The sequence below is a fragment of the Arvicola amphibius genome, chromosome 3 (assembly GCF_903992535.2).
Source record: "Arvicola amphibius chromosome 3, mArvAmp1.2, whole genome shotgun sequence".
Taxonomy (NCBI): Eukaryota; Metazoa; Chordata; class Mammalia; order Rodentia; family Cricetidae; genus Arvicola; species Arvicola amphibius.
The window spans coordinates 181,259,691-181,510,705 of NC_052049.1; the positions used below are offsets into that span (position 1 = coordinate 181,259,691).

Below are 251,015 nucleotides of genomic sequence, written 5' to 3' on the forward strand. Positions count from 1 at the left end.
CCAGTGGACTTCTGGGAAACATCTCTCTCCACCTCTCCAGTGGGATTTTAGACTGAAATCACCCCAACCAGCTGGGTGCTGGGGATCCAAACCCTGATCCCCATGCTTGCCTGCCAAGCAACAGTTTATCCACTGAGCCTCAGCCCAGGCTGCTATACTAATCCATTCAACTCCTGTGTGTAGTAGGAGACTGCTTTCTCATTTCCTGGCCACCCAGACCTGAAAATCACACAGAAACTACATTAATTATAGCACTGCTTGACCTATTAGCTCGGGATTCATATTAATTAACTCTTACATCTTCAATTAACCTATTGCTCTTAAACTGTGTATTGTTATGAGGCTGTGGCCTAACAGCAAGGTTCTGGCGTGTCTCTCTCCTTTGATAGCTGCATGTTGTCTCCTTGACTCCACCTACTCTATATATCTCTTCCAGCCTGGCTATATTCTGCCCTGCCATAGGCCAAATGAACTTTATTCATTAACCAATAAAAGCAACACATATACAAAAGTTCATCCCACATCATCTTCCCTTCTCTGTCTAATTAAAAATGGTTTTAACTTTGACATAGTAAAATTACTTATACAAAACAGTTATTGAGCATGAATTATAGTTATAATATTTAGCTCATTTACATTTGTTAAATTAAGGATAATAATTTATCATCTATCCTATCTTTGTGAGTCTAAAGTTTCATACTTAATTTGTCTGTTATTATAGCTAAGGAAAACTATAATTATAATTATCTGTTCTTCAACTCCTTCAAAAACCCCAGAAGGATATAATATTACCTAGGTAAACAGGAAGTACATTGCAAGCAACTTCCAAAGGTCTAGAATTGACAGAAATATCTCGAAGCCTGAACTTAAAATTCTATAACATTGGGGAATCCATCTTCAGCCTATAGACCCATAGTATCCAACAGACTTTTCCATGAAGCAGGAAATTTGAATATCTGTTCTGCCTTGTAATGGCAAAGTTCATCGGTTGTCTTTTTCTGTGTCCTGCAGAATGTCTGGCAGTTTCTTCTGTGAAGCAGGGACTCTGAAGGACCATCTCATCTTTTGGAAAGTTTAGCAGTCACTTTTCTGTGGGTCCTGCATGTCCAGTTCATACAGCATACCAGAAGCAGTCCAGGCAAGAGCAGTTTTTTGCCCAAATGGCTAGCTTTGACACATTGAAGACAAAGTCTATAATGAGTTTCTTCAATGCCCATCAACCTCTCTGAAGTAATTGGTGCTGCCAGAAGCAGACATTTCTCACTGTCGAAGAGAAGTCTAAGTTCTTAAAACATTTTAAATGCCATATTCTGTAAGTCTTTGAATTATTGAAGGTTATCTATCTAACTGAAATATATTTCTATATATATAGAAAACCTAACACAATTAAAAGTTTGATTATTACAGATGACTGTCTATTAATCTGTATTTGTTAACTACACATTACAGTTTTAAATGAGTTGAATAAACATAATACCTTAATCAAGAGCAGAAATATACATAAAACAAAATTGACCTTAAGTTTATATCAATAGACTAAGATCCATACCAATGCAAAATATTCATCTTTATATCAAATCCCCTTTTAAATGAAAACAAACATTTATAAGCAATCATTTTGGGAATTTGAGTGTTTTTTTCTCTAAATATCTTCCTGCTGTTTGTTGAGCAAAGTATTTTTAAGGTTCACAGAGACCTTTTGGGGATCTTGTTCTATCAAGTCACATTAGTCTGGAAGTAATCCACAGGTTCTCATCTTCTGTGGAAACAAAAGCAAAACCTCTTTTCCTTATCCTTAGAGTCAAACTTTGAAGTCAAGACACCTTTACATTGGTTTAACTTAGCCGCCCCCGGAATCAAATGTCTCTCTACAGTGAAAAAATTCCAGGAAAACACAATAATAAACATAATCCAGACTCTCTGTGTACATTCCATCTTTATGTGGCTTATTTCTTTTCTACTCTCTTTATTCCTTTAATCCATGGCAGTCTGTACTCTTTTATATTACTTTTACTATCTCTTTAAAGACTGTTTTATTTTTAAAACCGTTTACTTTTTTGTATAACTGTCTATATTCTTTTTCCTCTCTCTTCCAAGCCTACATACACTTTTTAAACACACTGTGTCTAATTCAGAGGTCTTTTATGTCTGAATCTGTCCTATTGTGTATCTGAAATCCTTTTCTGACAAAGAACATTTTAAAATGGTAAGCAGTGGGGTCGCAGCAGCCCTGGATGCTGGTTCCACCTCTCTTGGCCTTTCAATATGGCAGAGGTACATCTACTGCCAGCTCTGGGACTGCTGGGCGGGAGACGCACTCACCACCTCAACTCTGGGAAGCACTGTGCAGCACATACACCCTTCTTGTCTGAGTAAAAGCTAAATCTGCTATTCAGCATGCTGCACAGTCTGGGAATGTCTCTGTGTATGGCAGTGGGAATCCACCATGTTTTCCTGCCTGTGCACACCTAACAGACCCAATGCAGCTGCTTGCCTAGGCAGGGCTCCTGAGCACCAGGCATGCCCTCAGCTACTTTCTTCCTAACCCTGAGCAGGCATGCAGGCACCCAAACCCAAAGCATGTGGCTGTCCACATGGGTTAGCCCCAAATGTATGGGTGCCATTTTGTAGTAGGAGACTGCTTTTTTGTTCCTGGCCACCCAGACCCAAATAATCACACAGGAAATATGTTAGTTACAACACTGCTTAGCCTATTAGATCAAGATTCTTATCAACTAACTCTTATATCTTAAATTCTATTAGCCTGTGTATTGACACGAGGCTGTGGCCTACCGGTAAGGTTCTGGCGGCAGCATCTCTCCCCTTCAGCAGCTACATAGCATCTTCTTGACTCTGCCTATTCTCTATATCTCTTCCAGCCTGGCTATGTTCTGCCCTGCCATATGTTAAAGCAGCTTTAATTAACTTTTTAATAACTTTTAATTTACTTTTTAATAAAAGTAAAACATATACAGAAGGACATCCCCCATCACATGTGTGTGTATTTCTTTGCCTCTCAACTAGAACAAGGAATGATGGGAGAAGGTTATGGAATAATAAGACGTGAAATATCAATCTGTACAGGCTTCATGAAGTAACACATTATTTAACGAGGACTGGCAACTGAAACTCAATTGTCTCATGCTTTGAACCTAGATTGCTTCTACCCAAGAGAAGGTGCTCATTGCAGACATAGGGGCAATGAGGGCTTCCATATTTGCTACGGGGATCTCTGCTGTGTCAGTGACTGCTCAAGAGATGTAGATAGAGATGTAGATCTCACAGACCCTGTGGAACCGTCCCATCACTGTGTTCAGACACGGAGCTGTTTGATTTTGGAGACTGAAAATATCTGAAATGAATCTCTTTTGGTTTGAATAATTTTTTCTCCTCTCATACTAAAAAGCAAGAAATTTCATTTTCAAGTGATCAAAGTTCTAACAATTAAATCTCATTTGTGGATTTCTTCCCCAGCATGTTCAGGAGGATGGGATAGGGGTAACTCTTGCTCAGGGTAATGGAGAGGGAACAAGGGACCATCCACCTGGAGACTTTATTTGTGTCAATTAGTAAGTCCTGCCTTACAGGTTTCCTGTGGAGGAGGAGGAGGAAGAGGATATGGTCTTGGGTATCTGGATGGGTGTTGGTCTATGATTGCAGAGGAACAAGCACAAAGAGAGAGAGGAAGAAGGAAAGAATGCCAAGAAAGGATGTCTGGATTCTCTGTGGACCCTAAGTGACACCCCAGCATTGAGTCACCCAGAGACCTGTGGCGTGGCCAGGCCACTGACCTGTCAGGGGAGTATCTCCACTTGGGTATGGAAGGAATCACCCCCAGGAGGGCCTCTTTATTTTTTGATCAATTCTCTAGTGAGGGCATGACTGAATCAGAAATAGACATTATCCACAACAGCCAGAGACAGGCACTGGTCTAATAAAGGAAACATAGGACCTGGGGAAATGACTCAGTTGGTAGAGTGTTTGCCTTGTAAGCATAGGGATCTGAGTTCAATCCTTAGAATTCACACTAAATAAAAAGCTCAATATGGTAATTTTGAGTCTTGGAATACCAGAACTAGAGGGTGAATGAATCCTTGGTGCTCAGTGGTCAGCTAGTCCAGCTCTATTGGCGATATTTCTGTTACTGAGATCAAATGTTATAAGCAAGGCAACTTCCAGAGTAAAGAGGTTTTTTTTATTCTAGAAAAATGAGAGTCTACCATAGAGGGATAGAGGGGCAGCAGGCAGTGGGCATAGTAGCAGAAACAGGAAGCTAAGAGCTCATATTTCAGGCACAATCCTTAAGCAGAGACCAACCTCCTGTGACACACTTCCTCCAACAAGACCACAACCCTCCTCTTCCCAAAACAGCACCACCCACTAGGGAACACCCACAAGTGTACAAATACCTGAGCATATGGGACCATTCTCATTCAAACTGCCACACCTCCGGAGATGGTGCCTTTTGTTCTTCAGACTTGCTTAGGAGATGGATGCTCTCTGAGAGGAAAGCTTCAGAGTTTTGAACCTTGCCTTAAGTTGTTTATGGTAACTTTGTATATATAGTAATAGATGAGCTTCATGAAAAGGCATAAAAACCCAAACTAGTTATGAGTTAATAGTTTACAGGTCCAAGACCATGAGTCAACAACCTCCATCCAACTTGATAGAACAGAGACTGTTCTGGTTATTCCATGCTGAATTCCTGATCTCAGAGATAATAGGTGGTTATGGAATCAGACATATGGCCACACATGTCCCATGGGCCTGTGCCATGTGATGTCATGGGAATGGCTAACATTTCACCATTCTTCTCTAGTAAGTCTTGGGTAACCCTGATTTGTATAGGTCAGGAGATTTTTCTGGTATTTGTGAACAAGAAGGAATTCTATAGCATTTTCATGTTATTAGCCTCTGTTCTTGTCATTGTCCCACCATTATCACAGTTGTACGACTTGGCCCCTTTGTGATAATTAGCTAAAGTCCAATGCAGCCTGCCTGCAGCCAGTCTCATAGGCGCAGCCATTCACACCACACTTGGGTAGCTTCATTAATGTGAATACTTGGCATTTGAGCAGTTATCTGAAGAACTTGGACCTCAGAGGCCACGTCTGCAAAATGCTTTCATGGAAATCTGTGTGACTTTTGCATGAATGTATTACAAATCTATGTGAGGATAGCTTCTCCCCAATCCAACTCTTTCTGATAGGGACAAGGGACAGTATGAGAATGACCGACAAACCAGTGGATGACCCATGAATGGCTTGAGAAGCCATGGACAGACTCTTTCATGACTCATTGACTTTTATTATTTATTTATTTACTTACTCATTTACTTTGGTGCTACGGGACCCAATCCAAGCTCTTGCCTCTTTTATATGTGACTTCTACTACTAACTTACTTGCCTAGGCCATTTATGATTTCACTTAGCCACAGTATCCCTGACTACCTGGCAGTTCTGCATGCGGAGGCTGCCCCCTGTGCCCTATGAATCATCTGCCTTTGTCACTGACAAAGCACACAGTGACAGCTGTTGGGAACCCTGGGCTTCTGCTTGGGGAGAATCAGGTAAGCCAGGGAAGACACCGGAGTCTGACGAGCTTGAGTATGAGCATGTGTGGGGGCTGCGGGACACTCCATCTGCCCAGCTCAGCAGTCACAGGACTGCACCACTCCTGGACAGGGTCCTTTCTCGCCTCTCCCGCTCGATTAAAACGATTCTATGAGGTCTGGACATTCATTTTCTTCACCACTGTAAAGATCTTTGGGAAGACAGAATAGGTAGGGTAATCTATCGTCACGGCTTGAGTGATGCCCGTCCTTAATCCGGGAATAGTTGCTGTGCAGAGACAGAGAAGCCATTGAGGCTGAGGATAGGGGACAGAAGATGACACCAGGGTTTCAACAGACAGAACCCAGCAAAAGAGGGAAAGGAGCATAGCTGCTCCTTCCTTCCTCACCTGCAGCCTCCTGTCCTCATTTGGCTCTGGAAAGAAAGGCGGCAGCACCGAGGGAGCGCTCAAGGTCCCATTTGTTTCCCCAGCATTGACTTTCTTAGGGGTCGGTTTTCACAGAGTCAGAGCGGTCCTTACCCTCAGGGAGATCTGGGCTTACAGAGGCCTGAGGGAGCAGCTAACGGTTAGTAAGAGCGGTGCTGGGAAAGGAGAGGCATAGGTGCGTGTGGGCATGCAGCAGCAGGCTTGTCTGCCTGGCCTGCAACGAACGGTCTATGCAGCCACCTTAGGAAGGCAGGCAAAGCTAGCAGTGAATGTCGGCATCCTATTTTATTACCACATTTGTCCCAGGGACTCGCGTGCATACTGTGAGCAGAAGAACAGCAAGGAGTCCCAGGAGAAGGCTCAGACTCCCCGCCCCATCCTTCAGTTGCAGTAATTGAAGAAGAGATCACCACAAACATTCCCAACCAGTTTCTTCCCTTGAATTCATGGTAACACCACTGCAGAGTGTTCCTCTAACATTTTTTTTTAATTTGTGTGTGTGTGTGTGTGTGTGTGTGTGTGTGTGTGTGTGTGTGGTGTCCATGTTTTCAGGACCTGTTCACTTTATGAGACAAAGTCTGTCATTAAGACCCAGGTCTCTCCAATTTGACTAGGCTCACTGCCTAGCCAGACCTAGACACCCACCCATCTTCACTTCTCCAGTTCTGGGACCACAAGTTTATACCAGCATGCTTGACTTTTTATGTGGGTTCTGGGGCTCAGACTCAGGTTCTCATGTTTGGCAGCAAGCACTTTCCTGAGGAGCCATCTCTCCAGCCCTTTCGCCAATTTTTCAGACCAAGTTCACTTCACTAAATTCTCACCCTGTGGCTTCCAACCCTCCCCTCCCTCCAGTCTCTGAAACTGTGCTGATTAAGACAACAATTAAAGCCAAGGGAGACATGGAATATTCTAGAACATGGACTATGAACCAGTAGCACCACCATTACTTGTAAAATGCCAGAGGCCAACACAAATGCATTAAATTAGAGCTACAACTTCAGTAAGATTTCCAGGAGATTTTTATTCATATTACAATGTGAGGAATTGTTCTCAAAAGATAGTAAATCTTCATTCTGAATGTCTCATGGATGACCTACAGGAGTTTTATCTGTAAATGCAGCCTCAGGTTTATGATATTCCTTAGTTTAAATAACAAGAAGAAAATTTTTATTTATTAACTATTTTTTTAAGACAGGATCTCTCTATGCAGCCCTGCTTGACCTGGAACTTGTTATGTAGGCCAGGCTGGCCTTGAGTGCACAGAGATCCACCTGTTTCTGCCAGCCATGTGCCATCATACCAGGGTGAAAACCTGAGTTCATCATTTTTGTCTGTTATTTGCAGACTACTAAACCTATAGTTATAATGATTAATTTGTACATTATTGGCTTCATTGCTGCTTTTTTTGCAAAGCATTAAGATCCATAGAATAATTTTTCAAATGAACTAAGTATAAATCCATTTCGGCATTAAATATAAATTCATTATTAAATGACTACAAAATTATGTGTTGTCAATACACACTAACAATAAATTGTGATAAAACCAATTGTTGACAACACATCTTACATAAGAAAAAAGAAAGAGCTGTTAGTCATTTTTTTCAAAATACAATTTGCTCATAAAAGTCTGAAAATAAAAACAACGATGTGTGCATTGCTATGTTAATATCGTAATTTGGGTACACTTCTCTGGTTGCCGAGATGAATCTGTTTGTTCTCACCCGGGAGTATGAGAAAGAAGAGACATGATAATTGTATAATTACTTTTGTCTGTTGAGAATGAGAGGGGGAACAGGGAATATATTTTTTATCTGGGAGAAATTATTCCAAATTCATCTGTGACTTTGGCTTTTCCTTGTGCCTCTTCTAGATGTTTCAAGAAGGTTACTGCCTCCCCCATGAAGGCTGTTGAATTTTTATGCCCTTGTACTGAAAGCTTTTGAGTTACATGAGGATCATCCTCATGAATGAAGCTTTCTCCTCATGTTCTTCTTTCTCCTGAGGACTCTGGAATTTGGGAGAAATATTTTCCAGATAGCAAAACTGTGTTCCATACAATAATTGCAGGCAGTGGAGACCTTTCTACATATGCAGTTCAACATGCAAATAATTTTCTGACCTTTTTAGAATCTAAAGTAATAATGTCTCATCAGTAACAATGCGAGGGTTTTCACTAGTGCACTGGAACCTTGATTTCTACAGCAAGAGGGTGGCTTTTCTAACTCTAGTGATCACCAGCACTCCGAATCAGGTAGAGGCCACTATCAAAAGAAATGCTTGTTTTTAAGAGTAAGTACTAAGGTTCATCAGGTATGAGATTTTATATATGAACAATTAGTAGTTGTTTGAAAAAACAATAATGTGAAAGAAGAATTAAAAACAAAGAGATCAATGATAAACAAGCACAATACACAGGAGCTTTCTTTGGCCTTTATTTTGCTAAACCTTTATGCTAATGCATTCTGAATTTGAATAAACAATTTTAAGACAAGTCTCCCATTTAGAATAAAGGTTATTGACAAACATTCATTATGTGTAGTGATGGGCTCCACTACCCTACATGGACTTCACAGCATATAAGCGTACAATGTGTTTTGATCATGTTCGCCCTCAGTGACCTCACCTCCCCCTCTTTATTCCCATCCACTGACCCAGACATTCTCACTTCCACTTCCACATCCTATATACATAACATTTCATGTGTTGAGATATGATCTTGGAGCCACAAATTAGAGGAAACATACAATGTTTATCTTTCTGAGTCTGATTTATTTCCCTTAATTATTTCGTATAATTTGATTCCAGCTTTCTCTCCTGAATGAGCCATTAAGAAAACAAGTAACAAATAACAACAAAGGTTGGTAAAGATGTGGAGTAAAAAGAATACTTATGGATGTAAATTAGCCCAACTACATGGGGATTTATATTAATGTTCCTGAAAAAAGAAAAAGAAAGAAAGAAAAGAAAAAACCCTGTGGCCCAACTATGCTATTCCTGGGACTGGGACTGAAAGACTCTAAACTAGCATTCCTCAGCCTTCTTACACAAGCTTATTACATCATTTTCCACAATTGCCAAGTCAAAGAATCGGACTAGGTACTGACCAACTGCTGAGTGGATAAAGAAAATGTGGTCTATTGACAACCGAACTTTATTCAGCCGTAAAGATGAATGACGTGTCTTTTTGAGGATATTTTATTTATATTTTATAAATAAAGCTTTTCTGAAGACCAGAAGATAAAACTAAGCCACTAGAGGATAAACAATGGTGTCACACACCTTTAATCCCAGGATTTGGGAGACCGAGGCAGATGGATCTCTGTGAGTTCAACACCATTCTGGGCTACACAAGATCAATGCAGAAACAGGTCCAGATGGTGGTGCCTCACACCTTTAATCCCAGCATTATAGATGAATATAAGCCAAGATGAGACAAGAATTTGTTCTCTTGCAGGCTGAGGATTTCTTAGAGGTAAGAGCTCTCTAGTGGCTTGGCTGCTTTGCTTTTTATAATCTTGAAAACCAATATCTTATCTGCCTCTAGGTTTTTATTATTCATGCTACAAGAATATGTGTTGAACTGTAGGTCACCATGTTAAATGAAATCATACTCTCTCTCGCTACTTAAATAATTATCTGCTATTTGCTGATTTATTTCATATATATGTATGACATGGCGCGTGTGTGGAGGTCAGAAGACAACTTAGAGGAGCTGGTTCTCTCCTTCTATAGGGGAGACATCACAAAAGGAAAACTCGGGTTGTCAGGATCAGCATCAAGGATGTTACCCACCTTACCATGATGGAAGGAGGGAACCAGATCCCATCATCATCCTCTGACCTCTTCACACTTGTATAGGCACGCTCCCAACACACACACACACACTCACACACACACGCACACACACACACTCACGCACACACACACGTGCATGCACGAGCACACACACACACATTAATGTAGGAAATAAATTAAGAAGAAATAGGATAATGGAGAGCATCCACTGTGCCACCACAGAACCGGGTATTAGATTCTTCATCTGCCACATAGTGTGTGTGGCTTTGGGCAGGTCTGTGTTCTTTCTATTCTTCAGTTTGCCTATCTGTAAGAGAAGTAAACTCACACCAGCATCTCGCGAAGTGGACTCAATGAGATGTGTGCCTACAGTGCTAACAAGAGCCCCAAGAGCACCAGATACAAGAGTGCTGTGTGCTGTATACGTTAGTCTCTGTGGTGATCACGTGTTCCGACTGGTAATGACTCTGCTCTTCCATTTCCTTCATTTGGATCCCAGGAAGAAGTGAGGAAGAAGCAAAGTCTCATTACAAGGCACATGATGTGATTGATGGGGCATCCGTGTTGTACCACAGCTTCTCTCCGGATCTCATCTCTCATCCGTCGTTCTGTGGTGGTGGTGGTGGGGGTATATAGTATCTAGTACATAATCTTGTTCTGCTTGTTTCTTCTACTTCTTCCCTTTCACTTTTGGGCACAACTCTACCTCAGAAAACTCCACCAATATTAAAGTAAGTTGACATGCTTAAAGCAGGTAGCATGTGGCTATGTGCTCCGAAACGTCCACATACATCCACTTCTCTCTGTGTCCACACACTTAATGATTGCGCCCTTAGGGTTTTCGGAATAACTATGCTACACTCCAGGTTTTTTCTTTAAAGGTTCCCATCCTTTACGCTAGCTCTTTAAATCCTTAATTCTTGCTCTTCTGGGGGAAAGAATGAAAATCAGTTCAGCTCCCTATAAAATCCCTGGAGAAGCAAGCAGCAGGAGGGGGAGGGGGGAGAATGCATGCAGTACGCATGCGTGTTTCTTCTGCATGCGTCGTTCCAGCCTCTCCCCCCCCCCCCACACCACCACCCGTTTTCAACCCAGATTCACCAGGACCTGCCTTTGAGTGGAACTGCACTGAGTTCTAGGAACAAAGCAAAGCAAGGAATTGTGTTCAGCTCCTGTGCTGAAAGACTCATGCATTCTGTGTTGGGGACAGATGTAGGCAGGGAGCTTAGGAGGCAGCGATGTGTTAAAGGAAGCACGCTAGAGGTGTAGCCTCGCCATCTGTTGGTGCAGCTGGTCAAATACTGATGAGGAAGTGGGGTTTCTGGGGCATTCCATGGTTCAGCTTCTAGCCTAGGCCAGAGATTGTCCTGGAGGAGAGGGCAGAGGACCAAATCTGGTGGTTATTGTGACCAGATATTGTGAGAAACAGCCTAGGGGTAGCATCATGACACAGGCCAGAGACAAAATGAAGGTGCAGTGAGTCCGGAAGAGATTAAAAGCACAAAACCTTCGTGAGGAGCTGCAGCTTTGGACCGAAAGCCGAGTGGCATGTCCAGGACGGATTGCTGCGATTCTTTGAGGCTCTGGAGACTAGATTTGAGGAGGCAAGACTAGGGTATGCGTGACGGCTTGTCTTCATTCTCCACTGGCTATTTGAAAACACCCAGAAGACACACCTCTTGACACATCTGTGAGGTTGTCTCCAGAGACACTTAATGGTGTAAGGAACAGCCAACCTGAATGTGGGCAGTGCCATCCCATGGGCTGGGGCTCTGGGCTGAATAAAAAGGAAGAAAAAAAAAAGCAAGCTAAACCCCAGTGTTTGCCTTTCTCTTTCTTCTACCTGCTCTGCTGGAGATGTGGACTGCCAGCTACACTTACCTGGTGCCATCGAGCCTGCCCCTTGCCATGCTTCACTGTGTCTTTGAACCATGTGCCAAAATCAATCCTTGCTTCCTTAAGCTGGGAGAAGAGTGAGTGACTGAACAGTAGAGCCCATGGTAGTACCTTCCTCGGAGCTCTTGAGAAACACAGAGTCAAGGGCACACAGAGTCAAGGGCAGCAGAAGGCAGTGAAATCACAGGACCTTTGCAGGCAGGAAGACAGGGACAAAGAGCAGGCAGTGTTAGTGTGTGGAGGAGATGAAGGAGGCACAATTGGAGCCCTAGTATTGATAGTGTTATCCAGACACTGATGTGGAAACAGGCTTCTTCAGGAGGGGACTTCAGAGTTATTGAAGAGGGGTCAGATTCATTACTGGATAACAAAGAAAGGTTGTTTGGCCTTTTTTCATGTTTAAATAACCTTGGAGCTTAGTTTTTTGGTTTTTGTTTTGTTTTCTTAAGTGAGATCACAGTCTCGGGGGACAAAGCCATACATGCAGAAAGAACAATCCCTTGACTGCTCTGCTCTGACTTCAGTTTCTCAATCTACACCCTTGTCCATAAGCTGAGGTCAAGGTTCAGAAACGTGGGTACCTATGTGGGCAGGTGAATGTAGGAAGTGTGCCTCTGGTGAATCCCAGCAACCCTGCTCCTGATGACACGCCATGTCTGTAGGAACGACTTGGCTGTGGTACTGGTTTCTCTGACAGATCGTTGAGTCTTGCACTGGGCATCCATGCTACATTCCAGTCAAGATTCTTCTCAGTATTTGTTTATCTCATGGAGGTGTAGGCGGTGTCTTTTCTTCAACTTCAAATGCACCTCGTTTGTATATTAAACCACAGATTCTCACAGTGTTCTTTAAAAAGGCAGTCTAGCACACACGTTTCTTTCAAAACCTGTGGCTGCCTCAGTCTTTGGGAATTTTTCCACTTCTGAAAAACATGTGGGTGTGAGGATCAATGCTTCTTTCTTTTTTATTGTATGCGAGGAAAAGTCACATTCTGGGTGTGATAAAGCTTGGATATTGACAGTCCTAGTGTGGACATACAGAAGGTGGTGGAGGCTGTGGCACATGGTGAGCTCTTATATAGAAAAAATCAGGGGCAGAAGCCTGCCTTTCCTGCATCCAGCAGCTAGTTGGCACTTAGTATGACTTTGGACATCTGAGGATATTGGATTCAGTATGACCATCTTACCCAAAGATATCTTGAATTAAATAAAGCAGTATATCCTAATATGTTACACAGAACTGTCCTGAATGTTACAATCTGGGGACTGGGCTGAGGAGACAGCCAGGTAGGTAAAGTACCTGCCTTGCAGACATGAAGACCTAGGTTAGCAACAATGATACTTTGGGAAGGAGGAGATAGATGGGTTCCTGGATAACCAGCCTAGCTTACATAGCAACCTTTAGACCAAGAAGAGACTCAAAACAACAGCAACAAAAGCAAGAAAGAGATGTATATACCAGAAGAATGACAGCCAAAGTTGGTTGTTTTCTGGCCTCTACAAGCATGGGCAAACCCATGCATATACATACTTGTGCCTGCATATACATGAACACACATGTACATACACATGCAATGCTAGTGACTAAGTTTAAATATCAGTAAGCATTAGTAGTCTCAAAAAGGTCATGGTTCAGGTTACCCCTGATAGGCATATATCGGGTAGTCTCAAAGTTTGAAGGCATTGGCCATATAATCTTTTATTTTAAAGATTACTTCTTTTTTAAAATTTATGTGTATGTTTGTGTGTGTGTGTGTGTGTGTGTGTGTATGGGTGTATGGGTGGGTGGGTGGGTAGTTGAGGGTGCCAGAAGAGGGCACTGGAGGCTCTGGAGCTGAAGTTATAGTCAATTGTGAGCTACCACATGGGTACTGGGAATCAAACCCTGATCTAAGTAGTATTCTTGATCATAAGCTATCTCTCCAGCCCCCTGGCCACATGATCTTAAAGGTCCCTGAGAGTTAGTTTAAAAGTAATACTTACTACTTGGGCATCCTTTACTGTGCTCTGGGCTTTGAAACCCTAAATGTGCTCTCCTTCAGGCATGCCGAGGATCAGAATTCAGGTCCTTAAGCCTGGGCAGCAGAAACTCTGCCCACTGAGCCGTCTCCTCAGCCTTTATGCCTCTTTATTTTTAAAACCAAATTCCTTACTATACTTTAGTTTATAAAATTTGTTGACAGTAAGCAGATTTATCTGAGTCTGCATGACGTTACTGGTTTGAGGATATTTTGGTTTCATTGTACGGGGGAAAAATGGGTTTATGAGGTAGGGAGAGATTAGTATGATAGAGATTAGTACCCCTGGCTTACATTAGGAGACTGAAGAGAGGCTGTGGAGCAGGCTCAGCTTCCTCCAATCAGATCTTGTATGTAAATAAGGAACTGGCATTTGATTGGCTGTTGGTGACACTCAGGGGAGGAGATTAATGTTTGTTTTTCCTTTGGCCCCCTTATCCAGAGAACGTTAATACAAATGGAGATTTGGCCATACATTTAAACGATCTGTCACAGTGGGGTGACTTCCAGGCTTTTTGGTAAAAGAGGCTTTTGAATGTATGTATGAGCAATATAGGAGCTGGCTCTTTACTTCAGCAAATATGAAGATGTATTATCCCTCGAGGTTTGTTATTAACCTCCATTTCACCTCCGTTAATATTTACTCCACAGTTCAATAAATCTTGATATTCACTCCAACAGAAGCCAATATCTTCCGATTATGACTTACTAATCTTGGCCAAACTGAAAAAGTGTCTGAATATTTTTCTTTGACTAGAAGAAAGAAAAAGTTTTTTTTTTTTTTTTTTCTTTTTTTCCCCTTTTTTCGGCTCTCTGAAAAGGGAAAGCTAATTTTCACTAGGAACATCAGCTTCCTTGTGAGACTCTGGGTCTGAGTCCTCATGTGAAATCTGGAAGCCCAGTCACATTGATGGGGATGGAGGGGGGGGATGGGCAATCTTTTTTTTAAAAAGCCTATGTAATACCCCGATTTTAGAAAGATCTAAGAGGAGCCCGCCGACACATCACTGCTGTGCGCCTTTCTGTCGTTTAGTGATTTTGCGACTCAACTTAGAAAACGACAACAAAAGCAGAGAAGATGGCTCAGTCTCCACCGGCTTTCTGGGGTGGGTACCTATGTTTGAGCGCTGGAACCCACATGAAAACGGGTGTGGAGCACTCTCTTGTAATTCCAGTGCTAGGGGAGACACAGAAAGATTCCTGGGGCTCACTGGGCAGCCAGCCTAGCCTAATTGGCAAGCTGAAGGTCAGTAGGAGACCCTATCTGAAACAAAAACAAAGACAAACAAAAACAAAGCAAAACAAAAGTCAAGGTAGCTGGCACCTGAGGAAGGACACATTGTATGATGATGAAGATGCTTTGTTGGTGATGATGATGATGCTTAAATGAATCAGAGTCCTGAGCAACTGCATCTGCCCTGTCTCAGAATGAAAATATCAGGCGTGAAGGGAGAGAAAATCGGGGCTCGAACTGAACAGCAGAAGTTACTAGTTTTTTGTTTCAGAAGTATTTGCAATTCTGTCTGTCACCAGTAGACTCCTGCCTATAGGACAAAGAAATCCAAAATCAGTAGACAAACAAACATACAAACAAAAAACACAGAAGAAGTTAAAGTGGTCTTCCCTGATGGCTGGTTATTATGGGATGCTTCTGTACCCTGTAAGCATGTATTGTTCCCATTGGTTAATAATCAAAGCTGTTTGACCAATAGCTAGGCAGGATAGGGTAAGGTGGAGCAATCAAGCTGAGGACTCAAATGAGGAGGGGCAGAGTCAAGGGAAATGTGAGACAAAATCATCTTTGCATTTGGTACTGTGACTTAGCAACATAAAGCAGCCCCTGAAGAAGGTGGCCCCAGGGTGAGTGGGACATCTTGGGGCTAATCTCTGAGGCAACCTGGAGAGACTTAACTGAACTAGAGAAGCGGGAAAGCCTTCAGGCTCTGGATGGAACCTAAGTGATATCTGTTTTACATTTCTCTGGTGTCCTTCCTATAGCATCCAGGACCAACACTCTGAAAAAGATTTGAGAACTATTTTACACACAGTGAGAATATGTTACTTTCACTTCTAGAGGTATTTGTGTTTTGTGAATGTGCATACACACACACACAACTAACAACAAACCTGTGGTCCTAGGTGGTCATGGGACTCACACCTCAAATCTCAACACAAGTGGGTCTGAGCAGTGAGATGGTTTAACACTTAAGAGCTTGTACTGTTCTTACAGAGGACTGAGTTCAGTTCCCAGCCCCCACATTGGGCAGCTCACAACCACCTGCAATTCTGTTTCTAAGGGATCTGACACCCTCATTTGACCTCCTCAGGCATCTACACTCATATGTACATAACACGCACACATATGCACAAAACACACACCATGCTCAACACACACACACACACACACACACACACACAAATAAAAACAAATCTTTAAACAAATCCCCAGCATCCAGGAGGATGTAGTATGAGAATTGCCATGACCCTGAGGCTGCTCTGGGTCACAAAGCGAGTTACAGGCCATCCTGGGCTATGATGTGAGACCTTGTCTCAAGAAAGCAAACAAAGAAACAAAGACATGAAGCAGCAAAGCCATGATCTTTTGTTAGAAAAAAAATGTAAAGAAAGCATCCCATGAAAGGGTGTTCATTTCAGTGAAAGGGTTGGGAGAGTCCTTTCCTTGTCTCAACTTTTAGAGTCTATTTACTGGCAGGTTCAGCTTCCCCAAGGATTCCCTGTACCCCAGGAAATTCTGTTAAAGCATGCATGTTAGAAAACCAGCTCCTCAGTTGAGTTTTCAAGGCAGGGTAAAATTGTCTGTGGTGGGAACAAGTTTTTACGGTAATTTCTTCTTTTTATTCTGGGAAAGACACTACAAAATGTAGAGAGGTATTTACAAGTTGTATCTATTAATAAACTTTTTATCAGAAGATGGACATGGTTGGTGCTAATAATTTTGTATCTCTGGTCTCCTACTCCCTTTGTGTAGGACTTGGTCATTATTCAAAAGCTTTATCTGATGAGATTTTCTTCTTCCTTATTTTCAGTTGTTTTAATGAGATGGATAAAGTCAGAGCCACCTCCCCAGTGGCCACATTATACACCCTCTCATTCAGCAAACTTTGAACAAACACTGACAGTCCTCTCAAGCTGGACCTTGACCTCCATGCTGAAGCAGAACAAGTAGAGATGGGGCAGCCCGTGTCCTTGAACATGCCTGTCCTTCTGAGCCCGCTGACCTGCAGGGCAAGGCTTTATTTACAGCTCACATTAGTCTTGTCCCTGACTCTAAATTAATCACAGCCTTGTTTTCGAGAGCAGGTGGTTGGGAAACTCTCTGCATGCTGTTGGCCAGGGCGATATTTGCATAATGTATGGACTCTATGCTTAAACTCCTCAGCGGTAGATCATTAGTACCAGGTACAGTTACTGAAATGAACCCCTGAGAGCATCTTCAGCTTGCAACCGAATGCCTGTCAAGTGTTCAAGGCTTTCCTGAAGGACACTGTTATTGATATTTTCTTTTTGAGACAGAATTTTATGTAACCCAGGTTAGCCTTGAACTTAGTGTGTAGCCAAGAATGGCCTTGAACTCCTGAACCTCCCACCTCCACCTCCCAAGCCTTGAGAGTACAGACACATGTCACCATGCCTGGTTTATAGTGCTGGGGATTGAACCAGGAGCTTTGTGCTTGTCCGCCAAGTGGTGCACCAATTGAGCAACATATCCACCCCACCCTCTCCTTTAAAAAAATCCATACAAGTCAATAACAAAAAAAAATGCTCCAAAAGAAGATAAGAGCCATACAGCAGACTAACACTGCATTCATAATAAGCATATAAAATGACGGTCAATTTTCTGTTATCAGAGAAAAAGAACAAATTGAAACAAGGTGCAATTTCACACATTTCAAATGACCAGCAAGGGAAGAATTGGAAAATCATAGCTATTGGCAAACAAGACTTTGTAAAGCTTAAAAGTGGTGTGTGTTGCTGGGGAGGTGAACAGGCTCGGCTACATTGCAGAAATTTTGGTGATGCTGAGTATTCCAGGTGATTTCTTTACCTCCACACTCCAGTACGCATCTCAAAATGTAGTTCATGGGCCATTGGTGCCTGCAGCACTGGGAACTTATTGGACCAGCAAATCAAAGTCTCCTTTCTCCTCCTGGTCCTATATTTGCCAAAATGCCCAGGTGCCCTGTAGTAATGTTCCAGATTAGGAAGCATTGCTCTTAAGAATTTTCCATGCAGAAACACAACTGACTTAGCAAAACATGGTTGACAACTTCAATAGCTTCTACCTATCCCATTCATCTATCTATCCATCCATTACTCTACCATCTATATACCAGCTGGTCTCTTTCTGTTGTGTATTAGTGGGGCTGGAGAGGTGACTTAGTGGTGAAAAGCACTTGTTGCTCTTGGAGAGAATCCATGCTTGGTCTCATAACCCACACCAGGTGATTCTCAACTCCCCGTAACTCCAGCTACAGGGGATCTGGCACCTTTCCTGGGGGCACCATTTTGTGCCACTTCCATGTGGCACACACACATACACATAAATAAAAATAGTTTTTAAACATATGTATTAGCTATCACCTAACAATCTATCATCTATTACCTAATTATCATCTGCCTGTAATCTACTGTTGATCAGTAGCTAGCAGTTACCTATAATCAACTATCATTCACTCATATTCTAACTCTTGTTATCCATTATGGGTTTATCACTTACCTGTCAGCTATTATCTATCTATCTATCTATCTATCTATTTATCTTCTATCTATCTATCATCTATCTACCATCATCTGGTTATCTATTACCTATCTATATATCCATCTACCTACCATCCTATCATCTATCTACCTATTTATTGTCTATCTATCTATCTATCTATCTATCTATCATCTGTCTGTCTGTCTGTCTATCTATCTATCCATCTATCTATCATCCATCATCTTGTGTCTGATGTGTGGGTGCTTCCACTCCAGCAGAAGTTAGGCAGATGTGGCAGAGACTGAATATCCTGAAAAGCCTATGCTATTTGTTCATCAGCTGACTGGGTGGCCTACACTCAGAGCAAACACTGTACAGATTTAGTCTGGGACATTTTGCATTACAGTACCTTTCAAGTTTCCAAGCGAAGACAATTATACAACATGCATTTACAGTTCTGTTTGGCGCTAGTCATCTGAACTCAAAATGTAAATTTGAAATTTACATTTAAATTTTTCTTTTGTCCTCCTGTCCATACTCCCATTGTTCCTTTACTTAATAATAGAAGTGGAAAGTGGTGGAGGAAAGGATCTCATTTTCTTTGACCCCATCTTCCTGAAACTGGCAGTTTGATTGGAGATGTACCAGCTGTTTTGACAAGACCTGTTTTACTCTGAAAGAACTGTCTGGATGTGGGGTCATGGAAATGGAAATTAGAATCACCGGTGGGTAGTTTATGCGGCAGGTGTGCTACTGAAAGCCTGTGACAATTCAAGATTCTGGTGGCTCACAATTCATCCTGGCCAAGAATGACTGACAGGTGTTTCTGTTCGTCAACTAAGTAGCTCCAACCACAATAGCATAGATGAGGCTTACGGCTCCCTCTGTCCACAGCCGTGAAGCACCATACTTTCTTTTTTTTATGGGGAGTAATTGGTACTTGTTTCTCAAGCACACATGACTTGAGATTGTGCTAACATTTTCAAATTCAATTTGCTGAAGGCAATCATTGGAAAGGTTTAATGCAACGTGTGAAGAACAGAATAGACAGCGCTTGCTGTGCTCCGATTCCCAGTCTGCTCCTCCCTGGCGAAGCTTTGCAAACATTGCTCTTATCTCCACCTAGGGAGGCTCGGTGTCTATACTTCCCAGCCTGCCTCGAAGCTAAGGGTGGCAAATGACTAGATTTTGGTCAACAGGATGAGGATGGAAGTGAGGTATACAGTTCTGAGGTTGACTCCTCTTCCTTCTCTTGTCTAGCCTACGCCTTGGTTCCCGGGGTAGGAGCTGGCTGTTCTGACCCATTTAGAATAGAAAACCACCACAGAGATGGAGGGGCAAGAATATAGCAGCAAAGTGAACCCCAAGATGATGTCCCATGGTCCAGCTCTATGTGCTTGAATGTCTCCATTGAATGTGTGAAAGAGAAACCTCTGCGATGCTTTCAATTTCGGCTGCTGCTGTGTCTTGAATGAAATGCTTCAGCCCGTTCAGCACTTGCTCCCCTACTGGCAGAGCTGTTTCCGAAGGTTCTGAACTCTTTAAGAGGTCGAGTCTTACTGGAGAAAGTGGGTACTGAGAGGGCTCCTTGAGGTTTGATAGCCAGGTCCTACTTCCTGTCCACTCTCTACTTTCTGTTCCACTAAGACGTGAAGAGGTGAGGGTCCAAGGCACACATTTTCACGTCCATAGAACTCCCTGCCATCATTCATGTGTTTCCCTCCACAGTGGACTGCACCCCCTCAAACCATAAACCCAGATGAACCTTTTTTTTTTTTTTTTTTTAAAGTGTCTTCTTATCAGATGTTTGGTCACAGCAAAAATAAAAGTAACTAATACTACCCAGTATTATTTTGGGTTTCTGGAAAAGGCAACCAGTATATTCTAAGTAAGAAAAGTGGGTGACACACTTACTTCTCCAACATGTAAGAAGACACACGGGGTCAGGAAGACACAGTTTAACATGAATATGGGAGACTTCGGGTAGTGTCGGCGGCCTTATAGGAGCTCTGGCTTCTCCTTCTAAAAACATATAACCTTAACTAAGCCATTCTTGTTTAGTTAATTTTAAATGTTCATTGTATATATTAATTGCACATAGTACCATCTTACTTAACGATATTTTCATACAAGTTGGGTATACTCCCTCTCTACACCTCTTTCATGCCCCTTTCACCCTTGACCAACTTAGTCAAATTCAGTGATACTCAGTTTTTAATCCCTTAAATATCAAAACAAAAGGAGCCCAAATAACTGAAACTTAGACTTCTGTGAAATTAAATGAGGGGAAAGAACAGGAAGGTCCTTGAAACCAGGGAGCCAGGCAACGCGTACATAGGACTTGTGTCCATGGCTCCTTCTCTTTTTAATCGAACAGTGCACTGGAGTGGGAGTCAGGCATTGCGTACACAGGCCCATGCCAGGCCCCACATCTTTTTTCCCTCTCTTTTTGTCTGCTGCCTGCAGATCAGGGTATAAAGTTCTCAGCTAATGTCCCAGCACCTGCCAGCCTGCTGCCACCCTCCCTCCCTTCATGATGCTAATGGACCAACCCTCTGACATTGTGAGGAAGCCTCCACTTAATGTTTTCTGTTATCAGAGTTGGCGTGGTCATGGTGTCTCTGCACAGCAATGGGAGAGTGACTAAGACTTCCTCAGTGCCCCGGTGTTCTTATAACTTACTTCAGTGTGTCAGGACACCACATTGGTGTCCACCTTCAAAACACAGCTGAATCTGACCCGCTTACAGCATCTTCCGCCACTGCCCTGTGTTGAGAAACCAAATCCCCACAGCCCAGACTTCCCAACTCATTATGACTTGCGTCGTCTTGGATACTTTATCTCCGGTTATGGAGTGTTTGCTAACTCAGCATTATGAGTTGTTCTTGTTTTATTCTATTGCTGCAATAAGATACTCTGACCAAATCAGCTGAGGGGAGGAAAGGGTTTATTTGACTTACACGTCACAGTCCATTCCTGACGGAAGTCAAGGCAAGAACTCAAGTGAACTTCACCTCTAGGAGCCTTAATTGTCTATCCTAGTATTACTCTCAGTATTATATATGATGAAGATCACACACACGCACACACGCGCACACACACACATGCACACGCACAAGCACACATACACATACACACACGCACACATACACATACACACACGCACACACACGCACACGCACACACGCACACGCACACACGCACACGCACACGCACACACACACACACACACACACACACACACACACACATATATATATATATGCTACAAAGTATCTGTAGCATAGTATGCTTTCAGCAGCTATTAATGACCTTATCTACAGATAACCAGTTGGAACATTCTGATATGGAAATGTTGCAGGACTGAGTTTTCAAAAGTCTGTAGACTAGAAAATGTGTTCAGGTTAGCTATAATAGTGAACAGTCCTCCGCCTGGAAAAGAAAAGTTGACACATGGTCCCTTTCAGGAGGAAGTGATTGGGGCTCCAGATAGTGGTGAGAAGATCAAATTGACAATCCTATAACATGGTGTGAGAGACCAAACATGATAGAAAGAGGTCATGGGTAAAGGTCATGGGTCAAGGAAGCTGGGGACTCTAGATTGTTTTCCCTTGCCACACTCCCCAGCACCATAGAGCTGGGACCCCTATGCTTTCATGACGGGTGAGTTCCCACAGGCCAGCTGTGTTTGGTCCATAAGGACTCTGCTCCAAGTTCATTCTGCTCACCTGAGACCAGGCAGCTAGTCCAGGCATGTCCTTCCCGAAGGAAGCCACACAGCCAAGCAATTCTACTGCACAAGTGGTTTTCAAGCCACTGCTGGGATCATGCCTGCTGATTCCCCCATTGGCCAAAGCACATTCTACAACAAAGCACAGACTCCCCTGTAGGTAATACCTACCTACTATAATAAGAATGGGAGGAAAGCTTTTAGTTTACTTGTGTGGGGAAATAATACATTTGTTAAAATCTCAAATATATCCCACTCCCTGGCTTTCCTTCTTTCAGGGTTTCAGTTAAGCCTGAATCTTTCTACAAGGGTGCTTTGCGGCACACCGCTGATGGCAACTCATTCTGCGATGTTAGAAGCAAAGCAATGTGAAGGGAAAGTCAGTTTACTAGACCTTAGCAAAAATTAAACATCTTCGCCTGGCATCCTCCCTAAACTCGTTACTGGGTACTTGAGAGCTAAGGAAGTAAAACAGTCAAAAGAGGGGGGAGAGTTTGCTCTCATCCTTTCATTTCCCTCCCCATAATAAACAGTCTAAAAGATAACATTTTGCTAAGTTTTTACCATAATTATCCAAGAGTTTGATGGGAGAAAATGCTTCAGAATTTATAAGCCAATTCTTGTGTCGCCAAATTACACCTTTAATCCTTGCATATTAGAGAGACTATAAAACACAATTACATGCTACATAGGAAGCAAACCCATAACCCAAAATGAACCAATCAATACAATTCATTCCCCCACGGGATTCTGTTTGGTATTTTAATGAGCCAAACTCCGAAAATAAGAATCAATATCCATTATGATCCCTTCAGAAAGGAACAGTGGTCCCATCTTGTTACAGAGAGTTATCAGCAGAAAGTTCTCTGAAGCCCGTGTCTCTGGGGCCCAGGCAGTGGCCCATAGCAACACTGCTCCGCTGGTCTTATGCAGTGACATTTGCTGCTACAAATGATTTACTAGGATCCCATTTGTCTATGTCAGAATCTTTCACTTTGATAGAGGGAAAGGACAAAGTCAGTGGGAAAAGAGGCTCCTTGTTCTGCCTCACAAAACCAGGGCCTTTCTCTGGGTGCTGTGTTTATGCCGTCATGAACTCAGGGGCCCTGGAACATGAGCTTCCATACTTAGGACACGTCACTGAGAAAACACAGCAACAGTTTAGAAACCAGGGGATGCTATGGCCATCCTTCTGTCTAGAAGAGTGACAGCAAGAGGGAGAAATGGGAGGGGGAAGGAAAGAGGAAGCGTAGGCCAAGGCTGCTCATTTGTAGGCGGAGGCTGCTCATTTGTTCGGCTGCTCAGTCCTGAAATAATTACACAAAACTGCATTGATTAAAACACTGCTTGAACAATCACTTAACTATTTTGCAAGCTAGCTCTTATATCTTAAATTAACCCATTTCTATTATTTTATATTTTACCATGAGGCTTGTGGTTTACCAGTAAGGTTCCAGGACATGTCTGTCTCATCCAGAAGCTACATGGCATCTCACTGGCTCCTCCTACTTTCTCACAGCATTCAGTTTAGTTTTTCTGCCTAACTCTATTCTGCCTTATCACAGGCCAAAGCAGCTTCTTTATTCATTCACCAATAAAATAAACACATATACAGAAGGACTTCCCACAAGTAAGGAAAGCAAGGTGGGAGAAAGGGAGAAAAGACGGAAGAAAGTGAGGCAGGCAGGAAGGAGGAAGTATCAACATAAGCACAGCTCTCTCCTCAAAGGGATAAGAGGCAGTTAATTCTGGAGTCAAATCTGAGTGACCACAGCCTAGAAACACAGATTTAGATGACTTCAAATTCCATATTCCAGCATGGTAACAGTTTCATAATTTTTCTTAAATTAACAGAACAAAGAAAAAAACAAAGAAAACAACCCAGGATGTTTTTCAAACACATCAGCTAAGGGATCAGATAGTTGGTCCCAGATGAGCAGAGGTTCTCAGCTATGTGCCTGATACATCCGAACACGTGGCTAGATGCTGTGTGAGCACACAGATTGTACACCTGATGCTGTGTGTGAGCACACCCGTTGTATGTTTGGATTCCGTGTGAGCACAGTCTTGAGTTCTGGTTAGAGGAGACTGGAGCTTTGTTTGTGCACCCCAATGATTTGCCTAAAGGCCACAAAGATGCTAGGTCACATATACAGGAGGGCAACAAATGGCTATTAAAGGGGTAAAGACACTCCAAGACACGTGGACATTGAACTTGAGAAATTTCACTCTGTCATCTTCAACACTCTCATCAGCTTTGCAGAAGGCTCAGGGTGAGATGCTGTGCTTTCCAAGAGCTTTCATCATGGAAAGGAGGGAAGAAAAGAGGAAGGAAAGGAGGGAGGGAGGAAAGGGAAAGAAGAAGGAAGGAAGGAAGGAAGGAAGGAAGGAAGGAAGTCTGTCAACCATTGACTGAGATGTTACTATTTATTTATCCTCTAGAAGGAGATCTAACTGAAGAGTTGCTAGTTTCATAATTGAATGTGAAGTCATTTGTGCCTCAGAGAATAAATCCTGGACCTTCCCAGGCACTCCCTATTTGTCCAGGCTGTGTAGCTCAATGGCAATATAAACATCTGTATCTGTGCTGAGCAACATGGTAGCCCTTGCCACACCAGGGGTGATCAATCCCTCTAACTATGGCTAGAGAAACTGAAAAACTGAACATTATCTCAGTTTGGCTTAATTTTGGCGGAATGGCCAATGGCTGCTCTGTTGGAGAGCTCAGCTCACTGTGGAGATTTCACGTGTGTCAGCTCCTCCAGGGCTCACAAGCATCACCACTGTCTCCACCTCGCAGAAGGGGTATCAAGATACATGGAGGCTGGTAGCTTGGTAAGGTCATGGAGCTGGGAGGCATCGGAGTCAGCGGTCAAGCCTGGCTAACTATAGCCACCATGCTCTACGCTGGCCTTTGGCTGCAGTAACAGCAGAACCCAGAGACGGAGACAAATCTCATTTTATGATAAAACATGTAAAGCCAACAGAGGAGGAGTGCAGGAGCCTTGGAACTGGCTAGAAGGAGCCTCTGGGACCCCAAGGTAGCCAGTCACGGGTGACTCTGTGGTCAGAAGACACTGTGAGTTGTCCATGTATCAATGTGCGTTTCTTGACTCTTCAGTCCTGCAAGAACAAGAAGGTGTTGTAAGGAAACGTGGCACCGTGGTCAACATCATTGGATAAGAACTCCACTCAATGTTCAGTTTCTCTTGGACGCACAAATTACCACACATTAAGTTTTCTTATCTCCAACATCAAAATCTGCTCCTGGAGCAACAGTCTGAGGTCTGCATTAATTTCCCCATTTAGACCACGGGAGAGCATACATTGAGACATCACTCAGTGCTTGGTCCTCTGTCCTACATTGTCTTCAGGAGTCTTGGGAACCTGTGGCCATGTGGATGAATGAACACTGCCTCCCAGTGGCCTGGAGGGTAAGCACAGAGCCAAGTCAGAATTCAGGCACATTAAGAGGGTTCTCAGGCACGACCTTCCACAATAGGCCAGCCTTGTACCCCGTGGGATACCAGGTATCTTGTATAGGGAACCCTAAAGATGGCTCAAGACACCCAAGACCGACTTCTCAGCACAAAGAAAATTTGTGTCCAGAGGGATACGGACAGGGAAAAAGAGGCAAACACAGGATATAGAAGACAAGGGAGAAAGGGAAGGGAACAAGGGAGAGGGGACACGGGTATTTGTCTTCGAGGAAGGACAAACAACTGTCTCTGGATAGAGAGGAGACAGATGTGCACACAGGAAAATGGCAGTTTATAAAGGTGCAAGGGAAAATCCAATGTTAGGAGGAGATGTTTTATTCTAATTGGGCATGTTAATTAGGTGAGCCAGAGGGGTCTCTTGATTGCTGGATTTTAATACTTTGATAACTGGACCTTCGTGGTCAGCCTCGGGAAGAGGAGGTGTCTGAAATAGAAGAACAGACCTAGGGACTAGCTTCAGGAACGTAATCTAATGGTTTTTAGCAAGGCAGAGGGAATTGGGCAGAAAGGCAAGGCCTGCGAGAGGCCTGCCACATGCTGGAATGGGCTAGAGTCCCCTCAACCTGAATGCCCCTTCTGGCCCCAAAGACTGAAGGAGGACACACAGGAAGAAGAAAGCTGAGTCAGAACTGGAGAGAGCTGTCCCAGAATACACAGACACCATGATCACAGACTGCCATATTTACCACACAAGCCAGAGCCTGCGAATGACAGAAGAAACACTCTGAGCGATTACCACAGTGATGTTTGCAAACCAGCACTGTCCACGGGGAGCGACATGTGTGGTCAGTCTCCCACCTTGCCCTTAGCATGAAGCATTATACTCAAACGGTGGCATTTAATTTCTTCTCAAATATGGCATACCAAATTCTCAAGGGTGCAATGCCTGTCCCGGCAAGAGTGAAGATATTCTAAAGAGACATTGTGCCCCTCCCTTTTGCCAGGAGACTATTGAAACAATGGGCCCCAGGGAATTCGAATTCCCCCCCCCCCCCCCCCCCCCCCCCCCCCCCCCCCCGAGATACCTTGTGCTCTGGAAAAGAAAAAGCTAAACCTGACGCTTGCCTGAAGGGGAACTTGTCTCTTAAGGGGAGACTCCACACAGTGCTGGCACCTTCCTCAGGGCTGCTCAGTTATGCCTACCTCTTGCCTGCTCTTTCAGCCTAAGCCTCGCATCAGGACCCAGAAGGCAGACTTAGGGCTGCCTGGACTTCTCTGCTCCTCTTTTTAGTGTGACCACATCGAACACCCCTCTCTCTGCTTTCATATTGATTATCTTGAATTATCTGTGGTGAGTGTCTAAGCCCTGATTGCTACTGGAACCAGAGCTGAGGCTACAACCTCACAACTCTGGTAGCAGCATTAAGATGCAGGTTCCCAGGCCCTAGCAGCAGAGATTTAGACTCCACACAACCAGGGTGGGGCACGGAAATGTGCGTTTTAACAAACACACCACGTGATCCCAACAGGATGCTTTGAGAAACACCTGACCTCGAGGCTGAGGCTGGTTATGGATCTGAACTTTTGCATAATGGCTCAGTGACCTTGAGGGATAATTCCCTTTCTAGTCCTTAAGGTCCTCATCTGTAAAGATGGGCTTCTTAATGTGCACTTACTATGTTTTGTGGACTAGCATTAACCTTGACAAAGTACTTCCGGCCTAGTGGAGAATACACAGAAACTAAAGGGTGGATATTAAAGTAAAGGAATCATCTGTTTCTGTATTTTAATTCACAAGAAGTGGGCATTTCATGGTGATCAACCTAATGATTAAAGGAATGCTCTCCAGGTGTCTGGAGGTTCATTTGTGGCGTGATTTCCCCAACATATTCAATAGGCCATGATCATGGCAAGCTTAGATGGAAAGGAAAGGGATCATAGACTGTAGCAAGTAACGACACTTCTCACTGGAAACCTCAGGTGAACCAGGGGTGCCTCGTTCCCACATGTGCATCAGGACCTGAGTCTGGATCCCCAGCACCCGCACAAAACCTGGGCACAGTGGTGGCCATCTATGATCCTAGATCTTTGGAGTTTACTGGCCGACCAGCCTAGCTGAAGCCCATGTTCATCGAAAGACCCTGTTTCCCATAGATACGGTAGGGATCAAATAAAAAGGACTCCCAGTGTTGACATCTGACCTCCATATATACATGTGTGCAAATGGATGAATACACACATGCACACATGTATACACACACACACCACACACACACACACACACACACACACACACACAGAGGCTGCTAAGCCATGGTAACATTTTTTTTTTGCTAACTTTGGTTACAAATGAACCACCCACAGCTCTTGATAAAATGCAGTCTCAGACTCAGCTGTGGGATGGGGTCTGAACTGCAATTCTAATATGCTCCCAGGTGTCACCAATGCCAGTGCTGCTGACCCCTGGGTCCCTACTTGGGGAAGCAAGGATCTAAAAAGCTTAAAGGGACATCAATTTGTAAAGCTGTCCCCAGGGTTTCAGCTCTCCACTGAATTAAAATGAAGAGCTCATCTTCCAGAAAGGAATGACATGAATAACATCTCTGGGGCACCGTGGCACCCTTAAGTTAATTGCTTTTCTGTAAGTATTTCAAGCAAAAATACTATGCATTTATCTTAATGCAAATCCAGGAATTTGGATATATCCATATTCTGATAGATGAAGCTGCTTCCTAGTCAAAATACTTTGCTATTTTTTTTCCTTATTGCTATGTTGAGAAGCTCGAGAAGTTACCGGCCTAAGTGCGTTTATTCATTCATCAAACACTGCTCTAACACGAACTCCAAGCTCCGTTCACAGCTAGGTTGTGGGACACAGAGAGAAAAACAAAAAGAGACTCAGAGAATGTTCCAGAGATAGTTTGGTTGGAGCCACAATCAGACAGCAGGCCCTTCATTCCACAGTGCTTCATAATGCCCACCAAGAACAATCAGGATGTTAGTTTGGAAAATACAATTCTGTAAGCCTGAATTCTGTTTTCCCCATTCCTTTTCAATGTGGATTGCAGAGAAATGCTTTTACCAGGGAGACTGACCAGGAGATGTGAAACACTGCCCTCTGTGGAATCACATTTCTCACCCCCAAATTCGCATCAGGCAGGAGCCTCTTACTCTCAGTCACACCTCTCCTCAAGTTGTGGGCCACTTTTCCCACACTTGAACTTAATTCGTTGGTTTCTCACTCCTATCTGAAGTCAGTGGTTCATCAAGCTCTGTGAGCCACGGCAATGGGTTTCTCTGTCCCGCCCTGTCCCGCGGCTGCTTCTAAATAACCACTCAGTGGCCTCGCAGAGTTATGCCCAGTGAGCATTCCCTCTTCTCCAGTCACCCTGGTCTCTGACTTCTTTATTACATCTAACATCAAGGAAACTGGCTTTCCCTGCTTCCCTGAGCCTTTAATTCTGATGGTACTTGGGTTCTTGGAGCGGAATGGTGCCCTAGGGGAAGTAGCTCATGCTTTGGAAATGCCCCCACCATTTCCTCATTTTGGCTTTTCCTGAGTATTTGAGGATAATCACCAATGGGGTTCAGCTGCTGACCAAGACTCATGACTGTGGCATGCCCGTAGCTCTGTAGGTAGTATCTCTGCCCTTGAAGGTATTCTGTCATAAGTCCTCTTGGCACAAAAAGTGCAGTTCTCATCTTTAAGGGAATAAGAGATGGTTTATTCTCAACTCATTTCTAGTGATCACAGCCCACGTACACAGATTTAAGTTACCCCAAATTCCATGTGCTAATGAGGAAACAGTTTCATGAAGTCCTAAGGTTTCACAGGACGAGGAAAGTCATAAATCTAGGAAAGTTTAGAATATTTTGGTGAGTACATCAGTAAAAATGGTCACAGCAAGATGGGCGAAACTTTTCTATTGGCCTCAGATGCTGTCTGATGATATCCTTGGCTTTCAGGTGATGTAAGTTTGTGTCCTGCTAAGTTCATGGATTGCGAAGGTTTTCAATATAATAGTCACATGATGCTTGTTCAGACATGGAAGTGGGCAAGGAATGGCAATTCTGGAGGGCTCAAAGTAGCCTGAGATAAGGTAATTAGCCTTGGGACTTGCAACCTTCCAGTTTCTCCACAGTGCAGCCATTCTAATCAATCAGTCTCTGCAGACACAGCTTCTTTCCGGAAGCTCTCAGCCACAGTCCCTCGCACCTCACATCCCCTGTCAAACTGACTGGCACATCATGTGTATTGTCACTGATAAAACTCCCTCCGAGTTGGACAGGGCTCTTTCACCTTCCAGTGGGAGAAGACTCCAGACTGATGCTGGCACCTATCCCCCCACTGCGCCCCCAGGACAGGTGTTCAATCATCCCTGAATCTGCCTTGCTCTACTGTCTCCCTGCCACGGTGTCCACCTCTTTATGAGCATCACAGGAGACATTGACAAATGCTCCAAAGACCCCAGAGGCCTCACAGCAAGAGGCTCTTCAGCAACAAGCGGGGAAATATCTGGAAGGGTGGGAGGGATCTCCCCTCAGAAAAGGCTGATGGTTCTGGCTTGCTCCTCCTCCTCTTCTCCCTCCTGTTCTTCCTCCTCCTCCTCTTCATTCTCTTCCTCTTACTCCTCATTCAAGTTTAATTTCCACTATATCTATATGCCTTATAACTCACTTGGTGTTGAAATTAAAATGCAAATTCATCGTTTTAGCTTTATTTTTATTGTTTTTAATAATGTGTGTGTGCGTGTGTGTGTGTGTGTGTGTATGTGTGTGTGTGTGTGTGCCTTGTAGGAATCTGCTTGTTTGTTCCCAGCTGCTCAGAACCAAAATAATCACACAGAAACTATATGATTTGCAATACTGTTTGGCCAATAGCTTAATCATATTTCTAGCTAGCTCTTATATCCTAAGCTAACCAATTTCAATTAATCTGTGTATCGTCATGAGGTTGTGGCCTACCAGCAAAGTTTCAGTGGGCTCCAGTGGAGACATCTGACCCTGGTGGTGGCTACATGGCTTCTCTCTGATACTGCCTACTCTCTCTCTCTCTCTCTCTCTCTCTCTCTCTCTCTCTCTCTCTCTCTCTCTCTCCATATACATATATGTATGTGTATATATATGTAATATCTCTCTCTCTCTCTCTCTCTCTCTCTCTCTCTCTATATATATATATATATATATATATATATATATATATATATATGTCTTCCAGCCTGGCTGTATTCTGTTAAGCTGTTGGCAAAAAACAACTTCTTTATTATCCAGTAAAAGCAACACATATATAGAAGGACTTCCCACACCGTGTGTGTATGTATGTACACTTGAATATATTAGCGTGTGCCTGCGCCTTTGCATGTATGTCCACGTGTGTGTGTGTGTGTGGGTGTGTGTGTGTGTGCGTGTGTGATGTCTAAGAACATTAGTTCAGGTGCCTATGGACGCTAGAGGTGTTGGATTCCCTGGAGCTGGAGTTACAAGATGTTGTAAGCCATCCAGTGTGGGTGCCAGGCACCAAACTCAGGCCCCTTGAAAGAGCAGTACTCACTCTTGCTGAGGCTTCTTCCCTGCCCCCAAGTTCATCTTTTGAACTTCCATTTTGGGAGAGAACTTGGAAAAGAGTTCCTATTTCCTTCCTTTGTTTTTCTCTCTTTTGTGTTTTCTTCCTTCCTTCCTCTTGCTTTGCTCCTCTGTTTATTTACAGCTTTAGATTGGTGAATTCTCTAGTGCATAGAACACAGAAAAGTGAGTATCATCACCCGCCACACTCCTGCCACCCAGACCCAGGCTTTTCCCTCTGGCCAACCTGCTTTATCTGTACTTTGAATGATATCAGGTTATCTACTGTAAAAACATTCAGTGTGTATCTCTACAAACATCTTTAAAACATACCCCAATATCATAATCAAAATTAATAATCCCTACTACCATCCAATAGTAGTGATGGTTTTGACTGTCTCACAAGTATCTTTGTTCCGGTCTGTCTCTAACAAACTCCTCAAGCCACAAATGGCCAATGTGTCTCATAAGCCCTTGAAGAGCCTCCTTCATGTCTCCTCTTTTTTTCCCTTTTCCTAAAGAAACCAGGTCATGAATATTTGCATTCTGGATTTCTCCACACCTTTGTAGGCGTTGTTTAGCAAGCACCCCTGCCTGTTCCCAACTTTCTTTAAACTGACAGATCTGTCTGTGGGTCTGCTCTCATCTAAGGGGAATTTTGTGGGAAGAATGTTGTCCATGCTTCTGTGCATGTCTTCAAGCCTCCCTTTCACAAGACACACCATGCTTGGTTCACTGTTTAAAAAGAAATATTTACTTTTTTGTTGTTGTTGTTGTTTTGTTTTGTTTTGATTTTGTTTGTGTTTTGTTTTTGAGACAGGGTTTCTCTCTAGCTTTGGAGCCTGTCCTGGAACTAGCTCTTGAAGACCGTTGGCCTTGAACTTACAGAGATCTGCCTGCTTCTGCCTCCTGAGTGCTGGGATTAAAGGCATGAGCCACCACCGCCTGGCTCAAAAGATTTACTTTTACTTTTTGTTTTTAATTGTGTGTGTGTGTGTGTGTGTGTGTGTGTGTGTGTGTGTGCACGCACATGCACAAGTCCCCATAGAGAACAGGAGAAGGCATTGTGTCCTCTTGGAGCTGGACTCACGGATGGCTGGGAGCCACCAATGTGTATATTGAAAATGGAACCTGGGTCCTCTGCAACAGCAGCGAGTGCTCCTATATGCTCAGCCCTCTCTCCAGCCCCCAATGGTAGCAATATTTAAGAGGAGTTTGTCCATTCTGAAACATAAACTATAGGTTCTTTTCAACAAGTTCTAGGTAGAATACGAAATTTTCCATGCCTCACTCAGTGTTTTATGGAGGAAAATTAATAAATTTCAATGAATGTCTGCAACTTGAAGTGATTATAACAATTAAATGTATTATTTTTGTCAAATGATCAAAAAGTGATGATTTAAAGAAAGCATATTATATAAAAATACAAGCATAATTCATTTTTGTTCTTTATATATTTAAAACATTATACACTATAAATACATAAAAAGCCTATAGTAACATACAATATACAATTGAAAATATACTTATGGATACTTTTTCATTTTAATAGCATAGACAAAACTTTAATAGATAGTGTATTTCACTATACTTTATTTAAATGTTTTAAAGTAAATATATAGCTTTTTTAGCAGATATAGTTTTCAATTTGTTTGTATACATGGTGTGTGTGTGCTTGTGTGTGAATGTGTGTGTGCATGCACGTACATGCCATGATGTATGTGTGGAGGTCATAGGACGACTTCATGTGTTTGTCCTCACTTTTTACCTTGTTTGAGACAGAGTCTCTTTGTCCTTCACTGCTGTGTATGCCAGGCTAGCTGGCCCATCAACTTCCCAGGTTTTTTGTCTCTGTCTCTTGTCTTAGTACAGGAGTTGGGAGATTACAGATACATGCCGCTGCCTTGGACTTTGTGTGGGTTCTGGGGATCTATACACCAATACTTATGTTTGTACAGCAAGTACTTTAACTGCGGAGCCTCCGTCTAGCCCCAAGAATGGCATATCTTAATATACTTTAAAATATTAGCCACATTTTTTAAAAGTTAACAACTATATACATTTGCCTCTATGCTTTCCAAAAGGCTCTTGTTTTTGAGTATTACGAAGTATACTATGTTTGCTGATTTGTAAAGTTTCCGTGATTACCTAGAAATCTCCTCCCTAGGAAACAAGGTACCTGTCCACTCAGCAGCAAGGGAGAAAACGGCATCTGGCATGTTCATGTGTCATTAGGTCACGTATTCCATCAAGAAATCCTTCCCCTCCTCTGTGTGCCAGGCCGTGGGGAGCGGGCCCCACCGAGTGTGTGTGCACACAGCCTGTTTCAGAGGGAGCTGCTGAGTTCTTCTCTCATGGACTGCCTTAGTCTGTCTGTCACCTGTGAGCCCTGTGTACCATCTGGCACACTCATTGGTATCAGTTTAGATGCCTCCTGCTCTGCGTCTGGACGTGGCCTAGTTTTTTTTTTAGAGAGTTCTGACCTTTCTCTTTAGAGGAGCCAATTTTAGCTCTGAAGCCAGAGAGCTTGGGCCTCTGATTACTCATCTGGCACACTGCCTGGCCTCTCATAGCTCCCAGTGTCTTTCCAGAACTCCCTTTATAACAGAACGCATTTGGAAATGCTGTGTGGGTTAGCTATTGTGACACCCCCCCCACACACACACACAATTTAGTGGCTTGAAACAATAGTAATTTGTTTAACTCCCAATTCCAGGCTGTGGGTGAATAAGCTAGGTGAGGCGAAACCCGGTGGTTCTGGTCTCCCCTGGACTCCACCAGGCACAGGCCAGGGTGAGATGGGTTTTCTGATTTTGGTTTCTCTCTTAGTTACTGAGTGCCCTGACTTCAAGGGCTGGTCACCCATCCTTTAGTGTGCTGGTTTGAGCTCAACCAGGTGATAGAATAAAAAGCCAAAGATGTGAGTAGAAGAGGCACCATGCTCGGATCCTGCACAGAGAGAAACTGTGGAGCAACAGGGCAGAGAGCATGCGCATGGGGGCAGCTGAAGCATGGCAGCCATTTTCACAAATCCTGTTTCGTTTCTGGGTAGTTACGGCTGAGGACCAGGGCCAGAAGCAGATTCTTCTCATAATGCCTTGCCTCCTGTTATATCTACGGGAGTGATCTGCCTGCTACCAGATGACCAGTCACGGGGAATGAACGGCTTAAGAGTAGAGCGTTCTGAAATACCGTGTGTACAGAAACAAAGAGAACACAAAGCGGAGGAGTCAAAGCTCTAAGTTCTCATCTTGCCTCTCAAGAGACTCCAGTCAAGACACACGAGCCTTTGCGCTGAGACTGCTCTGTCTTCCCTCCAGCACATCACAGAGCTGCTGGTTTCCCGAGTCTCTAGGAACCCTTCCTCCCCTGACAGGTTGCTTCCGTCAAACACTGCATGCTTGTCAAATCAGTGAGGTATTACAGAATTGGGCTGAGGAGAGGCGTGTCAGGCAGTGTCCTGAGAGCTGAAGTGAACATCATGTTCAACATCACACAGAGCACTTAATTTTGAAACCGGCTCCGCTGGGGCTCGCCCTCCTGCGATTCCAAATTTAGTTGAGATGTCTCAGCAGCGACCTTTTCCACCTGGTGTCCTTCCTTGCTTTGCGTATGGGGGTGGGGGGGCTTGGCTAGTGGGAGGCACACATAGTGACCCAGACAAAAGTCTCTCCAGATTCTTGAAGAACTGGTTCTACCCAATACCCTTAAGTCTGTATTTTCTTTCCTGATGGAGGAGAGTTATCTGTCTATGTTTCTTTCACTGGTTAATTAATAAAGAAAACTGCCTTGGCCCTTTAAGAGAGGTGGAGTAGACAGAGCAGAATTGTGGGAACAAGGAAGTAGAGTTGGGGAGACGCTTCAGGCATTCGCGATAGTGAGTCTCCATGCTGCTCCTCTCCGAGATGGACGCAGGTTAAGATCTCTCCTGGTAAGCCACACCTCGTGGTGCTACCCAGATTACTAAATATGGGTTAAAGGAAGATGTGAGAATTAACCAATAAGAGGCTGAAACTATGGGCCAGGCAGTGTTTTAAAAGAATACAGTTTCCGTGTAATTATTTCGGGTGTAAAGCTAGCCGACGGCCGCCGCTTCACACTACACTTTCCTTCAGTATTTTTCCTGTTCTAGTATTCAAGCCTTCTAATAGAGTTCAGTCTTACTTCAATTTAATGAAAGCACCGTGAGAATTGCATTATCGGCTGCCTCTATTTTCCTGTCGCCCGTCCGTATTAGTTAAGTAACTCAAGGAAGCAAGTGTTTATTTGTGTATGCGTTTTGAGGGTGTCGTCCATCTTGGTGGAGCAGGTACAGCACCTGGAGCTTGAAGCAGCCAGCCACATCGTGTCTGCCTTTAGGAGTCAGAAAGAGAAGGACGCTAGAGCTCAGCTCACATTCTCTCTAATCAGTTCTACCTTAGTGCCCCCTGGGATGGTGCCACCACGTTCAGGATAGCTCTTCTTCCTCAGTGAAGTCTTTCAGGAAGCTTCTCCACAGATATGACCAGACACGTGTGTCTATGGTGACCCTAAATCTGCCAAGCTGACAACAAACACGGACATGCTCTGATGCTGCTGGAGCCGCCATGTCAGGCTTCAGACACACTCTTTCCTCACCGTATGGGTGAATGTGTGGAAGAAGCAAGGAAAGAATATGTGCTGTCCCCAGAGAGGAGCCAAGGATGTGAATTAAACAGGGCTGCTACTGAGTTAGCTGATTTGGTTGGGCTGGTATGGTGGTTTGAATAGGAATGACCCCCCAGAGACTCATGTGTTTGAATGTTTGACCCCATAGGGACCGGCACTGTTAGGAGATGTTGCCTTGTTGGAGTAGGTATGGCCTTGTTGGAGGAAGTGTGTCACTGTGGAGGCGGGCTTTGAGGTCTCATATGCTCAAGCTTTGACCAATGTGACACACCACAGTCTCTGCCTGCTGCTTGTGGATCAGGATGAGAAACTCCCAGCTGCCTCTCCATCACCATGTCTGCCTGTACACTGTTTTGCTCTCCACCATAATGATAATGATAATGGACTAAACCTCAGAAACTGTAAACCAGTCCCAATTAAAGGTTTTCCTTTAAAAGAGTGGCTGTAGTCATGGTGACTCTTTGCAGCAATGGAAACCCTACCTAAACCAGGAGGTGGTGGTGCTTGCTTTTAATCCCAGCACTTGGGAGGCAGAGGCAAATGAATCTTTGTGAGTTTGAGGTCAGCCTGGTCTACAAGAGCTAGTTCCAGGACAGGCTCCAAAGCTACAGAGAAACCCTGTCTCAAAAAAAACAGAGAGAGAGAGAGAGAGAGAGAGAGAGAGAGAGAGAGAGAGAACCTACCTTAGACAGCTGGTTGGCCAGTAAGCTCCAGGGTCCTCCTACCCTGTCATCTAAGGTTGCAGATACACACTGCTTCTGGTCTTTTAGGTGGGACCTGAGGGGCTAAATGCTGGTCCTCAGGCTTCAGTTGCAGGTATCTACTGACTGAGCCCTGCCCTCTTCTGTAAAGTTTTCTGCACCTCTTATTAATCAGAGCTTTAGATTTTTCTCCTCAGGATTCACTTTCTATACTGTCTGCCCTTCTGGACACACACACACACACACACACACACACACACCACATAATGTCACTAGACAAGCAACAACTTAATATAAAGAGATTTATGTTTGGCTTGGGTGTGAAACACCAACTCAGAATCCTAATACTGCTTTTACCTAAGTGAGTCCTTTAGCATCTCTCACCTCCTAGTTCTGTAGACAGAAACAGGAGCAGAGCCCGTGCCTTAGGTAGTCCTAGAGATTAGTGACGTAATGCTTGGGGGATGCTCCAGTGGAGCTCAGCCCGTGGCAGGAGCTTGCTACACTCAACTATTGCTTGATGCCTTTCCTACTGTGCGGTGGCCCTAGTGGAGAAGGTTCATTTGGGCTGTAGGTTCCAAGAGGTCATTGTCTAAAACAATGGCCCTGGGGTTTAATTAAATGGCCAAATACCATAAGATGGCTGAAGAGACAAAAGAGATTTTCCCTTCTTTTGTCCTGTTGACTTCTTCCCTCTCATCTTTTCTTTGTCTCTCTGTTAATCTCTAAGTTATTATCAAGGACCACCGTGAAGTGCAGCCTTTGGCCCTGGGGTGTAGAGTTCCCGGACCTCAGGTAGCATCAGTTCCTGAGGGAAAATGCACAGGTGGCATCGGTTGTTCCTGAGAAGAGATACACAGCTTCAGCCACTACAGTCCTGGGGCTTCCGGGAGCACAGAGGAACCACATCAAGAGGAGTTGGTGCTGAAACTGACTAGTGGTTGAGTCCACCAGAGCAAAGCTTGGGCCTTAAGGTGCAGCCGGGAAGGCAAGGGAAAGGAAGGAGAGAAAGGAATTCTGGGAAAATACACTTCCAGGACTGTTGGAAGGCAGAGGAAGAGGTGAGAACTGGCTCTTGATGACATTGTCCTGTTTGTTTCTTGGGACACGAGGGTGGCTCCCAACATTGAATCCTGGGATGTACATTCCTTGTTTACAAGGGGCTGCTGTCTGCCCCAGACCCCTGTGCAACTGGGCAGGAAGGTTTTACAGCACAGCGCAACTGTGGGGGAAGGCAGAAGGCCAGTAGAGTGTGCCCAAAGCACCCCTATATAATGAAGTCAATCCCCCAAACAATAGCATTTAATGCAAGGGTGGAGACCCCAACAGAAACATTCCCCGATGCTTTGAAAGTGCCCACTACATTTCAACATGACTTTGAGAAAGGGCGTTCAATCCTGAGAACGTAGTAGGTCACTGCTATAGAAAGCCAGTCATTGTACAGGATGCACAAGTCTCAGGAAGGGAGCTAAGCAGAACTGTGAACAGGGAGCCCTTCCCCTGTTCTGGGGCCCCTCCAGTGCCCCTGCCGACAAGGCATAATGCAGTGCAGGCAGTCAAAGAAACATCTAGAAGATCTACCCTACTTGTCGGAGAGTGGGCTGAAGGGTAGCTTTGAGAAGGGAGCCATTGCATAGGGGGCTGTCATTATCACGTTGGCGGTAGAGAGGCTGAAAATGAAACACTCACTGTTTATCGTTCCTCGGGAAAGCAAGGAGTTGCTGCCGAGATTGCAACTTAAGTCAGTCAAGTGTTTGCTTTGTAAACAGGAACCTACCCACAAAAAAAATAAATAAATAAATAAATAAATAAAAAAAAATAAAACAAAACAAAACAAACAAACAAAAAAAAACCCCACCAGGTGTGGTGGCACACGCTTGAAATCCCAACACTGGGGATGGCTGGCAAGTTAGCCTCTTTGAAGAGTTCCAAGGCAATCTCAAAAGCAAAACAACAGCAACAAAACTAAAACCAAACAATGGTGCATGGAACCCCATGAATGCCTGAAGCTGACCTCTATCTCCACAAACATGTCTTGTGGAAAGACAACCTGTACCTTACCGTCTCAGAAACTGCTTAGTATTTCTAAACCTGTAAGGACTAATTCTCGTGAAAGATAAAATTAAGAATGCTGACATAATTTCTAACTGCTTGAACGGCATTGCATTAGGAATATGGGATTTCCTCTATGGTTTCTGGATGAGCGCTAGAGAAATTATGCGTTTAAGCAAATGACTGCCATCGAGTTTCCCAGAGTTCCTGGGCTGCAGGGAAATGCCACTTTCCAGAATCATCATCCTGGATGCCGGATGGGAAACATGGAAATCTCGAGTGCAGCCTTGGTGTGGCAGCACATCCTGCAAGCTTTGCTGTGTTCCGTTTCGTCCCCTTGCCCAGCAAATGGTTAGTGCCTCACAGTCTTAAAACCCATTTCCAAGAAATGTGCAAACGACTCCCTGAGAAAGTTCTGTCCATGGAGGCTGATAAGGGCATGGAAAGCAAGAAGGGAGGCAAGGAGCCAGGCAGAGGCCTAGTTGAAAGGTGATGGCAGAAAAGGCTCCTGGCTCATGGTTGTCCTATACTCAAAAGCACTGTTTGCACAAGGGGGCTGGGGCCACGCCAGGATGGCTTGTCCTGCCAGAACCTCCACAACTCTCTGCTCAGCAGGTAAGGATGGTTCTCAGAAAACAAAACGATAGCAGCGAGAGTGTGCGAAAAGACAGGCCCATAGACAAACCCAAACTAGCCAATGAGTGAGCTCCATGTAGGGTCAATGAGAGGCCCTGTCTTAAAAACTAAGTGGGGAACAATAGAGAAAAGACAAAGAGCAGTAGAACCTGACATTGATTTCCAGCCTCCATGTTCATGTATGCGTGCACAAACACACACAAGGGATCCCACAGCATTATCTCACCAAGCAGAACCAGGTCAGCTATTTTTCCTGCAAGCCCTGACCCCAGTCCCCTGCCAGAGACCCCGAAAATCCTATTTCCTTGCTCATGCGCTCATGGTCAAGAGTGCATGAGACCTGTTGAGTTTTCAGTCTGGCCTTTCCCGTACTGACCTGACCACAATCAATTCTATTTTTCTAAGGAGAAAAGGAAATGTTATTTTTCATGTCTCTCGTGCCAGAACTCACAAGTGGGCAGAATGCCTCTTCTGTAAGCTGTGCAAGGATTCAAATGCTGTGCCCTGCCACACTAGTGGTTCCCCACTGTGGTCCAAACAGAAACCTGCTCACTTTCTCACAAGTTCGTTTGGAAAGGTTGTTGACTGCTGCTGCTGTTGAAATTATGGTAGCTCAGCTTTTCCTGTGCTCATGTCCAGAGGCAATAACTCAAGTCTCAAAATGAACCCCATTGACAAAACCCATGAAGAATCAACTTGTTAATTCCTTTTATTAAAAAGATCAATTTTCAGCCAGGTGGTGGTGGCGCACGCCTTCAATCCCAGCACTCGGAAAGCAGAGGCAGGTAGATCTCTGTGAGTTCAAGGCCAGCCTGGTCTACAAAAGCTAGTTCCAGGACAGCAGGACAGGCTCCAAAGTTACAGAGAAACCCTGTCTCGAAGAAAAAAAAAAAGGTTGGTTTTCAATTAAGGCGAATGAGTGTTTGCCTGAATATATGTATGTGCACTGTGTGCATGCAGTACCCAAGGGAGCCAGAAGAGGGCATTCGAGCTCATGGAACTGGTATTACAGGGGTTTGTGAACCACCATATGGGTGCTGGGTACAGTGTCCTTGGATCTCTGCAAGAGCAGCCAGGGCTGTTAACCACCAAGACATCTCTTCAGCCCTAAGCTTTTTAATTCTTAAAATGATTACTAATTTCATGCTCCCCTCACTTATCCCACTTCCCCTGCCATAGTCTCCAAAATATTCAAGCATACCCAGGACTTGCTCACATTTGTTGACACGGCTGAGAACAGCTGTGGATAAAGCTGCCCACATTACCTGTCCCTTGTTCCCTTTCCACTACTGAATGTCTTTTCTTGGATAATGGGTTTAATGATGTAGAAGCCTGGCATTTCTCTCTGTTCTAGCAATTTCTCACGATCCCTCAGATAAATTTAGAGGCGCTGGCTCTGGACTCCACTTGAGCTCCTGAAGCGTCGTTATTCTTTCAAACAGTGCATCATTAGCCTTTTATAAGCGGCCTATTATATGCTGTAAATAGTGCAAGCCCAGCAGCTGGGTCCCAGCAAGACACCATGAGGCTCTAGGCAACCCCTTGGGCCTGGACAGTTGGGTTTGGAACAAACTAACTTTTGATCCTAAATGACTAAGTAGGATAAGGCTGGTCTGGAGGCAGAGCAGGTGGGGTTTGGACTCAGCTCCACCCTTGCTAAGCAGAATCACGTGCTTTTTGCCTCCCCTTAACCCCAGCTTACCGGAAACAGATTTTAAGGGGGGGTATTCTTGGCAGGGCCTATTCCTGCCTTCCCTGAACCCCAGATTACTGGGAAAGGATTTTAGGGGGGAGCTATTCTTGGCAGGGATATTCCTGGTTGGGTGTGGCGTGTTATTTCTGTTTGAAAGTCATTCTGGTAGCATCCATTAGAATCTAAAGTCTGCATGTCCTCTGAACCCGGAACCTATCTGGGTCTGACCCACAGAACTAAGTGCCGTAATGCAGGTGCATTGGTATTTCTGCAACATCCATTCCGACGCCCATGTCTGGCATGGAATATTGTGGAGCCCTCACAATGAACCTGTCCCAGACTCTAGGGAAAAAAAAAATTGTCGTCTGAGGCAATCAGTCTGTGGCAGTTTTTATGGAGGGTGTGGTAATGAGTACTGGATCACACCTGTGCATTTATATGCCATTCTCTTCGCAGCACTTGCAGCAAAAACAAACACATAGATGTTGTCATGTGCTACCCAGACGCCAGCCCGTGCCACTGTCATTTTTACTGTCCTCTCCGTGATGCTTGCCTAGACGATCCTGCAAGCATTTTCATTATTATTTTATTTAGAATGCCTTAATTTTTATTTATGTTGTAAGAACAGTTTATAGAGAGTTTTCTTATCCTGGTTGAAGCCACTGCTTGTTTTTGTCATTATTGTTATGGGTTCTGGTTTTATTGCAGTGCCACCCGAGAATGCTCTTCACATTGCTTTTACATTGTGGAATGTGCTGAGCCGAATTGATAGGCTAGCATCAGTTTTCCACATGTGCTTTAGAAGGCATATTTCTGATGGTTAGGTTTAATAGGTATGTGGACCACATGCACATTCTATTTCTCTCTTTGTAAAATGTATTATTACTATCTCTGTTTGTGTGTGAGTGTATGTGTGTTTGTGTGTGTGTGTATGTGTTTGCGTGTGTGTGTTTGTGTGTGTGTGTTTGTGTGTGTGTGTTTGTGTGTGTGTGTGAGAGAGAGAGAGAGGGAGAGAGAGAGAGGGAGAGGGAGAGGGAGAGAGAGAGGGGGGGAGATATGAGGGGACAGCTCAGGCATGTGTACCAAGGCATCTGTGTGTTGTGAGAGGTCAGCTTGCAAAAACCAGGTCTCTCTTTCCACTGTGTGGGTGGGGACACCACTCTAACATGATTAATAAAAAACCCAGAGACAGAAATTGGGGTTCAGCCAGTAGGTCAGAAAAACAAAACATCCAGCCACTGGCTCTTACCTCTACCTCAGTCAAAATGGTGATCCTGCCTCCAGGAATCTCACAATGAGACTGAGACTGAGAGCTGTCTTCTCCCATCTTATTTAACTTTGTTTTATATACATTGGTGTGGAGGTGTTAGATCTCCTGGAACTGAAGTTACAAACAATTGTTAGCATGTGGGTGCTGGGAATCAAACCTAGGTCCTCTGGAAGAGCAAGCAGTGTTTTTAACCCCTAAGCCATCTCTCCAGGCCCCTTCCCATTTTATAATTCTCTCTAGTTCTGGGATTAAGGGTGTGCACCACTACTGCCTGGTTTCTATGGCAAGCTAGTGTGGCTACTGGTATTAAAGGTGTGTATCATTTCTCTCTGGTCTGTAAGGCTGGTCAGTGTGACAATTTTTCTTTTCTGATCTTCAGGCAAACTTTATTTACTAAAATACAAATGAAATGTCACTACACACCACATATAGAGAAAAATAGGTGAATGGATAAGTCACACAGAGAGACAGACAGGTGGGTGCATGGACTGAAGGGCAGACAGAATATTTTCTCAACAATGTTTTGGTCCTCCTCTGATAAATTGTTGAAAACTTACAGACATATGCTCTTTCTGTTATTGTCTGTTTCAGTGTTTTTCAATCACGTTGGTTCAATAATTCCAGCTGGGTTTTTAAGAATAACCTTTGGTCAACACTTTCTTAGGGTTCAAGAAAATGCTGCTCACCAGAGTGGCGTCTCCCATTAGTTTTCTAGAAAATTCTGCTGTGAGTATGAGAGTCTGTTCTTTTCAGGTCTGACTGGGCCTTTCACCAAGAGGCACGTGTTTAGTTCTTGTTGTCTTTGAAGTCCAGGGATTTTTGTTCCTGTGGATCTGGTACGTTACGGGTTGAGAATGACAGTTCCTGTTACAGTGAGGTCCGCACTGGCTGTGCAGCCGGCTTCCCAGTGCAGGGGATATGGACGGGCTTCCCTTTTGTCTGTCTCGGTGGACGGCATCTAAACACAGGGCACTCTCGCCATCTCCTTTCTCCTCCTGGGTTCTAATCGCGCCTGTTCTAGGGATTCCAGGCGCTCTCTCTCTCTCTCTCTCTCTCTCTCTCTCTCTCTCTCTCTCTCTCTCTCTCTTTCTCATAGTAGACTTTCTTCATCTCCTCAGTGTCTCTTCATTTATTTTTAATCAAGTTGATTTTCACGTGGGGATTTAGAGATTTAATTTGACATTTTTTAATTGACTCAAATTACTTTTCTGATGTTGGTAATGAGTTTCACCTCTTTCTGTTTTCTGTCTATTTGATTCTTTATTTCTTATTTGAGGCTTTTATGCACATTTCAAACATTTACTAATAGCATCCATTAATATTGAAATGTGTTATATTTTTAATGTTTCCTTTCCCTCACCCCTCCACTGGAAACAATTCATTTCTCTTTCCTTTATTCCTGTCACAGTGGCTTTATATAGATGCTGCCTGTGTTTTGTTTAATGTGGATGTAATGGGATGAGCAGGGAGCAAGGAGAGGAGTCTGGATCTGGGTTTCTCAGTGGCAGGGCGCCCTCTACTGTCAGGGCAGTGACCTGCATGTCTGGCAGTGTGAATAGACCCCCATTCTCACTGTTGCTTTTCCTCCACAGTGCGCTTGGAAAGACTTTCCAGTCTTTGGCATTGACACATCTCCATAGCAGGTGCTCCCTCTACAAACTCAAACATGACTTGAGAGTGGCTTCCGAATGGTCCACCAGAGTCAGAAACCGTGGGAGCTCTCCACGGAGTGCTTACCAACATCTCTCTAGCTTATTTGTAAATCCTTAGAGAGGTTATATCAGTCTGTTGACTTAGGCCCTCCACAACTGATCTCAATAAAACTTTGCAGATCTTGGATGAGTTCTCAAACATGTTTTTTGCAATTCACTCTGTTCCCATGGCTGTGCTCTTTTATAAGTAGCGTATAATAAAATATCACTTGTTTAAGCAGTCCAAAAATCCAAACAATTATCCAGAATACTTAGCCTACTTACATTTAATCTAATTATTGATAACTTGAAATTCTAATCTACCTTCCTCAATTGTTATTTGCTTTGTTCCAGCAATTTCTATTATTTCTTTCCCTTTCTTATATTAACAGAGAAGCTAAATTATCTTGTGGTTTGTTGCTTGTTTTGAGATTAATTACTTTAAATTGATTCATTGAGGATTTCAGCTACTCACTAGGAAATATGATGTTAGTCTTTAACGCTGACGAATCTCAATAAGAGAAGTAGATTTTATTGTTGTGCCATTGAACTTAACCTTACAAGTGTTTACTTGCATTTAAAGGTATGTTTGTGTGTGTCCACCAAAAATGCATGTGTGGAAGCCAGAAGACAATTTGTAGGAATAAGTCCTCTCTTTCTATCTTGTGGGTCCTGTGGGTCAAACTGACATCCTCAGTCATGACAGCAAGCACCCTTACCCTCTGAGCCATCAGGCTGGCCCCGTCGCTGCATTTTGAACGCTTTCTTGTGTTCGTTACATTTGAAGGAGCAGAATCAGCTCAGGTCTGAGGGAGCAGCTCGGGGCTCAATATCATTTGTGATGGCTTCAGGGTACAGCTGTCGCATGTTAGGCAGAGCATTCTCACTTATTCACAGCCTCTTTGAGACTTTAATCAAGACACAAACATTGTAATTTTAGGGTTTTGAATTGGATGAATCTTTCCATTGTGGGTGGCTGTTGAGGTGAATTGTGAAGTAAATCAATTTCATCACATTTGGGGATTTGCCCAGGGCTTGAGTGCCAGTCAGGGTTCATCCAGAAAACAGAACCTATTCTGAGTAACTTAAAAGAATGAATTGAGTAGGCACACCTGATAAAGTACCCAGAGGACTGAAGAAACAGGGCAAGAGGGTGAGCCAGCAACGTCAGCCTTTGGAGAGTTGGGAGGAGAGAGGAGGGGGAGGAAAGAGTGTGGACTAGCCAGGGAGCATGGGGGGAGTTGAGCCATCAGCTGGTCTGGTGGACGAAGTCTGAACCACTCAGCTATGACTGGAAACCTGGCCTAAGCATCCAAAGAGAGGTGGCAAAGGCTTTGCCTTCCATCCACATTGCTGCCAGGGCTTCCCACCCACTGGAGCTGAGCAAGGAGAATGAGGTCAAAGACCTCAGGAGGTGCAGTTTGCAAAAGTCACTCCTCTGGGGATCAAAACAAAGCAGGAGATAATGGAAACGGAATCAGAGAGGAAACAGGAGAATGATGTGTGGCTTCAAGTCCTTCTAACCCATGTGATTGATAACTGTCAGGCTGGGAGATCATGTTCATATAGCTTCAGTTGTCTTGTGGATAACCTGTGACTTCTGCCTATGATAATAGTTTACTTTTGTTTTTCATTAGCATATATTAATTATATAAAGTAGTAGGTTTCATTATGATATTTTCATGGCATGCATACAATATGTTTTGATATTTTGGCCATATTCATACTCTGTTGCTTTTTCTTGTTCTCCCCCTTTCATTGATTCCCTCCTGTTCTCAACCAAGCTCTGTTCTATTTTTATGTGATTTTTCATTCGTGTGTGTGTGTGTGTGTGTGTTGATCCAAGGAATTTAATTAGGAATTCCTTACATGAACTTGAGTGAGGGGTAACTAACAGGAACACAGATAACTTGCTAATGGCAAAAATCACTGAAGAAAATCTCCTTCTCCCCTTAGTCAATCATTAATTGTTAATAGCTAATTAAGGCAGGGTAGGCCCTTATAAGCCCCTCCCTCACCCATGACAGAATGCTGGCAGAGCCAATCCTAGGTCTTCTGCAGCGAATCACTGCTGGTATAAATTCATAGGTGCAATGGCCATGTTGTACCCTGCTTCCCAATGCGCTTTCTTTTCCCGACTCTTGGACTCTTGCTACACCCTCTTCCTGGTTGGACCCTGAGCCCTGGAGGGAATCAGACAAATTTCTCATTTAGGGCTGAACATTCAATACTCGTTTCTTCTCAGCAGTTTGACCAGTTATGAGTCCTGTAGCAGCCGCCTTACAGTGCAAAAAGAACCACCCATGGAAACCTTGCAGGTGGAGAGGACTTTTGAAGAGACCGAAACATCGTCTCTTCTATGACTCTGGTTCCAGACATCAATGTGTGTGCATTTCCTCATGAAGTCCTGCCTGGAACTGACAGGCTCTCTATGGAATTTCCCTGATGTGGGAGGTTTAATGTAGCTCGGCTTCTCTCAGTGTACATCCTTACCCTAACATCAGCCTCTGGATGTGTCTTTCCCTTCTTGCTGCTTATGAAAGTCAGCCATCTTGGGCGGAGTTTAGGAATGATAGCCCAATATCACTGAGGAACTGACCTAAGAAGACGCTATGGGTTTATCTCCCTGTGACTCACTTTGAGTTCCAATAGCATGTCACCAGTATCATTGCTTCCTTGCTAGAATGTAAGCTTTATGAGAACACTAAGTGTCTCCTTCACTCCTCTGCCCTCAGCACCTAGGGTAATTGCATGGTAGGTTTTAGATACTACATCAATGACTGTTAAATAACCGAACCTAGGACAGAGACTATGGTAGAATCAAAGATGTAGGGGGAGATTAGGAGAATGTGTTATCTTGCAGAGTGAAGGATGTGACTTTCAATAAGTGGATGATCATCAACACTGTTCTAGTGGCTGTTAGGGTCAGAGCCTGGATTCTGTCAGGCCTCACAAGCCAGGCTTGGCTTCCCATCCTCAATAGACCAATCAAACGAAATAATAGTGGAGGAAAGAGAGCAACTGATTCATGGAGTCACATGTGGGAGGGGAACAAAGAGGGCTGGTGATGACTCCCAACTCCAGGTCATCCCCAGCATCCAGATGTGAAGTTTAGGTGTGAATAGAGGACAAGAAGTTTGCACATAAGCGGTCCTGATTTGACTGAGGTTTGATCCCAGCCTGATGGGGAAGCTCAGCCAATCACATTCTGTTTGTGGGGTGTGTCCCCCTAAGGCCAAGATTTACTTATAAATCTTGCGGATATGCTTCCTGCTTCCTCTTGAGACTTTGTGTCTTGTTGCTGCCAGGTCTTGTGAGTGGGAGTGAGTAGACAGAGAGCAGCATGGACCTGGTCTGTGAGAAACCTAGAGTCTTAAGGCGAGCCAGACCTCGTCAGATGATGCCATCCACGAAAACACACCAACATTGCTGCTGAAAACCAATCACTGGGCCTTTGTGCTTTGATGGCTCTTCCCTAGAAAGACTTGATAGCCACCGAGAAGCACAGCATCGTGGGAGAGGCTAATGCAGAAGAAGCCCTTGGGAACCTGGACTGGGAGGAGAATGTTTCTTAGCTCAGAGAACACGAGAGAGTCGTCCTGGCATCAGTGTTCACAGGGCTGGAACTGAATCCGACAGTCGCTGTTACTCAAGGCTGGGAGATGAGACATATCTGTGTCTTGCCCACTAGGTGAGAATCCAGCTTGTTATCTTCCCCACGTATCCTGGAGAACCTGCCCTCACCTCCTCATTAGTAATGATTGTTGGAACAGCTTGTTACCCCATAACAATCTGATTCTAGGAGTCCAATTTACATTTATAAAGTTCTCTCAGATAGCATCAAAAACTCGCACAGAATACAAAACCAGCTAAGAGATAAGGGCAGCTGACTTTCCTGAATGGGGATGATTGGTTCTGCAGGTGAATCTGTGGACCGACTCCTTGCCTTGCTTTATCTGAGAAGAAACAAAGTGTGTGTGAGTGTGGAGGAGGCCAGCAAGCATCAGTCGGAGGTCAGCATTCACATTTGTTTCCTTATTCATCGGCTGGGACTTTGCCGTTCTGTCCTCCATCACCTCTGCTTCCCCTTCACCAGACAGGATGAACTTCCTGCTCTGTTGACCTTACCTACTAGCCTATTAATGATTTGATTTTACCTATTTGTTTCTTTGTTAATTTTTTTTTGCTTGTAAGTGCTTTGCCTATGTGTATGTCTGCGCACCATATGTGTACCTAGACCTGAGGAGGTCAGAGAGTGTCAGATATCCTGCTGCTGGAGTGATAGATGGTAGTAAGCCTCCATGTAGATGCTGGAAGCTGACCCCAGGTCTCTAGAAGAGCAGCCAGGCCTCTTAACCATTGGGCCATATCTCCATCTTCCTACCCATTAACTTTTAGACCCATGTATGAAATACACACCTTGATTGTTTGCTAAGTTCTGAGTTTTCAGGTCCCTTGCATATGTCACATTAATTAGACACACAGACTGACTGTTTACTCAATTACTGAGCATTTCTTGATGCATGATTAATAAAAAATTCAGAGAGAAAAATTGGGGTTCAACCTGAAGATCCGAAAAGCAAAACAGTCAGCCACTGGTTCTACCTCGACCTCAGTAAGAAATGGTTATTCTGCCTCCAGGAATCTCAAAATAAGACTGTGACTGAGAACTGTCTCCTCCTGTCTTATAATCCTCTCTAGTGCTGGGAGTAAAGACATGCACCATCTGGTTTCTATGGCAACTAGTGTGGCTACTGGGATTAAAGGTGTGTGTTACCACTGCCTGTTCTGTGAGGCTGGCCCGTGGGGCTGTTTTACTCTCTGATTTTCAGGCCAGCTGTATTTATTAAAGTACAAATGAAATACCACTGCATCGTGGTGGATGTCACCCATATGCACGTAGTTTCCTTGCGCAGGTAGGAGACAGCCAGGCTGTATTTTGTGACAATCTGAGGACAGTCTACAAAGTTTGATTCATTCAAAACCACACAGCAAAGTATCTTACGCTGACCAATTTACGTTCAATAAAAACGTATTGTCCCTGTTGAAAGGACTCAGAAATCCAAGACCATTGTCCCAGAAGATTCGGTGTCTGAGAGAACTTCTCTCTGCTTTGAGGAAGAAGGAAAAAGTCTCTGCCAGTCCTCTTAAAAAGAGCTTCTCGTTCACGTGAGGATCGTCCCTGAGACCCAGTCATCTCCCTATGACTCCACCTTTTAATATCATCACCTTGAGGCTGGAGTTTCAAAATAGAATCTTTAAGAGGACTCGCGTGCGCTGGCCATAGCAAAGTCCTATGGCAGGATCTCAGGCTCTCGCATGCACCCACTGCAGACAGTTGTCGCTTTGGGGATGTGTATCCCGTCTGTCTACCGTTCATTTTCACTGTCTCACAGCAAATTTCACAGACTATTCATGCCATAGTTATTCCTCATCGTCAACCTGATTGGCTTTGGAGTCACCATGGAACACATCTCTGGGTGTGTCCGTGAGGGCGTTTGCAGAGAGCTTCAGCTGGGAAGGGAAGACCCACCTTGAATGTGGGTGGAACTATCTCATGGGTGAAGGGTTGAGACTGAAATGAAAAGGAAGGAAGGGAGACGGCCACGGAACACCAGCATCCATCTCTCTGCATCCTTCAGCAGACGGACTGTGAGAGCTGCTTCACAGTCCCGCTACTGTGTGCACCTTCCCTCGGTGGTGATGGATTTCACCCTCAGACCATTAGCCAAAATTAATCCTTGCGTCCTGAACATGGTTTCTGCCAGGTATTGGTCACAACAATAAATAGCAATTTATGTATTATTAAAATGTAAAATCCATTTTAAAAAGAAGCCAAACATAATGGCACACAACTTTAATTCCAGTACTGTGGAGACTGAGGTAGAGGCAGGTGGATCTCTGTAAGTTCCAGGCCACTGGGGCTATATAGTGAGACCCTGTCTCAAATACATAAGTAAAATATTATTATACAAAAATAATTAATGTTTTATTAATATTATCTAATACTGTATCTATGTTCAATTTTTAAAAAAACATCTCAAATATTTCTTTTCCAACTGGTTTATTTAAACCAGGATCTAAAGAAGGTCCTTTTAAGTAATATATTATATCCTTTAACCACATATAGGACTGTTAGCATACCTTAACTTATTATTTAGTATAACTAAGTTCCTTTGAGCCTACTCTCCATTGTCCAGAGCAGCAGCTACTGCCCACAGTGACTTAAATATAAAAACATGTATATTTATCCAGGTTACTCATTGAAGAAGAAACAGGAAGGAAGCTAAACGTGGATGCTAAAACTTTCTGTCTGTGCAGCCCAGGGTAGTTATGAATGTGGCCTAACATAAAACGGTAAACCTACTTGAAACATGAGATCTCTTTCTTTCTAAATCCGGCTTGAACTTTGGAGATGACCATTTCTTGTCTCAATATCAAAAAGTTGGACTCTATATTAAAAGCTGTGCCAGTTAGTCCATCTATCATCAAACCATCCAACCAAGTTAATTCATCAACCGCTTGACAGACTCCCAGTGAGACCTGAAGGGGCCAGAAGAAAGAGTCAGCTCATCCTACCTAAAATGCCAACTCACAGAACCATGTTTGAGACGTTTATTATTTGGAGGAAAAAGACACAAAATGTCAGTGTTTCCTGAGTGGGCTCTGGAATCAGGAAGACTAGGGTTTGGAATCTACATGTGTCTGGCCATCTGTAGATCTTGAGCAAGGTTTTAAGTTTTGCTAAATCTTGGTTGCATCACACATAAAGGAAAGCCAGAATCTTAGTCTGTGGTATTGTTCATAAAGTAGATGAGCCAGGACACGCAGTGTTTAGAACTCCAGGTAGGATTTAGAAATGTTTCACAAATGGTTATTCGTCAGTCGTAGCTGGGTATCCATTGCACTGTCAGACTTGCAACCTTCTGCTACACGTCAGTTCTCAGAAGTTCTCCATGACTTTGGGATGCATGCTCACCACACTTAACAAAACCTATGGGACTTCTGCTTTGAAAATAGAATAAAACCATGATTTTGATAAATAATTTAGTGAGCAAGTTAGATGGTCTCGCCAAAATATCAAGGCTTTTTTATGTGTATCCTCATGTCACAAGAAAACAAACTATAGGATCCTTGGGCACTACCAAACAGATTTCTTGGATCTCTTTTCTATAATTCTCCTGGATCTAGTTGCTGCTCAGCGTCCCTGTGAGTGTCTCTAAAAATCTCATTGACAGTTTTGAATGTCAATTTTGTCCCTTTGTTGATAGCTTTTCGCACTTCCATAGAAAGTAGATTCTGATTGTTCAATTTCCCCACAAGAGTGATATGTCCCAGTGTTATTTTGGGTTTTTCAATTTCATGTTATGATCAGGGCCAATAATTTATAAACTCAAAACATCTAAAATGTCTATTAGTTATTGTTTCTTACCTAGGGAAAATTTTAGGCTTACTTATATATGAAATACATATATTTTTACCTTTTTTTCTTCTTCCTTTCTTCATTTTGTTCATTCCTCTCTCTCTCTCTCTCTCTCTCTCTCTCTCTCTCTCTCTCTCTCTCTCTCTCTCTCTCTCTCTCTCTCTCTCTCTCTCTTTGAGGCAGGGTCCCACTATGTGCCCATGCTAACTTTAAACTCATGGCATTGTCTTTCTCCCACTGGGTAGGAGGCATAAACAACTATATCCAGCTAATGTGTGTAGCTCTTTTGTTTTGATTTACTTTACAGATGGAGTCTCACATAGCCCTGGCTGGCCTTGAACTCACTATGTAGCTGAGATGAATTTGAATTTCTGATCCTCTTACTTTTGCCTTCAGAATGCTGGATCAACCAAACATTCACAGCAAAATTGAGAAATCCTTCACCAGATTTTCTCTTGTATTTATCAGAGTTTCTAGATTCTAGGCTTAACCTGGGGATTATTCATAAATATTGAGATCACAAGGATGGTTTAGAGCAATTGGAATTCACCACTTAGACCGGCCCTGTTGTGTGTGGGATGGTGGCGATCTTCTTTTGCAACCTTCTCCTTTGAGAACCAGAAAGCAAACAGACAGAGAATTTAAATGAGGACAATTCAAGAGTTTACAAAGGGACTCATTATAAAGATATAGTCAGGGGACCTAAGCAGTCACAAGAGATAGTCACAAAAGCACAGGTTGCCAATGTCCCTGGACCAATAGAATCAGGTGAAGGACGGCCTACAAGGTCAAAAGATCCCAGAAGAGTCTCCCACATTTTTTGGAACCTCCACTTCTTGTCAAGGAGCCAAGCAAGGTCAGGGTGACGTCAAGGAGAATTTCTGGAGACCATCGATCCTCCAGCCCAGACAGACCCTCACTGATCAAATGTTAGCAGAAATAAACTGGGAACTGGAGGTAGCATCCAAGTTCAATAGCATTTGGAGCAGGGAGCAAAGTAGGAAAAGATGCAGAAGCGCTCTAAGGGAACAAGCAGAGAAGATGAGGCATGCCTCCAGAGTAAAATCCTATTTCCAGAGAGAAAGATGGCATATACATGTGACAAGTAGTCTCGCCTCTCATTCGAAAAGCCCAGAAGGCACAACACAGTCTTCTATAATTTATATTGATTTTCAAAAAGTACCAGTCACATCATGATTATTCCAGGATGTTCAAAAACCTATTGCTTCAACAAGTGTGTTTAAAACATTAGGGAGGCCTTTTGCATATTCTTGCAGTGCCTTGCTGGGACCTAGAATAGCAGGTACATCTCTAGTGGATAGGGTTACGTGAGGCTTATGGCTGAGTAGTGCACAAACAGCTCCACTGCCTCCCTGGCCAGTGAAGACTATCTCACCCACCTCCACCATTTGGATAGATATCGCCCTCACTTTTAATGGACAGAAATTGCTCTTTTGATGGAACACCAAATATGTGAGCCCCAAGGTTGGGGTAAAGGGGAGAACACAAGGTGTTTTCCTAACTGCCACAGTATGGGGGCCTTGCTTTCCTATTACCTCAATGTATGACTTCAAGGTAATGCCAGATAAATGTTCTTATCGATTAATAATATTACTTTTCAGATTTTCACCCCTCAGCAACATTGCATGTTTTGATGAGTCTATCACTCAGTCTGCCAGTTACAACTTACTGGGCTCTGCTTAGCATATAACCGTGAGATGAAATCACCAATAAAGACATGGCTGGGAGAGCTTTGATGGGCCTATTCTTAAGTACACAGATGGTTATGGAGGCTATAAAGTTGACAAGCTGACCAGTCAGGGTCCTGGCAGGAAGGCCACTCGTGTGTGTGTGTGTGTGTGTGTGTGTGTGTGTGTGTGTGTTTGTAGACTACATACTGATGTTGGAGAACTCCTTCAATCACTTGCAACCTTATTTCCTGAGAAAGGGTGTTACACTTGGCCTGTAGTTCACTGATGCATATAACTGGACTGCTCAGCAAGCCCCATGGGGGCTCTTATCTCTACCTTTACAGCCTTGCCATTATAAGTGTGTGCTGTCACCCCTGGCTTTTGACTAGGGTGACAGGAGTTCAAACTCACCCCACATAGCAAGCACTTTACTAAGTGAGCCATCTCCTCAGTTCCAAGATTAAAAATTTCATTTCAGTCCTTAAATTGAGCTTTCTGGTCTGCCTTCCATCATATGCCCCTGATATCCTTCAACAATGAACTGTAACCTCTAAGTGGAAAGAAACCCTTTTCTCCCCTTAGTTGATTTTGGTCATGGTGTTGGCAACATGTTTTAGAAACAGTGAAACAAAAATACAAATACAATCGAAAGCCAATGCAAGTTAATAAAAAGTTGTAGAGAAAAATAACAGATCAGTATATGAGACTCATATATGTGATCCCCAATACAGATGGTTAGAAATGTGTAATTTTACCAACAATTACTTTTTAACCATTCTCTGCACTATGTACTTATAGTGACACTGTAAAACCACTGCTTCATTGGAAGAAAATGCTTAGTCTTCTGACCTCATCAAGGGTTTTATTTCTTTCATTTAAATTTGTATGTGTGTGTGTGTGTGTGTGTGTGTGTGTGTGTGTGTGTTTGTATATGTATGTATGCATGTTTGGGTATGTGTATATGTGAAGACACACCATGACCACTGAATCTTTTATAAAGGAAAACATTTAATTGGTGACTTATAGGTTCAGAGGTTTAGTCCATTATTGTCATGGTGGGACATGGCAGCATGCAAGGAGACATGGTACTGGAGAAGAAACCAAGAGTTCTACATCTTGGAGGCAGCAGGAAGTGGTCTGTCTCACTAGGGGAAGCTTTAGCATAGGAGACCTCAAAACACCATTCCCACAATAACACACTTCCTCCAATAAGGCCACACCTACTCCAGCAAAGTCACACCTCCTAATAGTACCTCTCCTTGTTGGTGGGGGTGGTATTTTCTTTCAAACTACCATGCCTGCTGAAGCTTCTAATGTTTAAGAGAAACTGGCATTAAGAAATTAAAAAAAAATAGCCTAGGGATTTATTATTTAAAAATCCATGTGGGAGCCAAAGAAAATCTGTATATAGACTAAATTCAACCCCAGAGACTGGTCATTATGTCACTAACCTGGGCATTTCTGACAAAACAATTTAGGGTTGGACTCCAAGTGAGACCATCTCCTAGCCTGAGGTTTTCCATCTGCCCTGGGAAGTACAAATGAATGGCTTGTTACCCAGGAGGGTGGTATGCTTGGCGGTGGTCTCTTTTTTCTTGTTTGCTTGTTTTAATTAGTTTCGGTGGGATTCTTGGAAAACATTCTATCATGGTCTATATGAGTAGAACAGAGACCAGGTGACTTCTTAAGTCATCCTGTAACATGGGGTCATCATGGTACAAGGATGAGGGATGTAGCATTATATGGTTGGATTTTTCTTCCAAGACCGACCATGTTCTGTATTAGTGTGTTGAATTCTGTATAGGCAATAGGCTATTTCTCTTCCTTCCTTCCTTCCTTCCTTCCTTCCTTCCTTCCTTCCTTCCTTCCTTCCCTTCCCTCTTCTTCTTCTTCTTCTTCTTCTTCTTCTTCTTCTTCTTCTTCTTCTTCTTCTTCTTCTTCTTCTTCTTCTTCTTCTTCTCCTCCTCCTCCTCCTCCTCCTCCTCCTCCCCCTCCCCCTCCTCCTCCTCCTCCTCCTTCTTTTCTCTTCCTTCTCCTCCTTTTCCTTCTGCTTTGTGTGCCTGTGTGTGTGTGTTATTTTGTGTGTGTTGTTTCCAAATCTACACTTTTTGGACATGACACTTAATCAGATTATTATGAACATCTGAGGAAGAGAGACCCATGGGATAATCTGCGATGAAAACACTCTAAGTAAAACAATTCAGTTTTACACATTGCCAGGTATCCCCAGGAGAGCATACCATAATGCAGAAATATGGGCATCACACCACATTTTACATAAAAGGAAAGCATCAATAAACTTCAAAATGTACTAAATTCATCTGTCTCTTAAGATATGGTTGTTACAAAGCCGTGATGAATGGTTTTATAAAATGAGTTTTATTTCATGTTACTCTGCCGTTACATGGAGCGTTTCATTTTCACAAGGCTTTGGGGACTAGATGAGTCACCAGCAACACACAGTATAGTGGTTCATCTCTCTAAGGAACAGTCTCTGTGCAAACTGCATACCTTCTCATGTGTTCGGAACTCTGTGTGGGAAAGAACTAAAGTTTTAGACTTGAACTTGACTGCTATCTTTCTCTTCTCAGTGTATTTCTTCAAAAAAGGCATACATTTTAATTTTTTCAAAGGCAATCTTTATATTCTGCTAGTGATGTACTGTGATATGGTCAAGTGAATATCACAGCTACAAAGACAGAGGGAAAAAATGAAGTTTTATTAGGAAGCCAACTTCTCAAGTCCAAGAGCAACATTTCTTTTGACTTGATCTAAATAAATAATAATAATTATTATTATTAATATAACAAAGTGTCATAATTGCAGAAGACTAGGAGTGCTAAATTGAAATACACTTACATGGTAACACACTGTGGAGAATGCCTAGAGACTTTTGGGCTGCTTATCTAAAGGGCTGTGGTTGTCAACAAGGCTTTTGGCTCCTAATGGCTAGAAGGCAGTGGTACTGCTTGGACTCTGTGGTGCACAGGGCCCCCCTAGCAACAGTCAGGACCAAGGCCTCAATAACATTAAGGTACTCCCAGCATGGTTCCAAAGTGATGTTCCCAATCTTTTCAGTCATCTTTATTGGATTATTAGTGAGCACAGAACTGTAAACTACATTCTAAAAATCAAGATAAGAAACTTGGCCATGGTAGCCCTAGGAGGTAGACACTACTTTCTCTGTCCATGGAGGCTTCACTAAATTTGATACTGTTCCAATAAGTTCCAAAGATAGCATTTCATCCCAGACAGAGCCCAGGGCTTGACTTCCACTAAACCTTTTTTGTGATTGTTAATCTTCATCAGCTGGATTTCAGCCACATGGGAGGCTCACCTCTGGATGGGCCTGTCAGGGTTTCCAGAGAGATTTAACTGGTTAGAGAAGGGCCACTCTGAATTTCGGCAGCATCAACCCAAGGGCTGGAATCGTGGGCTGAGTTGGCAAGGGTAAGTGAACTGAGCATCAGCATTCCTCTCTGTCTGCTTCCTCCCTGTTACCAGCCTCCTCACAGTGCACTACTGTGTCTTCCTCATGGTTATAGACTGTGTCACCTCCAACTGTGAGCCAAATAAGCGCCTTCTTCTTCAAGTTGCTCCGTGGTGAGTATTTTGTCATAACAGACAGAACGGTAACTAATATACTCTTCTCATTTCTTCCCTCTGAGTTTTCCCATGGTTTCCTCTCCCAGATGGCTTGTAGGGTAGACTACATTCTTATTCACAAGCGTGCCCATCCAGCGTGGGCTGTCTCTCCTCAGTTAATCCTCTCTGGAAACTCCTTCACAAAAACACCCAGACGTGTGTCTCCTAGGTGATTATAAAATCTCCTCTGAGGAAAAATTATCATTATCTTCCAATTTTGTGCTTGTCATGTTTGACTGCATGACTTACTTTACTCAGCAAATTAGAAACAGACACATCTGACCTCATCCAGGACAATGTCTGGTCTGCTGGGATATTTTCCTTCTCTTTAATGATCCCTTTGTGTTTCAGAGAACCTTCTGGCTGAGCAATGCAATTCATTATATGTGGATAATGATATTTAACAAAAAAAAATCTTGGTTAGTTTAAGAGTTGATTCCTAAATCATTCTGATGATTGGCACCTGCCAGCTCAGTCCTTTTGACTTTACTGAACTGCACAAATTTCTACCACAGTGTCTAAGATGCCACCTTGTCCATTAACACGTGGACTTCCCTGTTGGAAGATCCACTCCTACAGGTCAAGGGCCAGTGGTGGTATTGTGTTGCTATTTGCTCTAAATTGAAACATTCCCTTAAGGCTCATGAAATAAACCAACTTACAAAGGCTCAGGAAAATCCTGAGATTTATACAGTTCACAAGGCCTCTCCTCAAGATTACAGAGGCAGCGCATCTGCTGGAGACCCTCCCATGACAGCTGGGCTACTGCATGTCTGCAGGAAGTCCCAGGGATGCAGTTTTTGTGAGTTATCCATGCTGAGGTGAACTTTTCAGTGCTGATGACCATTTTTTTTGTACTACCCAGACTCCTGAAAGAAACCCTATATTCATACTCTTGTGAAACCCAATAAACTCATTGATTACTGATCTAGACTTGTTTGGAATCATTTCTTTGCTCTGTCACCAGTGACCTTCCTAGGGACAAAGGATGTTTGCTCGTATCCTAGGAAGAGACACTCAGCGGGTGGGATGGGAGGTATTATTCTGGAGCTCCATCCTTATCATCACAAAAGTGGGTTCTGTTTTGTTTTTAGGAGCTGGAGATGTGACTCAGAGGCTAAAAGCATGCACTTCCCTTCAAGAGAAGCCCAGTTCGATTCTCAGCACCCAGGTCAATGGGTAATAACCACCTGTAACTCAATCTGCAGGGCGTCTGACACCCCGTCCACAGGCACCTGAACTCACATGCTCCTGCACATGCACACAGCTAATTAAGAATAGTAAATCTTAAACAGTTTGTAAAGTGTTTTCGTTTGGTTTTGTTTTTAGCTAATGAATGTCCGATCATCAGATGAATAAATAATTGTCTGTATTGCCTTCAGGCTCTAAGAACCATGTTTAGTGCCAATCCCTTTAACATAGCAGTATCTTCTCTCAAATCCCCTGACCAATGAGGGGCACTTGTTTTTTTCCATGTGATGTCAGATTGAGACAGTCTCATGGAGTCCAGGCTGATCTCTAACTCTCTATATTTAACCTAGGACAACCTTAAACTTCTGATCCGCCTGCCTCTCATGTTGGCTACTGGATCAAACCCAAGGTTTCTTGCACATTAGGCAATTACCTAGCAACTGATCTACATCTCAGGCTCCTCTCGGTATTTTTTAATGGCGTTATCAAGTAATTCCAGACATTTTTACTTATGCATCTATTAACAACTTGAGTCCTTTCTATATAGTGAAATTCAGTACATCAATAGAGGGGTGACCATCTGAGAAACACAGAAGCTCCCTAAAACCTTACTTTAATATTTCGGACACTAAGTGGACTAGCTGTATTAGACACGATCACCCTTTCTGGGTGTACACGGTTGCGTTTCACTGCGGTAGACCTGGCCACCCTGCTGGAGGATAGAGGATATGACGCTGCATAGGGAACATCACTAGGCTCCCAGTCCAAACAGGAGTTTTTATGTTAGCCTGTTTGAGACTGGATTACCAGTGTAGCTCCTCATGCAGTTGTCACAGCATGCCTTTAAGTGACATTAGCTGATGCCTCCTATCGTACCCACCGTCTGAGTTAAAAAGTTCCAAGGAGAATTCAGCTTTAAACAAGACGCTTGTGGGAGGAGTGACAAAGAAACAAAGATGAAAGTACCCACTGATTAAAATTAAATTCACAGAAAGAACAAGGCAGGGATGAAACCTCAAGAGCTTGGAGGCGTATATTGGAGAGCAAAATTTCATCCGAAGACCAAGCGAATATTAGATCTTTCTAATCTGTCTGGTGGTTTGGAAGAAAACGCCACCCTCCCACAAAGGGAGGGACACTATTAGCACGTGTGGCCTTGTTGGAGGAAGTGTGTCACTGTGGGGGTGGTCTCATACATGCTCAAGCCACGCCGGTAGGACAGTCCACTCCTTACTGCCTGTGAGTCAAGATATAAGGACTCTCAGCTCCTTCTCCAGCATACGTCTCTTTGCTTCTTGCCGTGATGATAATGCAGGAAACCTCTGAACTATAAGCGACCACCAATTAAATGTTTTCTTTTTTAAGACTTGCATGGCCGTGGTGTCTCTTCACAGCAACAGAACCCTAACTAAGATACTGTCACTTTGTTTCCTTCGTGTCTGCCGTGGCTCACCTCCGTGTCTGCCTGAGTAGATACAGTATCAACTAGGAAAGATAGTTCCAGGTGTGTCTGAGGGTGTTTCCAGAGAAATTTAAGGCTGGATGTGGGTAGTACCATCCTAGGGCCTGGGGGCTTGGTCTAAAGGAAAAGGAGAAAGCTAGTCATCAACAGTATTGTCTCTTTTCTCTTCTGACTGTGTACACAGTGTCACAGCTGCCTCATGTTCCTGCTGTCCTCCCTCCCCCTCCAGGATAGACCTGTCCCTTCTTGGAACTGTGAGCCTAAATCAATCCTGCTTCCTGGTTGTGGCTTTTGTCAGTATGTTGTCCCATCAAGGAGATATAAGCAGCTAATACAGTTACCATCCCGGATCAAACTGCTGGCCACTTTGCCTGTCCCAAACTTGGGAAACTGTAGCAGCAAAATATTGAAGTCAGGGAAGAAAGACCTGGCTCATTTGTGCAAGTCTTAAATGGCAGGGCAGTCCTGAATGAATGGGCTCTGCAGCAGCCTTAAAATAGGTTCCCAGAATGCAACAGGAACAGGCAGTATCATATTTACCTTGGGACTTCTGTGTCCAGGTCAGAACCTGCAAGGCAATTTGCTGTACTCCTATCAGTGGGAGGCTGAGGCAGGAGGATTGCTGAGAATTCAAGGCCAGCTTGAGCTGTATATAGCGCTTCTCAGAGCCAGCCTGAGCTATACAGTGAGTTCCAGGGCTGTGTCAAACTCTGACTCAAGACAAGCAAACAAAAACAAGGGGATGGGGTGGGAGGAAGGAATTGGAGAGGAGGTGGACAGCGGTAGGGTCCCCAGGACCTGGCCCACTGCCTTGCTGCCCCTACCTTCCCCTGAGGTTGATGGGCTTCTCTGCCTGTCCCAATGATAGGCTCCTTGGCACCTATTCCCCACCTTCCAGAAAGGGTGGAGGGACACTGGCCCTGGCTCAAGCAGTGTCTTCTTAGAGAGCCTCAGGCTGCCTCAGGAGGCGGGCACTGCAGCCTGGGTGGCAAAGCAGAGCAGTGGCGGGCTTGTCCTGGTCCCTAGCTGTCTTTGCCTACACCTATGCTATCCAGAGCTAGTCCCGCTGCAGCCCCAGCAAGGAAGCCAGGAGCCGCAATGAGCCACGCCTGCGACTGCCAGGGAGCCAGCCAAGGTAACCACCGCTTCTCGCTGGGCTTCAGGGTCCCGCAGCTGCTAGTTGGTTGACCCAGAAGACAGCAGACAGGCGATTTCCTCCTTCTTAAGCAGCAAGGCTGTGTCAGAAGTCCCGATTTTTGTAGATTTATTTACTCATTTTGAGTTTTTCTAGATCTTTTCTGTTGATTCTAGAGTTACTTTTTTTAAAGTTCAAGGAACTCAGTGGGACACTTTTAGGGTGGGGGATGGAATGCCGAGCTAATGCAGGCATCTGTTTGGCACTCCGTCTGCTGCGTGAGCTCCGGAGCCAGGGTGCCAACGCTTTCCCAGAAAGACTGACAGCGCAGCTTCTGCTCTGGGACGAGGACTATCCAACCCCAGTGTGCTTCTTCCAACCGCCACGGTAAAAACAGCTCATCGTTAGCCCACAGACAGCCCAGCGTGCTTGGGATCCTAAAACTCCAGTCTCAGCTGTTGAATGACGAGCCAGTAGAGACGTCTTTATAACTCGGATAGCACCTGGTTCTGTATCTTTAAAACCGTATTTCCTAACTTTTTCCTGGGGAGGACTTGAGACTACTTTTACCACGTAATAAAATGCCCCTAGCCTGTCAACATAAGCACTTTCTAATGGGCAAACGCCTTCAGGCTGGACCCCCTGCCGTTGTGCCGCCCCAGGCATTTGTCTCCCCTTTGAAAGGTCACTGTTGTTCCGATTTGCACTCTCTGGTTAGTTGTTGACCTTTTAGGAGCCCTCCTCCAGGAGTAACTCTTATTTGCATGAGACCCTTTGGGAAGGTACTGAGCAAGGCTTAATGAGGACTCCTTGGAGTTGAAAAACTCCCCTTGGGTTTCTGTTCTTCGGGTAGTCAGGTAACAGAGCCAGGGGACCCCGGAGGACCAGCCACTTTCAGAGTTGGGTGTTTTGTTCAGTGACTTGCCAGGAACGGACTCTTGCACAGAGAGAAACCTTGGGTAGTCAGTACATCTGCCGCCTTTTGCTGCTCCAAGGTGAGTGCCTAGCACAACTGCCTCCACACACTTTACAAATGTTTTGCTGTGTGTGTGTGTGTGTGGTGTGTATGCACGCGAGCGTGTGCACTTTCTCAAATGGTCACACATATTTACGTGTGTGTGCATGTGCAGGTGCACTTATACCCAGGTATACATACACATGGGTGTGGATGTGGAGGCCAGAAATCAATCTTGGGGGTGTTGTTTGCCTCTCTGGAGTTATTTATCCACCTTGTTTCTTGAAACATTCTCTCTCCGATTATCTTAGAACACTCCGAATAGACTCAGCTGGCCAGCAAGCCCAAGAGACTCTCTTGTCTCCAGCTCCGGGATCAGAGCATTTGCCATCACACCCGTGTATATAATGTTTTACATATGTATATACTATGTCTTATACAGGTTCTGGGGAGTGAACACAGGTCCTTGTTCTTGCAAGGCAAGTATTTTGCTAACTGAGAGGTCCCTTTCCATCTCCATCTTTTGGGTAGCTCAGGCTGGCCACAGAATCTTGAGTAGCTAAAGATGACCTTGAACTTCTTATTCTCCATCTTTTGTCTCCTGAGTCCTTGGGTTATGAACTTGCACCACCGCATGCAGTTTTATGTGGTGCTGGGGGGCGGGGTCAAACCCAGGGCTTCATGCTGGTCTAGCTCTCTATCAACCCAGCCCCTTTCATTTTAAACCTGAACTTTTAAGAGACCAACAGGCTTAATTCTCAGTCAGTCTGTCTGTCTGTCTGTCTGTCTGTCCCAGAGCAGGTGATAACATGATAATGTGGTTAATGGCCCTGCATTGCACCATAAGCTTCTTACGATGGCATCTTTAACAGTATAGGATCTGCCTGTCAGACTTTGTACATCCTCAAGTATTTATGAGGCAACAGTACAGAGTGACATTGGATAGATACACTGAACGATGTTCTTCTCTTCAACTGTCTTGTTCCCAGCATGTTACAGATCTGTCCCTTACGGCTAAAGGCCGTAGAATCCCAGTGCTGATAAAGAATTCTTACCCCTCCTTCACATTTTGATAGATAATATGATCTAGACGTCTTGCATCCAGGAAAAACTAGGGTATTAATTATGTTCAACTCCATTGCATTTTTATTAACAATAAAAGATATATTTTACTCAAACTTCAACTCTCCCTATTGAAATAGTAGTACCACCATCCACAGAGTTGTTGTGTAATTGCATTTGGTTATTGTTGAAAATACGTTTACAATGGAAATCTGATTCCCATGTTAGTGGGATGGGTGAACAGTGTTTTCTATTCTGTGGAAACGTCACTTGCCTCTGCTGGGATAAGACTGAAGATAGAAATATTGGAATGAAATAGAAACTTTGATTGATAACAAGACTTCAGTATAGTTTGCTCTCACTCCCTTTCCCCCTCCGTGTGTGTGTGTGTGTGTGTGTGTGTGTGTATGTATATGTGTATGTCTGTGTGCACATGTGTGTGTGTGTGTGCGTGTGTGACCACTTCACTTTGTCTTCCTTTTACATTTTTTAAAAATTGTTTTCTGTGTGTTAGTGTTTTGCTTACATGTTCGTCTGTGCATCGTGTGTGTGCCCGGTGCCCCCAGAGGCCAGAGGAGAGTGTCACGTCCCCTGATTTGGGTTTACAAGTGGTTGGTTGTAAGACTCCATGTGGGTAGCAAAAATCAACCCATTTTTTTTTTTCTGGAAGAGCAACCAGAGCTCTTAACTCCTGAGCCACCTTCCCAGCTCTGTCTTAGGGCTATTCAACATTTTGGTGATGCTGGGCCACATTCTTATCAAAGTTGCTGGGACCACTATTAAGTCCAGTTTTTAAATTATTGCCAAGGCCCTGCCAATGTTTCAAATAACTTTGCAATCGATTTTGTTTGAGGCTGCATTCATAGCTGTAGTGATGAGCAAGCAGGCCTGCTTTTCATCCTGCCCGGCTCCCAGCCACCGGCTAGCTTATGCCCCGAAATAACAACACACAAATTGTATTCTTTTAAATACTGCCTGGCCCATTATTTTCAGCCTCTTACTCACATCTTGACTAACCCATATCTAATAATCTGTGTAACACCACGAGCGGTGTCTTACCGGGAAAGATTCAGCATGTCTGAACTGGCGGCTGGCTCCATCGCATCTCTCTCTCTGAGGATAGGCATGGCAGTCTGTCTAACTTAGGAGAGGCGTAGCATCTGACTGAGCCATCTACCTCACTTCCTTCTTCCTGTTCTGTCTACTCCGCCCACCTAAGGGCTGGCCAATCAAATGAGCCAGGCAGTTTCTGTATTAACGAATGAAATCAACACATACAGAAGACTCTCCCACATCACATAGCCATCCTGGTGTGCATGTGTCCCTTGAGGTGTGGGTTGGACCTCCTTGAATGAAACCCAACCTGGGCCAAATCTATTGTGTGACAAATGATTCTGTCCTTGCTCTGCCAAGCTGCCGGGATCATCTTAGTAAGCCCATTAGTAAGCTAGTAGAAAGGAAGCTATAATGAGTGCAAATGGTTCCACCCCAGTGTACTAGCTCTGCATCCACATCATAGCTGCTGACCTCTGACTCCACGGGGCACTAAAGGGAGCAGAGCCACTGGAGTGGCATCCATTGCCTGCCTCTTAAGGACCATAAGAAGGGAGGACCCTGGGGTGAGACTCTCGTGTCATGGGAGTGGCAGACAAAGTGGGCAGACAGGGTGGGTGCTGCCCCTGTGGGAGAAACTTCTGGTTGCTGAGCATGGCAGACAAGTTGGCGCAGAGGGGTAGCATGCTCTTTAATAGTCCTTCTCTTGGGCAGATTCACAGATATGATTCCTCTTGACCATGGAAGATGAGCTCAGGGATAGGGAGGTGCTGTGGGGGCAGGTAGACCCCAGAAGGGCCATAGCTGATCTAGGGCAACTGTAGGAATGAAGGGAAGAGAAGAAGACACAGAGAATTCTCTGGCCCACAGCCAGTTCTGATTCTATGTCTCTGGTTATATGGCTGAAGTCCTGTGAGCTTCAGTTTCTCTGTGCATGTGCATGCCTGTGTGGGAGTCAGAGGTCAACTTTGGGTGCCTTTCCTACTTACTGCACTCTGCCTTGTTTTGAAACAGAATTGATTATTGGCCTGGAACTCACCAATTGGTTAGACTGGCCAGAAAGACCCAGGGATTTTCCTGTCTCCCCGTCGCCATTTCTGCTACTATTTTACATAAGTTCCAGGGCTCACATTCCCACTAGTAATGAAAGCACCTTACTAATTGAGCCATCTCACTAGCATAGACTCAATTTCTTAATTGGCAAAGAGGGATAAAAATAGCCGCTACTGAAGATTATCATGATAATCAGGAAAAACATGGAGAGGGTGTGGCGATAGTAGGCTTTGCATGTGTCGATGGCTAATGTTTAGAAATTACAGGTGGAATTAAAGAAGTAACTGTGGAGAGTTAGGAGAGCCAACTCATGTTGTTAATTGCTCCCCACTCCCCCGTCCCTGCTCCTGTGTGTTCTGTAATGCTCTCCCTACTGGTTCTCCTGGGCACTCTGCAGTGCCCCTCCCCCATGCTCCTGGGCACTCTGCAGTGCCCCTCCCCCATGCTCCTGGGCACTCTGCAGTGCTCCCTCCCCCAGTGCTCCTGGGCACTCTGCAGTGCTCTGTCCCCCAGTGCTCCTGGACACATGCTCCTGGGCAGTCTTGAGTGCTCCACCCTCTTCTCCTGGGCACTCTGCAGTGCTCCCCTCCTCCACGCTCCTGGGCACTCTCTGATGACTACTGTTGATGTCAGTCCACACTTGGGAACCACTGGTGGTCTTTGTTGTCCAGGTTATCAGTAGGGCTGAGAAGTTGCTCCATACATCGGAGCAGAGCAGAAGAATGACCTCAAAGAACAACTGTTGGAAGGAGGATTTTCCAAAATCAACATGATTGGTGTAATGCCAGCATCAGGAAGTCACTGCTAAATCTAGCTTCCAGACTTTTACCCCCTGCTCTGAGCTGGTGTGAGCAATTTAGTAAGCCCTGCATCACCCTTGTCAAATATAGATTTCTACAACGTGTCTGTAGCCCGTTCCTCCCCCTGCTTCTTTCATCTGTGATCCTTCCCAAAGCCCGGAGATGTGGTTCACTTCTATGGATTGCATTCCCAGCACCTGGCAAAATGCAGGCGCGTGGAAGGAATGCACGTTCCTAGTGCGCTTGCTTGGTGTGATGGATGAGTGGGACCGTGATGCTGTCTGAGGCTGTAGCTCAGCTAGTAGGGCGCCTTCCCAGCACTCGGGGAGCTCTGGGTTTGATCCCCAGCACCACATAAAACAAGGGGTGGGGCTCACAACTGGAATGCTAGCCAGAGGGGCAGGACCAGAAGTTCAAGGTCATCCTAAGCTACAGAGTGAGTTTAAGGCCAGCCTGAGTTATGGGAGACCCTGTTTCAAGAGGAAAAAGAGAGGCAGTTGCAGATGGCTTCAGGTGGTGATGCAGAGTTCCTAGGTGCATTTAGCTTTATTTGTTGTTGCATTTAAAATTTGAACAGGTATTTCTTTTTTTTTTTTTTTTTTTTTTTTTTTTTTTTTTTTTTTTTTTTGGTCCCACTTGGAGTTATTCACAGCAGGAAAAATGTTTCGGTCTTTACACATCAAACAATAGAACAATAGACATGCTTTTGAAACCCAAATTCACAGACAGTTGAGTGGCTTACACAAACTACAGTGGAGTATAAAATACTATTTGAATGTGTTCTAATTTGGGGGGGGGGATGATTATAAATCATGCAGACTTAGATCACTGGCAAAAGACCGAGAGAGTCACTCTTCTGGTGGGCATTTCTCAAGATCCCTTGTCTTGCTGAGTTTAGGAGCTGGCTTTGCTCTGGACAGGATATAGCAGCTGCAATAAACACACACTCCGAAGCGTGAATCACAGCCCTGGTCACTGGGCACTCAGGCGATCCTCTCAGCTGACTTTGCTGAACTTGACCCCCCTAATTATTTTTGAACATTTCATTTCTGTCTTCCCAGTGATGCAAAATAGCAAGCTGGTGTATTGGCTCCAGCCTGTAAGCCCAGCACTTAGGAGATAGAAGCAAGAGAATCCAGAATTCAAGGGCATCGTCAGTCATATAAAGAGTTCAAGGCCAACCTGGGCTATATAAGGCCCTGTGTCAAACAAACACAAAATTAAACACACACACACACACACACACACACATACACACACACACACACACACACACACACACACACACACACAAGAAACAAACCACTAGGGTAACTGATTTTAAAAAGAGATGAGTAATTGAAAAAGAAATAATAAGAAAAACAGTCAAAATCAGCAACTACGAATATTAATTTTCCAACCTCTCCTCATCTTGAACACGTGGCTTTGCTGGCCTCACAGCTAAGGGGGCCTTTGTCCTCCCACAGCCCTCCACATTCCCTCCTGTGTGCTGTGGACATTTTTTTTTTTTTTTTTTTTTTTTTTTTTTTTTTGATTTTTCGAGACAGGGTTTCCCTGTAGTTTCTAGAGCCTGTCCTGGACCTAGCTCTTGTAGACCAGGCTGGTCTCGAACTCACAGAGATCCGCCTGCCTCTGCCTCCCGAGTGCTGGGATTAAAGGCGTGCGCCACCACCGCCCGGCTTGCTGTGGACATTTTAAGACACTTCAGGAATGCATGGATTTGTAGCCATTTCCTGCCTGATTGGGGCATGAGCCTGAGAGTTTTAAAGCAACTACAGCTGAGGATTAGTTCTCAGATCTCCTTGGGCAGAGAAGCCAGGTCCTGTGGTCTAGGGTCCTGGACTGTAGCTGAGTCTGGCCTCAGAGTTCTAGGGAAGATTAAGAGAGACACAGACACCTAGCAGGGGCTCTTCTCCGCACACACTCACTCTCTCTAACTGCTTTTGCTATGATTCTCATTAGAAACAGAGGTATGGTGGGCTCTGTTCATCATGGAAGCTGTGATGGACCGTAGCAATGCTGCTATTCACGATAGCCAGCAGCAGACTTATACCGTCTGCTGAGAGCTCAGGGCTTTGACCTTTATCAGGAGCACTACAGAAATCCATCTTTCTTCTCCTTATTCCCTCTCAGACAGGGTTTCTTACTGAATCTAAAGCTAGGCCCACAGCCACTAATCCCCAGTAACCCTGTCTTTACCCACCCACCCCACTTCGCCCTGCCCCCAATGCTTGGTTACAGTGCATGGTCATGCCCAACGTTTTACACGGTTGCTGGAGATTTGATTTCCAGTCTCTATGGTTGTACAGTGAGCATTTTACCTAGTGAACCACCCAGCTTCTCTCTCCTCATCTCTTCTCTATATAGCACAGCTATGGGGCATTGGGGTCCCCCAGGTTTATCACCTGAATTATAGCAAGAAGGTGGATCTCACGGCAGAAGTCTGTAGCAGGCTACATCAGCAACTTCAACTGGCTCTGCAAACACCCTTATCTGCGAACTTCAGCATCCTTTCTCTGTCTCTTCGTCTCTGTCTTTCTCTCCCCACCACTCTCTGAGAAGCCTTTCTTAGACATTGTTATCTTAACTCTCTGTCTTTTCTGAACTCTGTCTTCTTTCTATCGGAGAACTTTAACTCCTGTACCCCTTGTGGCTGCTCATGGACGATGTCCTGTCTGACTTCTGCAGACCTCTGGCTTCTGGGATTCACAGTTAGAAAACATCACCTCACCTATCTGTGCATAGAAATATGCTCACCGCCTGATTCCTGTGCACACGGATCCCCCCACTCCTACCACGTATGTTCCTAAAATTTATTCTGAAGTTCTAGAAACGGGCACAAACACCATCCTCTCTATCAGGCTTATTATTAGACAATCAAGCATCTTATTAAATGTCTCATATTCATCTCCTAGTTTCTTCCATTAATTTCATTAAGCTTTAGAACGAGATAGTTAAAATGCATGCTTCCATTTGCTGATTATTTTAAATAGTACTAATGGGATATATTATGGGGTAATTTTGCAGAGTTTTGATATTTTAAGCTTTTATGGATCTTGCTCAAAAATTCTCAGATATTTCTTATAGTTTGTTTTTGAAGTTTTTCATTAAAATTTAAAGCGATTATCTTTTTCTCCCACTCAATAGTAATAGTAAAATGTTGGCAGGCATTAAATATTTAGCACTAGGGACTTTGTTGAAAAATGCAAATGTTGAGTTATTTAAATTACAGTAGGTTGCAAAATAGTACATTTGATAAGTGCAGTCTGTTGAAAAGGAATAACCCATTTATATAAAGGCAACTAAAGTTGAAAAGAAGATATGCCTAGGGACTCAGATCATGGCTATGACTAGGTAGAGGGTGGATTTCTCTTAGTTTCTTCTTCTACTGATTTGTTTTTCCTGAAGTGAGTTCCTACTATTGGTGTCAAAATAAAATAAATAAAAATATTTGGAAGGGAAGGCGTGGAGCCGAGGGGAAGGCTTTTGTTCTGTGTGGGCTGTTCTTCTTATTCATTTTAAGCCAGCCTTAGCAGCTGCATTCATCTACCCTGGTTATACCTTCTCTCACAAGCATGAATGTCATTTCTATTGTTCAAAACAACGGCTTTCCATTGGATTCTGAAATGTGTTCTAATTAATTCTCAGGACTAAACACTTATGCCCTTTCAGCATTCATTACCATAAACAAGACACAGGGAAACAACCGGGTGGAAACTAATTAAAAACATAGACAGTAATCCAGAAAGAGGAGCTCTGCCATTCTAAAGAAAGATTAACCATGTTTTAAGGCGTACGATAGAGTTGAAAGGCTGTCTAGAGTGACCAGTTCTTAGAAATCCAATGACTGTAAGTCTTTAGCTTTTTGACAAGTGACTACCTTGGCCAGTTTTCATTCCTTCTTTCCACACATTTGCTTACTTATTTGTTGTGTGTGTATGTGTACGTGATGTGTGGGGGCACACATATGGAGGGCAGAGAATGACTTTTAGGAGTCAGTCTCTTCTTCTACCATGTGCATGGACCCATCAGACTTGGTGGTAAGTGTCTTTATCTGCTGAACCATCTCAGTGGCCCATGGTCACTTTTCACCTGTCATATTAATATTGAGGACATGGTAAGGGGCTGTAGGACCATACCAGTGCCATGAGCAGAAAATGAGGTGAGGTTTCTGGCTGAGTTTTATCAGTACCATGGGAGGCTGCAGGGACAACACTCCTTACCTCACAGATGTGGACGGTGGATGAGGAGGCCATCTGTAGACCAGACTTTTCCACACAGTGTAGCTCCAGAGATCTCAGAGGCTGCAGATTGAATGAATGCATGAAGGTGGCCCTGTGCTCACGATGTCTCTTCACAGCAACAGTAAACCCTAACTAAGACAGAAGTAGGTACCAGGGACTGGGGTACTGCTGTGATAGGCCCGACCATGCTTTTATGTGGAGGAATTTGGACTTTGGTACTTTGGCTTAGGAAAGCAGTGGAATGATTTAAGCACTGCTTAATGGGGCATACTAGTAGGAGCATGGAAGGCAGTGAATGGAGCTGATAATGGGTTTGAAATGTCAGGAGCTGGCTCAAGAAGTTTCAGAGAAGAATTTTAGTATGTTGCCTAGAAACTGTTCTTGTGATATTTTTAGTAAAGAGAGTGGCTGGTTTTTTTTTTTCCCTTGTTCAAAGAGTCTGCTTGGGGCTAACGTGAAGAGTTTGGGACTAATTCCATGGGCAGAAGAAATTTCAAAACAAAAATGTATTGACTTGTCATGTGAATATTAGTGGTAACTCTCATGAAGATTTATAATGAAAAGGAGCAAACTGAGCAGGGTAAACTACAAAATGTAACTGTGAGAAGAAAAGGTGGAATGGAGCTAAATCCTAAATCCTGTTTAAGGAAGTAAATGGATTGAGCTATGGAAAATAAGGAGTGGTGACGTCAGGGCAAGACCCCGCTGAGCTATGTTTCTTACTTGTGAAAATGAACTAAAGAAAAGCTCAGAGCCTTGTGTGGTGGGGCACGCCCTTTATCCCAGCACTGGGAAAACAGAGGCTGTCAGATCTCTGAGTCCGAGGCCAGCCTGGTCTACAGAGCAAGCTTCAGTACAGCCAAGCTTAGGCAGTGAAAGACAGAAAGCTGGTGAAGATGTAATTTAATGAGGGGGCCATGTTCCAGCCCCAGCAAGCTTTGGAAAACTTGGCAGCTTTGGCTGTGTGGTTCAGGTTTTAGAGTTAAGGATAGAAGGAAGGAGTTATGGAATAAAGCCACTGAAGCCAGGCATGTGTCAGGGATGTCTTGAGTGGAGGCCTAGTAGAGAGGCCATTATGTGAAGCTGTGTAGTTGAACCCTGGGTTACCTTGGAGACCCCAAGATGTTGGAGATGCCAGAGCTGTGGGGTACCTGCTGAGGAGAGCTGCTGACAGGGAGTGAAACCAGCCCTGAGTTTAGGAATGATAATGTATATTCTGTGCCATTATATGTTGGAAGTATGTGATCTGCTTTTTCCTTTTGATTTTACAGGAGATTATAGTTCAGAAATTGCTATGTGTCTTAGAAGTGTCTTTGGACTTTGAAATCAGTTTGAGACTGTGATAGACTGTGGGGACTTTTGAAGTTGGGTTGAATGCATTTTTGCATTATGATATGGCTATACGCCTTTGGGGGCCAGGGAGTGGAAAATGGTGGTTTGGAAGAAAAGAAAAAAGCCCCCAAAGAGAGAGGCACTATTAAGAGGTGTATCCTCGTTGGAGGAAGTGTATCACTGTGGGGGAAAGATTTGAGGGTGACTGTCATTCAGCTTCCTGTTGCCCCTGAGTCAAGGTGTAGGATTCTTGGCTCCAGCACCAGGCCTGCCTGCAGATTGCCATGCTCCCTACCATGATCTAACAGACTGAACCTCTGGAACTGTAAGCAAGATCCCTCAATTAAGTGTTTGCATTAACAGGAGTTGCATGTCATGGTCTCCTCACAGCAATAAAAGCCCAACTAAGACACTCAGGAACTCTGGGAGCTAGTTCTGGGAGCATCTGGTCTAGGTTTGGGGGCTTACTCTAAAGTTCCTAGCCACCCACCCCCAAGTCTTCACCATCTCAGACAAGTGCTTCCTTCCCTGTTCATTAAGCAAATGTTTATTGTATTAAGTTGGATGAATAAATAAATATTCATGTCTTGGGGAAGCAGGTTTTTAATGTGGCTTTGACTAAATCCTCTCAAGCAAATAACAAATGCACTGTGTGAGGTCGGAGACTTTTGAGCTTTGTCATTCTTTTTTTGATTTTTCAAGACAGGGTTTCTCTGTGTAACAGCCCTGGCTGTTGTGGGACTGGCTCTATTGACCACGAACTCACAGAGATCTGCCTGCTTCGACCTTCTGAGTGGAGTGCCGGTACTAAAGACATGCGCCTTACCTTAGCAGAGAAAAAGAGACTAACTTGGAGGATTCTTTCTGCTCAGAACTGAAGCCACACCCAGAGAGAACACAGCAGAGAAATAAAAGAGAGAATAATTTTTTTCTGAACGTTAAGATGGTGGAGGTGGCACCTCTCCAAGAGTAGCTGGGAGATCTTCCACCTCTGGTGGCTTGAAGGAACCCAGGGCCATCCTGTCTCTGATGCCACCTGTTTTGAGGCCATGCCTCCCGTGGCGGCTAAAGCAGATTGCCCTGGGAAAGGAATCAAGGAGGCTTCTCATAGGGGTTTGGCATGCTGCTCTTTTTTTTTTTTTTTTCTTTTTTTTTACAAGATGACACCGCTTGGCATGCTCTTTGTGCTGTTTTCCGAATGTAAATTTCCATGTCTTGTTGTGGGGCTTCTGCCCAGGGAAGGCTGGGATCGAACACAGTGCCAGGCTATTGCTCACAAGTCCCCCATAGGAAGAGTTAATGCTACTGTGTATCAGCCGCACTGACTTTGCTCGGGTAGTTTATCTTCTTCTCCATTCTTTGGTATATTCTAGATAGTTGATTTATTTTTTTATCAGATAAGAAACTTCATAAAAGGCCCACTAAAATGAAGCAATATTTTATGTAAATGTTTGCATATATAATCACAGCTCCTGCTCATGATTTGAAGTAACTGGTAACATTTTATGACCAGGTTGGGGGAAATGCCAGCATTCTTCTTGTAACATGGCATTGGGCATGCATCCAATCTCTGCCTTGGGGGAAGGACGGCACCAATATTTTCTCTCTTGCAGCTTTTTCAATTTTAAGGATTTGTTTTTGTGTATGTATGTGTCTGTGTGCACACTAGTACAGGTCCGTATGTGTCTGTGTGTGAGTATGCGAACACGGGTGTAGGTGTCTAGTCCTCAGGAGCTGAGATAGCATGCAGTTGTGGGCAGCCCTCTGAGGGTGATAGGAACCAAGCTGGGCTCTTCTAGAAGAAGAATAAGTGCTCTCAGCCTCAGAGCCATCTCTCCAGCCCCTCCTATGCCGTCTTCCCTTTACCTCTGTCCATAAGCAGCGCCCCCAAGAGGATCAGTAGCATGGCCGGTAACGGGGTAGCTCACTAAGATGCCCTTTTCCCACATTGAGGGAGTTGAAAGACACCATGGAGACACAGCTTACACCCATAAACCTCACTTACTTGAGACTATAATTCAGTTCTTTTATTTGCAGAGTAGCTGAATCCCACTGTGATCCAATTTGAAAGCATTTCCAAGTATAAGACACTTTCAGAGTCATGGCATGCTTCTTCTGCACCCTCTCCGGGTCCCTGCAGCTCTCGGCATGCAGCTCACCTCTCTGCCTCCTAGAGATTATGATCTTTGTAGGCAGAAAGCAAAGAGAAAAGAGAGTACTATAGATTCCGGCAGTCAAAATGGGTCCTTTCAAGCAAGATGATAGCTTCATAAGGCAGGCGGTTGCCTTGAGGCAGAACTTTCTAAATAATTCTATTTTCCCTTCACCACAACACACCAAGCCTAAAGGGCAAAGCCACAACTGGTGGAGAGCACAAAGAGAGTCTACCGTGTATTGAAAGGTTATCTGTGAGGCCAAGGACAAGAGGAAGTGTCAGTAAGTCAACAGAACATCTTCACTTTGAAATAAAGTGACAAAGGCAGAACACACACACACACACACACACACACACACACAGATCCTCCATTTCACAACCCATCCCCTGAGATCAAGTCACGCTGGGGATAGCATTTGGTTTCTATGGAGTCCCATGGACATACAGAGACAACTGTGGGAGTTCATCTCCACTGAAATCAATGAGATTTCAAAACAGCATGGAAATTTGGGTATATCTGTGAGGGAGTTTCTAGGCTGGGTTCACTGAGGCAGGAAGACCCACCTTGAATGTGAGTTGCACCGTTCCCTGGGCTGGGGTTCTGGACTGTAGAACAGGGAGAAAGAGCTGAGTGGTGGCATTCTTTTCTCTGCTTCCTGCCTAGATGCAATGTGACCAGCTGCCTCACATTCCTGATGCCACACCTTCTCCGGCATAATGGGTGACCTCACACTGTGTGCCCAAATAGACTCCTCCTCCCTTACTCCCTCCCTCCCTCCCTCCCTCCCTCCCTCCCTCCCTCCCTCTCTCCCTCCCTTCCTCCTTTCAATTCCTGTGGTTAGCCATTTGGTCATAGCCATGAGAGAAGTAACTAAGACAGAGTTGCGGACCGTTTCCTCATGGAGGAGGTCATCTGATAGCCCTGTGAAGGCTGAGGTGATGGTGATGGCCTCTAAGGCTGGATGGAGAGGGAGGGCTGCCTTGAGGTTCTCAAGGTGACTGGGATGAGTCACGGACCCTGAAACCTTCCAAGGTCCTTCTCAGAGGAGGACGGAGGCAGAGACCAATGGTGGTCTACTCTTCTGGGGAGCCAGGGGGTAGTCGCAGAAGCTCACCAAGGTTCTTAAAGATCAGGCCCCTGAAGAAGGGAGAGGAAGTGGTCATGAGGCAGAAACCCGAGACTCCTGCTGCTTCACCTCTCCTTCGCTTCCCTCTCAGTTCTGGGCGATTTTGTCCAATCTTCCTGTGGCGTCATAGAGTGACAAGCCTCAAGGGGTGATAGAGAATCTGAAGGGTGAGAGCTAACTGAAGGGAGAGAATGCCTCCTGTGCCACTGTGGGGAAGTCATCACCCGCGCCTGAGGGCTTCTTCAGGGACACAGCTGTTCGGGTTCTTCGGTGCTCTAAGTGACTCCTCACTCATGTTCCTGGAAGCAACCCCTCACTTTTGTTTTAGCTACAACTTAAGCCCAATAAGCCTGCTGAATCCACAGGCCAGACTGGACTGGAGTCATTGTATTGATCTGTGATTGATGTTTGTCCAGGTATCCCAGGAAAAATTAAGCCAACACAGCTTATGCTTTTGGCAGTTTTTAGAGGTGTCTCCGTCTGATTAAGATAGTAACCCCTGCTTTGCTCAGAGAGCTCACAAACGCTGACACGGTAGAACCCCTGCTCCTCTGGTTAACACTCTTGCACTTCTGACCCTGCAGCTAGGGCAGAATCACATACGACTGAATTTCATCTCAGGTTCTAATGACCGACCCTCCATGGCCCCACCTTCTATGAGGGAAGGTCAGCAGATTCAACTTTGTTGAAGGTCTCTTCTTGGTGGTCATAGTTGCTCTGATTGAGAGGGCAGTGAGCGTAGTGCTTGGATGACAGTGTTCTTCACAGCCACGTGTGGTGGCTCACACCTATAACCCCAGCACTCAGAAGGCTGGGTCAGAAAGACTGCCCGAGTGTAAAGCCAGTGTGGTCTTCATAGTAAGACTCTGTGTCAGAACACAAAACCCTAACAAATAATTTTAATAAAGGACTAAAAATTGACTTGAGCTTCATCCATAAGGTCATTGTTTGACTAGTGATATATAATGTTGAGAATGGGTTAATTAGAAATATCATCTACCCAGGGAAATTCAGGCATTCTCAACACCCTCATCCAAGAATATTCTTTATGTGCCTATTGTTAGGGCATGTGATTAAACAAATATAGGAAGCAAGCCTCTAAAATGCTGATAAAATCACTTGTATTTTCTTTCTTCCTTCTTTCGTGTGCAAATGCCATAGCGCATGTGTCGAGGGAGGCCAAAGGACCAGTTATGAGAGCCAGTTCTCTGCCACTACTGTCTGGGTCCTTGGAATGGAACTCAAGTTCTCAGCCTTGGCAGCAAGCTCCTTTACCCGCTGTGTCCATCTTGCTGGCCCCAAAAGTTTGTATTTGCTTCCATTAGTGCTTTACGTTTCTTGGGGCAAAGCTAAGCATGTCAGCATTGGGAAGTTTCGTAATGCTAAATATGGCAACTCTCTAAAATCACTTGGTGTCAGCAAAGCCATGGTTAGGTACTAAGTGGACTGGGGATGCAACTCAGATGGTGGTTTGCTTACCTAGCATTAGACTCGAGCCCAGCACCCCCAGGACCTGGACTGTGATCCCAATCACTCAGGAAGTAGAGGTAGAACCATCAGAAGTTCAAAGGTCAACTTCAGTTAGAGCCCGAGCTACATGAGACCCTGTTTCACAAGGAAAAATAAAAATATCAGTTACTTAACCATAGTATTGGAAAACCTTGTTTTTCCACACTGTTATTTTTGCCTGTGAGAAATTACACGAAGGATTCCTTTTGTTGTTCTCAACAAACAAGATCCTTCCAGTTCACACTGTGGGTGCTGTGCCGTGTTACCACCTCATATTGTGTATTAACTTTTAGAATCAGCTCAGACTTAATTGCTTTTTTTATGCTATATCTGTTCTTTCGGTTGTGACTTGAAAAAAAAGGAAAAAAAGACCACGCAGGCAGCATGCCTCCTTTGTACGCGTCTTCTACGTGGAATGTTCTATTATGTCATTACCCAGTTTTATTTCAGTGCCTAATTTGTATGAAGTAGTGATGGAGGAGAAAGAAAATCTATGAAAAATTGAATTTTGTAAAGCTAGCCAGTGTTCCTATTTTTCAAGTTGATGGCAACAAAAGAGAGTTTCAGAAAATAATTGTCGACTGGAAGGAGGATGGCGGCTTTGCCCAGAAGCGTTCGATACAGCGCGTCAGTTCAGCTCTTAATTGTTCTCCTGTTGATTCCGTGGGTGAGGCCACAGGGTTTGGTGGAAAGGGAAGCTGCACCACAATGGGTCATAGTCTGAGCCGTGGCTCTGGATTGGTGGCTCTCCGAGCTGTGCGCTCTCTAGGCAGGTTAATCAACCCCACCAATCCTCATTTCTGGATTTGCAGAATTGGGGATGTTCCCCACCTTCCTAAGGTGTCCGAAATTGTGTAACAGTGTCCGTGTGGGGTCCTGGTGTGATGGTGAGCTTTAATTGTCAACTTGACACAATCTAGAATCACCGGGAAGAGAGTCAAAGCAAGAAACGTGAGAAACCATCTGTATCAGGCTGGCCTGTGATATTGCTGGCAGGCTGTTGTACTGTCTGTCTGTCTGTCTGTCTTATATCCCAGCCACAGTTTTCCCTCCCTCTTCTTCTCCCAGCCGCTCCCATCTCCCCTGCCTCCCCTCCTCTATCCACTCCTCCTCTGTTTCTAGTCAGAAAAGAGCAGGCCTCCCCCATGCACATCCACAAAACATGGGGCATCAAGTTATAGTAAGGCTAAGCACCTCCCCATGTATTCAGGTGACCCAGTGTGAGGAATAGGGTCCCAGAACCCAGCAAGAGAGTCAGAGACAGCCCCTGCTCCCATTCTTAGGGATCTCACAAGAATGCAAAGCTACACAACTGTAACACGTGTATGGCAGAATATTGTTAGGCATCATTACCTTGACTCCCTCCCCCCTCTTCAGTTGTGTTTGGTTGTATTCTAAGTCTCTGGGCTCTCTAGACCCTGGCAGTCCAGGCAGTGCCTGGGTAAGCTCACACTTGCAGCATGGGACTCAGGCCTGGGTACTGTCTTAACTGCCTTAATTGATGTGGGAAAACCCAGCTTTGAAAATAGAGCTTACTCGCCCTGCTTAGGATTCTGGAGCATGTAGGAGGAGAGAAAGCTGAGTATCAAAAAAGGTGTGCATCCATTTCTCTCTGTTCTCCTCTGCAATGTGACTGGGTGACTGCCTTGCTTCCCCACCACAAAAGATCTCAAGCTGCAATTGTGAGCTTAAACCAACTCTTTCTTCCCTACACAGCGACAGAAATCCAACTAAAACAATTGGCATTTGAAACACAAGAACACTTTGCTAGATGTGGCGTTTTCAGAAGCAGGCTGTGAAGCAAGGATGTAAGTGTAGATGAACACACAGCAAACACACTGTGAAGCTGGGTTTCCTTGTGAATCCCAGGAACAGAATCCTGGCTAACCCAGCCTTTGTGATATCAGCCAGAATTAGCCTATCTGGAGGCCAGTGGCGCTGGCATTAGTTACTCTCTCTATTGCCATGGTCAAACTCCTGAAAAGAAGCCATTTCAGGAATGAGGGCCTTATTTTGCATCACAATTATTTTGAGGGTGGGGAGCAAGTTTGCCTCGCTCATCAAGGGAATCTGGGGTTCATAACCAACCATCTACATAGAAGGGGAGAGAGGTCAGGCTGCCACCTGCTGGTTTGCCTGCCTCTGCCCATCCCTGCATCTGAACTCTTAGGTGGTGAGAGAAGCCAGAGCACCTGAGAGCAGTGGTTCAGGAAACCCAGCATAGCTAAGTGAGACTGTCTTCTATGTGAATCACACACACACACACACACACACACACGCACGCACACGCACACGCACACACACACACAAGCCCTGCTAAATCTCAGCCTGCCACAGACCTTCACTTGTCCTGGGCCTCCTCTTTTACTTGAGAATGGAACCTGTGTTTTTCTGTCCCAGATCACTGATGAATGCTGTCTGTACCATCTGATAACTTATGTTTTTAGTCTATGGGAACTTGGGCCAAGATCAGCCTCAACAGAGCAGACTTGCCTACCTGCAGACCAGATTCGGGTCACGGAGTTCGCGATTTCAGGCCTGAAAGTGGCATGGACTGGGATTTGGGAGATGCTGGTGTGGCAATGAGGGCAGGAAGGCATAAGAATGTTGGCCAGTGATAGATTGCAAGCGTGACTTTCTTCCTTGTGCAAAAACATCCCGCCTTGTGGTGTAGCATTGCTCCCTATGGAGAGGTAAGCTTTTCCCTCCATGATCTCCAATCCGGTCCAGGCTGTGGCTTGTTCTCACAGTGGAATAGAACAGAAAAGATGTGTGACTTCCAATCTGAGGCCACTAGTGACTGGGTGACTTTTCCCTTTTCTGTCTGCCATCAATCTGTGGGCAAGCCTGGTCAACTTCTTGACTAATGAGAAGAACCATAGCAAGCCAGTCACGTCTGCTGAACCTGACTCTGAGACGGTGTGCCAGTTGGATACGGTATGCTAGTGAGTTCAGAAAACATCATCTGAGCCCGCTAAACCTCACAGAAAAGCATTCTTGTCAATTTAAGCTGTTGCAATTGGAACCATTATTTATGAAACTATAGGTAACAAATATAGGTAACTAAGGTATACTATATAGGTATACTATATAGGTACAATATACTTAATATGCATAATATATAATATATATATATATTCTCTACTCAGCAGGAGAATGTGGTCCTTTGAAGTGCATTTAAAGTAAGCTTTGTTTGCTTTTCACAGTATGGTGCTGTGTAAATGGAAGACTTTAGACAGAGGACGTGCCACAGTCCTGATATAGCTTTAGCCAAGTGCTAGCTACAAGGATGCGATACACTCAAATTAATTAGGCTGTGCCCGTTGTGGTGGCTCATGCCTACCATCCCAGCACCAGAGAGGCTGAGGCGGGCATGCTGCTGTGAATTTGAGACTAGTCTGAGCTAAACAGTGAGTTTTAGAACAGCCTGGCCTGCAGAGTAAGATCCTGTCTTTACGAGAAAGATGCTTAAGAGAAGTGGAGCATGGACCGTCTTCAATGGATTCGTCTAGCAATCCGTGCTATTAAACTTTTAGTATCCAGTACAAAATGGGGACATTGGCTAAATGATTCACTGGTGGCTATAAATTTCAAAGGTCCCAGGTTAGTACACATAACCAAAAATAAAAAAAAAATCATTGAGGCATATTCTGGATGGATCCAGACTTATCTAGCAGTGGGTCTCTATTGATGGATAACTCAGGGCAATACCATAGTGTTCTGCTGTTGAAGGAGCCCACTTGTTGGTTCCCGGCTGCTCAGCCCCAAAATAATCACACAGGAACTATATTATTTAAAACACTGCTGGCCCATTGGCTCTAGCTTCTTATTGGCTAACTCTTGCATATTAATTGTACACAGGGCTGTGACTTACCAGCTAAAGTTCTAGCGTCTGTCACCAGCGGGGCTATATGACTTCTCCCAGACTCCGCCTCCTTTCTCCCAACATTCAGTTTAGTTTTCCCCACCTACCTAAGTTCTGCCCTATCAACAGGCCAAGGCAGTTTCTGTATTCACCAATGGTAACCCCCGCATATAGAGGGGATTCCCACATCTCTCTGTTATGGAGTATTTTAGGAATATTTAACGTCTCAACACTGGGGAAGCTCAGAGGCATGTGGGTATCCCACAGAACTCCTGCATGTACCACACAGGGGTACCATCCATAGTATCATCTGTGCCAGGGTGGTGACTCTCGACACCTGAACATTTTTCAGTGCTGGAAGTTTCTGCGGGGGTGAGGAAGATCCTGGGCAGACTCTCTTCCTCAGTCCTCAGTTAGCAGCTCCAGCCTCATCTCGGAATCTACCGTGCAGGAATGCCTCAGCAGACTTCACCCTCCTTAAAAGGCAGCTGAGACTACGGAGGTTGCCAGAGGTCGCGTCGCCATTCCAAACAGTTTCTCAGTGGATTTTTTTTTAAAAAAGACACAGTCAAGAATGCCATAAAACAGTTTCAGTAAGTTCCACTTGGGGCTTGTGAGGGTGGCCACTAGTGACCGCACCAACATGTATGCTGCTCCAACATGTATACAGTTCTGTATATGTACTGCTCCAACATGTATACAGCTCTGTATGTGTACTGCTCCAACATGTATACAGTTCTGTATGTGTACTGCTCCAACACGTGTCGTGAGGTGTGGAAAATGGAAAGGAAGTCCCCTTTTTACCTCCAAGATGACACATCAGAGCCCTCGACAGGAAGCGTAGTCCGGGGCACAGATGACATCACATCAGAGTTAATCAACAGATCATGCAAATGAGGCACCCATTTATAGCATTTATTTAAATTTTCATTTAAATTGCTGGTTAAATGGAATACATTTTAAATCCTGAAGTCAACACTTGAGCAAATTGGTTTTAAAACTAGATATTAAATTGCAGCAACGTTGCAATTTAATACATACTTCCAGGATAATTGCTTATTGCTTTAAGAGTACAAAATACGTGTCCAAATAGTTTAGTGTGGTTGATGAGACACAGGAAGTCATATCTTTATGAGTGTCTTTTGTGGGCGGGGCAGGAGAATGTGGTCCTTTGAAGTGCATTTATTTAGTATGTACTTGTATGTGTACATGCGGGTGGGGGGGCATGCATGTACACAGCAAATGTGGCAGTTGGAGAACAGCTTTCAGGAGTCCGTTCTCTCCTTCTGTATTGCGGGCTTTCTCTCTTTTCTGCTCCAGCATGGCTCACTCCAGGATAGCTGGCTAGCCCACCTTCAGCTACTTCTCTTGTTTCCTTCTCCCATCTAACGGTAAGAGTGCTGGCATTACAGATGTCCATCCGCCATTGCGTCTGGATTTTTATATGGCTCTTGTAATTGAACACAACTCATCAGGCTTGAGTAGCGAGGACTTTTACCTTGTGAGTCATCTTCACAGTCCCCCAAATCAAGGTATAGGGTCCAGGCTGCCTGGCTTGTTACTCTGGCCCCATCACTTGACTAGATAACGTGATTTGACCACTTCCTTTCATGCCTCTGCCTCTAGTTTTCTTGTCTGTGAAATGAAGGTAGCAGGGAGTCCCCATAATAAAGATTCGGTGAAGCCATGTGAACATGACTTCATACCCAGTTTATTGTAAATAATCATTCCGTATTGCTGCTATTGTTTTTAAATGCAGGAACATTTCGTCTGCTTTATGCATACCCAGAACCATTAAACGTACTTGATGGATAAAGTTACCCAGATGGCTTGAAACCATGGCTTGTATTACATTTCTGCCTGGCCATGTTTCTCTGGGCACTTCGCTATGATTTTATGGTTCTCACTGAATTGTATGTAGGTGGGTTGTTAAAAAGGAAACAAACAAGCCCAAACCGACCTAAACAAAACAAACAAAAACAAAGAAAACAAACCAAAATAGTAGCGCAGTGACTGGGTGGCCTCCTCATTCCGGAGAACAGTAAAAATAGAGAGGAACTGTGATTATCCCAAGAGTCCCCTTGGTGGGGTTTAACTATCTGGCTCTCACTTTCCTTAGTTGGAATTGGACACAGACCCCAGGTTTCCCAGAGTATTAGTCACAGTTCTCTACTTCCACAGAACATGAACTTGGCTCCCGCTTGCTCGGAGGGGGTGGGTGGTGGGGGCTAGACCGGGAAAGCTCACAGACATTGAGAGACATAAATAATGTGGTCATAGAAACTAGAGGAGCCAAGGGGAGCATGGCTGTTGGGACTTAGAGGTCTTAAGGGGAGGAGCCTTGATTTACCAGGTTGCTGCCAAGGTGGTGCCTTAGGGGAAGGGTACTGCCAGCCGGAATGCTGGTGAGGGCAGAAGTTCAGGGTGGCCAAGATGGCTTAAGGCACAAATATACTTGCCTAGATCTGGTGACCAGAGTGGAAGAGAAGCTCAGTTCCACAAACTCGTTCTGTGATCTCCACATGCACACCATGGCTGTGCACAGGTATCATACATACACCCATCACAGTCATAAATTAATGAAACCTTTTAAAAATGCCACCAAAGAAACCATGGTAATTTTTAATGAGTATGGCCCCCACAGGCTCATATGTTTGAATATTTGGTCTCCGGTTCATAGAGCTGTTGGGGAAAGATTATGAGATGTGTCTCTGTTGGAGGAGGTACGCCACCTGGGTTTGGGGGTTCCAAAAGTCCATGGCGCTCTCTCTCTCTCTCTCTCTCTCTCTCTCTCTCTCTCTCTCTCTCTCCCTTGTGCTTGTGCATCAGAATATGAACTGTCAGCTGCTACTGGTCCAGCATCATGCCTACCTGCCTGGGACCATGGTCCACAGCCCCATAACAGTCATGGACTCTAACTCTCTGAAACTTCAATTTCCAAATAAACTCTTTCTTCCCTAAGTTCTCTTGGTCATGATGTCTTATCACACTGCTAGAGAAGTAAGACAGAAACAAAACAAGCATTCATCCTGGCTAGCTCCTTGTCTCTTTGACACAAGCTAGAGTTATCTGAAACGAGAAAACCTCAGTTGAGAGAACGCCTCTATAATACCCAGCTGTAGGGCGTTTTCTTAATTAGTGGTTGATGGGGGAGAGCCCAATCCATTGTGGTGGTGCCATCTCTGGGCAGGGGGTCTTCTCTTCTCTAAGAAAGCAGACTGAGCAAGCTAAGAGGAGCAAGCCAGTAACCAGCACCCCTCCATGGTCTCTGCATCAGCTCCTGCAGCTCCTGCCTCCAGGTTCCTGCCCTCACTGCCGCTGATGGATGTGTGGAAGGCTGAGTTTGAAATAAACCCTTTCCTTCCCAAGTTGCTTCTGGCCAAGGTGTTTGATCATAGCAATAATAACTCTAACTAAAATAGCATTTGTTCCACTCAGCCTTAAGTCTCAGAAAATGATAGGGTTGTTATAAAGAAAAAAAAAAGGACCTATAGAGCCCCAGAAATATATGTGAGCAGAAAGGCCTTAAGGAGCCAGAGCATTCTACAGCCAAGGGAAGAGAGAAGGAAAGTGCCAGAAATCTCTGCACTCCTGGGGAGACAGTGCTAATGAGCATCAGCAGAAAGTCAGAGGGAGACTGCTTCCAGAAATGTACCATCATGCCCTGCTGCTGCTGAGCCAAGTTTGAGCATCAGATCCATAGAAGCAGTTCTCCAGCCTGATGGATGATGAGGAAGAGGGAGTGTAATGGGAGATGAAGTCCATTCCTCTTGTGGAGCTCCCTGTGATGAAGGCCTCTCAAGCTGAGGGGATGGTCACCAGAGGAGGTCATGGGCTTTATAGGTGGCATGGTGAAGGGGTTGGTGTAGGCATTTCCTGTCACTATGACAAACCGAGACAGTGTCAATTCAGGTTGCCAAGGAAAGCATCCTTCAGCCACAGAAATACTTGACTGTTTCTCCCAAGAAGATCAGAAGGTCACCTAATTGCTGCCCATGAAAAGCAAACTAAGTCGGCAGGCAGGGTGTGTAACTCTCAGTGGACAGACTGCTCACCTAGCATGCATGAAGCCCTGGGTTCAACCCATAGCACTGAAGTATCTGAGAGTCATAGTCCATACCAGTAATCCCAGCACTCAGGACGTGAAGGCAGGAGGATCAGAGGTTCAAGGTTATCCTTGGCTATATAATAGCAAGTTTGGAGCAGCCTTAGCTACATGAGACCTGTGTTTTAAAACTAGGGAAGCAAGGGGTGTGATGGACAGCATGCTTTCTTGACCATAGGCAAGGGACTGCTGGCTATTTCCATACATCTGGCTTCTGTAGTCTGACTTCTCAAAACTGGATCCTAGCTCCGTTGTTGAAGGAGACGACTTGGTATTTGAGTGGTATTTGAGTCTGAGTCATCGAACTGGCATCCCAGACGCTAACAATGGGATTCTATGAAATAAAACCGGGGGTGATGCGAGAGTGTCACCACCCAGACATATTTTCTAGGCATCAGTCCTCTGCTGTAAGCGGGGAGAGAGAGCTCACATGTGCAGGGATCGTTGCTTTGACTTACTATGTCAGCATTGCATCTAGAGTTCACTGTGGGAGCTTAGGGCTAGTGGGAGACAGAAAAACAGCCCTCTCCATGAGCAGTGGTGGGGCTCATCCCGCTAACACGACTGCAGAGACACGTGCACAGAAGCACAAGCTCGCCAGCCAGGCTGCTGTTTGGGCTGTAATCCCGTCTCTCTGGCTGGAATTAGGGCTAGCTTGGATCGTCACATTAGACCTTTATTGCCTTATGTGAACTCCACACAGCAGCCAGCTCGTCTTTCTTCCACACATCTCTGAATGTGCCAGGAGTTCTAAATGGTTTCCTGCTTGACCTGAGAGCACAAGGCAGCCTCTGCACTGTGACTCCAGGCTGCCTAGCCAGGTCTCGTTCTGTTCCTGCTTCTGCTTGTTGTTACCTTTGGGCCCTGACCCTCTCTTTCTATGTCTTGCAGAGGTTGATATGTCAATAGTTTGTTTTTTTCTTTCCATGGCCTTTCATGGCTGGAGCCTTCTTCTCTTTCTTGTCTTAATCCAGACAACTCTCCAGGAATGTCTTTCCCTAACTGTATCTAAAATACCTTCTTATCCTTGTTTTGAAAAGCCAAGGAATTTCCTCTAAAGCATCCGTAAGAGTCAATGATCTTAATTATTTCTTTATTGGTTTTTTCAGTCACCTTACAGTCACCTCAACTAACTGTAAATTTGTTGTCTCTTTTTAACGTATGTGTGTGCATGTGTCCCTGTATGTGTACACGTACGATTTCTTAGGTGCCACCCATCCTGTGATTTTGAGATCTGGCCTTTCACTGGCCTAGAGCTCACATAGTAGGTTAGAGAGACTGGTCAGTTAATCCCAGGGATCCACTTATCTCCACCCACTCTCCACCCCAGCCCTACTGCTGGGATTATAAGCATGCGGCATCATGCCTGGTGTTTTCCCTCTGAGTCCTGGGGACTGAACTCAGATCTTCACGCTTCCAAGGCAAACACTTTACCAGCTGAGCCCTCTTTGTTTCCCTTCCTCTTCTTTTGTCCATTGCACGGCATTGACTATGGCACACGGGGTTCAATACCTAACACGTACTGATGAGTCCTCGGGACACATGAGATCCCGCCTTAACCAAAAGCTGGAGGAGTGTGCCTCCTTTGCCGCTATCAAGCGACAGCTGGCTCTTTGTATGGCTGATCCAGGTCTTGTCCTCCTGAAGTTGGGTGATCTTGTGTACCTGGCTTGATTGTGAAGGAGGCAGCTCCATACCTGAATCGTCCCGAGTGTCACCTTACCTAGAACCTTCTACTCTTCATGGCAGACACAGTGCCCTTTTCTAGATTGACAGACCAGGCACCACACTAGGTTTCTTTTTGGATGAGATCTCAAGTATGCATAAACACACCTTCAGTGAGTTTTCAGGTCACCCCCGGTGTGTCTCACTGATACCCAAGCTTCCCGTGCTGCCCGCCCCAAGGTAGTACATGCCATAGAAGGTCAGGGAATAGTTCATAACCACTTTATCAAAGACACATTTGGAAAGTACCTATTCACTATGGATTTCACCAAGGAAGATTTAACCATATCTACTGTAATTACCCCTTCAATGCGATTCCATTCAAGTCGTCTTGTTCTTTTCTTCTCCCGTTCTCTGCCCATTTCCTGCTGATTGAAGTAGGGCACAGAGTTTTGTCACTTACGATTCTATCCTGTACTTACAGGGACACTGTAAAATCGTTCCCTCTCCACACCATCTTCTCCAGACATTGCCTCTGGTCTGGGTCCACACGGTCTCCTCGCCGTGCTGTTACCTCTAGGCTTCTTCCCACTGCCATCCTCTCCACTCTCACTGACAGCAGGAATGGTGAAAACAGGCTTGTAATTTGAGAGGCGAGCAACAGCACCAAGCACGCTGGTGAAATTAAGCATCCACTCATGATTAGCAGAGGCTCCTGATAGAAAACGTTTACAAATACATGTTGAGGTTTTTTTTTTTAATCTCAAATTTCCTCTGCCTTGCTACCCAAATATTCTCTTTTGAGGCTGAGCAGTACTGAGAAGAGAGACCATGTATGGCGTGTTTCTATGTCCCTAGGCACTAGCTTGAGTTATGGATAAACAGTAGGCTCTCCTTAATTTATCAGTTATTACTACCTCAACCTCTACTTCAGTCCTCAGCCGTTCTTGGATGGGCTCAATGTACCCTGGAGACCCTGGCCCCTCTGGCTCTTCTTGGTTTCCAGCGTCTTCCTGTGAGTTTTCTAGAGAGTTTTTTTAGTTCTGAACCAGGGATTAAAAACACCCATTGTGCCTCTGTCTTTCTGATCTTTGTGTGTAAACAATAACTTAACAAGTAAGATCCTTGGATGGGAGACTCCCCTACTGATAGCTTTTACAGACACACACACACACACACACACACACGTCAACAGAAACAAACAAAAATGGCTTATAATTATAACCTCCATCTGAGCCAATGGTGAATGCGGGGTGGGGGGAAGGGGAAGAGAGGAGAATCAGAGTGACACAGGAAAAGAGACACGCAGATGATGCTTACCATTGACTGAGCTCCTTACTGTGTTCGTTGGCTCTCACTCAGCACCTTGCTTGCACTCCTCCCCTTTAGACACTACAGGCACCAGATCATTCAGCTACCTCTTCCATTCACTAGTAAGATATGAGTCCCCTGGAGGTTAGATATGTCATGGGACAGCATTAGAACTTGGGTTAGCGTCTAACTACTCTAGCTTTGGCACATGCTGGAGAAGAATGGAAACCTTCTCATCGAGGTCGTGCAGCATAGGATGGGGATGGGCATCCACTGGTCAGCAGCAGGGACTCCAACACACTTGAAGTGTTACTTCATACTTTGTTGCACAAAGTCAAACCAAACTAGCCCCATCTAAGATGTTAGGCTGTCACGAACTAGTGGGAAAGTGAGGGTTTTAATTGGCAGAATGAAAACTCTCTTTGAGAACCGACAGGTTAATGTCCAGCTTCCTGTTTTGTCTAGGTAGTCACTGTACAGTCTTACGGAACTGACACAGCCTGCATTTGAAGTCACCCCCTTGAGTGGCTCCATGACTGTAGGTGTCTACAAAGTCACTAGCTTCAGATGTGGTGAGGCGTTAAAGGCATTATTCCTGCAGGTTTTTAAAACCCAGACAAATATTCTCATTCAAAATCCTTCCCCCTATACAGCAACCTCTACACCTCTAACCCTGGCTTCAAAATGTCTATGCTATGCACATGCGAAACACTGTGTTGGCATCTCTCTCCTGGCATGCGGCACTGCCACTGTCCACAGTAGCCATTCAGCCCTCAGAGGTTCTCAGTCACCGATGCTAAGCCCTAACTCTAATCTCCCTCGCTGTCTTTCTTAACTCCTTCACGCTGCCTTGCAGACCGTAGGCAGAACAGAATCACACTGCTCTTTCACTGAACTCTGAGGTAGCATTTATATCAGTTTCCCTAGTGTCCCTTCTGGGACCTTAAATCAGTTAAGCCCCCGTGAAACCTTCTGTGTCTTAGTTCCCTCATCTGCGAAACTGAGTAACTGAGCACGGTTTCGATTGTAATTGAATCGGCATAACCTATGAGACCCTCAGACAGGGTCCAGGACGTAAGAGTCACCCTCCCCCATGTTGCATATTGGAGTTTTTCTCTGTACTCTTCTCCCCACTTAGACTTTGGGGTGTTTCAGTGGAGGATCCAGCTACTATCTGCGTAGATGAATCTGGAAAGTGGTATGGGCAGGAGACTGATGCTTATGTCCATCTCTGGGACTAGTGCATAACCACCAAAAGATGAGAGAAGCCGGACAATCAAAGGCTTGGACAGAGTTCAAGGTCACCCAGAATTGTGATTCCCAAAACAATGCATATATTCTTAAAATTAGCTACGAGTTTGGAGTACTTGCTAAACGCCCCTGATTCTCTGTGCTTTCCCCATGCACAGGCAGGAACTCAGACACCCGAGTGAGCCTTCATGAACCTTTCCAGAGGGTTCTGTTGGCAGTGCTATCCTTTCTATCAGAGCGTCTCCCATTTTACAAATGGGGAAACTGAGGCATAGAGAGGTTGTAGTATAATCGTGCCAGGATCAAAGAGCTTGGAATGGCTGAGCGAAATAGGGACTCATCTATCTCACTGTCTAGGCTGTTGGATTGTGGAGGGGATTTGAGGCTTGTCTGAAATAGATAAGAAGGCCTCCGAGAGAATTCCCTCAGCCCAAGTTAATGATTCAGCTCAACAATTATCTTGAAGATAATTCCGTTCCAGAGCATTGCCAGAAGCCATTGTCTGATCTCTGTTCCTGGAATACTCAGGAAAATCACACGTGGATTCCCCTGTGGGAGTCTGTGATCTAGAACAGGAAGTAAAGTCTTTACACAGACGACAGCCACAGTGAAGTGACAGGATGACGTCCTTGCACAGATGTCTATCCTGAGTGGGCGGAAAAACTCCTCTGCCATCTTGGATCCCGAGCCTGGTGCAGAAACTGCCACCTTCACACGGCATCCTCTGCCTTTGGGCACCTCACCAACCACCTCCTTACCCTTTGAGAAAACCTTCCTGCCCCTGCCACAGCACACGCAAACTGATCTTGTGTGTTTATACATTTAAAAACCACTGTGATGTCCTTCTATTGGCTAATGTTTATTGTGACAGCTGGTATTCACTAACATTTACAGAGTGCCCAGCATGTACCTGTGGCCGTTTCAAGACTTTGTACATATTGGTGCATTTGATCCACTGTGAAAGAACAGAATTTCTCTATCTGAAAGCAGGACTTAAGTTGGATTTATCATTTTCTGAGCAAGGCAAACACTGCCTATGTAAATATTGAGCTTCTCTGGGGCTGGAGGACAAACGGTTGAGGGGCTGGTAGACATGCGGACCCCAGGGGATGTGGATGTGAGTCCTTGACTGAGCACTAATCCTTTGGAGGAGTCAAGCACAGAAGGGGAAGTGGACTCAAGGAGAAGAATGCCTTTACTCAACAGCCTTCACCCACAGCTTTGGGAAGTGCCAGGGCCATCACTGCTTTTGAGTCAAGGAAGAAAAGGCAGCCATGGGCAGGTGTCCGCTGTGGCATCTGGGGTCAAGGAACCCCTCCCTGAGAAACGCCACTCGAGGGGTTGATAATGGAACAGGGTGATCCTGGAAAGCAACAGAGAGATGGGAAGTTAGGAGCCAATGAGGCAGCAGGGATGGGGTCATGTGGGGCCAGGCCACGACGAGCATTTTGACTGACTTTGATCCAGTGAGGAGTCAGGAACCTCTTAGCACATGCTGCCACCTGTCTCCTCACAGGCCTGTTGTGCTGTATGGAGATCAGCCACAGAGCTGGGCGAGGCTGGAGGGGGGGGGGGCAACTGCAGTGATCCAAGCCCTCCCTGATGGTCAGGACTCAGGTGGAAGGACTGGGGTGCTGAGCACCCCCCCCCATTCCTGGGCATGTTCTTCACGAGCCCTCCCTCTGACTTGAAGTTCTTTATGAATCTGATTAACCATGGCAGGGAGGTAGCACAGGACCCGGCTCAGCCTGTCAGAGGTACCAGGGGTCTGTCTGTCTTGGACACATGCAGGAGAAGCACATTGTCCCAACCATCAACAGAATAAGATGCAGCCACAAAGCTGCCATGTTCTCCAGCCTCTTCTTGATAAGGCCGCTAATGAATTCTGTGAAGGAAGGGGGTTTCGACACAGATTCGCGTGAAGTAGTGATGATCTGAGCTACACTGTTGTGCTTGTGAGTGTGTGTTTGACATTTTTCATTGGAGAGGGAGGGAGGGAGGCAGGGAAGGAGAAAGGGAGGGAGAGAGGGAGGAAGAAGGAGGAAGGGAGGGAGGGAAGGAGGGAGGCGAAGAGAGAGAGAGAGAGAGAGAGAGAGAGAGAGAGAGAGAGAGAGAGAGAGAGAACCTAGGAGAGCTAAAGAACTACTCCTACTCTTTATTCCTGGGCCATAAAAGCCAGAAATCCCACTAATGAGGTTGAAACAAAAAGCTCCCTTTTCCCGCGCGTTTAATAATAGCACTACCTTCTGACAGAACCACAGTTCCCGGAATAATTGCCCTCTTTCCCATTTTATATTTAAAACCTAGAAAACTTTTTTCCCTCTGAGGGGAAACTTTCTTCCCTTGAAAGGCATTTCCCTGTAAAACATTTCCCCACTGGGGTTCCCTCAGTTTGCCCTCACCCGTATTCACCATGCACCTTCAAGAGGAGGCTAAATGGGGGGCATGGGAGGATTAGGCACCTCCCACTTCCCTGAGTAGTGGAGGTGGAACCTGGAGCTACAGACCCCTCCTTCCAAGCTCCCGATACCTGCCCAAGACAAAGTCATGTGTTATCTTTGTCAGTAATGATGCTAAAAGCTTTATCTGGCTACAGAATTTTACCAGGATATCGAACTTTTAGGAGAAAATTGTCTGAGGTATATTAAATAAATAAACAAGAATACTGTATGAGCATCAAGGAAGGAAGCATAGAAACTATTCAAAACCACATACATTTCAGGGAATTTTGAAAATAGACCATGTGAGCCTATTTAGGCAGATGTAGAATTACTCAGAGAAGCCCAGGGCTGAAACTGCATTTTAGAAATTGATTCTGTAAATTTCCACAGCTAACTGAACCCAGGGATTATAAACAAGAGCAAGGGTGTGTGTCTAGGGAAAGAGAATGCCATCAAATCCAAGCTTGTGGTAAATATGCTTTGGATATCTGGGTTGGGTGCCCGAGATATGGATTTCCAAGTTGTCTGAGTCACCAGTCATGTGTCCTGCTATATGGTCTGAGTCAATTCGGGTACTGCCTTCAAGCTGGCCTTGGCCTACACTTATGGGAGGTTGAAGGCACAGTAGACAGTGGTGCAAGCTTTTCCGCCGGGGGCCTTACCAACATCTTTCCTGGGAGACGGGACTGTGAAGGTAGGATGGGGCTCTTGGGAGCAGCATGGTGCTTCTGATGCAGAGTCATGTAAACCAAGTCTTCACTGTAAATGAAGATGAAAGAAGACTTGTTTGTGTTATTCCTTCCTCGGAATGAGGGGGGCTGGAGTCTGGGAGAGAGGCCTCGGTGCTTGAGGGCAGATGCCGCTCTTGCAGAGGATCTGGGTTCACATCTTAGTACCATGTGGAAGCTCACAGCCTTTGGTAACTCCAGTTCCAGGGGACATGACACCCTCTTCTGTCTTCCTTGGGCACTGCGTGCACAGGCAGATGTGTAGACAAGATACACATACACATAAAATAAAAACAAATAAATCTTACGTGGAGGTGCACATCTTTAATCCCAGCACCTGGGAGGCAGAGGCAGGCGGAACTCTGTGAGAAGACCAGCTGGTCTACAGAGTGAGTTCTAGGACAGCCAGAGAAACCCTGCCTCAAACAAACAAACAAAAGAACTAAATGGCACAAGAAACATGATTAAAACTGAACAAACTATGTGACAGAGGACTCATGCATGGACCATAAAGCCCTCTCTCTTTCCTCTCCTCCCTTTCTCTCAAACCCCTCCTTTTCTCCCTCTTCCCTCTCTTCTTTCCTTCCGTGGTGGCTAGTTTTATGTGAACTTGACACAGGCTAGAGTCATTGGAGAGAAAGGAGTCTTAACTGAGAAAATGCGTCCATAAGATCAGGCTGTAGGCTAACCTGCAAAACATTTTAATTAGTGATTGATGAGAGAGGGCCCAGTCCATTGTGAATGGTGCCATCCCTGGGCTGGTGGTCCTGGGTTCTGTAAGAAAGCAGGATAAGTAGGCCTTGGGGAGCGGGTTAGTAAGCAGAACCCTTCCATGGCTTCTACATCAGCTCCTGCCTCCGATTCCTGCCCTGTGTGAGTTCCTATTCTGACTTTTTTCAGGGATGAACAGTGCTGTGGAAGTGTAAGCCAAATAAACCCTTTTCTCCCCAACTTTCTTTTGTCATGGTGTTTCAGCAGTAGTAACCCTAAAACTCCTTCCTGTCTTCCTCCCTTCCTCTCTCCCTCCCTCCCTCCCTCCTTCCCTCCTTCCCTCCCTCTCTCCCTCCTTCCCTCCCTCTCTCTCTCCCTCCCTCCCTCCCTCCTTCCCTCCCTCCTTCCATCCTTCCTTTCTTCCTTATTTCTTCCCTCAACAAATAGTCACATTCTGTAGCCCTGGCTGGTGGGGAACTCATGACTTAGCTGAGGCTGGCCTCAAATTCTTGGAAATCCCTCTGCCTCGGTTTCCCAAGAACATGCACCATCATGCCTGGTTTACACAGGCGTTTTCATATGTGTTTGAGCGTATGTTTTGGGGGGTGAGTCAGATGCCACAGGGCAGTTCCTGGGCCCCATGGTGAGTAAAACAGTCTTGGAAAACAAATGAAGTTTCTTCCCCGAAGACTTTGAAATTTAGCTCCTCGGAGGAAAACAGCGCAGGCACTGTTCTGCCCTGGAAGGAGGAGGGCACTTCCATTTAGAGAAGCATGCTGTCGAAGCCTGTCCTTGATGGAGGTGGTGGCTAGCTCAGCTAGCCCGGCTAGCTCGCTTCCTTTGAAGATTTCAGTGTTTACTTTCTTTAAGATGCCTGGATGACCCTTCGGGCCTCTTCTCTTATTCAGAGACATCAAATATGAGATGGGCTTTTATAAAATTCTATTTGGTATTTCAATTTCAAAGCACATTCTTGCTTTCTTGGGAAAAACAATGCATGTGGCTTGGTGCCTTTTTCTTTACCCCCACAGAGCATTGCTGCCCAGGGTCAAGGGGTGCTGAGTTCACATGAGGAGAAAAGGAGCAGGAGTCTTGTGTCCATGTTACATGGTTTCCATGCTTAGTGAAGCTGGTTCTGGAAAGTTGAACAAGTGTATGCTTTACATGCTAAGGGATGAGGGCTGGGCACGCACCTCAGCTGGTTGAGTGGTTGTCACAGCATGTACAGAGCCCTGGGCTCCATCTCCCACCAGCATCCACCAGTCCTGGTGGCATGCACCTCCACTGTCTGTACTGGAAGGCGGAGGCAGGAGGGTCAATAGCTCAAAGTTACCTTCAGCTACAAAGCAAGATTGAGGCCAACCTGGGCTACATGGGATCTGTCTCAAAACAAGCAAGCAACAAACAAAAAAAAAAAACTCAAGAGGATTCTTACAGTGCAGAATCAGTTCTATGTGGGGCTGATACACTGTTTTCCCTTCTCTTTCTCCAAATGGCCAACTCTCTCCCTTTCTTCCTATTCTGCTGTGGTGGAAGCAGGGGTTTGCCCATGGAAAGGATCTTGTGCCAATCATTTGTACCCTGTGAAGATGTTACTAAGTGTCTCACTGTCTTTGAGAGGCAGTGTTCTTCTGTAAGATATCCCTCTGCTACAGATAGCATTGTATGTGAGCGTCTCCATTCAATATGGTCATGGTACACAGAGACAACCTTTTGGAGCCAGACTTGACATAGTCCTGAGGGACTGGCTCTCTACTCCATGGACCAACACAGCCTAATACGAAGGAGCACACATCATAAGATGGCTTCAGCTATCCTGTACATCATGAGCTTTGGGGGAACTCCTGATATGAGCAACTGTGAGCATCCATACCCCGCACAATAGCCTTCATATGTGAAAAGAAGATATCCACTTGACAAAGAAGGGGGACAGGAGTGGGGAGGGGCAAGCAAGGAAGGGCAGGGGTCTGAGAGGAAATACGCTCAACATACAATATAGACACGTGGGAGAACTTAAAATAAGCACATACATGGAACTACGCCATTTGTGGAGTCTGTTTTGTTTCTCTGTGTTTGGTGGTGTGAGCCCTCAAACCCCTTCTGTTTGTGCCCTCCTAGGAGACACTGTCCAGAAGGAGATGACCCCTAGTAAGAAGATCCCTGTCCTTGTGGATGGGGTTGTACTCAATGGACCTCAAACTGATGTGAAAGCAGGAGAAAAATTTGTTGAAGAAGTCTGCCGGCTTGTCATGGAAGAGGTGGTTTTGAAAGCTACAGATGTCAATGAAAAGGTAAAAAGAAAACACACAGGGAGTCCCAGGAACAGGGAGATGGCTCAGTAGGAAGGGACTTGCTGTGCAAGGGCGAGGACCCGAGTTCGGAAGCCCAGAGCCCAAGGGAAGCTGGGCACTGTGGCATAAATCTGAAGTCCTAGTGTTCCCACAGGAGGGTAGGAGGGAGAAAAAAGACACATGGAAGCCACAGGCCGTCAGCCTGGAGTACGTTGAGACCCCCATCTCAAACAAGGAGGGAGATGAGGACAGACATTTGAAGTTCTCCTTTGACCTCCACATATGCCATGTACATGTCGTTATTCACTACACACAAACACATGCGCGCGCGCACACACACACACACACACACACACACACACACACACACACACAGAGAGAGAGAGAGAGAGAGAGAGAGAGAGAGAGAGAGAGAGATTTTTCAAGTCCCAGGTATGATTCCCATATCTGTATGAGCTGTATGATGTGGGGCATTTACTCATTGATCTATCTAACGCTTCATCTTAGGATGCTGTCACAGACCTGGCCACTTCCCTCCCTGGCTTCTCCATCACTTCAGCTTGGGCCAGGTTTTCTCTTCCTGTGGGGTCTTGTTGAAGGCTGCCTCAGGGCTTGCAGAGCAAGGTTAGGAAATACAGGAAGGAAGCCCTGCCCTCTTTGGTAGCCTGGATGATATCGAACCCGTCCTCCAGAATGTGCTTTCTTTTTTCTTGTGAGTCATCTCTGTTTCACTGGTGGAAATCAGTGAGATGATGCAGAGGCTGTGAAAACGACACACAAAGACCTACACACACACACACACACACACACACGCGCGCGCGCACACACACAAACACACGAGCACTCACACACCCCGTCATTACAAGAGCCCTAAACAACAGAAACGTTATTGTTCCTATTTTAGAAAGGATGGAGGAAGCGAGGCACATGGGGTCCTGTATCTCAACCATATCACATGGCTTGGCTAGTGCAGGTCATCTGGGGCTAAATCCAGATGGAATGGCTTCAGTGTCCAGACTCCTAACTTCTCCACACACCCCAGGGCCTCGCCTCTTATCATCCAATCACTTCTCCTCTTGGAACTGAATTACCAACAAGTGAACGCATGGGAGAGATTTCCCCCAGTTATATTAGCAGCAAATAAATGCCATTTATAACTGAGTTTGAAGGTGATGGTATTTACTCTGAAATGTTGGTCACTAATTAGAAAACTAACAGACTCTATTGTCATGAACTCTGACCGTGGACAGAATAACCATGCTCAGGACAAGATTGATTGTGGCGGCTTTTATCCGTTCATGTATTTATGATTTAATATCAGACTTCTCTGCATTTGTATGAAATACCTTGACTCTTGTTTGCTTAGGAGTACATTTCTCTGCCAGAAAGTTTTGTTTCTATTATTCTTTATGCTTTTAAAATATATTTATTCTTTGTGAATTTCATGTATGCAATATACATTGTTTTTTAATTAATTTTTTACTGTATGTGCTTGTATGTATTTGCCTACATAGCTAAATGTATATATACCATGTACATGTAGTACCTACACAGGTCAGAAGGGTGTGGCACTGACGTTATAGAGTGCTGTGAACTGCCCTGTGGGTGCTAGAAATCAAATCCAGGTCCTCTGGAAGAGTAGCCAGTGCTCCTGTGTATGGAGTCATTTCTCCAGCCCCTTTGTGATATATTCCCATCATATCCACCCTCACTCTTCCCTCCAGCTCCTCCCAGATAGCCCCACCACACCCCTCCCAACATCATGTCATCATCATCCTCTGCTTCCTCCTCCTCTTCTTCCCCCTCCTGCCCCCCTTCCTCCTCCCCTCCTCCTTTATTTCTTTTCAGAACCAAATTCCTCTAATTTGTGCTTCTGTGTGTAGAGCTGACCATTCACTGGAGCACAGGCAGAATCCACACCCCCCAGAGAGAGCTGGCTCTTCTTCATATCTATCAGCTGCCAAAATTTCCTAAGCTAGAGGCAGAGTCTCCTAGTCCCTCCCCAACCCATGCTGTAATGCTGACTGATTTGATTTGATTTTTGAGATAAGATCTGTGTAGCCCAGGATAGCCTCAGTTTGGTCTTTCTTTCCTTGGCCTCTTGAGTGCTGGAACTATAAACATGAGGCACAATGTCTGGCTAAGTTTGTATTTTTTTTTAAAGCTAGGCTTTTTTCAATAATTAAATATTAACTGAATACGAGCTATTTGAAAGGCATTAAATTGAGCCCTCGAGGAAATAAAGAAACATAAGATAAAGGCCCGGCTTCAAACTGAATTTATAATCCAACCAGAAGGGCACGTTTTCATTTGTAAAGAGAATGGGGATCCCTGTGAGAGAGTCTCAAGTGTTGTGCATTTGGGGCGGAGTCACAGAGGCACTGACACATGGAAATAGAGTGCAGAGATTCAGTTGGTTTAGGAAGGCGGAGAGAAGTTGCAGAGAAGCTTTCATGGCTAAGGACAGTGAAGAGAGCTGGAAGACACACTGCAGAAGGGCAAGATATGCACAGAACAAGGGGATCCCTCTTGAAGAAGAGACTGGAAAGGAGAACTGACAGAAGACAGAAGAGACCCATGGGAGATTCAATGAGAAGGGAACATAGAACTGCCAGCGAAGAGACCCGGTGCTCCAGCTAGAGAAACCCAAGGTGACTGATGTAGACAGGAAAGCTGTCTGTTCATTTGCAGTTAGGGCCAGCAAAGGAAGCTTTTCTGACAGTATCTTAGTCTGCTCTTACTGAGAACCATCAGGACACCATTCTAAGATGACCTACCGTGGCATGCCACACTCTTTAGGGACCTCACACTTAGGTGTTCATTCTCAGCCACTTTTTATAAACGGGCATTGTAGCTTATATTCAATAAAGCATACTCCACTTGCTTTGCTTTGCCAAGTCTGGTGCCCATGACACCAGAATATAAAATCTGACAATACAGAATATATAATCTCAGTACTTGGGGGCTGGAGGATCAGGAGTTCAAGGCCATCCTCCTCGACAGAGGGACAAAGGAAGTTCAAGGACAGCCTGGACTAAAAGAGATACTATCTCCAAAAGGTGGCGAGGGAGCAGGGAGAGGGTTGGAGGAAAAGCAGGGTAGTGATGGCAATAAATCGCTGTGTGCGAGCACGAGGAACCTGAGTTCCATCCCAGGACCCGTAATTGAAAGTATGACATGCAGTTTCCTGCTTGTATTCACGGGGCTCGGAAAGCAGACAGGAAACCGCCTGGAGTGCTTTCCTAGACAATCTAGCCTGATCAGCAAGTCCTGGGCCAGCGAGAGAACTTAATTCAGCAGAAAAGGCAGGCAGCTACTAAAGAAGGACTCAAGGCTGTCCTCTGACTTCTGGATTCACGGGTGCACGCTTGTACTCCCCCAAACACCACACACACACACACACACACACACACACACACACACACACACAGAGAGAGAGAGAGAGAGAGAGAGAGAGAGAGAGAGAGAGAGAGAGAGAGAGAGAGAGAGAGAGAGATCCAGATCAATTCCACACTCCCCCAGATTGCCTTGTCTTCCCTATAGTTTGTCCATCCCAGCCCCTCTGGCCCCTGCCATCTACTGCTCTTGCTGACTCTGTAGCTCCTGGGCCCAGGAGATCATGCGAATGGATTCCTCTCATAAGCAACCCCTGAGACAGTTCTCCCTCATCAAAACTCCCTTGAGACTCATGTGTAGAGCTGTGTATGCCCATGGCCATTCCTGTGGGTGGTTTCTGGAAGCTTGACTCAGCTCTGCCAGGGAGGTACCATGGGGATTGAACTCACGCCTCTCACACTGTTTGATAGCTCCTCCTGCTTCCTTGTTTCCCACCTCCCTGGCTTGTCACCGGCTTCAATTCCCTGGTCTCTCACCTCAGTGTCTCCTCCTCTCTACCACCAAGCTTAAAAGATGTCTGCAGTCCCTCCCTCAGCTTCTTCACCTCCTACCCCTCCACTCCGCCAGGATCTCTCCTCCACCCCCACCTCTCTAGTCTCATGTTAGCATCAAGAACACCTCTGTAGTGATGAACTCCGTGAGGGCTTGTTGGTCCTTAATTTGGCTTCTCAGCATCATTTGGCAGCAAATCCTTCTTTTAATGCTCTTTATTCTTGGCTCGGGCCCCACTACACCATCCTGGAAGGGTCTGCCTTTTTCCCTTATGGGTGTTCTCCCCGTCAGAGGCCATCTATGCTGTTCCTTATGGGACAGTGTTCTCTAGAGATCCCTGTAGCTTCTTTCTGAGCTGCGAGCACCTGCCCCCGGTATGTCGTCACAAGAAGCCTAGAATTTTCTCCCTTACCCTTTCCAGGAGATTCTACACTCTGCCTTGCTATGGTTCTATCTCCCCATCACTCTTCTGTGTCTCCACACATCTCCATTGAGTATCTTAGAGTAAGTGTACTTATGCCTCACCCTCCCCCATCTTCTCACGAGCACCTCCTTCTGTCACCCGCCACCGTCGTCAAACTTGTGTCCAGATCCATCTTTATTGAGGGTCTGTGAAGCAGTGATGAGCAAGCTCCATGGATGAACATGCCAAGGCCTCTGTCCCTGGGGAGATGATGCAGGCCATAACAGCTGAGGAAATACCTTTGTGACACCTGCCATAGAAGAAGTTGGGGAGAGTGAGCATGACTGGGTCATGGGAAGGTGCGAATGCTAAGAGACTAAATTGTCACTGGGAAAATATTGAAACATTTCAGCAAAGACATACAAAAAGGGAGGGAGGTCACCATGAAAAGAGCTAGGTGAGTGAGGGAGACATCCGAGGTGGAGGATGAAGCATGTGGAGGCCTCAGCAGTGTGTGCAAACTTGGTGTGTCTATGGAAGGAGGAGGCAAGCAAGCCAGGAGGGAGCAGTACCAGAGAAGAAATGTGGGCAGAGAAGTTGCCCAAGGCAGGGTGGTTTTGTGTCTTCAAGATTACTCCTACTGAGAGGGATGTAGCTCATTGGTGGAGCATTTGACTGTGCAATTACTTCCACTTTGACCTTGATGAATATGGAGCGGAGGTTAAGGCATTTGTACAGAAATATATAGTAATGGCTTGAGGGAGAGAGGCCCACTCTGGCAGTCGGGCTGACAGACTGTGTGGGGAAGGGAGTGAGTGAGCTCAGGGAACAGTCAGTGTCTAGCTTACCTCAGTGGCTGCCTTTCTCTTCCTACTAATTTATTTTGTTCTTGCAGCATGCTTCCATGACATCTTAGAGGCACTGTGGACCATCCATCCCACGCCATGTCCACCTAGAGCACTGTGACTCATTCCTAAACTCAGCCTGACTCACTCTAGCCTGACATACCTCACCGGTCTGATGTTGGTTCTCCTAGGAGATCTGAGTGGACCTCTCCTGTCCTAGCTGGACCCACACTGCCCTCACAGCTCCTTTCATGGTGGCCTGAAGCCTCAGCAACTTTAAATCCCCAAGTCTTCTGCTCCTTTAGAGCTCCCTGGGGACAGAGTCCTGGCTCCTCCCATACCCCCAATCCTGGGCTCTACTGGGAACTTATTTAACCAACAGCTGTCACTCAATCTCCAGGTGTGTGAGTGGCAGCCCCCTGAGCAGCTGAGGCAGCTCCTTGATCTGGAGATGAGGGACACAGGAGAGTCACAGGACAAGCTGCTGAAACTCTGCCAAGATGTCATCCACTTCAGCGTCAAAACCAGTAAGGTCTTGTCATGTCCCCGATGTTCGCCTCTTAGTAAAAGCAATGGTGCCAATGTCCAAGGAATAGGAGACCTGGGTCAGAGGAATCATGGCTCTGATGTAGATTTCTACATGGGTCCCTTTAATCCCTACTGAAGATTTGTCTTCAAGATCAAAGACTTGATAGGGAATCTATTAATGTCAGAACCCTGTAAACACCGACTCTCCCTTGTCAGTCTCCATCCTCCATTTGTAGCCATAAGAACTAAAGTTCTTATGAATTAGTTATTAAACTGGCTAGTTATTGTGATTGTATGACTATGTTACAGTTCTTGAAAAAAATTTTTTTCTGTGGCCTGGAGTATGCAAAAAGTAGGAGGAGGAAGAGGGGGAGGAATAAAGACATAAAAAGTTTAAAAGTCAGCTTATTTATATGTTGGTTTACTCTTGGCAACTGCTGATTACCAACTCACTTGATCCAATCTGTCAGAATCAAAACCTTTAGGTAGACCTAGGAGAACTGCGACGGTTGTGGGTAAAGCCCTGGTGGCAGAGTGCTCGCCCAGCGTGATGGTTGTGGATATAGCCCTGGTGGCAGAGTGCTCGCCCAGAGTGATGGTTGTGGGTATAGCCCTGGTGGCAGAGCGCTCGCCCAGCGTGCACAAGGCCTTGGATTCTTCCCAGAATTGCATAATCAGGCAGAGTGGGGCACAGCTGCAATCCCAGCACTCAGGGGGGCAGTAGGAAGATCAGGAGTTCAAGGTCATCCTCAGCTACGTAGTGAGTTCAAGGCTAGCCTATGCTACTTTGAGACTGAGTTTTTGAGACTCAGTAAAGTTTTTTAAAAAGTAAGAGTAAAAGAAAACCCCCTAAACGTCAGGTTTTGTTGGTGATTTTCACGTGACTGCCCTCACTATTGTGACTTTCAGTAAACAGTGTGTCACTAAAAGCAGTCTGATTGTTACCACATGACGAATGAAGAGGTTTCAAAGTGGGCGGTGGGCTGATTTTCTAAAATATGCACATCTCCCTGTGCTAAGGAGGTAATCTGGAGTCTTAATCTCCACAGGCATTATGCTCTGCGAATTCTGACATTGGACTAAATTTAGTGGAAAGAACGCCATAAAATCCTGGCTAAAAATAATTGGATTAAGTTCCCTTGGGAAAGCCTGGTGCATATATCTAAAACTCAGAATTTCCTAAGCAGGAATGCCTGCTTCATTATTATAGCTCCTGTCAGAAGTCTAGAGTGATATTTAATGCCGTAGATTGTTTTCAGTTTACTGTGTATTTTCCATAATGTTACCATGGAAATCAATCATAAATTAACACAGAACTTTAAAAAAAATCCTATTAAAATTACTTGCAGCGATGTCTGGTTGTCTCTGCCGATCAGAGGCAGTTTTCCATGCTTGAAAAGGCGTTTACTTTTCCATTTAGGTTTTCTTTATTGAACCCATGGTTGAAAGGAGGGGGGGAACACACATTAAGTTCTTTAACCAAACCAGTTTCCCACACATTCCAAATTAGAAGGGCCCCTGCCGTTGCGCCTCGTGTCATGCTGCGCTTCTTACACCTAAGGATGTCGAGCCAGTTAGCCTGGCGCGTGGTGTGAATATTCACACTTGGAAAGCTGGGGATTTCTAGGAGACCTTTTAAAGGAGGAGAGAGAGATGGAGAGAGGAAGGGAGGGAGGGAAGGAGGGGGTGGGGAAAGACTAGACAGGAAGTTCTGACTCCATGATGGAGTTTTAAAGAGATGGCCTTTGAAGTGGTTGAATCTGGAAGTGTCGGAACTGAGTCACAGCTGGTACCCCATCTGCTTCACGCCAGACAAGCTGTGTAGCGGGAGGAACAGAAAGGCCACTCCTGGGCTGTCACCGTAGGCGGACATTTGGAGGTTGTGACACTCAGAGGACGGTGCTAAGACACATTTCCCCAGGGCTTGGGTGGATGTAGATGGCAGAGCAAACGGAGGTTAAAGCGAAGCTGTAAATCTCTCCGGTTTTACTGAGAAATCTTGCCTTGGAGAAAGAGTTATGCCAAAGCCCGTTACTGGTGGGCATACGGTGCCTCTGATAACATACTTGCCATGCAAGCCTGGTGCCTAGAGTTCCGCCCTCCTAGATCCCATGTTAAAAAGCCAGGTGGGGCTCCACACACCCATAATCCCAGCTCTGAGATGCAGAGACGAGTGGATCTCACAGCCCCACTGGCGAGCTGGTCTAGCTAAGTGGACAAACGTGAGGTTGAATAAGAGACCCCCTTTTAAAAGGAAGGTGGAGAAAAACTGAGAAAGACACCCACCACCAACTTCTGACCTATAAGAGCACACATACATTTATGCACACACATATACACACACACATGAATATGTACACAAATGTACACGCAGAAAAGGAGCTTCAACACTTTTCTTTGTGTCTATCTGTGTAAAGTATTTTTAAAATTGAAGTGTAATTACATGTAATAAGGTATATAAATATGGCTCACTCAGCTTATAACTAGAGGAAGCTCAAATCATTTCTAGAGTCCAGAGGCCCCTTGTACCCCTGCCTGGTTAAAAAGCCCTTCCTTGAGGTACCAAAACCGTACCTCTATTTTACAGATGTCAATGCTGATTGCCCTTTAAGTGGAACCACACTGTGCTGACCTTTATGTGACCAGCTGCTCTCCTAGTCCGCAAGAGCCACTGGCACGCCATTGCTATGTAAGGAAGTACTTTGTTTTCCATTTACAGACCATCCAAGATTTTTTAACCAGTTGTATGCTGGCCTTGATTACTACTCCTTGGCAGCCCGGATTCTAACAGAAGCTCTGAACCCAAGCATGTAAGTACCGTGCGGCTGGCGGCGAGCGATGGATGTTAACTCTGGAAGTTGATTTCATAAATTTCACTGTGATGATTTGTTATGCGAACTCTAACCATTAGAAATGTCATAGTCCTAGGACTCCAAGCCATATTGGAGGAGGTGTTTTCTGCAGGTGGAGCTAAGAGATAATGCCGGGCATGCCTATCAATCAAACAGGAGAAACCTGGTTCAGCAGCTCTCCACTAACTCCTGCATAAGAAGTCTTGTCTGTGCTAGCTATTAGAGACAGAATAGAAACAAACCTTGGGCCAAGGGAATGACTCAGTTGGGAAAGCGCTTGCCTCACCAGCATGAGGACCTAAGTAGGGCCCTCCGAACCCAATCAGTATACTGATACAGGCTTGTCATCTCAACTCTGAAAGCCAGACATAGGAGGTCAGCCTGGCCTACTTGGTGAAGTCTAGGCTAGTGAGAGATCCTTCCTCAAACAACAAGTGGTTAGCCCCTGAGGAACCATGTCCAAAGCTATCCACTGATTTACACACACACACACACACACACACACACACACACACACCCCTACTCTTGATGCTGTCCTTAGAAATGACAAAGTCTGGTGAAAGAAAGACACGTACTAAATTGCCTTAATGTGGATGGATGTAAAATCCAAACTCATGCTTGAGAGACAGGTGTGTTACACTATTAACATAAATGGAGGAATGTTTCCTAGTTAGTTACAGGGAAGTCTCTGAGAAAAGGGGATGGCTAGGAGAAGGGTGGGTAGGAGTTAACCCCGTGAAGTTCCGAGGGACACGTTCCAAGTGGTGGGAGCAGCATGTATGAAGGGCCTGTGGGGGGAGGCAGCGTGCCACTCTATGTGAAAAGGTCAGCGTGGGGGTAGCCGACAGAGTGACAGGTTTATAGCAGGAAACAAGACCAGAGAGACCAAGAGAAGAAACACGTTGACCATGTGGAACATGCTTATGAATCATTCCACATACATAGGAAGCCCTTGCAAGTCAACATTATTTGGTGACATTTGCAGTCTAAAAATTTCTTTTGCTGAGGAATGACTCAGTGGGTAAGCTCGACAACCTGAGTAGTTCAGAATCTCTGAACTCACACAAAAGCCAGATGCAGTAACACAGATGTCTAGAACCCAGCGCATCTGTGGGAAATGGAAGGGAGGGGAAAGACGATCTCCAGAAACTACTGGGCCAATATGGTTTAAGCTGGGGTGTCTCAAAGTGTAAGGAGAGGATGAATATCGAGAGATTGTCCTCTGATCACCATGTGCTCATTATACCACACACACACACGCACACACACACACACACACACACACACACACACACACACACTGAAGTATCAAAGCAGACTAGATAGGATGAATTAAGAGGGTATTACCTTTGCCAAAGGAAAGATGGTAGCAGTTTGGAAAGGAAAGATGGTAGCAGTTTGGATTCGGACTGAAGTGGAAGTAGATAGAACTGGGGAAAACCGGTCGCAAAGACAAAGCCTGAAAGTAGGGCTCCGCCATGGCAGTGCTTGGTAGACAAGCGTTAGGACCTGAGCTGGAGCCTCAGCACCCGCTTGTAACCCAAGCCCTGCGAAGGTGATGAATCCCTGGCCTTCAGTGACCAGCCAGTATAGGCATATGGGCAAGCCCAGGTCCCTGTGAGAAGCCTTGTCCCCAAAACCACCTTTGGCCTTCTCAAACACATGCGTACATGCCCATGTGTATCTGCACACACATATGTACACACACTTAGAAGATGACATACATGTAAAGGGGTGGATAAGTGTTAGATCTTGGAAATGAGGCTTAGAAAGAGATTTCTTAGCTAATGCCTAAGCTCCCAGCCTTTGTGGCTGAGTTCATGGCTGTGCTATTAAATGGTACCAAACACAGGATGAGAGCATCAGTTTTCAATGGTGTAGTGGGTGAGGCTATATCAAAATTTCAGGTGTGAAATTTCAGGCGTGGGCCTTCACAGCCACAAGGACTTTAAGATGGTGAAGCACACTGAGAGATCTCTGGGCCTGGAATTCTGATATGGATTTTAAGAGGTGTAAATGTGAAAGAGATGGGGAGGGGGAGGAAGAGTGGTTAAATGGTGGGCATAGATGAGGGTCCCCAAGATGATTCCCACTTGGAATTAACTCAAGGACCCCTGGCTTCCAAGCAGACTAATGAGATGCCTATGCTGTACGGGTTTAGTGGCTTCAGGGAGCAGTCAGGGTGGAAAACCACATCTCAAGGGCAAAAGGAATGAGGAGAGAAGGGGCCTCAGGATATGAAGCTATCTATCCTTTAATGGTTAGGAGGGAGAGACTCAACCATGATGGAGGGAGGGAAGAGGGCGAGCCAAGAGTGTAGGTATGGAAGCCATGGAAGAGGGTGTGTACAGCACAGTGTGGCATTGAGCAGACAACCGAGGCGAAGGCCGACAGTTCCTGCATTACTGACGTAGATGTGGGGTGAGGTCACGGCCATGATGGTGTCCCCACGGAGGGAAGACATAGGCACTGGGCTCCGGGGTGGAAGGCTCAGCAGTAGATCATCAGAAAGAACAACCGAGTTTCACTCTCCAGCTCTCTCCTGGCAGAGTCCTATAACTCGTGACTTGAGTTATTCAACCTGGCACATCTGGAGGGCCATGATGTGAACACTGCTGCCCTACCGAACCGTCCTCTCACCATGTGCCCACCCCCTGTGTGTCTACCCCCTCCTCCATCTGCATGCCCATTGCCAGTGTAGAGGTGATCTAATTTTCAGTAATAGGTTTACAACAAATTGAGTGACTATTTTTATCCATATTTCAGCTCCTATATACAGCCTTTCACACGTTCTCTGTGTATGAACTGATTTCACACCATGGCTGGAAATTTAGCCTGTCTTATGTTCATAAGAACCCAACACCTGTAGAGTGCTTGATGTGCAGGCAGACCCTACACAGTAGGCATTTTGTTCTTTTGCCTTTGTTCCAGAACTGTCCCCTCCAGATGTTAAAATAGTTGTATCAAAAAATTCTATAACTAGAAATTTAAACACATCTACTTAGCTTACATATTAGAGTATATATTTATTCAGAAGCAATTTAATGCAGTCACCTAATTATAAAGGAGGTTGGGGATATTCAGTCATTTAGTTATCTGGAGGAAGAAGATACTTACACATTACATAACCAGGCACCAAAGCAGATGGAGTTTGGGGGTACTGCTCTGGAGCTGGGAAGCTACTCTGGGTGGACTGCACAGGGCAGGTGGTTATTAAGCACATGGGATCATTATGAAGGATTGAAGAGTGAGGGAAGAGCAGGGAGGGTCAAGAATGCAAGTCAGACTGTCACACAGGCTCAGTGACAATCTCCACTAACCCCAGAGAAATCTCTACAAGGACCGAGCGAGCATCAAGGGTAGAACCACGGGGGTGGGCAGGGGGGCTGTAAGGCAGTTTCTTCAGCTGAGGTGAAGGTCACCATAGCAAGGCTCTCTGATGATGGTACCCGGCCTAGAGCAGGAAGTCAGATCAGTAAAACCATTACACAATGAGAGATACTCACAGGACACTTTATATCTGTGCAGGTATAGCTAACGTGGCAGAAGAAGCCATGTTCAGGATGCAGAGCCCCCATGTAGAGACAGTGTACTCAATGTAATGACCCAGACAAATATGGCTACCCAGATGATAGCTTCTCTTTAGTTAGCATCAACAGCCAACATCCTAAGTATCCAAACAAAGGAATGGCCATTTCTCATGGCTGACTCATAGACGATACTCAGCCCACTCACGGAACTGAAGGTTCCTGAAGTAGCTGGCATAAGGCTACCAGCTATGGACATTTAACCATGACGAACAGTATCCCCGCTGGAGACTTCTCCAGGTCCAAGGGATAGATCTGCAGAGACTTCCTCCACTTGGCAGCCATTGGGTTTCAGGACCTCTCTCTGTACATTTCTCTCGGGACCCCAAAGGGATGTTTTGACTCTAGTCATAGAAGTGAAGTGTTTTTTATATCTGTCTAGTTATACGTATGAGGTGTCCCCAGTGTTTCTGTTAGTGGAAGAGGCGGTTCTGAAGAAAATGATTGAATGTGTTGGCTGGAAAGAAGGGGATGGAATATTTAATCCAGGTGAGTACCTTTGGTGACCTCCATCACCCTTCCACTTGGAGCATCTAAACATGTATTCAGTTGAGGAACCTCTCCTTGCAGACTTGCACATGACCAGAAAGTTGACTTACCGTGGAGCTGACACCTTTTCGTAGCGTGATTGAAATTTGCATAAATGCATCCTTGGCAAATGAGATGTCTACAATTTAGGACTTACATAGCTACACTTAAGGTTTTTAGCTAGCACGAAGGAATTCCTCAGCTGCTGGGAGCTTATAGAGATACTTCTCAGTCCTCTATGTTTGTCAGGCAATGTTTCTTCAGGTTTCCAAACCATCTAGGTTTATTCTACAGAGTTTTTCTAGGGCTGGAGATGAGCATGTGTTTCCATTTCAGTTTCACCAGAGAGGTGACAGACAGAGTGACAGACAGGATGCTGTAAACAATACAGCTTTGGATGCTCCTTCTATGTTCAGGCCCAAAGATTGAAAGTTTTAGTTTGGGGAAAAAAAAAGTCCTAAGCGAAAAGGATGGGCCTAAATTTCCCTCTTTTCTGAGATAAAAAGCTCGGAAATTGCAGACATCCAGGAGAATATGAATGGGACACTTGGGGTGTTTGGGTGACTCTCACAGTGAATTTTTCTTAGACAAGGGTAGTCCTAGCTGTCCAGTGTTCCCCTGTCTATTTGATTCTGTGGGTGTTAAGACTTCATGCTGTAAATCTGACATTTAAATTTTGTCTTTGCAGGTGGCTCAGTGTCCAATATGTGTGCAATGAATTTAGCTAGATACAGATATTACCCTGATGTTAAGGAGAAGGGCCTGTCTGGTTTGCCAAGATTAATCCTTTTCACATCGGCAGAGGTAAAGCATCAGTTTTGATGCTGGATTCATTTTTCTTCTTGAGAATGTGTTAGTCAAGAGGGTTCATTTGCCTGAGGACTCCTGTTGTGATTTTTATCCTATCTACATGTGATTGATTTATGCTACATATGATGTATCATTTTATTTTCAAAGAAAAATCAGATTATTCTGGTTTGATGACTCCTGGCTGCTCAGTTTTGGTACAGCAACCTCATTTAAAGTTTATAGTCTAACCACAGGGTGCCCATACCCAATGAATACACGTCTACCTACCACAACCCTTATACTTCGGGCTCCGGGGGAATCATGGAAGGGGGTGGAAAGACTGTAAAGGCCAGAGGACCAGGATGTCTGCCATAGACTGCGTCTCCTACATCTAACAGGGAGCTGCACCTATGAAATCTCAACAGTATAGTTGCCTAGACAAGACCTTCAGCATGACAACATCAGTTGTGTGTTAATGTAGATGATGGGGGAGATCTTCAGAAACCCCACTTCTGGATGAAGTTAATAGCTGCTGTCCTCTCCAGGGACAAGTCCCCTGAAGGGTTAGCTTGTCTTCAGTGGTCAGTACTAACCACATGTGCATTTTCACAGGAGTAAATGTACACAGCAAGGTGTGTGTGTGTGTGTGTGTGTGTGTGTGTGTGTGTGTGTATGTGTGTGTACACAGATTTCATTTGAAGGGCCAGTTCTGGCTTTCTTTCTGTTAATCCTTGCCTTGAGTGTCTTGCTTTATTAGAACTCAGGTCATGACTGGTGTCAGATGTGTTCTCTGCTTATGATTCCTAGCAACATTGCTTTGATTGAGTAGTATAAGGGATTTCTATCTTTCTTTTCAAGGTGGAGAGAAAGGCAGGGAATTCAGTAACAACTGATGTCATTCAGACCACAATCTCACACGCACGCACACACATATACAATCACATGCACACACAGAGAGACGGACATACAGTGACACACACATACAATCCTGTGTCACCAGAGTTCTTACATCTTATGTCTCTGTTCCCTGAAGTACACGACGAAGGTGTGGATGAGTACATGGACATCGAATTAGGTCACCAAGGTTTGATTCCAGTCTCCAGCACACATTATCAGAGTGACCTTAGCAAAGGTGGTTGTCACCTCTGGACTTTGCTTTCCCAATATGTAAAACAGTGCATCAGTTGCCTTTTGCCTCAACTTACCCCCAAACCCAGCAGTCTGGAACTGCAGCTGTGTGACCGATTCTTAGTCTCTCTCCAGCTGGCAGGTTGTGCCATTCATGACCGGGCACTTTGACATGGCTGGTACAGGAGTGGCCTAGTGGAGTGGTCCCAGTGACCCCTCTCTACCCTGTGAGCCCTGTGCACAGTGTATTCTAACAGGCAGTGCAAGCCCTCCCTGAGAAAGCTGGGAACATGCCCGCCACCGAGTTCTAGAGTCAGAACCCGTGCATTCTCAGTCTGGACTGATTTTCGTAGTAAAGCCAGACGCATCTTGGACCCTGATGCAAAGGCAGAAAAAGTAGAATCTGATGCTGAGTGCAAGGTCTCCTTGAAAAGTGTCTGGAGCAGGGCTCCCTGAGCCATGGACCCATGAAGCCAATCCAACAGCCATACAGTGCTCATCAAAGAGTAGATGCTTACAAAGACTGAATGGGTTATTGCCTATAAAGTGGGTTCTGCCCCATATTAGAAGAAGTAGCCATTATCAATGGGAGGAGACAGAGCCAGCCCCAGTGAGATGGTTAGAAACAGATGGTCCAGATTAAGGGCAGTCTTGCCTGAAAGAGGCCTGTCCCCCTGTATTCTACTTCTGCGTATTTCCTGTGGGAACCTCTGTAAAGCTTGAGGTGGCCTCCCATCCACGTACTAATCAGGCCTGGCTTTGCTTAGCTTCCAAGGTTAGACAAGACAGGACACAAACACTTGAAAGAGGATAGTGGAATTCTAGGCCTGGACGGGTGAGAGTGGGTGGGGAGGAGTGGAGGAGCAAGACCCGCCCAAGCAAAGCATGTAGGAAAACCTCAAGAGGAGACTTGTTACTTTTTATCCTACTTAAAATGGGAACAACAACAACAACAAAATGAAGCTAAGTAAAATCTGAGCGTCGCCTGTGACTTCCAGTCAAGTGCTGTGTTTTCCTCCTGCCTTTGGCTCTGGGAAGCTCTGGGCTGACAGGAGAGCAGGAGCCAGGGAGGCAGGCCCCTTTGAAGACTCACCCGGGTGGTACATCACCATCAGCATCTCACCTTGGACACTGTGGCCCTTCATAAGCTGTGTCTTTCAGAGGCAGAGGAGGATATCTGGAACTGTGAGGATACTTACGCACCTGGGATTATTATGGCACAGGGTTCCCCTCCCTCTGTGGCAGCCCACTCTATTTGAGACTTAAAGACCTAAGTCCATGGAGATACGGTGCAGTTTCATCTCCTGGGTGGGCTGATGGAGGCCTGCTCCTGCCTTCTGCTCCAGGCCTTTCCTCACTCTCCATCCTCACTTGGTTTAATACTTTTTTACTAGTCTTTTTTTATGGAAGCGATGCCCCAGAAATGGAAGATGTTTGATGGAGGCTGAGAACGAAGATGCCGATGGGGATGATGGGTAGTCCAGGTGAAAGGGTGAGAAGACACTGGGTTCTTAACTTGTTATAAAGTCAGAACACAGTAGTGGTCTTCCCAGTCTCCCAGGAGGCATGGGTGGCTGACATGCCAGCAGAAATCGGGTCCAGAAAACCAAAGAACAGGACATAAATCCCATCTGCGTGAGCTTGCTTTTGCCTCGAGTCGTTCATAGAGTCAACTATTCCACCCTGATGCTACCCACAGCTTCTTCCTTTTCCTGCTTGGGGTCAGAGCATCTGCATTGCTTTAATTTCCATTTTAATGACCATCCCTTTATTGCTTATTATAACAGTCCAGTCCACAGTTTAGTTAGGAAACAGAATTACTCAACGTTGTGTTGAGTCAAGCTCTCAAGGCTTAGGAGAGTCATTGGTGGCACATCGTTGATTGCTTAAGTTAGTTTCATTAGAGGACACTCAGCAGCCCACAGTCTCTTCGTGGTTCAATCAATTTCTTTTTTATTTTCACAGCAGCCACTTCTCTTGTGCCTTGGATTATGGAATGTGAATATCTAGCATAGAAGGTGTTTATGTACACTTTCCTTTCCATCTGTAATTCACCTCTTGTATTTACCAGCAAGACTATCACAGTAGACTCTTGAGCCGTCACTACATCCACGATATCCTCTCCAGTGCCACAAGGAGATCAAAGGAAAGGAGATATTTAGAGAGAGGTTCTGAAATTTAAGGGTTGTGACTTGGTTAGAACTTTGCTGTGAGCATCTTGAGTGCACAGTGCTCATGGGGCTTTGAGGTTTATGAGCAGAGCAAATTATTTTTGGAACCAACACAAAACAGAGATCATTGTCTGGCACTACAAGATAAGGGCCAACTAAACCACATTAACTTCCAGGCAGTTCCTCCTGAGCATGGTTGACACTAGGTGAGAGTGTAGGATGCTTGTCTCAGACTGGTACTCCTTCGGCCTTGCACCTTAGGGCTTCCCTGGTGAGCTAATTGTCTGGAATGCAAGAATGAACAGCTACCCACCCCAGATAGGGCACATATGACACAGCAAAGACACAATGCCACATAGTCTAGCTGGTGAACCAGTGGACTTACTGGGGTTACTTAAAGGGGCATGGGTGGTGGGTAAGGTGTTGCATCCAGGAGCGTGCATGCCCCAAAGTCAGCAGAATCTGAAAAGTAAGCCCAGCAAGGTGAAAGCTCACTCCCTGGGGCTGGCTGTCAGGTGTCTCAGCTATCTGTAGTTTCTTCTTCCGGCAACAGTCGGTGCTCTTATAACTTTGAAGAGGGACCTCATGAGTCTCTGAAGTTTCAGGAGCTCCCTGGGTCTTGTTGGTTTCCCTTATGTACTTCCTGAGCCTTAAGGGAATGTTTTCGTTCAGAGGGAATAGCTACATAACACGCCCTGAGCTGGAATGGGATGGATCCCAGGCCTTCCCACCAGAAAACAAGCGGAGACCATGAGTGAAGGTCATCCATCTTGGTTGACCCTGGCACCATTAGGAATGGGTCTAACTTTATGATCTTGGAGAAATCTTCAGAATATTTCTGCTCTCCCTCCCTGAAAGGATAACACTGATAAACTCTGCCCTCCTTACATGAAAATGTGAGCATCAAACTAGTCAGTGCTAGACCCATCGCATTCAGGACACGACACACACCAAGGTGAAATCACAATTCATCCTGAAAGTCAAGACCACAGGGAAAACATCTAAGGTCGCGGAGAAAGCATCCTCGCAAGACCCAGAAAGCACAGCTTCAGCTCAGGGCTGATTTCATGTTGGCACTTGCTTGTTGTTTCATCTTCATGGAAACTGGTACCCGCTGGGGTGGGGATGCCTTCTGTGGATTTACAAGGCCTGTGGGGAGTCTGGGTTTTAGAATGCCGATTTATCTTTGGCTAGTCATGGGAACAACCACCGTTTACTTAAAAATGCAGTTATTAGTTCTCAGGTCATGCCATGGGTTTCCCTTCCCCCTCAACTAGTCAACATATCTGAAGTACCATTGCATTTTTTTTCCACTTCCAGGACCCTTCTCCAAAACTCCCAAATATCTGGCTTTTAGTTGGTACACATAAACACACACACACACACACACACACACACACACACACACAATCTGTTCCTCTGCATTGGATGGTGATACTGGGTTGTTCCTTGCCCCAATGTCCTAGGCGTTAACTCCATGACCTTTGTTCTGATCCCGAGTCTGGATTTTGTTTAGTTGGACACAGTGTGCTGTTTCTCTTGGGGAGGGGGCTATGGCTTTCCTTACAGCCGCACGTCGCTGGGGGCAGGCTAGCATTTAACATTAGGAAATCAATAGCTGTTGGGCTGGCAGAGCCCTCATCTCTGGTGAGAAATAATTCACCCTGGTTGTGTCACCTTAGTTACGGCAGGCACGCTACCTCCAGCCAACCCGGCTGCTGTAGCCAGTAGACATTAATTACATTTTTTAATGTACATTATTGCCATCCAATATGCATATGTTCTGTGACACCCTGAAATAAATACATCCTGCGGGCACTTGGGATGTGTCCTGCTTGATATTTGGAAATTAATTATTTAGGATGGTCCCATTTTTCCTGGTGGCACGACTCCTTCTGCATTTTATTTTTACAGGATTTAAAAAAAGAACTTCTCATTTGACAAAAGGAGGGAAAAATTACCACATTTGAGGGAATATATCAAGTTAAGTGTGAAGGCATGACTATTCTTTTAATGCATTCATCCTTACAAATTAAAGCAACTTTTTTTGACAATAACGTTCTTTATCACCTTTGTTTTGCTGGCATGAAAAAAAAATGAATTGACCACCTGTCCCCTTTCATACACGAAGAACAGCATCTTCAATGCCTGTGTGCTAATTATGTTGTAGGCTTTCAGTGCTAAGGGTAGAAACTTAACTGTCTCCAGCCTCGTCAGTGTTTGTCGAGAAGAAATGGGCGACACCTGCCAAACCAACATGGACCTCATTCTCGCCATGATGGAGCACACTTGTTCTTGTTACCTCCTTGCGTCACTTTGGTTCATGTGATGTCAGCCTTTATTCCTATAGGTCTAATTTCAGCCTTGCCCTCCCTCTTAAGAACTGGTCAAGAGTCTGACCTCTGCTTCTAACCCCATCATGTTTTTCCTAGGAAATAGTTAAACAAAAAAGTTTGTCCCTTTTGAGGTGGCATCTTGTCTCTCCTCAGAGGGTTTCCAGTTGGTGGCAGACTAGATACTAAGCTTCCATGAGCTCACCCATGATAGGAGTATCAGTAGAATTTTTTCTTAATCTTACAGATGCCAAGAGCCTCCAGGGACCATGTTTGTGCCATGCATTACGCTGGGCTCACATGTTAACCTGTTTCTTTCTGTGACAAGCTGACAGCGTAGGCTTTATTGACATGGTGCTTTCTGGATTGGCAAACCCAGTCTTCAAGAGTTCATTATTATTTATTTAAGGTTCCAAAAGCGCCGCCTTCTTGACCCTGAAGTCAGAGGTCTCTGCCATTCCATTAATCAGTTCAGTTCAATTACCATTTTCTTTTCTCTTCTATGCAATCATTTTCCAAAGATCGCACTGCAGCACAAAGACACTCTGTGGTTTAGATAATAAATAATACATGTTCCATGCTCTGCGGTCATCGCTCTCCCTTCCCCCTCCCCCTTGAATTCAGTGTCATTACTCCATGAAGAAAGCGGCCTCCTTCCTTGGGATTGGCACTCAGAACGTGTACTTTGTGGAAACAGATGGAAGGTAACAAGGGCAGGGGTAGAAGCCTCGTGGGTGGAGGTCGTGGGTGGAGGAAAGAAACCTTGCTATCTGTAAGCACTTCTGTGGCCTGTTAAGAACTGGGCATAACTGAATGTCTTAACTCTGTATCCCCCAGAGGTAAAATGATACCCGAGGAGCTGGAGAGACGAATTGGGCAAGCGAGACAAGAGGTGAGACTGGGAGATGGAAGAGAAGGGGGTGGGGCGGGCATCTGCCGATGAGGCAGAGCATCGCAAGATGATGCAGACCACCAGCAGCGTTCTACCTGCCGGTGAGAGAAGAGCATGTGCTGCGGTTAACGAAGGGAACTTGACAGCTGTCTTACACACGTTCTGTTTCCTGGTTCCCGGCTCTCCACATTCTTGGGCTCAATGTGGTGTCTGTAGAGTTTTGGGGGCGGGGTCTCCATCTCTCCCTGCCTCCTTTTCAGGATTGCTTCGTCTAGCACTTCTAGACGAAGTTCTAGTTAGAACGTTCTATATCCTGAACTGCTTAAATAGAGAAAACCTGGCCGTGCTTACTTGCTGTGACCCAGCAAGGCTGACCTTGATGCAGAATTCTAAAAATGTGCCTGGCTGCTCTGTTCACCTGATTACTTCCTGGGTCCAAATACTTTGGGGCACCTCTATTATCTTTCTACTGTTTTCTCCCATTTGACCCTCTCCTGTGCCCACTGCTAATGGAGCTACAGACTGCTTTAAACAGGTGGTTTATGCACTATTCTCATAGGTGTTAGCACTTGAAGATGGATACATTCGTTACTTTAAGCCTTAACATTATATCTCTGCTGCTACCCTCATCTATTCAAATATCACAAAACTACTTCACCTAGGGTATGCTAAATTACTATATTTGGTCCAGAGTTTTATACTAAAATTTTTTAAAGTTACGTTTTGTTTATTTGGAGGGGAGAAGTTGCATGTCATGGTTCACATAGGGAGGTCAGAGGACAGCTTTTGAGAACTGGTTCTCTCCTTCCACCATGTGGGTTCTGGGGATCGAACTTAGGCTTTCAGGCCTGGCAGCAGGTATCTTTATTCTCTGAGCCATCTTGCTGGCCTTGGAGTCCATACTTAAAGGTCTGTTTTTATTGTAGATGCATTATCTTCAGATGTGCATCGTCAAACCTACACATACCTTTCTAATTAACATCTTCATACTATGTAGACACAAGCATTGCCTGGGGGTTCACATTATCACACTCTCGCTTTGGGTAAAAGTCTCCAAAATACTGTCAGGTATATTTGTTTTGTTGTCATTTTCTTCATTTATTTGTTTTCTTTTCTTACTACGAACCTCAGATACTTCCTTTAGATTTACTTTCACCCTTTCCTACCCAAGTTCCTGCTGAAAGGTGCTTCGATGATGCTAAGCACGCTCAATGGCTGTGGATGCTGAGCATCCTGCATGCATGGGTCATATCTTTCTTCCTTCCCTTGCTTTCTCAAGCCACCTGTTCCTCTTCCTTCCATTCTGTTCTCTTCCCCAATCCTTCCTTTCCCTCTCATTTTCCTCCCTATCTATCTATCTATCTATCTATCTATCTATCTATCTATCTATCTATCATCTATCAATCTATCTATCTATCTATCTATCTATCTATCATCTATCTATCTATCTACCTATCTATCTATCTATCTATCCATCCATCCATCATCTATCTATCTATCTATCTATCATCTATCTATCTATCTATCTACCTATCTATCTATCTATCTATCTATCATCTATCTATCTATCTATCTATCCATCCATCCATCCATCCATCTATCATCTATCTATCTATCATCTATCTATCTATCTATCCATCCATTTATTGGTATTCTTTTAGATTTTCTGTTGTAGATGGCCTCAGACGTTTACAGAGCAGAGGTAGCCCACCTCTGACCACTCATCATGCAGACTCAGCACTCACTGAGATAGTTAACTTTCTCTCCCACCTCCACCCACCCCCTTCCACCACTCCAAAGTCTGTCAGACCCAAACATCTGACATTATCTCATTGATCCATAAATAGCAGAGTATAGCTGTAAAGTATAGTAACATCCTTACCTTTTAACTAGTACTATGATTATATTTAAAGGCAATCACTTACTATAATCAAATATTCAGTCTATATTAAAAATTTCCCTTTACTTAAAAAAAAACAATAGCTTCCTTTGTTTAAGGAAGAATTCACATAAGGTTGCTATATTATATATGGTTGGTGGTTAGATAAAGCTTTGCTAATCCTCAGCTTCTTCCTCTAATTTTATGCTCTGAACTGATGTGGGAAGCATTCATGTCCCTGGGTAGCTCACACTGACTCAGAGAGACTGATTCTCCTCTGTACCACCTCTTGTGTGTAATGTGGTGCTTACTTACCTCTATGGGATTCAAGTAGGATTTATTTCCAAGTTTTACATTTTGTCCTTCCTTGGGGAGACGCCCCTGCCTCCAATTGGTCAATGGAGATTAGTATTTCTGCAGTCCACCCATCCACTATCAAGTCCCCCCGTTACCCCTACCTCTTGGATTTGGCTGCCCTGCTGAGTACTGGCTGGAGCAGTCCTTCCTTAGGTGACTCTGGAACTGGCTCTCCCCCTCCTTCCTCACTCGTTGGCAGGCCGTCTACCGCAAACAGAACTGCTTCTTCATCACGACTTAGTCTCCCCAAGGAGAAGATTTTCCTAGGCTAGAAGGATAAACATTTCCTTGTTTTGCCTGATTTACCAGTCCTCACTATTCTGAGATCATTTTCTGCCCTCCCTTAAACACAGCCTCCTGGGTTAGCGTCATTAGCAACTCATATTTCTAACATAGTTGGTTTGATTCCATTGTAATCATTTCCTTTACCCCAAATTTTTGGCTTGTTTTGACACCCCAAGTATAAGAAGCTGCCATAATTCTGAAGTTGAGAACCCGAGAACAGAATTTTTGGAAAAGTGAAAATTGCTTCAGGCACATTGAAAAGGAGGGCAGCAGGGAATCGCTGGTGTCTCTGCCCAGTTTCCTTTGAAGTCAGTGTCTGCATGGGCATGGATTTGCCAGCAGCCAAGCTTGCATCCATTTGGAGACAATACCACATGATGGGAGACTTTGTGGCTCAGACCTGCCTGTCTGTGTTCCATTCTTATTACTTCAGACCCAGGCAGCTGAGCATCAGCATGGGTTTCTGTGCTGGGGTTGAACTCTCTGAGCCATGACAATCTATTAGGACATCTTTTAGGCAGCGGCCTTTGCTTGACACCATTATGAAGACAGTGCAAACTGCAGGGCACCAGCTAAGTAGTTATTGACCAGCCCAGCGAACAGGACCACTGAATATTTCTGAGGGTGTTTTGAGCATGAGTGTTTGAAGTGACAAACTTTCTTATGGACTACAAGCTCCCAGGCAGCATGCAATCAATACTGTTTCCCTGAACTTTGTAGTTAATGGCAAGGAAGGATGAAGGAAAAACACAGGGAAGGTTAAATCCACACATGCACTTGTGATTTCTGGGACTATTAAAAACATGTGATTTGATAGAAAAAGAGAACTCCTTAGACTCTTCTACTGGCTTACACAGGTGTTTGCTCATTATTGCCAGAGCATCTTATAGTTTATGGGGAAGAGCACACCATTAAAACTACCTGAAATGGTTTTTAGCAAATAACTTTTTGTGTGTTGCTTTGAATGATTGATGTGACTCTGTTCTCATTCTGTTTAGGTCACTGACATGATAAAGACTTAATCAATTGTGGTTGAGTACAGGGAAGAATTACCCAAGCTCATGGTTCCTCAGTGGGGGCTCTGTCACCTCCTGGCCTGGCTCTGAAAGGGTTGGGGTAGACCAGATGTCTCCCCTGATGGCAACTGGATTCATTCTGTGATGTCACTCTGACTCCTGGGCATCTCAGTTGGGGGATGTGGGACCCAGTGGCTTTGCTCTGCCCCACTTTCCATTGAGAAATAACATCTTTCTGTCAAAAGGTCAGTTAAATTGTAGTAAGTTTGGTTCAAACACAGGTGCCTACCGCATGTGAAGAGCTAAGACTCGGTTGCAATAGCAATGAACTTCACCATAAAACTGAGGGGAAATCAGCTCTGCGCTAAAGAGAGCAAAGCAAAGTTCAGAGGAAATAAAATGGTAGGAGTATCTTATTCCTCAAATGTTTTGAAACCCTAGAGTCCCACAGTATCACAGTTGTCTGTAAGTTGTCTCTGTTGCAGTAAGTAACACACCTCTGCCACCATCCTGGCATTGATATGTTTGGAAGCATCCCTTTTCTCCCGTTCCCTTACCTGATGGGCATGAAGCCTGCTGGTATGTACAGCATGCCTGGCTAACTTGCTCGGATTGTATTTCATCACTGTGTTACACCCATGATCTCCCTTTTATTGTCCATGGTCCACTGACATCTGCTCAGTTTACAAGATGCAGCAGGCATCAGCTGTGTGAGGAGGGTACCAAGACAGGGATGAGGCAGGTCCTCTTTCCCATCGCATCCAGTGAACTTAGCCATGGCTGTCCCCATATGGACAACCCTCCCCTGTGAGACTGCCTCCTCTCTCTGTTCACAGCTTTTTCTGTGTCTATACTTGATTTTATCTTTGCCTGACAAGCTGTATTTACTTAGACAAGCAGACACGCCTGCATGGTTCACCCCTAGGGCCAGAATTTTGTCTACCAATCCTGACTCTACTTATTTTGGTGAGGGGGGCAATGCAGGCCCTATAGAAGCCCAAGCTCTTTCCTCAAGAGCAATCAGGAAGCTCAAAGCCCAAACGATGACATTTCATCACTACCAGTAGGCTTAACCACCTTGGTCCTGGACTATCACCAGAGCACAAACCTGACAGACAGAATGCAACCGACAGAAACGGACAGTGATAATCTGATTCTAGCCATTGATCTGGACCAATGGAGGATCAAGTTATAGCATTTTCTTACTGTGCTCAACCTGTTTATAATGACCAGAGGCCACATAGTATGGGTGTGAATCTACTATGAATTGAATCTACTATGACCTCCAAAGAGGCCCTGTTTGTCTCCGGATGCATAACCCCCTGTGTTCACCAGCTTACCAACAGGGTGGATTTCACAATGATGGTGACACTTCTCTTTGTCAATGGCTTCTTTCTTCAGGGAGCAGTACCATTTCTTGTTTGTGCCACTTCTGGTACCACTGTGCTGGGTGCCTTCGACCCCCTGGATGAGATTGCTGAGGTCTGTGAGAAGCATGGCCTCTGGCTCCACGTGGATGTAAGTTCGTCTGTGTGTCCATGTCTGTCTAACTTCCAAGTCCTTCCCAGTTTCTCTTACCTTCTCACCTTCTCCTACCTTCTGAGCTTCTTTTACCTTCCGAGCTTCTCCTGTCTTCCCAGCTTCTCCTACCTTCCCAGTTTCTCCTACCTTCCCAGTTTCTCCTACCTTTCCAGCTTCTCCTACCTTAGCAGCTTATCCTACCTTCCCATTTCTCCCACCTTCCCAGCTTCTCCTACTTTCCCAGTTTCTCCAATCTTCCCAGCTTCTTCTGCCTTCCCAGCTTCTCCTACTCTCAGGATGTAGAAGCTTCCAACTTTCAGTTGTGCTTCTCACATCTCACTTGGGAAACAAACATGTCATTTCTTTAAGGCTTCCCAAAGATTCTAAGACCTCAGAACTGTTTGATTTTGTTCTCTGTATTGCCTGGAATGTTCTCCTTTCCCATGAGCCATCCCTTTTGGTCCTCTGAGTCAACAAAGCAGTGCAGTGCTAGGGGAACACCTCCAGTGAAACCAGGATGCTGTGACTTGAGTTCTAATCCACATCATCTTCATTGTGCTCAGCTCTGTGTTTGCAGTTGCTTCGGTTGCAGGGGGACATGGCTGATAAATTTGGAGAAAATATCTTCTGGCTATAAAATTATATGATTCCAATCAGTGAGAAAATGAAAAAAGCCTATCCTACATTGCATAATTACATGTCTTAATTAAAGCAGGTTTTAGCTGGATTCGTAATAGATAATTGTTTGAGGGAAATTGATGTAATTTATGTTCTTCATAATTTTCTAACTTAAAGGGCTAGATTTTTTTCTAATTTCATTTCGTAAGTCCTGAGGCTGTTCATAATACATTTTCCTCTAAGCTAAAGGTAATTTTTATTTAAGGTTTACTTATTCAGGGTTAAAAAGTTGAATTCAGCAAGCTAAGCTTGACCTGGCTCTTCATTTCTTCCCTTCCCTCTCCTTCATTTTCCTTTCTTCTCCTTTCTTTCATCTCCCTTCCCTTTCTGCTCCCTTCTTTCCCTTTCCTCCCCTCCCCATCCTCTCCTCTTCTCCCTCCCCTTCCTTGTTTCCCCCTTCTTACTGCCTTCCCTTCTCTTTTTCCTGCCTTCCCTCTTTCTTGCTCTCTCCTTTCCTTCCCTCCTGTCCCCCCTCCCTCCAATTCCCTCCTTCCCCTTCTCCTTTCTTTTTATTCCTTCTCTCTCTTCTTACCCTGCATCTTTCTCTCCCTCCCTGCCTTGTAGTGTGGAGCTGTGGGCTGCATTCCCGCTGCCCGGCTCCCAGCCACCGGCTAGCTTATGCCCCAAAATAACAACACACAAATTGTATTCTTTTAAATACTGCCTGGCCCATCAGTTCCAGCCTCTTATTAGCTAATTCTCACATCTCTTGCTTTAACCCATATCTAATAATCTATGTAACACCATGAAATGGTGTCTTACTGGGAAAGATTCAGCACATCTGTCCTGGTGGCTGGCTTCATGGCAACTGTCTCTCTGAGGAGAGGCATGGCAGTCTGTCCCAGAGAGGAGAGGTGGGGCAATTGTCTGAGCCATCTACCTCACTTCCTTTTTCCTGTTCTGTCTACTCCACCTATTTAAATTTTGCCCTATCAAAAAACCAAGGAAGTTTGTTTATTAGCCAATGAGAATCCTCCATCAATGCCTCCTCCCTCCTTTTCCCTTTTTTCTTTTCCCTCTTCCCCTCCTTCTGTTCTTCCCTCCTTCTCACTGTTTCTTTCCCTCATTGCCTTCTCTCTCCCCCTTCTCTCTTCTTTCTTCTTTCCTTTGATATGAAGACAGACTTTGTGGATTTTAATATAGCCTAGAAAAGAAATGGTAGGAGATGATCATGAGGCTTCAGTATATCTTCTAGGGCAGGAGAGTAGTCCAGATGTTCCTGATCTGAAGAAATATGTCATAACTTGCTGAGCAGAAGATGACTAGGCATTAAGGAGATATTCCTGCATATAATTTTATAGTGCAAAGCATTTTATTCTTTGGAAGTCAATTGGGTATAGAATGATCTAGAGAGAGCACTTGAGTAGATGGTAAAGTTGGGTGAACCAGACACGGGAGTCACAGGCGCAATTAACACACCAATAGCAATACTTTAGGTAGATTATTTTTGACTTTGCTAAATGGAGCTTGAGTATTTGTGTCTGTTCACTTTTTAACTTACACCTTATTGATTTTTATCACCTTAGAAATGTGCTAATACTTAATGCCCTAAAAGATAATGTGAAGTGAGCACTTTTGTTAAGCATGGAAATAAGGAGAAACAATTGACCACATCAGCATTCTCTTTAGACACTTCACTCTCAGAAGAGAAACATCAATACGGGTTATGAGTTTATGGAGAACATAGTAGTTATGGTAGCTTTGAAATTTAAAATGACCTGAAGAGATTTATGTAGCTTAGTCAGAATTTTAATTTATTACCATGAGGGAAAAGTTGTGTTTTTTTTTAAATTAAGGGTTAAATTTTGAAGAAAATACTTCATTTAGAAAATATTTAAGCTATACAAGCTTATTCTGCTTGCATGTAATGGACATCTAGCAATGTGTATTATATTAGATCCAATTTGATCACAGCCTCTCTGAATAGATAAAAGATATCTGAAAAGAAACAAACACATCATTCTTTATTGCGGCAGGTGTTTAATTTGTTGGAAAGTTTGATCACAATAGAATGTAACTTATATTTAGGAAGCTTTGTATGCTATATACAGTCCATTAATGTTAAAGGCTACCATGGTTGTGACTTCTTGTATGTTTTTAAGAGAACTAAACTCATTTCAGTTCTGTTGATGTCTCTTTCCATCCTTCCTGTGTTAGAATTAATGTGAGACTCCTCAAGGGCTGGTCACCTCCGAAGCAGGGGTTGGTGGCATCTGTTAGCCCTCAGGTTTCCATCAGAACTTCTCCCTCCCACCCGTTGCCACAATTCCCATAGGATGTATAAGCACTCCAGCTTTCTCAACTTTAAATATAAGGTCTCATGACTTGATACATAGGCAGAGATGGCCTTGAAGATCATTCATCCTCCTGTCCCCACCTCCTAGGTGCTGGGATTACAGACATATGCTATTACTCACCATTTATGTAGTGCAGAAGGTTGAACTCAGAGCCTTGTGAAAAACAGATAAGCACCCTATCAGCTAAGCTACATGTCCAGCCTGTATTGTCTTTAAATTCATGGGTTTTGGAGGCTGTGAAATCTTGGTTCTACTCCTGCCTCCACCTTTATGTCAAGGTTAGCTCTATTTATTTATCAACCAGTCAGTAAGAGAGAAATATCTTGCGATGCCTAGCATGTGCTAAGAACTCAATAACCATCCTTGGTTGGGTAGAAAGTTAAGTTTCTTCACCATAAGAGTGGTTTGATGTTGAAGATTCTAGAGTTAGGAACTGAGAAGGGGAACTAGTGAGATGTAGGACCCTACCATCAGCAGTATTATTTTTTCCTCCTTTTAAATCCATTGAGAAATAAAATTGTTCATGGGTGCCCCCTATTTCACCCAATGACTTTGTGAACCGATAGAAGAATTCTTGTTAGGGCAAATGTAAATATGGCTCACTAGGGTTCAGAGGTATTTATTTGGGGGTGAAGAAGAGTCAGGAATTGTATGAGGGGTGGGGTATGAGTCTGGTTAACTGCATGGGACCAGAAAGGGGTGTGACCAATATGTCCTGCTTGCTTCCAGCCTCAGTACAATGTGGCCTTTGTGAGGCCTGTGGGATGTGGCAGTTGGGGGTGGTAGGAAGGACACTAAGTGACAACCCAACTTATCTATCCTTTCCATGGGTCTTTGGGCATTCATAACAATTTGGGAAACACCAGAGGTCATGGGGATTTTGTTGAATCAGAGCTGCAGCTAAAGTGTTCCACTGAGAGTCCGGGTCTGAACCTTGATCTGCTCACTCTTAGGACTGCACAGGACTCTAATGCTGGAGTAAGCTCAATCTCAAGCATATACTGCATGACTCCCTGGCATCCTCACCCTCGTTCCCACCATGAATGGAAGAGTTACTCTAGAAGGGACTTAAGGCCACAGGGCGGCTGGTGCTGTATGTAGTATCTTAGCTACCAAGGCAGCTTTATCAGTATTTTAGGAGCTGAAAGAGTGTCTCTTCTCCTTCCTCTTCTATCTCCAGAGTGCACACAATCCTGCTGCTTTTTAACTTCAGCTTCTATCTACCTTTAAACTTACTATTAAAAAAATAGTGTTTGCCTGCTAGGCAACTGTTGAGCTCAACTGTTTCTGGAAGCACCCCCACTCCCCTCAACTCCCCATGTTATACTCTCTAATTTGCCCACATGATCACTTTGATTAAACCAAGATGATGTCAAGAGAATGGAGTTGAGAGATCCTCAGTCTGATTTTGATTACCCATGATACCTCAGACAATCGACCTAGCACTTCTGAACTTTAGTTTTCCTGTGAAAGTAGAAATGGCTGTATGTCTGTCCTTCACTGGATGCTGTGGGATTTCCTGGGGATCCCAGAGCAGTCAGCTGGGGTCAGGGTCAAGAGCTCCCAGAGTCTCTCCCTGCAGTCACCCTTCATTGTCCTTCAGAATTTCCAAAAGCCAGATCAGCTCCTGAGTGCTCCCTTTTGGATTCCTCCTCCCTCCCTTCCTGACCCCTTACTGTGAGACTTTCCGTTTCTGTTCTTTCTCTCTGTTCCATCCTCTGGCGCTCAGGGAGTGTTCTCCCCAATAAATAACCCCCCGAAGTTCCAAGCTCCCTCTCTCTTATACTCCTATATTAAGTTTGAAAATATTTCTGAGAATCAGTAGACAAAAAAGGTCTAATCTTCCTGATAGGAAACATCTCCTCCTACCTAACCCCTGTTGACCTTCTAGCCACGTTGCCAACAATGTTCTCATTCATCGCCAGGATGCTTTGGTTCATGACTCACAGTATAGTGTGTATAACAGCACTGTGAAGATGTCATCTGTCCTAAGTGCACACCATCAAGAAGGCATAGGCTGCAGCTTTTTAACCCTTTTCTGGTCCATGCAAAGCTCAGCTGGCTATTAATATGCCCACTTCTTTGTGTGACTTCACATCTATGAGCCCATGGGGACCCATCCACTCTACTGTGGTTCTGATTGCCTGGTTAGAATGCCTAATCAAATTCTCCAGAGTTCAGATCTGTGAAAATGATACCAAATGAAGTACTAAATGATGTGTGTGGGGTTGCTATGGTAGCTCATGGGTAAGCAAGTAACTTAAGTAACTTTTGGGTATCTAAATATCTCAACAGGCCTCTTGGGGTGGCTCAGCTTTGGTGTCAAGAAAGCACCGCCAGCTCCTGTATGGAATCCACAGGTAAATTTAGTTTCCTGTTTTGCAGTTAACTTTTATTTTTTTTGGGGGGGGGGGGGGGGAACCTGTGCTGGCATGTCCCCATCTGAGTGGCTTTTAGAAAACATTCCATGAGGGCTGGGGAGAGAACTCAGTCAGGGATGTGATTACAAAAGGACCTGAGTTCATCCCCCAGGACCACATGAAAAATTGCCATGTGTGGTAGCATGCACGTGGAATCCCAGTGCTGGAAAAGCAGGCACCGACTGAGCCCAAGGACTTACTACTCTGACAAGTTAGGCTAATTGGCAAGCTGGCCAACAAGAGACTGAAAAATCCACAAGGCTGGGTAACATCCTGAGAAATGATGCCCAAATTTTTGACCTCTAACCTCTCTCTCTCTCTTCATACACACACACACACACACACACACACACACACGCATACAAACACGCACGCAAACATGCATGCACACACGCACGTGTACACGTGTGGACACACACACGCACACATGCACGCATGTGCCCACACATAAACACACACACATGCATGCCCACACACACGCATGCACGCGCGCGCACACACGCATGCATGTACACACACATAAACACATACATACTACAGAAATTATTTTTCTGAAATAAAACAGCCCTCAGATTGGTCCCGTTCCTCAGTCCCCGAGGGACTGGTAACTTGTACATGGGGTCTCACTGGTTCTTTCCTTCTCCGGCAGTAGCTAGCCAAGCCCCTCTCTGAGCTCTTTCTCTGACCTGACAGGGCTGACTCTGTGGCCTGGAATCCACACAAGATGCTGATGGCTGGAATCCAGTGCTCTGCTCTACTTGTCAAGGACAAAACTGTAAGTTTCTCCCGTGTTCTTTGGAAATCCAGTGAATTCAATCCCCAAATGTTTGGAAGCTATAGTGTTGCTCATTCCTTGCTGTCTTGGACTAATAAGATGATCCCCAGGAAATAGTCATGATCTTGGAATAAAAAATAGACTCAGATAAAGAACTCAGATAAAGAACACAGTACCTTAGAGGATTTGATTGACTCATGATACAATCTTATTAGCTAGTGCAAAATGATCTCTTACACCTTCATTTGGTTTATATTTTAAAGCTGGTATTAAATGTTGCTTTTCCCACCATTTCCCATTGATTGAGTCTGTGATTTAACTCATCTCAAAGTTTCTGTTCACGGGGAAAGTGGAGCAGATGTGCGTCTCACATTAACTCGTATGCTTAATATGCTCAGCTGGGGTTTAGCGGAGCATTTCTGTGTGAGGAGATTAGGTAAGGACTGATCGCAGGCACCCGCTTGTTGGGAATGGCTTGCTCAGGAAGAATGGGGTACTAGTCTGGATAACTGGGAGGCAAGTGGGCAGGGGCTGCTGAGCTCCTCTTGGCCAGAGGCATAGGCGACACGCTTCTTGTGGGTTAAATAAGGATCCTGTGGGAAGTGGCCCAGGCTGAGAAGTGCTACTTCATTCTTAGAAATGCCTCCTCAAGATCTGTGTTCAGCATGCGGGGGATCTTTCCCAGCCATCTGTTTACATCAGAGGGGGACTCCCTTTGCCAATCTGAAGATCAGTTCTGTTATTTTTTAAAAGGAATTTTATTGCAAGTGAAAACATATTTGAGACTTGAAGTTTTACTCTTGCCTATGGAGATATTTAAATGAATTTTTAAAAAAGTAAATAAACGTGATATTGCTATGTTAGCACCCTGTGTATTTTGACATGGCCAAGAACAATGTCCATCCAAAACTAAGAAAAGTTTTCCATCTACAGGAGTAGCTACTTTCAGGGATCTGAACTGCCTCCAAATATTTTGTTAGATTGGTTGTGGTTGACTATTCTCGGGTTAGTTGTAGTTGACTGTCTCTTCACAGGTTGGTTACAGTTGATTGTCTTCACAGGTTGGTTATAGTTGGCTGTCTTCACAGGTTGGTTACAGTTGATTGTCTTCACAGGTTGGTTACAGTTGATTGTCTTCACAGGTTGGTTATAGTTGGCTGTCTTCACATGTTGGTTATAGTTGGTTGGTTATCCATGACTGTATTCCATACCACTTGACCTTTTTTGGTTTAAGTTTAAAAACTGTGGCTTGACTGTGTTTGGAACTGGAGGTGGCTTAAGACTATCATGCCATTTTGAGTCAAAGACACTCAAGTTACTCACAGATTCATATTTAGGACATGATAGAAATAGGTGTAAACTCAACTTCCTTTTGGACTAGATTCAGGGACAAAACAGCCCAGATGCACACTGTGTGCCAGGCAGTTGGCATTTTCTTTCTCCCTCCTCATCCGACCTGAATGACAAATGATCTGTTGGCGTGACACTCTCAGCAGTGGAAAATTTAGACAGAAAGTTCTGAGTAGTCTTTATATAACTTCCTAGCTGCTCTGTCCTTTCTCCTTCTCCAATCATATTTGAATGGCCTATCAAAGACTTGGCTCACATCTATGTAAGTAGACAATTACACGCCTTCTGAATCATACACCTCATTCACAAGGGGTACGTCTTTATGTTTGGAAAGTGAATTCTTTCCTAAATTTCAATGCAAACAACAGAGCCTGCTCATGCAGAATGATTGAGAGGTTGAGAGAGCTGCACTCTCTGTGTGAGGAATTGGGCACCTGAAGCGATTGTTCGGGTTTTCTGGAGGAAAAACTCATTTTTTTTTTTATTTAAATGGGATAGAAAGCTCAGCCATGAGATGAGAGAAACGGCAATTGTTTCCAGAAGTTTGGTTTTTGAGGGTTTCTGTCATGTTTACACCTGCTTCCTGTCTGTGTTTCTGTCTCACATTCAGTCAGTCCCTCAGCTATTGACTCAGCTGACCCAGACAGACCCTTCTCTGTGCTTATTCTAGAAGTTGAGCAGTGAGTGAGAGACTTTCTCCACAGTCAGAGAGCTTATAAGTGTACAGAAGACAACTATAGAGTAGGCATATTTACCTCTGCATTTGATATATGCCTATGTACACACATGTGCATATATGTACTCACCATGTAATAGCATGAGGAGGACACGGATTGGGAATGGTATGTCCTCTCTTTTTTTGCTTCTACACTTTGTTGTTTGAGATCATGTCTCTCACCGAACCCAGAGTTCACTGACTCTACAACACTAGCTGGCCAGGGAGCCTCTGAGCTCCATCAACCACCACCCACCCACTGCTGTGATTACAGGTGTGCACCACCATATCTGACTTTTATGTGGATGCTGGAGATTTGAACCTAGGTCCTCATATTTGTGCAGCAAGCACTTTAACCAGAGAGCCATCTCACCAGCTGTACCTGTTTGACTCTGTGATCATTGTTTTGAGGAGTCCACTGAAGAACATGATGAGGCTTTGGCTGTAAGTGTGGGAGCTGTCACCTTCCTGTTCTCTTTGTGTCCTCCCCAGCAGCCACAAAGTCATTTCCTTTCTGGTCTTTATGTCATATATCTGGCCCATTCTTAATAGGGCAGTTCGGTGAAGGCTTCGAGTCTCTGCTAAAGATGACAGACATGAGATGAAAGGTCTCCCCTCTTTTTTCATTTGAGTACAGCAGTGACCCAGATCTCTGTCAGCCACCTTGTGAACATAAGGTGGTAACCCTAAGGTCAAACACCAACATGTCCATGGTAGAAAAAAGAAAGGAGAGAACCTTGTGCTTGGGTAATAACTTGGAAATGTGGGTTAACCCTGAAAACACCCATTTTCAGACTCTGTGACAGGATACCAGTGACATGAAATGTCCTTGTGACTGGAGCCATCTCCACTGAGTAAGTGGTGTGCACAGCTGAAAGCACTGCCATCTGACACAGGAAAGGATGTGAGACTCGGAGGATTCACGGCAGAGAGATGCACACATCCCCCAGGTGCCAAGAACAATATGTGCAGATTTCCTAAGAAAAGAAAGCTCTTGTTCCATTTCAAATGCTGAAAGGCATTCATGGAGGCTGACTGAGCAGGGCTGGCTATGTGAAGATGAGCAGGAAATGAGATGAGAAGGGAAGGCTATGGGCAGGACCACACCATGACTTAGAGATCACTCACTTTTCTGGCTTCTGACTTCATCTTTAGAAGGGGAAAGAACCTTAGATTAGACAGTATTGGGACTGAAGAGATGACTTGGCGGTTAAGAGCTCTGTTGCAAAGGACCTGGATATGGTTTCCAGCACCCGCATGGTGGCTCCTGACTGTAACTCCAGTTCCAGGGATTTCTATGTCCTCTTCTTGCCTTTTTGGGTACTAGGCATGCATGTGGTGCACATGCATACATGCAGGCCAAACACTTACATACATAAGAGAAAAATAAATAAACCTTTTAAAGATGGAAAGCATTCTGAAAAGATTTTTATTTAGGGCAATGAGTTAGAAGGGAACAAGAATGGATGCCACATCTAAGCAAAAGCTGATGGCAAATGCGTCAGATACGTGTTTAATATTGTGAAAAAGGCCCTGGCAAAACCAACATTAAGGGAGGATAGAACTACTGGGCTCACAGTTGAGTCTACACTCTATCATGGTAGAGGAGCCATGGTGGCAGGCATATGAGGCAGCTGGTTCAGTTGTGTGCATCACCGAGAAGCCAAGAGCAATGGATATTGTTGCTCAGCCCTCTTTCTCCTTTATCTTCAGTCCAGAGGTCCAGCCCATGAGACAGTGCTCCTCACAGTCAAGGTGTGGCTCCCTATTTGGGCTAAGCTAGTCTAGATAGTCCCTCAGAGCATGCCCAGAAGCTTGTCCTCAGGTGATTCTAGATCCTGTCAATTGACAACCAATATTAATCATAACAGCAAGGGAGTTAGACCAAATGTTTTGGCATCCTGTATCTATACGACATCAACTCTGTAGGCCCAAAGGAAAACTCGCTTATGAGAGATGAAGGATAAGCAGGTGTCATGGAGGTGAGGTAAGGGAAAATTTGAGCATGAAATCTTTTTAGTATTGAATAGAATACATAATATATTTATATATGACATGTTTTATCAAATGTTATATAGCATAACAATATATAACATAATATATAATATATAAATATATGAGTCTCATATTGTTGGATATCTAAAATTTGAGAATACGATTCATTCAAGTAAGACAACTGATATATAAGAAGAGGTCTTGGCTAGAAAATTCTGCATAGATGACACCTGCTGTCTTAGGGTTGATTGGAAGCCATCAGGGGACCTTTTGAATGAGAAAGAAGAGATTTGAGCCTTTGTCTTTCTTTTAGTTAGGGTTACTATTGATGTGATGAGACACTGTGATCAAAGCTATCTTGAGGGGGAAAGGATTTATTTGGCTTACATAGCCTGCCTGAATCAACAGTCCACTGAGGGAAGCCAGGGCAGGAACGGCGGGGGGCGGGGGGGGGAGCAGAAGCTGATGCAGAGGCCATGGAGGAGTGATGCTTACTGGCTTGCTCCCCATGGCTTGCTCAGCCTGCTTTCTTATAGAACCCAGGACCATCAACCCACAGTGGGCTAGGTCCTCCCACATTAATCACTAATTAAGATGCACTACAGGCTTGCCTACACCAGGTTGTCCGAATGCTCGTTTTCTCAACTGAGTCTCCCTTGTATTAGATGACTCTAACCTGTGAAGTGACATAAAGCTACCCCACACTATCTGTCTGTCTGTCTGTCTGTCTGTATGTATGTATGTATGCGTATTTACTTACATGTGAGGGAACATACTAGTGAGAGAACTTGAATGAAATGCCAGTGTGACACGTATGTTTAGGGATAAGTAATGAGAGAATTAAGTAATGGGCTCTCCTCAAGTTCACAGTGTACCAAGTGACAGAAGATGAGATCTTTGTGAACTCAGCGTGGACACAGGGGCACCTTTGTAAAAGGGGTCCAAGGAATTTGAGTTGACCAAGAGAGGTTCCCATGGCCGAGAGTCATGCCAGACCAATAAATTAACTGTAAAGAATGAGCCTAGGACTTGGGAGATGATTCAGTGGGCAAAGCATTAGGATAGTGACTTCCGACATGTCTGCCTGCCTATACTCCCAATAATTTGAAAGTAGTTATGTACCCTGCACAGTCTTAAAGAGTGTCAGGGGTTGAATACAAGAGACAGAACTCCCTGGGAGTGCTGAGTCATAATGGCCAGGAAGAGAGAGTTGGAACAGGAGTTATGTAATGAACATATATGGAAATGTGTGTGTGTGTGTATGTGTGTGTGTGTATGTGTGTGTGTGTGTGTGTGTGTGTGTGTGAGAGAGAGAGAGAGAGAGAGAGAGAGAGAGAGAGAGAGAGAGAGAGAGAGAGAGAGAGAGAAGTCTCTACACCGGTGGTTCTCAATCTGTGGTCACAGCCCCTGGAGGAGTCAGATGACCCTTTCACAGGGGTTGCATATCAGATATCCTGCATATCAGATATTTACATTACCATTCATGCCAGCAGCAAAATTCCAGTGATGAAGTAGCAACCACAGCGTGAGGAACTGTATTAAAGAGTCACAGCGTTAGGGAGGCTGAGAACCACAGCTCTAGAGCAAAGACAGACTAACGGACTAATGAGAGTAAAAGCAAATTTATTTAGGCAAAGTTGTATGTGACACAGGAGCTGAGGTTGGAGAATAAAGTTTCTACCAAAACAGTATCACAAGCTGGGAACAAAATAGTCAAACACATAAGCCTATGGGCCACTATACAGACTCAAACCACATTCCCAAAGGTCCATGGTCATCTCGTGATGTCAAATGCATTAAGTTCAATCTGAAGAGGCAAAGAGTCTAAACTCTCCCTACACTGCTTAAAAGTCCGAATTCAAATCTCTTCTCATCTCAGGGCATATTCTCAGCTTTGGGTCACTGTAACATCGACAGTAAAATTATATACTTCCAAATGCAATGACTTGGAGCAAGCATCCTCACTTGGAAAGCAGAGAATGGGAGGAGGATAGGAAACCAAGACTGGACCAAAGCAGTATGGAAATTCAGCAGGGCACACATGGAACCCCGCAGCTCAGTCCATGTCTTGTCTCCAGGATACGCAGAGACATCATCTGAGCACCAATGAGGTTGGAAGCCTTGATTCTCTGTCCCTGCCATTTGCAGCACACATGGTCCCTCTCTTGGGCAAACCTCATTTGGTGACTTCGGCTTTCTTGGACCTTCGATCATCCTGAGGTTTCCATTGCAATTTAAAGTTCACCCTCCCAGCCTCACACCAGCTCACTCAGGGGAGAGAATCAGGCATCTCAGTTCCTTTCACCCCACATTATTGCTTTTGGGGATTTGGAGATGCAATCATTCACATCATATAGATACTGAACTCATTGTCGGGCCCTGCTCAGGCTGGAGTGGACCTCAAGTGATGCCCCATGAACGGCAATTTAATTTAGACTCCCTTCTGCAGTTGGTGTAAGGGATAACTTTACTTGAAAGGCAGCAAATTGGTGAATATAGTGGCCAGAAAAAGAATGATCTCCCTAGTTTATACTCCATGGAGTGTTCACAGGGCTGTTCTGAGGTCTTGGTTCCCTGTGGGTGCCCTGACTAATTTCCTGCATTGGTCGGGGGCCACTGCAGGAACAAAGCACTTTGCCACTCTTAAAGCTGTGCTCTCACGAGCCCCCTTTGTACCGGGAGGATGAAAAGAAGGTGAGATGTCCCCAGAAACCTGTGATTATAAATAGGTTGACTGCAGGTGTAAGAGGTATGTGCCTGTGTGCCTGTAGAGGGACAAAGAGCGTGGTTATCCGCTTTGATGGCAAATAAAAGGCACATGTTCTAAGGGATGCACAGAGGCAGAGAAATCTCAATATCCACTTCTTAATTTCTGAGTGTTTATTTGAAGGACTTTAGTTTGTAAAAGACTTGCAAATGAACGTGAGCAGGAACGGCTCCTCAGAAGCCCTGTGCAGCACTAACTCCTCGTTTCTGCTCACCGCGTCATCATCTGACTTAACCCGCAAAGCCTTGTGTGTAATCCAGCAGCCACAGGGAATTTTCTTTTCGTTTTATTTGTGAAGATGGTGCTGGCACTATGGATATTTTTTGTTCTGTTGAGCACATGTCCTTGTGGCACGACTGAGCATCCTTTGCGTATGTACCCAAAAGTGGTATTGCTGGGTCTTGAGGAAGGTTGTTTCCTAATTTTCTGAGAAATTGTCATACTGATTTCCAAAGTGTCTGAACCAGTTTGCACTCCCACCAGCAGTGGAAGAGTGTTCCTTTAAGCCCACATCCTCTTCAGCATAAGCTGTCATCAATGTATTTGATCTTGAAGAAGGTACCAGAAAATGGAAATATCTCCCATGCTCTTGGGTAGGTAAAATTAACATAGTAAAAATGGCAATCTTACCAAAAGCAATGTACAGATTCAATGCAATGCCCACCAAAATCCAGCAAAATTCTTCACAGACCTCAAAAGAACAATATTCAACTTCATGTGGAAGTTGAAGAAAAAACCTGGAATAGTCAAAACAATCCTGTACAATAAAGAAACTTCTGAAGGCATCACAATCCTTAATTTTAAACTCTACTACAGAGCTAGAGTACTTAAAAACAGCCTGGTATTGGCATAAAAACAGACAAGAGGACCAGTGGAACTGAATCGAAGACCCAGATATTAATCCACACACCTACGAACACTCGATTTTTTAATAAAGAAGCAAAAAATATAAAATGAGAAAAAAACACATTCAACAAATGGTGTGGGAATAACTGGATATCAACATGTAGAAGAATGAAAATGGATCCATATCTATTGCCATGCACAAAACTCAAGTCCAAATGGATCAATGATCTCAACATAAAGCCAACCACACTGAGCCTCATAGAAGAGAAAGTGGGAAGTACATTTGAACACATTGGCAAAGGAGACCACTTCCTAGATACAACCCCAGTAGCACAGATACTGAGAGCAACAATAAATAAATGGGGCCTCTTAAAACTGAGAAGCTTCCGTAAAGCAAAGGACACAGTCAACAAGATAAAATGGCAGCCTACAGAATGGGAAAAGATCTTCACCAACCCCACATCAGACAGAGGGCTTATCTCCAAAATATACAAAGAGCTCAAGAAATTGGTTGTCAAAAGAACAAATAATTCAATAAAAAATGGGGTACAGACTTAAACAGAGAACTCCCAATAGAAGAATCAAAAATGGCTGAAAGACACTTAAGTAAATGCTCAAAATCCTTAGCCATCAGAGAAATGCAAATCAAAACAGCTCTGAGATTTCATCTTATACCTGTAAGAATGGCCAAGATCAAAAACACTGATGACAACTTATGCTGGAGAGGTTGTGGGGGAAAGGGAACACTCCTGCATTGATGGTGGGAGTGCAAACTGGTACAGCCCCTTTGTATATCAGTATGGCAATTTCTCAGAAAATTATGAAACAATCTACCTCAAGACCCAGCAATACCCTTTGGGTATATACTCAAAAGACATTCAATCATACCACAAGGACATGTGCTCAACTATGTTCATAGCAGCTTTGTTTGTAATAACCAGAACCTGGAAACAACCTAGATGCCCTGCAACCAAGGAATGAATAAAGAAAATGTGGTACATTTACACAATGGAGTACTACTCAGTGGTAAAAATAATGACATCTTGAAATTTGCAGGCAAATGGATGGATCTAGAAAAAAAACATAATGAGTGAGGTAAACCAGTCCCAAAAGACAAATATAATATGTATTCACTCATAAGTGACTTTTAGATATAAATCAAAGAAATACCAGCCTATAGGCTACAACTCCAGGGTACCTAGACAACAAGAGAGCCTAAGAGAGACATACATACATGGGTCTACACAGGAAGGTGAAAAGACAAGATCTTCTGAGTAAACTGGGGGTGTGGAGGTCATGAGAGAGCATAGAAGGGGAGAGGGAAGGAAGGGAGGGGAGTAGAGAAAAATGTATAGCTCAATTAAAAATAATAAAAAATATATTACACACACACACACACACAAACACACAAAACAACAAATTCTGACCCTTCTCTTCACACAGCAAGTTGTTTGACACATCAAGCTATCCCTCCTGCCGTAAACACAATGGATTTTAAAAACTCATATCTATCTTAATATTTCTATTTTCAAAGTGCTAAAGAACACTGCCTTCCTGAAGATGCCCTTTGCCTGCTTCCTGCAGCACCCACACCTTTAAGAGGATGCGTGCTCATCATATCGTATGCCTATACATATCGTATCATATCATATATCATATCATATGCCTAATTATCAAGCCGCAAAATTTGCAGCACATTTTGCTTTTGGCACACACCCTTTTAAACACAATTATGAATATTGTTCTATATCTTTCTGTGAAATTTTTGATAGTTGAAAAGCACCCTATCATTTAATAGGCTATAATTTTGCATGACCAACACTTTGAGATTGATCAATTAAATGGTTTTAACTTTTTACCTACTTTTTAAAAATGTATGCACGTTTTGTCTGCATGTGAGTACAGGTTCCCAAGAAGGCCAGAGGCATTGGATGGCCTGAAGCGAGAATTGCAGGAGGTTGGGAGCTGTCTGTGGGTGCTGGAAGCTGCACTCAGGCCCTCTGCAAAAGCAGTCCACACTCTGAGCTGAGCTGTCTCCCCAGTCCAGTGCTAACTTTAGGCAACACGTTTTTAGTTGCCATCTTCCAGACTCCCTCTCTATAAAAACCCTAGAAGCTGAAGAACCATGATCAAGTTCATGATGATTTTCTGTACTTGTTTTATAATTTTCCTTCATGAATTGGTTAGATTCTCACTAGGAGAATATGAGAATGTATGTGTTTAACCTTTGGCACAAGGGGTATTTAGGGATGACACTTCACTTGTAGACATGGGTGCAAACACCTTCCTTCTAATTTTATCTGGTGACATTTTAGAATGACTTCTCAGGCATCATTCTTGGCTCAGGATATCAACATGCAATCCTTTTGCTCCCAAGATTTAAAGGTGCGGCCCGAGAGACCAGGGCTCAATTCTATTCCATTTGTGTTCTTTCTAGAGAAGGCTCAGCTGTAGATCTAATGTTTCTTTAAGGGAAGGGGTGGGAGGATAAAGAAAGGAAATTTATTCAGCACATAGTCATTGAGGGTGTGCTGTGGGTCATGAAGGGAAATGCTAAAAAGAAAAAAACAAAGAAGAGGGGGAGGAGAGAAAGGAGAAGGGAAAGGAATGGAGGAGGGAGAGAGATGGAGAGGGAGAGAAGGAAGGAGAAACTAAAGGAGGAAGGGAGAAGAGGAGAGGAGAGGGAATTGGCCATATTCTTTGCACACAACTGTTGTTTATGTGTGTACTTGTATGGATGCATCACAGTAAAACGTACAAGGCTGTCAGTGAGCAATAAGTGACACCTATTTTCTACCTTTAAGAACAATGGGGTTGCAATAACATCAGATTCTTTTCTTCGAAATCCACTGTAGTCATCGCCAGCCAACAAGCCAGTACAATTGGAATTTGGTATTTAGGTATTGGTATTGCTTCTGTCCTTAATTTTAATAAGGGGATCTATACTTGCTTTCAGATCCAGGCCCAATGAGGGTGGTACTTCAACTCTGTTGCTCACAGTGTCTCTAGGGTATGTTATCACACACTCCAGATCCGTCAATCACTACTTCCTCTACAGGTGTCTTAGTTAGGGTTTCTATGGCTGTGCAGAGACACTATGACCATACAACTCTTATAAAGAACACATTTAATTAGGACTGATTCACAGTTTCAGAGGTATAATCCATTATCCTCATGGTGGGACATGGCAGCATGCAGGCAGACACGGTGCTGGAGAAGGAGCTGAGGGTTCTACCTCTTGATCCACAGGCAGCAGGAAGTGAACTGTGTTCCATACTAGGAGCAGTTTGAGCAGAGACCTCAACACCTACCCCACAGTGACACATGTCCTCCAATAAAGCCACACCTACTCCAACAAAGCTACATTCTTTAACAGTGCAGCTTCCTAGGGGAGCTATTTCTCCTGACTGCCACACTAGGCATGGATGAACTTGGGTCCTAACAGACCATCAGAGCCTGCCTGTGACCCCCGGAGTCAGGTCACGTAGGCTGTTCTGTGAGCTCTGTGTGGACAGAAGGGGCCTTGTTCAGTTGCAGCCCCACCCCTTTGTACCACTGCTGTCACTCAGTTCAGTAAAGACACTCCTTAGGTGAGGAGAGGGCCCAGCTGGAAAAACACACGCTGCGCAGGCTGAAGGACATGGACTCTACAGCACAAAGGAAGGGTTAGCTGAGTCCGTGGGTTCCAGGCCTCAGGAAACAAGGCAGCCGGAATGCTGAGATGGCAGATGAGGCTACCCTTTGACCTCCACTCTTATCCCAGGCTCAGAAGCACACATACATATGCATGCAAAGTGAATGCAGCAATTGATTAACTAACTAATAGAACAAGCTTCCAGAAGTGGCTAGATTCGAATATCTCTCCAACATTACCTAGTACGGATGCACGATCCTCCTTGTTACCCTCAGTATAAACTATTGGCTTTTCCCATGCGACCTGATATTTTACACCCCATGAATGGTTTCTCCATTTGAGGGTAAGATGGGAAATATTCAAAACATTTTAAAATAAGATTTAAGCACAGAGCTTAAGAGAAAGAGAGGCGACTTGAGATAAATCAAGACGCACCCCAAAATACGCATGTGGGCTTCACAAGGATGAGTTGTGACAACCATGACTTCTGACAGTGTATGCTAACTGTTGTGTGTCTCGTCCACAAGGCAGTATCTACGCTAGCTGATGTATGTCTTGTCCACGTGGCGGTATCTACAGCACCTCCCCACATCCTGGCCCAGGTTAGCACTTAACAGTCTCGGTTCCATACCAGCATGGGTTGTTTCAGAAAGATGCTCCACAGCCCAATAATAAACCCATGATTCATGCTTTCCCTCCTCAGACTCCAGAGTGTGTTTCCCTCAGGAAGTTATTTTTGCTTTCGAGTCTAATGAGGCTGGATAAGCAGAAGAGAGGCTTGCTCTTCTGAAGTTCGCTGGATCCCTTTTGACCCCTTCGATTAAGTGGAGTGGCATTCGCCATCTGCCCGTTTGCTGGCTGTGGCTGTTAGAAGCGTTGCATCTAGCTTCTTGGCCTAGAGCTTCCTAATTTCACCCTTGAGTTCCCCCAGAGCTCTTGGGTGAGTGCCACCTGGTCCTGGGGATTGGAGTTACATGCATTTCATGGACTTGGCTTAGATGAGCTGGGGCATTGCCCACTATTGAGTCCCAGCTCTTCTGCCTGTCTATTTCTGGAAAGCCCTGAGGGTGTGGGAATCTCTCTGATGCCCTTCCAGGTGAAGAATTCACTCATCTTGGAAGCCAGTCCCATTGAGCCTGAAGCTCCCACCTTCATTTCAGTGATAATAATCACAAATGGATTCCTTTCTCATAAGAAGTAACCATGAAATAATTCAACTTTGTGCCCCTTCTTCTTTTTTTTTTTTTTTTGTATTGCTGATCTGACAAAAACCAGCAGATGAAAACTGTCCCAGAAAGAAAGAGAGCGACAATCCTGTAACACGGGAAGATTATATAAGTAAAAAAGCCAAGAAAAAAGAAACATAAGGGGGCATAAAAGAAAGCCTGGAAGGTAGGTAATGAGAAGATGCAGCCCATAATTAGCACGGCACACCTGTCTCTGTGGGGAGGCTGAAACTTGGTTTTAGCATGTTCAAGGATTCCAAATGTCTGCCTGCATTTGGCTCTTATTTCCCTGTTGCCACATGACAGCAAGTCTTAATCTTGTTTCCACCCTCTGGCATGGCTCCTTGGAATAAATCACTCCTCTTGTTTCTCCTTTGTGTGGCTCCAGTTATCAGGTTTGTTACCTTCCAAAGCAGACATCTGAAGACGTACCGGAAGCCTGGAGTTGGGCTTTTGTAGCGTTGTGATGCCAAATAAAGAATAGTTCGAGTCAACCAATTATTTTCTGTGTATTTCCCTCTGCGGTTATTCACAGTGTTAGTCACATGAACTTCAGAAAGGAATTTGCAGAAGATCTCAATGGTGATCAGTATAGTCTACTTATTAAGATGTTTAGTAATTGTCCTGAAGCTGTGACTTTTACAGAAAATACTAATGGCATATAATTAAGATGAATTCACAACTCATTTCTGACCTGGGTAGAAAGACAGAAACTACAAGACAGACTCATCTTTTATGTAGGGATCCTAATTCCCACAGAAGGAACGCCCACAGAAGTGGTACCTTGGCCATGTAGCTCCTGCTTCCAAGCTGGGAGGATGCAGAGGACCCATGCATGACAAACCAAGAGTACTGCATATAGCAAGCATGCATGCCTGCCGGTGAGGCAGTGAGTGTTGGTAGAAACCAGACGTGGTGGTGGTGCACAGCCTCGAAACTGATATCTGTAAGGCAAGAGGATTGTTGTTAATTTAGAGTCAGCCTGGGCTACATAATGAGTTTAGGGGTAGCCTAGGCTCCAGTGTGAGGTTCTGTCTTGAAAAGAAAAAGACACAGAAGGAAATTACAATTTAGGGAGACTTGCTAAAGAGTGAAAGGAGCTCACTGTGTTGTTTGGCGGTTCATTGAAGTAGAAGGCTGTTTGGGCATCAGAAGAGGATAGTTGTGTGTGTGTGCTCCTGTGTATGCATATATGTGTGTTAGTGTATACTGTGAGTGTATATGTGAATGTAACATGTGTGAGTGTATATGTTATGTGTGTGTGTCTGTGTGCTTGTGGGCAGGTACCACAGTGCTGTAAAAGTCAAAAAATAACTTGTTAGCATCTGTTCCCTCCTCCCACTGTGTGGGTTGTAGGATAGAACTCAAGTCATTATGCCTGGCTGTGAGAGCATTTATTAGGTGATCCCTGGTCTGAGTGATTGTCATAGGGATCGGTCAACCTATACTTTACCATTTTGTATAAGGGTCTGACAGATTGGCACATTTGGGTATTGGGTGTTCTTACAACCATTATCCATGGAGAGTGAGAGAGACATTGGTGTACTTCAAATGTAACTTCCAGCATTATCAAGTGAGAAATTACACTAAAGTAAAGAGCATAGCCAGATATGGATAGACACCTTCCCTCCCTCCCTCCCTCCCTCCCTCCCTCCCTCCCTCTCTCCTTCTTTCCCTCCCTCTCTCCCATTGATGGATTTTCTCTTTAGTTTCCCTCCGCAGTCAGACATTCCCTGAAGGGTAGAATTTCATTTTGCTCCTTTGGTTTTCCTTTAAGTAGAAGTTGAAGGATGTGTTTCTCAAGTTTGAGTTTTTTGTTGTCTTTCCAATTTATTCTAGTCATTTGTTCATGTGTTCAGCTCTGAGCTCAAGTCTCACTCTCTTGCCCAGACTGGCTTCAAACATAGTAAGTTTCGAGGGAGCCTTCTGCCTCAGCCAGTGGAGCAGCTGAGAATTTGAGCACGTGTCAGCACGTCACGATGTCCTTAGGAGCCCCCCATGTCACGGAACAACCTGCTACATATTTTCATTCTATCGTGCTGGAGCATATGAGCACACACTCAATTTGTTTGTCCATTCTGTTGTTGTGAGCATTTGGGATATTCCAGTTTGGGCCTTTTACATAAATTTACCATCAACGTTTTTGTGTACACATCTTCATTGCTCGCTGAGTCTTGGAAGTTCCGTATGGGATCATTTCCCTTCATGAAGACGGTTCTTAGGAACGTCTTATTGGCTCACCTGATAGCACTCTGCGACTTTTAAAAAAAATATTTACTTTCCTCGCACACAGAACTCCAGTCAGTGAGCTCCTTCGGTACTTTGATGGTGCATAGCCTTCCACAGACGCCCCCCTCCCCCCGCATTATATTTAAATGCTACCCATTTAAGTGTCACTTTTTTTATGATAAAATGACTTTTTCCTTTGGTGTCTGTTAACATTTTCAAGCTTTAAAAATGTTCGCTCCTTAACTATGGTGTTCTAAATATGAGTTTTGTTGAGTGTGCCGTGACTCGGCCCTTTGAGTTTATGGAGTGATTTTTTTTATAAGATAGCATGTGCTGAGTTATTGCCTCTCTCTCTCTCTCTACCTCCCTCCCTCCCCCCCTCCTCCCCCTCTCTCCCCAATTAAATGCCCACAGGGCTTCTTCAAGTATTGCTTTTTTCTCATGATCTATTGTGTATGTTACTTTAGATTTCTTTCTGTATTTAGCATGTGAGTTGGCTTGCCTGTGCCACAGTGCCTATGTAGACGTCAGAGGACAACTTGCAGGCATCCATTCATTCTCTCCTTCTACCATGTGGGTTCTAACTTGGCAACAAGCACCTTTACCAGACAAGCTGCCCAGCCAGCCACAAGTTTGATTTAAAGAGACTTTTGTATATCCATATGTACGCATATTTGTGTGGGGTGTGTGTATGTGTGTGCGTGTGTGTGCAGGCATACGTGCACATGTGGGAGCGTGGATGTGGAAGTCAGGGGACAATCTTAAATTTCTCCCCTCAGATGTTGTCCACATTGCTTATTGAGACAAGGTTTCTCCCTGGCCCAGAACTCACCTGTTAGGCTTGGAGGGTTGTCCAGGGAACCACAGACTTCTGCCAGTCTCCACCAACCCAGAACTGGAACAAACATCTCTACCCTGTCTGACATTTTTATGTGGGTTCTGGGTTAGCCCTTCGCTGACTGAGTCATCTTCATGCCTGATTTCATTCTTCCGTGCTCCACTTGGATGGTTTCCTCTAACCTCTCTTGAAGTTCACGGATACGCTCTTCTAGCCAACTGAATCCTGTCAAAGCTGTACCATGCATCCTTATTTTATGTCTCTCATGTTTTTAAAGGTCTTATTGCTACTTTTTAAAACCTATATAATGTCTCTATGTTCTTGTTGACATTTTAAAGTTGAACTTTGACCTCCTGGAACACTGTAGACCAGGGGTTCACCCTGTGGGTTGCTACCCTTTGGGGGTGGAATGGTCCTTTCACAGAGGTCACCTAAGACCATCAAAAAACACAGATATTAACATTAAAATTAATAACAGTGGCAAAATCACAGTTATGAAGTAGCAATGAAATAATTTTAGGGTTGGGGGATCATCACAACGCGAGGAACTGTATTAAAGAGTTGTAGCCTTAGGAAGGTCAGGGACTACTGCTAAAGACAGACTTCCAGTCTCGGGTTCTTCCCATTGCTTCTTCTCTCTGTGTGTGTCTGTATGTGTCTCCCTCTCTGTATGTGCTGGTTGCCACATCACTCAGAGAGTACCTTGTTCTTCACAATGGTCACAGGATATTGTATTTGTAGTTTTACCTTATGGAATAATTTGAGATCCATAATAAAGCAACTTACATCATGAAGGATTTTATTTTCATTCTTCTTGGTCTCAGGGGAAATTAACTCTCAAATGCTGGAGCTCAGAATGTTTCTAGGACACGGTGCCTATTCCTCCATCTTAGGTTAGGGACTTTGGGGAACCGGGTAGCAAAGGGAGCTTCCTTTCTGGCCATGGCGGCATTGAACCCCATGAATTGTTTCCTACAGCCTACTAGCATCTACTAGTGAGAAGTGACTGTCACAATGGTTGTCCTCACCGTGGCCACAGAAACCCTCATCCCCTCCTCCTCTATCTTCTGACTGGCCTTAGAGAACCTTCCCTAGTCTGACAGGTGACCCCAGTTTGAGATATCTGGCACCCTCTTCTGGCCGCAATGGGAAACTGCACTCACAGATTCCTACCAGACACTGTTGACACAAAAACATATAATTAAAGATAAAAGGAAATTTAAAAGAAGAACAATTATACATGCTACATGATTTATCCATAAAAATTCCAACTCCCAGGAGTTTTCATATTTTTTTTCTAGAATTTGGAATGCACCTCTAAGTTAGCCCACGGATTGTTCCGCCCATGTACAGCATCTTGGTGTTCTGTTAACCTTCTGATGGTGATGCTGACACAGAGGAAGTTTTTAGATGAATTTGTTTGTATTTAAATACTTGACCAGATCTCTCATTAGTTCTTGGAGGCGTAAAGTCACCCCCTGGCCTTCCTGAGAAGTTAGTCACGTCAGCGTAGCTAACCATTTTGTCCTGGTTCTAACCTCCGAGGATGACGTCGGTGACAGCCATAAGCCACCACAGGAGAATATTTTCAGCCATACTGAGTGGAAAGCAGTAACTTTGAGTTGCCCTGGTATATATGTTTTTCATCATCTCTATAGAGAAAAAAAATCTGGGAATAAATATTGAATTTTACCATATTCCATTTTTATTATAGTTTATAAGAAGATTCCATCATTTTATTTCCTAAGCAGTTAAAAACATGCTCATAGATTTTCCTTGCTACAGATTAACCCCATTTTGTTGCAATAAGCTATTATTTTAATGCATCAATGGATTTATGTATTTAGAACTTTGCCTCTGTCTATTTTGATTGATTCCTCCTTCCCAGTGTGTGTATGTGCATGTGTGTGTGTGTGTTCATGTGGATACATGTCTGTTTCCTTAGCTAGACTATGTTTTTCATTATTTTTTTTTAGAATTTCATACAATGTATGTTGGTCATATTCACCCTCCCCCAGTTCTTTCTGCTCCACCTCCTTCCCTGTCCACCCAAATTTGTACCCTCATTTTTTACGTTAGTTTATGCTGCCCATATGCTCTATGGTATATGGGCTTCCAATGGAGCTTGGTTGACCTATGAGGGGCCACACCCTTAAAAAAAATGGTTTCTCCCATTAGCCATCAACTGCCAATAGCTCATCAGTTTGGGTGGGACTTCCTGTTAATTTGTCTGCTCCATGCTGTAATTTTGTCTGGTTCAAACATGCATAGGCCTTGTGTGTGCTGTTCCAACCTGTCTTAGTTAGGGTTTCTATTACTGTGAAGAGATACCATGACTACACTATCTCTAAAAAATATTTGATCAGGGTGGTTCACTTACCGTTTTAGAGGTTCAGTCCATTATCACCATAGGAGGGTGGGGAGCACTGAGGCGTGTAAGCAGGTATGGTGTGGAAACGTGGCTAAGAGTTTACATCTTGCAGACAACAGGAAAACAGTCTGTGACGCTGAGAGAAGCGTAAGCAAAAGAGACCTCAAAGCCTACCCTGACAGTGACACCTTTCCTCCAGCAAAGCAATACCTGCTCCAGCAAGGCCATACCTAATAGAGCCACTCCTCATGAGTTTATGAGTTATTACATTCAAATACCTCACAATTACGGTGAGTTCAATATGTGCAATTGCTCTATTGTGTCCAGAAACCATTGTCCCTTGTGGTACCGCCTCTGGCTTGTATAGTCTTTCTACCTTTTCTCTCACAATGAAGGGAAGGGGCTGTGGTCTAAGTACCCCAGTATAAGATGAGCATTTTACAATCTCTTATGCTCTGCATTGTGGCCAGTTGTGGCTCTCTGTGCTTGTCTCTGGGGAGGGTTGAAAGACAGGCTAATCTGCATGTCCAGTCCATCTGGGTTGGATGGAAAAGCCCATGGTGGGGAGTGAAATAGGATCTGGTGAGTCCCAAGGGCAGCTGGATTTTGAGTTTCAGTCTTAAAATGCTTATTTATTTTGAGGTAATCACTCTGGTAAAGGGGTGACCACCCTTTAGAAATGCCGAGAAAAGTGAATCCTAAAATTGTCTTGTTGATAAAATTTTGCCTATATTTGAATTGAAATATTGGCAACTTCTGACTCACCTGAAGTCCTAGAGTAGAGGAGGACAGAGACGTGACACCCCACCCCAAGCCAAGGCTGCTGGGGGTGAGGGGAAGGTCAGCCATCTTTAAGGGTGTGGCCCCTGGTAGTTCAGCCCCACTCTAGTGGGAGACCTCACACCCATGTGGGCAGCACAAATTGGACTAGATGGCTTCGAAAAATATCAGTAAGAGGATATGAAGTTTGGGGGTATGGGGGCGGGTGGTTTGGGGGTGCATCTGGAAGAGGAGTGGGGAAAGAGTGTGAGTATGATATGGAATTCTCAGGGAATTCATTTTTTTTTTCTTTTTGGTTTTTCGAGACAGGGTTTCCCTGTAGTTTCTAGAGCCTGTCCTGGAACTAGCTCTTGTAGACCAGGCTGGCCTTGAACTCAGAGATCCGCCTGCCTCTGCCTCCCGAGTGCTGGGATTAAAGGCGTGCGCCACCACCGCCCGGCAGGGAATTCATTTTTTAAGAACACTCGATGAAGACTACGTAAGTCACCCTCAGTAACATTCCCTAAAATATTTAATCTACTTTGGTAGTATTTTTGACCATGTAGGCAAAAAATAATTGTTTTTGTATGTTTTATGTCATTCTTGTGTTCTCACTTGGCAGCTTAATTTTAGAAATATTTTTACATTTCCCTCCTGACGTAATTAGTTTATCTTACCATCTCCTAGAGGATAATTCCCTACAATTTTCTCTTTCATGAACGTCTTTATTAAATTTACTCAATTATCATGATTTTTCCTCTTCATGCTATTGTTCTGTAAGGATGCTCATTCACCATTTTTTCCTTGTCGTGCCGTTGTTCTACATGATTGGTAATTTACATTCGAGGTTATTTTAGGTTCCCTTCGGTTTTGGTTTGGAGTGTTTCCATGGAAATTGTTTTCCTATTAATCTATACAAACGATGTCAGTTAGATCTTCTATCCAAGACTGACTTATAACGGCAACTTCCTCAAGGGCTCCCAAGCCATGCCTTGAGCTGCCACCTCGTGTTGCTGTGATGAAGCTATGATCAGTGTGATACTGGAGCCTGAGTGACAAATCTCTTGTTGCAACTCCAGAGTCACTCTTGGGAAAGATCACATCATCTCATCACTGAGAACACACTTGCACGCCTTCCCTCTTTCCCAAGTACATACCTTGATCTCAGCAGTGGGGTGGGGTGGGCAGAGGGAAAGGCTGTTAAATTCGGAGGTGTGGATGGGGAGTAGAACCTTCCAGGGTGTGTAAATACACAAATAATCTAGTTCTCTGTGACGTTCAGAGTTTGGGGACCCTCTGTTTCCATCTCCCATGTTAATCCACATGTAGCGGAGATGGCAGGGGGATGTCAGTGCATGAGAGAGCCTGAAGCAGCTGCTTTTTCAGAACACTTCAGGGCAGCTGGTAGGTAGGCCATGTGATTAAGAGGACTACACAGAGGGGTCCTGAAATCGAGGTGGGAATCGAGAAGCACAGCTGGGGATGTGACAGTCGGAGGCAGGGTAAGCAGAAAGAGCAAATTGGTTGGAGCTGTGGATGGAGCAGGAGTCAGCTCAGAGCACCTGTGACCACCCCACAGACATCAGTTTCATTCCTCAGAGTAGCTCCGTGGCATATAGCATGTAAAAATGTAACATGCTCAGTTAAGTTTGAGTCTAGGACCTGGGGAGATGGCCCAGTGGTTAAGAGAAATGGTTGCTCTTGCAGAGGACCCATGTTCGGTTCTCAGCATCTGTATGGCAGTTCAAATCCACCTGTAACTCCAGTTCCAGAGGATATGATGCCCTCTTTTGGCCTCAGAGGGTACTGCACTCATGTGTGCATACACCCCAGCAAACATGCAATTTTTATTTAAAACTTTGAATTCAACTATATAATATATAATATTTTTCTCTAAGTGAATCCTAAATATTACATAAGAAAATAATATAAGCAAAGTTATATAAGTTTATATGAACTTCAAATTAGGTGAAAATATTGTATTTTAACTGATACGTCTCAGTGACATTTATAAAATTCTCAACAATACTAAATAGACAACAAATAGAAAAACACTAAAGAAAAGTCTTGGTCAGCCATATATCTTGGCCTGGGGATTCACTAATTTCAATTTTTCTGGAAATGACAGGAATAGATATTATGAGTAAGAAGTTATGTGGCTTCATCAGGCTAATAGCTCAGTTAAGGACAAAGAAAATCTCCTTTTGTGCATGTCCAACACAGCATAACTGAAAACTGTGGCAAAGTCATGCTGGAAACAATGTGAACACACAGTAAGAGTTGCATCATGTCCTCCTACACCTTCCCCAATACTGGTCTCTTGCCACCGGAGGAATTTGCCCTTGGCGCCAGTACACAGGAATACAGAGATGGTATAAAGACCAAATATTTCCAGCTGATGAGAAGACTCAGTTGGTGACAGCACCTGCTGCCAAGTCTGATGACCTAAGTTTAAACCTTCCACATTATGGAAGGAGAGAGTACTGGCTTCTACAAGTACTGACCTCCACATGAATTGCTGTGGCTGGTGTGCATGTGTGTCCATGTACACACAAGTGTGTGCGCGCACACACACACACACTTGAGAGAGAGAAAGAGAAATGCACACACAAGTGCACACAAAAGAGAAAGAGGGATGCACACACAAGTGCACACACATGTGAGAGAGAGAGAGAGAGAGAGAGAGAGAGAGAGAGAACTGGGAGGGGGTGGAGGGAGGGAGAAAGGAAGGAAGGGAGAGACTGAGACAACCCAAGGTTGCAGGGATGTCCTGAGATAAGGCATGGATGAGCACCACCTGAAACACCTTGGGTCCATGGCACACTTGATTTTGAGTTAACATTTGATCTCTGGATATTCAGAGACCTCTCCCTTCTGCCCATTTCCCAACTGAGTTTGAGAGCCAGAGTTTAAGAAGCTTTGATCTGTGACCTGAAGCTGAATTAGAGACTCTCAGGGGCAGTTCCAAATTCCCAGTCTCTTCTGGCCTCATGACCAGTGAAGTAGCCAGGGGAGAAGCTCGCTTGTCTCTTTCTATGGCTGGGAAGGGACATGATGGATCAAAGGGACCTGGAACGAGAGCTTTGGCTGTGGAAACAGCGTGGCAGCTCCCTGATGGATTGGGGCTTTAAACCTGGCACAGAAGCAGGAGAGAAGGAGGAAGATGGGATGTGTCTTCCCATTGCTCTAGCTAATGCAGTTGTCAGTTCAGGGCAGTCCTCTGCGGGCTTCTTCTTCCCAGAGCACTTCCTTACCCCACGTCAGGGGGCAGCACACGTCACTGTCATAGGTGGATGGGATGTTGACGTGTTATTCTTTGCTTTATTACCAGTTTCAGACAGCGCCCCGTGCACACTGCGCTGTCAACTTCCTGTTACAGAAACTCATATGTGTTCATTTGAAATGCTGACAGTGCCTCCATGTCGGCCACAGCCAGTTCCCAGATGTGCTGTGAGATGCCACAAAGTCAGCTGCTACTTTCAGAGCCAGGGGAAAGACAGCTCTGCCAGTGAGGTGGCAGCTTCTAGGGGCAAAGGCTCTGGAGCTCTAATGGGCTTCGTTTCCCAATTACGAAAGCCACAGGGCTCCCCTCACTTAACGGTTTAGTTGAAACCCAAGATGAGAACCTCAGGGGTGGGATTCTTTAAATGTCTCTTTTGGGTGAAAATCATGGTGCTTGAGGGAACGAGACAGCTGTGGTTTGTGGTGAGGTTAATTTCACAGAGACAGTCTTAACTGCGTGCTATGGCTTTGAATTCTTGCAAGCTCCTGGACTCGAAATTGAGTTTTCGTATATGAGCATGCTTCTTTATTTCGGTACTGTTAGAGGTTTAGGCACTCAGCAGAAATGTTACCACTTATTTTTCAAAACATTGATCGTCATTATTTAGAGCAAAAATTGCCAAAAATGGGCGTCAGGGCCCATGAAGTCATAAGGTAAGTTCCCCATCAGCAAGCTAACAAGGCTAGGGGGTTGTCTCTGGCTCACTTGGGGTACTGGTTACTGTGTTAACTGTCAGCTCACAGTGTCTTCCCAGAGGTTTGGGGCATCGACAGACTTGAGGACTTGAGGTGTCAGAGATGGAGATGGGGTGGGAATGGACTAGGTGTCACCCTGTGGTGCTAGGAGATAGTTAATCCTTGATTTCAGACAAGTGCAGGACTCAGAAATTGATAACATAGAATCTCCTGGAGAGTGGAGCCATCAGTGACTGAGGCTCAGGATCTGGCACTAGCAAGTGAGGGTGCTCTGTTGGAAATGGGGCTGTCAACAGCTTAGCATGTGTGGTGGGCACGGGACACCCTGTTCAAAATCCACTTCCTTTCTCGTGGGCAATACCTGATGGTCTTCCCTGCCTGAGTCTGATTTTTTCTTTCTGAGTGTGGATTGAAGGAACAATGGAATTGGGATTCCAAGCCTGTCAAGAGAGGCTGGGAGGTGACTGAGTGGGTAGGATGTTTGCCTGGCAGACATGAAGCCCTGGTTTTGATCCCCCCAAAGCCCATAAGCAGGGTATGATTGTACACACCTGTAATCCCAGGACTCAAGAGGCTGAGGCAGGAGGATCAGATGTTCAGCATCTTCTTTGATTCTATAAAGGACACAGGCAGCTGGGGCTCCATAGCCCCTGTCTAAGACAAACAAGCGACCAAGTAAGCAAAGCAAAATACCACTCAGGCTCCCCCTCAGCCCACCATTGGATCCCACAGATTTTGTCTTCCTCAACTGAGATGGTGGATAGATGCCAAATAATAGATTAACCTCATATCCCACTCCAGATTGTGGATTTGAAAGCAGGAACAGGGTGCAGAAGTAGAAAATGTTGGTTTAGAAGGTGGAGCCTGTTCAGTCACCTCAGAAGCAAGCCACAGAGAAATCACAGTGCCAGTAGCTTTACTAATTCTGCCGTTTCCACTGTTGTGGCCTGCGCAAGGTCACTTTCAGGCTTCTCCAAATGTGGCCGACTCCTCGACCTTTGCTGTTGGTTCATGTCCATAGCCTTCTCCTCTTCCAGCCTACGCTGTACAGAAGAAAGTCTATAGGCAGCCACTGTCTCCTTGGATGGGTGTCGTGGTTGTTCTAGACCCACTCTGTCCCTTATCCCCTTTAGGATACTTGCAGTTTGTAGACAAGGGTTCTGTGATTTGGTTAGAAACTATAAATCTCATAGATAGAATCAGAGGGTCCTGGGAATCCTCGAGACCCCTTACATGTTATTGTCCCATTTTCTTCATTATCTTGCTTCTACTCCCATTTCTGCCCCTCCTCGTGTTTTCTTCCTCCTCATCTCCTTCCCCCACCCACCCCCTGTTTGCCAGTAATGAGCTCCCAGTCCGAGATTCAGAGCCCTTCCAGCCACAGAGCCATTACAAAAGCAAAATACAGCTTCAGCATAAGGCAGACAACGAACCCAGACTTAGCCAGTTTCATTACAGAATAATTTTGTTTCCTCTTGGAGTGCAGATGGATCAATGAAAATTAGAAAAGATATTCCCATGTGGTTTTATGCCATCCAATTCATTCCCTAAGGAAATTATGAAGTGTTCCTCAAACTGAAGAAGAAGCCAAACTATGGCGTTTTTTATCTTCCAAATTCAAGTACCTTTCTTAGAAGCCATGTAGTTACTGTGTGAGAAAAGATTTAAAAGAAAAAACAACAGAAAACCAAAACAACAACAACAACAAACAAAAACCCTTGCCTTACTGAAAATGAAGGACAATTTCTTATAAAAAAAGATTCTTATTACATTTGGATGTATGGGGGTGGCACTTGCATGCGTGTGTGTGTGTGTGTGTGTGTGTGTGTGTGTGTGTGTGTATGTGTGTGTCTGTTTGTAGAGATCAAAGGACAGCTTCAAGAAGTCAATTCTCTCCTTCTACCATAAGGGTTCCAAGAATTGAACTCAGGTCTTCACACTTGGAGGGAAGGGACTTAATTCCCTGAGCCACCTGAGTCTCCTCCCTTCCTGTATCTGCCCCTCCCCCATCTCCTTTTTTACAGCACAGCACTGTAATCCAGGGCTTCAAACAGGCTCATCAGCTGCCCTACAACTCAGCACAGCCCAACCCTCTTTGTGTTAATTTAAAGATGTCTCTGATTTCATGGAGGTGCTGAGTTGTTTGAACAGAGCTCTAATTTGTGGCTGTTGAGTTAAATTTTGCTCTTGGGTAGCCATGAACATTCATCAGAACATGGAACACGGTGGCCTGCCTCCTGCAATCACAGGCTGTAGTCTTTGTAACAGAAGCCAGAGGCCTTTGAGCATCTGACACTGAGCTGGTGTTCACCCCACACTTTGGAGGGGGAAGCTTTGCCCACTTGCTCGCTTACAGTTTAGTTTGAACCGGGAATAAAAAATATCTCAGTGCATCAGTCAGCCTGAACATCTGGGAGCTCAGAAAAGCCCCTGTTCAAATTCTGCCTCTGTGTGTAACAGCCCTAACCTGCGCCACCTGAGCAAGTCATTGTAACTTTCTGAACCAACCACAGGATGTTTCCACAGTGAATGGAGATACTGTTTGGAAAAGCAAGTTTCACGTCACATGAGATAGCAACCCAGTATGCAGCACGTTGCTGGGCACGCAGGGAACAGGAATGCCGTTTGCTCTACCCAAATTTAGGAGTAAGTCATCCGTGAATACATGGGGTTTTCCGTCTGAACAAATGTCTGCTCATATGGCATAAAATTCTCGGTCACTCCAGCACGTACCTGCTTTTTATCCTAAGTCTACGGGAAAGAAACCCCTTTTTCCTACTTGACAGTTTTGGTCCAAGCCGAAGGTTTTTACCATGAACTTTCTGGTTCATTTTCTTTGTTTATTTATTTACTTATTTTGAGACAGGAGATGTTATAACCCAGACTGACCTGGAATGTCCCACATAGTTGGGGAAGATCCCCAACTTGAGAACTTCCCACTCCTACCTCACAAGTGCTCAATTTAGAGGCAAGCACTACCATGCTTGGTGGTTAATGTGGTGTGGGGGGTTTAAACCCACATCTCCAGCCTCCCTCATTCACCTTAGACTGAGCTCTCAGGCTAGCTTTAAGCGAGAATTCTCATGGCTATACTAACACCAACAACTTCCAGTGAAGAACAGGAAAGTCACGTTTCAGAAATCGTCTTCCTGTCTTGCATTTTCACTTCTATAAAATCAATCTTCTGCCTCCACTCTGGGTCTCAGAGGCCAGACCTCCTGAGGATGCTCAGCCCCCAAGAAATATAGGTCAGAGGACTTGCCAGAGAATGTGTAAAATTCTCTGTGAGAAAGAGCCATGCCCTTGTTAGCGGCATCCGAATAAGCCAGAGGCACGGGCTGATTTCATTTCCTACTGTGCTCTCCGTGTGGAATCTTCTAGCATCGATGCCAAGCAGCCTGCTTGTTTCCTGTCATTTCTGTCCAGTTGGGATGAGAGCATTTCCCCACACGCCTGTCCACCTATGTCAGGCAGAAGCAATTAATCCATCCAGACTGGAGAGAGATGTCTGGTGTTAATACATTTTTGTTTCCCGGCATTCATTTAAACATGCCACGGATAATCAAAATAGCCCCAGGAGGTGGGCTGCAGGATGGCGTCATTATCCTCAATTACAGATGAGTGAGAACACCACGTGATGAAGCAGAGGGGTGCAGCTGACAGCGACGCCATAAATACTCGGGGTCCCCAGCACGAGACGAATGCTGGGCATGGGTCGCCGGGGTTGCCACACGCAGGAAGAAGCTGTCGCATCCCCGTTCATATGCGGCCACCAATTTGAGCTTGGCCATCACTTTCCCTTTCATCCTGCGCTTCCTCCTCTTTCATCCCGCCTGCCATCTTGTCTTTATCTCCATTTTCCTTCTTTCCCCTCCTCTGGAGGAAGACCCCGTGGCCCATGCTTTAATTTGAGTGACAGCATGAATGGGGTCTCAGGCTATATGAAAATGGAGAAAAGAGCCAGAAGCTAGCTGAGCCCTAATGTTTCTCTCTCTTCTTCCTGACTGTGGATGTGATGTCCTCAGCTTTCCAATGCTCTCAGTGTCGTGCTTTCCCAGTTATGAGGTACTGAATCTCTTGAAACCATGGCTCCAAACCTCTCTCCCTTCCCTCAGCTGCTCGCATCAGGGTGTGTGGTCACAGCAGTGAGAACAGTGGCTAATACGGTAAGCCAGCATGGGCCAGAAGGAATCACAGAACACCAGGGTTGGAAGCCATGCAGGATGAGCCAAGATCACAGTTCCCATTTACAGAGCTGAATAAGCAAGACCACTCCAATCTGTGCTGATGCGCTTCTAGCTGCTCAACTTGAGTGACTGCCGTGTACATCACTAGAATAGCAAACCCAAAGGCTGGATGGATGCTGCTGCTGGCTTTATCTGTGTGTCATATCTGGCTACAGCCCACCGACCTGCATCTTTCATAGCTTGGCTTATCTTCCTCCTGAGGAAGATTCCAGCAAGATCCATTTCTGTCTGTTTGAGTACTGAGAAGGATGTCAATCTTCACCTGTGTGCACACACAAAAACACCAAAGAGTAGGCACCGATAGCCCAGAATAGACCACATAATAACCCCAGTTCCATGTTCTCATGAAGACTCAGCATGTCAGCTGAGTCTGGACCCAGCACAAACTTGAAATCCTGCTGATTGAAGAAAGCTTTAGGTAGGATGAGACTTTTCATTTTCTTTTTCCATTTTTTATATGCATGTATGTGTGTGTGTGTGTGTGTGTGTGTGTGTGTGAGCACATTTGTGTGGGTTCACATGCATGACTGTGCACATAGAAACCCAAGAATAATATAAGAATCCTCCTCAATTGCTCTCTCACCTTATTCACTGAGGTAGGATCTCTCAGTCAAACCCAGAGCTCATCGATAAGGCTGGTTCTACTAGTCAGCCTGTTCTAGGGATCCCCTCCCGAGGTTAGAATTACAGAGAGCACCCCACGATCAATGGCATTCTGTGGGTTCTTGCAAGATCTCTAGCCACTGAGCTATCTCCCCAACTCCAGATCAGGGCTTGTCAATGTGAAGTTAAGACCCATCAGGAGAGTGGCTTATCCTCAGCTGTGATAGTAGTAGTAAATAACAACAACAACAACAATAATAATAACAACACAATAACATGATCCTTAATACACATGGAAAAATTTTAATTTTTTGGTATGGAATAAGATCTTTGTATTAGTATTTGTAAAAATAAAATGGGTATTTTTTTCTTTTTTTAAAAAAGAAAACAAACTATTTTTTTGTTATACATACCAATCCAAGTTCCCACTCCAACCCCTCCTCCCATTCCCTCCACCCACCCTTTTATCCCATCCCCCATCCACCCACTCCCCCAGAGAGAGTAAGGCACATTGCTTTGGGGAAGATCCAAAGTCCTCCTCTACTATATCTAGGCCGAGCAAGGTATTCATCCAAAGAGAATAGGTTCCCAAAAAGCCAGTACAAGCAATAGGGTTAAATCTTAATACCACTGCCAGTGTCCCTGCACTCTGTCCCAACCATGCAACTGTCAACCACATTTATAAGGACTAGTTTGGTCCTATGCTTGTTTTGTCCCAGTCTGGCTAGAGTTGGTGAGCTCCCATTAGCTAAGGTAGACTATTTCAGTAGGTGAACCCATCATGGTCTTGACCTCTTTATTTATATTCTCCTTCCTCCCCCACTTCAACTGGACTTTGGGAGATCATTTCAGTGTTCCAATGTGAGTCCCTGCCTCTGTTTCCATCAGTTGCTGGATGAAGGTTCTATGGTGATATTTAAGATAATCATCAATCTAACTTTAGGGCAAGGCCAATTCGGGCATCCTCCCCTCTATTGCTTAGGGTCTTAGCTGGGGTCATCCTTGTGGGTTACTGGGGATTTCTCTAGAGTCAGGTTTCTTGGCAGCCCCATAATGGCTCCCTCAATCAAGATATCTCTTTTCTTGCTCTCATCTCTGTCCTTTCTCCATTTCAACTATCCTGTTCCCTCAAGTTCTCTTCACCCTTCCCCTTCTCCTCTTCCTTTCTCTTTCTACCCTCTCTTCTCCCCCACCCCTATATTCCCAATTTTGTCAGGCAATTTATTCTATTTTGACTTTCCAGATGGATCTTTGTTTTTCTTAGGGATCACCTTGTTACCCAGCTTATCTAGGATCATGAACTATAGGTTCAATATTCTTTGTTTATAGCTAGTATCCGCTTATGAGTGAGTACATACCATATTTATCTTTTTGGGTCTGGGTTACCTCACTCTGGATGGTGTTTTCTAGTTCCATCCATTTGCATGCAAATTTCAAGATGTCATTTCTTCCCCCCCCCCCCCCCCCCCCCCGCTTAGTAGTACTCAGCGGGGGAAAATATGTAAATGTGCTACCTTTTCTTTATCTATTCTTCAGTTAAGGGGCATTTAGGTTGTTTCCAAGTTATGGCTATTACAAATAATGCTGCTATGAACATAGCTGAACAAATATCTTTGTAGTATGATTGAGCATCTTTTGGGTATATGTCCAAGGGTGGAATTGCTGGATCCTGAGGTAGGTTGATTCTCAGTTTTCTGAGAAACCACCATACTGATTTCCAGAGTAGTAGTACAAGTTTGCATTTCCACCAGCAATGGAAGAGTGTTCCCCTTACTCCACATCCTCTCCAGCATAAGCTATCATTGGTACTTTTGATCTAAGCCATTCTGACAGGTGTAAGATGGTATCTCAGATTTGTTTTGATTTGCATTTTCCTTATGGCTAAGGATGTTGAACATTTCCTTAAGTGTCTTTTGGCCATTTGAGATTCTTCTGTTGAGAATTTTCTATTTAGTTCTGTACCCCATTTTTAAATTGGGTTATTTGGAATTTTGATGCCCAATTTCTTGAATTCTTTATATATTTTAGAAACCAATTTTTTGTCTGATATGGGGTTGGTGAAGATCTTTTCCCATTCTGTAGGCTGCCATTTTGTCTTGTTGACTGTGTCCTTTGCTTTACAGAAGCTTCTCAGTTTCAGGAGGTCCTATTTATTTATTGTTGCTCTTAGTGTCTGTGCTACTGGCGCTATATTTAGGAAGTGGTCTCCTATGCCCATGCATTGAAGGCTACTTCCCACTTTCTCTTCTATCAGGTTCAGTGTGGTTGAATGTATATTGAGGTCTTTAATCTATTTGGACTTGAGTTTTGTGCCTGTGGATAGATATAAATCTATTTTCATTCTTCTACATGTTGACGTCCAGTTATGCCAGCACCATTTGTTGAAGATGCTTTCTTTTTTCCATTGTATAATTTTTGCTTCTTTGTCAAAACTTAGATGTTCACACCAGGCGGTGGTGGCGCACACCTTTAATCCCAGCACTCAGGAGGCAGGGGCAGGTGGATCTTTGTGAGTTCGAGGCCAGCCTGGTCTACAAGAGCTAGTTCCAGGACAGGCTCCAAAGCTACAGAGAAACCCTGTCTCGAAAAACAAAAACAAAAAACAAAAAACAAACTTAGATGTTCATCGGTGTGTGGATTAATATTCAGGTCTTCAATTCAATTCCATTGGTCAACTTCTCTGGTTTTATGCCAATACCAAGCTGTTTTCATTACGGTAGCTCTGTAATATAGCTTGATGTCAGGGATGGTCATGCTTCTGGAAGTTTCTTTATTGTACGGGATTGTTTTAGCTATCCTGGGATTTTTGTTTTTTTCATATGAAGTTGATTATTGTTCTTCAAGGTCTGTGAAGAATTGTGTTGGTATTTTGATGGGGATTGTATTGAATCTATAAATTGCTTTTGGGAGGATTGCCATTTTTATTATGTTCATCCTACTTATCCAAGAACATGAGAGATCTTTCAATTTTCTGGTATCTTCTTCAATTTCTTTCTTCAAAGACTTAAAGTTTTTGTTGAATAGGTCGACCACTTCTTTGGTTAGTGTTACCCGAAGATATTTTATGTTGTTTATAGCTATTGTAAAAGGTGACACTTCTCTGATTTCTTTCTCAGCTTCTTTATCATTTGTATATAGGAAGGCTACTGATTTTTTGAGTTGATCTTATATCCTGCCACATTACTGAAGGCATTATTTATCAGCTGTAGGAGTTCCCTGGTAGAGTTTTGGGGTCACTTATATATACTATTATATAATCTACAAATAATGAGTTTTACTTCTTCTTTTCCAGTCTAAATCCCCTTGACCTTTTTTGGTTGTCTTATTGCTCTAGCTAAAACATCAAGAACTATGTTGAATAGATATGGAGAAAGTGGACAGCCTTGTCTTGTTCCTGATTTTAGTGGAATCATTTTGAGTTTCTATCCATTTAATTTGATGTTGGCTGTCAGCTTGTTGTATATTGCTTTTACTATGTTTAGATATGTTCCTCGTATCCTTTATTTCTCCAAGACCTGTATCATGAAGGGGTATTGGATTTTGTCAAATGCATTTTCAGCATCTAATGGGATGATCATATGGTTTTTTTCTTTAGTTTGTTTATATGATGGATTACATTGCTAGATTTTTGTTTGTTGAACCATCTCTGCATCTCTGGGATGAAGCTGACTTGATCATGGTGGATGATTTTTTTGATATGTTCTTGGATTCAGTTTACCAGTATTTTATTGAGTATTTTTACATCTATGTTCATGAGTGAGATTGGTCTGTAATTCTCTTTTCTGGTTGAGTCTTTGTATGGTTTTGGTATCAGGGTAACTATAGCCTTGTAAAAAGAGTATGGTGATGTTCCTTTTGTTTCTATTATGTGGAACACTTTGAGGAGCATGGGTATTAGTTCTTCTTAGAAGTTCCGGTATGATTCTGCACTAAAACCATATGACCTTGGGCTTTCTTTGTTTGGGAGACTTTTGATGAAAGTTTCTATTTCCTTGCAGTTTATAGGTCTATTTAAATTTTTTACCAGGTTTTGATTTAATTTTGGTATATGGTATCTATACATAAAATTGTCCATTTCTTTTATGTTTTCCAATTTTGTGGAGTACAGGTTTTTGTAGTATGACCTAATGATTCTCTGAATTTCCTCAGTGTCTGTTGTTATGTCCCCCTTTTCATTTCTGATTTTGTTAATTTGGATGCTCTCTCTCTGCCTTTTGATTAGTTTGGATAAGGGTTTGTATATGTTGTTGATTTTCTCAAAGAATCAGCTCTTTCTCTTATTGATTTTTTGTATTGTTTCTTTGTTTCTATTTTATTGATTTCAGCTCTCAATTTGATTATTTCATGTCTTCTTCACCTCCTGGGTGAGTCTGCTTCTTTTTGTTCTAGTACTTTTAGGTGCGCTGTTAGGTCACTAGTGTGAGCTTTCTCCACTTTACGTAGGCACTTACTGCTATGAACTTTCCTCTTAGCACTGCTTTCATAGTGTCCCATAGGTTTGTGTACATTGTGTCTTCATTCTCATTGAATTCTAGGAAGTGTTTAATTTCTTTATTTCTTCCTTAACCCAGGGGTGGTTCAATAGCTCACTGTTCAACTTACATAGTTTGTATGCTTTCTGAGAGTCGTGTTATTGTTAAATTCTAACTTTAAACCATGATGATCCGATAAGATACAGGGGTTACTCCAATTTTTTTTTTAATCTGTGGAGGTTTGCTTTGTTACTGAGTATGTGATCAGTTTTAGAGAAGGTTCCATGAAGTGCTGAGAAGAAGGTATATTCTTTTGTGTTTGGGTGGAATGTTCTATAGATGTCTATTAAATGCGTTTGAGTCATTACCTCCGTTAGTTCTCTTATTTCTCTGTTAAGTTCTGTCTGGTTGTCCTGTCCATTGGTAAAAGTGGAGTATTGAAGTCTCCTGCTATTAGTGTGTGCAGTTTGATGTGCGATTTAAGCTTTAGTAATGTTTCTTTTACATAAGTGGGTACTCCTGTATTAGGGGCATAGATGTTCAGGATTGAGACTTCAACTTGATGAATTGTTCTTGTTACGAGTATAAAGTGTCCTTCTCCATCTCTTATCATTGATTTTAGTTTAAAATCTATTTTGTTCGATATTAGGATAGCTACACCCGCTTGTTTCTTAGGCCAATTTGATTGGGAAACCTTTTCCCAACCCTTTACTCTGAGGTAATGTCTGTCTTTGGGGTTGTGGTGTGTTCCTTGTATATAGCAGAAGGCTGGATCCTGTTTTTGTATCCATTCTCTTAGCTTGTGTCTTTTTATAGGTGAATTAAATCCTCTGATATTAAATCCAGTGGTTGTTAACTCCTATTATTTTTTGGTGGTAGTGGTTGTGTGTTTCCCTTCTTTCAGCTTTGCTGGTGGGAGGTTATCTGTCGCCTGTGGTTTTGTGGGTGCAGTTAACTTCCTTGGGTTGATGTTTTCCCTCTGGTACTTTCTGTAGGACTGGGTTTGTGGATACTTATTGTTTAAATCTGTTTTTTTTATTTTTCTTGTATTATTATGTATACAGCGTTTTGCCTGGGTGTATGCTTGTACACCAGAAGAGGGCACCAGATCTCATTGCAGATGGTTGTGAGCCACCATGTGGTTGCTGGGAATTGAACTCAGGACCTCTGGAAGAGCAGTCAGCGCTCATAACCTCTGAGCCATCTCTCCAGCCCCCTTAAATCTGTTTTTATTATGGAATATCTTTTTTCTCCATTGATGGTGATTTAATGCTTTATTGGGTATAGTAGTCTGGGCTTGTAACTGTGGTCTCTTAGTGTCTGCAGCATATCTATCCAGGACCTTCTGGTTTTCATGGTTTCCATTGAGAAGTTGGGTACAATTCTGATAGGTCTACCTTTATATGTTACTTGACTTTTTCCCTTTGCAATTCTTAATATTTTTATTATGTATTTTTGTGTTTTGATTATTACATAGTGAGGGCACTTTTTTGATCCAGTCAGTTTGGTATTCTGTAAGCTTCTTGTACCTTCCTAGGGATATCCTTCTGTAGGTTGGGAAAGTTTTCTTCTGCGATTGTTGAATATATTTTCTGTGCCTTTGAGCTGGAGTTCTCCTTCTTCTATCCCTATTATTTTTAGGTTTGATCTTTTCATAGTGTCCCAAATGTCCCAGATGTTTTGTGTTAAGTTAGATTTAATGTTTTCTTTGACCAATGAGTCGATTTCCTCTATAGTATCTTCAACACCTGAGACTCTCTCTTCCATCTCTTGTATTCTGTTGGTTATGCTTGCCTCTGTAGTTCCTGTTCGTTTACCCAGATTCTCCATATCCAGATTTCCCTCAGTTTATGTTTTCTTTATTGCCTGTATTTCAGTCTTCAAGTCTTGAACTGTTTGTTTCACCTGTTTGATTTTTTTCTTGGTTTTCTTGGGTTTCTTTGAGGGATTTACTAATTTCCTCTAATTTTTTGTTTGTTTTTTTCCTCCATTTCTTTAAGGGAGTTTTTCATTTCCTCTTTAAAGGTTTTCATCATCTTCATAAAGTTATGTTTAAAATTGTTTTCTTCTGCTTCTTCTGGGTTAGGATGATCAGGCCTTCCTGTTGTGTGACCCCTTGGTTCTGGTGTTATCATGTTGATTATAAGGTTGTTGGATGAATTCTTGCATTGGTGCCTACCCATTTCTTCCTTCAATTGATGCTAGCAGTGTCTTTGCCTCTTGGTCCAATCCTTGCAGTGGCTGGCTGAGTTTTTTGGGAATTGTTCTTGGTCTGCCCTGTACTGTCAATGTCTGTGTCTCAGGGAGCCACTGAGGTCTCTCTTAGCCTGCTCTCTTGGCTCACTCTGTGTAGTCACAGATTATGCTTTAGAGTTCCTGTCTTGGTCCTCTCTCTTGATCCTCTCTGCAGGAAACCCTCCTGTTGGCTGGCTAGATAAGCTGAGGCAGTTGGGGGAGAGACCTGGGGTTCTACTCCACTATGGAGGGTCTAGAGAGTGGGGTGTCTTGCCAGGTGGCTGGTCCTTCCTCTCCTGGTCCTCTCTGTATTGTAGCAGGCTGTGTTTCAGAGTTCCACTGAGGTTGCAGGCAAGGGTCCAATGGAGGGGCTGGGTATTGGGGCAGCCTACCTTAGAATGGGTAGTTTTAATGTGACCTGAGGTTAAGTCTCATTGTACCAATTGGTCTTGAGTTATAGAGTCAATTCTAAGAGACACCAGATCATCTGATTTTTCCTTTAATGAATAGAACAGAGCAGGATGGAACAGACAACCCCAGGGTGGAGTCACCGCAGTAGTGAAGTGCACTGCTCCATGAAACATGTGTTCCAGCCTGTGTCTGTGATGGTGGGCACTACGTCTGTCTGTAATTCAAAATCATTTCTTATGGTGGGTTGTCATCAGAACTTAAAAACCACCATTTTTGATTATTATTAGCAAAGAAGGTATGCAGATAGACACCCAGGGGAAACTGAAAAACCTCCCTCTGCTCAGAGAGAAGCCCAACCGGGCTATTATTAGACTCTAGTAGGGCGGAAGCAGACCTGCCAAGTGATCCTGCCCTGTCAAATGTCTCCCTATTTATAGAAGCACTTTTGAGCCTCTGAGAAACTGAGTCTAACTTCCCTGTCTCCCCTAGACAGTGTCACGGTTTCAAATTATTAAATTGCATTTCTTAAAAAATATCCTTTTAGTTCTGCCTCTTTCTTCTCCAGTCAGCCTATGCCAACCCTTCCTTAGACAGGGCGGCTTAAGGGAGCATTCCTCACACTTCAGGAGAAAATGTGTCCCAGTCTGTGATCTACCAATGCTCTGGAAATCCCTGTGGGACCAAAGACTGAAAACGTAGCAATGCTTCCTGTAAGAAGGATGGGGTGGGCTTTATAAGACAATAAGCACCCAACAGTCTATGATGTTTGATGGTTTCTACAGACATCAGACCAACTCAGCACCTGTGATATACGTGAGTTCACATGCTGGCAAAACACAGAGACCTATCAAGGAAGCCAGGAAGCCGTGCCCCCCTTCTTCTCCCCCACCCTCACCATTTCTTCCCCTTCTCTTCCCTTCCTCCCTCCTTCCCTCTCTCACCTTTTCCTTATTCCTTCTCTACTCTTTCTTCCCCCTCCCTCTCTTCTCAATTCTTCTCTCTTCTCTTCCCTCCCCTTTTCTCCTCTCCCCTCCCTTTCCTGGCTAATAATCTTATGTCCTTAAGGCTGCTCTTTCTGGGGGTCATCTGTGAGCTGCTGTAGGGACCCAAGAGGAAAGGAGCGGCGAGATCAAAGAGGGAAGAGTCAGCCGAGGGAGGTTGCATCCAGCAGAGGGCTGGACCCAACCAGGGGATGGTCAGAAGGGCCAGCAGAGCTATGCCTACTGCATTCATGAGGCATACAGTCACCTTTCCTGTGCTGGGGCCCAAAGCTGGCAGGATGGTCTTCCAAAGAGAAACCAGATTGAGTTGCAAAAACCAGCTCAAGTTCTCAGTAGGTTATCAACCTGAAGACTGAAGGTGGAAGACAAAGAGTATGTTAAGTCTTTCTTGCATAGCATCATGAACTAAACTTTCATACAGTATACCTTTTCTGACCATGTCTATTAACTGACATGGATGGAGAAATCCTACACTGCTGGACACCACGGGCATGTGTACTGGACACTTTCTGAAACCAGCTTAAGTCAGGCAGATCTTGAGCCAGGTCACAGAAGGCTGCCAGCACCGGTACATTTGGAGTGGCTGTGGCTGACTGGAAGGTACAAAATGAGAGGTTGGAAAGGCAGGGTGACAGGTTCACCCACCTGTGTAGGGGACTTACAGGCTGTTCCACTAGCTCTTCCAAAATGTGTGTACAATCACCCTAAACATCATCAAACTTCTTCACCTAGCTTCCCCTAGGCAACACAAGCATAAAGGAGCGGGGTGGTAAGAATCCAAAAACAGAGGGGCTCTATGGATGACAGCCACGGCCTAGAAGTACCTCAGATGGGTGGGGCAAGGAGATGCACAATTCCCTGAAGTGATCCAGCAGAAGTGGGTTAGGATGAGACTCAGGCAAGTTCAAAGACAGAGTTCAACCACTTACAAGCAAGGGAGCCCTTATTCAGGGTAGATGCAGTTCTGGAAGACTTTAGTTTTTACTGTATAATAGCAGAGAGAAAAGAACAAAATCAGTAGCCACACACACCCCAAAAATAATGTGGTAAGGAAAACGGCAGGCGTCTTACCAAAGGACTCACAAGGAAATGGATGTTATCTCTGCGACAGAGGGGGACATGGAACAAACTGCAGACTGCGTGAACCAAGGCTCAGAACACGAGACCTGGCTGCTCAGTTGAAGGGGGTTGCTGGTAGATGAACAGACCTTAGCTGCACAGGCATGTGAGGCTCACAGCCCAGCATCAACCATTAATGCCCATGAGGCTAGGGGGGAAAGTTGCATAGAACCGAGGTAGGAGAATAGTTTTAAAATACATTTCTTTGTGACTTATTAAAGGTAAATGATTTCTCTACCTTGAAGATGTATGCTAAAAAGAAATCCCACACTAGCTCAGAATTGAGTATAATAAAGGGTTATTTATTTAGGGATAGACTCATAGATCACAGTTTTCTGCATGAACAGGCAACAGGAACTGAATCCAGCAACTGGAAGAGAGAGAGAATGTGCACATGCGTTTTACATCAGCATTTATAATTTAAAAGGCCACAACCAAGTGGGCGGGTAACTTAAAGACTTGTGGCTATAGTACTTCCTATAGCATCGCCTATGTTGTGTCTGTATGAATTTGAGTGTGTGCAGTTGCACATGAGTTGGGGTGTGCACTCACATGTGTGTCCATGCATGTTGGAGGGCAGGGGTCAACCTCCAGTGTCTACCTGTGCTACTCTGCATCCTATTTTATTTATTGCTTTGCAACAGGATCTTTTACTGCCTCTGGTTCTGCCCATTTGGTTAGACTAGCCAGCCAGCAGGCCCAGGAATCCACCTCACCATCCATAGCTGGAATTACAAATCCATGTCATCATGGCTGGTGATTTTATATGGGTGTTGGGGATGAAAACTCAGGTCCTCATTTTTGCATAGTGTGAGCTTTACTGATGAGCTATCTCTCCAGCCCCATATACATGGTTCATAGACCTAGAGCCTAAGATGCCCTGGTTTTAAGGACTGAGGACATGGGGGTTTTGAATGGGGGTGGGGAGTAAGAAGGGAATGGGGAAGGACGGGGTAGAAGGGTAGGATGGAGCAGGAGGTTCTGCTCGCACTATCTCGCATCATTCAGTATGTCTGTTTAGACAGGAACGGTAGATCACTGAATGCTCTGTGCTCATGTAACGGTTTCCACTAGCTGGATCAAAGCCAAGCAGTCTGTGGTGTTCCATAGGTTTCTGACACACTGTATGGTAACCAGAGGTTTTAGAGCAAAAAAAAAAAAAAAAAAAAACAGGCTCTGGACAGCTCCAAGAAGCTAGACTTCCCCATCCATTCTTACACAACTAAAAAACTGGTAACACAAACAGAAGAGGAGATGCAGTCAGTGTGGCCACACTGGGGAGAGAAACAGATAATAGGATCCAGTCACCCTACATGATCTGTGGGCTTAGACAGAGGAGGGACTGGGGTGGGAGGCAAGAGGTAAGCTTATGAAAAGTGCTGGTCAAGGTGTTGCTCCACCCTTGTCAGCTCAGTAGAGGTTCTTATTGGCTGGTTGGGAGAAGAGGGTGGTTCTCCATGGGTGAAAATTTATATAGCCTTGTAGTCATGGATAATTACCCCCAACTGGTGAAGGGTGTCTGTCCCAAAGGTTCTTTCTCTCTGGGCGACTCCAAGATGACTCTACAGCAAGGTTGGGGACAATGTCTTGTCTCTGTTCCTTCAGCTAAAGAAAGAGATGGACCTGAAGGACGATCTGTCAGGCTTTCATTCTGCCTCCAAGCGAGGAGTAGATGCTCTTTAGCTGAAGCAGCTTCCCAAGTGCCTGTTTGCCCATCTCAGCCTGAACGGATGCCTCCATGTTACCCGTGCTTTAGCACTGAAACCGCCCCTTGATTCCGCATGACTCCTTTAGTCTCCACACACCTGTCCCTTTGTCTTGTCTCTGCTCCCTTGCTTCCCCCACTTCTTTCTTTCTCTGGCCCACTGTCATTTCACAAGATGCTTCCTTGACTTTTCTTCAAGGCATGCTGAGACTATAATAATAATAATAATAATAATAATCCCCTTTGTTTTGAGAATTTCAGACATGAGTATTGTATTTATATCATTTTCTCTTCCCTCTACCCACTTAAATTTCTTCACTGTTCCTTAACTACCTTTCAAATTTATGACTTCTTAAATTATTGTTACAGAGACACACATATACAAACAAATACAACCTTCTAAGAGTCCATTTAATGTTGCTTGTATACAAAACTGATTGCTTAAAACTAGGTAATCTCTTAGGGGGCTCATCCCCGGAGAAGGCCAAATCTGCCTCTCTCCCATCTGAGACATCTAGAGAGAGACCTGTGTGAAGGGCAGGTAGAGACACAAGTCAGGTTCAGCTGCATTTGTTGGAGGAGGATCATGGACAACTCAGCCCACTGGGCTAAGATTCCCCGTAAGATCCTCATTGTATTCTGGCCGTTTCCTCTGCTGTTTTGTGCCGTGTTGACTCGACAAAAGGCAGATATGTCAACTCCACAGGAAAGGTGAGTGCAGACTATAGCGCTCATTGGATAAACAGCGAGGGGCAGAGTGCCAACAGCCCGATCTGTGACTCCCTCCGTGAACAAGAGAGTTCAAGAGAGAGTGAATGACCACTACTGGGGAGGGGGGGAGTGCCGAGGCACGCACCAGGCAGAAGTGGGGCATGGCTTTGCTCAGAGATTGAGGGGTGTTGCTAGTGGGCATTGGACCATGATGTCTCCCCAAGATGACTGTCGAGTGCACGGAGTAAGCATTCTCACCTCCACTGGGCACAGAAAAGTCCAGCTCAGCTGCTTCAGTGCCTCTGCCTGAGCTGACACAGACAGCTACATCCAAAGCAGACTTCGCATTTCCTCATTCGCTCTCTATCTTCCCAGAGCAGAAACCAAGTTCAATATCTGCAGGCGCCTGCGAGGGTTTCCTCAAATCCTCCTCACCATGGCATTTAAGATTCCTTGACCATTCTTTGCCTTCCAGCCAGCTCTACAGCCCTACTGCACCTTGTTAATTAACTCTAATTATGCAGAGTTAATAGCTAATGCCACTCTACCCCACCTCCCCTCTTTCAGCCCAGGGCTGTTGTGTTCCCTCTGAAGAGCCCTGTGTGGCATCTCTATGTGATGAAAGGTACCTTGCTGCTGAACTCGGTGGCACCTTGTTCTTCTTCCTGTCCTAGCACCTGCTGAGTAGTTTGCTTCTCTGTCTTCAGTTCCCACCAGAAACTTCTCAGTGACAGTGGCTTTCTCATTCGCCACCTGATCACCAGAGCCTGGCACAGCTTTCTCTGTATATTAAGGCATTCAAAATGTCTACCAGATAAATAATTACTAGGCCTGGTCATTTTAAGGGGGCTTAAAAAATATTATTTTTATTCTTAACAATTTCATACACATATATAATGGAACATGACTACATGACTATGTCTACCCCACCCTGTTTTCCCTTCCAACTCCTCCAAAATTCCCCATCATGGCTCCTCCCAACTTCATCTCTTTTTTTTTTTTTTTTGTGTGTGTGTGTGTGTGTAGCATGTGTGTACAGGTGTCCACATAGGCCAGAAGAGGGTGTTGGTGAAATTATGTTCAGTTGTGAACTATACAACATGGATGGTGGGAACAAAACTCAGGTCCTCTGAAAGAGCAAGAAGTGGCCTTAACCACTGAGCTACCTCTCCATCATCCCCCACTTTTTCTGGTAACCTAGCAAGTCCAATTAGTGCTGCTCTGAGGTGTATGGGGGCGAGACTATCTCCTGGAATGTGGAACAATGTACCAATGGCTACAGAGGAAGAAGACTTATTCCCCTCCCTACCCCACTAGTTTTTAATGGCCAACAACTCAGCATATGACGGCTTGGAGAGCACCTCCTCCATCTATGCCAGAATTTTGGTTGGACTGATCCCGTGGAGGTGACCACAGCTGGAGTGAGCTCCTGGTGTGATTCCCATGTCTAGTCCAGCATTTAAATTTCAGGCTCTCCTCTACATCTGGCCTTTACTGGATGATGCTCTAGGTTAAAACCAAGTTCCTCTTTTAGAGTAGGCTGAATTTTGTTGCATACATCCCGTCATCAAATATCAGCTTAAGTACCTAATACCACGCTGGGGTAGTATGCCCAGGATCCTGGCATCATCATATGAATTCTATAAAAAGATTAATAACTTTGGCATGAATTAATTACTATAAAGATGATTAATATGCCTGTTTGCTAAATAATTTAGAAAAATTGTTTGCATGTTAATAATGGCAGCCTGGGAGAGAATCTAGGAAAAGCAGAGGGAAGGAATTGTTGATAGCTTTTATTTGATGAGCTAAACACTGCTGATTCCTGAAGCGTGAGGAAGCAGGGAGTTTTGTCTGTGGGATACAGAGTGTTGACTCACATTCGTCTGTATGGTCACTGATAGCTGGACCAGAGACAGCTAAATTGGATGTTTCCCCTGGAAGTCAAAGGTGACAAGAAGATGCAAACCGCTGGCTGAGCTGTGCTTTGGATGGCATCCTGAAATGTCACCAGGCCCCAGCACTCTTTGCACAAGTCTTTGAGTGTCCATTGTTTAAACAGCAGAAGGTGATAAACTGAGAGGTCAAGCCCCAAACCCAAGCTGCCTTGGTTTGAACTCTAACTCCACCATCTCAGCGACACATGGTCTAGGGTACTTGAGTTTCAATGCCATCGTCGTACATTGTCTGGATAAATAGTATGACTTTGGCAGATGTCAGCTCTGGTTATGGTTATCAAACATGCTAGATTAGGCACCGTGACATGCAGTGACGATGAAAGCTGAACTCCCTTCTCCTGCTTATCTCTACTGTGTAATCTGTTCTGAGCCCTCTGCAGACAAAGGGGCCTGGCCCATTATTAAATGTTTCCCAGAGTTCCTTGCAGATTGGCTTTTGGCTAGATTTGGCCAGCATAAGGTTCAGATGAGAAGTTGGAAGTGAGAGGCCATGTCCCTCTATCTGTGTCGTATTAAAGAGCACAGAAGCCAGGCAACAGAATCTTCAAAAACAAAATGCACTGACTGGGAAGATGGCTCAGTGGGTAAGAACACTTGTACAATCCTATGTGTTGACAGAGGTTTTCTGTTCCCAGAATCCCACATCCATTTCAGATCCCACATCCATTTAGTTCCAAATAAACACACAGAGGCCTACATCAATTATAAACTGATTGGCCTATTAGCTCAGGCTTCTTATTAACTCTTATAACTTATATTAGCCCATAATTCTTGTGTGTGTTAGCCACCTGGCTTGGTACCTTTTATCAGCAAGGCAGTCACATCTTGCTTCCTTTGTGTCTGGGTGACAGCTGCAGACTGATTCTTTCCTCTTCCCAGAATTCTCCTGTTCTCATCGCCCTGCCTCTACTTCCTGCCTGGCTACTGGCCAATCAGCATTTTATTAAACATAATACAAGTGACAGGATAAAAGGCCATTGTCCCACAGCACATATGGACACGAGTTCAAATCCTGACCCAACCCTTGTAAAACGCTAGGTGTGGAGGAGAGCACAGACCACAGGATTGCTGTAGCTCTCTAGGTTCAATGAGAGATCCTGTCTCAAGGGAAGAAGGTGGAGACTGATAGCAAAGGACCCAGCCTTGTGATGTAGCCTCTGTAGACCCGTACACAGTCACATGTTGTCTTAGTTAAGGCTTCTGCTGCTGTGCTGAAAAACGATGACCAAAAGCAACTGGTGAATGAGTTTGCTCACACTTCCATACCACGGTTTATCATCAGAAGCAGAAGCTGATGCAGAGGCCATGGAGGGGTGCTGCTTACCGGCTTGCTCCTCATGGCTTGCTCAGTCTGCTTTGTTATAAAGCCCAGAACCACCAGCCCAGGGTTGGCCCCACCCACAATGGACTGGGCTCTCCCACATCAATTACTGATTAAGAAAATGCCTTACAGGCTTGCCTACCCTATAGAGGTAGTTTCTCGATGGAGGCTATTTCCCTTTCGATGACTCTAGCTGGTACCAAGTTGTCACAAAAGCTAGCATGCACATACATACACAGCACTCATGTATACAATAAAGAATAAAATAAAATAAAACCAGAACGCTTTCAGGAACCAGTTCCCCAGGGAAAGAAGATCTCATCAGAGAAATGGGGTTGAGTCTGAACACAGAGTGGCTCAGTGAGGGATTTATGATCACACAGCATGGGGAAGAGGCAGCAAAGAGAGCATTAGTAACCAAAGGCAAACATGTTAAATAGATTTAACAGGGTTCTTGGGAAAGGCTAGAGCCAAGAGAAAAGGGTGAAGAATTTGTTTGACAATGTGGGTGGTCAGAAGTCAGGGTCAGGACCTTCTGTCTAAGCTGACTCAGGCCAGATTCTTATGGCAATAGACAATGCAATCCCACCAAGATGGAGGCTGATAGTGGTGGGGGAGGGGAGAGGCTATAGGGCCTGACAAAGCTGACTGAGTGTGTAGTTGAGGTGATGAACTTTGTCAACAGTTCCAGGAGCAGACAGGTCTCTCCTGCACTGTCTGTTCTCTGCAAACAGCTTCTCCACAGGATCTCAGGTCCCCTACATCCATCCCAGTCCTGGCTGCTGACCTTCTGTTAGGAATGGGACTAACACAGATGACAATGGGAGAGTAAGGGACACGGTCCTGAAGATAGGTACCATTCGATCCTAATCCAGTTGGGCTTGAAGACGTAGCTTTCATAGTCAAATCTATACAAATTCCTATTTGGTTGGACCTTCTTCACTTGCCACAGTGTGCATCCTAACACCCTGTCTGGTAATGACTAAGGACAATCCGAGTTAATATACAGCAACTGACTTTCTCTCTGGATTCCTGCGCTGGATTCTTATTACCGGTGTATACCATGCTACTAGGACCAAGGGTGTAGCTGTGAACATTTAAATATAGCCTTCTGACCATTAGCTTAATAGGAAGTAGGGGATTTACTTTTTATTAATGCTGACTTTTTCTGTATATGTTCCAAAATGTTATTTTTCCTGGATATATGAGTCTCTTCTCCTGGTTGGTGTGTGCCCTGAAACTAATTAGATATCCCATCCACTTATTAATGCAATAAATCATTTCATTTAGATAGCTAAATGTTAAGCCGTCAGTGGTTTTTGTTTGTTTGCTTGTTTTCTTATGAAACCTTCCCAGGCAGGGGATTTCTCTGAGCAGCGATATTAACTGTGCCGCTGTTGAAGGACCATCAATCACGCTTTGCATTCTGGTTCCTCATCGTCTTTTTCTGCATTTACCTGTGACCATGTGGTTTCTCTTCTGAAATGGTTGCCCCTGTCTCCATCACTTATCAGTCCCCAAAGCTTGCATGAGACATGGTCAATATTCATCATTATTTTTGCCTTGTTTTATGTGCACATGTATGTGTATATTGTGTGTATAAATGAGTTTGTACATGTGTGCACATGCATAAGAGAGAGACACATAGCCAAAGAGACAGAGACAGAGACCGAGAGGTGAGAGAGGGACAGAGACAGAGAGGCAGAGAGATCAAGACTGAGATAGAGACAGAGACAGGAAAAGCCAGTGTACATGCTGTGGAAGCCATGGTTAACCTTGAAGATCATGCCTTAGGCACTGCCCACTTTATTGGTTTACAAAGCATCTCCCATTTTCACCTCAAAATCGCTGGTCGGGCTAGACTGGTTTGCCAGTGGCCCGAGAATTCACTTTCTTTATCTCCTTGGTGCTAATATTACATATGCAAGCCTGTTTGTTTCAAAGGTTTATTCCTTTCCTTACTTTACTCATGTGTATAAGTGCATGCCTGTGTGAGTTTATGTGTAACATGTATGTGAAGGAACCAGTGGAGGCCAGAAGAGAGCACTGGATCCCCTGGAGCTGGAGTTAGAGGTGGTTATGCAGCACCACACAGGCGCTAGGATCTAAACACAAGTTCTCTGCAAGGCTACTAAACACTCTTAGAACCCCGTCTCCCACCCCATTTTGTTGGTTTTAATGTGGGTTCTAGACATCGAACTCAGATCTTCATGGTAATGTGGCAAGCACTTCATTTTAACTGAGTCATTTCCCTAGCACCTAAAGCTCGCTGGTTTCGGGATTCTTTTCAAATCTTTCATGGCTGATAGAAGTGACTTCACAGTCACATTGGGAGGAGAAGTAGCATGTGTCTCTTTCCTCATTCTTATTCGTTCTTTGAGAATTTTCTATAGTTCCTTTTAGTCTTATTTACTCTCCTTCCCCAACTCCTTCTTTTCATTTTTAAGCTCATCAGTCCACTTGGGCTACCCCTATATGTGGGTGAGTGGCTGTCCCTGAAACATGTCAACCTGCCAGGAGGGGCACCCTTAAAGAAAGCTGATTCTTGTAGCCAAGTATGAGCTGAAGAGGATGGGCCAGTGCACAGGCTGGGGTGGATGAGAGGGGACCGAGAGGAAGGCAAGCCTTAGATGGAGAGGGAAGGCCATGCATAGGATGGCTGACATTCAGCGCTCACAGATAAGCCACATGTGCTCTGTTGGTTTACAGGTGATGTCAAGCAGAGACAAACTCAAACCAAAAGTCTGAGCTCGTACATGGGACAAGATCTGGTGGAGAAGGGTCAAAGGCAGGGAGCAGGGGCCCTTATAAGAATTCTCAGGAAGATATAGGACAGTAGGTGACTGCCTTGTGTAAACTCTTTCTGGTACTAAAGACGACAGTATGGCTTCCATTCCAATAACGGAGAAGATGGTAGACTCTTGACCACAAGGTGGGCTTGTCACTAGCTTCTTAGTGGGAGGCCACCAGTCCAGACACGGGAATAGAATCCGGCTGCAAATGGAATCAGGATGAAACAAGCAAGAGATCACCGGTGGCTGCCGCTGCTCTGGAATGATGAAGCACTGGTTCAGTCTTCTTGGCTCTTCCACTGAATGAGCTCTTCCTGGGTCATTGTCACACATGGCTGCTCAGCGTGGCGATCTGTTGGAAAGAAGGGGATTTAAAAGCTTAGAGTTTGCCCTTGAAATGGCGTAATGTACTACAACCTGTAATGTGCTACAAACTGTAATGTGCTACAAAAATGGACCAAGTTTTGGCTTTCCTTTGAAGGAGCTTTGAGTGATTAAGAGAGGTATTTCTTTCGAGAAACCGAGGCCTTGGTATCATGGTGATGGGGCCTTTGGTCCTCTTAGCCCCTCGTAGCCCTTGGTGACACCTGGAGAGTGGGTCTTGTACTGCCTGCTCCTGGGTGAACTCTGGGTCTCCACCTTAAAGCACACAGGTTGTGTCCACCCTCCACTGCCAGCAGTGGTGTGGCATCTCTGGGAGCAGATGTCAGGCAGGGTTTGTTTCTGTGTGTATTTGACACAGAGCTTACTCTAAAGTGAACGGGCCCTGACTCTCCATTACTTTCTTTTTCTAAGGATCTTCTTAAGAAGTGCTACTCTGCCAAAGCCACCTATCTGTTCCAGCAGGATAAATTCTACGATGTCAGCTACGACACAGGAGACAAATCCATCCAGTGCAGCAGGAGACCTGACGCCTTCAAGTTCTGGATGACCTGGAAGGCCCTGGGCACCTTAGGACTAGAGGAGAGAGTTAACCGTGCCCTTGCTCTGTCTAGGTATGTGCAGGCATATGTGTGTGTGTGCGCGTGCATGCGTACATGTTTGCATGTGTGAGTGTTAGAAAGACCAAATGAAAATAGCGTTGGTAGATTCTATACATAATCTTTGCTCTGAGTTCCTTTGTGCACATAGTAAGCATTTCTTTAGTGCCTACCGTGTCTTAGAAGCTTGTGCAGAGAAGTCCTCTACCCTCTCTTCTTGCCACTAAGGGACACACTCAGGTGAGAGAGCAGGGATAAACGAAGCATAATAGAGATTCTTGAAAAGCCTGAATGGTGGCGTGTACCTGTAACCACAGCGTTCAGGAGGTGGAGGCAGCTGGATTTCTGGGAGTTCAAGACCAGCTATGGCTTTACAGAAAGGTCCTGTCTCAAAAATGAATACACAAATTTAATTATGTACTCTCAAAATTAGTCTTCGCAAATATAGATTTTTTTTTCTCAAATAAATCAAAACTTTTTCATCCTATGTTTTATCAGTCAGAGGAACCTGATGACACTGGCGTGCGATGGGTCTCACCTCCTCCTGGCCCGTTGCTAAGCACGGAAGAAGGACAAACCAGTTCAATTTTAATTTTTGTTTTTCTTCGAGACATAGTTTCATTATATAGCTCTGCCTGCCCTGAAACTCAATATGTAGGCCAAGCTGGTCTTGAACTTAGAGATCTATCTTCTTTGACCAACCCAGTGCCGGGATTAAAGGCTTTCACCACCCTGTCAAGTAAAACAAGCCAATTCAAAACTTAGTGGTATCATTTACTTGCTGTGTAGCTTGGATAAGCATGTGGACTCACTGCACCTCAGTTCTAATCCAGCAAAATAACAATAATGGGAATTCTTTCAAATATCTTTTAAAAGAATTTATTTACTTTCATTATATGTGTATGAGTATTTGCCTACATGTATGCATATGCACCATGTGTGTGCAGTGCCCAGAGAGATCATTCAACCTCAAGGGGCAGGAAGTACCCTCTACCAGAACAGGTAAACAATTGGTCTTAGCATTTGGAGAAAGCTAGAGTCAGTAATTCGCGTGATTGCTCTTTAAGGAATATTTTAGGGGGTTAGAAAGGTGGCTCAGGGAGCTTGGAAGGTGACTCAGGGAGCTGGGAAGGTGGCTCAAGGGACTGGAGAGGTGGCTTAGCAGGTAAGAGCACCGACTGCTCTTCCAAAAGACCCAGGTCTGTTCCCAGCACCCGCATGGCAGCTCAACAACTCAGCAACTCCAGTACCAGGGAATCTGACACCTTCTTCCGGCCTCTGAAGGAGCCAGGAACATGTGATAAACAGACACACATGCAGGTGAAACACCCATACACATTTAATAATAAAAGAATAAAGAAGAATTAGCTAGTGCCTGTTAATATTATAGTGTGTTACTATGGATGTGTTCAACACAAACACAGTTCTTTGCACAGAGGATCAGAAAGAGTTCACTTTGAGCCAAAACTTCGTGACCATAACTGTGCAACACAGATTAAGTTTGTCCTATAGGACTTACTCCACCATACAAGTAGCCCATGAGATCTTAAGTCACAGATCAAGGGCAGTCAAAAGGAAGCGAAGCATTTACTGGTGGGAATCAGGTAGGCAAAGTCTAGCAGCTGGTGAAACCCTCCTCCTAGGTTTGAGAGGCCATGTGATGAGATTCTAACTTTTAGTTCGGTGAAAACTAACAGTCTGCTACAAATATATTTCAAAAGATTTTATCTAATAGCCAGCGTGGTGAGAGTCAGAGGTGAGCAATTGTCGTGGCCGGTATTATGGGGACCTGGCAAGAAGGGAAGACTCTGGGTTCACTTGAGGAATGAAAACATTCCTGTTCATATTTATGCATAGTTTAGCTAGCTACTATGATATGGAACACCTCCTTACAACACCACTACAGATAACTCTGCAAGAAGAGTTTGAGCAAATCACCTCTTGAACCCCTTTATCTGAATCCCTTCTTCCTCAGTTTCCTGCCCGTGGGACTTGTTTGCCAGTGAGGACATTGCTCATCAGAAATTAGCCCATGTCTACAGCTTTCCGCAGTCAGGCAGCCACATCTCTGTAGGATTTGCATCCCAAAAAGGAATGGCAGACCATCTGGGCCCCACAGGCGATGAATGCCTGTTAAGATCACAGAAAACCCAAGAGGGCAAGAGAGAAAGCTCAGTGGGTAAGCAGTTCTTGTGCAAGCATGATGTCTCAGGGTTAGGGTCTTCCAAACCTAAGTAAAACCAAATACAGTAGTTTATGCACATTTATACTCCCAAGGTTCCTCAGAAGAGAAGGGAGGCAGGGACAGGAGGGTCCCCAGTGTGCAACCTGGCACATACAGCGGAGAAAAATAAAGACACACTGCCTGAAAGAATGTGGAAGGTGGGGACCGACATGCAAGGCAGTCCTCTGACCTTGACATGCAAGTGGCTACACTCAAACATGTACACACACACACGCGCGCGCGCGCATGTACATGTGTGCATGCACAGACATGCATGCACACACATACAGAGAGAGAGAGCGCATTTTTTTTAAGTAGCCCAAGATAGTTTGATTCTAGAGCCTCGGCATTTGGATTCTCCATTGGCACTAGGTTCTGTGGGTCATTTAACCTTGTAGAACCTTTAACTTAGGTCTGGCTTTCCCCCTGGGAACTGAAGCAGGCAGGTGTAAATAGCAGAGGCCCCACGCTATGATAAATGAAGAAAAGTGACCTCGCCTCCCATCACCGACATCACTTGTAAGCCTGAGTGATGACTTCAGGCACAGCTTGATCAAACGCTCACGGAATATCACCAGGCCGGCTTCTCTCTGCTGTTCAGTGCCTGTTCTGCGTGCTGTGTTTTTCTCCCACAGCAGTTACCAGGAATCGATCTCTATTTTACCAAATTCAAGACGAACTTCAGTACAACAATCTCAAAGACAGTTGAATCATTCTTGAGTGAAGAAAATGTCTGTTAGTTGCTGCTGCCAGGCCAGCACACAGCATGGTCATACTGAGACATGTGCCCTGGATTCAGATCGACTCAGTCATCTAGTCTTATAAGGGATCTGCTGAGTGGGCTAGAGAGATGCTTAGTGGTTAGGAGTGGTTGCTGCTTTGGCAGAGGACCCTAGTTCTGTTCCCAGCACCTACATGGGAACTCATAACCATCCGTAATTCCAGTTCCCGAGTCTCAGACACCCTCTTCTGACCTCTGTGAGTTTCTGTGCACACATGGTAACACTCAGGCGCACATACACACACATGTACACATAAATTTAAATAAATAAATACTTTAAAAAAATCTGTTGAGCCTTGGGGGGGAACGTGCTTTACCTAGAAATGAGGCTAATATGCCCTGCTATGAGTAGAGAGACGATGACCTAGCAATGAGAACAGGAGACTGTTTATAATAAATATGCATACTTACCCATTAAATTAAAATAAAAGTCAGAAAGCTGTGCCCCTGGCTCTTATTTGCTTGTACTATTTAAATGTGGCAGGATGTGGTGCTATTTTGCCAAAGCCTCCCAGTGACTCAATGACAGGTGTCCTGAAATAAGGCAAGATATAAATATTTGATGACGGTATTTATTCTGAAGTTAATATTCGTCTCAGGGTAGATTGGAGTTTATAGTCTAAGGATACTTTCTAATTCTTTCAGACGCGGTATCACAGGAGGATAAATGTTAACATTTCAATTCAGTTCAACAAATCCTTATTGTTTGTAAACGTTTGTCAAGTTGAATTGAGTGGAATTAACATTTCAGTGAATAGCGCTGCAGGCTCTGTGACCTATATTTAAATATTTGAGAAAAACATCCCCAGCTTTCGTGCTGTTATTCATAATAGGTTTTTGTACCCCTCATCTTTCCATGCTCCTGATGGACAACAATATATTCCTGGGGTCAGCAAAAGTCACATTATCCTCTTGTGCCCAATGTCAAGTGAAGGGGGCAGAGTCCTTTTGCCCCCTCCCTCTGAATGACCGGGAAATGACAAGCTTGGCAGCTGTTTCTCTAGGATTAAGAGTCTTAGAACCCTGGTCTAATTTCTTTCTGTACTTACTAGTTGGCTTGTAGCCCAGTTTTTGTTTTGCTCTGAAGTCAAATATTGTCTCAGTTCTGGTGCATATTCTTTTGGTGTGAACCATGAGGTTAGAACCAGATAGACTGGCTGCCAGGAGAAATACCCCAAATAACACCGTGTGCCTTTGTCCTAGGTTTACTATTGCTGTGAAGAGATACCATGGCCAAGGCTGCTTAGAAAAGAAAGCATTTAGTTGAGGCTTTCTTACTGTTTCAGAGGGTTAGTTCAGGATGGTCATGACTAGGAATACAGTGATGGCAGGCAGGCAGGCAGGCAGGCAGAGCGTGATCTACCAACCAGGGGCCACACCCCTAAAGACAGCTGACTCATCTTCTCCTGGCAGCCCTAGGGCTCTGTAGCTCCTCAGCCAGGAGTGGTTGGGAAGGCTTCTCCCATACATGCTGGAATATTGGCTGGGTTGATCTTGTGCAGGCAACCACAGCAGCTAGAACTTCATGGGTACAGGGTCTTATAGTGCCTAGAACAGACTGTTTCATCTCGGCCCTCCCAACCTCTGGAAGGGCAGATATGTTTAAGAGGCAAAGGACTCTGATCATGTGGGCCATCAGAAATCCAGAAAGAAGAGAAGGGGACCACTGCTAGGGATTCTTCTACTCTCTGTGGGATCCTCCCATTCCAATTGGGATCATAGTATTTCTCTCTGGAGATAGCAGTGATTCAGAATTCCTTCTCTTCAGGTTGCTGAGGAATCAGTGTTCCTTTGAGCCCAATGCAAGGTGTGCCGAGTGAGCTGAAAGCCTGCGTGGGGGCTAACTTCTCATCTTCTAGGGCTGGGTGATGGTTAAGGAGGAAAATAAAAGCTTGAGGACTCACTACCCACATCAAAAGGCAGCATAAGATTGGAGAGATGGATCAATGTTAAGAGTGCATGCTGATCCTACAGAGGACAGGAGATCTATTCTTAGCTCCCTTGTGAGGCAGTTCATAACTGTCTGTAACTCCAGCTCCAGGGGATGTGGTGCCCTCTTATGGCCTTCATGGGCACTGGTGCACATGCACACACCCAGATGTGCACGTGCCACACACATACATACATACACACATAGAATTTAAAAAAAGAGAGAGAAAAAAACTAAGTACATTGGCTATACATGTAATCACAGGGCTGAGGACTCTGCGACAGGATTATTGTAGCATAAATAATAAAAACCCAGAGACAGATTTGGGGTTCAACCTAAAACCAGAAAAGCAAAGGAGCCAAGTCACTAGAGAAGTCTTACCTCTACCAAGTCTGAGCAACCACAGACTAAGCAGACCAAGCAGGTTAAGCAGACTAAACAGACTAAGCGACCCAAGCCCCTCTCTCCTCTCATTTTATAGTCCCTCTAGTGCTGGGATTAAAGGTGTGACTCCCTAGTATTGGGATTAAAGGTGTGAGCAGCCACCACCTGGATTTGTTTCTGCACTGATCTTATGAAGCCCGGGGTGACCTTGAATTCACAGAGATAGATCTGCCTCTGTTTCCCAAATCCCGGGATTAAAGGTATGTGCCACCACTGCCTGACTGACCTCTAGTGGCTTAGCTTTCTCCTTCTGATCTTTAGGCAAGCTTTATTTATTAAAACATAGATAAAATATTACTATAGAGGGTTCTGTGATTATTGCTGGCTGGGTAGTCTAGGAAAATCAATAACTCCAGATTTAATGAGAGACCCTATCTCAAAACCTGAAGTGGAAAACAACAGAAGAAAACACACAATGCTGACCTATGACCTCCACACACACACATGCAGACATGTGCACGCGCACACACACACACAAACTCACATGGAGAGACTCCACATACACACACACACACACACACACACACACACGCAGACATGTGCACGCGCACACACACACACAAACTCACATGGAGGGACTCCACACACACACACACACACATGCAGACATGTGCACGCGCACACACACACACAAACTCACATGCAGGGACTCCACACACACACATGCAGACATGTGCACGCACACACACATGGAGGGACTCCACACACACACACATGCAGACATGTGCACGCACACACACATACAAACTCACATGGAGGGACTCCACACACACACACATGCAGACATGTGCACGCACACACACATACAAACTCACATGGAGGGACTCCACACACACACACATGCAGACATGTGCACGCACACACACACACACAAACTCACATGCAGGGACTCCACACACACACATGCAGACATGTGCACGCACACACACATGGAGGGACTCCACACACACACACATGCAGACATGTGCACGCACACACACATACAAACTCACATGGAGGGACTCCACACACACACACATGCAGACATGTGCACGCACACACACACATACAAACTCACATGGAGGGACTCCACACACACACATGCAGACATGTGCACGCGCACACATATACAAACTCACATGGAGGGACTCCACACACATGCAGACATGTGCACGTGCACACACACACACACATGCAGACATGTGCACGCGCACACACACATACAAACTCACATGGAGGGACTCCACACACACACACACACACACACATGCAGACATGTGCACGCACACACACACACACAAACTCACATGGAGGGCCTCCACACACACACATGCAGACATGTGCACGCACACACACATGGAGGGACTCCACACACACACACATGCAGACATGTGCACGCACACACACATACAAACTCACATGGAGGGACTCCACACACACACACATGCAGACATGTGCACGCACACACACACATACAAACTCACATGGAGGGACTCCACACACACACATGCAGACATGTGCACGCGCACACATATACAAACTCACATGGAGGGACTCCACACACATGCAGACATGTGCACGTGCACACACACACACACATGCAGACATGTGCACGCGCACACACACATACAAACTCACATGGAGGGACTCCACACACACACACATGCAGACATGTGCACGCGCACACACACACACAAACTCACATGGAGGGACTCCACACACACACACATGCAGACATGTGCACGCGCACACACACACACAAACTCACATGGAGGGCCTCCACACACACACATGCAGACATGTGCACGTGCGCACACACACACAAACTCACATGGAGGGCCTCCACACACACACACATGCAGACATGTGCACGCGCGCGCACACACACACAAACTCACATGGAGGGAAGGCGGGAGAGGGAGGGGCTGTGAGGAGTGGATGATTGTGCACTTTTTGATGCCTGCCTAGAGAAGCCAGCCCTGTTTCACACCCAAGGCTACCTGTTGCTTGAAGCTCCTTCTAGGCCTTTGTTGTGGCATTCTTGTTAAATGAATGTTCACTGGGGGGAAATTTTTAAAGCAGGCTCGAAGAAGCATTTGTGTGAGTCTCAACAGCAGCAACAACCTGCAGAGGCTTCCATTCTGCTGCTTTACTGGGTCTCCAGCTTGCTGTTTGTCAATCCCCCTGACACACAATCTGCAGTCTCTAGGGTAGAATCCATTTCTTAGGCTTGCGTGAATGCTGGGGGCTTAACCATTTCCTGTCTGGAGAAAGCCAATGATGCTCCCTAGTGCTTTTGGGGTCTTAGAAGAAGGAAGGACAGAACCAGAAGGGTCAGCACTTTCATATTAATTTTCTCTAAACTGATCATTTAAGGGGCTGGAGAGATGGCTCTGTGGCTGAGAACACTAGCTCTTTCAGAGGACCTGAGCTCTATTCCCATAACTCATTTTAGATGACTCACTCCAGCACTGGGGGTCTGACATCCTTTTCTTATGTCTGTAGGAACCCACATACATGTAACGTGTATGCACACACACACACACATACACACACATCTGAGTGCTCATGAGCGCACACACAAATAAAACACCTTGATAATTTGGATGAAAACCCAGTTGCAACAGAATTAAGCATGAGGCTGTTGTAACCACACAAGACTGGATATACATTCTGTTAGAGGTAGAGCATACAGGGAACAGATGGAGAAACTCCCAGAGCTCTGGGAACCTCCATGTATCGTTTAGAAGAAATTCTGTGGCGTCAACCAGAGATAAACTCAGCCTGGAGTGTGGCAGAAAAACTCTTGAGTGGCTGGAGACCTGAGAACGAGGCCAGAATGGCTGTTTCCAGTAAGGAAATAATGGCTTTCTAGAAGGTAAAATTTATTCATTTTTGCCTTATGTGTCAGAGTGTTATGTCTACGCGTATGTATGTGCATCATTCCTATGCCTGTTATCTACAGGGGCCAGAGGAAGGTGTTGGATCCCCTGGAACTGGGGTTAGGAATGGTAATGAACCCTCAGAGGCCAGGAGAGGGTGACAGATTCCTTGGGGCTGCAGTTACAGGTACCTGTGAGGTACCATGTGGGCACTGGGAACTGAACCTGAGTCCTCAGAAGAGCAGTGAGTGTTCTCAACTCCTGAGCCATCTCTCCAGCTCTAAAAGTCAAATGTTTGAATGGAACATCTTGGAGAGTGGAAGGTCTGTAGCATTAGGAAGGCAACGTTTTAGATAGGATGTTGGTTATTGTACAAAGCAGCATAAAGTCAGCGTACTAAGGTAAGCTTTTTCCCAGATGCTGATATATATACACACATTTTCTCCTCTGTCTCCTGTGTTAAACTTACCAGGAGGCATGAGAATGAAGTTGTTGAAGCTAGCATTACTTTTGAAGTAGGCTACTTGTATGACCCTGATAGAAAGGCCCCAAACTAAATGTATATCTCTTATCTGGGTTCTTCCATATAATATTAGGGTTTCTAAAAAATAAAAACATTTTATTTTTAGGTTGCTTTCATATATTTCAGAATTATGCATAGCAAATCACCTGCAAAAATGCAGACAGACATGACCCAGAACTTATTTGGATTCCCTTCTGACACCCCATTTCATGTATGAAGATTCAGGTTCCTTACAGAAGTCTTTCTGCATTAGTGACTCTGACGTATGCTCTGTGAGACAGTTGGCCTCTAGGAGCTATCACTAGTTGATCTTCCAGAAGGAAATGCCATCAACACAATCTAAGTTGCTTGGGCAATATGAATTTCTCTACTCTTCCCATGGGCAGTCCAGTGCCTATCAGGATGTGGGATGCTCTGGAAAGGTCTATAACTGAAGACCTTCCTCTCTCCGCCTCCTCCAGTCAGGGACACTGATGTCAGCAGCCTGATGTCACTGAGGGAGCCGTGTTCGGGCTGAGATCATTGTTTCGGCAACCATTAGTAGAGAGTTGGGTCTGACTCTGCCAGTAAGATGCAAGAAGGTTTCCACAGGCATTGGGGAAGATGGTCTTGCTACACAGAGAAAGGCGGGTGTCTGAAAAGAATGTCTTTGCTCTAGTCCCAGCTGTCCCTCCTGGGGACACTGGTATGTAAGCACGGGATGCAGGCTGCCACAGCTGTTGGAAGGAGGCCGCTTGTTCGCCCAGCTGCCCAGAACCGAAATAATCACACAGAAACTGTATTATTTAAATCATTGCTTGGCCCATTAGCTCTAGCTTCTTATTGGCTAATTCTTAAATATTAATTTAACCCATCTCCATTAATCTGTGTATCACCACGAGGCCATGGCATACCAGCAAAGTTTCAGCACATCTGTCTCTGGTGGCGGCTCCATGGCTTCTCTCTGACTCTGCCCTTCTTTCTTTCAGCATTCAGCCCAGCTTTCCACACCTAAGTTCTTCCTTGCTATTTGTCCAAAGCAGTTTCTTTATTCATTAATGGTAATCACAGAACACAGAGGGGACTCCCACATTACACAGCGTCTGACCTGTGAGCACGGGAGGACTCTTTTCTCACATGTTGAGTGCAGCCAGCTACTATGACATCCAGTGCCGGGTTTCCAATGAACAATATGCAGTCATCCATCACCTCAATATCTGAAGTGACAGAGTGAGTTCTTGCTGGTGAGGTGCTTCTTACTGTGGACCAGCACATCCTCATGTTACACCCAGCAGTGTTCGAAGCAACCTGACAATGGAACTCTTTCTTATGAAAATCCTTAATCAGGTATATACACCAGGATTCATGTTTGAGAGCACTGCTGTTAGGGTACTGTTGGCACAATGGCAGCTTAGTCCCCAGGCTCAGCCAGACCATGGCACTTTACAGGCTCTGACAGGGACTCAGGGTGATCATTGTCCCCAATGTAGGACCCATTTGACACGGTTAGCAAAGCCAGAGGTTTTCTTTTAAGTTTGTTATTGCTTTAATGAGTCATACATAATGATGTCTTTCATTATACAGTTTTCATACATTTTTATTATATCCACCCCCAATAACCCTCTCTTGTCCCTTCCTACTCTTGTTCTCTTGCTAATTTCCTTCCTCTTCCCAATTACTCCTCTATTTTTATTTCCTTTTGTTTGTTTGGTGGACTAGTGAGTTTAATTAGATTTGCTGACATATCATGAGTGGGAAGGTTATTTGCTATAGTATAAGGCAACATACTCATGGCTACACCACTGAAGAAAATGTCTTTCCTTCCCCCAGCAACCTATGGGTCTTCAGGGGAGAGAAGGGGTTGTCAGGCCTTCACTGCTCATGATGGAACATTGATAGGCACCGCTGTGTGCAGGTGTGTGATTAGAATGCAATGACCATGTCATGCAGAGAAAGCACCCTGCAACACCCAAGCTATTACATTCTTTCCTCCCTTCTTCCGTGATGTGCTCGGAACCTTGGAGGTGTGAATACAAGTACCAAATGCATGTGATTATTGAATACTCAGCTCCGAATAGGACAGCTCTACAAGCAGAATATAACTACAATGAGTTGGTTTGCTTTTGGAAGATGGCTTTATCCACTGCAACAGGAGGATTTTATGAAGAAACCACCCATAGCAAGAGTGAGTGTCAAACAATAATAATGCCAGACAAAGATTTTTCCGATTTGTATCCACATCTCTATTATTTGCATGAGGAAACTGAGGCAGGCTCGGGAATCCTATGTGATTTTTCTAGTCACAAGGTTGATCAGAAGCCCATTAGCAGTTTCTAACCTGGAATAACTCAAGGTTCCTGGTAGGCAAAGCATTGGCCAGGAACTCAGGACATTGTAGGCTGGTGTGATTACAGTCCAGCATTCTGGGTTAGCAGGTGCCTATTCATTTATATCTTGGAGTTGAGATAAGGAATGAGTGATATGGGATTCCCCTCTGTATACAATGAATATGTTTTATTATCATTGATTAATTAAGAAGATGCTTTGGCCTATTAGCAGGACAGAAATAGCAAGGCGGGAAATCCAAGCAATGGTAGAGGAGGAAAGAAAGCAGGGTCAGGTAGGCTCCATGTAGTCACCCAAACCACAAGCCTCATGGTAAAATATAAAATAATAGAAATGGATTAATTTAAGCTATAAGAGCTCTAGCTAGGAGTACGCCTAAGCCATTGTCCAAACAGTATTGTAATTAATATAGTTTCTGTGTGATTATATGGGTCTGGGTGGCCGGGAAACTAAAGTGTAGTCTCCTTTTACAAATAAGTCTCAAAACTTCTGTGGTATAGGCAGAGATTGTAGCTGTTCTCTGGTGTGCGTACATCTTTTATTTCAAGTTTCTTTTCAGAAGTTAGGCATGAACAACACCCATGAAACTTTGCACAAGGGCATAAAATGAGCAGAATAACTCCAAACCTACTGTGTCCTTTCTTTCTCTTTCAAGTACACAATCTTGAACAGCATACAATATCTACCTTAACATTTTACTCTGTGCTGGTATCTTCACGCAGACCATGGAGATAGAACTAACTTTTGTCTTACTTTGAAAAGATTTACTTATACATTTATGTGTGCATGTCTGTGAGTGTGTGGGCATATGTGCTGGGGAGTGCCCATCCGTGCCAGTGTTTAGGGATATCAGAAGAAAGCGTTGGGTGCCCCTTGTCTATCATCCTCCACCCAAAAACATCAAGGCAGAGTTTTCCCTGAACACTGAGCTATCAGTTTCTCAGCTAGGAAGCCATAGCAATCCTCCTGACTCAGGCTTTGCTGGAGATGGGGTGACAGACATGTACAGAATCATATCTGCCTTTTTACATGGGTGCTGGGATCTGAATTCTGGTCTTCTACAAGAGCAGCAAGTGCTCTTATCTGCTGAGTCGTCTCTCCAGACCTTACTTAGGGTTTCTTTCTTATAACACAATGATGAAATGGAATCAAATCGTCTATGTTTCTCAGTGCTTTGCTCTTATGCTTCACAGACAGAACTAGAGTCTACTCATTTTCACAGGAACACATACAACTCTGGGTCACTCAGCACACTTTAATCCTTTAGTCTGCAATTTCTGTGCTCTAACTTTGTTTCTGATAATTGTGTAGAGAAACACAGAGAGCTGTAACTATAATATGTGTGTGCGCATACACACACGCACACACACACACACACACACACACACACACACACACACATGTATGTTTCCAGATGTAAAATGTATCTCTGTGTGTCCATATGATTATTTTTTTTCCTAGTTGACTCACAAGTGTGGTTTCTTCCATCAGAAAGTATGGTCATAGGGCAGCTTCCAACCAGTCTAACATCTACTCACTATTCCTGGTTCTGGTACCCAATACCATGGGGAAACATGATTTGGCATTGATGTTTTCATTAGAATTTCTTTGATGGCCACTGATCTTGAACATTTTTTCTGATACTTACTGATGACTGGAATCACTTTTTGCTGTGTGTTGAAGGTTCTAAGACTTTTACTACTTTATACCATTTCCTGAAATCAATATTCAGGGATGTGAATATGCACATAGCATATTAATACTTCTGTGACTCTCTCTGTGTGTTCATGCAACATAATTGTTCAAAATAAAAGATTTATATGTCTAATGGAATTTTCTAAGATTTTGTGTATTTAAAAATGATATCTATAAACAAGGATAAATATTATATCTTCAGTAAAAATGATATATAAATAAAATTGAGAGGAACTAAAAGACCAAATTTTATAAACTAGCATTTTGTATCCACATTCTAGAATGGTCTATAACAAGTGATGTAACAATAAAAAACACAAAACAAAAACAAGCTGGGCAGGGAGGCAGAGGCAGGCAGATCTCTGTGAGTTCGAGGCCAGCCTGGTCTACAAGAGCTAGTTCCAGGACAGGCTCTAAAAAAGCTGCAGAGAAACCCTCGAAAAACCAAAAAAAAAAAAAAAACCCAAGCTGGGCAGTGGTGGCACTTACCCACTTACCTTTAATCCCAGCAGTAGGATCTCTGTGAGTTTGAGACCAGCCTGGTTTACAGAGTGAATTCTAGGACAGCCAAAACTGTTTCACAGAGAAATCCTGTCTCAAAAAAACTAAGAAAGAAAAGAAAACAAACAAAATCCTAGCTCTTCACATGGTTTCTAGGGTTTTCTGACTTGTCATGGCAATTCTTTACTAGAAAAAAAGGCTGCATTGGTTTAGTTTCTGAAGTAATTAAATGAGACATGAGGTTCCCAAGAGTTAATTGACTATAAACAATTTAATATCATGCTCAGGTTGCCATGGCTACATGGTGAGCTCATAAGTTGTGAAGCCAGTTCTTACTGGTGAATGTGTCCTTTCTTTCTTTCTCTTTCTTTCTTTCTTTCTTTCTTTCTTTCTTTCTTTCTTTCTTTCTTTCCATCATTTTTTTTATTCCTCTTTTTCCATTTAGAGGAAAATACAATCATTCTCTGGCAAACACTTTTCTTTCCAAAGTTGTGTACATTTCCTTAAATACATTTGACCTCTAAACTTGAAATGCTGGCTCAAACATGGTGATATTTTTAAGTTTGTGATCAGATCAGTTGTTTCCAAGGTCAAATATTTCAAACTTTTACATATAATTTTTTAAAGTTTCATACATAAATATGGTATTTATATTATTTATATTCCCCAGTTTGTCCTTTGTCCCACCACACAAACGTGACCTCTCTTTCTTCAGTTAGTATTACACACACACACACACACACACACACACACACACATACACACACATACACACATACACAGGTGCATGCACTGGTGCACACATTCATTGTTGCTCATATGTACATGTGTTTAGGGTTGACCACTTGCACTTAGATAACCTATCAAAGGATTTTCCATGTAGAAAACAACTTCCTCCTGAGTACATATTTATTGCCTGTAGCTCTTTACATAGAAGTGGACCTTGTGAAATGCCCCTTTAAGTGTAGATAAAAGCCAAGCCACAGGAGAAGAGTTGGGCACTGTTATTCACACTGTTGAGTGCCTTTGTATGCCTGCTCTGATCATATGCCAAGTCTCGTGTATCAGAGACCTTTGCTTATGGTGAAATGCTGCTCTTTATGTTCAGTTGGCCACCATAGGCACCCTAGCTCTATTTGCACTCCTTGCTTGTGACTGGATACTGATTAGTGCTCCTCTTGCCCTCTGTTCTGGCCATAGAAACGACCAGTTTAGACTCTGGTCTTAAACTTAAAATCCAAGCAAAAGTAACACACCCAATGCTCCCTGTAACCTAACAAAGTTGTTCAAATACCTATGCTGAATCCTCACCAAGGAAGTGGGTATAATGAAAGCTGGTGATGGCTCAATGGCTAAGGCCACCTGCAGACAACCCAGGTTGGGTTCCTAACAGCCACATGATTGCTCACAGCTATCCATACCTCTAGTTCCAGGAGATCTGATGCCCTCTTCAGGGCTCCATAGGAACTGCATGCACATGGTACACATACATACATTCTGGCAAAGCACTCATACACATAAAATAAAATGAATAAACCAAATAAAAATCTCTACAAGGAATTGGGTATGACATGACTCACTCTGTTTGACTTTCATGCCAGCATTAAACCTCATGTTTGAATGTGAGACTGGCCTCATCAAGAAGATGTGCCCTCCTAGGGAGGCCCAGGGTGTGGTCCTACAGATGTTCTCAGAGACCTCTGCCCACATCTGGATATCTGCCTGTGCCTGGTGCACCCAAGCCCCAGTTCTGCAGCAGAAGCAATGCTTCGGGTTATGGAAGTCAATTCATGGTATTTGGGAATTGCGTATTATTAATATTGCTATTTTAAAATAACAGTATTTTACTTTTAGGTACCTGGTAGACGAAATCAAGAAGAGAGAAGGATTCAAGTTACTGATGGAAGTAAGTGCTTGTGGGATTGCGCTCCTGGCTCTGCCAATCAACAGTGATGAAGGCAGCCATTGTCTAATCTGTTGTATTGTGCCAATTTTGTGTTGCAGGCTAAGAAACAAGTCATTAGCTTAATTCATACAGTCCATTATGTTAATTGACTGTATTAGTGAACATTTTTTTCCTTGCTTGGATTCACAGAGAATACACTTGCCTTTAAGTGTTGAAAATTAAAATGCTCAATAATAATTAGCAGGGATAATACTGAATAAATTATGACCTCTTTCTTGATACAGAAATGGCACAGTGATTGTGTTGCAAATGCTGTGCTTGTGTATGCAAGACCGACTAAGGGAGTATAAAGCATGCACACACGCTCTCTTTTTATGAAATAATGAGCACTATGAGCTGTGGAGCAATGGGAAATGGGATGTTTCATTGTAGATGTTGGATCTCTTGCTGTGTATAAGAAGTCAGGTGATTCAGAAGATGAATGTATGAATGTTTTTGCTAAAACATCAAGTAAGGAAATATAAAATTCCCTCTGTGTGTGTGTGTGTGTGTGTGCACGTGCGTGCGTGTGTGCATGTGGGGGGGATATTCATGTACATGAGTGTGTGCACTCACATGCAGAAGGCCAGAGCAAGGCATTAGGTGTCCTCCTCTATATTGTAATAGGAGCTCTCCCTGGACCATTAGTTTGTCTTCCAACCAGACTGACTGTTCTTGTAGCTGGTGCAATCTGCCTGCTTCTCTCACCCAATGCTGAGGTTACAGGCATGCTCAGTAATGCCTGCCTTTCTACCTGAATGATGGGATCCCAACTCAGGTCCTCACATTTCCCGAACAAGGACTTTTACCCATTGGTGCATCTCTCAAACCCAAGAACGCTGTTTCATTTGGACAGTATTTTTCTTTATTCATGTGTGTGCATGTGCCTGCTTTCTTATACAACTCATGACCAACCACCTAGGGGCTGGACTGCCCACAAGGAACTGGACTCTCCCACATCAATCATCAACAAAACAGTGTCCCACAGACATGCCAGCCGGCACGTGGCGAGGAGTGCGAACATAGTGCAGCTGCCGGTGGAGGGAGGAAGATAGTGTCAAATCCTGTAGAGCTGGAGTTACAGGCTGTTGTGAGCTGCCTGATGTGTGTGACAGAACTGAACTCGGGCCCTCTGCAGGAGCACTGTGTGCCCTTAACCACCGAGCCATCTCTCTAGCCTGTTGTTTCATTCTGACTTTTAAGAACTGTGAAGGGCATGGTATCTTAGATCTTTGAAACCTCATTGCGATCTTTAAACTAATGTAAAACCAATTATAGATTCCACTGTAGGAAGTCTAGATAATCTGCGCTAATCTTTTATTCAGCAAGATACATTGGGTTCTAGTGTGTGCTTGTCGTAAGTTTAAGAAATACTTACGACAAGAGAGGTCTCCACTCAATGCTCATATGCCAGTGGGAAGTGAAAAGGAAGCACCAAGTAGTTAGGAGCCTTCAGCAAGGAAATATGCTCGAGGGGAATACTCTAGAATGCATGTAAACAATGTTATCAGTGTTCCAATGGCTGTAATGGAGACACTGCATTAGCAGGGTGAAATTCTGAAATTAGGGCTGGAGAGATGGCTCAGCTGCAAAAGGGCTTGTCTTCCAAGCACGAGGACCTGAGTTCATTAGCCAGCAACCCACATAAAAACGAGCAAAGCAAAACAAGTATGGTGGTGAATGCGTGTTTCCCTGCCCTAGATTTGCATCTCTGTTGCTGGGATCAAACCCTGACTGACAGCAACTTGGGAAGGCAAGGGTTTATTTCTGCTTACAGATTTCAGTCTATGGTTAACGGAAGGCAAGAACCTGGGGGTAGGAACTGACGCAGGAGCCATGGCAGAATGCTGCTTGCTGGCTTGCTCAGCCTGCTTTCTTAGACGACTCAGGACCATCTGCTTAGGGCTGGACTGCCCACCATGGATTGGGTCCTCCCACATCAATCATCAATAAAACAGTGCCCCAGAGACTCGCCAATGGGCATGTGGGGAGGTATGTGACCATGAACGCAGTTGCCTCTGGAGGCCAGAAGATGGCGTCAGATCCCACAAAGCTGGGGTTACAGGCTGTCAGGTGCACAATAAAAGACTAAGAATCTCATTCACCTTACATGCTGATCTCTAGTTCCACCCATTTGTCTCTACAAAATTCATTTCGTTCATTACAGCCAGGCGGATGAATCCTTTACTTTAGTCTTCTTCAGCTGCTCTCATGTTGGCAGATCGCTCGGCTGGCTCTGTAGCTCACGAATATCTACACACACACACACACACACACACACACACACGGAGGAGCCAGTGGTCACACTGTTGGTTTAAGTTAGAGTCACATCTTATATTTTCCTGACTTTGAGTTTTCCCCTTGTTTTTACAAATTTCAGTTGCTTTGTTTCGACAGTGTGCATGCCAACCACTGTGCACTTTGGAACCGCACGGTGGGCTTTTGTTTGTTTTTAATAAGGATGAGAGTAAACATGCAGAGGGGAAAGAGATGCCATGCTCAAATGCCACAGAGAACTTCTTCGGAAAGGCCCTGGGAAGGGGAGGCGGGACACTTAGTACCATCTCCAGAGAATTAAATTCATATTGTTGTAAGGTAAGGTTTAATTGGTAGGCAGACTTGGGCTATTCATCTATTTTATTTTTAATTATCTGTGTGTGTGTGTGTGTGTGTGTGTGTGTGTGTCCATGTGTGGGTATGCACACCTGAGTGTAGTACCTACAGAGGCCAGGAGAGGGCATTAGAACCTCTGGAGCTGGTGTTGCAGGTGTTTGGGAGCTGCTCAAAGTGGATGCTGGAAACTGAGCTTGGATCCTCCACAGGAGCTGTCCGTGCTCTTACTAGCTGAGCCACCTCTCCAAAGCCATGAGTATTTCTTTCCCTGTAGAAGCCAGCTGGCTCCTATAGAATAGGAGGTTTTCTGTATCACCCTTCCAGAATTTGTACTACAGGGTTTTGGCTTTTTATCTTCATTGCTGGATCTGAGAATCAAAACTGAGTCCAAAAGCAGCACATGCCCCACCGTTGAGCTGCAGCCACGCCCTGCTACAAAGGCTTTTATATTTGATTTACATTTGTCTCCCTTAATTTTTGTTTCAAGAAATAAAGTAGAATTAGGCCTTAAATTTCACATGTAAGTGTGAAATTCATTTTTAAATGAAGGGGAAGAGAGAGATGAAGTGAAGGTGCGTGGTTGATCGGCAGTTATGATTCACCAGACAAGCTTTAATATATATAATTCAGTTTTAATAAAGGAAAGGAAAGGGAACTTACAAATCCAAGGTTCCAGCGAGGAGGGCAGGAAAACAAAGAGCAGGCAGGCCGCAGGCCCGCAAGATTTTATAAGTCAATATTAGCCTAAGGGGGACACGCCTAAGAGGGACACGCCTAAGAGGGACACGCCTTTAGACCAAGGGGGACACGCCTTTAGACCAAGGGGGACACGCCTTACAAAACAAGGTTTTGGGCTAGGCTTCCCCTTCAATGAAGAGGGGGAGAAGTGGAGGGGGAGAGGGAGAGAGACAGAGATAGAGAGCAAGAGAGATGCTAAGTACGATTTACATTAGAAATTGTAAATGAGCATAGGAAAATAGGGCACCTAGCAGTTGAATGTCTTCTCCTGGAAAGAGCTAAAATAGTGTCTATCTTCTTGGAGATGATTGAAAGTTATCATTTCAAATGAATTCTGCATTATTCATGGTCCCCCTGAAAACCATAACTCTGTCTTTTCTTTTGTGTTGGATCTAAGATCTGATAGTTCTTTTCCTAGAGGTATACTCCTTCTCAGCCTCCTGTTCATATTTTCATTTCAGTCTCATGGGTGAGTCTGAATTATTCACCTTTATGTTCTTGTCTTCCTAAATTCTACATTAGGAAGTGTTATCATGATTCATAGACTTTTAGGGGCATGAAGGATATCTTGTCGACCTCCTGTGCATGGCAGGAAGTCTCACCTAGAGCCTGGATGATGGGCTTCAAACTGTGCCTAAACAGCCTCCTGCTGTGAAGAACTTGCTGGTTCTGCCTCATCCTGAGAGCTCCGAATGCCGTGTTTCTAGCTCTGGATGCTTACCCCCATGAATATCCGGCACCTTGTGAATTACCTTCAATAGCGTCTCTCACACAGCTTGATGTGATAGTGGTGACCTCTTTACTTGCTGAAATCTAACACATCTCATTTAAATGACTTGGACTTCTACTGTTTATTTTACACAGCTCCCCACTCCATCTAAAGTTCCCACCCGCCATGGTTTCTTTGACCTCCTCCTGTGACTTTCTCTTCTCAGCTTTTGTCTAATACCATGGGGATACTCCTTTCCGCTCTCTTGCCCTTCTGCCTTTATTCCATCAGCATAGGCTCCTGGAAGATTCTGTTGTCTGGGTTTGGCATCTGTTGTTGTTGTATTTAACTCCACCCTGAACTTCTGGGTATGCTTATCCTGTGGTTTCCCTTAGACTCCACAACTTCCCCTCCAACTCACCTCTCCTGAAGTTGATATGTAAGCCTTTTTCTTACCAAAAGTTCACATTCTTCTTCGGGTTATCAGAACCATGATCAGTCCAAGCAAAACTGCTGATGGCACCTTTCCCTACCCCCCTTTTCTGCTTCATCTTCTCCTCCCCATCTTGGCTAAGAGCCAATCACTCATCAGGTTGGCAGCACCTGCCCCTTGCACCTAAACCCTCTCTAGCTCATCTCTCGACACCAGGCTTGAGCGACTTTCTGAAACGTAAGTTATAGCCAGGCTGCCACTCTGCCCTGTCTCCGTGCTGCCTCTGGAGTCAAGCTGAGCACCCGGGCACGGCATGTGGGGAAGCCCACCGCAAAGCCAACTGTATCTCTATTTCTGCCTTAATTTTTCGCCACTGAACTCTGCCCTCTACTCATTCTTACTATTTTTCAGTCCTCTGAAGGCTCTGGTGTCCCCCGATGCACTATCAATTTCTGACGGTCTCTTTCGATAGCCCCCATTCTGAAGGCTCTGGTGTCCCCCGATGCACTATCATCAATTTCTGAAGGTCTCTTTCGATAGCCCCCATTCATTCCAGATCAGCCTCTTCACCTCACTCCCTTCGGAGTCTCTGAGTTTCTGGGTACAGGCATACGACATAAGTGATTTTCTCATTCTAATTTCTCCTCCAGTTCCTACAACACAGAAATTCTGTTTCTGATGCTGAGCAATTTGGTTGACCTTCTTTAGATACTCTATACATCTTAGGATTTCCTTTCAAATATGGTATCCAAAAACATTCATAGTGATTTGTCTCAGCCAGTGCAGATTTTAATGAGGCTGTACATCCCCTTGAAAAGGACATCTCCTGCCACCGGGATGGCCCCTAGGAATAGTCATTAACCTCACAGAGTGCCTGCTGTGTGGCAGATACACTACCAGCCCCTGGAAATAAATTCCCTTTCTGCTCATGCAGCAGTGCCTGTGGTGCAGGCAGTGTAGGAAGCAGAGGCCCAGAACTTGTGGCGTTTGTCTAAGATAAGACGCGGTGAAGGGCTGGGGAAATGGAAGTCAATAACATGCTTACTGTACAAGCAAAAGGGCCCGAGTCTGATTTCCAGCACCCGTGTAAAACGTTTGATACGTGGTGTGCGCTTGTAATGTCAGCACTAGGGAGAGATGGGCAGATGGATCTCTGGGGCTAATTGGCCATACACCTCACCTACTTGGCAAATTCCAGACCAGTGAGAGACCCCGACTCAAATACTAAGTGGAAGGTACCTATGATATTATGCTAAAAGTTGATCTCTGGCCTACACACACACACACACACACACACACACACACACGCGCGCGCGCGCGGAAATGTGGCCTAATGAGTTTGGAATTCCAATCTTGTGATTAAACCAGGGGTTTTATCCTGGCTGACGTCTTTAAACAGTACTGAAATCTTGTTTTCAAAACAAGAATATAAAGTTTTTTGAACCCCTCCTTGTCAGCTTCTCCTTCATTCTCTATTTGCATAATTAAATCCACTGCTAGAGTCTGCATTTATACCTAATAAAATACGTCATGCCACCTTCTTTTTTGTTACTGATATTCTGATCAAAAGATGGTGTATAAAACAAATATAACTTTGTTTTATAGACTTGAACTTAATACCTATTGGGAGTCACTAATTAATTTTTCAATAACCCTTCCTAGTATTCATAACAAAGCACCTATCTGTTCTTCTCTTTGATAACCAGAGTATAACGGAAGCAGCCCTGAAAAGATTAGGATAGCATACTCACTGCCACCATTTCCCCCACCCCTCACCACATGGTCAGTTTCCTCTCTGTGCCTTCCAAGTGTTATGGTCTGTAGAGAATCCAGACCGAGAGCGCTCCGATGGTGCTCAGAGGTCATGCATTCACACATGAAGGCAATGAAAAGTAAGGGCATCTGCATGATTCTGCTCTAAAAACGGCCATTAACGCTTGGAGGCGCTTGCAGAAAGTCATGGCACGAGACAGAAGCTGCGGAAGGAACGAACTAGGAGACAACTCAAGCACGTTCTTTGTGAGCAAGCCAAGACCTTCCTCCTCCTCACTCATTTTGGAAGTGGCTGAAGTGAATGTATGCCACCAAGTGGGGGATCAAGCGTCCTCCAGTGAAGGGTCCAAAGGGCTTTGCACTTTGCCAGCTGTCCCTTCCGGGAGCCATGCCATTCAAAGAGAATGCTGAGCAGTAGGGGCCACAGAAGATGTTACCATCACAATGGCTAAAAGAAAGTTGTACAAAGAAACAGACCTGAATAGCCTAGCCTAGGGCCTGCTTGAGACGTAGGTGGTATGCCACACAGATAAGCTGTTGTGATATGTTTTGTAGTCTTTTCATACAAACATCAATCAATGAATAAAAATTGATGATGCAGTAAGGGTCTGTTTTCAAAAGCAGAAAAAGTGGCCCAGTTACTTGAAATTAGAAGGATATATGTAGATAAATGTCTAAGCAGATAGGGAAGGTAGATATATAGATGAAGGATAGACAGATAGTAGAAATGATACATAGATATAGCAGTTCATGCACACATATACATACACACATCTATATTTACATACACACGGGACATACAGACATACATACATACATACATACATACATACATACATACACTGATTTACAGTGGCCTGAGCCATGAGAGGCGATCTTATAGAGATGCAATAGTTCCCTAACACTGTACAGGCAGAGTTGACCTATAGAGAGCCACCCCCTCTTCCAGAACTGAGATGGGACATAGAAAAGAGGCCACTCCCGCACAGGACTGAGAAACACATTCCCTTGGAAGGAGTGTGACTGGGGCAGAATTCGCTGAAATGTTGTCTGGCGAAGGCTCACTAGTCATCCACTCTATGCTTTCTGGAGGATGCCATCTTCCTGCAGGGGCCATAGCCGAGGAAAGCTGCAGAGTACTCCCTGAAGACACCAGTCAAGTCACTGGGGAGAGTGCCTGGCAGGTGACAGCTCCTACCCTCCAAAGCTGCCTGGGCAGTGTGCCAGGAAGTAGAGCTGCCATTTTGCTGAGATGTTCCAAAACAGTACCTACCTGCTTCTGGACTTCCAGAGCTATTGAAACCAATCCCGATCCTTCATGGGAAACATGAAGTATACATAGCATACTGGGATGAACTACCTCTTCCTTGGGCTTCCCTCCAGCACCCAGCGATGACAACATATAATAGATCTGACAACGCTTACAGTATTTACAGGGCCCACCACCATTATTGTAGGGTACCAAGAATGGGTGGGCTTGGAGATGAAGGCTAGCCCTTTTATAACTGATGCCAGTGGTCCTGATGTCAGTCTTCTATTTATAGATTGGTTAGCAGAAGCAAATGACAAACTGATTTTCTCCTACTTTCTAATTAGTGTTTGAAAAAAAATTTATTCTTTTTAAATGATCAAAGAATTTTGAAGCTCAGCACAGTCTATCTGGAGGAACTAAATCTATTACAAATCAGAGGCCCGAATGTAAATTCTGTAGATTTGTATTATAAAACACATAAAACATTTTCTTGTGATAAAGGGGTATGGAAATTAAATTGAATTGCACAGCCATTCCTTTGTAAAGCCTACTCTCTAGTTTAAAAATTTGTAACTCTGTCTCTTTGCCACATCCAATGAGACAGTTAGACATTTCAAAGATGCAAGAGTGAGTGGGTCAAGACGTCATCGTGGTGAACAGAAAACATCCCTAGGTTCCCAGTGATGGCTTCAAACCCACTGACAGCAGAACTCCATGTGGTACCCGTCTTGATCTTAAGATATGAAATACTGACTGTTTATTCTCTCTGAAATACCACAGCCTTCATAGCAGGAGGGCTGACAAGCCAGGAACTAGTAAGAACTTTCAGCACCGGTTAGCGGCTACAAACTACATTTGTAGTGGAAAAGTATCAAAGATATCTCAGTCACTGATAGTGCCCAGTGTCCACCGAAGAAGGTGGATTTCCTTTGCAGTGGCTTCTGAGTAAAAGGAACTGTATCTCACTCGAGAATCCACCCCATAACATAACGCTGGTTGAATACGCATCTTTTTTTCTGGTCTTTGGCTAGGTTTGCCTTACATTGTTATCAAATGAAGATAGAGACTTATCCTGTGACAATGGCTACATTACTGTGTGGGTGTGCACGTGCACATGCATGCACACACATGCATGCACTGTGTTTTGAGTCCACCCTTAATGTAGAGGAAAGAGAACCTTCTAGAAGCAAACTCCAGTAAAATAATTGTCAGAAGTCATGCAGATCTACTCTGCAAGAGTTTGGCTGTGCTTTGAGTTATCCACATTTGATGACCCCTAATAGCCTAGAGTTTAAAAGTCTTTGTTTAATTACTGTCTAAGATTAACCTTAAAGTAACAAAACAGCATTCTTATTACTATGATTTTTTTTTTAAATCCTCAGCCTGAATACACCAATATTTGCTTTTGGTACATTCCACCGAGTCTCAGGGAGATGGAAGAAGGACCAGAGTTCTGGAAGAAGCTTAGCTTGGTGAGTAATGAGTGGGTTGTGTTTTCTTTTGAGGACAAGGATTCTATGAACCTGCCTATGGGTCTGTGGATAACCCCGTGTGTGCCTGCCTCTTGAAGACCCAAAGAAGCACCTCAGTTACAGGCGTTTCTCTCCGCAGAAACCCATGACATGCCAACAGTGTAAACTGTGTTTACATCTAGCACATGGGCTTGCCAGATCCATACACACACATGCAGAAACATCTGGGCCATGTGCAGGATAACTGTAGGCTTTCATAGAAGCTGTACCTTCATAGGAAAATGTGAGCTGGTCGCAGGGTTCACAGGCGCAGGTGTGTGTAATGGCTGATGCTCTCACTTCTGGAGGCGTATTTCCTTCTCAGCCTTCTATAAATTGCCGCACTTGAAAGCACACGTGGAACCTAAATCAGATGTTGTTACTTTGGGAAGGGTGTCTCTTGCTTCTTACGTTCTTGAAAGAAAGAATGAGAGAGAGAGAGAGAGAGAGAGAGAGAGAGAGAGAGAGAGAGAGAGAGAGAGAGAGAGAGAGAGAGAGAGAGAGAGAGAGAGAGAGGAAGCCAGAAGGTTATTTCACCAAGCAAAACTCCAAAGAGAAATTAGACAGAGCTAGGCAGGCAGAGTCCAGTAGATTCTATATTGTATATTCTAATGACATTTTTAATGAATGTTTATGAGATTAGTGGTATATCTTTAGTGAATGTTTATGAGATTGGTGGTAAATCTTTAGTGAATGTTTATGAGATTGCTGGTATATTCATGGGATGAGGGGACCCTTTTGCCCTCTGTCTTCATGATAGACTGGATTTCCCTTGTAGAATATTTCTTCTCATGACTATTTAGAAAAATCTACAAAAGCGGGTCATGTCAGAGCCACAAAGCAAGTGCTGATGTGTGGGAGAATGCCGCGGGCCTTAGTTTCTTATGTAGAGGGAGCAAGCTAACTACAGTTTCAAGGATTCTTAACCTCCATGAACCATGCTGACCATCTGGAGACAATATTGCTGATACTGATGTGTTCCTCAGTTACCTCACATCTCATTCTTCCCCTACACTGCGTTGCTACGCAGTAAGCAACATCCTATTCTCCTAACCAGAGAAGCCTGTACCACACAGCCAAGGGACTTTCAGAAGAAGAAAAAAACTAAAGGATTCTGGGGCCTGGGTTTTCAGCTGAATAAAACATGCTTGAAAGTGTCTTCATGGGGTTTGGGGTACATCTCAGTGATAAAGCAGGGGTTCGGGGTACAGCTCAGCAGTAAAACAGGTGCCTAATATTTTCTTGTTGGGTCAAAGCCCTGAGTCACAGCCTGGGCATTGAAAGCAAGTAGAGGCTTCATGTGTAGCTGTAGAGAGCTGAAAATGTAGAGAAGGCGCCTCTGGCTCTGCCAAACAAAATCCTGCTTCTTATTCTGCTTTCCAAGGACCATTAGTCAACATTGCTTATCCCTACTCACAACTACGTATTGAAAATTAGCTTGGGGGGTTCAGCCATATGATACGCATGTGAGAATTCATGGTACCCTTAAGACTAGGCAATCCCCTGTACCCTTCCTCCCAAGGCAAGCAGAGAAGACTCCATCCCAAGTTCATAAAGCTTTATCTTGCAATCCCTTTCCTCCCCTCACTGGAGGAAACAATAATTATTTAAACAGCTTCTGACAGTTGCTAGCCCTTCAATTTGCCCTTTGAAAGGAAGGAAAAGGACTTGCCAAACAGGCAGCAGTAAACATTTACTGAGGGATAGATGTATTAAGCACTAGGGAGACAAATATCAAAAGAACTTGGTATATGCCCTTGACAAGTTCATGTTCATGGATATAGCAAGGAAAGAGACAGGCGGGAGTGATGAAGATAAGCTCAGGTTGCAGCAGAAGCAGAGGGGACAAACCCCTGCTTCCCTGTGTGAGGCTGGAGTGGAGTTTTGTACACTAGAGGGATGGCAGGGAGGGAACAGCTGGAGAGAAATAGATCCTGAGGACGTTCAGACTGTGAAGGTCACGAGAGTCAAGAGAAGGGGCAGCGATGGATGCGAGGATGGCGAGCAGAGCTTGGATTTTTTTCAATAAGCAAATTAAGAGGGAGAAAGCCTTTTGTTACCTATGAGCTATGGTGCTCTATGGCATTACCCAATGTCCTCTCAGATTGGGTCATTTCTTTTTATTTAGTGCACATTTATGCCTCATGTACTGTGGCTTACTAGTTAACCGGTAGATATGTAGACTATCTCCTGTCAAACCCGAGCTCAAGAAGCATGGTGATTAATTTTAATTTTTTAACTTGATTGGATTAAAGAATACCTAGGGCATTGGTGAGGTACACCTTTGGGTGTCTGTAAGGGCATTTCCAGAAAGATCGACCCAAGGAGGGAAGACCAGTTCTAAATATAAACTGTTCCCTGGGAAAGCGGTCCAGGCTGAATGAAAAGGAAAAGGTGAGCTGGACCCCAGCATTCATCTCTCCCCAGCTGCTGCCGGTGGGTACAGTGTGAGCAGCTGCCTCCAGAGCGTGCTGCCATGACTTCCTTGCCACAGTAGACTGTCCCCTCAAACTGCAAGCCAGCAGAAACCCTCCCTTTCTTAAGTGACTGCTTGTCCCCAGTTTAGTCACAGGAAGAAAGAGAATGATTCAGGAACGTTGATGGAGAGAGGTCAGGGCGACATCCATGGCCTGGCTTCACATACTCTCCGGTCACAGCTTGCCCAGGCCTCGAGGTCTGTCTGGCATTTTGTCACAGAATATAAATAAGAAAGCACTGTGGAAATACATTGCAGATGGTGGATAAGCTGCAAAGGGAGTAGGATGGTACAGGGTGGGAATTCGGGTGAGGTTTAGAGGGGAATTCTCCCTTTAATGGATGGAGACTGAGGTTATTGGGCAGAGCCCGAAGAGAAACTGCTTCAGACTGAGGAGGATGGTTCCAGGCCTGAAGATCATTTTTTGGTTGTGAAGAGATCATTCCGAGTGTGAGATATTTGGTGCCACAGCACAGACAGAGATGAAGATAGCTAGATGACTTCCTGGAAGGTAGGGATTGGTTTTGTCATGCATCTCCTTTGCTTCTACTCTGTGAAAATCCAAAATCAACAATGGGTCTTGTGATTATTACTGGTTGTTGCTATGAAAAATACCATGACCAATTGCCACTTACAGACAAAAGTCCATCAAGGTGAAGAGGTGTGGCAGCAAAGGGCCAGAGCAGGAAACAGAGCCATGATCACATCTCCATCCACACACAGGAAGCTGACAGATAACATCTCCATCCACACACAGGAAGCTGACAGATCACATCTCCATCCACGCACAGGAAACAGAGAACAAACTAGAAGTTGAGTGAGGGTGCAGACTCTCAAAGCTCACCCCTAATGGGCTTCCTCCAGCAAGACTCTACCTCCTAAAAGTTCAATGTCATGGGGCCAAGTGTTCAACCACACAGTCCTATGGGTCATATTTCTCTTTGCAAACTTCACAGATATGTAAGTTAAAATCAGAGAATTCATATATTCTGCTCTTCTCACCTTCACAGGAAACCAAACACACATTAAGACATTGTCTTTCATCCCCAGCAATGGCCAACATTTGTTCTGGAATCATTAGTATCTATCACTCCTAGTCTTTGTTGCTAGAGCTGGACAGATGGCTCAGAGGTTAGGGGCGCTTTCTGTTCTTCCATAGCACCTGAGTTCACCTATATCACGCAACACACAGCTGCTATAACTCCAGATCCAGGAATTCTCATGTCCTCATCTGGCCTCTTCCAGCATTCACATACACCTGGCATACACTGACAGAAACACACACACACACACAGAGAGAGAGAGAGAGAGAGAGAGAGAGAGAGAGAGAGAGAGAGAGAGAGAGAGAGAGAGAGAGAGAGAGAGAGAGAGAGAGAGAGAGAGAGAAATAGAAGCGAATCTTTTACAAAAGAGCAAATGCTTCCTTGCCTTTGAGAGCACCATTCCCTTTGTCTGGTTGAATGTCGTGCCTTTTGTCATGATTGTTTCTGGCTGGTGAAGCACATGCTGCAGGCAGTTGTTGTGGGACCTTGGGTTCTTAGTTATTCTCTCTCTACATAGGTGTTTGCGGACGGATTTGGAAAGGGAGAGGTGAGCAGATGTATCCGCTGTTGATCTCTCTGATTTTGTGCTTACCATAGTGTGAGAGCATACGTGCATGATTTATATCCAGAGCTCACTTAAAGCACGCTCGAAATTCATTTCCTCATTTATATTGGATGGAGAAACACAAACAAATAAACACAGCAAAAAGAAAAGAAGGCTCTTGTTTTTGTTTTTGCTCCTCTGGTCACACTAGCTGGGTGAGCTGCCAAGTCACAGAGCTACCAGGTAATGGGGCTCATTCCACAGCTGGAGGAGAGGGCCTGTTTAGAAATGAATCTGGCATGGCACAGGGTGTGTGTGTGTGGTATGTGTGTGTGTGTGAGAGAGAGAGAGAGAGAGAGAGAGAGACAGAGACAGACAGAGAGACAGAGAGAGACAGAGACAGAGACAGAGACAGAGAGACAGAGGAGGGCCTGTTTCTGAGAACGTAGGGCTGTGACATCCATTCTGTGTCACTGTGTTCAGTCAACAGGCTAGTGTGACTTCTGTTCCCAGATGTCTTCTGCAGATGTGTCTCCTTCAGGCACGACTGTATCTCAGGTCCTCATTACTTTCCTGCCTAGATTGTGCTTCTTTGCCTCCTGGCATTGCCTTTCTCTTTTGTTCCTCCCGGCACACACGTGCATCTCTAGTCCTGCTGCATTAGCGCTGGCCTACTGCAGGACTGTGAGCTACTCCCTCGTCTCTGCAGCAGCAGCTCTTGTCTGCATCAGACCCAGTGACTACTGTTCACAACAGAGACTGTTAACAACATTTCCTTTGTAGTCCCAAGTGGAATGCCAATGCATGTAATTCTGTAAGGGCTAAATGAGGTCTCATGTGTGCTGAAAAGAGCAAAGTGGTTCATAATTAGATATATGTTTCATTGTATCTCGCCAATACTTGTGCATGGCAGCTTCTGAAAATGCCTGGACCTGGTAAAATTCTTGTCTGTGCTCTGAGAAACACAGTGAGTGTTGTCTACACAAAGGGAGAACACTACTGGCAGGTAATGTCTGTCTTGAAAATAATAAGGCTGGTATAGTGGTAGTGGCAGCATTCTCAAGAAACAGCACACACGTTTGTTTAGAAAAAAAATATTTCTCTTGATTTACATGAAGTCAAAAATGGCATCTATTAAAAATGGATATGGGGACTGGTCAGATGGCTCAGTGGGCAAAGGTGATTGTGGTCAAAATTGATGATGTGAGTTCTATCCCTGGAACCCATGTGGTAGAAAAATAGAACTGATCCCTGCAAGTTGTCCTGTGACCACTTCACCTATACAATGGTAAACACACACACACACACACACACACACACACACACACACACACACACATGCGAGAGTGAATGGATGAATGAATGAATGTAATACATTTTTTTAATGGTTATAGAGGGGCTAAGGAGACAGCTCAGTCAGAAAACTGATTGTGTGCTGGCATAAACTCCTGAACTGGCTTCCTAAAATTCATATTAGAAAAATGTCAAGGGTGGTGGCATGTACGTGACATCACTGAAGGGGTTAGAGACAGCAGTAGTGACAGAGGGATCCCTGGGGCTTGCAGGCCAGCTGGTCTAGTGAACTCCAGGAGAGTGAGAGGACCTGCCAATGACCTTTTAAAAGAGAAAATAAAAGACAAAAAGGTGGAGGCAGAGGCAGGTGGATCTCTGTGAGTTCGAAGCCAGCCTGGTCTACAAGAGCTAGTTCCAGGACAGGCTCTAAAAAAAAAAAAAAAAAAAGCTGCAGAGAAACCCTGTCTCGAAAAACCAAAAAAAAAAAAAAAAAAAAAAAAAAAAAAAAAAAAAAAAAAAAAAAAGACAAAAAGGTGGGAATTGACACCTGGGGTTGATTTCTGCCTTCCACACATATGCTTACAGACATCTGCACACACATGTGTTCCCCACGTGCCATTTTGAAGGTTGCTGCCTGAGAGTCAACTGAGTCCTCTAGGATTTTTTTTTACTGTGTGTATGGGGGTATGTGCATGTGTACATGTGTATATGGGGGCATGTGCATTTGTACATGTGTACATGTGTGCACATGCATGCCAGAGGTCTATATTAGATGTCTTCCTCTATCGCTCTCCACCTATGTTTTTGACAGAGGACTCCTCCCTGACCCCAGTTAGGACAGGCAGCCTAGCCTGCGAGTCCATGAGTACTCCTATCTAGCCTCCCCTATGCTAGGGTTCTAGGCATCTGTCCTCACACCTGGATTTTTATGTGGGTTCTGGCATATTAATCTCCGGTCCTCATGCTTGCAAGACAAGCATGTTAATGACTAACCCATGTCCCAGTTCATTCTCTAAACTTCTTGTAGGTACATAAATATGCTGTCTTACTGGAGTGTAAACAGAGACTGCTCTTTTGTTTCCCAGCTGCCCAGACTCCCCAAAAATATCACACAGAAAGTATATTAATTGCAACACTGCTTGGTCTATTAGCTCAGGTTTCTTATTAACTAACTCTTACATATTAATTAACCCATTTCTATTAATCTGCATATTGGCACGAGGCTGTAGATTACTGGTAAGGATCCGGCATCTGTCTCCTTTGGCAGCTACCTGGCATCTTCTTGACTCTGCCTACTCTATACATCTCTGTTCGAATTTTCCACATGGCTTTACTCTGCTAGCCATTGGCCAAAACAGCTTTATTCATCAACCAATAAAGCAACACATATACAGAAGGACATCCCACATAACTGGAGTGACATAAAACACACAAACCCTTAATTTTGCATACATTTTCTTTGATCAGTTTTAACCTTAAAGCTGTTTCCTTATAAAAAGTAGCAGAATTGTGAGGAATGAAAATATATGCAGAGGTTCACAGCTTTTCAAAATAACAATATTATAAGAAGTAACTAAATAGCCAACTCTAAGGAACTAGTTATGTTTTAGTACATAACCTATAGGCAAATTTAATGTTCTGACAATTAATATATATCACTAATTGGGAAGAAACAATTTAAAAATCAACTACTAAAGCATACCAATTTTGAAAATTGTGTTCATATATACTGATCTGTGTGTGTGTGTGTGTGTGTTTGTGTGTGTGTATGTGTATGTGTGTATTTATGTGTGTATGCAGAGAAAGAGGCAGAAATTGCATTGATTAATTCTCCCATGGTTATAAAAAAATACGTGATAGCTAACAGTTTCTGGGGGATGGTTTGATTTGGGCTTATGGTTCAAGAAGATAAATGCGATTATGGTAAGGGGGCTGGGTGATGGCCATAGGAATGGAGGGCAGCTGGTCACATTGTATCCACAGGATTAGGGGGCAGCTGGTCACATTGTATCCACAAGACCAGGGAGTAGCTGGTCACATTGTATCCACAGGAGGGGGGGGGTGGACCAGCTGGTTACATTGTATCCACAGAACCAGGGGTAGCTGCTCACATTGTATCCACAGGAGGAGGAACAGCTGGTTACATTGTATCCACAGGAGGAGGAACAGCTGGTTACATTATATTCACAGGAGGAGGAGGGCATTGGATCCCCTGGAACTGGAGTTACAGACAGTTGTGAGTCAATATATTGGTACTGCAAAACAAACCTGGGTTCTCCCCAAGAACAACCAGTGCTCTTAACTGCTGAAATATCTCTCCAGCCCCAGGTTTTTATTTATTTTTAGTAATTAAAAAAACAAGATCCCTTTGAAAATCATGTGGCATATAACTGATGATATAATCTTGAAATTTTCCAGTTTTAGGAGATATCAAGGTTAAACTTGCTTTATGTTTTACATTTAAGGAGCATCTAACGTAGACATTGACTCTATTTACTTTTTATTTTATTTTTTATTTGAGTGTATCTTTGTGTTTGTGTGTGTTCACAGTGGAAGTGGCCATATGCATGTGTGCATGTGTGTAAGTAGAGACAAGAGACCAACTGCTCTCTCCCTTGTTAAAACAGGGACTCTTCACTAACCTGGGCCTTACCAATAGACTGGTTGGTTGCCCAAGTCCCAGGAAGCCACCTGTCTAACTCCATCTCCCTAGTGCCAGGATGGGTTGTAACCCTGCACCACCACAGCCAATATCTTCACTTGGGCTGTAGGGGCTCAAATTCAGAATTTTGTGCTTACCTAGCCAAGAGTTTCCCAACTGAACTGTGCTCCCAATGTGTGTGGGGGGGGGGGTTGGGGGGGTAAAGTATGTATTATGTGTACAATGCGGTGTGAATATAGTGTATTTGTGTGGTGTGTAAATGTGTGTTCCCTTTATTTTATGTAACACTGCAAGTCAAACCAAAAATCTTTTGCATGCTATGCAAATACCAAAGGAATTAAATCTCCAGTTCTTGAACCCTGGAATCCTCATATTCACTTTTACTTTTTTTTTCTAGTCCCTGTTTTTTCAATTCTCTGTGTTCTGTTTCTTCCGGGGGAGGGAGTGGCTCATGTGGTGGTTGGTCATTCCCAGCCCACCATCCACCCCCAAGGATTCTTGTAAAATCCACAAAGAAGGAAAACCTCCCTGTCGGACATTAGACCCACAAATCAGTGGGCTGTAAAGCCATGTCCGGGTGGCAATGCAGTTAGGATGTCTGGATGCATCTTGTCACCTATTTCTTCATTTCCCCATCCCCTGAGTGGCATGGGGCCTCCGGGCTCCTCACTGCTCCTAAGGCTTGTGTGCCCCTAAGACCTCTCTTCTGGGGTGTTTCCAAGTCCAAGGTGAACTTGTGTAGCTGGAGCGGAGTGGGGAGGCAGGCCCAGAGGAGGTGGGGCTGCAGGGGGCAAGCTCTACAGAGGGAGAAGTCATTGTAAGCTTTAGGATGGACTAGACGGGGCCATTGGAACCATAGTCATTACCGAGGATGGACTTTCTACCTGGCCTTTCAGGACGGTGGCCTGCCTTGGATTTGATTTTTATTTAGAGGAAATAGCGTCTGGTGACATTTCTTGAGCACTTGAGTTTACAGGACAAAATTCATACCCACAACACAGCCATTAAGGAAATTGCACTGGACACGATGAGAAATTTATTGTTGCAGAATAAAGAATGGATCCTGGGCTAAAGTACAAAAAAGTTTCCCCAATTATCTTTGAAGCGCCTTTGCCAGTACCAAAGCTGCCCCCTGCTGGCGGCTCTGATCATTGCTTTATTCCTGGATGGGAATGGCCACTCAGAACTGACAAGCCCCGTGGAAAGAATGCAGACTTGTAGGGTAACAGCCACCAGAACTGCCTAGGCAGGCAGTGGATGGAATTCTCAAAGGATCAGCGTGCTCCATCACTTCCCTTCACGTGTGCATTTGTGCCTCTGTGATCTTCTGTACTTAGAGAAAGCCATGCCCCTGCCTCCGCAGGCAGCCAACTCTTCCGCATTTGCCTTTAGGGCTGCACCCCACTCAGGACCTCCTCTCCAGTCTCTGCTCTCTGCTGCCGTGTCCTTACCTCTCCTCCTACCTCCTCTCTCTTCTCCTCTTTCCCAAATGCTCCCCCCCCCCATATATTGTTCAGCAAAACTAAGAGGCATGACAGGCTTGGACGAAGTGGAGGTGGTGACATCATTTCCTTTTCCTGATGTGTCCCCCTCAAGTTTCTTCACCACCAATCCATCCGTCTGTCTGTCTGCCTGCCTATCATCTATCTATATCTCTCCATCCTATCAGATGAAACTCTAGAATGAAGTCATGAGCACTGCATGGCAGTCTGCTATAATCTAGAAACCCACAGATACAGCTGACAGTTTCCCTAACTGTCATAAGTGTGGGTGTGTGGGTGGCGCAAGGATTTTGTCCCTGTAAACAACAATTGATGGACATCTTCATGTTGCCATCCCCTTCATATTCTTTCTTTCTTTGGATCAGAGTCTCACTATGTAGATTGGATCATGTGGAAATCTCTTTGTAGTCCATGGTAGCTCCAGACCTAGAGATCCACCTGCCTCTGCCTTTTAAGTGCTGGGATTAAAGTCATGAGCCACCACATTTGTCCTTTCAGTTGGGGTCTCATGTGTCTTGGGTGGCTTCAACCTTGGTATATAGGCAAGGATGACAATGGACCTCTGATCCTCCTGCCTCTCAACCTTCCAGGTGCCAGAGTTAGAGGTGGTGCCACTATATCCAGCTTATGCGATGCTGTGCTTCAAACCCAGGGCCTTGGGCACGCAGAGCCAGTCCTCTGCCAAATAAGCTGCATCCCAGCCTTGAATCCTGCAATGCTCACACCCAATTTTGATTTTTACTTTTTCCACATTGCAAACTGCCCCAAATGTTGTTGCCGACTATGGAATTTGTGTGGCATTTGAGCCTGGATGTGCCTGTACATCGTGAACTATTCTAAGATGATTTTGTATTTTTAAAGAATAGGTAGCAGAGGGAATTGAATCCTCTGGAGCTAAAGTCAAGGGAATTGTGGGCTGCCAGACATAGATACCGGGAACCAAACTCAGGTTCTCTGCAAGAGCAGTCTGTGTTCTTAACCACTAAGCTTATCTATAGCCTTTATGCAATTAATCTTTAATGAGTTTGGACCCATTTGCAATTCTGAAAGTCAGACGAAGAGTCCACAGTCTTCCACACAGCTGTGGCCACGCTGGGTATCGCTGATGGACAGTGGGGGATGGGCTTCAAAAGGGAGACTGGTGCTGTCTTGGGTCTGCCTTACTGTGTGTTGTATTAATTCTTGGCAGCCAAATGATTTTCTTGCTTCTCCCTCTTGATGGATTGTGTCTCTCTATGTATTTAGCTTTCTCATAGTTTGCATATTTTGCATTTTGAAATCAGATGTTTCCCTGATAAATCTGAATGAGGGTGTACATGGCTTGCCTTTGAGAATGCTGTTTGTCACCTGGCATGCAAATATTGCCCTCAGCACACAATGTCTTTTCATTTTAGTCTTGTTGGATTTTTCCCCTCTGTATAGAAGTTTTGAATTTTTTATATATTCAAATCTGTCAGTCTTTTTCCTCATGATTTATTCCAAGACTTCAAAGCTGGAGTTACTGTTGTCTCATGAACCTGATAAATATTCTAATCCATCTCCCGCTGACTTTCCTATCAGTCAATAGTCTGTGTTTAAGTCCTTCATCCATGTGGAGGGTAGTATTAAGTACAGAGTAAAATATTCATTCAATTTAATTATTTCCCCAAATTAATGCACAGGCATTCCAATACAATTTATTAACTAATTCTTTCCACTAATATCATTAGCAAAGTTGGTGTTATTTGTGTATTATATTTTAAAAAATTCTTGAGTCCATTTCTGGATTCCATAATCCATTCTAGAAATTTGTGTTTCTGGCCTTGGGGCCAAAAACTAGCTTTTTGTTGCTATTCTTTTGTAAAGTGACTTATTAGCATATGATATTTTAATATTTTAAAATTAGGTTTATCCTTTTTATTTTATGTATATTTTACCCACAAGTATCTATGTGTACTATGTGTGCCTTGTGAGGTCAGAAGAAGGCATTGGATCTTCTAGAACTGGAGATATGGAGGTTTGTGAATCACTGTGGCTGCTGGGGACCAAACTGGTCTCCTCTGATAGCTCAACACATACTATTAGCCACTGAGCCACCTCTCCAGCCCCATGAAGGGTGTTTTTAACGTTTGCATATGTATTTTGGAACTTTAAAAGGTTTTCTTGTCTTTTTTTTTTAAAGGATGCTCTGTTAAGATTTTTAGCAGCGTTTAAGCTACTGTCTCTAGAGATGAATTGATATCCCAGTATGTTAAGTGGCATAACTGCCTGTAATTTCGGCTCCAGAGGCTCCAGCTCCCTCTTCTGGCCTCTGTAGGTAACTGCACTCACATGCACAAACTCAAATCCACTCACATAAACACATAATTCAAATAAAAAGTAATATCTTATAAAAAGAACATAAGGAAATTAAGCTGGCCATAACAATACATCCCTGGAATCCTAGTACTCTAGATATGGAGGGCTATGAGACCAGCCTTGAATATGTGTGGTGGTTCAGGCCCACCTAGAATGAGACTCCTGTATAAAAAAATTAACCAAATGAAAATGTAAAGGAAGGCCTTGGAAGATGGTTCAGGCAGTAAAGTATTTGGCATGTAGGCATGGGGACTTCAGTTTGATGATCCCCAGAAGCCATGTAAAGAAGCCAGACATGACAGCATATTCTTACAACACTGGGGGGGGGGGGTGGAGGAGGTAGAGAGAGAGGCAGATCTCTGGGGCTCAGTAACCAGACAGCATACCCTACCCAGTGACCTTCAGGCCAGTGAGAGACAGCATCTGGCAAACAAGATAGAGTTGGAGATATGTCTCTGTGGATAGAATACTTGCCATGCAAACAGAGTTGGCCTTCTCACCAGCTATTATATAAGTCAGGCAGATGTGGCAGCTTGCCTATAATCCCACACTCAAGAAGCAAAAGCAGAGGCTCCTCGGGGCGACTGGCTAACTAAATCAGCTGAATTGGCAAGCTCGGTGTCTGAGAGGCTCTGTCTCTTTAAATATGGTACAGAGTGATCAAGGATGATGTCTGCCACTGGCCTCTGGCCACGTACTTGTGCGTAGACATAGGCTTCTCCACACATATGAACATGCCTGCACACAAACACTTTAAAAATAAAAGTCAAGGTGGACAGGGATTGAGGAAGGACAATCAAGGTATTTATCTGGGCTCCACATGCATACACACACACCCCTACACATGTGCATGTGCACTGCACACACACACACACACACACACACACACACAAATAATAATAGTAAATGCACATTTATCCAAGCATGGTGATACATACTTTAATCCCAGGACTTGGGAGCCATAAGCAGCTGATCTCTGTGAATTTGAGGCCAGGCCAGACTCAAACTTGTCAACATAGCAAGTCTCAGGACTGCTGGGGCTACATACTCTAATCTAAAAAACAACAAAACAAAACAAAATCAAACACTTTTCCCTTACCCTGATCATGCAGTTGGACCCTTACCCCCATTTGTACATATTATATACAAACCTATTATGCAAAATTTCAACATATATATTCACATATACCCATAGACATACAGATACATTTTTATTAGGAGATAGAAAATACACTGAATAAAATGTGATTATAGGCTTGCAAAGTGTCATTAAATGTCCAGTGTCTGTTTTGTGGGGAGGAGGTGTTAGCCTGTTACACTGTAGAGTTCAGGTGTTTTGTGGGGAGGAGGTATTAGCCTGTTACACTGTAGAGTTCAGGTGTTTTGTGGGGAGGAGGTATTAGCCAGTTACACTGTAGAGTTCAGGTATGTTTCATCCGATTTTTTTATACCATAGAAAAAGTTTCAAATAAATCATATGAGAACTTTGAATACATGTTGAAGGACCATATAGGAAAGAAATCTGTATTCAGAGTGTGTTCTCCTCCTGATGATAGTTTGTCTTAAGTTGCCTGGGTCTGGAATAACCTAGGAGATACACCTCTGAGCATGTCTGTCTGTGTGGGTCTTTAACTAAAGAGGGAAGGTGCATCCTAAATGCTGGCAGCACCAACCACCTTGAGACTGGAGCCTGAACTGTTGAAAGGAAGAAATGAGCCAAGTAGCAGCGTGCAGTTCTCACTGCATCAACGCCATATGATCACCCTCTATTCCTGCCACCATGCTTCCCCCGCCAAAGATGGACAGCACCCTCAAACTGTGACCCCAGATAAACCCTTCCTTCTTTAAGTTGCTCTCTCAGCTGTTTGGTAACAACCAGAAGGAAAGTAGCTGGCAGACACATCCTTCACCTGTCTAGATTACTGCCACAGCCCATGTCAGTTGGGTCAGTTGGTGTCTACTGGTGCCTCTCCCTGCACAATCAGCAGGTCTTCAGAGATGCAACCCAAGTTACTTTTCTAAAGACCTGCCATGCCTTTTCTGTAGAGTGCAGGCCACAAAGGAGGAAAGTTGAGACATTTAGGGCCTTTGCTTCCTCCAGATGCCACACTTTTCATGTCTTTGCCTGTGAAATTCCTCTGGAGGCCCCAGATCTGTGCACAGAATATGAATAGTTTCCTTAGGACTCAATGCCAGGAGCCTCCTTTTCTTAAACCCTCACCCCTCCTACAATCTTGTTTTCCCCATGTCTTACATATGTAGAAAATAGAGTCACACATACATACACATATGTGATCTGCATGTTGTATGGTAAGGGGCATATGGCATATTTATGAACTGCATCATTTCTGCATTGTTTTGCAAGATAATAACCATAGATTCAGCATCATGAGTGGTGGTCCCCGATGCTGTCCAGGGCTGTGTGTGAGTATGGAACAATGTCCTGTGTAATCTTTTAACTGAAATGCACCCATTGCTCGATCCACTCCTCCACACAGACACCCCTGTGAAGCTCCTTGCAGCCTCTTGTGTGATCTCTACAACCTGCTTGATCTGGATGCTTTCAGTGGGATAAAGTTTGGTCTAGGTTTGAAACTTATGGAGTAAAGAACAAAGACCTGGTACAGCATCAGGGAAGGATGTTTATCCAGGTTTCATTTGCACACATGTGCACACACAGAGACTCAACTAGTGCAAAACACACCATGCTGTGAAATAATCACATAAAACACACGCATACTAACCCATACTCTACAGTGCATGCAATGGAAAAGTGTGTGCATATGTGTGTGCATGTGTGTGTGTCTGTATGCTGATGTGTATATGTGCTTGTGGAGGTACACATGTTGGAACATGTGCATTGTTCCTCAAGATGCCATCCCTCTTGTTATCTTAGATTTTCTCTCTGAACCCCAGGGATTCACCTGTCTCTGCTTCCCCAGGATTAGGGCTAGAAGTATGTGCAACCCATGTCTCCTTTTACCTGAGTTATGGGTTGTCCAGCTCAGGTCTTCATGCTGTGTGACTACCCGCTAAGCTATTGGCCTGAGCTATCAGCTCTACAACTTAAGAAGGAATTTGGATGGCCTCTAGCTGCCTTCTTCCTAGAGTCTTTGCTGAGAATTCCTGTGGCAGTCCATAATACAGCATCTGTCTGAGGCATCTCTCAACGCTGTACAAAGAGGTAGCCATTCAGCCAGTTTAGGAGGGCTGGGCCCTTTGAAATGGGTAAAGAAAGCACCGATACGATACTTGATTTACATCCCTGCTGAGTTCAGAGGCTCATTCTGCAATGCCTATAAGAAAAATGATGTTGTATCCTTGGTAATTGGAAGAAGAAATCTAGTTGCAAAATATTTTTATGGGCTGTGTTCCACATGGTAAAGTTTAATCCTTGTTTGGCCAGTTTGAATTGATAATGTGCACATTTTTACTAGCCATTGATTTTTGAGTAGGGCAGCATGGGAAATCACCTTCTAATCTTGCTAACCGAAGGAGGAGTAGCTGAAGCTTCCCCATGTCTTCACTGCATCATCAGATTACTGTCCTGCTTTCTATTAGTGTGGGTGATGTTCTAGCATCTGTCCATAGGCCCCTCGCTTCTCATTTTTTTTAACATAATGAGTATGGTAGAATTCTGAAAGCAGTGTATTCAGTGCAGAGTCTAGTTATCAAGATTTCTCATTGCATCTCAAAATTATTCCAGTTAGTATTCTTTAATATGAAACCTCCAGTAACTTGAATAATTCCAAGGGTGATTGATGTCAAAACCACAGTCATTGCAGCTATAAAAAAGCTTGGTAGTTATTAAGTGAGCATGTGACTTGGTAAGGGATAAGTATTGACTACTGATATTGTATGTGTAAGGTTGGCTTTGTGCATGGTCAATAGAAGAAAGAGAGAGTAGAATAAATCTAGAGGTATCATTGAGGGGGCGGTTCTGGGCCTTCCATCCATGTAAGGGATTCTAGGAAGAGCTCAGCATTGGTGCAGTCCTTTGCTGGAGGAAACATTTAGAGTCTGAGAGAGACGGAAGTGGAGTGCTCCATGCAGAGATTCAAGTCAAGTGGCAAATTAAGAGGACAAGGCTGGAGGAAGAGGAGCACCTATCGATAGGCTGGAGTGCTGGAGGAAACACTGGGAAAGAGCTATCGCTTTAGTAATGTCTGTTGCTATGGAAATGAAAGAAGCACGTCCGCCAGGTGGAGGTGCACACTTTTCAGGAGGATCAGGAGTTCCAAGATCATTCTCAACTATTTAATGAGTTCAACTGTAAGTGGGGGTGGGATGAGGGAAGACTTTGACTTCTTAAAGAGGAAGCCAAGTGTGAGGGAAGAAGGGAGCTGAGGCAGTGTCTAACTTAATACAAGTTGTGCTTTCTGTTTCTAGTACAGCAAACCTCCCCCCCCCACACACACACACCAAGAGAGAATTTCATTTCTTGTCTTCTAGAAACAAAATGGATTGTCATGGTAACACTGTGACACTGTCAATCACAAAGCAGCCAGCATGCATCACTCTTCTCTGCCTAGAAAGGGAAGATGTTGGCTGCTTGCTTGTGTCAGACTTTCCTTACATGGCCCCGTGTGAACTTCCTACCTTCTTCCTTGAACCTATGGGCATGAGAAGGGAGTTCTGATGGACATGGCAGAGGAATGGGATCATGTCAAGTAGCTACTAATAGTTAACCATAGCTACTAATAGTTAACCAAAGCAAGTTGGAGAGCTGAGCCCAACACTGAAAGGTTGTGGAGGGTGCACCCCTCCCCTGTGGGAGCCAGAACTAGCCTGTAGAGACCATGCCCTCCCCTCCCCTGTGGGAGCCAGAACTAGCCTGTAGAGACCATGCCCTCCCCTCCCCTGTGGGAGCCAGAACTAGCCTGTAGAGACCATGCCCTCCCCTCCCCTGTGGGAGCCAGAACTAGCCTGTACAGACCATGCCCTCCCCTCCCCTGTGGGAGCCAGAACTAGCCTGTACAGACCATGCCCTCCCCTCCCCTGTGGGAGCCAGAACTAGCCTGTAGAGACAATGACCTATCAATGACAATGACGGAGGTGTCAGAACTCCCCACTGTATGGTGAAATCCAGTGCCAGAGGTGCAATGAGAAGCATTTCCGCTATGGGAGTGAAGAAGTAGGGATAGTTCTGAAAAGGAAGTAAATCAGCCACATTAAGGTGCTGTTTCGGTTAGGTTTTGCAACATGGAATTTAAAAAAAATCCCCCATAGACAGCTGTCTCTGTGGTTTGAATGGATATGCCCCACCTCACCCCTAGGCTCACTCACGTATTTGGATACTTGGTCTCCCATTTGTGGTATTGTCTGGAGAGATTATGGACTCTTTAGAAGCATGACTTTGTAGATGAAATGTGTTACTGGGAGGAGACTTTCAGAGTTAATAGCCTCACCCCAGTTCCTGCTCTCCCCTGTATGGAATTGAGATGTGATCCCTCAGCTCCCTGCTCCTAGCACTGCTACCATATCTGCCTGTTGTCATGCTTTCCCGGCCATTATGGATGCTACCTTTCTGAATCATAAGTCAAAATGAATTTGTTTTCCTTGAGTTACTTTTGGTCACGGTGTTTGATAGAAAGTGAACTGGCATAATCCTGATAGTGCTAAGACTACATGTTCTGACTCCAAATGTGCATCCTTTTCTAGCAGGAACATCAGGTCTGTGTCAGTAAAATGACTGAGCTTAAGCTAGAGAGACGGCTCAATGGCTAAGAAATCCTGCTGTTCTGGCAGGAGACTCAGTTCCCTTCACAACACCTACATAGCTCACATTCGTCTGCAACTCCAGTGTCTAGAGGATCTGGCACCCTCTTCTGGTCGCTATGGGAAGTGCACTCACATGGTTTGCACACAGACCAGCAGGCACACAAACATATACATAAAATAAAACTAATATTCATTTTTTTTTAAAAAAAAAAAAAAGACATATAAACTCATAGAAAGCTCATGGGGACAGTGACTGAAAAGCATATTCCCCACTGGACTGACCATCAAGCTCCTCCCACTGGGATCTGTAGTCACCTTTGCACCTTGTGCCCCAAGACATGCTAGCCCCAGATCCCACCCCGTCTACCCTGATCTGTGCCAGGCAAAGTGTATTCCTCCCTGACACTGCTTCTCCCACTGATTTCTAAAATGATCACACATGGAATTACAACAAGGCAGCTGTCAATCATGTCAGATCCCTTAGCTGCCTAGCAATGTAGCAATGTCTACACAAATGGAAAGATACTTGGGAGAGAAGCCAGGGAAGTGCTGAGCCAGACCCTCATGGCTTCCACCAGAGGCTCAGAAAAAGAATTTATTAAAGAGCTGGCATTCATACCAGGTCTCAGGAAGGGCTGCCTTTGACAAGGATGGCGAAGCACTCTGCAAAAGTGATTTAAGACCCCTAGATCAGGGAGCAAATATGGAGAGGACCTAACTGATGGCAATACAAGAGGCTGGATCCTCTTGAACAGGGTCACCAGAAAAAAAAATACACAAGGAAAGGTCTGGGGAAGTAGCTCAGTTAGGAAACCTGAGTTGATCCACCTTATAAAATGCTGGTAGAACGGCACGTATTTGTAATCCCAGGGTGGGGAAGTGGAGGCACATGGAACCCTGGGCCTTGATGAACAGCCAGCCTAGGCAAATTATTGAACACTGTGGATCTTAGTACACAGAGAGTGGACTGTAAAAGTCATCTGGATTTTCTATGGCTCAATCACAGTCCTGCCTTCTTAAGCTCAGGTATCTATTCCAATTTTGATGATTTGTCTAAACAACACTGCTGCTATCATCGCGTGTGCATGAGTGTGTGTGGTATGTGAGTGGTGTGTGTGTATGTGTGTGATATGTGTGTGTATGTGTGTGGTGTATATTTATGTATGTGTGTGTATGTGGTGTGTATGTGTGTGTATGTGTGGCATGTGTGGGGTATGTGTGTGGGGGTATGAATATGTATGTGTATGTCTGGTGTGTGTGTATGGTGTGGTATGTGGGGTAATATGGGTATGTGTATATATGTATATATTTGTGTGTGTTTGGTGTGTGTCTATGTATGGCATATATGTATTTTGGGTATGTGAGTGTATATATGTGCATATATGTATGTGTGGTGTGTATATGTATGTATGTGGTATGGTATGTGTGTGTATGTATGGCATGTGGTGGGGTATGTGTGTGGCGGGTATGTATACGTATGTGTATGTCTGGTGTGTGTGTGTGTGTGGTGTGATAAGTGGGGTGGTATGGATATGTGTGTGTATGTATATGTATTGTGTGTCTGGTGTGTGTATGTGTGTATGTGGTGAGGTATGTGTGTGTGGTATGTTCTATTTTCATGCAGGTAGTGTGTGTTCATACAGAATCAAGAGGTTGATGTGTCTTCCCCAGTCACCCCCACCTTATATTTTTCCAAGGCCATGCTGCTTACTAAACATGGAGCTTGCTGATTGGCTAGGCTAGCTGACTAGCTAGCCCCAGGGATCTCTCCTATCTCTGCCTCCCAGCGCTGGGACTGCTGGGATTACAGGTGCATGCTGCCACACTCAGCCTCCCTGTGGGTGCCAGAGACCTGCCACCGGGCCCTAGTGTTTGTGTGGCAAGCACTTTACCGACTTAGCCACCCACACACACCGTGCACCCTTTCATCTCAAATCCTCTTTCCACTTTCAATGCAAATTTCCCTGCGCACTTCTGGTTTTATGGGCTTCTGATGAGCTAGCGTCTCATCTATCCTCTGGCCGCTTTTGCTAACTAATACTTCCCTGACTCCTTGCATCAGCCGAGTTTTAAATGTCAGACAGGTTAGGTTGATTTCAGAAGCTATATTTGAAAGGAATGGCATACATAAAGAGAGATTTGATAGTGGCCAGGAAGTCATTTCTTACTTTCCTTTTAAACGTGTCTCGGAAGCAGAAATGCATGCACCGTGCCCAGCGTTCTGTGAATGAATGCAGTTTTTCTGCTGAGAGCCGCAGCTTTCAGCCCTCATACTGAGGTCAGCCCACAGCTGTGCCTCAGACAACCCTGGGAAAGCTGGGAGAAGCCAGAGGGAAGAGCAAAAACATACCCTTAATGATTCCTCTCTCTCTCTCTCTCTCTCTCTCTCTCTCTCTCACTCACATACACCCCACACATACATACCACACACACAAACCACACACCATGTACACACACAAACACACACACACCACGCACACGCACACACACACACCACATACATACACACACACCTTCTGCTTGTGTCACCCTACCTTCCAGAATCAGATCAGTTTTAAGGTACACTCATGGGGGAACCATGAGTTAGCTATTATTCCACAGAGCAAATACACTATCCCACTCAGCATTTGCTATAGGTTTTTTTCAGTGGAGCTATCTTCTGGGTGGTCCTTCCTGTTTGGGCTGGCCCAGGCTTTGTTCCCCTGCAGCTGCCTGTGGGTCAGATGTGAAGTTTTGCAGTTATGGAACTGCTGGGGTCTGATCTGGGACAGCTGGGCTCTCAGCTGTGTAATCCCTCAGCCTCTGACAGGTATTCCAGGCTGGTGGTCCCGGGGCAGGAAGGGTCCCAAGAGAGCAAAGGGCCATTTGTAAGAAGCCTTGAGGTCTGCCCGTGGTACCCACACAGCATCACTTCTGTGACACTGCCAGATCAGCCCAAGTTAGGTGGAGGAAGGGACCACGATGTCTCTTCATGGAGGAATTTGAAAATCACATTGCAGCAGTGGTGTTGGGTGCTGTGGTTCTTAGCTGCCTCACACCCCTCCCTCAATGGGGTGTGAGGACTTTCTCACCAGAGGCAATGCGTCCAGCTGCCCGACATCTGTCTGTGGGTTTTGTGAAGACTTTCTCACCTTGATGGGCTGCACCTCTCAAACTGTGAGCCCAGATAATCCCTTCCTCCCTTAAGTTGCCTCTTAAAATGCTGTTTTAAAATTTGGGGTATGTGTGTGTGTGTCTGTGTGTGCGTATGTTCAGGTGAATACAAGTGTCCACAGAGGCCAGGAGAGGATGTTTGGTTCCCTGGAGCTGGAGTTACATGGTTGTGGGTTGCCCATCTTGGGTTCTGGGAGACAAACTTGGGTACCCTGGAAGAGCAGTCTGTACATGCAGATGCTGAACCATCCTCCCATCCCCTTAAGCTACTTCTTGGTAGGGCTTTGGTCATATCCATGCGGAAAGCAACTAATATCATTAGCTAATCAATACTGTGACTTCAATCATTGTGCTTTATATAAAGATTTTACTTCTTAGCTTTATGCAGTGCGTTTTGTGGCTTGATAAATGTTTCCACATCCACAATCTCAGGGGATACATATAAGAGTCCTATGAGGTCATACTTCTGTTTTTATTATTCACATGGTGCGTGTGAAGAAACAGAGAAATACAGGAGTCAAGCAACTCCAAATCTGAAGACAGAACTTAAAATCAGTTCCATCGTTACCAGGAACAACAGAGAGTGCATTAAAAAGACTTAGACGTTTTTCTGTCATGAGGCAACATTTCTGGGCTCTATCTTTTGTTTCATTCACTCGTGCAGATACTGAATCTGTATTGAAATTATTCAGGCTGCCAGGCCATGGATAAGGAGGGCTCCCTTCCTTCCTGTCAAGTGGAAAATGCAGACAGACAAATACGTCACTGCGTTACTGGCATTCCCAGTGTGCATTCTCTACCACCTGCGTTTCTTAAAGAGAGGATGCATAGGACCCTGTCTCAATGGCACTGTGGAGGAGAGACCTCTCAGGGTACAGGCCCAAGAAGCCGCCAGAGAGAAGGAGGTATCTTTATCTACCCCCAGTTTAATATATTTAATGATATTAATATGCAATTATATATCTGAGTTATCTTTATATTTATCCTAATGCTGGCATTGGGCTTATTAACATTTTGTTTCTACATAGAATTTCTAAATTTGAGGGCCAGGGATGCAGCTCAACAACAGAGCATTTATCTAGCCAGTGGGAATTGGGTTCAGTCCTGAGCACCACAAAATTAAGAGAGCTCAAGAAAACAGCAAAACAAGAAATCCTAAATGTATTTCTGCTTATTTTATGAGTGTGTTTTATGTGTATGTGCGTATGCAGGTGTGCATGGTGTAGAGTATAAGGTTGACATCTGGTGTCTTTCCTTTCTCTCCCGATCTTATATATCAAGGTAGGGTCTCTCATGTGAGCCCAGAACTGGCTGACTCAGCTCATCTCATTAGACTTGGTCAGGGATCCCCTGTCTCTACCTTGCTGGTGCTGTGATTCTAGACAGGCCGCCATTGCCACCTGGCATTTACCTCCCTGCTGAAGATTCGAACTCTAGTCTTCCCATATGTACAAGAATTGTTTGTACCCATGAAGCCACCTCCCCAGCCTCCCTGAGTTTCTTATAGTACCGTCTTCTTCCAAGACACTCTTGTCATTTTAATAAGAATCCAACTTTTCTAATGAATCTGGATGATGGTTTTAGTCTATCAGAATCTCTGTATGGATCTCCCAGGCAATAAATAATCATCTCTGTGTATTCACATGGCAAATATGGCTAGTGTATACTGTAGCAATAGGCTGTATTTTTTGATGGTATAGGAACTTCAAACTCGCATTAGGGAAAACTACGTGGTATTAGACAGTGCATATTTGTGGTCACCCTACCACAGTGACACCTATCTTTTTAACCCCGAGGTGAAGGACCACTCTTTGTAAAAATATTTGATAACTCTCTGGATGGACTGTTGCTAAAGCAGACAGCATTCTTCTAGACTCTTCTACAACGATGCTGAAGTGGATCTCCTCTGCTGTGCTTTCTCAAGGAAGCCTCTTGTATTGCCTAGATTGTATGCTTCATCTGTTAGCAATTTTGAATACTCTCAAAGCATGCCAGACTATTTTTCAGAAAAGTATTTAGGAAGAAAGGAAGGAAGGAAGGAAGGAAGGAAGGAAGGAAGGAAGGAAGGAAGGAAGGAAGGGAAGGGAAGGAAGGATGGAAGGAAGGGAGGGAGGAAGAGATGGAAGGAAGGGAGGGAAGGATGACAGCTGGAAGCAAGCAAGCAAACACACCACTACCCTGTGGTTGTTGCCCCTCAGCAAGATGAAAATTCATTTTTAGTGCAAATACTTGATAATTACAACTTCTTTACTTGCTGGTGTCTGTTCACCATAGTAAATAAGTCTAAGCTTAATTTGCTCGATAAGCCTCAACTTGAACAAAACCAGAGCTCTTGGACAGTAAAATTTTATAGACACTTGGATATTTTTGTATTCTTGGTTCATTTACATTCAAATCTTCTACTCAGTGAGGCTTGGTATTTATCCCTGGAGGTGACACACTCCTTACCATTTAGGTGTGGGATCCGAACCCTATGATCTTGTTGCTCTAGGTGGTCCTTGCTGGCCCTGAAATGGCACCATCCTTTCCCACAGCCATTTAGGATAGAGGCTTTGTGCTGCTTTCATCATTGCTTTTAAAACTGCAGCCACAGAATGCCCCCTTCTTCTCTCCTGGAGAGATCTATTATTACATGAAAAGTTTTATTTTATCATTTGGACATAATTCCCATTTGCTTCCCAAAAGACTTCCCTGTGGGGTTTTCTTTACATATAGATAAAAATAGAACAACAGACTCCCTATCCTGTTCCACACAGAAGAAAGCGTAAAAGGAGGACACCACACTTGAAAGACAAACCGATGTGTCTTTCTCTGTCCCTCATTGGAAGGATCTTTACCAGGGCTGGAGACGGCTCAGCAGTTAGGGGAGCTTCCAGCTCTTCTACAGGGCTTCAGTTTGGGTCCAAGTAACTCCAGCTCCAGGCAAGCTGATTCCCTCTTCTGGCCTTCGCTAACACCTTGCATACATTCAGACACACACACACACACACACACATATAATTTCCAGAAAACCCTGTGCATCACAAACTGGGTTTATCCCTTGAGGAAGGGAGATATTGAATAAAACTGGACTTGCAAATGGCTCTCAGTCCCTAGCTGGATATGACTTCCCGACATCAAACCATCTTTCTTCTTGGAGCTTCAATGTTCCAGGCATCTTTTCTGTAGCACCATTAAAGTGAGGGGATTGAGAGAGGCACCTCACAGACGGAGTTGCAGTACAAGTAAGCCTTGTTGGTCCCCTAGCAATTCACCATGTAGAGAAAACGTGCATAGGAACACTTGCCTGGGGGAGTCTGAGAGTTAAGAGACAGCTAGAGTTGGAATGGCTTCTCAGTGTGGTTTGTATTTGGGCGACTGGTAGCACATTGGCCAAATCTTTCCTTTTAACATCTGAGGATCGTCAGTGGTTTGGGAGGAAGAGCTCAGCAATCAGTGGTAGAGGGAAGGCTGTAGGAAGGCACCCCTTTCACTCTGTGTGCGTGTGCGTGTGCGTGTGAGTGTGTGTGCGTGCGTGTGTGAACGCATGAACATGTACATGAAGATGGTGTCTAGAAGACTGTATTAGATTTGAGTGAGAAATGGCCTCCCATAGGCTCTGGTATTGGAACACTTGGCCCTCAGTTTGTGGTGATGTTCCGGGATATGGAACCTGTAGGAAGTGGAGCCTTGCGGCAGGAAGCGCATTACTGCGGGCTGGTTTTGAGGGTTTACAGTCTCCTCTCTTGTGGTTGAGGATCTGATTGTTCAATTTTCTTCTCTTGCCACCATGCCTCCTGCCTGCTGCCATTTTCCCCACACCAGGGGACTCTTATCCCTCTAGAACTGTAAGCCAACAGAAACCCTTTCTTCCTTAAGTTTCTGGTTATCACTGTTGATCTCAGCAACAGAAAAGGAACTTTTCTAAGTTAACTTTACTAAACATGTAGAACATTAATAGCTTCATACACACAAAAACGGAGTATTCAGAAGTGGTTAGAGCTGGGGAGAGTGAGAGTCCCAGTTCCTAGCTGATCCAAGGTCCCCCCAGCACACCTATAGGACTGATAGCTCAGTAGTCATGTACTTGAGAATTTAAGAAATAATTGTCCCATTGGTTTAAATAGAACAAGCACTGCTTTTGAAGACAGGGTCTCACTATGCAGCACAGATATTGCTATGTAGACCAAGCTGGACTTGAACTCACAGAGATCCACTTGCCTCTGTCTGCCAGGTGAGTGCCGGTGTGAAAGGTGTGCTTTACACCACTGCAACCTTCAAGGGCGAGCACTTTTGATTGTTTTAGGTGGTTTTAGCGTGTCACTGACATCTCCCAATATTAGCAAACAACCCTTTGGACCCCAGCACTTTGCACATACACACGACTCTACTAAAAAAAAAGAGGAGATTTTTTTTTCTAGAACATTCTTTCTGCCATTTCCACTCTTGTCTCCACGCTATGCTGTATACTTCAAGGACCATTTTCTTCTAACTCTCAGATCCTTAAGGGGAGCAGATTATGAAGAACAAAGCATGGAATGGTCACTTCTGCCTCCCCCAGATTGGTTTTCTGGGGGACAGGTTAGTTGGTTGGTTTAGAAAAGTCAGTGATGTCCAGTTTCATCCATATGTTCGAGGTCATCTTAAATTCATATTAGTAGGTAATTGTTGTCAAGTGTGGTGGAGCTTACCTCTAATTGTATCACTCAGAAACCTGAGGCAGGAGGATTATTATGAGTTTAAAACCAGCTTGAACTGCCAGATGGTTCTTGTGGCTAAAATGCACTTCATAACTAGCAGAGAGGCAGAGGCAGGCCCTGCAGCATTGGGAACAAAAGCTAGGCTTTTCTCTCAAGCCTTCCCAGGTTGGTGTCACAGGGGAAGGAAGAAAACCTTTGGGGATAGTCCTGAAGTTATCCGCGGAAATCTAACGATCATTTCTCTTGTTTTCTGGGAAACCCTTGAGTGGGGGCTGTTCTTCACTGTGAGAAATACAAAAGCGATGGAAGAAAATGAGAGGGTATTTTGGCTCACAGTTTGAGGCTACAGCCCCTGAAGGCAGGGGAGACAGGTCAGCAGGAGCTCAGGGTCCTGGTCACACTGCACCCCAGTGCTCAGCTCATGAAGTCTGGTAACCCAGGCCATGGACTGGTGATGCCTGAATGATCTCCCCAACCCGTTAACTCAATGCCCTCCTGCACACACCTACAGGCTTGTTGCCATGGTGATTCTAAGTCTCAAGGAGACAGCCCAAGGTTCACCATCCCAGTGACTCCTTGGGCAAACAGTGAGAAGTCTCCCTGGTATTGTGATGCCATTGCCTTGGCTGTCTGGCAGTCTTTGCAGGTGCCCTATCCCCTCAGCGCTCCTGATGGATGCAAACAACCATCATTGAATCTTTTATTTATTTATTTTTAACAAATTTTAACACCATCTCTTTCTAGTCACTCTTTGGGAACAGAGGACACAAAATAAGCGTGTGTGTGTGTATGTGTGTGTGTGTGTGTGTGTGTGTATGTGTGTGTGTATGTGTGTGTGTTTGGGTGATGATGGAAGAAGGAAACAAGACTTCAGTTTATTGATTTTTACATTTGTGTCAAAGCACAAATCAAAAATCTGTGCCAAGGTTTCCACAGGCCTTTCCTCCAAAATCTAAACTCGGGGAATGGTGAGGCCATGGGGGACAGGATGCACCAGCACAGCAGAAATCTAATTATTTTTCCTCAGTGTCTTTGAGACACAGCTTCAGTAGAGAGCACAAGGGGAGGGCTCCCCAGTAAACATGTCAGACATTCTCTCAAACTGCCTCTCTTTAAATCTCTGTCTTAGACTGTCTTTTGCAGACCTCCAGTCAGTCGGGGGCTTTACGGATTGTGTTTGATGCCCTCAGTTTGCTTATGAAGGGGTTCCTTGATTCTTGGTCTCAGTGCAGACTTCTTTTCTAATTTGCAACATCTAATTACTAATATCAACACACCACATATGCACAAAGTGGGTCAAATACTTTCCCACAACTCCCAAACACATATAAAACAATATGATACCCTATTGATTACCCATGGGCCCTAATGTTCACTGCAAATGAAAAGTGAGTATCCTAAATTGGGCTAATGGATTAGTAATTTTTGAAGATTTGTTTTATTTATTTGTGTGTGTGTGTGTGTGTGTGTGTGTATGTGTGTGTATGTGTACACACGTAGGTGCCCAGGGAGGGTGGAGGGTGTAAGATGCCCTGGAGCTGGAGTTAAAGAAGGTTGTGAGTAGCCTGGCTGGGTGCTGGGCACTGAACTCAGGTCCTCTGAAAGAGCAGGAGGTGCTCTTTCCATCTTGGAACCAACCATAAATTAGTAATGTTTGAGTGATATTAAAACTAAACTAGTTCATATGAATTTCAGTCATCGTGAAACCATAGAAAGATTATACATACCTGTGTGTATGTATGTGGTGTGCTGATATTCAAAATCAGTTTTAGCAGTTGCTATTAAAGACTGGCTATGGGGAGAAAGGGACGGGAAGGAGAGATGGACGCTCACTTAAGAGGCCCTGGCAGCATCTGGAAACATCAGTTGGTATCAACACGATGTGCACGATGACATTTCACACATACTCTTCTGTGGGGCTAGCAGAAGCCCACATTGTAACATGCCTACTTTTCCATTCCATCCACCACTGGAGCCTCTGGAAGATGAGGGGGTGGGGGCTGGAGCCAGGGTTCAGCAGTAAAGAGTGAGTACTGCTCTTGCAGAGGACCCATGTCTCAGGCAGCTCACAACTCCAGCTCCTGGGGATCCAGTGCCCTCTACTGGACTCCACAGGCACTGCACTCAGTACAAGCCTACACTCACACATACACACAAGGAAAGTGTGAAAATAATTTTTTAAATACACAGTGTGGTAATAGTCCAACTCAGGACACTTTCAGAAGCGAAGTAGATGCTGTAACCATGACAGCAGACTGACACATAAATCAGGGTTTCCTGGGCAAAGCAACTCTAATTATGTATTCTTCTGGCTGCACATTGAAGCCTCACTTTCCTGGTCACCAACATATGTCAGAGCAGAGGTGAGGGAAGTATTATGGAAAAAAATATGGGGTTGGAATTACTTGCAAGTCCAGATATAGAGTAAGTTTCCTATAAGACAGAGTGCTGTCAAATTGTGTCAAACCCTGTCTACAGCACAATGGTCTCCCATTGGAATGGCGATTGTTTTTCTCGTTGCTGTGACCAAATGTGACAAACGGCAACTGACCGCCAGGGGAGGGATCTGTGAGAGTAGAGTCCCGCGTGGAAGGGAAAGCATGACAGAGGCCCGGAAGGAGAGCGTGATTGATGTCTGCTGCTGGCTTTCTCTTGTCCTTTCATTGAGACCAGGAACTCAGTCCACAAGGTGCTGCCACCCACATTCAGGCTGAGTCTTCCCTCAGCGAATCGCTTTGGGAAATGCCCTAACCAGTGTGCCTCCTAGGTGACTCTAACGCCAGTCAAGCTGACAATGAAGATTAGCCATGTCACCAAATGGCCCTAACCACTATCCCGATTCTCCCCTGCGCTGTATTCTTCACTGGTGACGTTTAATCACCTTTTATAGCTTAGTGGCTGTCACATGGTTTTAGCCCTTCTCCTTGGCAGTGGCCTGCTGATCTCATTCACCCTGCATTGGGGCACTCTGCATCAGGTGCCTAGGTGAAGCTCAGGAGGGTGAATTGCTAAACAAGCTATTCCACCCACTCTAGCACCTTCCCGGGTGCTTCCCTAGCAGACTAGGAATTTGTGGCCAATCTTCACTCTCTGTTACTTTAAGGATCGCAAAGACATATAAGGAAAGTGTCATTGAGATGTCAGTACACTCTCTAACTACTGAGTTCAGAGTGTTTCTGTTGACCTGAAATGCTGACTTTTAGAAGAAATGCCCCAAGAGTTGCTTATTGCTAAATGTAAACAAGAAGTAGGAAATGTGTGACCAAATTAACAATAATAGCTAATTAGCCACTGGCAAAAGAACGAAGTAGGGGAGACACCAGCTTTCTCTCAGTCTTCTGAATAGAGCAAGAAAGTTCAAAGGGTAGCAAGAAACCCATGCTTCCTGGAAGCTCTGATTGAGACTCTGAGATCCATGGACCCTTGCTTGCTCCATGTGAAAAGAGGACCTGGCAACACGAGAAGTGAAATTAAATAGTTCTGACTGGGGACGGATAGCTGGAGAGAGGGTTCAGTCAGTAAGATGCTCAACTTGTAAGCATGAGAACCTGACTGATTCCCGACACCCACTTTCAAACAGCAAGGCACACTGTGACTCTGATTAGCTAAAGGTGGGGGCGGGGGAGAGCAGAAGATCCCTGAAGCTCAAGGGCCAGCCAGCCTGGCCCACCTGCCTAGCTCCAGGTGAGAAAACTTGTATCAAAAAGTATGGCTGGACGGTGGTGGTGCACACCTTTAATCCCAGCACTTAGGAGGCAGAGGCACGTGGATCTCTGAGAGTTTGAGGCCAGCCTGGTCTACAGAGTGAGTTCCAGAACAGCCAAGGAAACCCTGCATTGAAAAACAAAAGTATGCCTCTTGAGGAACGACACCTTAGGTTGGCCTTTTGGTGTTGACTGGGGTCAGTTACTCAGAGAGGTCTAGGCTACCGGGACTTCAGAACCATGGGGAAAAGAAGAAAGCAAGCTAGACACAGGAAGTCAGGTGGGGCTGCTTGCTGTTGGAGACTGTGTTTGTTTCAAAATCAGAATGATGGAAGGTAAACTAGGCAGAAAATACTGATGGCCAGCTCTGGTAAAGTCACCGCAGTATTGAGTGTGGGAGATTTATTCTTTTGCTTTTTTCTTTCACTGTGAGAATTTGATGCAGTTCAGGGAGAGCACAAACCCAGACTAGAGAAATGACATTGGAAGGTGGGGTGAGAGGTTCAACAGCGAAAGGGATGAGTGACTCGGCTTATATAGAAAAAAAAATCAAAATGGAATCGATGGGCTCTATTCGGCTCTCCTCCCAGGTTAAAATTTCAGCTGCCGCCATGAGTTATTAAACAGTGTTGTTTTTATTGAGTGTCCTTTGAGTGCAGAACGCTGCAAAGTAGGCGCTGTTGGTGCCGATTTTCTTGTGATAAAAACTATTGCAGTCAAGCCGGGCGGTGGTGGCGCACGCCTTTAATCCCAGCACTCGGGAGGCAGAGGCAGGCGGATCTCTGTGAGTTCGAGGCCAGCCTGGTCTACAAGAGCTAGTTCCAGGACAGGCTCTAGAAACTACAGGGAAACCCTGTCTCGAAAAAACCAAAAAAAAAAAAAATACTATTGCAGTCTAGACAAATTTTAATGTTGTGCTAGCCAGGACCTCTTGCACAAACGACCACTCTGCTGAAGAACACCATGCTCGACAGATGCTTGTCTCAAAATCCCTGCACCCCAGTGCCCGGCTTCTTGGACCCTTGGGTGCCATTTGAGTCACAGGAGCAGACTTTCCTGTGGGAGGAAATAATGGCTCTACTAACTCCATCTGAGAGAATCCGGTCCAAGAGCACTAAGCCAGGAAGAGGCAGGTAGGACAGTGAGGTGAATCTGGTCTGTGCTAAAACCATTGTGCTTAGCGACTCCTTTGTAACTGAAAAAGTCACAGGGCTGGGGAGGTGGAAATGGCTCAGTCAGTGAAGCTCTTGTCGAACAAGCATGAGGATCATCGTTTAGAACCCGGTTAGAAGCTGGGGAAGTTGCCTGTGCCTGGAATCCTGGTGCTGTGATTGGTGAGTCTACAGAAGCTGGCAGGCCGCCCTGAGCCTGGCTCCGTGTAGAATTCCAGACCAATGAGAGATCCTGTCTCAAACAAGAGGCATGTCTTCCTAACTGTTCCTGTGCCCCGTGCACCACACACACACACACACACACACACACACACACACGCACGCACACGCGCGCGCACACACACACACACACACACACACACACACACACACACACACGCACGCACGCACATGCGCCTACCACCATCCTCTTGGATAGAACAGTACTAGGGACTGAAGCTGGTACCCTGTAAGTCCTGTGAAACTGCTCTCTGCCATTGAGCCTCATCCCTTCACATTTTATTATTTGGCTGCTTATTTAATTGTGCGTTTGTTTATTTTAGACAAGATCTCCCAAAGTTGCCCACTCAGGCCTTGAACTCACTCAGTGGCCCAGGCTAACCTTGACCTTGTGACCCTCCTGCCTCGGCTCCCTGAGTAGTTGTGATGTCGGGTAGGCACCACCATGTCAGACTTGTCCTTATTTCCAGAACTAGTTAAAATAGTCCCAAGGGACGCATGAAACAATTCTATAAGGACTGAGTTGGCATTTTTCTCTATATCTCTGCACTTCCCTCAATCCTTCACTAGATGGCGTTCCAAATCAACCGATAGCCTCTGTGCCATTGTTTTGGTTTAGGGGAAGGTAGCCAGACACAACCGTCTCTCCGAGACTTCCCCAACTCTGTTTGATGCCTCCTGATGATCAATAAAGTCTGCATGTTGCTGAGTATTTGATAGGCCGTCCTTGTAAATATTTTTGAGGTGGCTTTTGAGGGGAAGCATTTTTAAATCTTAGAATGGTTCTGTGTGACTGGCAGGAAGTTTGGAGAGATCCATCATTAGTGACCCCAGGCACCTAGTTGGTGCCGTGAATCAGGAACAGATTCACTCAGACTCCATAATGGAGACAGTCAGTTCCAGCTGCAGGCCACTAGTCGTGACAAGAGTGAAATTCAGAGTTTAGGTATAAAGGACAAATAGGTGAAAGAGGAAAATATACAATAGAATGAATTTGGGACTGGGGAGATGGCTCAGTGATGATCTTGCAAAGCACCAACACCTGAGTCAGGGGCTCACAGCTGCCTGCACCTCCAGCTCCAGGGCGAGCTAACGCCCTCTTCTGGCCTCTGAGGTCAACTGTACTCATGTAGCCTGTATATACACACAGAGGCACAAATGCACATACATCTTTTTCAAAAGAGATAAATTCGCGGAAATGATTAAACCCTGAACTTCGTTTGAATATTTTGTCCACATTTCATGTCTAGGACCCTTCCTTTCAAGGCAACTGATGATATAATATTTTTTAAAATACCCACACATTCAACTGATTCAGAAAATATAACAGAGGCTGTCTTCTTAGAATAAATTGGATTTGAAGATTTTTTGCAAAAAAACAAATGTACAAAGAGATGTCTGAATTGATGTGACTTCATCACTAGCTAAAATGAATAAAAGCGTGTGCTTCCAATTCAAGTCAGTTCCACATTTCTCTTCCTCTCCTCTCCTTTTTTCTTTCTTATTCAGACAGCTGGACACATCATCATTTTGACAAGTCTGTGCATAATTAGTTCATTGCTGTCAGTAGTCAAGGAGACAATTTGTGTGTGTGTGTGTGTGTGTGTGTGTGAGTGTGTCTGACTATGTATCTCTGTGTGTTTGTCTGTGTGTGTGTGTGATTATGTGTATGTGTCTGTGTGTTTGTCTGTCTGACTATGTGTCTCTGTTTCTGTCTGACTGTACATTTGTATGTGTCTCTGTGTGTGAGTGTGTGTTTCTGTGTGAGTGTTTGTGTGCGAGTGAGTGTGTCTTTGTGTGTGTGTCTGTGTGTCTGTGTGTGTGCCAGAGACAGAGGGAGGGAGAGAGAGAGAGAGAGAGAGAGAGAGAGAGAGAGAGAGAGAGAGAGAGAGAGAGAGGGAGAGAGGTGCTTGAGGTCGAGATGTTTATCCATGTAAAGATGTTTCACACCATCTGAGAGTTTGGATGCACAAATCCTAGAGGGAGCATGGCTTGCTTATGGCTGTGGTCTGTCTGTCACTATAAAAAAAAAAGCTGGAATTGAATTGATTTGTCCCATAACCTGCTTGCCATGTGATTCAGTTAATTCAGCCCCGCAGTGATGAGCCCCATCTAAGGGGCAAGACAAACTCAGGTCTATCTGAGTGGCACCTGCTGTAGACACATCTGTTCCAGAGCACAGGTCATATGCACGCCACCACAAAATGCCTCTGAGGACTGACGAGTGGGAATTTTTTAACCCAAGTAGAATTCTTTCTGCACAGAATGTCTCAGGACTCTACTGATTTTCTGTGTTCAAACTCATCTTATTCCAGTGGTCTGGAGAGATGGCCCAGTGGTCAAGAGCAGTGCTTACTGCTCTTTGAGAGAACCCAAGTTCAGATCCCAGTACCCACATTGGTTGGCTCACAACTAACTGTCACTCCAGCTCTAGAGCACCCAGTACCCTCTGCTGGCCTCTACAGATGCTTGCACACACATGGCATATGCACACGTGCATGCAGGGACACATAAATAAATCTTTTTAAAAATCGTATACGGTTTTATTTCCGCTCCCCTGCACTGAGGGCCACTAAGCACTGAAAAGCATAGAACCACATTTACAGAAAATGCTTCGGATAACACAATTAACCATGCTCATTTCCCAGATTGTTTTGGTGCTGGTTTTTGTCCTTACACCACACCGGAGGCACTGCTTCTATTTTTCGGCATTCCTAACAATAGGAAGCATGATGGGCAGGGCTTAGAATATGTCTCTGATGAGGGGAGAGTAGAAAAAAGGAGATGCTGCTTCACACACAGCATGTCTACCCCCCTGTTTCTTCACTGTCCACAGATGAGCCTCAGGCTGTTTCCCGTGAGCCTCGGGAAAGGACTGATGGCGGAAACCATGTGTCTACTTGCTTTTCATAGTTAATATGGGGGTTCCCATAGTTAGATCAATTTGCTGAAAAGAATTTCCAGGTTCAAGGTCTTAGGGATTGCAGGACTCTGGGCTTTCAATGACTAGATTCTGAAGTCAAGACTTCCATGCCTTTTCCACGGGACACCAACACAACCTGTACACACTCCTGGAATACTCCACAGGACAATCTGAGGCCTGGATCCAATAATGCTCCTCAAACCCTGTTGTTGGTGGATTAATGAGTGTCGTCATTGCTCAGTCCCTTTGTGTTTAAGTATATAAAAGCCTCTGTCACCTCCGTGTGGCCTTAACTACTCTACAAATGATGCCTGCTATAATAACCACTCTTCCGTTGCTGTCATAAAACACCATGATCTAAAGCAACTTACAGAGCTAGACTTTGGTCTATGCTTCCAAAGAGCGAGTCCATGGGAGCTCTGAGGGAGGTGTGGCCAGAGGAAGGAGTGAGAAATCGCATCTCCATCTGCACATGGGAAGCAGAGACAGAGAGCAGGATGTGGGGCCAGGCGGTAAAACCTCAACTCTTACCTTCAGTGACATACTTCCTCTAGCAAGACTGCACTTCCTAAACAGTCCCTTACCACCTCCACATAGTACCACCAACTGGGCACAGTTTACAAATACAATGGGGACATTTCTCATTCAAGCCAGAGCACCTTCTCTGTATAGTGGACCTGGGTCCCTTTGAGCTGACTAGCACATGTTGCTGAAGATGACGTCCCCATTTCTGTCCAGATCATTACTGGAGTAGTGTTCACACCTACAGTAAGGTCGTATGAGAGATTTGGTAATGCATCATGTCATCCATGGAAAGGATGCCGTTCTTACAGACTTAGGTCATTCCTTTCCCCGAGAGGGCAAGATGTGGGGAGGGCATCTCAGCATTTTGGAGAGTACCACCTCAAGTGCTTTGTCCCAGTGGTGGGATGCTGACTACCACAGCTTCTGGGCACATTTGTGCCCGACTATTCAAGAGAGAAGACATTCAAGAGAACGCAGAGCAACATATGCGTTCACGGCTTGGGAGAAGAAGGTGAAGATGCCTGTTAGTCACATGATTGATCACCATATTACCCAGGAGTCTCTTCATACGGCAGGGAACACTCAAGTCTTATTTGCTAACCTCTGTCCACATGGGACAAAGCTGTGATGCACAATTTTGGGTATTTCACAAACTGGTGCAGAACACACTAATTTTCTATCATTCGAAATATAAAAAGCATTTCCTTAGTCACTTTTTCACACTATTTTCTGAAATAACATCTCTCATGAAGTCCAGAGATCTCTAACTTAGCTAGGTTGGCTAGCCAGAAAACCTCGTAAACCTCAGGGAACCTCCTGCCTCTGCCTCCCCAGCACTGGGAAGGATCCTCCTGCATCTTCCTCCCCAGCACTGGGAAGGATCCTCCTGCATCTTCCTCCCCAGCACTGGGAGGGATCCTCCTGCCTCTGCCTCCCCAGTACTGGAAGGGATCCTCCTGCCTCTGCCTCCCCAGTACTGGGATTATAAGGTCCCCCAGTCTCATCTTTATGGAGGTCCATGGGAACTGAACCCAGGGCCTTCTGCTTTAGCAGCAAGCATCCCTCTTGCCTGTAACCATCTCTCAAGGCCCCCAGTCAGAGGTTCTCTCTCTCCCTCTTCTCTCTGCCTGGGTTGTCCTCGTGTGTTTCATTCCAGCCACCCAGTCTCTCACCCGCATCTGCCACATGCTTCTCTATTTCCTCCTAGAGTGAGGACCTAGAACTTGTGAACGATCCACCCAGGGGTAAACTCAGGCCGAGCGATGGCTTTCCCATTTTACTCCAATCAGTGTGCTGTGCCAAGACACGTCTGTTGTTTCATGTTTCCGCTTTCTATTTGCCGTGGTTATAAAATAGAAAGTAAAATCTCCTGAACTGCTGCCTAGTAATATAAGTTTCAATTTCCCTTGGAAAGAAAAAACCCGACCCCTTTGTGAGCCCAGAGATAAAAGCGGCCTGTTAACTGCAGCTACGCCTGACCCAGCGTCCTGGAGGTCAGGAAAGCAGGAGCAGGCATGAAAAGTACTCTCCCAAACTGGGTCAGAGATGTGTTAAAAGATGAGAGGATTATTTCATGAATCTTTACAATAATCCACTCACCCAGGTTGAAGCAGTTTCTGTAGTGTTATGGGAGCCCTATCTGGAGAGATGGATCAGCCAGCCTGTGCCACAGACGGCGTTCCACCCAGCTTCCATTTTTTAGGGCTCCATTTGGCAGAATCCATTATTTTAGAAGCCAAGTAAAAAGCAGTCCTTAAAGTGTTATTTTCATCAGTTTTTTTTTTCCTACCTGTCTCTGAATGCATTTAAACAATATAATCTGAAATTGTGTGTCCCAATTCCTCAGGTAAAGAAAGGATGAGAACTTTAGAAATTTTGGCTTAAAACAAATCTATTCTGTGACCTTCAACCCTAACAGGAGGCAGAGGGTTCACCTATAGTACCTGCTGAGGTCTGGGGTGATGTGTTGGGGTCACATATGTTGACTAGGAAACCCTTCGCTCTGCATGATCAGTGGCAAATGAGGAACCCTGTAGTGTTGGCTGGAGTTAATGTGCCTCTGGACCACGCAGGGATGGTGGGAGACACGGACCTTAAAATACTTAAAAGAGAAAATACCAAACACATTTATTATAGGCTGTGTCATTGTGGGTCTGTGGAACGGAAGGGCAATAGCTGAATGCCGTTCAGAATTCTGCCGTCATCCACACACAAAGCTGAGAACCGAAAGCGTTTCCTACCTGGAGAGTAAGAGCCAGAGGCAAGAAACCGGCAGCTCTTTAGTCCACATGACTTCATTACGATAATTTAAAATTGTATATATTACATATTATTATGATAAATAATATATATTATTATATAACTAAGAGCTAACTTAAAGAAAAAAATAGTACTTGAAGCTCGAAATTGTAACACTTTTATACAAATAAAATCTGAACTTCATGTTCCAGGTGCAATTTGTTTCATATGTTATCGATTGTAGTCATTTTTATTTTTAAAATTTTTATCATATTTACTCATGTGTTTGTGTGTGTGTGAGTGCATATGTGTTGAAGGACGGGCTACTTGTTTGTTCCCGGCTGCTTAGCCCTGAAATAGTCACACAGAAACTGTATTAATTAAATCACTGCTTGACCCATTAGCTCTAGCTTCTTATTGGCTAACTCTTATATATTAATTTAACCCATTCCTATTAATCTGTGTCCACAGTTGCCACAATGCATGTGTGGAATTCAGGGGACATCTTGCAGCAGTTCGTTCTCCTGATAGACCCTGTTGGTTCCCGGAATCGAACTCAGGTCAGCAGGCATGGTGTCAGGCAGATTTTCCTGGGAGCTGCTTCCCTTAAGGGTTGCCACTTTTAATGATTGTTTTCTGCTATATACTGTGTGGGCCAGGAATTTGGAAAGAAGCAACTTAAGGAAAGAGTTTATTTTGGCTCCTGGTCTAAGGGTGTCATCTAAATGGCCACAGGTTTATTCCTAAGGTACTAGGCAGAGACATTGTATTTAACACTCCAAAGAGCCCTGGTTGCTGTTAGAAGCTTGTTGGCATGGAATAAATCAGTCACCAAAATCTCAGCACATGGTTACTTCATGCCAAGTGATGAATGCACGTACCATTCTCACAGAAAGCTGCCCTGAGATAATCTGTGATAGTCAGCATCTTCATCCTCCTTAGCACGCTCCTCAAATGGTCCTTCCATCCCCAAGGTTTGCCTGCTTCCCTGAGGATGAACCCAGGGCTCTGTGCGTCTAAGGCAAGCATCTGGCCACTGGGCTACATCCTAGCTCTACAGATGAGGTCTGAATGCTGTCCTTGTGTGGCTAACCATTGGATTACTTGGCCACTTACTGTATCAGGCATCAACTCAGGGAGGAAAGCCCTTGTCTCTGCTGAGATAGCCAAGGGAAGGATGCAGAGATACTGGACCATCGCCTCACAGGATCCAGAAAGAAATGAGAATGGGCTCTTGTTTGCTCACTCTTCAAAGAAGCGATCTTTTCCAAGTGATCATTTTAAGAATCCTCGAGAAACATGAAAACCTTTTTCAACTCTCAGCTTCCCACTTCTGCTGACCCTTAAATTTAGTTATTTTCTCTGGTCCACAGCAAGGTTAGTGACTCATGGGGAAAACAGGAAGGACTCACAGGTGTCAGGGCATCACTACTGACAAATGGTGCCGAACAAAGACACCTTATTTGAGGCAACAAGACTCCTCCGTGGGCTGGGTTATTTAAAGCCTTATGGGTTATTCAATATCCATGATCTTGGGGACACTAAATGCAAGGAGCACTCCGTGGTCATTGCAGCAATCTTAAATGGTTTGACATGCTCTCTCTCTCTCTCTCTCTCTCTCTCTCTCTCGCTCTCTCTCTCTCTCTCTCTGTTTCTCTCTCTGTCTCTCTCTGTTCCCTCTGTCTTTCTCTCTCTGTGTATGTCTCTCTCCTCTCTCTCTTTCCCTGTCTCTCTCTCTCTGTATGATTGTTTGTAATAAGAGGTCAACATTGGATGTATTCTCTTTCCAAATGTGGAGCTCATCAAATTTACGGTGCCAGTCTGTTACCCAAGATGCAGGGATCCCCTTGTCTCTGTCTCCCACATTCTGAAATTGTAGGCACACCCATCCACAGTCACCTGTGGGTGCTGGGATCTGATCTGGGGTCCTCATGGTGTTTTGTAATAAGCGCTTCACCATCTTGCCAGCTCCCTGACATGTTTTCACAAGCCCCTGTGCCATTGCTTCTGCCTCTGCTGGAATTCACTGAACTATGCCTCACTTCTTGGTGCACAAAGGAAATCTCTGACTGTGGGCAGAAATGTGGGTGTTGACCCCAAACAGCTCTTCACAGCTGCTATTAGTTCAACTGGCTGCCAGGACAAAACGGAGTATTAAGCTTTGCTTTATAGAGGGTGCAGGATGTTTATTGTGTCCATTCTTCAGCTAAAGCTTTCGGTTCAGTTTGCTTTGTTTTTATGACTGTTCATTTTGGCTGGCCTCAAATATATGGCTGACATTAGGTTTGTGGGAACGTCCGCTCTGTGTCTCTGTGACGTAAATACCACCAGTGTAGCTAGCCACCTCTTTCAGTCACCAAGGCCCTAATCTCCTCATTTTGATACCTGCCCTTGTGTTGTCTTTTTCTAACTTGTGTTAGAAACATTGTGAATGGGGTAGTTTTTTTTAAATGGAGGCACAATTTATTTTGACTTCAGATGTTCTCTAGAGAGAAATTAGGCTAAAAATATTCATCGTTGAGAAAGGCGTGTCTAGGGAAATGTAGTCATTTCTTCGTGTTCTGCCAAGCTGAATTGATCTTTTAGATGCATATGATTTCATGGGCGACAGATCACCAATTTTGTATCATTTAAGCTTGAGAGACTTACACAGATATATTTCAACCCGAACTTATGGGGCAGGAGTATCAGGGCAAGTGTGCTGTGCAAAGGAGGGAGACAAGTAAAAAATTAAAGCAAGTGAGATCCTAAGATGTGGGTAGAAAATACATCGAAAGGAGAAAATTGACTCTTCAAGCATTCAAAATGAAAACGCTCATTGTTTTCTGGGGCATGTTTAAGTGTTTTGAATACTTTATCAAGTTTTACCATTGACAAACAACTTGGCTAACTTCTCCAAAGGTCATCGGTTTTGAAAGTTTCCCTTGTGGAAAATGGACATAAGCAATCCAGGAAGAGGAGAGTTCATCCCCGCCCCCTGCTCTCCTAGGATTGCATTTCTGGCGGCAAGGCCCTTCCCTCATCATCTACCTCGCTGCTGCCTCTGCAAACACCCCAGCAAGGAGACCTTTTTATTCCTCGATTCCCAAAGGACACTGGAGTTCCTTTGTGAGTTTACAGACCACCAGGCGTATCTCTCCAAATCTCAACCCAGCTGCTCGGATGGGGTCTGAAGCCAGGTGACCTGAAGCTTTAAAACACCTGTAGGAAACCCCAGCCTTGCTCCTCAAGCTCCACGTGATAGCGAGATACACAGCAGACTGCAGGGGAGTGGGGGAAACTTAGAGACACTTTAGAACGTGGGCTTCATGATCATGTCTTCAACCCCTAGAAACAGCTTCTTCACCCACAAAGCAGACCTGTATTCTGGATAGTTGTGTAAACACAGACCTTTCTAGAAAGCCTTAGAAAGTCATTTCTATCGATTCTAAATTTCCAGCAGTGTGACTCCGCTGCGAAACACCGTTAAGGTGATCAATGACAGTTCAGCTTTCTGAAGGAACAAATAAGTTTGCATTGTCCAGGATGGAAGAAAAGTTGGAGCCTGAATGAAAGATTATGCAGTCACGGCGTGCATGAGATGTGAAATCCCGTGTCTAAACCAACTAAGGAGCAAAGGCTGTCGTCTTACAAACAGTGGGATGCAGCAGATGCTTCGGGGAGAAGGAATCAGTCAGAAGCTGTGGTTTTCTCACACTTCTGAAGATTCAGATCTCAAGAGATGGTCACAGAGGGACAAAAAAGCAGGGGGAGGGTGGGGCGAGGGACCAGGTGCAAATTAAAATTGACTTAAAGCATACTAATTTAAAGAAATGAGTGATATAGCTCACAGTGGGAGTGTTAAACAGATTTTTAGCTCAATGACCTGATTTTTGAATAGTCTGTCACAAAAGTAACAGTGTGACAAAATATTATCAGACATTGTAGGGAGGCTGTCATGGCAATGTCCCATACCCCTGACTTTGCCTGTGGAAGACACACACACATATGTATGTATGTATTATATATGTATATGCAGACAATATGTGTATGGATGTATGAATGGATGGATGGCTATAACTCATATTCACATATATACAAAAGATATGTAAACTTTTTAAATGCCCAGGCAAAGCATTATAGGAAAAAACCCAACAATTTCTAAAAACCTCACTGAGTCCATTTTGGGTTGGTCCTCCACTGCTAGGCATGGGGCCTGGCCTTCCGTATGGTTTGTGTGGTCGGTGAGACTCCATTGGAGAAAGATATATTTCCACTGTGAGAGGGTGTTGACTGGAGCTTAGTTTAAGATCTACTTCATTTTTAAATCTTTGTGTCTGTGTCTGCTATGAATTAGTGTGCAGGAATCCACAGGGGTCAGAAGACGACATCAGATCTCCCTGGAACTGGAAGTCCAGGTGGTTGTGAGCAGCCATGTGGGTGTTAGGAACCGAACCTGGATCCTCCGTAAGGGCACTAAGTGTCCTTAACTGTTGAGCCACCTCTCCAGGACTCTTGTTTTGATTTTTTTGAGACAGGATCTCATGTAGCCTAGGTAAGCCTTGCATTCTAGATCCTCCACCCTCCATGAGTGTTGAGATTACAGGTGTGCCCCCACTCCACGCAGGGATATATATCTGTGTTAGCATAACGTATGGACACATTTTCAAAAGAACTTTATTTTCTGGACATGACTATTGTTCTGCATCCAAGGCAGAGGCGCTGCTAGACCAGTTTCTTATCAAACGGCTACACGTGGTCAGGGAGAGTCATTTTATCTTGTGCTCCCTTCTGTTTAAACACCTCTTGTTAAATACGCAGTGCTACCAAGTGTTGTAGCAGGCGACAAACAGAATGCCGTTGAAATGACTGAGTCGTTACAGGAATGAAATTTAAGAGGGGGAAGCAGAAATCCTATGGAAACACGGAGAGGAAGCTGTGCAATGAAATAGAAATGTCAGGATCTTCCTCCACTTAAGATTCAGGAACCAAGTGCACTGAGGCACAAGGAAAGAATTTGATTTACAATTTGAAGGAAACGCCGCAGTAAAATAATTGAGCGCCGGAAAGCAATCTTAGCTTTGCCAAATTGCTTTTCCCCATGCATGCTCCATTTAGGCGCGGGACTCGTGTACTTACGTTTAGTTTGCGCATATTTCCTTTCCCCTGTGAATATTCCATCCTGCCAGATTAGGCCTGTTTCTCTGCCGTTGCCGGCGGAAAGACAATATCAAAATTGCCTGGTATCAGAGTTTGCCTTGCAACCTGATAAACAGAACATGCTTGGTGTTTTTTTGTTGTTGTTGTTTTGTTTTGTTTTGTTTTTCGAGACAGGGTTTCTCTGCAGCTTTTTTAGAGCCTGTCCTGGAACTAGCTCTTGAGACCAGGCTGGCCTCGAACTCACAGAGATCCGCCTGCCTCTGCCTCCCGAGTGCTGGGATTAAAGGCGTGCGCCACCGCCGCCCGGCTGCTTGGTGTTTTTATAAAAATATTTATTTATTTATTAAGTATACAATATTCTGTCCGTGTGTGTGCCTGTTAAGAGCAATGCTTGGTGTTTTTTAAGTACAAAGGTGTTAATCCGACAGTTAGTGAAACAAGCCTGGTGTTTGCGGTAAAAACATGGGCTCTTCAAATTAGTCGGAAATGAGTGTTGCAAAGCACAAAGAACTGGCAAAATATTTGCTAACAGTAATAATTACTACCATTACCATGATGATCTGAGCTAGATTCAACAGGTTGTGGCTTTGGGGCTCCTCAGGACTTTGTTTGCTACTCGGAATTTTTAAATAGAGGAGGCCTTTACTACGTGAATAGCAGTGACTTCTTCGGGGGAATAATTTTAGTAAATTCCCTGCTGTACTCTGTCAAACCCCAGCTCGGCTCCTTCTCTTAGACTCGTGATGTTTTATTACTTCTTTGTAATCTCAGAGAACCAGTAACAAACTTGAGTTTAGGACGTTTCTGTCTCTACAGGAGTTTTTGTCTTGTGGAAACTTTTGTGCCAGACACAAGAGCGCGATTTGAAGCTTCCAGCACATCTTTTTATTAAAAACATATCCTCTTCTGTGCGCAGTCTGTGGCATTAGAAAGCATCTCTGGGGCTGGTAAGCTGCCTCAGTAGGTGAAGGTGCTTGCCGCCAGGCCTGGCAACCTCGGTTGGCTAGTGAATGAGGGGACACTGTCTCTTGGAAATTGTCCTCTGACCTCCATACATGTGATAGTGGCATGCACCCCACAAATAAATAAATATAATGTGAAAAAGGTTAAAGCAAAATTACTTCTGGTTTGCTTATAAACCATGGCAGCCTGACAGATCATTTTGATAATAGCTTCACTGAGCCTTGGGAGTGCCATGAGCCAGTGTCAAGTCCCAAATGCTCTTCACAGGTGGGGCAGGAAATGCCCTTTTTGAAAGAAGAATAGAAGCACTGAAAGTGAGCAGGGCACAAACGTGCAAATGAGGCTGAAGCCCAGAGCACGCCTGCTTTAAATTAAAAGTGGGCGGAGCCAGAGCTGGTTCTGTGCAGAGGAACTGGAAGCGCATTTGTACAGTTATATACATTTTTGATGGGGAAAGCCTTGTTAATCAATAATCTTTAAGAGGTGGGTCTTAGTTAAGGCGTGGCCTCACTGAGACCCAGGGTAAAAAGTGTGCACCTCCATGAGTGGGCTCTCTGTGCCTTTTCCCGTGGGACATTGCTGTGCTTGGATTTCTCGTTTCCCGTTTCATGAGTTTCCCTCTTATAATAAATAAAATATAATTGTTTTATCTTCAGCTAGCCTGGTTATTTCAACACATTTTATTTTCTCATCTTTGATGGAAAGGGTTTTTGTTTTATTTTCTTGTCCATAGATTGAGGATTTTCAAATGCTTAAAATCTTAAGGTTTCTCTTAAAGAGAGGAATGATAGCTCAAGGACCCATTACCATTCTATAAACTAGGCTCACCCAGAATCATCTAGGGCATTCAAGCCAGGTACAGCCATGTGCACCTATAACAATACCACTAGGGGGCAGAGACAGATCCTGAGAGCTCATTGGCCAGCCAGAGTAGCTGAAATGGCAAGTTTCGGGTTCAGTAAGGGACCACATGTCCTAAGTAGCTTTAACTGTCAACTTGACACAACCTAGAGCCACTTGAGAAGGGTGTCTCAAAAGAGAGACTTCCCAGATTATATTGAATATACCTGTGGAGGAGTGTCCTGCTTAATTGACAAAGGATGTCCCAGCCCACTGTGGGCAACAACATTCCCTGGGCAGATGGTCCTGGGCTGTATAAGAAAGGGACAGCAAGCAATGTCCCTCTATGGTTTCTGTTTCAAGTCCCTGCCCTGACATCTTTTGATGCTGGACTGTAATCTGTAAAATGAAGTGAACCCTAAATTGTTTTTTTTTTAGCAGTGTTTAATCCCAGCAACAGACGGAACTCGAAGACTCTCAAGTGCCCAACTTCCTCCTCTGTAAATAGACAAGCCGCCAGCAGCTCCTTGTGGAATCATAAAGGCGAACTAACACAGCTCAGCCACTTGACTTGGTGTATAAATGCTGTACACTCTCAATGAATTATTACTATGTCAGACTTGAGGACAAGACTGAGGTCCATACCAATTGACGAAAGGTCAGTTGAAGTGCTCTGATACTTGGTTTTATCTGTGCCCTCTTCCCCGTTGCAGGTGGCCCCAGCCATTAAGGAGAAAATGATGAAGAAGGGAAGTCTCATGCTGGGCTACCAGCCCCACCGAGGGAAGGTCAACTTCTTCCGCCAAGTGGTCATCAGCCCTCAAGTGAGCCGGGAAGACATGGACTTCTTGCTAGATGAGATAGACAGCCTAGGGAGGGATATGTAGCCATGGCTTTCATTCCCCCAGAGGCACCACTCCTGTCCTGGGGAGGGACACAGATCCAGTGCATCTGGACACACCCTAGGTAGATGACAACCCTTCTGGTGAGATTAGCAAACATTCCCACTCCCACCAGAAAGCCAAAATGCTAAGCGAATACTCCTAAGGGTTCTTTGGCTGCCTGCTGCTACTGGCTGTAGAATGGAGAAAGCAGAAGCAATAAAAAGTTATTCCCTCAAATATCATCCCTGGAAACAACCCCGAGGAGGTTCTAGGCAGTGCCCTGTGGATGGATATTGGATTGTCGGCTCCTAATGTTTTTTAAAGAACATAGAAACACACAGTGTGGAGCCTACAGCAACAAACCTCACAATGTGGCCCCTGTGCCACGGCAAAAATATCACCAAGTAACTTACTAAAAACTCACACTCCCCAGCCTTGCCTCACACCATCTGAATCGGCAACTCTGGCTCTAGCATCCCAAGTTTTAATAAACCCAAGTGGTGAGCCTTTCGCACAGTAAGAAACGATGGTCCAGGGAAAACCTTGTTGCCAGAAAAAGCCAGGCTTTGAAAAATACAACTGTTGTATTTGTACCACAAATGTTCAGGGTGGCTGAAACATGTCAAACACACACACACAGACAGACACACAGACACACACACACACATATATAGACTGTGCAAGATTCTTACTGCCTACAAATGTATTTTTATTTGGGCTGAATTTTTTTTTCCCAAGGAGTGAAAATGAATCATTATCTGTCCTAATTTATCTGAGCTAGATATTGGAGTAAAAACCAAATACTTTGTAGTGTGCCTTCTTGATCAGTGATAAAATGAACACTAATCCATTTCTCCAAACGTGCCACTGGGTAGAAACAAACATGGCACATCTGTGTGGGTCTCTGACCCTCTTCTAGACTTGGGAATGCAGTTTTTATCTTCGCTCTTGGCTTTGTAGGGTAGAATAAGTTACCGTAAGTGAAGTCCGAGGCAACAACATTCTCTTTCCCAAACTCTGAAATGTCACTTGGACATTTTTGGTGGTCTCTCTTGGCAGAGACTCTAGCATCAGAGACCGTCCCATGGCAGTACTTCATTGTTAATGGGTGTAGATAATTGTAGCTTTCTCTCTGACCATCATCTGAGATTTCTTTCTAGCAGGTTCTCTTTGACTAAGAAACAGACAGGATTCAGGGATGAGGGTGTAGAATTCAGGGATGAGGGTGCTGTGTAGTAAGAGCTGTCCAGGTGTTGGATTGATGAATGCCACCTCATCCTGTATCACTAACGCACGCCATTTAAATGTTGAGAAGCGGATGTGTACTGTGTAGTGCTGGCTGAGCCTCTTCACTGTAAAGTATGTGGTCTTGCCACTAGCTCCACTCATCAAGGGCATCCTCACTTCATTTTCTGAACTACTTCAAACTCCCTGGTAGTGGCAGCTATCCATGCATGACTTGATTCTTGTTACCTTTTAAAATCTGCCTACCTGAAATGCTCCTAAAACTGATGCCTGAAATAAGTCATATTTCGGGAAATAAAAAAGCCGTGTCAGCCCTGCGCGCGATTGGCAGTTCTTTCTCTGTTAGTTCTTTTTTGACAGGTGATATCAATACACCTTTAAGAAATGAACTAGATTCAACTGGAAATTTAGTTTAACAACAGAAGACACTAGAAATGGTCTGTCTTATTCAATACCTAAAAAAATTGGAAAAGAATGTATAGTAAGGTATGGGTTTGTTGTCTGGTCATTTTTTTCCTACTAGGCAATCATGGGAAACTCAATAGCCACAGCTCAGGTCCCACTGCGCCATCGATGAAATGTGGTAGTTTTTTTTTTTTTTTTTTTTGATTGATGGAAAATACCACTGGGATCAGATAATTTACAAACCCATTATTTTTGTTTGTTTCTTGAAATATTCTGCTAATACTATCCATCAGGTATTTGGCTCCATGGTTATAAGAATAATCATTTGAGAGGATAGGGTGACAGCTCACTCAGTAAAACATTTGCCTTAGAAACATGAAGACCCAAGTCAGATCCCTCAGAACTCACAAAGAAAAAAGGCTGGGTGTGGTGACCTGTCCATATCTTCTAGCCCTGGGCAGACTGCGCTAGCCAGCCTCATCTACTGGAGACTCGGTCTCAAACAACAGCAATAGCTAAACGAACAAACCAACAGGTAAGTAAATAAATACGCAATAAATAGATCAAACTAAACTAAAACATACACAATGAATAAAATAGATGAACTTGCTTTTAAAGTCTTCATTCTAGAAGAGACAGAGAATTGCCAAAGAAGCATACAAGTCAAGTAGTGGCGGGGCAAAGACAATTACCCAAGCATCAAACTCTGCTGAGAAGGGAGAAAGAGGCTTTGTTGAAACCTCCTTGTGCTGGCTTTAAAAAAGCTGAGTTGCTGTGGGCTTTACCAGTTTGACTCGTTGACAGCTGCCAGACCCTTCCTGGTATTTAGCTGCCTTGGGGAAGAGAAGTATCAGCTGAGCAATCCCTCTTAGGACAGGCTGGACTGATGACAGCAATCGGGCTGTTTTCACTGGGCAGCATACACGCTAGCTCCCAGGTGCAAGGGCCACTGTTAATGAAGCTGCAGCACCTCCTACATAGACCGTGCTCCAGCCATGACTGCTGCAGGCAACTTGTATACTGACCCGTGATGACCCTGTTAACCCTGCAGCTTTTCAACATTCTAACTTTTGGAGATTGTACATTCCCCAGTGACCGAACAGAAAGCTCAGGACTGGTGTCATTTGAGGCCAGTGACAGGTCCTTCTGTGCCAGTCCTGTGATTGGTGGAATTGGAAACAGTTATGATTGGTGCAAATTACAGTCTTACATTTGCATGTCATGCCCAGTCTTTGGCTATTTGATTTATTTTACCAGTCAGCCAAGAAACATCTCTCTGTGCTGCCCCCCCCCCCCCGCCCCGCTCCTCCCAGGATGGTTTTATTGCCTACTTGTGATCTTTATCATGTCTTCATCAGGGTGACTGTTGCTACAATGAAACACCACGACCAAAAGCAAAATGGCGAGGAAAGGGCTTATTTGGCTTACACTTCCACACTGTAGTTCATCATTGAAGGAAATCAGGACAGGAACTCACACAGGGCAGGAACCTGGAGGCAGGAGATGATGCAGAGGTCATGGAAGAGTGCTGCTTACTGGTTTCTTCATCGTGACTTGATTGTCTTGGTTTTTTTGAACCTAACACCGCCAGACAAAGTATGACATCATCTACAATGGGCTGAAGGGGTGAGAATGGGTAGGATGGCAGGCATGTAGAGACACTGAGAGAAGGGGTGGCAATTGGGGGGGGGTGATGGGCATGTAGAGACACTGAGAGAATGCAAAGAACAAAATTATCAGAAAGCACAAAGCTCAGTGAGCTGAAGATGGGAGACTGTGGGTCCTGGCACTATTTTCATTGTGTCCCATAAGTCTGGGTATGTTGTGCAGTTATTTTCATTGAATTTTTGGAAACCTTTAATTTCTTTCTTTATTTCTTCATTGACTCAGTGGTGATTCAGTTGAGTATTTCTCAATTTCCATGTGTTTGTGAGCTTTTTGAAATTAGTGTTGTTATTGAATTCTAAATTTAAGCCACGGTGATCTTATAAGATACATGGGGTCAGCCGGGCGGTGGTGGCACACGCCTTTAATCCCAGCACTCGGGAGGTAGAGGCAGGCGGATCTCTGTAAGTTCGAGACCAGCCTGGTCTACAAGAGCTAGCTCCAGGACAGGCTCTAAAGCTGCAGAGAAACCCTGTCTCGAAAAAAGAAAAAAAAAGATACATGGGGTTATTTCAACTTTTTTGTATCTGTTGAGGTTTGCTGTTACTAAATACATGGTCAGTTTTTGAGAAAGTTCCATGAGGTGCTGAGAAGAAGGTATATTCTTTTGTGTTTGGATGGAATATTCTATAGATGTCTGTTAAATCCATTTGAGTCTTAACCTCTGTTAGTTCCTTTCATTTCTCTGTTAAGTTTCTGCCCAGTGGTGAGAGTGGGGTGTTGAAGTCTCCCACTATTAGTGTGTGGGGCTTAATGTGTTATTTAAGCCTCAGTAAAGTTTCTTCTACAAATGTGGGTGCCCTTGTATTTGGGGCAGAGATGTTCAGAATTGAGATTTTCTCTTGATGGGTTTTTCTTGCGACAAATATGAAATGTCCTTCTTTATCTGTTTTGATTAATTTTAGTTTGAATCTGTTTGGTTAGATATTAGGATAGCTATACCAACTTGTCTCTTAGTTCCATTTTATTGGAAAAAAATTTCCCCAGTCCTTTACTCTGAGGTAATGTCTGTCTTTTAGTTTTAGATTTGTTTCTTGTGTGCAGCAAAAGTATGGATTCTGTTTTTGTATCCAGTCTGTTAGCCTGTGTTTTTTTCATAAATGAGTCCATTTATATTAAGGGATATTAATGACCAGTGATTACTAGTTCCTGCTATTTTTGCTTTTGTTGTTGGTAGTGGCATTATGTGTGTGTTTCTCTTCTTTGGGATTTGCTGCTGTGAGATCATCTATTGCCTGTGTTTTGTGGATGTAGCTGACTTCTTTGGGTTGGAGTTTTCCTTAGGATTGGATTTGTGGGTACGTTGTTTCAATCTGGTTTTGTCATGGAATATCTTCTTTTCTCCACTGATGGTATTTGAAAGCTTTGGTGGCTATAATAGTCTGGGCTGAAATCCATGGTCTCTTAGTGTCTGTGTAACGCTTGAGCAGGACCTTCTAGCTTTCATTGTTTCCATTGAGAAGTTGGGTGGAATTCTGATAGGTCTGCCTTTATATGTTACTTGGCCTTTTTTCTTTGCAGCTTTTAATATTCTTTCTTTATTCTGTATATTTAGTGTTTTGGTTATTATGTGGCAAGTGGACTTCTATTTTTGGTTCAGTCTATTGGGTGTTCTGTAAGCTTCTTGTACTTTCATAAGCATTTGCTTTTTTAGGTTGGGAAAGTTTTCTTCTATGATTTTGTTGAATATATTTTCTGTGTCTTTGATTTAAAATTCTTCTCCTTGCTCTATCCCAATTATTTTTAGGTTTGGTCTTTTCATGGTGTCCCATATTTCTGGAGATTTTGTGTTAAGCATTTGTAGGATTTAACATTTTCTTTAACCAATGAATCTATTTCCTCTGTCACATCTTCAGTGCCTGAGATTCTCTCTTGACCATTTGTATTCTGTTTTTTATGCTTGGCATTTGTGGTTCCTGATTGTTTACACAAATTTCCATTTTCAGAATTCCCTCAGTTTGTGTGTTCTTTATTGCCTTTATTTCCATTTTCAAGTCTTGAATAGTTTCCTTCACCTGTTTAATTACTTTTTCTTGTTTTTTTAAGGGATTTGTTGATTTCTTTCAGTTTTTTGTTTATGTTTTCCTCCACTTCTTTAAGTGAATTTTTCATTTCTTCTTTAAGGGTCTCAATCATCTTCACAAAGTTATTTTTAAGGTCATTTTCTTCCTCTTCATCTGCATTAGGATGTTTAGGTCTTGCCTAAACACTGGTTTTCTAGTGGTGTTGCTCTTTCTGTTGATGAGTGTGTTCTTACCATGTTGCCCACCCATCTCTCCCTCTCATCCATACTTCAGGGGGTCTCTCTTCCTCCAGTTGATGTAGTTGGGGGCTGTGACTCTGTTGAATCCTCCCTCCAACCCAGGCAGAGCAGAGTTTCTGGTGATTGCTTCTCCAGGTATAAGTGGACCCAAGGCTCGGATGGTCACTCGAGGTGAAGGTGGGGCCACCCCTCAGGTGGTTGTTACTCCAGGTGGAAGCAATGGCATGATTTTGGGGATCACCCCTCTAGGTGTAGGTGGGGGTTGAGGTTACGTGGTTGCTACAGTGGAGGTATATTACTTATCGAGAGTGGCAGTGGATACTGGCTGGGACACAGGTGCTCTTTTCCATAGTAGCTACTTATGATAGTTTCTGAAAGTCATTGCTGTTGTCCCTCCTGGTGGCATGGTCACTAGCCACTCCTAGAGATCACTTGCCTCTGATGCTCCTGGACCAAACACTCTACCAATGCTCAGACTGAAGGGGCGATGCTCTCTCTACCAATCCTCAGATTGAATGCTATCTCTATAAAACCTCAGACTGCATGCTCAGACAGAATCTTCAAACTGAATTCGTTTCTACAGATCCTCAGACTCTAGAATTCTTAAGTTAAGCGGCAATGCAGTTTTCAGAGAAGATTTTGAATTTCCTTCATATATTTTCTGACTCCCAATTTTTCCATTATAAAGTGATTTTATTAAATTCATTTAGATATACTGTAGTGCTGGGCAGCAAAACGGTTCAAGCAAGCAAGTATGGTTGTTTATACTAGAATTGTAATGGAAGAAGTGGTGATCAGGAGTTTGATTCTAGAAGCTTCTATGGGTGGATTGATTGGCATATTAGTGGGGCTTTTCTCACTGTTGTAGCAAAATTACTCATGGGAGGAAAGACCCTGGAAAAATTAATGACGGAGAAGCCAGCTCACATTGATCATGGAACATAGGAAAAGAAAAGAATACAGAAAGGTTAAGGAATTCTCAAGTTCTTAAGAATATACCCGCAGTTGGCAAGGAGAGTTGGTTCTGTGGTTAACAGCACTCTTCCAGAGGACCTGGCTGAATTCCCAACATCCACACAGCAGCTCACAACCATCCGTAACTTAACCAACAGACACCAGGCAAGGATATGGTAGACAGACATACCTGCAGGCAAAACACTTGTACGCATAGAAATAAATAAGTAAACTTTTGAGAAGGAATATACCCACAGCCATCTACTTGCCAGGTGCCTCCTTTTATTTTCCTCTACTCCCCAGTAATCACTCCATGTTATAAATTCGCCAAGGGATGAAAACAGCAATTAGGGTAGACCCCATATGTCCAATAAGCTCCAAAGCCTGTCATTTGAAAAGCAGTCCCCCAGTGTAAGAGCCTGTACGGGGCAGCTCACATTCGTGGCATGCTAGCATTGACTGATGGGAGATAGTGTCCAGAGAGCAAGGAGGAATTCAGGGCAGCTCCATATCTCTCAGTTGGGCAACAGTTAGGAAGGAGTTGTGGCTTCCTGAAATGAGAACATAGATTTATAGCGTCACCTGATGTAGTCTGTGCAAGATTTGAGCTGCATTTCAATCAGTCAAGCACAGGTGATTTATTGATAATTACGAATCTCAGCCTCGGGGAAGAAGTTGAGATGAAAGACTTAAATTGAAGATTCACCAGCAAAGGAATGGTATTTCGGGTCACAGGACTGGCTGAGATCATGCAGACCATGTTTGAAGGTGAAGAAAGGGGAAGCAAACAGAAAGCAAAAGCCTGGGACACCAGCTTACAAGGAGGTTCGAAATCTGCCAAGTCCCTACAAAGAAGTCTCTTCATTGTTCTCCTTACAACTGAGAAATACACTAACAATGGCAGCTTAGCCGAGAAGTGATTGTGTTGCAAGTTTGCACACTCACTGTTTAAACACAGCACTATCACTTTGTAAAATGACATTTAGTGTGGATTAGTGACTATGGATGATGTCAGTGATAACTTCATTCCTTCAGGCAGTGCTGGTTCCTGAGTGATTACATTTCCTAAAGCAATGCTTGCCTAGTGAAACCAAAACACAAGTCAGAACACCCAAGTCAGCAGGTTTCCCCGGGACATCCATGTCAAAACTCAGGCACCTATTGGTAGTGGCTTTGACAGCACAGTCCACAGCTTTGATGAGACATTTCAACAAATGCAGACCTGTCCCTAAGCTACTGTCTGTCTCCCAACCGTGAAGAGTTACGGTACCACCATTGCTTCTCTGGTTTTAGAAGACATTGTTCAAAGATTCCATTCATACCCAACCGAGTTCAAGTGTGGAGGACGAGAAGCTAGGACCACTACCTCTGCACTTCATGTGTTTATCAACTTGGAGAGCTCATGAGTGGGAATTTGGGAAGGAGGGAAGAAGCATTGTTCATGAAGAGCCTCAGAATATGAATTATAGTTATTATTATATTATATTAATTATGTTATATTATATAATTACACATAATATATTATATATTATTTTTATATATTGTATAATTATATAATTATATATTATATTAATTATAGTTATTATATTATTCATTATTTATTTCCAAATACTTCAACATATCTATCTGTTATGTGTAGGATATCTTTAATGTACACTCCCAGTAGGGAGGCTGCCCCAATCTCAAACAGACCAAAAGTTACCCTTCAGAGACTCTTACTGTCTGTGTTTTTCCACCTTTATTTATTTATTTTTTATGTGTGTGTATGTGTGTTTGTCTGTCGGAGCTTTGTGTACAGGAGTTCAGGTGCCTGCAGAGGCCAGTGAAGAGCCTGGATCCCCTGTCACCAGCATTACAGGAAATTATAAGGGCCAAACATGGGTGCTGGGAATTAAACTCTGTGCTTGGAAAGAGCGGCAAACGTTCTTAATTTCTGAGATTCACCTCCTATAGAGCGAATTCTAATTGGTTTGAACAATAAAAACCTGGAGTCAGATATAGGGGCAAATGCTGAAAGATCAGAGAGCATCTCTACGAAATCCTCAGACCGGATGGGGTGTCCTTTCTCTGCAAGTCCTCAGATTGACTGCCTTGGGCTCCTGTCTCATCTGACCTTATATTCCTCTCTCAGTCCAGCCATATCCCTTCCTGTCTCCACCTCCCTAGTATTGGGATTAAAGGCGTGTGATCCCGAGTGCTGGGGTTGCCTTTGTGTGAACTGTTTCTCTTTTAGACAGATTCAATCTAGTGTAGCTCAGGGTGGCTTTGAAATTACAGAGATCCATCTGCCTCTGCCTCTGCCTCCCGAGTGCTGGAATTAAAGGTGTATGCCACTACTTTCTGGCCTCTATGGTTAGTGGCTTAGGTCTGCACTCTGATCTTCTGGCAAGATTTATTTGTTAGGTCACAAACAAAATATTGCCACAATCTCCATTTCCATAATCTACATTTTTTATTGTTTTTATTGAGCTATACATATTTTTCCGATCCCCTCTCTTCTTCCTCTTCTACCCTCTATTGTTATCTCATGTCCCCTATGCTCCCAATTTACTCAGGAGATCTTATCTTTTTCTCCTTCCTATGTAGATCCATGTATGCCTCTCTTAGGGTCCTCTTTGTTGTCTAGGTTCTATGGGGTTGTGGACTGTAAACCGGTTTATCTTTGTTTTATGCCTAAAAGTCACTTATGAATGAGAACATATGATATTTGTCTTTCTGGGTCTGTGTTACATCACTATGTTCTTTTCTAGATCCATCCATTTACCTGCAAATTTCAAGATGTCATTATTTTTTACCACTGAGTAGTACTCCATTGTGTAAATGTACCACATTTTCTTATCCATTCTTCGGTTGAAGGGCATCTAAGTTGTTTCCAGGTTCTGGTTATTACAAACAATGCTGCTACGAACATAGTTGGGCACATGTCCTTGTGGTATGATTGAGCATCCTTTGGGTGTATACCCCCAAATGGTATTACTTGATCTTGAGTTAGATTGTTTATTAATTTCCTGAGAAATAATCATTGATTTCCAAAGCAGCTGTACAAGTTGGCACTCTCACCAAAATCAACAAAAGAACTTTGTTAGTTATCAGAATGTATGTAAATTGGAAGCTCATTAATGTTCAAGACATATGCTGCCTCCTGTCTTCTGACTGGGAGCCCCTCCTAGACTGCCTGGGGACATTCAGAAGCACACAGTGTGGAACTTCAAAAAATTTCTCTGATTTCTGTTTAACAGTCTTAGCCCAAAGCCACCCTGTCCTACCCTGCAGCCAGAACAGTTTAGATGACCAGAATGTCACCCTAAAAACGAACGTGGAGGTCCAAAATCTGCTACACCATATACCACTCTTTAGCATTAGGATGATTTTGAGATAGTGATTTTGAAAACCTAACACTAATGATTAAAGAGGAGGAGATCGTGAAGTGGAGAAGGAGCGGGAGGGGGCAGGAAAAAGAGGATGGGAAGAAACAATGTAAACAGCACTCAAGCATGAAACTGTCAAAATTATAATAAAATAAAGGTGCGATGTCTGCTTCGTTAGAATAGGAAGGCGATTAACAAGTTATTTTTAAGTGCAGCAAATATCAGGAGTTATTAGAATTAGATTACGCCTTGTGAGAATGATTGGCAGGGCCGGCAATGTGGTAAGCTCACAATCTTGTCTTCATCAGCAGTGTTTGCAAAGCAGGCCTGAAAGGCATGGCCCCCAACCCATAGAGTATGAAGCAAGCAGCAACTAATTAGAAATGTGATAAGCACTGATTAGGCAGTTACTTCAGGGGGAAAAGGAACAAGATGAGCAGACGCCAACTGGGGAAGCCTCTGTGGAAGAGATAGACAGGCTTGTTTAGATGAAACGTTCCCAGCCTGTCACCTGGGGAAGAAATTCCCTTAAGATGGGGTCATTAGCATGTCATTTGCACACAGAGGGTTTTTTTGGGGGGGGGGGGGGTGGAAGAGGTCATCACAAAACAGGAACTCCTGGGAGCCAGCAAGGGCGGCCTTTAAAAGGCAGTGATTGGCAGCAGGGCTGGAGTCCCTGTGCAGAGGGCTCTGAGGGCTGCTGCCAACTGTTCCTACTCCTGACCTCCATTAGCCAGAACTGAATTGACCCTGGTGGGACAGCCCAGGAAGGGGTGAAGTCCTTGGCTCCTGGGTGGGCTGAGGCTCTTGGCTCTGAGCCCAGAGGCCTTGTGCATTTGAGAAGAAAAAAAGACCTTCCCTCCCCATGCTCTGGTTTTGGCTCCCTCCAGTCAGTATTGAGGTTGGCTTTCCCTCCCTTGTAGTTTGACTAGCCTGTGGTTGAGTGTGAATGCCCCCTAGAGGTTGAACCTTGACCCCTAGCTGGTGGTGGGATTTTGGAAAGTTGTGGAACCCTGAGGGGGTGGAGCCTCACTGGGGAAGTGGGTCATCCAGGGAAGGGGTCACTTGTAGCTTTGTAGCAAGATTCCCCTTCTGAATTTTATTTACGATCGTGGACACAATATGACTGCCTGCTTCCTGTCCCTGCTGCTGTATCTGTTAATCCCACCGGACTAGAATAAGACCACTATCACAATACAATTTTGAGCCAAATTTGAAGCTAGCTTTAATTAAATACTGACCAGAATGATGGACTCTGGCCAGGTTCATTCCAGAATTCCCAGAAAATGGTGAGAAGTCACATTTTGCAGAATCCATTATGCCATGCATTTCCCACCAGGTCCAG

General features: G+C 44.4%; 1 protein-coding gene across 1 annotated transcript; it reads left to right on the forward strand.

The window, feature by feature from the left end:
• The first annotated feature begins 93,895 nt into the window (after positions 1 to 93,895).
• Positions 93,896 to 239,773, forward strand: Gadl1 (glutamate decarboxylase like 1). Its single transcript, XM_038323838.1, has 14 exons — positions 93,896 to 94,060; positions 99,597 to 99,723; positions 102,444 to 102,534; positions 106,546 to 106,652; positions 107,380 to 107,495; positions 113,737 to 113,816; positions 113,950 to 114,004; positions 118,943 to 119,059; positions 124,333 to 124,397; positions 125,151 to 125,232; positions 171,311 to 171,510; positions 186,634 to 186,685; positions 195,625 to 195,714; positions 239,600 to 239,773. The coding sequence occupies exons 1-14, from the start codon at positions 93,908 to 93,910 to the stop codon at positions 239,771 to 239,773; spliced, it is 1,509 nt and encodes a 502-aa protein (XP_038179766.1). The 5' UTR covers positions 93,896 to 93,907.
• Positions 239,774 to 251,015: the final 11,242 nt, after the last annotated feature.

Excerpts from the sequence above, each read along its gene's own strand:
- Gadl1 (XM_038323838.1), top strand. The coding sequence starts at position 93,908 with ATGACCCCTAGTAAGAAGATCCCTGTCCTTGTGGATGGGGTTGTACTC. Across the intron at positions 113,817-113,949 it reads TTTGTGGAAACAGATGGAAG|AGGTAAAATGATACCCGAGG; the intron begins GTAACAAGGGCA and ends TGTATCCCCCAG. Across the intron at positions 171,511-186,633 it reads CGTGCCCTTGCTCTGTCTAG|GTACCTGGTAGACGAAATCA; the intron begins GTATGTGCAGGC and ends TTTTACTTTTAG.